Genomic DNA, 234,788 nt, shown 5'->3' with positions numbered 1-234,788 from the left:
TGGGTGATATGAGATAATTTATAAGGGTGAGTTAAAAGCCTTGAAGCAGCATTTTGGACAGACTGGAGGCGATTAATAGACACTTTAGACAGACAAGGAAATGGAGCATTACAGTAATCCAAGCGGAAGGAGATGAAGGCATGAACGAGTTCACTTTTTGAGACAACACTCCTGAGTTTTGCACTATATTTTTAATGGAAAAAGCAAGAGTGGGTCATAGACTCTATGTGAGCATCGACAGTCAAAAACTGATCAAACATGAACCCAAGACTGAGTAAACTTTAGTATGAAGAGAACAAACAGACATTAGAGAGAAAATGCTCTGTTTAATGTTTGATCTGTATCATCTATACTCTGATGTTATCTAGTTGATTCTCAAATGAAAGCACATTTTTACTGTAATACGTTTTGTGAAGGCACACCAGGATCATTCACAAACATCTGCTGAAATAATGATAGCAAAGAAGTGTTTGTGAAAAGGCATCATAACAGAATTTTGTAATTGGTTTACATCCTGTTTATTAATTGGGAATCAGCATGTGCTGTGACTCGAAGACTAAATGCATACTTCAGATTAACACACTATAATTAGTTACAGCAACGGAACTGAAAAAACTACCCGTAATGCAATAATCTAGTGTCAAGTAGGGAAAAATGCTTAAATACAGGCTCTTTTATATGCCATATTTAAACTGTGCAAATGTGATGCACTGAAACATGTTTCTTTGAGCAGAGCTCTAATTTCCTTACACTAAATATTCATCAGCAAACACTGTGAATAATCATATTAATCTGATGCAAGTAAACGCTATTACATAGACAAAGGCCGCTGTTAATAATTAAGCATCAAAGAGATGCTAACTCCTCTAATCTCTCCTGCTTTCACTTCTCCTCCCATCTTTCTGTTCTGTCTGTGTATCCTCCACCTGCTCCTTTTCACAGCTCCTGCAAACATGTGTCTGTCTATTGTCTTCTTGTCACGCTTGCCTTTACCCACACTTCTTGTCCTCTGGGATTTCTTAGAAGAGTTGACTCTGCTTCTGTTCCTCCATCTCAGACCTCGTTACTCCCGTCAGTATCTCTGTCTCTGTTCCTTTATACAACCTGCCCCTTAGCCAGGTTAGAAATGTGGGTTAGTGTTTAGCTTTGGGCCTTCACCAGGACTCCTTCAGTAAGGGTTAGTTTACGTGAAACTGCACTTTCCTGATCACTAATATAAAACTGACCTCACAGCCCATTGTTCGTCAGTGGTGCTAGTTTCGGTCATTATGCAGATGCACTGTTTAAAAGGTTGGGGAAACCTGCAGTCAGCTCAGACTGAAGGAGTCACTTGGATGAGTGACAACACATTTCTCCCACTGAAAACGTTACGCCCAGGTGAGCAGAATCAACTTTTTGAGATGATCCTTTCTTGGATTAAGCAGGAAACAAGCTACTGGAAATACTCCTTGTAATTCAAGTGAGCCGCTTGAACATCCCTCCCCAAAATACTACATAATAACTATTGTTTTACATCAGAAAGGGGAGCAATTTCCCCCAAAGTACTCATATCAGCACTTTGCACTTACCTAAAGCTCCTTCTTCACCTACTACCTCAGGACTTTTTTATTTTCCTAGACTGTTGCTGAACAAGTGACTTTCATCCTCAGGAGAGCTCAGGGGGAATCACCTCACACAATCATTGCTCTACACAAGGAGAATGCTGTCTTGTCTTTCACAAAAGGCAGATGCCATCAAAGCCCTTTACTTTCAACCTTAACCTGTTGTGTTTGTTTTATGCTTTCTTTCTTTGCTGTGTGATTCATTTTCTCCTCATTCTTGATGAAGTATTGTTTCCATTTTCTCAGGCAGTAAGGCGGAGTTAAACAGGATTTTAAAATGTGCATGAACTTGTGTTTAAATCTAGCTTTCTCTCTGTGTGTAGGTGCACATCCCAGTGCTTGTTATCATTCATAAATCAAATGAGAGAGGTGGTAGCCAGGATATGTCTCCAATCCCCTAGACTTCCTTTCTCAAATTCACTTTTTATTAAATAGATCTTGGCTGGAAGGATACTAAATGACTGTCAAATCAAAACATTTAATTACTGATCCAATAATAGCTTCTATCACCCGCTCCTCACTCCCAGCACAAATAAACAGAAGGTAGCTCAACAAGACACTGCATGTCTTTGAACTGTACGGAACATTTTTTCACGAGCAGTAAATCATGTCGAGTTTAACTGAGAAAAGCTGTAAGTCAATAGCTGAAGGGACTTACAGATCTCTGATATAAAATATTGCTCAAGTCAAAGCAGATGCTTTTAAAGTGAAACTCAGAGATTCATTGGACAGCACCATAAAACCAAGCAACTATCAATGGGGCTGAAAAATGAAGCTAATGCGGAGCAGCCAAAAACTGCAGTTCCTCAAGTGGCCACTTGACCTTGAAGTAAAAAAGCATGTTTCCAAACTGGTACAAAAATTAGCTTTGGACTCTGTGGATTGCACCCCTATTCATAAAAATTAGGAATGAGGCTGCTTTGATTGACAGGTGTGTTGACAGAGGCAGCTGTAGCTGCTAGTCATCTGCTAGGCTAGTCACTGGACCCTTTGTCCGTGTTTGTCCTGCTGGGACGATTTAGAACATTTTGGATTGAACAGTCTGATAATGTATCCTTTTGTGTGGAGCAGCTCATTCAATATACTTTGTATTCTACTTTACAAGACTCTAATTGTAGTGTTTTATTATTATGTCATTTAGCACTAGCTAGCAGGTATGTGTTGCAGCTAGTATAGCTTGCTAACATAAGCTTATAACGCAGCATTTTATCTTCTCATCCAAATATGATCCCTTCCAGATCTAATATGTTGGCAAAGGAAACTACTCCAAAGTAGTATTTCATCCATTTTCCATATACATAGTGTATCTACACACTATAAACCTTATAAAGGTATTTTTGCAGGAATATTAAACTTTTTTTAATACCCCTTGACACGAAATGTTATTTCTTTTTAACTGTTTTACAGAGATTCATATTCATCATTTAATGTTTTTTTCTGCTACTTTGATCAAGTTTTGTGGAAACTTGTTTTTAAGAATCTACACATTTAGCACTGCATTAAAACGGAGAAGACTGCAGCCAGGAAGTTCAGAGCTGTGAACTGAAATGTGAAATTATACCTTTTAAACAAATTAGAATGAGAATATTAGGCTCCATGTAGGGCAGCCAGTTGGAAACCAACAGGGGGTCATTACTTCCATTACATAAGCCACTGGCACAGAGGGGAAGTCCCCGTAAGCTACTTTGTTATGTGCATCGATAATCACCAAAATCTCCAACTCTAGTCTGTTTCATTTGAAAGGAAATTGACTGATTTGGTTGACTATGATTGTTCTCATTGGTGTCATATCCAACAGCAGGCGGTTTTTGCATTCAGATAAATCTACTGCTTACTCACAGCATAACAAAGAACAAAAACAAAGGACAGTGGAACATTTAGTTTCTAAAGCGTCACATGCAAGCTCTGGGAGTTGGTTTCTAAAGCTTGCAAAAGTGACTCCAAACAAATAATAACAATACTCCGTCTCCTGGTTGTCTATATAGAGAGCTCATATTACCAATATGTTTGCCAGCAAAATTTTAGGCAATAATTTCTCCTTGATTTAAACCTGACTGGATTTTTCTTTTCTTTTTTTCCTGGTAGCATCACTAATTTGTTATTAATAAAATAATAAAAATTTGTTATTTTATCAACATGCTTCTGAAGCAGCCCTTGAAACACATGAACATGCAATACACAGTTAACAGCTGCTTGAATATTGCCGTCTGGCAATCTTCTCTCAGTAAAAACACAAATTCTGCATATCATTGCATTCCCCATACAACTTTAAAAAAAAAAAAAAATCCCAAAGGCATCAGCGCATAAATTTGCAGTGTGATCACAATAAAGTGGAGTGAAAAACCTGTAGTCCAAAACAAGCTTTGACTCTGTTGTCAAAGCTAATTACCCCAATCAAGGCTCCAGCATGCAAGAACAACAGACTCTAAGTGTGGATACACTAATTACTGTTCTTTCCCTCTCACTTTGAAGAACTGCAAGTGAGAGAACAGGAACACCCTATAACTGCTACTCCATTTTTTTTCTTTTCCCAGCCCACTAAGCAGCAGAATAATATTGCTGACTATTATTAGATAAGAAAGAACTTTTCAACAGGAATTACGTGGGTAATGACATTTAAGCAGGGAAGCTGAGAGGTGAAAAATATCTTCCCCTGTTATTCCAAAACAGGTCTGAATGCTGGTCTTTAATGAAGTTCCTGTCCTCAGTGGAGTAAGAGTCAGGAAACGCACGCACGCACACAATCCACCACTATGTCTGCACTGTCTTGGAGAGGCAGATTCTTGAAAGGAATGCATGCGTGGAGTAAACTGTAGGGGTTTTTTATGATACAGAAGATGGGTGATAGGGCCTCCACAAATCTGCTCCTACCTGTCACAGTTTCAGAGCTTCATTCATCATCATTATGGCCATTACTGCGTTTTCCCTCAGGGCTCTTGCTGGCAAAAAAGCCAGCTCAGACACTGTCTGTGAGACACTGAGGCTGTGAGGTCAGCTGTGATACCTCCACCCTTGTTTTTTGTTTCTGGGAATCAAGATCGGAGAGACATGGATGAAGCATGAACACAATAGGTAAAGCCACAAGAGAGGCAGAGTGAGGAACCTCAGTTGCCTCTAGTGACATCAGTCCTTTCTTTGTCATTCATTATGACACTCCAACGGGTCTGAACCAGCTGAGTTATCACATCAGATCTGTGGCACACAGTGGAATGTAGCTGGAGGAGAAAGTGACAGAGACAAAAGAGAGAAAGAGAGTACGGGAGAGAGAATGGTGGGGGTGGTTGAAGGTCTTGCCAGAGCAACTTGAGTTAGACAACGTGATGCAAGAGAGAAGCAGAAGGGAAAGAATGAGAGAGTGGAATGGGGGCAGAGAGAAAGGAGCAATCTGCAAAACAAATCAGGGTATATAGACACGCACACACACACACACACACACACACACACACACACACACACACACACACACACACACACACACACACACACACACACACTTAAATCACCATGCAGGAAGTGGAACAGGCAACAAACAATAAACAGCAACAACCAAAAAAGTCAGTTCCAGCCTGTAGCCAAGGCAACAAGTCCCCAGCCAGATGTGCATCCACCACCATGTGCAAAGTCAGCAAGTATGCAATTCTCATATGACTATGAGCTGGCCTGTGGATGACTCTCCTGGCTCAATATTTTGAGCCTCTGATAAATTAAGCGTAGCCCACAGCTAACTCCACAGTGGGCTGATTTAGCCACAAAATAAACTTTCAGAAAGCAAGGAGGAGACACATGGAGAGAATTATACTAATCAATACAACTAAACTGGAATAAATGTCAGGATTCTGCATTTCCAGAATAGTTGATTGGCAAAGACTTCTTTTTGTGTGCTCAGAAAGTTTTTTTTTTCACAGGGCTCTATGCAGTCCTCTGAAAAAAAAAACACCCTTACAGTTTCCATTGCTATTAACAGGGCAAGTAACATCAAGGCGATGAGGCCACTTGTCTGACAGCTAACTCTTTGTCCACACTAGATCACACCGGACTGCCTGTAAATCTTAATGTACGGAAACAACGTTGTAAAAAACTCAAAAATTCCTCCACACCAATGTGAGAGACTGATAAAGTCATATAGAGAATGATATGTTCCTGACATTAAAAAAGGACAGAAGGCATTTAATATCATAGAGCACAGGCTGGACATTTGTCAAGTCAGATTTGGGATGTGCAGTGTGGCCTATTTGAATAAAACTGTTCTGACTAGATTTAACTTTCAACATCAAATGCAGGCTGAGCAAAAGGAAAGAGATTGCACAAAGTCCGCACTGAGCAGAGCTCACAGTGTTGGAGTGTGTTGTTTTCCCCACAGACAGAGGGGAAGTCCCTCTGCATGCCCCATAAATCAACATGTGTGAAAACGCACATATAATCCTGTAAGTTAGACACATTTTTAGAGTTTCTGAGTGAACAGAAGTCCTTGAAGTATGAGCACATTTGTAAATAAATAATATTCCTCACATTTAAAAATGGTAAAATGGTAAATGGCCTGTATTTGTATAGCGCTTTACTAGTCCCTAAGGACCCCAAAGCGCTTTACACATCCAGTCATCCACCCATTCTCACACACATTCACACACTGGTGATGGCAAGCTACATTGTAGCCACAGCCACATTTAAACAAACCACTCAATTAAAATGCTCAAGAAATCCAGTTCTGGTAGAAAACTTCATCTGAAAATTTGCTAAACTTAGCATATGAGTTTGTATTTCAAGTATCTAGCACAACAACAAGTCAACACATGGCAGCATACAGACAAACACTGTTTACCGGTAGTCATGGATGACAGCCTTATCAGATCTGTTTGGAGTGCTGACCACACTAACACTGTGCCAAAACCACATCCTCTGCATGACGTAAGATGCTTCATAGGACCATATGAAATTGGATGCATTAGTAATGGGGGATTCACTGACTCTGATGTCTGATTTTACTGATGCCTTCATTTATTTCAGACCATATGATATCAGGAGCCACATGTACTGTATATAAGTGATGTGAATGTAGGATGTGTGGATACAGATGTAGAGAGATTTCAAATAGCAGTCTGTGGTAGCAAGAAAACTAGAACAATGCCAGTTTTCCAAGCTTGCTCTCTTTGTGTTTCACTGGCCTGATATTACTTACACACCCATGCACAGAACCTTGCTTGTGTCTGAATCGGCTGTTATCATTACAAATGTTCCACTTTGGTCTGGCAAGACTTACCTGTGTTATTCAACAACTAAGTACATGGTTTCAGCAGAAACAAATAGCTTTTCCAGAGAGACTATGGAGTAATCTGTTCAAACTTTAACTACCTGACAAAGTCAGAGAAAACATGGGCACTGTCTGAGTGCATGTTGTACATCTCTTCAGTATAGCTTGTTTACTTACATATCAAGCTGTGATTTTACACAGCTCCCTGTGAGTTCATTACAGACCACAATTATGTTGCACCCTGCATTTTGTCCACTGTATCAAATAAGAGCGATGTGGCCGAAATACCTCTGCCCTTTAAATGCACTCGGATTCAGAGTTTGTGACACAGTTCAGGTCATTTTCCTTGGAGATCAGAGGAAACTACCACAAATTTCCTCATTGAAATAATCCATAAAATTTCATTTTGAACTCAGTCAGTGTGGTGATATCTGCTAACTATCAAACTAATCATTAATTGTGTGGCACACACAAAACAGCCGAGTCACAAATGAACCGATCTACACACAGCTCTTTTTCCCCGGGGAAGCACAGCATAGATACTAATGGGAAAGCACTGAACTGTATTCAGCAATGTAAATCTTAATCAGTGGACATAAGTGGATGAATATCACTAACTTGGTTTCCTCTTGGAAATATTTTTTTTCATGCTGTATTTATACATTTAAAAACAGCTAACAGCAGGCCAAACAGTAAGTTAATTTCATTTAACTTAAGAAAAAAAAAAAGGTAGGAGATGACATTGCAACACTGGGGCAGGGAGAACAAACTAGCCCCTAGTAGCCTTGACCTGATGATCTTCAGGTTTGGACAGTGCAGGCTTCTCCACTGCAGAATGCTGTTTTTAGGTTCCTGTGTTTAATTTCCCCTCAGGCAGTTGATGAGGCTACCCAGTCAGATGCCAGAACTTAGAAGTCATCTGGCTCCTATCATATCCAAACCCCCAAATGTTTTTAACAGCATGGTAAGAGCTGGAGGACCCAGCTGATTGTCCAAAACACACGAGGCAAACCAAAAATGTAATAATATACCTAAAAACACTCCAGTCCTTTTGGCTTTCCAGTACTTTCTTGGGTCTTAGCCAGGTATCTCTATTTGACCCTTAAAACACTTTTGGGTGTATTGGGTCTGGTTGATGTTCACCAGGCCATGTGACCATAGATCAGACGATCAAAAATCAAAGATGTTTGAGGATTAGCTACAACTACAAAGTCCTGCATATGACAACGTGGCACCTGTAATGGTGATCGAACACAAAATTCTGAGTTAAGGCATTTTTTTTATTTATTTATGATCAGGTAACAGAAAATAAACTGCTGTTCAAAAGCACAGACCCAAGCAGTGATACTAAGGAACCCAACCAGCTGTTCAGGACGTTGAAACAAACAAGAAGCTGTCTCTTCCTGTGCCTGTCATGTAGTTATTCGTTCTCATTGTCTGGAAAAAATTCCTCTCTCCGTAATATATTGGCACTAAACCAGTGACTGGAAGTGACTGGGGCACTCTGGAAAAACAGAGACTATCCTTAGTTTTAAAATGTTGAGTTTCCTTCCATAACCACTAGAGACAGGAGTCTATACTGACCAAGCGTTTCATTTCTGGAGCCACACTTCAGCACAGAGCAACTCCTTTGACTAACAGCCTGCTGAAAGTGAGATTCCTTAAAACCTTACCTTTGACCAGCAATCACTAAAACAATGCGGTACTGACAGGGGTGGGATGTCCCAACTACATAGTAAAAAGAACATATTAATGCTGAAAAACTGCACTTAAAACTAACTTGATTCCCACAAAAAGTACATTAAAACTAGCTAGCATTAATAGTATTTATATCTGCATATAACACTGACATACTGACATGCTAAAAACACATTGCCCGGGTTATATCATTAATAGGTTTGCCTTTAATCATTTCATCAACATACACTCATGTTTGGAACAAAAAATTGTGTCAGGAGAACTTGAATGATGTGATGAAATAAAGACGTGTAATCCTCTCTGTACCGCAGTTTGTTTTTCATCACTGCTCCAACAGTCTGACTGGCGGCCCATGTGTCTCCGTATCAGCATTTCTATGTGTCAGGTGCTCCGCCACTCTGTCTTTGGGTCTGTCAGCAGCACAGCTCATAAAGCACCTCCCGAGATTTCATGTCCAACTCAATTAGGGCTTGACAGGGGTGGATGTCAGGTGGCTATTTGTCAGGATGTGTGTGTAAGGTGTGGGTGTGTGTGGGTGTGTGCCCAACCCAGGAGAGACCTCTTTTAGGCAGATGAGGCCTCTCTCTTGCTGTTTTTCTCCCTTCCCTTTACAACACAGACATTCTTGTCTCCACAGACTCAGGCATAGACTGATACTACCAGCTAATGAGTACCAGAAAATGTGCTACAACTTCACCTAATTCAAATGAGGGACGCACCCTGCTTCCATAAACAATAAGAAATGTGGCTGCACTGAAGCATAAGACTCACCTGCAAAGTAACAGACCAAACAGAATGCTATCTGTCTCACTGTTGATGGCTCTTCAGCCCCTGTACAATGTCTCTATAGGTTCTCAGTCATCCGCGTCATGGTAGTCTTAAGAGCTTGAAAAGAAGGAGTCCGTTGTTGGGTGCAGCCAAAAAAATAGAGGGTACCAGGTACCTATCTACAGGTATGCTTTTTTGCAGATGATGTAATTCTGTTGTCTTCAATCTCCAGTTTGGAATAGGCTGGTTTGTATTTCAGTGTGGAGTAGCTGGGATGAGATTCAGTATTAATTATCATTAGTCTGAGGCCATAGTTCCCAGTCGGAAAAGTGTAGAATGTTCACTCCACATTGGGAAAGAGCTGCTGCCCCAAAGTGGGTAAGTGGGCATCTCTGGGTTGTCATCATAAGTGAAGAAAGCAAGAGATTGAGAGGTGTAGTATTGGCAGTAATGCAAACTGTTGTAATGACATCCGGGTGTGTCATGGTTAAGAAAGAGTGGAGCATGAAAGCAAAGCTGTGGATTCACCAGTGTCTTTACCATCATCTATGTCCATACGCTTTGGGCAAAGACCAAAAGACTTAGATCATGGATACAAGCAGCAGAAAATAACTTTCTCCACAGGGTGTCCGGGATCTTCCTTGGAGATAGGGTGAGGAACTCATGCAGGAGGGTAGAGTAGTTATCCACAACAAAAAGGAGCCAGCTCAGGTGGTTCAGGGACACGATTAGCCCAGGACACCTTGGAGGTGAAGGAATGTCTAACTGGGAAGATGCATCAGGGCAGACCCAGGACACGCTGAAGAGATTATGCCTCTCAGTTGCCTTGGGAATGCCTTGGTGTACCTCCAGAAGAGCTGGATGAGATAGTTGTCTGGCATAAGGATTCTGCTTAAGAGTGCCCCAGTAAGGCAAACTAAAGCTGCCATTGCACATATCGTTCACACAAAGATGTACATTTACAGCAATGTGTTTATTGAAACAAAAAACAGAGTCTGTGTTTTTGAGAAATGTTTCCATCTACTGAGCAGGTAACATTCCTGTGGGTACATTCCTAACATACAGGGCTGCAAGCAAGCTAGAAGACTGGCATCAATCACCCAGCAGCTACAATGAGCACACATGCCCCTGCTTTTAATGTTTATAGGGAAACACTAAAGCAGGGGTCCCCAATCCCAGTCCACGAGGGCCGGTGTCCCTGCAGGTTTTAGATGCGTCCTTGATCCAACACAGCTGATTTAAATGGATAAATTACCTTCTCAACATGTCTTGAAATTCTCCAGAGGCCTGGTAATGAACTAATCATGTGATTCAGGTGTTGACCCAGGGTGAGATCTAAAACCTGCAGGGACACCGGCCCTCGTGGACTGGGATTGGGGACCCCTGCACTAAAGCAATCACCCCGCCTCATGTCTCCTGCTAGGCTGCCACAAGATCAGCAATCAATCACAGTCACAGTCAATCTCTCCCTGTGGTGTCCCTCCTGTGATCAGTCCCACTGTAGTTTAACCCAAAGCCAGCCATGCGAGTTGCTCACACTTATTACAGTACGTAGTGAACATGTATTTGTGTGCCCAGGCATGAAATGTAACAACATCAGCAAGAAGTAGCTGAAAATAGATTGCACATTTTGCATTACAACCTCTATTTTTAAATTTTGCCAACTGCAAAAAAATACAATGTGACTCATAGGGTATGCCAGCGTGTAAGAAGGGGGAAACACAAGATAAACACACATCTAACTGTGACTAATGAATGTAACGCCCCACTATACCACGTCTTATTTTGCATTTGTAGAGGGGCTTAGGATGAGTGTAACAGGTTAAGTGTGTGTCGGCACACAAAGTTATCCTAAAACCATTTGTCATTGCAAATTCAGCGTGATAAACAATGAGTCAATAAAGCAGTATAGCACAGGAAGCAAGCAGCAGTATGTAATTACCAGCACACTGGGCAGACAGTCTCAAGCAGAGGTTAGTGTAGACATACTCACTGTATACCAGCAACATTCTTATGTAAATGAATCTTATTTTGCATGTGCGAGTTTTTTCATGTTGTAAACTTCACATAAACTTCATATATTTCTTGAAATAAGATCCTCTGTGTTATAGAAAGGGCGCTTATTTTTCCTCACAGGCCCACTAAGAGTAAACAGAGGAAGCAGCATAGTCAGAGAAAGTCATGACAGCCATTGACTGAGAATATAAATAATCTTCTAAAACGTCATTACCGGAGGAGGAAAGACTTCAAAGCAGCGAGAACAGTGTGGCAAATTATTTCTGGTGGTAAAGCACGGAAACCCAAAGAACACAATGAATGTAGCACCAGAGCTATCAGCATGCTGTGAGTATATGTGAACAACAGCACATAGTATGCAGACAGTTGTTTTGGCTACAGTCAAAACAGTGGGAGGGTGGGCCTGGTGATTGTGGTCCAATGAATGGATCATTGTGGCACACGGAAAAAGTGACCAGCAGGAAATGAGAGGAAGGCCGAGCGGTCTGGGATGCAAAGAACTGCCTCGGTTTCTAAGAATGGAGTTCTTGTGTTCTCTTGTAGAATTATACACAACACAGTAACGCATTATTGCCCACATATCATTCGTGGTTTTACTAAACATCCTAAATATGTTGCTGACACTGAATATGAAATTATAAATGTTGACTCTAACCAACACTTGCAAAATGTCCTTTAATCTGCTCACAATTACGGCTTGTGTCAAGCAAAAGCAAAAGGTTTTTTTTCTTAATGTATTATAAATGTTGGAAGATGATTGCATCGGGGGAAAAAAGAGCGTCTAGTGCAAAATCTGTGCCAAATCAAAACATGCGGCTCCATCAGCCGTGACAACCCACTGGAAGAAAGGGGCAGCCCGGAGCACTTTTAGGAATTCTGAACTAAAGAAGTCAGTTTTTGTGTTAATAGCAAGCAGTGGCCATTCTCCAACTGGAAGTTTTACTTCATTTCTTCTGTAAAATTACAATTTAGAGACTAATCTCCACTTATTACCACCAGCAAACGCTTGTGTGTATCGCTGCCATTATTTCAGTCTGTAAACATGATAGGTCAGAAAGTTTTTATTGAATTCTGATAAAAAAATTTTTTAAAAAAGGCGTGTAAAGTGGACTCATGTTAACAATCTATTAAAATCTGGCTTCTATCCACTGAAGTCTTCAAGGTCCTTTAATATCATGTCACATTTGACCTGTGACCTCTCCTTCAAGGTCAATCGATTGAACTGAATGTCAAAGTGATAATAAAACTATATAGACCTGTTGCCATTACTGCCATTGTTTATACTGACACCATAGGGGCATATAGGGGATGATATATGGGGATTCTAAATATCACTTACTTTGGACCTTTGACCTCTTCTTCAAGGTCAAATAATATCAAACTTTCATAAAATGTCTCATCTTTCAAGCTACACTTAAAAGCATTTATTGAACGATTCTGGTATATGGGGACTCTAAACATCACATTATAGTTTGCATCTAAATATCATATCACATTTGACCTCTGACCTCACTTTTACATTTCACATCTGCCTTTCTTTCAGGTTGACCCCACAATGTCTTCTATCTTTAAAGAAAGAGAATGAGTTGCCTAGTTAAAAATACACTGCAGTATAATATTACATTATAAAATAAAGTTATTTGTCCAGTTATTTACAAATCATACCTATTCTCCATCGCCTACTCCTTCAGAAGGTTTCTGTAATCAAAGTAAACATCTTCATGCTTCCCTTATCTGATTTTAACTGGACTACAAAGTTTTCAAAGTACATTTAAAAATGATTAATAATAATTATTAAAATTATTTAAAAATATTCCTGGATGGAGTAGAGCTTGAATTAGCTCCAGAATTTAAATATCTTGGGGTCATTCTAAACCCAACATTATCCTTCAAGAGTCACATGAATAAAGAGTCCCAGGTACTTAAATTTAATAATCGAAATTTTAATCATATACGTAATAATTTAAATATGAATATTGCAAAAACTTATTTTTACTCAATGATCATCTCTCATGTGGACTATTGTTTGACGTCCTGGTCACTTGCTTGTCCAACAACACTTAAAACTACTGAAAACATTTATAAAAGAAGTTTAAAACTACTTGACAAAAAAAACGACTTCCCACCACCACTGCCATGTGTTAAAAAAACATAAACTACTGAACTTCAATAACTTAGTGAAACTTAAAAGAGTGTGTTTAATATATAAAGTCTTACACTCCCTTGCTCCACCACCACTAAAGCAGTTCATTAGGCATAAAGAAAGCTCAGACAGGACCACTCGAGCTACAACCCGAGGAGACTTGTTTATACCCCACAGACGGACAGCATTTGGGCAGAACGTCCTTTCTGTCCAGGGTGGCCATCTGTGGAACAGTCGTCCTCAATCCATTAGAGAATGCTCGACATTCAACTTGTTTAAGGCAAAGGTTAAAAACTGGTTATGGACAAATCAAGTGTGTGATCATGTATAAGTTGTATAGTTTTAATGTTTTATTTGGGAATAGAATGGTGTGTATGTGTGAGTTTGGTGATGGAGTTTTTATTATGAATGGATTATGCATTTTTTATGAATTATTATGTCTATTTTTTTATGTTTTATGGACAACAGATGGAAATTAAATGGCTATAATCTGGTATGTTTACATTCATGTAATTTTTTTTACATTTATGCTCATTAACATGCACTGTCGTAAATAAATTACATAAAAAGAACAAAGAAAACCAAACAAAAATTTACAAAATATGAAATGATTTCCCTGAAAGTAAAACCTGCTCAGAGAGTGAGCTGCTTTGATGGAGGTTTGCGCTTTCTGACTGCTTCTTGTTAAGAAATACTTAATCTTCATCCATTATCTCCATTTGTTTTTTAAAAAAAAACATCTGCAGATAAACAGTTTTCTTTTGCAACACCAGGAAGGACAGGAACGCTCGTCAGAAATGTGATTTATCGGATAATCGAGCATCAGCAGAAATAGTCTTCAGAAGGGAAGTGATGGGGCAGAAATTGAATCAAATAGCAATGTTAACATTTATTAAAATGCTCTACATTACTTTTACAGTTTATTTCACCAGAAATTAACAATGTAAAAACTAGATACATGTATGAATTTTAACATACACTTTTTAATGCCTTCCCAACATGAGGTTCCACCCAGCAATTATCTTACATTTCCAACTAATCAGCAGCCTAGGAGCCAGAGGCAAATTAAAGTAGGTTAATAAAAAATGGCATATGCCTCACTCACAGAAATCAATCGAGGCTGACAGCTGGACAGGCTTCTATTGATTCAACATAGTCAGGCATGAACAATAACTATGACAACCAGGGAAGACACTGATATGATGTTTGATACACACTGACCCACTAGTCCTGTATTTTTCTCTTCATCTGTCTCGCAGTGAAAGTATTTTGTGTTTGGGAGCTCTTGCAATGAAAGGCAGCTCTGAGCGCACACGAGGCAACACATGTTCCACCAGACAGGAAGAAAAGGGTCTGCACATGTTGACATAGATGCTCTAGGAAAATACACACACACACATACACGCACACTCACACAGCATGGGGGTGTACAACAGCGGCAGGCTTTAAAGTCCGCGTGCAGCCAGGTGGGAAATTCCCTGGTGGCAGTCCCAACATACCAAAGGCGCCAAGTTATTGCTGCTCGGCGCATCCGAGTGTCGGTCAGGTGGGGCTTTACTGTCGGCTTTCTTGTGTGTGTCTGTGCATTTTTCTGCGTGACAGACAAGAAGTCAGGAGCTCTGATATAAATGGATGCTGTTACGACTCCATGGCCCTTCCCTTTGAGTTTCTCACAGCCCGATAGAGGACAAAGGTGTGTGTGTGTGTGCGTGTGTGTGTAGGGGCAAAAACACAATTAAAAAGAACAGCTGGTTAGGCTGTGTGTTTGATCCCTACATGGGATCTGAGACAGGCTCCAGGCATTCGCGTCACCGATTACACAGCAGATTACAGTCACACTGAAAGAGATCACACGCTTTGTGTACTCTAGCTGTTCCCAGAGGGACACAGCAAAATATCTGAACATTAGTTACTCTGTCATGCTAACAGGCTTCTTAACAATAACAAACTGTCCAACCCCCGGCTCGTGCTAATGCGACCCCTCCGGACCTGCTGCAGCCATGATAAAGTCATTTGATGTGACACAGAGTGTGAAGATTTTCAGCGCTTTCACAACAAACTTTTTGAAGTTTTGGGTGTGTGAGATAACAAGTGAGTGTACGGTATGTACTATGTGTTTGCATCAGGCACTGGATAACATTGTGGATGTGAAGATCTGCTGCAGGATTTGGGGGATCTGCTTGGTGTCCATGGCGACAAAGGACCTCCCTGCTGGAAGGGTCTTTTGGAGTCTGAAACAAAAGAACACGAAGAGAGAATGAAGATAGAGGTCAAAGAAAGGAACTGAACTTTAGCACTGGAATTGTTTCCCAAAATTAAAAGAGACTACTTGTATTTGCTGTGTGAGCTGGCACTACATATTCCCATTAAAAGAATACAGTGTATGAGTGTGTGTGAATGAAAGAGATGCCTTTCACTCGGTGGAGCTCAGCAACAAGACAACAGAGCCACCTCCAATGCCTTTGAATCATTTGTATAAACCCATTTACTCTAATGAGCCTCTGCCTTTGTTCTTTCATTCAACCGTGTCCCTATGCATTTCTCCTCTCAGGACATACACACACATGGGCAGTCAACAGGGATATAAAATTAGCATTCCCAAAGTGTTGCTCAAGAAGGAAAATTATATAACTCTAAGGGCATCCATAACCAATTCCAGAGCTTCCAGGGCATGACAAGATATTATTTTAATTTCTATCTTCAAATTCTGACAGCCTGCCCTTAAAGAGTAGTTGACTTCTTGTCTCTTTCTATCTTTGCTTTTTTTTCTGCTCTTCATGAGCAAAGTATAGAACAGGTTTATTATCTTCTGAAGCTCCTGGAGCTAAAGACTGCATTAAGCCAGGCAGTTCTTCAACGAGTTTAAAGCTTCAAGGCCTGCAAGCCTCAACAGAGAGGATGTATGTCTGGTAAGGAGCTACAGTAGAAGCCTGCAGTAGAATGGCAATGAGGATGAGGAGAAGCAGGTTAACGAGTACACTTGTTGCGCTTTCATCTGGCCTGGAAACTTGATCTGAGACAGGACAGTAAGGACAGGCAGCAGATGGGGATGCTGATGTTTTAATACAGCCCAAAAGGAGCTACTTTAACATTCTGGAACTGAAATTGAAGATTTAAAACCTTAACTAAATAAAAATTGGTCAATCTCTTCTTCAGGGTTATCTCCTCATTCATCTCTGGGACTGCTTTCAGTGATATTGCTAACCGCAGCACTGAAAGCACTGGAGGTCTCATTCTGTCTCCTGGCCCTTCTGTCTCTAATATGCCACTAGATTCCCTCTGGTGTGTCAAAACAGTAACCCTGCACTTTACTTTCAATCTGAGGGAGTGGACAAATTTTCAGCAACATGAATCTCTGGGAAACTAGGGATGGGAATTGAGAACCGTTTCTAGCAGTTCTATTCCTAGTATTTCTATTTGTTAGTCTGCTTGCTTATCAGTTCCACTCGCACCTGCACTACAATCAGCTGATTTCAGATTGTGTGGCCGAGGAGGAAAATAGAGCCACAGTCTACAGCGTGGATAAGGACATTACTTTTATTTTTATTGCACAAAAGCATGAGGGCGCAATGGTAAAGTGCAAACTGCATCCAGGACAGAAACAACCACATTATGCTGCTAACACAACTTAGGGTCTTTGCAAGGATCTGCACAGACAGCATGCTAACCCTTAGTTAGCCAAGAGCCTAGAGTGATGATATACATAAGTAAATACCGACCCCAGCCCTCAAAGTGGAGCCAATGAGATCATTATTAACAATATTTCCTGATTTGAAAGTCAGTCTGATTCAGAAGTTTGATGTTTTCACTCACTGTGCAAATTTGAGGTCCATTTTTAAATTGCAACAACACAGGTGCAAGCAGACATAAGCAATCAGAAAAATAAAAGCAGTGTTGGAAGCAATACAGAGGTGCATGAGAAGATGACCTTGAAGAGCAAACTAACTAAATGCAACTGTTTGGAGCCCCAGAACTTAAGAATTGTCTCATGATGAGTTCTTTGCATCTTCATGTTCCTTCATCTACTCCTCTTTTCTTTCCATCTCTTTTGCACTTTGCTCGCTTTTAGTTAACTCCACCCAAGTTATCATCATCTTCACCTCCTTACCTTTCAGCCTGATCGCCAAGGGAGCCAATGAAAATGGCAAAGGCATTGACCTGTGGGTCAGAGGTCAAGACTTGGGCAAAGCGCTCGGGCCGAATGCCGTAGCGCTCCAGATTAGCGTCGCTCAGCACCACCACAAAGTGCTCATCTGCTTCTTCTCTTGCCAGCTCCTTGATGCTGGCCTCCGTCCCCTCCAGAGTGTAGTCACCACTCATGCAGAACTGAGAGTGGGCATGCATGACCTGAAGTGCAAGGAAAAGGCTGATTAATAAAGAGCAAGCCACAGATTTTATTTATCTTCATACCTGCAGCCCCAAATGACATCGTTTGGAGATGTTCATCAGTTTGTGTGGCTACTTTGACTTAATGTACAATTTCATGTGAACACAGATGTTGAAGAGAAAGAAATGCATGCAAAACACTTTTTTCAGTCCAATTGGGTGAGCAAAACAAAGCATGAGTATACCTTCAGGACTTTAAGTCTCTGCTTGTTATTCTTGGGGATTTTGTCTGCCGTGACCAGTTCAATGTCGTAGCCATCGCCCGAGTGGCCCACTATGTCATACTGTGTAGAGAAAAGAGTTAAAAGACACAAAAGACACATTGTTACAACATTTAAGTAAAGACTGTAGTGATTTGACTTGTTACTTAACTTGTAATGTAACAGTCTCCCCGACAGAGGTGTGAAGGTGCAGAAAGGTCACATTGTAAATGCGAACATTGCAAGATGTTAACAGTGTCAGAGGTTTACATGTCTCCACTAGACCATCCATCATAACTGACTTACATAAGGCAGCTCACACTCAGCCTGACACTGTGAGCCCCCAGGCAGCTATTTGAAGACCCAGGTATTATGTATATGAACCACATCTAATAAGGGCAGTTATGACTGTGGTGGTCAAAGGTATGCGACTGTGTGTCTCATGTATCCATATCACTGTTGCTGGGTAAGAAGACCTTTTGGTGCTGTCAATTTTGTATTGTTTTCCGGGGGTTTTTTTGCTACATGACTCATAAAGTCTAACACATAGCTCTAAATCTAACCAGGTTCAATGTCACCAAAATTAAGGCCATGTCAATCCACAGTGGGCTTCATCCACTTCAGGATTGTGAATGGGTGCCTAAAGAGTGTACTAAAAAAAGGCATCAAACTATAAAGTGACACGTTTGACTATCGATGGTGGATGATTGTAAGATGCAAACACATATATAATGCGAAACTGCGGGCAACACGGGCACACGGTGACAGTGTATATATCTTATGCGTTACCAGATGCTCTTTTATGTAAGCAGTGTTATTCAAAGACAGCAGTGAGACTGAAATGCCATGTGGAACACTGAAAAATGTGTATGCGAGTTTGTGTGATATGTGATCAGTATTAGGTTGGCTTGAGTGTCACTAAGGGGCCAAGAAGTCTGTCTCTCTCCAAAACTTTTTTTGTATGCACTCCCGTCTCCCCCTGTCTCTTTTCATGCTCCATCTCTGGACCGATTCCACTTCTCGTGGCTACAACGGACTCCTGATTTTCCATGAAAAGCGTCAACTGTATTACCAACTCCTACCCAATAAAGCACTGACAAATTAGATCATAGTATGGCATGACAAAGGCTTTAAAAGACACACTGCATGTTTTGATTTACGAGGTTACCTGGGTGCAATTCAGGAATTATGGCAATAATGAATTTCACACCAGAAACAAAAGCTTGAATAGTTATTATTATTTCATGTACGACTACTTGATACTTAAGTTAAAATAAAGATTTACACTAATGCAGGAAAAACATAATATATTGGACGATACTGCAATAGCATACTGAGCCATTTAAATTCACTACAGCTAGGACTCATGGAATACTACACAAAAAAACTGATGCGGTCAATTAATGGTCAGTCTAAGTATTTTATTCTTTACCTGAAAAATGACTCTAGACCTGTTTTTTAGGCTGTCAGTCCGTTGTTTATCTTAGCTGTCAAGGTGCATGTAAATGCTTTGAAATTCTCTTCCCCTCCACGATAATATGAGACAACACTGATTCATGCACTACACAACTAAGTATATAGGGTATGAAGTGTACTATATAAAAGTGTACTAACACAAAGGAAGCACAGTAATTGTTCATGTGAAGTAAACTCCATATACTGGACATGCAGCTGTTATCTATCACCTGACTTAGGAAAAGTCACATAGAATCTTCTGTATTGTGATGCGCGATGTAGCGTTTTCACCTTGAATTTGTGCTCATAGTTCTCAAGAGCTTCCATGACCATACAAACAGCTTCCATGGAGCGCTCCAGCCTGCCATCCACACCGTTGAAGCGGTACATGCTGCCCGACACGTCGGCCAACACCCGTAACCGCTTGGGCTTCTGCTGAGGGCTGCCCAGCTGTAAGCACACATAAGTTACTAAATAAATAAATACATCAGCAACTACTGATTAAATCAAGCTAAAATCCCTACTTTAGATGGTGTAGTTACATAAAAATAATATTTTACACAAGGTCGGGATTTCAAAACTGGGTGCAATTATTTCAATGTAGCTCAGCTCAGACCAAAACTATGTAAGACTTGGAGCTAAATACGTTAGAAAAACACAGTATTTATATTATGGGCTAGTGTGTGTTGGCATGATTAGTGTGGGAACTACTTTTGTGCTGTGTGCATGCGCGCACAGATGACAGCACAAGACGTAACTAGAAACTGAGTGAGCTGGAGCAGAAACAGCAGGGTGTAATAATAATCTCGCACACACACACACACTGCTGGAATGTACCGCCTGACAGATAAAGGTCAAAATTATGTGTGACTGTGGGAGTGAGTGTAGCAGTCTTTGGAGGTGTGGCAGATTCAAAAATAAGAAAGTTTCAAGAAAAAACAAACACCTCTGGTTCCAGCTCTCCCCTGCGTTTATATATAGCCTTCTCTCCAGTCAGTCCATCGATGATCTTGGTGTCATCCAGCTCTCCCAGAGCCTGGTTCTTTAACCACTGCCGCTCCTTCCCTTTAGCCTGAAAGCACATCCACCAAATTAGAATAAGTAAGCCAAATATGCCTGGGAGAGATGATTTTGTTTTGATGGAGGTTTTTAAAGATGACAGAGGAGCTCAAAGTTCACAATACCAACAACTAGCACTCACACCCAGCAAAGAAAAAAAGGCTAAGGCTACATTGAAAAGGCTACATTGAATCTGTGGCCCCATTTCTTGTGATGTTACAAGGAGAAAACCTGAAAGGAAGAGCACCATCACTCCCTGTCCTGCCCTCATCTTTCCCTCAGCGGAAGGAGATCTTTAGGGAGAAGACGTCAAACAAAGAGGAAACCCGATGTGCCTCTCCCCATTCTCTTTAGGTCACTCCTGCAGTTACTGGTGAGTCAGGATATTTGGTTTCGTGTCTTGAGATTTTCTTTACACGGCAAATGACGTGTGAGCACACAAAGAAACAAAGAATAGCCAGCAATAACAAGGTTGTATGACTTCACATCATTGATAAGTAGTAACAGATGTAACAACTACTTTCACCTTTCTGTAGATAATCAGTTGTGCATTCGTGAATGCAGTGCACAGTAGAACAGCACAAACAAAGGTAACGGAACCAGATCCCTTTTTTCCTCACTATGACAAACGATTGAGATTGCACATTCTGACATAAATGGATGCACATTCTCTTCATTCATGACGCAACAACATTTCTCAAAGCAGGCACAAAAATTACCTATCCAGAAATACAACAGACTGAAGTTATTACTTCTGGTGCTTAAGTGCATCTCATTTAAAATACAAGGTGTCAGCTTCAATTTAACTATTCAGTTCAATTTTGTTCACATGGTGCCAATTCACAACAACAGTTGGCTCAAGGCGCTGTTTTTTTTAACTATGTTGAACTGTAACTGAAAGAGGTGTAGTGTTAGACGCAAAAGCCAGGATACTCTTCCTCATCAATAACCTAAAATATCCATCCATCCATTCGCTTCCGCTTATCCTTTTCAGGGTCGCGGGGGGCGCTGGAGCCTATCCCAGCTGTCATAGGGCGAGAGGCGGGGTACACCCTGGACAGGTCGCCAGTCTTTCGCAGGGCCAACACACAGGGACAGACAACCATTTGCACTCACATTCATTCACACATTCACACCTAGTGACAATTTGGATTATCCAATTAACCTATCCCCACAAGCTGCATGTCTTTGGACGGTGGGAGGAAGCCGGAGTACCCGGAGGGAACCCACGCAAACACGGGGAGAACATGCAAACTCCACACAGAAAGACCTGATGGTGGAATTGAACTCAGGACCTTCTTGCTGTGCGGCAACAGTGCTAACCACCGTGCCACCGTGCTGCCTAAACTAAAATAAAAACACTTAATTCACTTTGCGGTCAGCTCGGACTGATATCTTACTTTTAGAACTTCACAATGCGGGCTGAGGCGTTTGTATGTTCCAAGCCAGTCTATTGTTGAGAGGTAAATAGAGAGGGTTTTCCCTGAGGAAAACCCCAGCAGATGGAAACAATACACTATCGGTTTATTGAAAGCTTGCCATTTATAGTTATGTGTTTGTGTGCGTGTGTATGACTGCTTTCAATCCCTCTGTAGGAATGGCAAAAAAATTGACATGACTTCATAGCGTGTTGCCTGCTGGGTTTTAGTGGGATCTCCATCATCTTTCCAGTGAAGAAGCCGCCCAAGGCAATAAGGACAAACGCAAATTACAACCACACTCATGTTCAAAGCCCACCTGGATGGAAAACAAAATCACACACCCTCCACAGCACAACACATGCAAAAAAACACCTTCACACCTGGATAGAAGAATAATAGAGCGCAGTTCAGTGTCACTGCTCTGTAATCGTGGCTGCATGATTGCGCTCTTGTCAGATGCCCATGAACACACACAAACAAGCACACCAGAGACGCTCGCACTAAGACGCCCAAACAAAGGGCGGAAAGTGGAAACCAAAATAATGAAACGTAGACAATACCACCACTCCCTGTGATCTTAGTCCGCATTCTCTTTAACAAATCAGAGTGCTCCTGGGGGACAGCGCCCCCTCTTTCCGTGTCCAGCACCACGTGCGAGGATGTATAAGGTCAACCAATTGTCATCTGCTGACTTTATGACCCCATGACTTTTTTCAGTGTCAAGCTGTACAATAGAAGCTACTGCAGCCTGAGTTGGTGGTGTTTAAATAAACTGATCTGACAAAGACGAGCCTGTCATTACAAGCAACCACTTAAACCAGCAAATTGGAAATCTTGGCTTTCAATATTTTACTCATTTTATAATATTGGGACTGAGCAATAAATAAAAAAAGCTACTGCAGATGAACCTGGATGTTGCAAAAACACTGATACCTTCAAACAAGGAAACTTGTGTTTCCTTGTGTGTTTCCACACACAAACAGTGTGTGGTGTGACGCCAACCTGTAAACTGTCCAGGATGATGCGGAGTGACTGAACTTGTCTCCTCACGGCACTGGAGAAGCGCTCGTATGTAGCAGCATCGTATTCACTCATATCAATCTCCTTCAACCTGAGACAAAAAGTCAAACAAAAACAGAGGGGAGGGGGAGATGCATGGCATTAGCTATGACTAAACCTTTATTGTCCAAATTAACACCGTGTGCATCTTGAGGCAGTGAGATACAGAAAGAGTACAAATAGAGCCCTTTTTTCATTAGCCCAGGACACCTGAGAACAAACTGACAAAGGGTCAGTGTTTCTAAATATGAACCCATGTGCTCTCCAGAACACACCTGCGGGCATCAAGACACAGGTGCTCCTTTCTCCCCAAGTCATGCTTATCGGTGTAACGCCAGCGTGCAGGTACTTTAGTATTACTTATACACAAAGACACAGAATCTTCCTTAAGCGTGGTAAGGGTCCTGCATGCTGGTGTGTGTATGTGTGTGCAAAGTGGCTGAAATCCGTTTGAAACTTTTGGTGACAATTAGACCGTCAACACCGCAGACATTCAGAGCAGTGACTTAAAAAACAATGCAGGGATGATAGTAAGCCTTATCTATCACAGGCTGCAACAAATCTGTGTGGATCGGTTGTGTGTGAGCAGATTCAGACAAAATACTGACACAGACTGCACAGGCATCGGCTATGCAATCAAAACAGATCATGCATTCACACATGCAAGCACGCACACACACACACACACACACACACACACAAACTCATAATCACCAACACTTGGATGGCAGTTTTAAAAAATGTTAATTCAGGTAAGTCATGCAGTATAAAGACAAGAATTTGTAGTTTGAAAAGCTAATATTTTTAATTTGCATCCACTCAATTTGTTACTTCCTATTAGAAAAAAAGAAACTGCATCTCAGGCTTCATTAACGGAGGCTTCAAAAACAGTATATAAGTGTCAATAATGATATTTGTTTAATGAATGCAGTTTCATGATGCAAAGCATTTATAATTGATCTATGATCACTAATATGACGACTGGGGCCTTGTAGTGAAAGGGTTGCTTATTCGAATATATTTTAATAAACGGGTTTGCTAAAGCCTAAACCTTATGACTAACCTTAATATATAATTTAATTTCTTTGAATTAATTCCATGAGCCTTTTTTGGTTTGTATTTGATTATTTATTTCTTTAAAACTAAATTGGATTGAATTAAAGGCCTTTATCACTTGTGCACATCTGATCTGTGACCAGTTTAAATTTGTTTGCAGAGTATCCCCTGTGCACATCCTCACTGTTTGTGAATGACCTTCCTACAACTTATATAAATAAATGATACTTCAAAGTTTTTACTACTCAGCTGTTAGGTGTACCACTCATCATATCATATTAGTGTCCTCTTGGACTCTTGGAGTAGAATCTATGTCCAATGAATCTAAAAGGAAATTAAATAAAGGTAAATGTACAATAAACAAACTTGATCTGCATTAAGTAATATCGGACCTACACACACAGCCATTTTGTTTGTTTCTGTGTATTCTTACTGCGTCGCGTCAGCCCACAAAACAAGAGCAGCGCCTTCCTCCACACATTCCTATGTGTGTGTGTATACGTGCATCAGTGTGAGGATGCATGCAATGGATGTGGCGAGCAGACACTCTGGCCAGCGGCCGGAGCTATTTCCTGCAAATTCCTGAACCTTGACTTATACGGGAGAGAGCAACAGAGGGTTTTTACTAAATAAGGTGGAGCTAGCACACTGAAAACTCACACACAACAACCACAAAAACAAAGACTTAAGGTTGACACTCCCTGCTACTAAACAAGCTGTCCTCCACTCAAAAAACCTCCTTTTCCAAGGACAGAGACAATTTTATTTTCCTATTTTTCAGTGTTTTTTCACTACTTTATTGTCATGCATTTAATTAGAGGAACCGAGCGGTTAAATAGGCCTTTGTGGTCGCCTGACTATTAACTGTCACATTATGTGAGCATTTCTTTACAGTCATTGCAATGAAACTTTGAAATACAGTCCTCACAAAACAATAACAGCTTTGTTAACACCCATTAAATCTTGAAGCGGGACATCCATTTTTTAGATTTGGATGTGTTACTCTGGTATTTAGGAAACCTCATTCTTGTGTATTTGCTTTGGATTTCCTTAAACATAACTACAATCGTGTTTCCAAGCTGAACCAGTGGGTGAAGTGTAAATTTAACAACAATGTGATTATTTGTAAATGAATCTCATTGAAACCACACTGGAAGACTTCGGGAACTGAGAGGGACAACTGCAACTCAAATGTTTTCCAGTTTTTCCAGCTTCCTTTCCTGCAGTTTTTGTTCATAATCCATCAAATGTTTTCAGTGTTTCCTGCAGCACAGGAAAAACTGTCTGCAGGCCAGACATGACATGCTGAGGTCTGATATCAGCGCTGATGTAATACATGCAGAATGTGATGTGGCTCTGTTTTGCGGAAATAAAACAAGAGGTCTCCAAAAAGGCGTCTGGATCTGTTGTTCATTTGTGGTGCATTTTCAAATATAAGTGTTAGTTATACCAGGTGCACTCAAACCCACCAATACCATTATGGATGCTGGCTTTTAACAGCAAGCTGGATACTCCTGCACCTATTTAGACCAAAGGATGCTTTTTCCATGATAACAAAGGGAAATTCAAATTTTGATTGGTTGGACCATCTTAAATAAACCTGCATTGCAAACCAGCATTTCTTCTTGTTTATATATAACTTTTGCTTTTCTTGCATTTCAGGAGGCAGATCCTAAGTGCACGTCCATAAACCCACTATGGAATTCAAATAAAAAGCAAGGATGCAGCAAGAGTGAAACTGTAAAGAAGGGGATGACTGCAAAGAGGAAAAAATAAGGCCACAAAACACAGGATCGAAATGGGAGTTTTACTATTTCTGGTGTCTTTCACCACCACTGAAAACAAGCAGAAGATCTTTGTGTGTGTGTGTGTGTGTGTGTGTGTGTGTGTGTGTGTGTGTGTGTGTGTGTGTGTGTGTGTGTGTGTGTGTGTGTGTGTGTGTGTGTGTGTATTTGTGTGTCACTTACTCAAAGGTTTCTGCAAAGATCTTAGTTTTACTGATGCTTAACTTAAAGCTAAGTAAACATATGACTTTGGACACACATTGGGAAGGAATAGGAAAAAGGCTGACAGTGTTGGCTTGTGGCATGGAAAAGAAAAAATCAAGCAGCCCTTTATTTCTATGTCTGTGCTTACCTGTTAGAGTGACATGTGAGTGAATAGCAGAGCGTCAGCATGTAGCTATGAGATATTATCTGAGCTTAATGATAGACAGGCTGAAGACAAGGCAGAGGAAAAAATCTGAAAAACAAGGCTATTAAAATGGGTAAAGACAGAGGGAAGAGAAGAGGGGGAAAGAGAGAGAGGAGAATCTGAGAGGTTGTCCTCTTGGGGTGAAAGCAGGCAGTGTATGAGAAGGGCAATGCAGGAAAGAGGGAGGGGGAAGGGGGGACTGTTTGAAGCTAAAGTGAACAGAGACGCCCTTCATGGATGAGCTGGTGAAAGGGATGCCCTCGCAACCTAACCTCCTCTGAAGTGAATATAGGCTCAACACGCACACACAGACACACACAGACACACACACACACACAGAGGTCGCCCAGTGGGATCTACCACTGTGCTTTACCATCCAGCTGGGACAGAGCACCCTGGAGTTGTTTGGAGCACCATACCTGGGGTGGCAGATGGCCCACACATGCGTATTGTTCACACACATCTGGTTCACATCACATTACATTATACACCTCAGACACTTCAATTGTTGTTTTTTTGCAACAATCAGTGAACAAAAAAACCAACAAAAAAAGTCTGCACACCTCTCCATGGTGTTGCACCTGTGGCGTTAACTCTATTTGGATATGGTTAAAGATCAAGCGTGCTTTCCAACACCGCACAGCTATTTTTAGCATGCATTTCATGCATATTACCTTTCTTTGAAGGCCTTTTCAGCCATTTCTCGGGCTGCCTTACGGACCTCTTCAGGAACCGCATCCTTCTCCACCTGTGAAACCTGATAGACCTTATGCCCTGCATCCAGACGATAGGGGCCTCCCTTGCCACCCAGCCCTGCCGTGTCTCTGCCACCTGTAGAGAAAGCGATTCAACTGTTACAAAAGCTTTTGTCATTAATAAACGTTGACACAAAAGCATTGCCATACCTCACAAATGTAAAACAGATCATTATCATTATAACTGACTATATAAAAGTTGTTAATTTTCTGTTGACAGACGATACATTAACTGACTGTTTCACCACTACGACTGATGAAGATTTTGCCTGCTGCCTTCTAAATTTGACCACATCTTCTGACTATCAAAAGGACCTATAATGCTGCTAACAAGCTTGAAATTTTTATTTTGGAGTTGTCTGTGCCTCTTTATCTTATACTAGGCCTCTGACTGAAAGAAGCCATTTCAGCTTTGTTCGGATTGGTTGCCCTCATAAACAAGAGGGTTTGAACAGCAGGTGGGTGAGGCTTCTATCTTCACAGCCAGAGATTTGTGCCTGAGATGACGATACATAATCTATGTTGTGTCTATGATGCAGACTAACCAAGTTCAGCAATTTTGCTGCCAAAACACTAGTTGGTGGTGGAGTTTCTCACTTCAAGGGGATCCATTCTCTTCCAGTCAATTTAAAAAAAATGTTAGCAGAAGAAGGAGTCGAAAATGTGTACGTGTCATGCATGTAGTTACAATACTAGGGACATATTAATAGGTTACATTACAAGTTATGGCAATGGGTTTATAGAAGGGTAGATATATTTGGACACATGGATTTTTTTATTTCATGCATGTTACAATGTGGTCAGAAACAACTGTTACCTGTGCCTCCCGCCCACTGGTTACCCCCGACATGAGGAGCATTGTGGGGGTCGATCTTGCCATGTTTCGGGGCGCTGACATCCAGGCCACTGTCCCTCTGGATGGTGATCTGCAAGGATAGGATGAAGGGAAGCCATGTGGGTGATGTCATAAAAATGCCATAAACATCCAACAAAAACATGCTCATTTTTTGATACAAAATAACAAAAATGCACAAAAGAATAATTCGGTATTTCTATTACTGTAGAGTAAATTGAACTGACAAGCTAAAAATGTATCCATATTATGAAAAAGAATCTAAGTATGTGTGTTTAAATAGCACCTAATGTAATCCGGTTTGAGATCAGCCATCATTTCTTGATAAGCCCAGATCATTTCTCTAAAACCTTTCTCTGCAATGTCATGATGCACTGAACTAGTATGTGAGGGCCATACACACAACCAAACAGTCATTTACATAGCATTATCAGTCAAAGCATTATTAGGATTAAAGGAGTCTCTATCATTTAGTAGTGAGGTCTTAGCAGAATGGACAGAATAAGCTCTGTCTTTCTCTGCAGGGGGCATAATAGACGGAGGGAAGGAGACACAGAGGTTAAAACTTTGCTTTTTTAGGTCCATCTCAATGGCACCATCAGAGCCAAAATCAGCATGCTGCCTCTCACTCTGAGGCAGGGCGGCAGGCCAGAGTCTGGCATGCTTGAAGGACTGAGAGAGAAACGGGTAGTTCAGTGGGAGACTAAGTGTATCCCCTGTGGTTCAGCTGCATTTTTACATATTGCAGGAATTCAAATGGTATCTGTGGGGGGAAGAAGGTCTCTTGTAAACTGTGGAAAGCGCTGTGTGTATGTTCAAGTTATTATCTTTTCTGCTGTTGATTTTTTTATTGGTTTCTTGTGGTCTGAGCGGTTAACAGAGACTTATCTGAAGGGAGCGGCAGTTTGCTGAAAAGGACCCCTCCCCTCCCCGTCCTCACCCAGTGTCCACGCATCACACTGACACACAGAGGAGCTCAGAGCTCAGGCTGTGTTCCCACACCTGCACGAAGCTGCTGGATCAGCAGTGCTCTCTATATTTAGTTCAGATTAGGAGCATCAGTCTGATACACAGCAAGTCAGATTATACGGACAAGATAATGCCCATTGTGGTACTGAGCTTAAACAGAGGCTCTATTATTGATGACGGGATTTACCAGACAGACAACAGATGTTTGGATCCTTGAACAGATTCACATTAACGTTTTAAATCAAGCTGCACCTCTAAACACTACTTACACAGCAGCAGCTTGTTGATCACAATATAAGGTCCTTCTAAATCATATCCTGTGTTGTCAACCTTTGAGACACCAATGGGGAGCATAGTTTAAAATGAACATCAAGTTGCTTTCAATAAGAACTGAAAATAGCGATTAAGACCATGAACTCATCTTCAAAGTGTCTGCTAAATTCACAAAATGAGAGTCATTTTTTCACAGTCTACACAAATGCAACCAGATGAATCGCCCCTGCTGGCCATTAGAAAGAATGTATACAGAATGTATAATAAATTCCAATTTTAAATTTAAGACAACTAACTGTTAAAGTGTGTCTAAAAGTAGATTTGACATTTCTGATATTATTTTATTGCAGACAAAGTCACTCGTCAGCCTTAAAATAATAAGACAGAGGGAGACTGGAGGTAACGTAGAGCATGTGTCACCATTACAACGTGAGAGCACAGATGGAGGGAACCCTGCGAGCTAGTTCGGGCAGACAACTGGAGTTGCTCTGCGTCACACACACATAACCTGACCCTCTCTTCACATCACATCACAAACACACCCTCTAAGTTTGGCAGCCTATTTTAGCTCCCATCACCATCTGTGAAATGTCTCTCTGCCTGCTGCTTCAAACCATCCACCTCTACCACGTCTACTCATCAGTCCCAATTTTCATACGTAGCATACTGTGAAGTTATGAGTTCACATATGAGTAACATAGTGACAAATGAACAAACCCGGGAGAATATCTTTTAAAAAAACAAATAAAGATCAAAATATTTTATTCACTTTTTCCTTTTCCCAAGGGGAGATGTCCCCAAACCAATCACTGGAGCCAAAATGATGCTTTTTCATGTTGATGCTGATGTGTAGCCTTGCCAAGACCAGCCTCAAAGGTTGCAGAAAACAATTGAGGCCTGGCTATTTAAAGCCATGTTATGGTACTTAGCTTGATGCGCTTGATTACAGTTGGACAACAACATGCGTGACTGGACCAGTGTTTTTGATTTTTCATTGATAAATAGCTAATCAAGCCATACATGCAAAACACAACTTTAAACACTTTCCTTTCCTACAAATAGACACAGACTCAAAGAGTGAGGCACAATCACAGCAGAACTCCAGCTGTGTGGGCTGCCTTACACAACAGACTGACATGAGGATTGCCTATACTGGCCGACAGTAAAAATGTCTTTAAAAAAAATTAAGAAGAAACTAGTGTTAACCTGAGTAAGTAGTGAGACCTTGGTCAATAACCAAAGCTCACCTCCACCACTGTAACTGATCTCTGATTATGCACTAACGTGCCTCTCAGAAACCTCTGCATAACATGAGCTGTGCTGCACACAGCTGTGTCATGTTGAGGAGTGGGTGTGTGCACCTGATCCACAGGAATATGACTTTAAGGCTTACAGTTGCTATACGAGTGTTTCTGAATGAGATTACAATCACTCGATAAAAGTTGGTGCCACCGGCCTAGCACCATCTCTATCAGGTTAACATCACCTGGTGCCCGATGCTCATTTTGTGCCTGTCATTCACAGAGGAAGTTGAGCTATGGGATTTTCTCAGCTTCGGCTTATTTCAGTAATTCACCCTTGTCATCACACTGTATATAGATATAACACTCAGCATAATTATGAATGTATCACCACACTGCTAATGCACTCTAATCTGACTCTGTCAAACCAGGAAAAGGGTTGAGTTCTCAGAACTCATTCTGGAAACTCTAAATTCAGCACATTTGTGAGACTGTAGTAGAGAAGTACATTTTTCTTTTCTCTTCTTTTCTGTTCTGTCGTTCCAGTTTTAAAGGCTCTACACGGATAAGTTCTCATCCTTAATTAAGACATTCTAATCAGTTGATGCAAATTATATGTAACACACCATGTAGCAAACTTTTATAATCCATTATAAAAGCTATATTTTGATGTATTAACACAAATTGTTCTCCTTTAATTCCATAAAAGATATTTATGCGCACAAAAATATATGTATCATCTTTAGCTGTAATAAAAGGTCATGTCTAAAATCATTCCCTGTTTGCTACATGGTGTGTTACATATAATTTGCATCAACTGATTAGAATGTCTTAATTAAGGATGAGAACTTATCCGTGTAGTGCCCTTAAAACTGGAACGACAGAACAGAAAAGAAGAGAAAAGAAAAATGTACATACAGTCTCACAAATGTGCTGAATTTAGAGTTTCCAGAATGATTGTTAAAGTCTGAACAGCCTACGGTAATGACACAATGTGCAAGCGTGTGTTCATTATGTCAGTTACTGTTCAGCTTTGAGTGAACTATCGGCTGTCTATTATACCAGGATTAGTAAATGAGTGATTTCAGACACAGCTAATGTCGGCTAAACTATAACTGTTCCAGTAGATCTTGCTACAGCAACTGAATGCTCATTGTCTTTGAAAAACACAACCGATGACCTCCCCGGCTGAAAAATAGATGTCATGGAAAGGTGAAAAAAACATGGACTTTCATGTTAAAATTCACTGAAAAAATGGTTTTAACCTCTATGCATCATTTCACACTTCATATAAAACTGTACACTCACTTTTTTATAATTCCTCCATTTCAATGAATTAGAACCTTAAGGCTTAAAGGTTGTTGGGGCATTGCTTTACCTCCACATATCTGAGCCACTGAACTGGACCTCTTGAGCATGTTTTAAATAACAGATTTTATAAAGTTTATAACCAGATATGAAGTACAGAAGTACAGAAGCTTAAACACATATGGAATCTCTTACTTATGTTCATATGAAAAAAAATAACACAATATCCACAGTACATCTCAGTTTTTCAACATGATGAAGAAATTCTGCTGTAGTAAATGAAAGAAATCTGTCAGGATGACTTTTTGGGACTAAATTGTAATTAATAGATCTGTAAAATTACATAAAAAGTACCTCATTTCCCAAAATGTCTTGTAATAAGAAAACAGTTTTTGCTTCTTCTTTTTTTCTGTATAGACAAATAGATCAGTAGGAAAAACTGTAAAATAAAGTCCCAAACATATGCCCTTCTTCACATTTTCCAAAGCCGTCCAGTGGGATTTTAGGATATTGGGAGTCTCTGTCGGGCTAATTTGGCCCCCAGGCCTTCTGTTTGACACCACTGATTTAAACAATGACACACAATTGAATTAAAAGCCTCGTTTTTTTGTTTTTTTAATACTGGCGTCTTTAGCATAAAAGGATTTAAGGATGGATGATTCTTACCAGTCATGCGAAACTGATAAAACCACACACTGTAATGAATGAAATTAAGAGTTGAATGCTTCATGCATAGAGATGTTTGCTTAGATTAGAATGAATATTCCAAGATTGTATCACGCTTAAGGCAAAGCTTTGATGCAGTTTAAGCAGCTCCGTAAGAGCAGGAAAACACCTTTGAAGAACATGCTGAACTGTAAATACCTTATAATACCTGCATTGATGCCAATTTTCATTTATTTCTCCACAGAGTCTGGGTATGTTTGGACAGCGTGCTTGATTGGTGCTTGTCTCATGCTAAAGTAATTATGAATTTCCTGCTCCAAACAAAAGACAGATTACTACGCTCCGTAACCACAATTTGGGGTTTAAAGAAGCACCACAGAACTGAATGGTTGATGTCAAATTACTGCGTAAATCTTGGATAAATGTGTTTGTGTGCTGCTGTTGCTGCAGGTCCCACTCATAAACAGTAAGCTAATGATGGCACCTTAGCGCTGAGAGACAGGCAGAAACCAAAAGAAGGAATTAAGGGAAAAAGGACGGCAACGTCAGTGGAGAAAACTTCATTTTTAATGACAGTGGGAATCAACGTTTTTACCCCTCCCTTTTTCTTTCTTTTGCTTTCTACCAGTATATGTCTCTGTCTGTCTCTTATCTGCGGTCCACGCCTTGTCTTCTAGGATAAATAGCCTCATAAATTTCTTATTCTCCCTTCAGACCACTACAGACAGACAGTGATATAAGAGCGATGGTGTAAGTGTGAATACACACTTTTGAATGTGTGTATGCAGTCACACATAGTGCATGAGGTCACCCCTTTTCTTGAGTAAATACATGTCCCAGTGTGATGCTGGGTGCACGCCAGTGTGTGGGTGTCAGCATAAATGCGTGCCCGTACACGAACGTTCAAAAATATTCTGTGTGTTATATAAAGGTCTCAGTGATTCAGTGTATCTGCAGATTGATGAAGCTGTGTTATGTTGTGTGTGTGCGTGCAGGTTCTGAATGACCTGAAATTAAGCAATACCAGTGTGGAAACCACTCTGCACTTGTCTTTTTGGTACTCTCACATGGAGGCAATCACAAAGTTACTTATTTGAAAAAATGGAAACTCTAAGGACAGACTCAACTCATAGTGTAAGAGCACTCAGTAAGAGCAGAAAAGCATACATCCATGTCTGTGCACATCTGCATACATATTCTTTCCTCATCAAAAACACATTCTGCATCTACATGTAGGAAACACTGCACCATTAATCAATGGCTTTTCAGTAAGATGAACATACAGGGAGTGCAGAATTATTAGGCAAATGAGTATTTTGTCCACATCATCCTCTTCATGCATGTTGTCTTACTCCAAGCTGTATAGGCTCGAAAGCCTACTACCAATTAAGCATATTAGGTGATGTGCATCTCTGTAATGAGAAGGGGTGTGGTCTAATGACATCAACACCCTATATCAGGTGTGCATAATTATTAGGCAACTTCCTTTCCTTTGGCAAAATGGGTCAAAAGAAGGACTTGACAGGCTCAGAAAAGTCAAAAATAGTGAGATATCTTGCAGAGGGATGCAGCAGTCTCAAAATTGCAAAGCTTCTGAAGCGTGATCATCGAACAATCAAGCGTTTCATTCAAAATAGTCAACAGGGTCGCAAGAAGCGTGTGGAAAAACCAAGGCGCAAAATAACTGCCCATGAACTGAGAAAAGTCAAGCGTGCAGCTGCCAAGATGCCACTTGCCACCAGTTTGGCCATATTTCAGAGCTGCAACATCACTGGAGTGCCCAAAAGCACAAGGTGTGCAATACTCAGAGACATGGCCAAGGTAAGAAAGGCTGAAAGACGACCACCACTGAACAAGACACACAAGCTGAAACGTCAAGACTGGGCCAAGAAATATCTCAAGACTGATTTTTCTAAGGTTTTATGGACTGATGAAATGAGAGTGAGTCTTGATGGGCCAGATGGATGGGCCCGTGGCTGGATTGGTAAAGGGCAGAGAGCTCCAGTCCGACTCAGACGCCAGCAAGGTGGAGGTGGAGTACTGGTTTGGGCTGGTATCATCAAAGATGAGCTTGTGGGGCCTTTTCGGGTTGAGGATGGAGTCAAGCTCAACTCCCAGTCCTACTGCCAGTTTCTGGAAGACACCTTCTTCAAGCAGTGGTACAGGAAGAAGTCTGCATCCTTCAAGAAAAACATGATTTTCATGCAGGACAATGCTCCATCACACGCGTCCAAGTACTCCACAGCGTGGCTGGCAAGAAAGGGTATAAAAGAAGAAAAACTAATGACATGGCCTCCTTGTTCACCTGATCTGAACCCCATTGAGAACCTGTGGTCCATCATCAAATGTGAGATTTACAAGGAGGGAAAACAGTACACCTCTCTGAACAGTGTCTGGGAGGCTGTGGTTGCTGCTGCACGCAATGTTGATGGTGAACAGATCAAAACACTGACAGAATCCATGGATGGCAGGCTTTTGAGTGTCCTTGCAAAGAAAGGTGGCTATATTGGTCGCTGATTTGTTTTTGTTTTGTTTTTGAATTTCAGAAATGTATATTTGGGAATGTGGAGATGTTATATTGGTGTCACTGGTAAAAATAAATAATTGAAATGGGTATATATTTGTTTTTTGTTAAGTTGCCTAATAATTATGCACAGTAATAGTCACCTGCACACACAGATATCCCCCTAAAATAGCTAAAACTAAAAACAAACTAAAAACTACTTCCAAAAACATTCAGCTTTGATATTAATGAGTTTTTTGGGTTCATTGAGAACATGGTTGTTGTTCAATAATAAAATTATTCCTCAAAAATACAACTTGCCTAATAATTCTGCACTCCCTGTATAGATGGATGCATGAATGGATGGGCATAAAGAGATTTCAGAAACTATTATTAAGATCGACTAATTTAGGAAGTGAGCAATGTGGTTAGAAAGCTTTGTCTCACAGTTCAACATGCCATATTTATATGACTTGTATTAACATACTTGGCCCTATACTTTACAACTGGTACAGCATACAAATATGTACATTAAGGTAGGACAAAGCATTTGTAGACACTTCTACAGATGCTTTAAACTTTGAGGGAGCAAGCATGTGCATGCATGAATATGAGTGAAACTGAAGAGCTTGTGTCAGTGGGGAAAGGCCAGGTAGATGAAAAAGTGGCACCTGGCCAAACCTGCCAAAAACAGGAAAGTGTAAAAACAACAAATCACACAATTAAGTGTCAGGTTGAGTGACTATAACTGGTTGCAATATGCAGGATAGCTGCAGACACCAATCTGGCACCATTCGTGCAGATAGATGATGAGTGATGTCTCCTATGTATCTTTGTCTGCAGGAATGATGTCAGCTATACTGTAATGGAGCAATGTGAGAGCGACGTGTGGAGGTGCCACGCTTACTTGGGCACACACATATAGCTCATTGCGTGCTTTTCCAGAAGTATACAGTAGAGGTATTAATGAGTATTACGAAGGCAATAAGCCGTCATGACATGAGCTTTGTTTTTTAAACCTGTTAACCACCTCCAGCATGAACAGATTTCCTTTTTTTTTCCACTTCACACTTTAGTCAGAACCCATTCTGTTATGCTCTATAACCATGTCATAAAAACAAGGTACTTGGCACATACTGTGCAAACATCTACGCCCATATAGAGCTAACGTAGTATGTACACTGCTTGGCAAAGCAGATATCGAGAGCCTTTTAGGCGGCTGTGAACAAACTCAGTAGAGCCCATGCTGTTTGCTGAGACTGAGCACAGGGAGAGTCTGTCCAAGTCTAACCTACAGTGGACTCAAGGTGACCCACCAAAGAAGATATGACTATTGACAAATCTAAACCAGAAACAGGCAGAAACAGTGAGCTATGGGTGTTTTCGAGTCTATAATCTCACACAAAGACGCTTGGGATAGCCTTGTGATATGTTTTACAGCAACCAATGCAGATAGCTCAGACTCCAAAAATTAGTCACTGATATTATACAACTTCATGATTGGTCTCCTTGTTACCATTTTTTCAGGCCATGTTGCATCTTCTATCTTCATGCCTGGTGCAACAAACACAGATCTGCAGCTAATGCTCTCTGCATGTGGACGACTCCAATATGCCAAGAATGTTTGTGTCTATGTGCACATGTGGGCACCTAAACAATGCTGTCTCAGTGCTCTGGTCTGAATGTTCTGACCTACACTAAGGGTCAAAGCTATTGCATCATCAGCACGACAGCCAGCCATTCATAACCACCCACCCTGGGTACAGCTGGGTCATGAATTATGGAGCTGAAAATAGTCCCTTTAGCACAAAAACAGAAATGTTTCAGCTAATGTCTTCTGCCAGAGTGAGGTGAGCATGCAGAGCAACTTCCAATGGAGAGTTGCTTTAAAATAGAGGTGCTGCCCCTCTGTGGTGTGGAGATTAACTGCAGGCTGCAAGCGTTTCTAGTCATTGTATTTGCCACTTTGTGGAATTTCTATAGAGAAACTTATCACTGAGCCATGTAATGTGCTCAAAGACACTCTGTTGTATTACCTGTATGGGTCTGCCATCCTCTGAGCCAATCATATTCCTCCATTCCATCAGTGAGCGCTGCAAGGTGTCTAATCCTGTCTCCCAGAGACGGATGTACCCGCCCATATCCACCGTGACAACACCTCCAGAACCAAGAGCAGCTATCAGCACATCACACTCTGACACCTTGGACACCCAGTTGGTGTAGGGCGACACAGTCATTGACCTGCCAATTACAGATACAAGAAAAGGTCACAACACAGAACACAGAAAAAGAAGTTGATTTAGATAAGCAGGGACCATTGAGTTTTTATTCCGCTCTTTTCTATTCCAGATCCTATGCAATTATAGTAATGATATTTATTCATGGTCTGTATAGATCTTATACTGGGCCTTGGGGCAGGCCTTCAGATCATCCTCTGAAACAAATGTTTTATCTCTTTCCACCCTTTAAAGCTGCCCCTCTTAAATAGATGATGGGAGGGGCTTCTGCGCTTACCGGCAGAGTGGTGTACTTGAAATGACAATTTTCACATATGCTGAGTTAATTTTTTTTGGAACCTGGTCCATGAGTATCCATTTGTCTAAGAGACAAAAATTAGGGGGGAAAAAAGCGTAATATGTCCTCTAAAAAAATTACAAGTTTCCAAGGTTGAACACATGTAAGATGCAGAGAAGATATATTAGCACTTTTGTTTTTTTTTTTCTCTTTTATAGTGCAATGCTGTCACTGACCTCTAGCTGGAGCCAAAGGATGTAAAGTTACATTCTTGTTCTGAAAGTACTGCAGAATGAGGTAGTGAGGTAGTAAGACGCCAGCGGTTTACCTTGGAACAGGAATATATTTGAGCTTCTTGGAGTTGAGATCAGTCACCTCCAGGTATGCCGCTGTCATTGGAGGTGTGACGTCTGAGTGGCAAAGAAAACTAATCTTTAAACTTTTGAAAACTTTCAAAACTTATGTTTCCTGAAAACCTTTATGTAAGGTGAACTCTGACCTTTGGGGTACAGCTCTTTTAGGGGGACTTTGTTAGGTGGAAGAGCTCGAACCACCTGATTGACCGGGATCAGACTGACACAATTCTCCTGTTTGGCCGTGGCGCTCCGAAGCCCTCCTCTGAAGAATGCTTGAGCCCCGCTGTCACCACTCTTTATCGCTGATAGGTTGACGGGTCTTTTAAAGCTGTACACTTCATTAGGTGACTCATCAAGAGAAGAAATCCAAAGGAAAACGTCACTCTTAAGCCATCGGTCATACGCATTAGAGTAACTCACTCACTCACGCTCTTTGTTTTCAATTAACATCTTCTCTAACTCTTTCATTTTTTCATACATGAATCAGGCAGATAAAATACAGACTCAAAGCTAGGCCCTGTCTTAGCTTTGACTTTCAAATAGGTTCCAAAAAAATGTTAACACCACATGACCCCGCTTCCCTTCAAGCTCTATAGAGTTAAACTAGATATTTCTACTTCTAGTAGAAACATAAAAAGAAAGAAGACAGGAAACTGGAAAAAGAATTATTATTGTCACACAAATTTCTTCACCAAATTCCCTCATAATCTCACCATGAGATCTGGGAAGCCGACGATGAGCCGCGCGTAGGAATCTGTGTCAACCAGCACACGGTTAGGGGAAACAATCTTCTGGTTCAGAGCGGCACTCAGGTTCTCGTTGGGTAGCTGCTCACATGACAGCATCTGGGGTATAGACAACTCGGCTGCAGTGATGGACCAGCATGAGTTTGGTGGAACAAAAACATGAAAAAAAGCAGTGAGAAAAAGAAAGAAATAGCAACTTGTCCATTGGGGGAAACTGGGACTGAGTGTTGTCGAGGGTCACATCAATAAGCTGAACTCACTCGTGCTCAATATTAATTTTTATTTCTTTATAAGCTTATTAGTACAGCCCTCGCTCCTTGGGAAATCAATTGCCCTACCTCTGAACTCAACTCTACTCAATCTTTGTACTTCATGTGAAGAATGCAGAAATGACATCATTTAGAAACCTGTCAAGAAGCTCCCGCATTTCCTCTTAAGAATACAATCCACTCAAGTGTTACAACTATGAGCTATAGACTTTGTGGTCTAAATGTAAGTCATGACTAAACATTTGAAAATGTATTTAACTTATGGCCATTTAATGTATAAACTTAGAGGTCTGAAATACAGCTGTTATTAGTTTAATTCTCTCTATTTCAGTCTCCATGTTAATTGGGTCTTTAAGAACTGCTACACAGCAATACAGCAGAACATGAAAATCTGTTAAATAAACATAGGGAGATTGCTGTTTTCATTGTATACCGTGCCATTAGGTGCGATTTTCCGAAAACACAAAATTTCATTTCATCTATATGGTGACGATTGCCAGCTTTATCTATCTCCTCGGTTGGAGTCCTGCTTGATTGTCTTAGTGATGTTAAGTCAAAATTTCTAAAATTTCTAAAATTTTAACGAACGTAAAACTGAAGGAATTTTATTCGGCCTCAATCGTTCTTTTGGTACCCCAGATGTTGACTTTGCTGCTCTGACCCCTGAAAAGCTCGGTTACTAATCTTGGGGTAAAAATCGACAGTGCGCTTCGTTTTGATGGCCACGTAAATGGGGTGGTGAAATCTTCATTCTTTTACCTCAGACGTCTGTCAGAGGTAAGCCTCTTCTCTCCAGGCGTGACTTGGAAACTGTCATCCATTCTTTTATAACCTCACGCTTGGATTACTGGAACTCCCTTTTAATAGGGGTTGGCCAGGGTGCTCTGTCACACCTGCAACTGGTGCATAATGCTGCAGCACGGTTTTTAACTGGTAAAAGAAAATTTGAGCATATTACTCCAGTTCTGGCGTTCTTACACAGGCTTCCAATTTAAAATCATTTTACTGGTTTGTAAATCCTTAAACAGTTTGGCGCCTGTATATTTGTCCAATCTGCTGAAGCCCTATGTCCCCCCTTGTTTACTCCGGTCAGCTGAGCAGCTGTTGCTCTCAGCCCCTAAATCGCGGCTGAAACTTGGAGGAGACTGAGAATTCTTCTTCTTCCTCGTCACATTAGGCAATCTACTTCAGTATTGGTCTTTAAATCCAGGTTAAAAACTAATTTTTATCCGCTGGCTTTTGACTCAGTGAGTAACTGACATTGTTAATTTATTGTTATTTATTTATTGTACTTTATATATTTCTGCTGTACAGCACTTTGGCCGCCCATGTGCTGTTTTTAAAGTGCTATATCAATAAATTATGGTATGGTACAAAGATTATTTCAAAAGAGATTTCACTAATTACGATCAAAATGTGCAAACCTTTTAAGCGCAGTAGGACCCGCTTTGTTTGTTTGTTCTTTTTAGTTTCTTTGTGGCTTTTTTAGTCCATTTAAAAATGTGATGAATATAATGTTGGAGAAAAAAAACCAGTATATCCCACAAGTGGATATTTGACACATTTAAACAAGCAAACACTTTGAAACAGTCTCTAAAAGTTAAAGGTGATCTACATGAGCAACATCACAAGTTATTAGCTTTTCAATTATTTATTGATAAAAATATAAACGGATATTCTTGAATGGAAAAAGTAAGTGCATATTTGGCCTCCAGATGCTAGCATTGAACAACATCTTGAAGTTGTTTTGCATATTTGTCCACCAGTTACTGACATCAGCTTTCTAAGATTTATGACCACAAGAAGTCAAAACTTGTAGAAAACATATCTTTATTGCTGGACTGACGTGTTTAGGCTTGTGGCTTTCATCAGTCAGGGTCATCAGGATCATGATGACCACGAAAACCCCGAAGCCATCAGAGCTAAAGGCCACTAGTCAATACAGATTACATCTATCATTACAGCCCTCTTCCTCTGCTTGTCTACCACCACTATGTCCAGTTGATTAGCCGCCACCACTTTGCCTGTCTGTAACTGGAAGTTCTACAGGATCATAACTCGGTTGTTCTCAACAACTCAAAGGGGCATTTTCCATTTTGACCTTGGGACAGGCCATACTCAGCACAGATATTCCTGTATATTATACAGGCTACTTGGTTGTGCTATTCCATGTATGCCCTGCCTGCTAGCATCCTGGACACTGTTGTTATGTGCTGGATTGTCTCTGGGTATCTTTGCACAGCCAGCACCAAGGATCTTGCCTGGTGTGATAGACCACAACATCCCAGGAAAGACATCTGAGATCTGTGTCCAGAAGAGCACCAGTCTAGTTAAAGCTAAGATACTGCGCAGGACCATTAAGCTCTCAGACCTCTGGTAGAGGTCCCAAGCTTAAATGATAAAGACAAGAAAAGTAAGATTTTTCATTTTGACTCTGTGTGTGTGTGTGTGTGTGTGTGTGTGTGTGTGTGTGTGTGTGTGTGTGTGTGTGTGTGTGTGTGTGTGTGTGTAAATATATACCTGAGCTTGTTCCATGGCCTGAGTTGACTGAGTCCTCACTGATGCTGTGAAGCTGACAGACTCCAGAGTCTTCAGCTGCCATGTGCATGGGCTTGGTCAGCAGGAACTTCCTATACAGTCAGACATGCACGATTATTTTAAAGTTCTATCCAGAGACCCGGACAGATATTTGAGATCCATTACTTACTTGTTAGAGTTGCTCTCCAGCAGCAGCCAGCGGTCCTCTGCCACCAGGAAGACAGACTTTAGGTTGATCGGAAGGGAGATGGAGTGAACTCGTCCCTCAAGCACATCCATGACCTCCAGCTGGTTGCTGCACATGCAAAAGCAGCGACTGATACCACAGGACTTCAGGATGCTGGTGCTGTGTAACAATGTCATGGATGTAGTTTACCTGTCCTCCTTATAGAACAGAAGCCAGTTTTTGTGGGAGAAGTCACGACACATTTTATACCCTGCCTGCAGGCAACAATCACAGAAACAAAAACACATTAAGTTCAAATCTTTTCACGGAATGATCAGATGAATAATTGACAAGTCTTTTCATAATGCAGTCTAGTTGAAATGTCAGATTTACAAAATAAAGCCTTGAATGAAAAGCAAAGAGTTTACGAGCCACAAGTGAATTTAAATTTGTCTCTGGAGACACAGAGTCTTCTGACCTGTTGTTCCTTACTGTTCCACCAGTTCGACGCTCTGCTGGAAGACTGATTACTGTCGGGGGAAATCATGAGCCTCCGCAAGGCGCCTGTCACCAAGTCCAAATGGAGCATTGTGTTACCCTAAAGAGACAGAAAGAGGAATTAAAACTGGAGAATACAACTGAGAGGAGCCTGAATTCTGGCTGGTTTTCAGGGGATCAAACACTTTTCTCACTCGGTGCAAATTATAACTTTTGTATAATATGTTTTTTGGTATGTGTTTTATAAATGATATTCTGTCTCTCTCCATTAAAATTAAACCATAAAAATTAGAGTGTTAATTTGTCTATTTGGATGCCATTCACCACTACACCACAATGCACCACTGCAGGACTTTCCCATCTACACAGTTTTCAAACAAAGCTTGCTGACAAGAAAATACAAGCTCACTACACCAGCACTAGTAGTGTCATTCAGGACACTGATTTTAACATACAGCTGCTTGTCTACAAATTACTCGGCAGCTCTGTACCTAAACACATGTCCAAAAAGCTAAATGCATATTATATGAAATATTTTGTTATTTGAAAGACCTAGGAGTGTCTTCTCATGTTTTAAGGTTCAAAGCAAACCTGTAGTGAGGTGGGCAGCATTTTTACAGCCTAATCACTTGGAGATCCAACACTTTTGTATAACACAAAACTGTCAACACTGAATACAGTTGTCCCCTCTCCCTCTCCCTCTGCCATATGTCCTCTTGTCTCCTAAAATGCTCCTACAGACAACAAGGTTACAGAGAGTGTCAGCAAGCGTACTTGGAAGATTGATGGAAAAGGTTGGTTATTAGTCTGCTAAGATATTAAATTAAAAAATGTTAGAATAATTTATTTTTCAAATTAACTTTATTATTTTTGCTTTTTGAAGAGTACTTTGTGGACCTTCACTCTTATCCATGTGGTTTCTTCTATATTTTGTGGCAAATGTGGGTTTAACTGTCCCTGAGCTCATCAGTGACTAGGATTGTCTTTTGCTTTGGTTAAACTTGCAAACACTTCCAATAACCTCCATCTGTGCTCTTTTACACCACCCACACAGCTGATCGACTTCTTCTTAATTAGTTTCATTGAATTAACTAAATATTTCTTGATTTCAACTTGTAATTCCCTGTGTGGTCTCCTGTTTTTGTTAATTATGAGACCGTTTATGACCATTTCTGTTTAATACTATAAATCCTAGTGTTTATTTCCTCCAGTACAGTTCCTCCATCAACAGAGGGTGCTCTTCTTCCAGTGGAACCATCTGGTTTGGGTGCTGATGTTCCTCTACATTCAACAAATGTGCCTGCTGCACTTTCAACTAATTCAATTCAAAGATAAACCGATTGCCCGTATGGGCTTCTGTGTTTGTATGCAGGATATTTGTGTGTGTGTGTGTGTGTGTGTGTGTGTGTTTTGGATGAACTGTGCAAAAGGCTTTCGTTTGTGACGCACAAGGATTCATCTTCAATTGAGTTTTATGAGAAGGAGCCACAGGGGAGCTGGCCTCGGGCCCGGCTACCCTGCTTCACGCTAATGGTTTCCTTATGGCCTCCCATTCCTGACACTCACACAGTGATACTGAAGACAGAGAGGGCAAACCCCATTTCCTGATTCTAAACATACACTGCCATTGGAGGAAGTATGTACATCTGAGAACACACGTGTGCATCCTGCATGTGGATGTATCTGCACTAAGATTTTGTGTATCTGAGGGATAAAAATATAACTGCTATGTTTTCATACCCTTAAATGTACCATTGTGATGTCTTTAAATACTTTCACAAGACTGTGGATGCATTCATTCATGTGTGTATGCTTAGCACAATCAGCCAACCTCTGTATATTGGAGATTATGTATCGGAATTTCAGGAGCCGGACCACACCTCCAAACACGCTCCTTCCGGTCGTCATCTATATAGGTTCCCGCAGTTCTGCAAGCTGTTCATTCTCGTTTACGTGCCCCACCCTCCCTCCCTCCTTGTTCTCAATTCTTTAACTTCTTCACTCCTATTTAAGTACAAGGGGATCTGCCAGGCCCGGGAGCCGTTGCCAGTCCCCTTCGAGGCCTTCCCCAAACCGCAGCTCACTTCATGTCCAAGCATTCACCTTTACCTACTAAAATGCTGTCAAACCTAATATGAGGACGTGGGCCCAGCTAGTGAAATGTGTGTGTGTGTGTGTGTGTGTGTGTGTGTGTGTGTGTGTGTGTGTGTGTGTGTGTGTGTGTGTGATGGTTTCCCTGATCTCCCTGGAAGGCCAATGACCTGCAAATGAACTTCATGTTGTCTGGACCTCTTCATTTTTAGACAGATGTAACATGATCCATCGCCACAGTATTTTTAGAAGTCCTCCTCTTGCCTAATATGCACCAGCTGTGAAAGTGTTCTGGTCGGAGAAACAGCCTACACACATTGTTCTTGTCTGACACTCTGCTGTCATAGGAGAGGGTCTTACGGGGTAAGAGGGATTCAACGACCGACTCAACAACCACTAACCTCCAACCATTTTAAGAAGCGGACTTCTGCACAGCTATTTTAAATCTGTGAGGAATCTGTGGTTGTCCTCAAGAAATAAAAAAAAAAAGTTTAAATACCAGTGTTGTGTAAGTGTCCAGTTACTGGATTGTAAACAAGGACGTTAGACAAAAATGGTTAGACTAGGGTTCCTCAGTGAAGACCAACAGATGCAAGTGCACCCTTTTTATACCACTAAAACTACAAAACATACTTAATGGTGATTCTTTTCATTTATGTGTGTGTGTGTGTTTTTGGTTTTGTTGTTTTTGTTTTGACTCCCCTCCACTACCTTGAAGACACACTGTTGTGGGTTTTGACCACTGGGGGTGCTGTACAGCTTTGATGAATAAATCATCTTCTGGAACTCAGACGTTTATATCAATTGAAAAAGCCAGTCAAGTTTGGTGCTGTTAAAGTTAGCAACACCCAAACGTATATTTGACCAGTCACGGAGGCTCCACTACCACCTGTCTAAGACAGACCAATCACTTCAAGGACACTAGGTTTCCTGACCACATTTATAAAAGCGCCTGGCACCATACCGGGTATTGTTGATAAATAAAGAAGAACGGTCTGTGGCCACCACCTGGAGTTGCTACTCCAGTGCACCTGCTGTCACTTTCATTTGCACCAAAGCAGGTGAAATAGATTCATAATGGTTTATGGTTCCTAACTGGACAGAGAGATATCCCTGAAGGTTAACTGACTTTGTGCTATACTGTGATGATCCAGTGTTTCCTTTTTATGGAGTACCTTGTGCTAGCACATCTATTTGTGTGATGCACTCATACTGTATATGAATCAACCTGCTAACGAAGCCAGACACTTTGACATAATGACTTCAACCTCATGATGGTCGTCAAAATACTTTTGTATACTGTTGTATACAGTCTATGGTTGAAAACTGAAATCATGATAACATAGCAAAATGTACAAACTGATCAAAGTGGGCAAAAACTGAAAAATGTCACCTTGTCCAAAGGTATGTTAAGTGTTACAAGCTACAAGCCTTTTAGGGAGCGTGTGAGAAATGCCAGCACAGAGCAAGCCCCAAACCCCACTTCCCTTTGAACAGGCATTTAGAGCAGTTTGGATAAACGGCCATTGGGCTGTGGTGAACATGTGTAACATTAAATGTGAAAATCTCATTGGGTACATTAATTTCATTCACCCAATCTAATGTAATCTAATCATGCAAACATGTCTTTGTGTACATGTGTATATATTTGTCTGCCAACCTGTTCCTCGTGCAGCACCACCTGTCCATCCAGTGGACTCCCAAGTGGAGCAACTGTAACAAAGGGCTGCCAGACACCACTGATGGTCCTGGGGAAGACATCGTAGAGCTCTATGCACTCAATAGTTTCCCCACGCTCCTTCATGGAGTACAGGGACACTGGGTTACAGGTGGCCACATACAGCACATCTGTCAAAACAAAGATTGAATGCATTCTGTGAATTGAGCTACTGCAATAGGCAGTACATTTCCCAGAATGCAAGGTGCTAATTAAATAGACTAATGTTACTCTGCAGCTGTCGGTGTCGATGCAAAATGGTGACAATCTGAAATTAGGGGTGGTCATCATTGATCGAATATATAGGGATTAATAAATACACTGTAGGGGTGATTTCTGACACAACCGATGTTATAATGGACACATGGCACTCAAGTGATTCTGGATTGAACTGATGAAAGAATTCTGCAGGAGACCAAAAACGTATTTGGGGGTGAATTCAGCAAACCTTTGAAGTTTAAAATCTGGTTTTTAAGGAAATTCTGTAAATGTAAAGTTTGTAAATCCTGATGACTACTGAAATAAATCTAAATACACTTAAATAAAGTTTCAAAATAGCTACCCAACTGAGTGCATTCAGGTGTTTTAAGATGTTCTCGCATGGTGTGAGGCTTGCTTTAAAGGGTTTTTTTTTTTCTTTTTTACCTCCAATGTGAAGTCTGACAGGTGCTTTTCAGTATGCTTCTGATTAGGCCACCTGAAGCTGATATAAAGCTTCTATAAACTTCTATGTTTTCTTATATATTGGGTAGTTGATATCATCGGCCAGTATGGACTTACTGCAAAGATATGAGGATATATGTTGTCCAGTATGTATGGACTGATTCTTATACACCGCTTTTCTATTCTTCTAGAGCACTCAAAGCACCTAATATAAGATCCATCATTCACTCCAGCACTTTTTTTTTCTATGTTTAAGTTCTTTTGTATCTAATGGGATTAGTATCTTGCCCGAGGATATTTGGCATGCAGACTGGAGCAGCCAGGAATCCAACCACCACTTTTCCGATTAGTAGATGGCCTGCTCTACCTCCTGAGCAACAGCCACCCTTGTGCATCAATGTAACACTTGTGATTGTCTCTTTTATAGAGCATGGTGCAGAAAAAGACATCTGGGGTGATTTACAAATGGTGTCATCACATAGTTTGTTAAGCAGAGTTACGTCCTCTCAGCACTGCCTGCAGCACATGTAGCAGAGTAGCACCACAGCTGAACAAACATGGCGCAAAGTCTAACCGTGTGTCCGTGGTAAGTTTCCAACTACTTTAAACTGTAAATTACTGAAAAGTTGTAACAGTAACTCCATCCTTACTAACTCAAGAACCAATAACTCAGGGGAAAAAAAACAGTATTAAAAATCCAATCTCTTCTAATATCTTTTTGTTTTTAATTTTACTAAAAATTCTATAATTAGGAATTTTTAATTACCTTGTTAAATTTCCAGGTGTTTTTTTAAATGTTGTTCTGTCGTTAGTGATTTTCCTATTGGTCTAATTACTTTTTAAATACATGAATCCATCTTTGTTCATTATGTCATGTTAATGGTATCCTGTCTTCTTCCAGTTTGTGATCACTGTCACTGCATATCTTGTGCTTTTCCTCTCCCTTACACAGCTGCACACAGTTTCCAGTACATACTTCAAACAGTTTCCTTGCTTCATCCTGTACTGTCCACACACATACTGAGGCCTAGGGTAAACATTTTTTATTGTTGTTATTCCTTCCTGTATATAGTACCTTATTTACTTCATAATGCTTCACCCTCTGAAATCTCTAAAGCATCGCAAAGAAAAGAACATCTGATAACACAGACTTGAGGAGGGACTGCTTAATAACGTGCGCAAGTTTGTTTTTGCTTGTATAATACCATCTTTGGTGGTGACGTCACAGATGATGTTAACTTCATTCATGGGAATCTGCCAGTGGGCTTTCTCTTCAGTGAAACTCAAAGCCCTGCTTTCCTGCCTGTTGCAGGGGTACTTCTGGACACGCAGAAACACTGGGCCCTGGAAACACATGTCAGACACTTATAGCAGTGCGCACGTACTCACAATATATCAAAACAAGTCACACTATTGCAACAACATGGCACACTGTAGTGTTCTGCTTGCAGCTTAAGTGCGAAAGAGTTAAAAGAGTACATTTGATAAGCAATGTAACCAGAGGAACCATTTGGGTTGTGGATGAACATCTTGATACATTTCTTACGTTAAAAACTCACTGCTGTCAGTCTTTTGTAGCTGGGAGGAATGTAAGATAACCACAGACACTCACTTTAAGTACTGGTCCAATACACGAGAAGTGTGGGGCATCACACTGTAATAATCTGTCTTCATGTGTATACCTTGACATCTATGGGCCGTGTGTCCGTGGGACACAGTAGTTTGCGTCGAGTGTTGCCACCTTGGTTTATGGTCCAATATCCAGTCATCTTGACCTCCGGCAGGGGAAACCTAAAAATTGAAGGTCACATGATAACTCCACTGTAAGGCCTGCAAAATGTAATTTATAACAAGAAAGTACTGGCACAGATGCATGGAAGGTTTTTGTTTTTTTCTGGGCGTGGGTATTGATGTTGTGATTTCTCATTTTGGAAATGGGAAACGATTTTGCTTGCCCACATCAATTAAGATGAACTCAGCCTACTTAAGGGCTCAATGTGGCTGCCACAAACTGACTTCAGATGTGAGCCTTATCCTGTTACAAGCTAGATTTTTAAAACAAAGACTTTGAAATGTGATCCCATTGTCTCAAGAAAGGCTAAAGTCAACATATTCAGAACAAGTGTCTATGTGTTTGTGTCTGACCAGATGTCCACTGGTTTTCCCATGAATCACAGCTGGCCTCGGGTCATGATCTTATTGGCTGCAGGTGGAGTGAAAAATGCATCAGTACCACAAAAAAAAATTCTGGAGGACAGTTCTCTAATCATAAGCATTTCTATGAATGGAAAAGCAGAAAGAGAAATTACTCTTTGTTTTCCATTTCCAAATCTGAAATCTAAGGGACAAATGTTTGCTGTGATGTGGGTAGAGAAACTAGTCTGATAAGGTGTTTAAGATGGGTGATGACAGAAGAGTAATTGAACGACTTGGATTGATGTCGGTACAGACATAACAGGAAAATACTTGTTTCTGCCCTGTTTGTTTCAGGATTTACTTGTTAATGAGATATGAACGTGTATTTATAAATGTGATACTTAAATAAAACCACAGGAGACAGAAGAAACAAATATTTTCCTTTATTTAAAAGACAAAGCTGTACATTGTGAGGCAATGTGGTTGATTTCAGAATAGATTTTTCTTATAAATAGGTTTAAGAATAGATCTTTGTTTATTTAACACTTCAGGAAGCATTGTGGAGACTTCATGAAAGCCTAAAGGTCTAATAGAAACCACTCATACAGTTCAAGGCAGCATCAACCGAGTTCAAGCCTTTCAGGAATTCAATGCCAACAGTCAACAATATTTTAAAATGACAAAATGATGCCTGACAGTCACACACTAACGTGGAACAGTCCCTGAAACCGCTGACCTCTCAGAAGCCACTTTCAGCTGGCAAGTTTCTGGAAAGGTTCTTTGAAAGGCAACAACAAAACTACCAACACAACAAAAACCACTGGCATTAAGACAAACTCTGGGGAAACAACTATGCTGAAAATCTATGCATTAAAAGATTGCATGTCCAGGATTACTACTGCATGTCTTCTGCATCTTTGAGTTGCTCAGCTCACTACAGAGTGCCTTCCACTCGCATCGCACTAATTTAGTGAAGTATTTCACTATATCTCTTTGTAATATGTAATAAGAGAGACATTTCTCTATGATTCATTTGCAGCGTTCAGAGCCAGCTCCAAACCAGAAGACAGATTTGTGTGCCGGGGGCCTGTGTAGGAGGGGCAGCACCGTGAAGAATGCACTAATGGAGAAGAGCATCTTGCATGCACGGCAAATATTGTACACTGTGCACGTCTGCCATCACTTTACCAGACTGAGGAAGCTAGCAGGGTTGATTATTCACATTTGAATGGGCATCATATTAGATTATATTTCCACTGTGTGTTAAGCATCGATAGTTTCTGATATATTTAAAATAGCTGACATGCTAAGATAAACTCTGAACAAATCAAGTAATGACAAGTTTAGGTTCCATTATTTAAAACCGCTTCTGACAGATTTCTAATTTTATGAGGGATAGAGGTTTGGATTAACAAGAAAAACGGCTCCTCTGTGGAACTGATAAAGACCCGAGATAAGGCTCTACTCTGCGATCATTCTGAGCAGCGCCACACGTCAGCTAGCACCTTTTATGGTATGACAAACCCCAAATCTTGATCTGCTCCATCGTTGACTATGTGTTCTTCATGTATTTTGGTCCATCCAGCTATTATTACCCCCCTGTGAGGCTCTGTGACCACAGTTCTAACTGTGCAACAATCTGATTCTGTCTGTGTGTGTGTCACATAATTGATGTGCCTCTAATGTGTGTGTGTGTGTGTGTGTGTGTGTGCGCGAGTCTTGTCAAACATCTTGTACTCCCGATGCCTTACTCCTTAGCCAGCTTGACAGAGCTGGGCTTGGCTCCAATGGGAATCCCGTGCTTGTGCAGTGCTTCAATTAGAACCTCCCGCATGTCTTTGTTGTATGAGTCAAAGTCAAAGACGTTTCTCACCACGTTGGCCAGACCCTCATCGGGAAATTTCTAGCGGGAGGTAAAGGAGAGTGGGAAGGAAAGGCCAGAGAAGAGGAAGTAAAAGAGGAAGGGTCACCAGGGAAAGAAAAGGAAGAGGAAGGAAGGACACAGAGAGTAGGAGGGGGAGAAAAAATGATAATGACAGGTGGGAGGTGGGAGTTATGGAAAAGGGGACAGAGACAAGGAAAATTAATATGATCTTCAGCTCCTTAACAGGGGTCAATGCAGGGAAAGTTTGGGATAAGACATAAGAAACGAAGATTAGTCATCTCTAAACTCTGAACACTGACAGACAACAGCATCTTTGCTCCGTCTTTGATGATAATTACAGACTCCAGTTCTAATGCCTAAAAGCATTTTCTGTATTACAAAGCAAACATGGAGGCACATTTGAGAATGATACTACCTACGTACAAGTGATGTTTCCTGGCAGCTTAGAGCAGTCCTTGGATTACTTGTATACATCCTGACTTCAATATTTGATACTTACGCCAGTTTAATATGAGAATCCACCACTGGAAGAATATATTTACAGTATGACAGACAATAGAGGAAAGAAGAAATGGTCTTTTTTAAAACAACAGATTTCTGATGCTTTCTTTTATATAAGCAGACAACAACCTAAAAAATCCTTGGAGTGAAGATTTTGGTGACAGACTTTCTTTTTTTTTTTTTTTTACAATACCAAACCAGCACAGGGGTTTGGAACTGTTTGTGTGCACACTGAATATTTAACACCTTTACCAACATACTTATTTTTAAGATCTGTTTTTGGTAATGTAAAAAATATGAAAAATAAGTGTAATATACCATGTTTGTCTGATTAGAGTATTATGAATAAGCAATTAAGGGAGAAGTAAAGACAGACATTACAAATCTAATTTGATAGCTGCTTTCAGTACTTGACAGTTATTGAATATTTCAGAAATTTTTCAGACTATATTTCCAGGCATAGAAGTGATTGACAGCAAAGAATCTTAGCTAAACTGATAAGGTGGAAATTAACATAATAGCTGCAAATACGAATGCATCCCCTGCCCTTTCAACTCTTTAGTGCAATACATCTTCAGTTCTGATGTGAGTAATCTTCATGCCATTATTAGGACCATAATTGCACTTTTAAGCCTCCATATTACAGTGTACTTATACAGTCCAGTGAATCGCTGCACAGTCAATAGGAGTCTCTCCCAGTAGGTTACAGCTGACTATAGAGCACTGGGCTGCATCGATCACGATGGTATAAATTAAGGTTAAAATAGCAATGAAGGCATAAAACGAGCTATTTAGAGTACAGCTAAATTGAAATGATTCCCTGTCACACCCAGTCATTCAGACATCAATAATGGTGGTGATGGATGAAAGAACTGGGAGGTCACTCAAATATGAGCTGGTCTCTGTACACTAAACTGTTGATCTATAGTGCAAGCTTTAATGCTTAATCCCCTCTCCTTCTCTTCTTTTGGAGTCTGTCCTTTTTGTGCTCTATAGCGTGTACCTTTCTGAAGAATGTAACCACAAGGAGGCATGGGAATGTGACAGCTCTGCATGCAGCCATTCACTTGCTTTTCTTTTTCCAGATGACTGACCTGAGAGGATGATGGTAAACAGCAGCTTATAGCTATTGATGGTGGGAGACTGTTAATGTAAACAGCATGCGCTCTGTAATGTGGCTCCATACTGTTCATCTGAAGGTGGAAAACGGAGTAGCTGCTCGAAAAACTATGGTATCAAAGGGATAAAAAAGATGTGAAAATATGGTGACAATCACTTCTAAAACCTTGTAAAATATAATTCTAAATGTAAAACAAAACATCTACTCATTGAAGAAAGTCTAGCAATTTTATACTAATACAAATATGTCGCTTTGATGACATATTGATGATCATCTCGTCTATCTCCTAAGTCGGTTTGTGGTGCACATCTGTGGGCTCTGAATACTAGGAAATTAGAGGGTTAAAGAAAGACATGACAAATGAGGGTGGAGGGACTTTTAAGCTCCTATGGAATGGACTGGAAAATTCCTTTTAAGAGCACAGCCAATGTGACATATGATTAGAGATGGAACGATACCACTTTTTTATGTCCGATACCGATATCATAAATTTTGATATCTGCCGATACGGATATGAATCCGATATAGTGTGTTTTTTAATCAATAAAACTGTTTTTTTAATATCTTGCTGCATTTTGTATAAGTTCATACTCAAGTTTAAATAAACAACAACACTAAAGCTATTCTGTTATACCTGTATGTAAAAAGTACAACAAAATATTTCATAGTTCAGCAATACTGATCAATCTAATAAACTTAAACCTACTCCATCCTCCCTATTCTGGTATTTTAAATAGTACTTAGCAGAAATATTAAGCAACCTAACTAATAGGGTTGCAAACTCCCAGCAAAAAAAATAGGGAACCACCACCCATCCTCCACCTCATGATGCTTAATCGACGTAATCAACTTTAATTTGATGCAGTGTGGGGAAAAAATGCACAGAAATCAATTATTTTTCAAGAATAATTAAATAGATTCAACATCTTTCTTCTACAGAATTGCAGACTGCACAGATGGTATCTTCCCAAAGGAAAATGTAGTATAGCTTACTAGGGTATATTACACTTAATAGTTAATATATACAGTAATGGACTTCTATATATTTTACACAAGATTAAAACTTTGGGTGTAAGATTCAGATAATTATTTATTAAAAGCTAGACATTTTCAATGAGAATAACAAAGAAAAGTATGTCTTTGTGCCCCCTTTTCCCTGTTCATGCCCTATCGGCCCCCCTGGCTAAACTTTGCTAGATCCGCCCCTGCACAGTTACCAGCCGTCAGCTACGTAGAAAAGGATCCTGGTGTAGAAAGTAATATTAAATAAATTCTAACAACAGCTTATCAAGCTTAAACGTGCTGCTGTTGTTCAGCCGCTGGTTTCCTCTTTCTGGTGCAAAGTGGGCCAAAAACAAAGAAGAGAGACGGACTCGCGACAGAAAAGCCGATCAGCTGATCATTAATCAGTTTCACGATTGAAGTAGCAGCAGGAGAGGGAGAGAGAAGAGGCAGTCGCTCCATATATCGGTTGTTAAGCTTAACATGGGAATGCTTTACAAACATTCAGAGATGAACTTACACACTTGCTTTACTTCTCTCTGGGATCACTTCAGAGATGAAATGCTGGTTTGGTAGTGAGGCTACAAATACACACAGCCGCTCTATCACGTGAGCACACTGCTCCGACATGATGCGGTTATGAGCCGAGTTACGCTGTGTTGCAAGTTTTGTGAGGTGCTTTTCTGATATTTAATGGATCGGATTACATTTTTTATTCCTCTCCGATATCCGATCCAGTAATTTAGGTCAGTATCGGACCGATACCGATATGTAATATCGGATCGGTCCATCTCTACATATGATACTAATTATTTTAATGTTGGAAACCACAGTCCTGCATCGGGCAATTTAAGGCGTTAAGACATTATGCTTGTCTTTATGATACACACATCACAAATTACAAAAAGATTCGGTACACTGTGAAAAATGTAAATAAAAAAAAAATGCAGTGATTTGCATCTCTTACCAAAGCCACATTTTACTTACAAGAGAATACAGAAAATATATTGAATGTTTAAACTGAGAAAAAGTATCATTTTAAGAAAAAAAAATAAGAGCATTTTGAATTTGATGGCAGCTACAGGTCTCAAAAACAGTTGTGACTGGGCCATTTTTATCACAGTGTAGCATCGCCTCTTCTTTTAACACCAGTCTGTAAAAGTTTAGGAATTGAGAAGAGAGCTCTTGGACCTTTGGGAGAGGAACGCTATCCCATTCTTGTCTCATATAAGAGTCTAGCTGCTCAATGGTCCTGGTTCTTCTTGGTCCTATTTTTCGTGTCACGATGCTTCATTTGATGAAAGCCCTCTGACTCTTCTATTATGAAGCCATGCCATTATAATATATATGGAGTATGCTTTCTATCATTGTCTAGCTGAAATACGCAAGGCTTTTCCTGAAAAAGACACCTGGATCTTGTGGTAAAACCTGTATTTACCTTATAGTATGGATGGTACCTTTCCAAGCTGCCAATAAATGAGCCATGATAAGATTCTACTTTTTAGTCCAGAGGACACAGTGTCCATGTTTTCCAAAAAAAATTTCAAATTTTGATTTCTCTGACCACAGAACAGTTTTCACTTAAAAAAGCTTTGGCCCAGAGACGACAGTGGTGTTTCAGGATTTTGTTCACACGATAGAGCTTTAACCTGTATTTGTGGATGGCACAGTGAACCCCAAGAATCATATCTGTTTTCACTGCAGTGCTGCCTGAGGGCCTGAAGATCATGTTCATTTATTATTGATTTTCAGCCTTGTCCCTCGGGCAAAGAGATTTCCCCAGTTTCTCTGACTCTTCTGATGACATTATGTACTGAGGATGATGAGATATTAGCTTTTTGCACACTGGTACCCACTGGTACCCATCTTCACTTCTCTTCTATATACATATATATACATATACATATATACATATATATACATATATATACATATATATACATACACATACACACACATATATATATATATATATACATACATATATATATATATATATATATATATATATATATATATATATATATATATATATATATATATATATATATATATATACATACACATATATACACACACATATATATATATATATACACACATACATATATACACATATATACACATATATATATATATATACACACATACATATATATATACACATACATATACATACATACATACATACATATATATATATATACACATACATATATATATACATACATATATATATACACATACATATATATATACATACATATATGTACACATATACACATATATATATACATATACACACATATACACATATATATATATACATATACACACATATATATATATATATACATATACACACATATATACATATACATATACACACATATATACACATATATATATATATACATATATATATATATATATACATATTAGCTAGATGATGTTTATTTGTGTTCTTATAGGTTGTTTTATATTACGTTCCTTATTTAAAAAATTTATTTTCTTTGTTTCTGGGAAATTCTAAATTTAAAAAAAAAAAAAAGCTATGTACAAGTAATCCACATGAGTCAAAGGTTCACACGTCAGACTGCTCTAAATGCTTTGTTTCACACTTCTGTAGCTCTGTCTGATGTAACAGAGGGGATGCCACGAACATCAATACTGCTATTTCTAGATACCAAAGTTCTATAATAATACTTTTTTTTTGTTTTAGTACTACAGGTACAGTAGATAGCACATGTACCAGCTGGGGCAGCATAGTCTTGTCAATGTTCTAGTCATGCTGATGAACGAAAAGAAGGACACCCAAAAGTTCAAGAAAAACTGTGCAAGGAATAGCAATAACTACAATGGAAGATGGTGACTAGTCCAGCTGTTGTCACAGCTCTGCTCTGACATGGTTATAAGAAAGATAAGAGTTTGGTATGGAAGCACTTTCCATTTGAAGCAGATGACCAAGGGCAATATGCAAACAATCTTATCATGCTTCTCAGACCCAGGTAGGAAATACTTGCAGCATAGTGACAGACCTAAAACCATCTGTTCAAAGAATTCAAGTTGACAAAATTTCAGTTAGTAACATATAGTTACTATATGTTACTAACTGAGTTAGTAACATATGTTGTTACATATAGTAAGAACATCCAAAGTATTATCCTTCTTGTTTAGATGTTTTTTTCTTCAAAACAAAGTTCAGGTTTAAATACATGCAATATCTTAATTATATTGGTAAAGGTACACACTACTACATTTCCTGTATTGTGACATCCCTAGTAGAGGTGGGCGGAAGCCCCACCCACCTGTTACTCAAACCTCTTTGTTTTTTTTATCATTGATAGCCAATCAGAAGAAACCTGGCTTAAAGGAACAGAGCTAAAACATAGATTAGATTTTTTTGAACTCTCAGTCAAGTTACGCCACTTTACTAGAGGATAAAAACATGGAGATACCGTTGATCCCTTTAACTGACAGTTAGCTGTATGTTTAAGCTGTAAGCTTCTGAAAGTGGACCAAAGCACAGACACCCTCTCTCCTCTCGGAGACAGCTATATTTTGAGGAGACTCTCTTACATTATTAAAGCACTAGCAGTTCAGGATTCAGGTCGCATAAATGTTATGAATTATTAATAAAAGGTAGTCAGTATGTACCGTATTTCAGTGTGTCTTCCTACCTGGAGGTGTTTGACAATGTTGACCACCTCTCTAGTAGAATAGGGGTAGTTGATGGTACCCTGGTCGGCCATGGACCTGAGCTCTCCAAAGGCTGCCACGAGCTTTTGCAACGTAGCATCGGGAACATCGGGGCCATACTGTTTTAGCATAGCCAGCTCCGCTTTGGGCTTCGGGTTGTCCACAGCATGGCAGCTAAAAATATCGCCTGGTACAAAATACAAGACAGAATTTAATGTGTTTCTCTCCATATACAGATTTGATATCCAGGGCCAAAAAAAAGTTAAGTGTTTATCTATTTTTAATGTGTTGGGGTATTAATGTAGTAGGAAAAGCCTCGGTTTCAGTTGTGCGTGTGTTTTTGGGTACCTAGAGCTCCAAAGAAGTCATTGCCCAGAAAAGGAAAACCAGGTCTGTTAGCGAGGACGATCATCCTGAAGTCTGGGTGCATAATTATGGTGTCAGGCCTCCCCTCGGCTTCACGTGGACCTGTGGAACAGACAGTTGTTGTCTACACATGACCAAAACAAGCACAGTTTCATCTCAGTCTGTTTCTGTATGAATCTCCTTTTTTACTCTCAGTGTTTTAATTTGTGTCACAGATTTTCACACACACCTCTACTACGCTGACAGCCTGAAGGTCGTGTTTATGAAGTCTCAAGATTGCGTTTACATTCCACTAGGAGGATGAGCCTCTCAGGAATGGAGTAGCTGTCAGCAGCCCATGTGATTACATGGGAATATGTGGAAAAACTAAATGTTTACAGAGCAGCGTGATCCAAAATCTGCTGGTACCTGTCCATAAAGGCTTTTATCCTAAGCTTCCTTCAGTGGCCTGCATCTGATGTCCCACTCGTGTTTGTCTTGCAGTACATGCAGTCCTTAATTCGTCGTAAAAACAGTTCTCGTTCTGTATCTGGGACATGTCTGCTGTCAAGGTGTGTGCATGCATGAATGTGCGTATGAGTGCACCTGAGATGATTCTGCGTCCATCAGCCAGGATCATCTCTCCGCTCTCCACCAGGGTTTTGAGAATGCAGGTGACGTTTGTAGGAGCTTTGTCGGCCTCATCTATCACTAACACATGGCCAAACTTCACTGCCTTTACCTGAACACAGACAACACACACAAACATACACACACATGCCATTTGACTAACAAAAAAGCACAACTGCTGTTACAGTTGGGAAAAAGCTGATGATGAAGATGCTGTCCCAGATAGAAAGAGTTCATGTGGTGAATACATATATCAAACTGGCCTACACATTCACAATCCGCCCTCACAGGTTTTTTCACTTATTTTGACTAAGTAGTCCTAATTTTGGGATTGTGTAGGTGTGCATCACAATGTACTAAAAGCTCTGGACACTGTGTTCTGAGAAGTCATCAGATATGCTCCTATGAAAGCTGCTTATTCGACACATAAGCTGAGAAAGTTCTTAGGCATATGGGAGACACAAATACCACAGTTTCTTCTCTGCTGGCGATTAGAACAACAAAGCTACTATTATGTATTTTTATTTTCATGTATTTCATGGAGTAAACCATTAAGAGGGCTGCCATTGTCAAGCAAAATAATCCTTTTTTAAAATCTTGATCTAAAATGGCCAAGATGGATATCTTTCTCTGAGATTAAAAAAAAGCAAATAATGTTCACACACAACTCTGTGCCATTACACCACTGCACCCAGAAATGCAATACACTATTGATGATTTTGTATCTTTCACTAAAAAGTCCAGAAAATAAGACAAATCACCGGTAATCATAAGTGGAATCCAATGACAGTCCCTGAGCATTCACATACTGTTATACATAATATTATATATTTACATGTATATACACATATAAATAGATTTTGATGTGGAGTCCTCAAGGCTCCATCCTTGGACCTTTCATACTTACATATACACCCTTTCTCTATCTCAGATGTTACATTCATATTACATTTCATTCTTATTCACACCGCACACATCAGTGTCACCTCAGGACTACTGAGCCCTACACTTACTCAAAAACTCTAGTATTGAAATTAATGAGTGGATATGCCCAAACTTCCTGAAATTGAAAGAAAAGACTGAGGTAAAGAAAAAAGAATTAAAGTCTCTAACCTATCTAGACGAATGTTGCTTAAATTCTCAAACCAGGCAAGAAATCTTGAAATAATTATTGACTGACCTAAATATCGATAGTCATATAAAGACAATTAAAAAAAATCAACCTATTAACCTTAATCTTAAAACTATAGCAAAAATGTATGGACGTCTGTTGTTACAGTTGTGAAAAAGCTGATGATGAAGATGCTGTCCCAGATAGAAAGAGTTCATGTGGTGAATACATATATCAAACTGGCCTACACATTCACAATCCGCAGGATGTCTGTCTAAAACTGATACAAAAAAAGAAATCTGTGCACAGATTTCTTTTTAGTGGACTATTGTAACAGTGTCTTTATGGGTCTTAGTAAAACTCCATCAGACAGCTACAGCTCATTTAGATTCCTGTAATTACACAAAAACAGTTGAGCACATTAGTCCAATTCTCAAATCTCTGCACAGGCTTTCTTCATCACAAAAGATGGCTTTTAGAACACTTCTAATAGTTCATACTAGGGCTGCCACGATTAGTCGACTAGTCACGATTACGTCGACTATCAAAGTCGTCGACGACTGATTTAATAGTTGACGCATCGTTTGAAGCTTTGTAAGATCCTTAAAGACGCAGGAATAAGTAGTAGTATTTAAGAGTGTAATAACGGACTGAAACAGAAGATGGCAGCACTGCATGTACAAGGATGCCAGCTGCCGTTAAACCCCGAAGAAGAAGAAGAAGCTGTGTCCCAGAATTCATAGCGCAGCCCAGCTCAGTTTCCAACAATGGCGGCAGCTAGTTAGTTTTAATATTATTGTTATTATTCTTTCTGGGTCACAAAATAAACGTTTAACATATTTTCAAGCGAGAATGTAGCTGTGTAAACCTCAAATATCTGCTCAGTTTATCAAGACACCACATATTTTCAAAAGCGCTCCGACGTTTTCGGAGACGTCTGTTACCCACTAGCTCGATAGCTAGCCGGGGGCAAGGCTCACTAGAGCCCGTGAGAACACCGGACTCCCGGCAAATCGTTTTCAAACCCACCGCCGTCTTTCGCTACTCAGGTTAAACATATATAAGTCACTTAAATAACTTAAAAATGTTATTGTTTGTCTTTTTTCAGTATTTTATTTGTTCCTGAGTAAATCGGTTTGGCTGAGATTAAAGTTATAGTTTTTACACAGCTGAATAAACGTCAAGCAGACAGCTGATTATCAGAAGTGTGAGATGCTCGAGAATATACTCCGGTGTCCTGTTATATTTTAGATAGCAAGGAGTTTATTAAACTTCACCGAAACAATCTGCAGATTTCATTAAAATTTAAGAAACTATCGTCTTTATTTTTAGTTAGCACATACCTTAAACACTTAAAGCTGTAAGCTAATGATAGTTATATAAGAGCAGATGCATGCTGGTGCAATAAGCTGTACGCTGTACATCCAATGGATGCATGATGTGATTAGTCGACTAATCGCAAAAATAATCGGTGACTAGTCGACTATCAAAATAATCGTTTGTGGCAGCCCTAGTTCACACTAAGAATTAAACTGACTGAGTTACATTTCAAATGTACTTGTACCTTACAAAACATCCAGAACTCTCAGGTAAATAAGAACATGCTTTCTATGTGGCAAAAACAAATAAAACCATACAGAATAAAACGATTCCAACACAACTTGATTTGTGGTGATGATCATGTCTACCACAATATACATCTGTGAACATGGGGGGGAAAAAAAACTAACTGACCAGAGGGGAGTCCTCATATGTAATGATGCCATCTCGCACCGAGGGCTGTAAGGTCAGAGTCTGGACTGTTGTATCCCTGCAGAGGCAAAAAAGAAAAGAAAAAAGAAGATGGTTACAACAGAGCGATTACATAAGAGGAAACAGGCTCAAAGAATTCCGAGCAGAAATCCATGTGGACAGTAAAGACGGCTAGGTAATGGGAAACATATCTGCTGTGTTGTTGCTCTAACCCGTAAGCACAGCACTAATTATGGTAGTAAAAATGTGGGTAAAGGTACTTAAAAAAAAAAAATTTTTAAGCCTTGCTGTAATGTGAATTACTTCTACACCTGTTCAGTGCTTTGGTGCTACAAGCCACAATGCACACGAGTCGACAATCTGCCTTGACTTTGGACTCTCTAATGCGTGGTTTATACCCTTGTTAGCATCCAAATGAATGTTTACCCTCTCTCCTCATTCATTTAGCATTTCAAGATAACTGCCCAGGCATGTTTCAAAGATGACTGCTGAGTAGCAAGACTGGCATTAGAAGGACTTTAGCTACACGTACATGCACGGCAGGGGAGAAGCACAGCACATCTTTATTAGACAAACAAATTGTACTTTTTCTTTTAATTATATAGTGCTAGAAAAAAAGTGCACCCTTAGAAATGCTTTCTATTTCTTAAGGAGTTTTTTGGGAACTTTTCCTTCATTAGATGGTGGAATGGAGAGTGGAGAGGAAAGCAAACTTGTGTAATTCTTCTACAAAAGTTCAAAGTAACTCCTAACTGAAATGGCTAAACTTAGTCTTGTTGAACTGAAAGGGTAACTCTGGTGAACAGATCTTGCACATGTTTCTCGTAGTGCTTTTTTACTTGAACATTTGTTACTATCATTTGATAAGTGTAGATGCAGTGCAGCTAAAAAAAAGGTGTCAGTGACACTGTACTTGTTTTCCACAGGCCAGCCACACAATCATAACACTGAACATTTCCCCGACAACTATAACTCCCTGGGGTCGCTCAAAATTTTCTCTTCCTCTGAACATCTCCTCTCGCTTGCTCTTCAATATCTCACAATATCTGACCCAGGAGCTGTCCTAGTTTCCTTCCTGGCCGGCTGCATGTGTCTTGCTTTTTCTGAGCCACATCTCTGTAGGCCTTCAGTCACACAGGCTCCCAATAGCCACAGGCAGATATTTCTGCCTCTGCCCTGGTCTAATATTAGCTGCTGCTACAGTAGCAAACCAGGCCACATCCATGCTCAGCTCCACTTTGACTTTCACATGACTTTAAACAACTACACACGCACAGGCAGTAGAAAAATCTGGCCTTAAGAATGATATTGAATACGTTATTGATCTAGAATTGACCGGCGTCAAAATTAAACTTTTCTCCAGTAAATTGCTCGGCTTCCATCAGAGTCATTGATTTCTTATAAGTGCCGAGATCAAAATGAGGCCCATCTCTTGGCTCCATGATCTGAGCTACAGTCAACAGCAACCCATCAATCTATTAATGCAAGAACCTGACCTAAAATTCTTATGGTGTCACCATGTGAGTATTTATAGAACCAGGGGACCCGAATTAACAAAGACTGAAAAGGCTTTTCTTTAGTTTGTCCATGTAAAGTCTTCGTTCTGGGAAAGAAAGGCCTAATTTACTGAGGAAAAAACTAGATTTTAATGCTCTTATATGAGAAGGTCAAGGCTGCCAAGGTAGTAAGAAAAATACTGGCTTTTTCCTTACAGCTTTTGGTGGAACGGGAAAGTTTAGTGACATATCTTTAAAAAACATTAAAACATCAAATTAAAAGTGGCATCAGACACACTGAGCAGGGAAGTCTTCTTTGTCCATCTGATTTATTCTAACAACTGTGTTGTAATAAAGAAGCTCTTCATTCACACCTCTCATGTTTGTCTGTCTTCCTTCACCCACAACCAGCCAGGCAGATCACTGCCCCTCCCTGAGCCTGGTTCTGTTGGTGGTTTCTTCCTGTTAAAAAGGGAGCTTTTCCTTCCCCCTGTCCCCAAGTGCTTGCTCATTGGATGGGTCATCTGATTGTTGGAGTTTTCTCTCAATTATCGTAGAATCTTTACCATTACACTATAAAGCACTTTGAGGAAATTGGCGCAACTTGGAGCTATATAATGTACTAATTTTAAACTGCAGACTGCCACTGTGTTGGCTGGCCATTTCAACTCATTTCTTTGCCATTGCATATGTGTTTACAATTTTCATGTAACCTACAATAACAGAGAAAATCCAACGTCACCCTATGAACAAGCTTTTGGCAACAGTGGGAAGGAAAAACTCCCTTTTAACATGAAGAAACCAGGAAGAATCAGGCTCAGGGAGGGGGCAGCCATCTTTTTTGACCAGTTGGGGGTGAAGGGAGGGGGCCAGGTGAAAAGACACACTATGGAAGAGAGTCAGAGATTAATGACTAAATGTGAATGATAAGAGATAAGTGTCTCTTAACTGTTCTGCTGGTCAACTCGGTTCCTTGATTCAGTTATAAACTGAATTTCAGATTACATAACATAATCTTTCCACATACCTCCTTGTTACTGCAGAAGTACCCTCTGAAGCAGAAAGTTGTTGGTTGGGAACCACTACTCTAAACATGAACCTTATAAAACTTTAACTTAGCTTCTGGAACTAAAAGTCTCTCTGCTTCCAAAAATAAGGCTACTTCTGCTGAAATCCATGGGAAAACAAAATTTAGGCTCTCTGATCTAATCAAACTGATGAGTTTATGGTCTCAGTAACTGGTTTTAGATCTTATCACTGGCAACATAAATCATTAGTAAATCATGATTTCAATTAGAGTCAAAAAGAAAAACACCGTAGGGTATGCTTAGTGGAGGAGCAACGCTGTGACTGGGGGTGCAGAGTACCTTTATTTCTCAGTGAGACTTCTTAGTTGGCTCATGAAGTTTGGTTTCAAAAAGGCTAGGACAGCAACAGAAAAATGATGCTATGGTGATTCTCCTCACCTGTGGAGCTGTAGATATTCTCTGGGCCTGTTGAGAAGGTGCAGGAACCTGTCCACAATTTTATTTTTGCCAACACCCTGTGGAGGGACATCATCATCAGTCTTAATATGTGGACTGTGTTTGTAGTTAGACCACAAAGATAGAAAGAAGCATCCATTTCAACTTCCAAAGAGGCAGAACTGAGAGGAAGAGCCAAGTGCATCCCTCTAATTTTGATGGTGCTTTGCTGTGACAGGGGCTGTTCTTCGGGACTCCCACCGGCATCCCACAGAGCCTGTCGGATCTCTCGGCCAGTCTGTCAGACGTCCAGTAAGTCGCTCTGACAGCCCGTAATGCCTCAGCGTGGACCGTGCATGGTCACACACTCAGATTTGCAAATGCCTTCTGCCACTCAGTCCCTCTCATATGCAAACGCACAAATAAACACAAACACAAAACTGCACACACACAGAAACACTCCTCTGGGCTCACAGCACACCATGTCCAGTCATCCATCCTCATCTATCCTCCCTTTAACCCTGCCCAGTTGGACAACGCTGGGGGCACAGAGTGTCCCCCAAGGAGTTGCTGCATGTGTCCTTATGCTACTTATGCCTTATGTGAACTGTGACTGCGCAGGGTTGGAGGGTGACATGAGGACGCAGGGAGTCTATTTCGTAACTCTTCCCTCCATGCTCGAACAGAGCTGACATGGGTGGCCTACTTCACTAAAATCCACTACTGCAGAAATGAGACAAAACCATGGTCCGCAAACACAGATCTGACCTCTGTTTATTTTACATGACAAAAAGTGGGTTTGTAATCCTGACCATAAATGGACCAAAGGTTGCCCAGGGTTCTTTTCTGTGGGCAGAGGAAATTACAATATGGTGAAACTAATACGCTTTCAAACATCACTCACCTGGTTTCCCACTAAGAGGAGGTGCTCTCCTAACATAAAGTCTTTCAGCATGTCCTCCATCACCATCATGTGCTGCAGAGATATTTAAGCAAACACATATTCAGCTGAACAAGTAGCTCAGATTGTAATTTAACCCAGATGGATATTGCAAAGAGCAATACTGCTTGCAGTTGAGAATAAATCAGCTTAAAATGTATTAAAAAGCACAAAGTTTGCTCAGAAAACGGGTCATTCATAAAGTAGGGCATCCTCGTTGCTTCCATCCTATCTCAACCTCTTCCACCTTTTTTATTTTGGACCAAAACACGGGCAGGCAGAGGAAAATGCGCAAAATGGGGACATGAAGAAAGAGATAAATCATCAGTGTTGCCAGAGGATGTCACAGTATCATTACCATGGCTGGTTGTTCTTTGGATATACTGCAATTAATGTCACCAATAAGGCAAGGATTAGGCACAAGACACTAGCATTAAAGCAAACAAAAACCTATTGATTTATCCGCTGAGGAAAGCGATCTGTGAACAGGATACCAAAGGCAAAATTTATGGAACTTGCTGCATTTAAAGATTTGATTCAGATTCAGCTGCTTGAGTTGTGATATTTGTTACCACTCAGCATCAATCAGCACAGAGCAACAAAAGTAGGACTGTGAAGAATCTGAAAAGAAAGATAAGCACTTGGAGTTCTGCCCATTTTCACACCCACAGCATGTACCCTGAAGCCGATGTGACTTTTGTATTTTTGGCAACTGAACATTTTAAAAACTGAAAAACACAAAGTCCATCAGGAGGAAGCTTTTTTAATTTTTTTTAATCCTATTTAAACACCAAAATTCAATGTGCATCACACCAAACATTCAGCAGTAATCATGCCTGGCGTACACACCACGACACAGGCAGTGAAGAATTTTATTATACCATAAAACCCCCCAATACCAACCAATCGGAGGTCGCTAACAGTGTATTGGGGCTGATGTTACTGCCAGGCCAGATTAGCATCTCTAAAACTATCTGATAAGGGTCCAACACAGATGAAAAAGAGCATGGCCAGAGGAAATATCAGCTAATATCAGCTAATATCAGCTAAAAGCAAAATCCTTACACAATGAAAACTTTAATCTGACAAAGGCAAGTATGATAACGATGACAACAAGGGGCACAAGGGACAGAGCTGTGTTTTCATTGGTGTATGATTGCCTGAACTGGGTGGTGGTGAATCTGCAGAGCTAAGCTTTCTCAGTTTGAGGGAGAAAAAAAAAGAGCAATTGAAATTCAGATTACGCTTTACTGGTTGTAATCTGCCTTAGCACTTATGTGATCAAATCTGGGTCATGTGCTGAGACTGAAAAAAGTCTTTTCCAGCCCTCTCACAGCTACACATTTGCTTTAGAATGAGACATAAAATACTGATGGTTGTGAAGTGCATGCTTACCTGAGGATTATCATAGAAGAGCACGTCAGGAACCTTCATTTTCTGGTCAGCATTGTAGATGGGAGCGGAGACACTCCCAATGGTCAACACACCGTCCTTTACCATACCTGTAGAAATACAGCAATGTGGGCCATAAACATGGGCTTCTTCATTTAGACTGACTAATGCTGGGAATGGTTCCTTTTACTCCAACTCAGACTTTGAGATGCAGTGATTTGACCGTACAAACTGCAATAAAACTGCATTTTCTCACATGCAGCCCATGCCCAAACCTTTCTGGACATGACAGAAACGCATGTGAGACAGGGGCGCCTCCAGAATTTTTTAATTATTGGGGTGGCCATATGGGAGCCACTAAAAATATTGGGGTGGGACACCAAAAAGAGAATTTACAGTTTTATTATGCTGTTGTCAAAAAAGAGAGAGTGCACTGGGAGGGCGTGTTTGCAGTACTGGTGCCTTCTGGAGCTGTTTAATTGAATTGTCTAAATAATAATCGGGCGTGCTGTGTGGTACAGCCAAGTTTGTGCTTTATCTTTGGTGAGTAAAATGTTATTATTATTAGCGGATACCTTAGGACTTCACCATCTTGTACAAATATTCTCACTTCTGGCTCAAAAATAAAATAAAATCCAAGTCTAACACTCCAGAAACCTATGACGCCATGGTGGCTAGGTCTATCTTTTAAGTACAGTCTTTGATGAAAATATAACATTGGACACTTTAACCTGCTGCTGCTGAGTACAAAGTTGGTGTGATGTCAGACTATCAAAGCTAACAGGAAATATTCTTCCAGTGGAAAAGAAGAACTATCAACATTCATAACATAATGTGGATGAATAATGCATATCAGAAATCTGATACTGTCATTCATGTCTAGAAGATGTATCAGTGTAGTTGGCAAAAATTCAGAAACGTTACATTTCTATTGCTTTTTTGTTTTTGTTTAGGTACCTTGCCTGTACTGCAGGCAGCACGTGTATTGAAGCTGCAGTTCTCTCAGAACTGACAGGGACAGCATACTAGTGTCCTTAAATGCTGAAGAAGGAGCAATACACCCAAAAGCACAGGGGAAACTGTAGGCAGAAGATGGTAACTAATGCTGCTACTGCAATATCTCTGCCCATGTTTTAAGAAAGGCAAAAGGGCTATACACAAACAATGCTAATGTTGCTAATATCAAAGCAAAGGAGAAAATACCTCAAATTTCATGAAGCAGCTAAAAGCATGGAATTACAGTTTCATTAAGAATTCCAGGTGGATGAGTTTCAATTCAACATTCAACAACATTATGTAGAGGTCTGGGCATTCCTCGCTGCACTGTACAGCATACATCACATTGTTAAGTCTGTGTTTTGAGACCTCTACATTGGAGAGACCAAACAGCCACTTCACAAGCGCATGGCACAATACAGAAGAGCCACCTCCACAGGACAAGACGCAGCAGTCCATCTGCATCTTAAGGATAAAGGACACTCTTTCGAGGATGCCAATGTTCACATTTTGGACAGAGAGGACAGATGGTTTGAAAGAGGAGTGAAAGAAGCCATCTATGTCCACTGTGAGCGACCATCTTTGAACAGAGGCGGGGGTTTACGACACCAACTCTCTGCCATCTATAATCCAGTTTTGAGATCCCTTCCCAGACGCCTTAACGCCCACTCACATCCTGGGCCATCTGACCTCAGGAATTCGCATGATAAGGTGGGGCCAGGTTTCACAATGAACACACCCGAAACTCTGGCTGATTGGGACCCACACCCAGTTTCACACCTTGGCTCAGGCGATTAGAGGATCATCAGGGGGTCCTTTTGTCCCTCTGTGGGGGGATACTCCCACTAGGTTTATATCTGGGACTCTCCACCATTTGACCTTAGAACTGAAGAAGCTTCTCGGATGAGAGGTGAAACGTCTTCAAGTAACTTAAAGAAGTCCAGACGCTTTTCTTTGCAAGCTCCTTTGTCATACCTCATAGTGACATTAGCAAGCTACTAAGGAACCAACCCAACATTTCCTGCTAACAAAGCATTGTGCCAACATTTTAAGTAAACAACATGCCACCACCAAGTTAGTGGATTCAAACGACTTTTTTGACAAAGGAGGTTAAAAACATGGAAGAATCATTTTGTTTTGGCATCAAATGAGCATCAAGAATCATGTACCAATATTAGTAACCCAGTAGTAAATATCCTGGATTGTGACATGTAAGACAAAGAAAAATAATCCATGGAGTTCCACAGCATCCTTTTATTTTATGTTTTGATCTTACCTACCAATAGCATCATTAGCTGCTTTGTCACTGAGCATTTTGTCACCAGCTTTTTAGTCATAATAATCCCACTCACTGGTTTACATGAGTGGTGCTCCTAGCTCTCACATGCCAACTCTAAACTCACACTGAACACTAATCACACACTCAAGTGATCCACTGTTCAAATTATTAGTGCTTTGGAAAACATCCATTTTACCTGTAACCAGAATAATTGCATGCATGAGTCAAATGAGAGAGTCAGACCTGATTTTTGACAATGCTGAGAGGTGCTTGTGAGTCAGAAGACGAGATTATTTTGGGTTGAGCTGTTTGTTTTCTTTGAGGCCAGCTGAATCCTGCTTTCCATCTTTTAAATAATACATGTGCCTGTGCTACCAGTATGTCTACACAGTAGAAGTCGACATTTATTCTTTACAAGGAAACAGATCACAAGTTCAGAATGAATGCTAAGAGACAAAACTTTCCGGCTACCAGCTTTACAAGTTATTTGTCATTTATCGTGCATTGTTCCATTTCTGTAGAATAAGCGATTGAGGTTTCCTTTGGAGGGGGGTTACAGTTCTATCTTCAGTTATTAACCTATGTTCTGTAATATTGGTACAATAAAGACTTTATTGCTGTATGTAAATGAAGTGAACTGATTTGTGCTTCTGCTGGTATACAGTGCTGTGCAGAAGTCTTGAGTCACAATCTTAACGGTCCTCTATGAATCATTCAAGAACAAAAAAGGCACCTAACTAAAGGGATGAGCCTTTGTTATGTCAACAACACATAACACACAATTTCGCATAATATACCATTTTAAATCTAATTGATCTAAGTGACTGGAACTCACAGGGATAATCAAGAGAGCGATCAGCGGGGTCTGTTGCATCCTGTATGGAGCAGTTCATGAGGTTTTTTTGAAGAGAGGAACGGGCCAGGCTGGGCAGGAATCTAAAACACACACACACACACGCACACACACAAAATAAAAACCCACACAGTTGCCTTGTTTTTATGACACACAAATCAAATATTAACATTAATTTCTGTCTATCCATATTGCTGAAACCTAACCCAGCCATCACAGAGTGAGATGTGGGGTCTACCCTGGACAGCTTGTGTGTGTGTGGCTGTGTGAGAGAGAGAGAAAGAGAGAGAGAGTGTGTACCTGGAGAGACAAGCCTTATTAACTGCGTGAGTGATGCTCTCCTCAGGGTGCCGAGAGAGACGGCGACAGATCCTTAGCAGCTGTCTAGTGGAGAGAGACGAGGCCAGAGACTGTGCCTAGCAACAGACACAATACATGAGTAGCCTCCAAACATCTCTACCTTTATATCTGCACGAAAAAATATCTGCAATCTGACACATGACTGTTGGACTGTACACTTCTGACATCCATTTACACCACCTGGAACGAGAACAACACCTGTATTTTGGGAGGTTTCTCAAAACTCCACTACCATTTACCTGTATCTGTAGTTTGTCACATGCTAGGTCTGGTGAAGTAAACCCAAAATTCTGTTGTAATAATGCAGTAATAATGTTCATGTCCCGCCCACCATTTGGGAACTGCTGCCATATGTAAAGCACACACACTTACTGTGGGGTCATTTGTCTTGCGGAGACTGTGTGCGAGGTGCAGTAGCTGCTCTGCTCCTTCCATCGGTACATTAGGAGCCTAAAAACAAAACAAGAAAAAGAAGCCAAGAAGGACTTATGATGAGAGTGGAAACAGAGGCGTTGTCTTCCAGTTAGAAAAATACTGGCAAACACCAGTGCTACCCCTCAGCCTCCTAGAGACACATGTATGGGATCAATTTCAAAATCCTACGTCGCCTTGTTTTCCAGTTATCAAATTCAAAGGATTTTAACAAAACTTGACTACTGACCTTTGACCAAGGTCAAGGTCACTGAGATTGAAACCCATCCAAGATTTTTAGTAGCTCTCAGTATTGGTATGTCTCACCAGTCCCTGTATGAGGCCCATCTCCTCTTCTTTGGCCAGCGGCATGACATTGTGGTAAAGGAACATAGTGAGCACCTCGGGGCCCAACCACTGCTGAGCTCTGCTGTTGCTGCCTGCACTCCCCACTACAGGGGGTTCTGCTAGGGCCAGCACTCTGAACGATGGATGAATGGGGAAAACGGATCTAAAAAGACACAAAAATAAACACACACGTTGGATCACGCTGGCACACAAGTTGAACATCTGTTCAAGTCGATGTGGAACGTAGGTGCACACAGTGTTGCTCACGGATGTATCCGTTTGCATGTGTGTGTCCTAGCCAATCGAGCTCAGGGTTAAGAGCATGACTTTTGACAGCTGCCCATGAAATCATCTGATTCAAGAGGACAGCAATGTCCATTTCTATCAAACCACGGAGACACCCATGCTGCGGCAGGATATATTTACACTACTGAGGGCAAAGTGGGCGCTAACCATCATCCAAGTCACTGGATGAACGTGTGGGAAGATATTTTATGCATAAAAACACACTCCACTATCTGCTGTACTCCCTCTGTTTGGTTGTATAATGTAGTGAGTATGAAACATTTAATTGTGTGAGATCCTGTTTCTCTTTAAACTTTATTCTACCTTATTCTAGTTGCTCAGACCTTTGCTGGTTAACTACTCCCTCAGTTTTCAACCAATTTAAACTTTATACTGTTGTGCTCCTTCTGCTAATGCCAGCTATATCTTTTCGTGCTAATAACGGTTATACTTTTTGAGATATTAAGCTTTTTATTCAATTTTTGGGCCAATTTTGCTAAATGGGACCACATTATCAGTGTGATCACCAGTTTTGTTTGCCAGGCTGAGCCATGTTTTAGCTCGGTGAGATGAGCAGCCGTTCTCAGAGCAGCAGTTCGAATCCCTCTTATGACAAAAAAAAAAAAAAATCAGTTAACAGTTCAACTGTTTAAACTCTTTTCAACACAAATTTCAGCTTTTTCACCCCTTTTTAGCAGAATGTTCACTTTTTCACTACTTTTCAGCACAAACTTCAGCTTCTTTACGTCTTTTTTTTTTTAGCAGAAATTCTGCTAATTCACCTGTTTTCAGCACAAAGTTCTGCTTCTTAATCTCTTTTCAGCAAAAAAAATTTCTGCTGATTCACCTCTTTTCAGTACAATTTTCAGCTTTTTCACCTCTTTTTAGGCAAGGCAATTTTATTTGTATAGCACACTATCAGCACAAGGTAATTCAAGGTGCTTTACATGATTAAAATAAAACACAAAACATTATAAAAGTAAAATACAAGAAAACATTTACAAGAAAGCATTTACAATAAAACAATAATCAAGCCAATAATTTATATGAAAACATTTAAACAAAGAAGTAAAGAGCCATAATAGGATCAGTTACTCATAAGCAAGTCTAAATAAGTAAGTTTTAATTTTAGACTTATATGAGTTCAGTGTCTCTGCAGCTTTAAATTCTCCCGATAGTGTGTTCCAGATGTGAGGAGCATAGAAACTAAAAGCTGCTTCTCCATGTTTAGTTCTGGTTCTAGGGACGGTCAATAAATGAGAGCTGGAGGACCTGACTGATCTAGATGGTTTGTACCATGATAGCAGATCCCTAATGTACTCTGGTGCTAACCCATTCAAATATTTATAAACTAATAAAAGCACTTTAAAGTCTATTCTCTGAGCTACAGGGAGCCAGTGTAATGACTTTAGAACTGGAGTAATGTGCTCTATTTTCTTGGTTCTAGTGAGAACACGAGCAGCAGCGTTCTGAATCAGCTGCAGTTGTCTGATTGATTTTTTAGGTAAACCTGTGAAGATACTGTTACAGTAATCAAGGCGGCTAGAGATAAATGCATGGATGGGTTTTTCTAGATCTCCTTGTGTCATCAGTCCTTTAATCCTAGAAATGTTCCTCAGGTGATAGAAGGCTGACTTTGTTATAACTTTTATGTGGCCCTGGAGGTTCAGGTCTGAGTCCATTATTACACCTAAATTTCTGGCCTGATTGGTAGTTTCTAGTTGGACCAGTTTGAGCTGATTACTGATATTTAATCAATCTTTTTTGGGTCCAAAGATAAGTACTTCAGTTTTGTTATTGTTCAGTTGAAGGAAATTATGAGACATCCAATTATTAATTTGCTCAATGCATTTATTAAGAGTTTGGATAGGTTCAATATCACCTGGTGACATTGAGATATAAAGTTGAGTATCGTCTGCATAATTGTGGTAGTTAATATTATTGGTGGTTATAATCTGGCTTAACGGGAGCATGTAAATGCTAAATAAGAGGGGCCCTAGGATGGAACCCTGGGGGACCCCGCATGTGATTTCTATATTTTATGATGAAAATTGGCTAATTGACACATAGAAGTTCCTGTTCTTAAGGTAGGACTTGAACCAGTCGAGTGCTGTACCAGAAAGTCCGGCCCAGCTCTCTAGACGTTCCAGTAATATATCATGATCAATGGTGTCAAACGCAGCGCTAAGGTCCAGTAGTACCAATACTGTGGATTTGCCACGGTCAGTATATATACGGATGTCATTAAACACTTTGACAAGGGCTGTCTCCGTGCTGTGATCATAAATATCAATGCCGTTGTTCATTGTGAGAAAGCTGTTTAACTGCTGGAAAACAGCTTTTTCAATAATTTTACCAATAAATGGAAGATTAGAGATTGGTCTGTAGTTTTGCATTAATGTGCTGTCTAGGTTCTTTTTCTTTAATATTGGTTTGATAACTGCTATTTTTAAGGTTTTGGGAAAGACACCTGATAGGAGGGATGCGTTAACTATTTGGATCAGATCCTCCCTGATGGCTGGGAGGACCTTTTTAAGAAATAATACTATATAATAATATATCCAAGCAGCAGGTGGCAGAGCTTAGATTCTCAATAATTTTATCGAGGCTTGATTGATTTATTGTTTGAAAGTGAGTCATTTTCTCTGCGTAAGTGCTAATTGGGCTTAACATCGGTATTGGGGTTGAAACTAATGTGCCAATCGATCTTCTGATTTTCAAGATCTTTTCAATAAAGAAGCTGGCAAATTCATTACAGGCCCTGGTGGAGCTTAGTTCAGGGGCTATTGCCACTGGAGGAGTAGTTAATCTCTCCACTGTAGCAAATAATGTCCTAGCATTATTGTTGTTTCTATGAATAATCTCAGAGAAAAATGACTCCCTTGCACCCGTCAGGGATAGTTGATAATTATTCAGCCTCTCTTTATATATCTCGCAGTGAACCTGGAGTCGAGTTTTCCGCCATTTTCTCTCAGCACACCGGCACTCTCTTTTTTCATTACATACCAGTGGATCACTTCTCCACGGAGACTTCTTTTTACTAGAGACAGTTTTAACCTTGAATGGTGCAATCTTATCCATCATGTCTAAGATTTTGGATAGAAAATCATCTGTCAGTTTGTTTACTGAATGTGTGTTGGTGGATGTTGGTGATTTAAACAAGGTGGAAGTGTACATCAGTTTAAAATAAATCAGTTTTCTTTAAGGAAGCGTTTTTTTTTAACAGTGATCTTACTCTGATTAGGTATATTGGCTAAGATGTTGCTATCAAATGAAATGCAGAAATGATCAGATAATGCAATAACGGCAATGTTAGAGATATTTAGATCTTTGCTAATAAGTAGGTCCAGAGTGTGTCCTCGATTATGCGTTGGCTCACTAATGTGCTGGATTAGATCAAAGTTATGGAGGACATAATTTAATGCTTTTGTTCCGCTATCTTGAGGCTTGTCAGTATGAATGTTAAAATCTCCCACAATTGCTATCTGGTCATAGTCTAGACAGAGCAAAGGTCATTGAAATCATTAAAAAAGTTTGTATTAGATTTTGGTGGTCTATATATGTTTAGAAATAAAACTTTGTTTGGTTCATTTATTTCAGTAGCTAAATATTCAAATATATTTAGCACAATTTTCAGGTTCCTTATCTCTTTTTTGCTGAACATTCAGCATTTTCACCTCTTTTCAGCACACATTTCAGCCTCTTCAACTCTATTCTGCACAAATTTCAGTTTCTTCACCTCTGTTCAGCAAATTTAAGCTTCTGCTCCACAGTGCACATTTTTTCTCTCATCATATCTTTCTTTGGGACCAGAACTGGTTTGGCTCAGTGGGTTGAGCAGCTACTGTGAGACCCTGTGGCTAAGGTTCGAATCCTACCTGTGACGGTTGCCATACATCTTCCCCGCTTGCATGCACTCTACTTTCTTGACACTCTTCAGTGTACCCTTTCACATACAGCCATCTTCAGCAAGCGCTTCTGCTTCTACACCTCTTTTCAGCAGATAATTCTGCTTTTCAGCTGATTTCAGCAGATTCCACTACACGGCATTCACACTGCATTTTCGCAGGAAATGCAACTTTTTCTAGTTCTAGTTGCTCCGACCTTTGCTGGTTAACTAGTCCCTCAGTTTTTATCCGATTTTCACCATTCAAATTTTAGACTGTTCAGCTCCTTCTGCTAATTCCTGCTATGTCTTTTGGTGCTCATAACGTTTATACTTTTTGAAATATTAAGCTTTTTTGATCACCAGTTTAGCTTGCCGGGCTGAGCCATATTTTAGCTCTATGAGATGAGCAGCCGTTCTCAGAGCGGGAGGCCCGGGTTCAAATCTCGCTTATGGCAAATTTTTTTTCATTTAACAGTTCAACTTTTTAAACTCTTTTCAACACAAATTTCAGCTTCTTCACCCCTTTTCAGCTGAAATTTCAGCTTTCTCACCCCTTTTCAGCACAAATTGCAGATTCTTTTTTCAGCAGAAACCTCAGCTTCTCTTCCTCTTTTCAGCAGAAATTCTGCTGATTCACCTCTTTTCAGCGCAAAGTTCTGCTTCTTTACCCCTTTTCAGTAGAAACTTCTGCTTCTTCACCTCTTTTCAGCAGAATTTTCAGTATCTTCATCTCTTTTTAGCAGAAAGTTCAACTCTTTTCAGCACAAATCTCAGCCTCTTCTGCTCTTTTCAGCAGAATTTTCAGGTTCTTCACCTTTTTTCAGCACAATTTTCAGTTTCTTCATCCTGTTCAGTCACCTGAGAACCAAATTGGCTCAATAAGATGAGCAACCGCCTTGAGACCAGGTGGCGCAGGTTCAAATCCTACCTGTGGCTTTTGCCGCACATCTTCCCTCCTCGCACTCACCCTGCTTTCTTGACACTCTTCAGTGTAATCTTTCACATAAAGCAGTTTTCAGCAAAGAGTTCAGCTCCTACACAGTGTTTTCAGCACATAGTTCTCCTTCTTCTGCTGTTTTCAGATTCCACTACACGGCATTCACACTGCATTTTCGCAGGAAATGCAACTTTTTCTAGTTTAAAGAGGAGTTTTTACACATCTTCTATAATGTCATATTTTCACCTCTTCTACATATTTAGACAATGTAACAGCTTTGTTAAAGCACATCTTAGATTAATTTTATGTGACTGATATAAAAAGAAAGAATTCTCATATCATTCCCATGGCCAAAAAAAACAAAACGTAGGCCTCAGTCTGAAGTCAGTTTGATCAAGAATATCAAAAAAACGATTAAAAATAAATGCCTGAAATTTTCACTGCCCTCTCTTACCATCGGAGTGAATTTGGGACAGACACAAAAAAAAATGTCTAGTGACAATTTCTGAATAATATAAAGAATTTCACAACACAGTGAACTAGAAAACCCTTCATAAAAACAAGAGAGGACATTTTTTCAGCCACATGAAAATCTCTTTTACAACAAAGAGTGGAAGAACTGAAAGGCCTTGTTATTGTTACGCACTGTTTTTTGCATGGTGACGCGCTCATTGCCAAGATCTAGCTCCTCTGTCAGATGATGTTGTGTATGTGATGAACTTTGTCAGGACAAGACCTCTGAGAAGCTGCATACATCCATCTTTATGTGACGAAATGGAAGCAGACGCACAACAGCTTTATTATCCATACGGAGGTCTGAAAGTTGTCGAGGGGAAAAGTACGGGCCTGTCTATATGAGCTGCAGAAGGAACAAAAACTGTTTTTGACTGCTGAGAGGAACAGCGATGAGTGGTGTGTGCGGCTGCCATACAAGGAGACATCAACACTGCCGCACTGTGTGACATAACAGGTAAACATCTGGAAAGTCTTAGAGAGAAGTTGTCATTTTATTTCCTCTGAACTTTCGCTGAATGCCTTCACTGGGATATGAACCACAATAGATCAGCAGCAGTTTTTGGAAAGGAAGTGATTTGGTAAGAGCAGGAGGAACTAACTGAACTGAGACAAGCTAAGCTCTGCTGATCTACCTTTGGACAGTTTTTAGCCGACTGCACTCCACCCTTTTCCGGCTGAGAACCATGGCCTCAGATTTGGAGGTGCTGATCCTCATTCCCGCTGCTTCACACTCGGCTGCGAACCGTTCCAGTGCGAGCTGGAGGCCATCACCCGATGAAGCCAACAGAACCACATCATCCGCGAAAGGCAGAGATGAGATTCTGAGGTACCAAAGTGAAAGCCCTCCGCCACTTGGCTGCACCTAGAAATCCTGTCCATAAAAATTATGAACAGAATCGGTGACAAAGGGCAGCCCTGGCGGAGCCCATCTCCCACCGGGAACGAGTCCGACTTAATGCCGGCAATGCGAACCAAGCTCTTGCAACGGTTGTATAGGGATCGAATGGCCCGTAGCAATGGGCCAGACACCCCATACTTTCGCAGCACCTCCCACAGGACACCCCGAGGGACACGGTTGAATGCCTTCTCCAAGTCCACAAAACACATGTAGACTGGTTGGGCAAACTCCCATGCACCCTCAAGTATCCTTGAGAGGATAAAGAGCTGTTCCAGTGTTCTGCAACCAGGATGAAAACGGCATTGTTCCTCCTGTATCCGAGGTTCGACTAGCGGATGAACTCTCCCTTCCAGCACCCTGGCATAGACTTTCCCAGGGAGGCTGAGGAGTGTGATCCCCCTGTAGTTGGAACACACCCTCCGGACCCCCTTCTTAAAGATGGGGACCACCACCCCGGTCTGCCAGTCCAGGGGTACTGCCCCAGATCTCCACGCAACATTGTAGAGGCGTGTCAACCAGGACAGCCCTACGACGTCCAGAGCCTTCAGGAACTTGGGGCGGACCTCATCAACACCAGGGGCTCTGCCACCAAGGAGTTGTTTAACTGCCTCAGTGACCTTGCCTCCGGAAATTGGGGGGTCATTCCACTCATCCCCAGACTCTGCTTCCTCCTCGGAAGACGTGTCAGTGGGATTAAGGAGGTCCTCAAGGTATTCCTTCCACTGCCTGACAATTTTCTCAGTCGAAACCAAACCGATTTGCTCAGTTGTAAATAAAACAGCAAAGTAAACGTGACCCGACAAACAAAACCTGAGTGAATTAAGTCCAGTTAAACACAGGACCACTGAGTGCTAAAACTCAGGTGAGGTTTCAAAGCTGTGTGCCGGTGATTGGACATAAGCCGCCGATAAAGTGGGTTCGCCAATAAAGTGCTCTGTTGGGAAACAAGCTCCAGGAGCTCTGCACTCGGGAAAAAACTACATTTACTTATCTTGTGCAGAAAAATGCGCCGATATTGCGTTAAATCGAGCACCGGCTGCCCAGTTAAACTGTGACTATCACCAGGTAACGTGGGCGTGTTTCTTGAATTAGCAGCAGGTGTTAAACAGCTGACAAGTGAGGAGGAGGATGCATGCACGTAAACTGAGAGCCTGTTGAGCTGATTGCTGGTGTCGTGAGAAAAATGTCAGCTCCTTCTTTATGTTACAGAGTAACAGAGTAAGTACAGAGACACAAGACCAGGCAGAAAGAGACGATCGTTCGGTGCAAATGAGAATCTGCGAATGCAACATGTGGAACACGGAGAGTGGAATATATAAACAAACCGGTTAACGTAACCCCCCCCCTCCCTTTTCCCCAAAAAACAAACAAGCTAAAAAAAAAAAACCAAAAAAACTGTCAAGATGGAACACCGGGGCTGTGAGCTTGGTACACTCTGTCAGCTGACTGTTAGCAGAGCTAGTGACATCTCTGAAAACACCTGAGCACTTTTGTAAACATGTTCTATGTTGACAACCTGACCAGACATGTGAAGATTACGCCACTACATTCACGGCTGTAGTTGTGTAGTTTGTAACAGAAAAACGGGGTATTTTAAAACTTTACACCACCACCATTGCTGCCTGTGATTTGAAATGCATTCTGGGATACCTGGCCGCCCCAAGTCCACATAAGCAATCGATTATCTAGGATCGACCTGTCTTGACTTACTTTGCACGGCAACCAATCAAATGTTAGAGAAGCTGCAGTGGAAGCGTTAACCCCGACCACTTAGTTTGATGGGTGAGGCTGACAGATAAAATTATTTCAAGGTGAGACATGAAGGGGACAATAGTGCCATAATGAATTAAATAAATAAATCATTAAATAATTCATTAAAACGGTCAATAATTAATTAAATGTGTCGTAAATATTTATTAAATTCATTATTTCCAATTTTAATTCATTATTGCCACATTTAATTAATTATTTAATGGTGTATTTAATTAATTCATTATGTCAGTCCTGGCGTTCCATACTTGTGCAAACGTATAGTGCGAGAAAAGTACTGAAAAACGACTAATTTGCATGAGCATGTACATGTCCTCCATCTGGCTGCGTATGCTAGGCTATCACCAGCTTCTGCAGCTCCATCAGCAAGCATTTGGGCGCACTCTGAGGAGGGTGCATTTGCTCGCAGATGAAAGAGGGTGTTGTTAAAACAGCGCTATTATTTTTTTTTTTTCTGTTGACTAGTTGTATTAGCTCCATCATTATTAGCAAACTTACTCATGGGCAAATAAATAAATCGCCCTTGTAAAAACTATCAACGATAGGCTCGATATATTCGTCCAAACGCCCAACCCTAACACACACACACACACACACACACACACACACACACACACACAAACTAGAAGGTTCTTTCTTCTTTCTCTGACTTTGTCAAATCTATGTTTCCTACTGGATACACTTCATCTGAGCCACAGGAGTGGGAGAAGTGGAAGTGGGTTTATTTAAGCCCAGACACCCCACCACAAACATCCTTCCTGCCAGCTTCGGTGGGGGTTTTTAAAAAGTGCGTGCTCATACATACACACAGAGGCACTTCACGAGTTACATGCAGGGTCAAAACCATCAACAGTTGTTCACATGTAAAATGTGCAAGATTGTTGCCCCCACTCCCTCACCCCACCCCCAAAGAGGTTTTAACGGAGTTGGGAAAACTGGGAGAAAAATAAGTATACCTGAAAACTGGAAATTGAAGGATCAAAGGTTAAACTTAATCTCATGCCTTTGACTTCCAGCAGTCACTGTCAACACACATTGTCACACTCAACCCACTCCCAGTACCACTGCTCTAACGCAGTTTGTCTTTTTGTTGTTACCAGTTTTGTTAATTAGGAAGCACAATGGGCAGTCAGTAAATAAGAAGAAAATGGATGTGTAGTGTAGGGCTGCCACAAATGATTATTTTGATAGTTGACTAGTCACCGATTATTTTTGCGATTAGTCGACTAATCAGATCATGCATTCATTGGACGTACAGCGTACAGCTTATTGCACCAGCACGCATCTGCTCTTATATAACTATCATTAGCTTAAAGCTTTAAGTGTTTAAGGTATGTGCTAACTAAAAATAAAGACAAGATGATAGTTTCTTAAATTTTAATGAAATCTGCAGGTTGTTTCGGTGAAGTTTAATAAACTCCTTGCTATCTAAAATATAACAGGACACCGGAGTATATTCTCGAGCATCTCACACTTCTGATAATCAGTTGTCTGCTTGAGGTTTATTCAGCTGTGTAAAAACTATAACTTTAATCTCAGCCAAACCGATTTACTCAGGAACAAATAAAATACAAAAAAAAAGCCAAACAATACCATTTTTAAATTATCTAAGTGAGTTATATATGTTTAACCTGAGTAGTGAAAGACGGCGGTAGGTTTGAAAACGATTTGCCGGGAGTCCGGTGTTCTCACGGGCTCTAGTTACCCTTGCCCCCGGCTAGCTATCGAGCTAGTGGGTAACAGACGTCTCCGAAAACGTCAGAGCGCTTTTGAAAATATGTGGTGTCTTGATAAACTGAACAGATATTTGAGGTTTACACAGCTACATTCTCGCCTAAAAATATGTTAAACTTTTATTTTGTGACCCAGAAAGAATAATAAGAGTAATATTAAAACTAACTAGCTGCCGCCATTGTTGTAAACTGATCTGGGCTGCGCTATGAATTCTGGGACAGAGCTACTTCTTCTTCGGGATTTAACGGCAGCTGGCATCCTTGTACATGCAGTGCTGCCATCTTCTGTTTCAGTCCGTTATTACACTCTTAAATACTACTACTTATTCCTGCATCTTTTGTGATCTTACAAAGCTTCAAACGACGCGTCGACTATTAAATCAGTTGTTTTCTATTAAATCAATGTTCTCAAATGCTGCAGATCCAAGCATTCTTCTTTACTTTGGGCTATTTTAAGGACCAATGTAACCCAGCCATAAATTACATATTGTTATAATTACACAAAATGTGTTCCTTATACCTGACTGTTAGGATCTCCAAGCCTGTAGTTATATTCATTATTAGTTGGAGCCCCTCCTCATTGTTCTTCTTCTTCTTTGGTGCAACCCTATGAATACAGTGTACCCCTTTGGCCTCTCCCCTTTTCTACAATTCCCCTGTGGGAGAGGTGGGTGTCATTTCTTTCCAGACACTGTATAACACACATGTAATGTATATTTATCCACCCTGATGCTTCTGATTGTGATTTTAGTTCAACTATTGCCATCATTGTGCTTGTTTTTGTGAGATGCTATAAATGTGTAGTATGTGTGTGTCACAAATGTGTTTTAGGCGCCATTAACGCTAGCATGATATATAATTCTGGCTAGCTTGGAAGTTGTGATGGGTTGAGCTAACCCTCTCCCCCACTGTTTGTATTTGGTCGTAGGAGCTGGAGCGAGCAAGTTATTTACTTGGAGGTCTTTCTTTCTTTTACCTTTCTTTGTCAGGTATGTCGGATTTTGTGTTGGTGTTTTTTTTTTAATCTTATGTCAAATATGTCCCATGTAAGTTCGTACTTTATGTTTAATGTAAAAATAAATGCAGCCCCTTTTCTACAATTTCCCTGTGGGAGAGGAGCTTTCTTTCTTTTACCTTTCTTTGTCAGACACAACGCAGAAACACACCGGTTACACTAACACCTTGTAAGACAGTCTCTGTGATATTATCCTCAGAATATGTTAGATGAAAGAGATCCAAAAGAGAGATACAACTCAAACACACGCACCTATTACAAGTCCTACAGTGAGTTTCAGTATCAAACCAATGAAACCAACAAAAATCAGCTTCTCGCTCTCTTTTAATTTTTATGGAATCATGTTTTGTCTTCACTCTCTGCTCCCCACATGTTTAAAACAAAGAAAACTTCACATACACTACTGTGCAATAGTCTTGAGCTCCCCCTGATTTCTTTATATTTTGCCTACAATGAGCCTGACTATAGTCATCTGTAGTCAAGTGGTCTGAAAAGAAAGACATTGGCTGCCTTTTCTATCATATTCAGTTCAGTCTTTGTGCCTGACCATTTACAGAGAAATGTCTTTGTTTGTTATTGTTTTTCCCTAAACCACTTAACACTGACCTATGAATCATTCAAGCATTTTAAAAAAGCACTGAACTTATGAGATAAATCACTATTGGGTCTACACAAAACAGACAACCTAAGACAGAACCCATTTTAAATTATATCTTTAGTCACTTTGTTACTAGCAACCTGTTAAAAAAAACATACAATGTATGTAATACATGTGTGTAATGTATCCTATTTCTTTGGTTGAATCTACAAAAAAGGGGTTGGCAGGCATAAAATAGTATTCCTGCACCAACAAAGCATGTTTCAGCATGGTGTGCAGTGCATCCTCAAAAAATAAGAAGTGGTAGGCATGAAAAAAAATCCAACTGTAGTAGACGAGGAGTATATGACTCATGAGAGGGGGGAAAAATACAGCAAGACCTGACACAGTACCTGAGAGATGCATCTGGACCTTCAGTTTACAACCTGGGTTATAATAAAACTGTAAACTGCGCAAACTGTTTTTAGAATTAGAATAGAATTCAACTTTATTGTCATTGCACATGCACAGGTACAGGGCAACGAAATGCAGTTTGCATCCATCCAGAAGTGCTTTAGTGATATAGATATATTACAATATATATTAGCAATAATATAGATATGTAAGTATATTACAGAAATGGGTCTATTATGGTATGTTATAATGTACACGGTATGAAGTATGTTGTGAATATTCTATAACTATAAGTATGTACAGGCTGTAGTGAGTACAAGCTATGTACAGGCTATGAACAGGATATAAATATGAAATAAAAATAAATAAATAAATTTTAAAAAAAAATTAAAAAAAAAAAATTAAAAAAAAAACCTCACTTGGAGTTTAGTTGGGTTACACAAAGTTGGGATGCACAGTCAGCCAAGAGTAGATGTCATTAGATATGTTATCAAGCAGACACAGGAGCTAAGGACATTTAGTGATGGGGACGGGATTGGCAGTAAAACAGGTATCAGCCACCAAAAATAATAAATCTAATATTTTCTATTAATTCTATTTTTTATATGATATTCATTTGTTTCAGACAGTTGTTCCAACAAGGAACTTAAACTCCTGCACTCTCAGCAAACACGGCTAAATTTTTTGATTTATAAAAAACACTAGAGCTGTACTTCTTCTCCTTCCTCAGTAGGTTAGTAAGTTTGTGTTACTGTGTCACTAAGGTGCTAGTTTTTGTTATTTCAGTAAGTATCCTGTGCCAGTACCCTCACTTCTTGTACTCTTGTTGAAACTACAGCTACATTTTTTTAGCTTATTCTTTCTCATCCTTGTTGACTGGTGCCACACAAACAATGCTCCTCTGAAGGCTTTTGAATCTAAAATTTAAGAGAAGGTGAACTACAACTTTACTTTTACACTTGAATATATTATTTATTTTATCACTCCATTCCATCACTTTAAGCGTGAGCCTAGAAGCTGAAATAGACAAGGGACAGTGGAGATTTGGGATTTCACGAGTGTGCAGTTAGAGAAGAGGTGAAAGCACTGCCATGGCTTTATTGTCTTTAAAAATTCAAACATCGGTCAAACTTGTGATATTTATTACTGTCTTTAAAAACAAAAAAACACTGTCACATTTCCAAGTGTGATCACCTTTCGTACAATTAACCCAAATGTGTGTGATAACCTGTGTGCATGCATGTGTGTACCTCTCTTGCAGTTCCTGGTCACTTAAATGTAGTTGTTCCTTTAGAGTCTGGTATCTGTCCCACCTCAGCAGCCTGGTCCCATCATACAGATCTATCTCCCTGTCATGGAGTAACCTGGGGCAAGAAAATAAAATCTGAGAAATGAGCTGAGTGGTGTGTGTTTGTTTGTTATTTTACAGCACCGGCTTCCTTTATTAAGACACTGAAACAATAAGAAATACATTAAAGCAAAACCTTAGCTGCTGTGGAGCGTTCTGAAAGGAGAACACAGAGTACAGATGGCACAGATAACAAAAAACCCAATATCAACAGAGCATTTGGAAAATATCACAGCAGCTACATCCAGGAAATGAGGCAAAGCACCTGGATAGTACAGCCAAGGTTCCCAGGTTAACTCTGTGTATGCCGTCGAGAAGCAGCAGCTTGCCCTCCATGGCAGCAGTGACCAGTGGAGATGGCCTCCATGCTGTGTCCCCATTTGGGAGCGTGTACCTCTGTTGGAGAAGGTCCCTGACTGTCATGTCCTGGGAATCAAACACAATGGAGGGAGGTGTGTGATAAAGGCAAGAAAGTGGGAGATGGAAAATGAACAGCAGAGACAGATGTGTACAGCAGGTTGGCAGAGCAAAAAAGATCTAAAAATAGTCAGAAGTGATTCTGTCTGCGATTGCGTTCAGTAACTGTGAAGACAAGATGACAAATACACCAGCTTTCCATTTTTCCCTCCTTTAACTCTGTTCCCAGATGGTTTGGCCCAGCTGCTAAATGCAATATCTCTGCTTTACAGATAACGCTGTCTGTTAAGCAAGACTGTCATATTCACTGTCACGCTGCCATGTCATGGTAAAGACAGGGGGTAGACGAGGGAGGACAAGTGCAGTTGCAAAATTTGTTCTAGGCAGTGATTACTGCAATCCTAACTGCTTCACAGCAACATACTACTCATTGCTTTCTTGAATTAAAGAGAATTAGATACAGCTGTAACAGCAGCTGGTATGAGAGAGCTTCATTTTGTCACAATATCAAGTTCAAACATTAAAAGACTCAGAGGAAGTGTCATTTGTCCTAGATCCGGTGACATTTATCATTTCTACGCATCATAAACCCCTCAAGTCCTGTCTATTATTTTCACATTTTCATCTAACAGAACAGACAGTGATGCATTCAGTGAGAGCTCCAACAAGTAAGGCCACACTGATAAACATGGGACATAACAATACTATATCTCCCCATCACCAGGCTGGAGTGAAAGCCTGAAAGCCTTATAATAATAAATCAGAGAGACTGGTGCTATTGAACCAGGTTAATTTTTTTAAACGTCATCAAAAAGAACATCAACAGTGCCCATGCGAAGGATGGTATTCTATACATATGCTCTTTAAAAGATTTTCTGCAAAATGTTTTATGACGATCCTGATGAAGGTCATGAATCAAATCCCACCCCCAACCCCCCCCCACACACACACTCACACACTCAGCTTGTTGAAGGACACAATTTATATTCTGTTCTCTAGCCTGACATGTCACTTTGCTTTCCCAAAAATGGGGTTTTCAGAGTTGACCAGATGAATTGCGTGGTGAAGGATTCCACAATTCCCGCAGCACAGGTCACCCCTGACCTCAGCTAGCTAAGAATAGCAGCTACATGATGCATTCATACATACAGAGCTGCAGCACACCCGCTTCCTTCACAATTATCACCGAGCTGACTACATTCCACACACACACATATTGCACACATGCACTGTACACTCATTCAAAATTCTAAAAGCAATAAAAAAATCAAAATAAATTAACCAACTGAGCATGCACTTCAACTTATGCTTTTCCCTATTTTCTCTCGTATATACATACTGCTCAAAAAATTTACACGAGCACTTTTTCATGAGAGAACAGCATCAAGTCCATTAAAATTCTGGGATTTTGATCTGATTGGTTAGGTATCGGGATGATGCCCTGGTCCAGATCTGGGTGGGCACCATCCATCATCTCAGAAGGCCAGAACAGCTCCAATATAAGATACATAAGCATTATATTTACCTGTCAATCATGCAAAGTTAATCTAGTAAAGTCCAAAATTTTAAATATGAAGCTGGAAATTAGCATAACAGAGCCACTTAAATCTAAGAAGACTTTTAATAAAATACCCTCATAGCAACATTTGCTTGCCTCTCCACCCTACTGGTTGGGGTTCTCTATGGCAGTATCACACTGGGGCCTACACATTCCAGAGAAATAACTGACGCAACAGTTAAATGAATAAGCAATCTCATGCTGAGTGTGCACGGTCATGCCGGGCTGTGCCAAGGTGCAAAAGCATCTGGACATCAGTGCCAGAGTATAAATTGTTGTTAACAAAATGCTGTGTCCGCATGTAGTGCTGGGAGCCCAAGGTAGTCAGAACAGTGCTACACCCTCTTCATGACATATCTGAGTTATCTGAGCCACTGATAATAATATTTTTCCCTGACATTATAAATACATTATTAGATTAGCATATATTTACTGCTTTAATTTGCAAACTAAGACAGATATATACATGACGCACAGAAGTATCTGTAAAAAGAAATACTGCAAAATCTTTTACAATGTAGGTCAAAAGGATGACAGATGGTGAAAGACATGACTGTGGCATTAATTATTCTTCCCCTCATGCTCTGCAGACAACTCAAAACTTCAGAAAAAATCATATTTTTGAACATTTTAAAGACCAGACGTTTTTACCTGGTAGAGCATGACAGGCTCCATGCTGTAACCCAGCATCTCAGCAAACTCTCTGGCAATCACCGACTTGCCGCAACCCTAGAAATAAAAGAAGGTATTCGTTATTAAAATCAGATTCACTATGTGCATTGTATGTGTATATGTATATCAAGTGTTAGCCACCTTAGGTCCTATCAGACATATGTCCTTAACCATGTGCGACTGTATCATCTCGGCCAACAACTGGGAGTGGCTTGGTGTATGAATGTAGGTGGGACTGCTTTTGGGTGGACGTGGCTCCTTAACGCCTGCTGGAACCTGAAGTTTCATAAACAGGAGAAACAAGCATGAAGGAGGCAAACAACAGCAGCAGCATCTGGTGAAGCCTGACATTTTACCCTGTGTGGGAAGAAAAAAAAAGTAAAAAAGAAAGTAAAAAATATGTTTAGCTCCCTTTATGGTTACTTTCTTATGACTGGCTGCCCCTCACAAACAAGTTTGCACAGCTGGTGTGCAGAGCTTTGTGCTTGCAGCCAGCACTGTGTGCATATTAAGGATGTTTCCCCTTATTAACTTAGTACAAAAACTAGAAAAAACACACATACCACTCCCTCAGTGGGTGAGAGTGGTATGTGTGTGATAGTTTATATCGATATTTTGGTTTTGCTGCCCCCAGACTTGGGTCATTCCACCGCGGTCATCCAGACATCACCTGGAGTGGCTCTGTGCCCCACGGATCAAGAACCACTGCCCTAAACAAACCCGTGATTCACAGATTCACTGCCGAACAGCTGGAAACAAAATTCATCATTTTTTAAGAACTCTGCGTTAAACAAGCAAAAAAAAAACCACTACATATTAGGAGCCAACACAGTTCCTGCCACACATGAAGAAAGTGCAGCCTCAAAGAGTTAACCAGAGTGATATCATTTGTTTACCTGCAGGATCCACACCACTATTTTTAGTAGTCTGAAAGGATGTCTGTTTTTCCAAACACTATGCAGAGATACATTCACACACACTGCTGCTTTTTTATCTAACATGAAAAATTAATGACTGATAAAGATGTTGCCTTAACAAAATTTACATTCAGCTACAGAGTGTCAGTGAGAGATAAGACGGTCAAGCTACTGATACAGTGTGTCTGCCTGTCTGTCCGTGTGTGGTCTGCGACGTGATAATGGGCATCTCTATAAAAGGATGACTTAATCACTCTGCATGTTTTTTGATTCATAATGAAGCCTAATGCTTGCACTCATTAGGATCGATTACACTATAGATTTGCTTTATGCATTTTTTTATACATTAAATGCTTTTTATTGTTAATGTTTGAATGGACTAATGGAAATTTAATAGAGTGACTTTTATCTGAAAAATGCAGGATGGGTTTTCTGCAAAATCTAACCCGTCAATGCAACGCTTCAGTGACTCTCACATTGTCAAACGTGAGAAACGCTAGCTAACAGTTGCTTAGTAAATGAGCCTGCTAATCATAAATATCAATAATGACTAACTGTGACTATTGTAAACGACTCACGACTCCAGCTAGCACAGAAAAATTACACAGTATCTTAAGAAAAACAAAACAAAACAGTGAAATAAGTACGTAAGGCTGGCTAATTTAAGACTGACACATAGTTGTAATGAATTTGGCCAAATTATAAGTCATATCAATGTTGTACGATTTGTGTTAGTCAGAGCTAGCTGGCTAACCGCGTAATATGTATGCTAACCTTGCCAGACAGTTAAATCTGCACAGCGTGCAAACTAGACTTTAGCTTAAATGTTTACTGCAAACAGTGACCAAAAAATAAAACCAACAAGGACATATTTAAAACTGCTGTTCCTTTGATGACCACTTGAGGTCAGCTCCAAAGACACTAATCTCCACTGACTCACATATCAAAATGCTCAACTTTACAGCAGAAATACAGTATGTCTATGTCATGGTATTAAAAAAATGATATTTAAAAAAAGAAGAAAAAATTGCTATCTTGAAATTAGGGTGTTTTTTTCTTCACTCATTGTATTAAGGTCTAAAGGTTGGTCTTGATGCATACTCAATTTGGCCGTAGCGTTTTCAGTGGGAGAAACATTTCGTCACTCATCCAAATGACTTCTTCAGTCTCAGCTGACCACTGATCTTTGACCACTGATCTTTGACCACTGATCTTTGGCGGAGTCATTTACATGAAACGGGAAAGACCATCTCTGAATCAAGGAGGGGGCATAAGTGTACATCTTTTCCCATCTTACTTTGCCATGATTGCAGCCATTCCCCAACTCTCTGTGAATGGTACTCATTGCCATCAATCAATGATCACTGATCAATGGGCTTTGATGAGTGGTCATGACAATTTGCAGATCAAGGAACTGACCTCACATCCCACTGTTCATTCAGTGGGCTAGATTTGTGCAAATGTGCTGTTTATAAGGTTGGGGAAACCTGCAGTCAGCTGAGACCGAAGAAGTCACTTGGATGATGACGCAGCGTTTCTCCCACTGAAAACGCTACATCCAGAATCAGTCTTTTGGGGTCTAAAGGTTGGGTAATAATTGCGCTGTCCACAGAGGTTGCTTGACTTTATATGTTCTGCTCGTCCCTCTAAAGCATCTTTGAAATGCTTATTTGAAGAAATACAACTTGATTTGTTTATGTCTAATTAGTGAATTAAATTATATCCTTCATTGATTTGTAACATTGTGATACTAATTGGGTATCTGTGTCTTTGCAATGATCCCAACTTGCAAACCAAGCTGGTTAGCTGATAACCTACAGTCCAATAAACAAGAAGGCAACTACCACACCTCTAAATTCAAGGCTTCAAAATAAAAGTTCACAAAGCAGTGGGCGATGTCATGCTGGCTATGTCTGTCTTTTATATGTAGTCTATGGTGTACACCCAGACTGCTGGTACCTGAAAGGTGATGTCTTTGTCCACTACATGTAAAGTGATGTCTGCATGGCCTTCTACATCTTTTGCCGTGGACACACTCAAAATGGTGGTGGGTGCTGGCTGACGATGACCATCCAGAAGCTCAAATCGCTGTGAAAGAATGCATATAAAGCAAAACTGATGCCTTCAATCAACCATATGATGTTCAGGTTATATCAAGCATGCACCTGAGGTAAAACCATATACAGACACTTTAACATCACATCTTGACTTACACTGAGTACACCCTCAACAGCAGTGCGACCGTCCTTGCCCAACATACTGTTATATGGATAAAGCCTATGGAGCAGTTGCTGGGAGGATAGCATTGGGAAAGAGTTCTGGAAAAGGACAGAAAAGTCACACAGGCACTAGTAACTTTAAAAAAAATTTCTCCTTTAAATTTTTGGCTTTCATTTTTCTATCTCGCTCCTGTCTCACCAGGACATGAAGGACAGGAAGCAGGTTGTCCACAGGAAAGTCAGGAAGGCCTAGGCTGGATGATTCCTGGGAGCATAGCGTAGTAGCTAGTGAGAGCAGCTGGGAAACTCTGACACACAGGAGACAACACAATACTGCATGAAGACACAGACCATCAAAGAATACTCGCACTTCAGTATGCATCTACCTAAATGTACCTTTCTGCAGCGACATTTGGTCCTGCTGAGTACAGCAACTCCAACTGGTCCTGAAAATATACAGAAGAAAACAAGACTTAAATATCCTCAAAGTCTCACAAATTTACTGCAGACCACAGTTGGCTGAGAGGCCAGAGAGAAAGAAAACAAAAGCTCAATATTTAAATTCCAGAACAAATCCAAAACTAATATATCCTTCTAGTATTATCGCTAATTTTCTTCAGTATAATAACATTTCAGTATGTTGTACAAAGTGTGTTATGTTTATTATCAGAGTGCATAAAAGGAAAATTTGTATCGGTGCGTCTCTTTCTCCCCCACAGCCACACCTTTCTTATCTTATTGAAGCTTTCAGATCTTATTGAAGCTTTCAGCTTGCAGATTACTTTCTTTTAAGTAATCCGTAAATTTGTGGATTGACCTTGAATGGTAGGTAATAGACGTCTCTAGCCTGGAAGCGAGAGCGGAGAGGAGGATCCAGCGGATTGCCTTTGTACTTGGGTACAGGAAGACCAAGCGCGATGACCCGAAAGTCCTCGCTTACGCGGACAATCTTCCAGCTGTCCAGCTCCTCTTTGGCATGCTCCTGAAATGCATCAAGGTAAGAAAAATGGCCTATAACTTCCTTTCATCTCACACATTTGATATTAAATGCTATTTTTATCCAAAAGGCTGCAGCTCCAAAGCTCCATGTGACAAGTACAGACTCTGAATGTCGCACAGCAGCAGGATTTATAGCAACAGCATTTTTTTCCCTCAAAACACAACAAGAGCACTGTAGGAGTAGTGTGGAAATTCACTGCTTAAGTGGGAATTTACATATAGACATGACTCCATAAACAACAGCCAGCATTATAAAATATAATAACAGCGCCCCCTGAGGCTCCCAGTAGATGAACCTGTGCTAGAAATGTGAAAATCCTAGGTAATATCCTTCTTGAGTTATCGCATTTTCACCTTGACCTGGAAGTTAAGATGACCAATATTTGAACTTGTCTGACATTTTCAGTGAATGCACCTAAGTGTCAATTTGAAAATCTTATGTCGCCTTGATCTTGAATGATCATGTTCACAAACTTGGGTGCCCACACTGCCCAGGGATTCATCCAGCGTGGCAACAATAGCCCATCAAACTTTTACAGCTGAGGGGTTAAAAAAAGTTAATGCCTCAGCTGTTGTTACCTAAAAAGATTAGTCCCATGTGTAAGTTCTAGTTTAGAAATTAGCCGTGGGAAGTGTTTGACTTGTGCAGGCGAGTGTGCTGCTCTGACCTGCAGCAGCTTGTCATAACGCTCCGCTGACATGAGGAAGCGGCCATCCTCCAGCTGCATCTCTCGATTCTCCAGCAGGTTGTTAAGAACAGGCAGGACGTTCCTCTCGGCTTTCTCCAGCCCCTCCAGGACCAGGACTCGGCCTCTTATTGCGGCCCTTACAGCACACTAGGAAAAAGCATTAAAAGTCAAGACAAAGCGATGAAGTCAATCAATACTTCAGAAATAACAGGAGAGGAAGGGGAAGGATGTTGTAAACTCTTCCAACACGTGATGAGTTTTGCCTCAGGTCAAATCTGTTGCTCCACTGTACAGGATGACCTCTGATCTCTGGGCTAAAAGCTTTTGTACAGACAGGGAATCTGACCTTCCACCAGTCCTCATTGTGTATACTCTATATAAGACAGTATAAGCTTCCGATAAAGCTTTTCCTGAGGTTGTCCTCATCTGTGTTTGTCCTCCAAGCTACTCAGAAACTTTCAAACCAGTCTCTGCTGTTTTAAGAAGCTCTATTTTCTCCCACCAAATGTGGGATAAAACATCTCAAGTTTATACAGTGTGTGTGCAAATGCATGTGTCTGCGCACATTTCTGCAGAAATCAAAAAGCACGTCTGACGTCAAGAGGCAGGAAACTTTAGCTGTCTGGGTGGACCGCAGAGCGAGCGGCTATGTAATTAGGTTAACATGTAAATGCGTGGCAGGTTGTGTGGGAAGCAGAGCCATAAAACTATAGTGAGGACCAGATGCTCTATATTTAACTCTTGATCCATTTTCGGCACCAACGCTGTAATCAGATAATTGTTAGAAATGTAAATGACGCAGGATGTAGAGTAGGAGAGAGAAAAATAGAGAGACAGGGAAGCACAGAGGGGCCTTGTGCTATGTCTGACACCAGCGATGCAGAAAAAAAGAAAAACATCCCACCAAATGCTTTTAGCCACTTAGAAATGTCACAGAACAGTGAATGTGTAATATTAATGTAACTAGAACTATTTTTTAAAAAGAGTTAAAAGTCTACAGACACATCACTTCCTATAACATCTCTTTGTGTTATATGTGATGTTTCATTTTTTTTCATAATGCTATGTGTATGAATCAAAAAGCTTCTGTTCCTAATTTACCTACTTCATGCGCATACAGAAGCATGTTTTCCCCAAAGTGTTTGCAGGTCACAACATAGACTGTATACAAACGATAGATGCAGCATCAGGTACGTCCAAGTTCATTAAACCTGCATTCTTTGAAATGACCAGTAAAGGGCAACTACCTAGTGGCAATTTCTCTAGTGATTTATGACCTCAGTAAGTATTTTCCTAATAGATTTATTGTCAGTAGTTTCCAGTCTTAATGAATACAATATGATGTTCATTTTTTTACAGTACGCTGTATTTTGAATAAGAAAAGACTACAAAGAAGGGAATCCTTCAGAGCTTGGCTAGAGTGTGACTGAAAAGTCGCTACTACACAAGTGTGCAGTCTGCTCATTTTCTCAGACAGGTCTACCTATGCCCATCATGTCACATCAGTTTAAAAAACAATAAAACAAACCAGAATGGCGATGGCAAACACAAACTCTTAAGTTGAGACTTTCAAAACAAGAGTCCACAAACCAAAACGGGTCAAGACTCCAGTTAACAAGGGTCCAAAACCATTTTAAGCTTTAATGGTAGGTTGAGAACCTAAAAAAGAACAAATTTAACACAACTCAAGCTGAAAATAAATTTGAATGATTTACAGATTCTGTATGTTTTTAATAAATGGCCTAGCATGATATAAAAAAAAGTTTTAAAAAATCAACCCTAGATAATATTTTTAATGTCACATAATATCCAATAAAATAATTTTAAATGTCCCACAAACCAGATTTTTAGAGTCTTCTGTCCCAGAACCTTTCAAATTAAATCAAGTAGACTGCTTGAGTCCTGAACAAAAAGGTTTTCCATTATTTCCGGATTTTTGGCTTCTAATTTGACAACAAACCTCTATTTACTCTGTGGTAATTCAGCCACGGCAGTGAGTTTTGTTTCCCCCATGGGGCCAGCCCTTTAACTTTAACTAGTGGAAATAAGAGAATCCAGTTTTCTTGTGGATACCTTTGAATTATATTTATATTTAATTATAATTACATGTGATATTTAATTGCAAGTTTTTTTGTTTTTGTTAAATTTTTTGTGTTGGAAAAAATTTTGTACATTAAAAAGACTTTTCCAACATGTAACTCTACCTAGAAAGTGTAGAAAGTGCATCCTGTCAAATGATTTCAGCACAGCTGTACGTTTGGGTTCAGATTCTGCTCTAGTGGAGGTGGAAGGCTTTTTATTACTGTAATAAGAGACTTATTTGTAGACCGGGTTTGAGGTAAGCTGCCTTACATAAGAGCCAGCTAAATGAAGAAGGGTGACTGGGAAATGTCAAAAATATAACAAGCATGCGATTACATCCATGTGACTCCTTCATGCATACTTTGGGGGTAGGGTGATGCTTGGAATGAAGGAGGAAGGGTGAAAAAAAAAAGAAAAAAAAAGACCAAGAACCAGAGATGAAGTGGAAGGATGGGAGGGGAGGGACAGCTTAAGCTCAGGGACTGACACGTTAAGCCTGAATATAGGGCTCCAAATCAGCACAGACCCCTGAGGAATACTTGGATGTTCTAGTTAACACACAAACGCACACCTCCTACAAAACTATTCTCAAAGAGAAAAGCTCTCTAATTTGCACCCACACATCTCCAGTCCATAAAACAAATGTTGGAAAATATAATATGTACACAGTGTTATTGCACCAGACACATGGCACAGGACTCATAATCCACAACATCCCAACAACATAAAACTTTTCCACTGGACGTTTGAATGTAGGAAATCCCAGAAATAAGCAATCTTTCACCCCATTTATTAACATCAATAATGCTGTTTCTATGGAAACAATGGACAATGTTTTGATTTAGATAAAGAGGTGGGAGGAAGATGAGCCTCAGGCAGAGGGAGTTGGATGAGTTGGCTAGCTTTTCTTGTTCCAGGGAAAGATGTGCACTGATAGAAACAAAACTATTAAAGTCATTAAGGGATGAAGACTGTTTAATCAAACAACTTGATCATGTATATTTTTCACAAATGGTTATTCCCAGTTTCAGTTTGTGTCTATGGTTAAATGATTTTCCATGAAATCTCTCAAAATTGATTTTTTTTTCTCCTAATGTTCTAACAGAGAAGATGGTCCGACTATACAATGCTACCTTACTTAAGTTACGGGGAAGTGTTGCAGCCCTAATCCAGGGTTTGAGTCCATGTTTGGTTTATCACTGAACCAGTGATACAAGTGAATATGCAGATATTCATAAAACAGTTACAGCATTTTCAACAACTCTGTTGGAACTTTGATGGACTGGCGACCTGTCCAACAGCCTTTTGTGCTACGGATTGGTAGCCACTAAAATATAGCAGTTTCCTTTATGAACTTGAGCATTTATCTACATTACATGCACATCTATTATTCAGAATCACCAGTTAACCTAACATTCATGTCTTTGGACTGTGGGAGAGAGCTAGAGCACCCAGAGGAAACCCAAGTAGGCACAGGGAGAATGTGCAAACTCCACACAGAAAAGCTCAGCCAGCCGCTGGGTTTGAACCAGGAAACCTCTTGCTGTGAGTACTAGTTACTTCATAGCAAACCTAGGAAAATAGATGGATAGACATATGGATGACAGTTAAAAATTTCAGCATGACTTCAGCATCCCTTCCATATCCAGTCATATAAAAGGACCAATGCTGGAAGAAAATTCCCTCAACATGACAAAATGCTGTTAATTTCAACTAATGAAGAGTGTGTGTTGGGACTACTTCCTATTTCAGTACATTGTGTTGACAATTATAAAATGTGAAAAATAAACTTAAATTGAACATATTAATAAAGTACCTAGTATCTCAAATACAATCATTTGCCCCAGTTGTTATATGTAATTTAGGCATTTTGTCATGGTAAACAAACCCAGGTTGTATGATTTACAACGGCTGTTGAAACTGATTCTACTCTCATCAGAGAGTACAAAGCTCCGAATTCATGAGTTATTTTTCAAAGGCGTCTGGATTCTATTAATGCTAAAGCTTGGGGAAGGGGAACCATAGCTGCACTGGTAAAATATGGAGGAGTGCACTGATGCATGCTATTTCTATAACTGCCCAATAAACAGTTAAGCTGTATTAGCCCGAGGTCATGCCAATAACAACATAGTCAACCTGGTACCTTCTACATTAAGGTGCTCACAATGGCCCGGTGTCGAGTCCAGCCAAACATCTTTATTGTAGGTCACACCTGTTTTAATCTCTTAATTTCCTGTCATCTCTCTACTGACAGACTCAAATAAAAGCTTAGTTCATGCAGAAGACGCTACTGATAACAGTCAATATTGCTTCTAGTGTTTGTTTAGTGTGGCACACCAAAGCACCTTTTCCCCTCTTAAATTTGCTTACAGTTGTGTGTGACATCTAAAAATAGTCTACTCCTCTTATCTGGACTACATTGTACGCATGAATGTTGGATTGCTTTGGTTATGAAAAATAAAAAACAAGTCTGGTTTTATAGAAGTCATGTTATGGGATAACAGCTCTTTTTTCCCCCACAATCTACACCCTGAGTAAATCCTTTACTGATAAGTTTGGTCTCTGTCACCAGTTTCAAGTCACTGATTATAATATGACTTTCATTGTCTAAACCATGGTCCAGGGATATATATACACACACATATAACAATTGTTGTAATCCTATATAATTTTGATAATTTTTTCCACAGGTAGTTCACAGAGCTGAGGTCATAAATCACTAGAGTGTACAGAGCCATTAATACTTCATTCACATTGAGACCTTCTGGTAAAATATCTTTTTTAATTTCTGCTCTGTAAGTATGCCTTAACTGGATGCCCCATTCTCTAATTATTTTTTTCTTGTAAGTTGATCAAATGTCTTAAAACGTTTTCCTCTCTATGAGTGGAGTGGTCTGAAAGAGCCACAGGCAAACATTTTATAATGAAATTGCATTGTGTCACATGGATGGAACCCTGCCATTCAATTTAGTAAAAGGAGTCACAAGCATCAAAATGATAAACTTAACAAAATCTGCTGGAGGTGAACAAAACTACCACGTCAGCAGTGTGAAGGTACTAATGGCTGATTTGTGCTGGAACACAAACAAGCTGCCTCGCTTTATCAAACTATAAAACTGCTCAGTACACTGCTCATGTGTAGGAAATGCTGCTTCTTTGATGTGTTTACTCCTGATGCATTAACAAGGAACTCAATGCATATACATATTCATAAAACCACTTTCTCAGAGCATTAAGAGCAGTGAAGACAGTGGAGTGGCACTACAGTAAGTGGACTCCCTTCCAGCTGCAGTCTAGTTATAAGAAAGCCTAATTAGCTGCAAGTCTGTTCCAGGAGAGCAGCTTTCTGAGTAAAGTTTAAGGAATAAATGTGCTGAAAATAAAACGTGAAAAACTTCCCCGTTTCCATGGAGCTGATGTCTGAACTGTTACACAACTGATTTATTTTTTACGCAGATGAAGCCATGTGCTAATTAGTTGTGGATAATGACATGACTGACTAAATGTTAATTATCACAGCTTATTATCAGCTGTGACTCTTTGAAGCCCAATGCCACAGTTTAATGATCAGCCTTATCTGGACTTGGCTTTTCTTCCCATTTCATAATTCGTTTTTCTGTAGCTGTGAGACAATAAATGGAGATGGATGGGAAACACAAAGTTCTCCTTAGAGAAACTGGCCTGGATAATGAGGAACTGCTGGTTTCTATGGTTACTCAACTTACAGAGTCCACACAGAATGGAGGCATATGTTTGCCGAAAGCCTCGATCGATCAAAAAGGAGCATGGAAGGCAAGAGAATGAAATTTGGAAGAGTGCAAAACCGTGGTGAAGCAACATTATGTGTTACTATGTTTCATGCGAGGACAAGGCGCACTCAGTTAATGTTCTACTCACACTCCAAGCTGCGTTTGCCTTCAACTGTGGTTTTAATGGTTCTGTCGTATTACACAAACACATAGCCAGAAACTCATGATTGTACATTTTTATTATTGTAATTAATGCAAAAAAATCTTTCAGTTGTATTTAGCACACAGGCCATGCACCTAGCATACATCCAGGCACGTGCAGAGGGGGGGGCTAGAGGGGCTTGAGCACCCGCCCCTTTCCTGATGGGTGCCCAAAGTGCCCTTTTGTTGAGGCAACTTTTTAAAAAAAAATTATTTAATTTTTTTTTTTAATGTGTGTGGGCGTGCGGAGTCCTGTCTGTGCCCCTCAACAATAATATTTAACTATTAATCACAGTTTTGCTAAATAAAAGGATCTGGCTTGCATCAGTCACATGATCACATTTAACCAATGATCGCCCTTGACGGCAGAACGCGCTGGTTACAAGCCGGGAACGAGCTCACAAAGAGCACGCGCATTTTTTGCGGTCCGGAGCTGTAGGAGAAACACAAGTTAACTCAGAGACACAGACTGATGCAACAAAACCAGTAAGTAGGTGTACAGCGTACACTGTAGTGTATAGCACACAGGAGTATTAGCTTATTATGTACACGTTGGTAAGCTGTCTTGTTGCAACTGACGAACTGAAACAAACGAGCGTGCTGTGTGTGCAACAGCGTGACAAACATTACCTGTCCTTTTATTAACTGCACAAGTAGTGCTGGTCATAGCTGCTGGCTACCTGTGTAAGGCTGTCATGGGTCTGTAGCTCTGTCACCGTTTTAGGGAACATATTTAGTTTTAAAGTATTTAGAACATATTTAGTTTTAAAGTAAGTTTCCGGGCTTTTCCTGCCTTTCTGGGGGGATTATATTTCACTAAAAAACGATCTAATATGCATGTCCACATAATTATGCATTATTATAATTATAATATATTAAAAAACACACGCTGTATTTTAAAGAACATACATTAAGAAGCAGATTATATTAGATTTATATTTTAAATAAGACAAAATTTGGATTTTACAGCAGTAAAATTATTGTATCTCTACAGTTTAAAAATGTGGATAGTGAAACAAATGGAATTATCATAATGACATTATTTCATATTTATTACTTCCCCCTCCTCATTGCTTTATTATTGTAGCTCTAGTAATAAATAATAATGTAAGGATTCTGGATCAGCACTGTGATGCCCACAGTATATACAGTATTCTGAAGGTCTAAAATGTCACTGTGTGCGTGCATGTGTGTGTTTTATTTAGATGGATTTAAAAAAAAAATATTACTCATGATATAACATTGTCCAGACATGGCTGGTAAGGACATGAGGAGGAAACAGTAGGAGCTGTGTGAGGCTACTAAAGGCAGTGCTATAACATTTTTCTGTCATCATTTTATTATAGATTAAGTGCTGGAGTTGTTAGGTGTGGATAATTAGATTATAGTTTATTGCAATAGCAAGTTGTGCCTTGTTCTCAGATAGACAGCAAGTGGAGAGTGATATATGAAATGATGGGATGGAAGGAAGAAGAGAAGCAAAGAGTGATTCACAGGCAGAGCCTAAATTATTTCTCACAGTTTTTTGTTGCCTTATGGTTCCAAGCGCTGTCACCAATCTTTGCATTTTGTTATTATCTCATGACACTTGTTTAATCAGCTACCATCTCTCCTATGGACTTTTTAATGTCTACAGTCTCAGATCAACACAGCCCTGCCCTCCAGCACTATCCACAGCAACCCCTCAACAGCAACATTGTACCCATCAGGTAAAACATCGGCTACGTTTGCTTTGCCTTGTTGCCCATATTCGATTCTTGATGAATGTATGTTGTTGTTATTCAGCCTGGTTCAATGTGCCCCTTTTTAACTTTGAGCACCCGCCCCTTTAAACCTCTCTGCACGGCCCTGCATACATCCAGCTGTTGTGGCAATTGATTTGGCTTTGTGATGCATAATGCACAACTAAAATAAAACAATATTTCAGAAAACACAATATTATACTTTACAGCATTCATCAAAAATAATTCAAATGTCGATGTAAAGTGGATTTATGTCGAAGCCTGCATATTAGACTGTGTACAATCCATTAAATAAGCTTACCTGGTCTATGTAGAAGGCTGTCCCCGATCGAATCTCTCTCCTCTGTTTCAGGTCGGTCTCTGTGGTGTCCCTGGACAAAGCGACATACTCCACTTCCCGTTTAGTCAACTCCTAGTCAAGAGCAAGAGAACAAGTTTGGCTTGTTAAAAGTTAAAAGCATATTCTCTGGCTTATCTGATGCCAAATAATATGATAGAATTGTAAAAATAAATCAAATTACTATGCGTATCCTGCAAAGACACTCCTAGTCCACCGTTTATTAGAACAAACCTGGTAGAGCACAATTTACTCTTTACTTTGGTGCCGAATTTGTATAAAAGTTTCCATCGCACTATTAGAATGATACAACTTTATATTTATCTTATTAAAGCTATGCAATGTTTTAAAACTGCATTTACATTTCACTACTTTTGACTGTATGAACTTCTGTACTTTCTGAATTTTGCCACTTTGACAAATAATCATTCTAAGGATGCTGTACTAGAATAAGACCTGTGTGGGAGTTACTGTGAGCCATGTACACATTTCCACAAAGGTCAGTAAATTTACTTTAGGCAAGCCACACTGTCAAGCTCAGCCACGATCCCTGAAAATCAGCAAGTGCTTAGTTACTTACTTACTTTTAATTTTTGTTCATGGTTCAGTCCTAATCACATGATCAAAACTGTGGTTTAAAGAAAAAAAAGAAAATGATACTCCTCTTTTATATTGAGTGTTTCAGTGTGTAACATGAGGACTCACAAGGTACTGCATAGCTATGGATCTTCTCAGGGGTCCTGGGGGGCCAATGAGGAACACATCCTGACCCAAAAGGTCTTTCTGCATAATCCATCGGAGGTGTTGAGCCACCGTCTGCGGTAGGGAGTCTGAAACTGGCCAAAAAAAAAAAAGCAAAAAGGAAACGTTTTATGCTGACATACCTATAGGCTTTGTTGTGACATACACACACAGAAGATTACCTACGGTGTTTCACAGGAACAAGCTCTGGACTCTGGGGTGGCTTGAGTTTGTAAGTGATCTCACCAATCTTCACTGTGTCACCTGTAAAGGAACAGGATGACCAATGCATGCAAGATGGTTTTTGACAGACAAGTCAAGTCATAATCACAACAGTAGAGTTGATTTTATATTCACATTAGTGTTAGTCTTTGATGAAGGTACAATAAAAAATAAAGATATTTAAAAAAAAAAAAAAAAAACACTTCTCAAACAGTTTCGGTTTAACAATATGGTTTTATTAGATTTGCAAATCACTGCATTCTGCTTTTATTCAAATTTTACAGTGTCACAATCTTTTTGGAAACTGTTCACTTACTTAACTTTTGACTTGCATAAGTTTCAAGTATATAAAAGGCAGCTGACTCAGGGGTATGAATCAGTGTTGTGCAGTGTGTTGTCCCCCTCCCCCTGGCAAGACCTGGTGCGAATCCCTGGACAGATCTGTGGTGCATCTCAGGGTGAACATAGAGACAGGCAACAGTTCACACTCTTGCATGATCTAATAATTATTTGTCTTTCCTGAAGTTTGCTCTTAAACTTAAGATTTACTCTCCCAGAATGGAATTAAGCTGCTTCTGCTCAGCTCTGCTGAGAATCAATAAAGCAATGGTCAGGACTTCCAGTCAATCAATCAATAAATAAATTAAAACATGATTATAGAAATCAAAATCTTATTTGGTTTTCATATATCCTATTTTCAGTGATATCAACTTTAATAGCAGAAAATTAACTAGGCATATAATTATTTTTTTCTCTCTTTTTTGCCATATTTTTCAAGTATCCTTTGTGAAGCCTGGAGAACTATTCCTGAAGACTATTTAAAGAAATTACATGAAAGTTGCCCAAGAGAGTTATGGCTAAAGAATAAAGGTGATCATACACACTTCGGTTTTGCCTTAAATACTGTCTGTATAATTTCCTTTCCCATTTTCCTATCAAATTTCTAAAGAAATGAGCGGCAGCCCAGAACTTCTGCACAGCACTGTAAATATAAAATTGAGTTATTTGTATTAACTATTACAAAAGGTTGATATTAAGATGCAAGTTTCAGCTTCAGGTTTAATTAGCATACATCGTTAACTAAGATTTTGATGTAAATCAGGTTTTAAAAGGTGTCCGGAAAAAAACAATACATTTTAAATGGTGTTTGGAACTAAATGTGACAGAAATATTGCCGTTATTTCAGCATGCTCCAGTTTAAAGAGCAACACGTGTGTTATACGTGGCTAAGTACCATGTTCCAACCTTTCACCTAGTGCAAGGTAAATGCATCGACAGTCTCACTAGATCGAAGTCACTTGTCACTTTAGATGCTGAGCTTACACCGTTTTCCTCTACATGGAACAAACTATATATTCAACAGTATTTTTGCTACCAAGGAGCCACCGCAGTGTGATTCCTGCCCCATTAGACAACAGCTATTTATTTAGCCAGTTAGCTGTCACCAGACACACGTGTTCCTATTTCCAGCTGAAAACAAACTGAAAACACCTGTTCACTGGCTGTATACGTGGCATTACAACTTAAATGAAACAATGAAATGAAACAAATGAAATGGCATTACAACTTAAAGGCCGGTTACCTGAGGCTGTGTTCAGAAGTTTGACCTCATGAGTTCTGAACATCCAGCCGTCTCTTCCCAGGACACAACCCAAAATATACCGCACCCTTCTCGCAGCAACAGCCGCAGCTGTGCCGCCACATAAAATTTGGGAGTGCATGTTCAAAATGTCTACGTTATCATACAAAACCTAACAATGAAAAAAATTAGCAGGCTGTCTTTTAAAACGGTCTGACCCGCGGCCTTATTCCCATTTCACAACAAGCGTCAGCTCATTTTTTCGGAGTCGGAAATAAATAACAGAAGGACCAAATGGTCCGACAAACAAGTCTTCCGTGGGAATACCATTTTAGTTGAAAAGTGTTCCGTTCGCGCCGATAATTTTTGCAATATTACTAAGATTCTGTTGTTAAAAAAACATAGTTTTGTTTAGTAATATTTTAGGTTATTAATTTGGCACGTGGTTGTTGCAACTGGCTTTGGCTAATAAAGAAGGCTACAAATATTGTTTATTGAAAATAACATTTTTTTGTCTTTTGGAATATGTTATGCCCAAATAACTCTTTACAATATATTCTGATTTTAGTGGCTTTATTAATCTGAATCTATTCATTTATTTGCTGATTCTGCTGTCCCCTCTTCAAATAAAATCCATTCTTGGATTCAAGTTTTTAAAGTAGAAGTGGACATAACAAATAAACACATGCTGAACCAAGATAAATACCAATTTAACATTGGTGATGTTAAGTGGTAAATCCTGCATGATTAACCATGCAACTCCTCCAACTCTCTAAACGTAAATTTTAAGAAATCGCTGTTAAAAATTATAGAAAGTTCTGGAAGTTCATTGTCGAGATTATCCCGTAGTTGTAACCATTTTTGTTAACTCACAGAAATGTCCTTTTTTTAAATTTATTTATTTTACTGTGGATGCATTGTATTAAAAAAACAAAACAACAACATTAAAGTAGATAGTGAAAAAACAGGAACTTTTCTCTCATTTAATTTTTTTTTTCTCTTTCTTCATTACTGTGCTGTAGTATGAATGGCTTGGGGAAGATCTTTATCAGGAGGACAAACTTTAAAATGTACCAAAATACAGTTGAAAGTACTAAATTTATCCCCTCCTTCACATTTTCCATAGACTACAAATGGGACGGATTGGAGTCTTTGCTGTCCAAATTCTGCCCCCCCCGGGCCTTATGTTTGAAAGCCTAGAATTAGATTATCAATATAGCATATTTAGAAACAAAACTTTACAGAAAACACAACAATAACAATATTATAACAGAACAAAATTGATTTCTTCATATTTACAAAGTGTATTTGCAAAGTGTAGTGGCTAACACATTCGTCTTACATGCAAAAGATCTCTATTGACACCGGGAGGAGATAGAAACCCAGCCTCAGAGAGTCTCAAGCTAGTGCACTCCTTCTGTGCCAAATCAAACACATGGCAACCCCTTGGGAGATAAAGAAACAGCCAAAGCACCTCTTTATATTTACAAAGCAAAGCACTGGCCGAAGGTGTGGCGAAGGGCAAGGGTGGCACCAGCGCCATGTGAAATATTCAATTCAATTCAATATTTACGTCCATATTTAAAAAAGAACAATAACACAACATATAAACCATAATAAAAATTATAAAATCTTTTTTAAAATATAAAACCATAATATACATAAAAAACACAGTTACTTAAAAAGAAATCAATAAATACACAAACAACCAGTCCTTCCTCATGCTGGATAAGTAATGGGAACCACTCACTGTCTGATCTGTGAGTGCTAAAATTATACTCTTACTAGAACCATCCAGTCGTTCTCTAAAAGTAAACATTAACTTTCTTAAAAGTGCTTTAAAAGTGCAAACACCCACAGCTACAAATATCTGCATGTTATATGATGGCCCATCTTTCACATCTGCACGTAGCTGGACTGGCCATCGGGCATACAGGGCATTTGCCTGGTGGGCCGATGGGTTTTTTGTTGTTGTTGTTGTTGTTGTTGTTTTTGTAAAACAACAACATGTTGTTGTTTTACTCTGATGTTTGGTGGTGGCTATGGCGGAGCTTCCACAGAGGCCAGCAGGTGGATGAGGGAAAGGGGAGGAAGGGACCCGTGGTGGCCGCCGGATCGGCCGCGTTTCGTATTGGGCTGAAAAGGAAAGCGATCTGTCCCGTACTTCAGCTAGAATGAAAAAAAGACACAAAGCTGGAGTTATTCTGTGTCTTTAGGCTGTCAGCTGCCTCTACTTCTCTCATTCTCTCTCCCTTTCTCTGCTGTTGCTACTTCAGTCACGAAACTGGCTTTTCTCTCTTGTTTGTTTATCGCCCACTTCGCGCCAGAAAGAGGAAACCAGCAGTGGTTGCGCTAAACAACAGCAGCACGTTTAACCTTGATCAGCTGTTGTTAGAATTTATTAAATATTACTTTCTAGTATCAGCTGATGTTTGCTGGAGCCACAGCCGTAAAAGCTGCTGGTCATGATACGTGGTGAGAGGGAAACATGAAGATGAAACCAGGAGATGTCCTTACTGAATCATCAGAGCTGTAAAGGTGATGGAGAAACAAGTTTACCTTTTAGGTGACATGAATGAGTTGAAGGGAAGTTATAAACTGTTTCTGAGAGACAAATAACACCAGGATCCTTTTTTACGTAGCTGACAGCTGGTAACTGTGCAGGGGCGGGTCTAGCAAAGTTTTGCCAGGGGGCCAGGAAGGGCATTAACAGGGAAAAGTGGGCATAAAGAAATACTTTACTTTCTTATATTCATTTAAAATGTCTAGCTTTTAACAAATAATTATCTGAATCTTATGACCAAAGTTTTTATCTGACATAAAATGTATGGAAATCATACATATATACCAACAAGACACTGTACATTAGTGTCACAACAGCATTTTGTTTTTATTTTATTTTTTACCTGGTGGGCCGGTCTCAAGTCAAAATGCCCGGGCCGATTTTTTGTCCCAGTCCAGCCCTGCATCTGCACCATTACTTCAGTACAATTATGACCTTCCTCTAGGTAAAGTACATAATGTACCCTTTGTACTTGTAAGTAATGCTTTCAAAAAATTCCGAAATATTCGGAATTCCTCTTGGAGTTGTTGTAGGTACTCCCTCTGTAACACTGTAGTGTGTATGGTCTAGGTTACATATTTATTCTTCCTATGAAACTAAACAATGCTTTCCATAAAGCAACCTACAACATTATCATCAAACTAACGTCAAACGAAGTGTTCGGAGCTGCCAGAACTGGAGGGGCGTGGGTTTTACTGGACTGAAATGACACGAAGAGTGGGGGAAAATCTGAGAACACTGAGAAAAAATCTATGCTAACTAAATCCGGACCGGCAATGATTATAGATGACGTCATTGAAACTACCCTCACAATTGTGTTCACACGTGCACACAGTTGGATTACACACATTCGCGCCCCCCCTCGCGAGCCCCGGCAGTTTAAATCGCTTTGACATTTATCACGTGTAACGCCAATAAACCCGGTTCTTGAAAGAAGAGAGAGAACGTCGCGGAGGAGGAGGAGAAGGAAAGGAGCGGACAGTAGGAGGAGAGGAGAGCGGTGGGAGGACGAGGCGAGTGTGTAGTCCAATCTGTTCGGTGTGCACATGAGTGGCGTAGCGAGGCCAGTGAGCGCGAGGCAGGTTGTGAATTCCTCCACCTTCCTTCCCTAATTTCGTTTCTTTTCTCTCCGGAGCGGACGCTGAGGTCTGGGACTATGGAAGATGTCTACCCTTACAGCCGCAGCCCAGCCTGGGAGGAACTGGTTAGTAACGTTCAAAACTGGTGGAGACTTTGTTTTGAATCGCTCCGCATCCCATTCTACTTTGAGTTTTTCCAGAGAAAGGAAAACAGTGAGACGTCTTGCGTGGTCTGTTTGTGAGTTTGCACACTTTGGCGGTGTTTGGTCCGCTAAAGACTGCGCGCGCGAGGTGCCTTTACCCCCTCATTGGCGTTATTACGACGGGCTGTCATTCTGTTAAATAAATAAATAACTAACTAAATAAGTGGCCCGTTTAAATTGTGTCGTGGGACGTTCGTAAGTCTTAGTTAACAGTTCTCAGATAAACAACAGTTTTTGATTCTTTTTTCACCCACACAGTCTGTCCATTTCCTTTAGTTTTAAATCGAAGTAAAACTGTTGTCCGCTTCATGGAAATTCAATTTAACGCTGTCTTGTCAAATCAGTTTAACGGTTTAGTTACATACATAAAAGTGAATTATTTGGACTTGGATTATAACACGGAAAAATTGTATATTTATAGAAAAATATTGAAGAAAATACAGAAAATATGCCTTGGTGGCCTATATGTTCATAACTCCTATATAACTCTCATTAGGCCCACAACAGCAGCTATAAATAGAAACAAATATTATGAGACTATTTCTATGATTTACAGTGCCACTACCATATAACTCTTAGCTAGTTATCACTGTGATGTGTATATTAAAAACCTACTTATAATAGTCTTTGTGTGCATATTAGTTATTCAACATCACATCAGGCAAAAACAACAACTCAAAAGTAGTTTAATTTCTCTCGTGTTTGTGTCAGACAGCCGCTAGGGTCTGCCATTCCACGGCCAAGTTCCCCGGTTTACGGAGTGGATGAGGCGGTCTGTAGCCTCAGTCTGGACTGGCCGTGCAGGCTGGAACCATAACCAGCAACAAAACAGAGACTCGGCTCCTTTTTTAATATCTATATATAAACGCCGTGTAGCCCATCCCCGCTGTGCCGCGACATGCTACATCCCCTATGCGTTTCCCGGCCCACACACACTCCAGCAAACACAGCCGTCTTTATTGTCATAGAGGCAGTGAGAGATGACAGCGAGGAGAGACGCTTCCCAGCCGCTGAGCAGCTCTCGCCTCCAGGAGAGGAAGGGGACGGCGGAGGCGAAGGCTAACCCCGATTGGTTTTATCCCTCCCCTCGACAGGAGCCGGAGAAAGGGCCGCCGTCCGCGGCGGGGATCCATGCCCATGTGGTGGGCGCTGTCGCCGGCTCCGGCGCTACGGAGGAGTCCTCCGATAGCGAGGCAGAGCAGGAAGGCCCCCAGAAACTCATCCGGAAAGTGTCCACCTCAGGGCAGATCAGGAGCAAGGTAAGGCAACTGTCGCTTCTCTGCTTGTGTTGATATCTGATTTAGTGTGTGTGTTTGCTGGGACTAGCTGCTCCCTGGCTGCTGGGTTATCCCCAAGCAACGTTTGCTATGACAGCACCAAGGATCTACCTGCTGCTTTGGACATTCAACAGTTTCATTTGTGCGCAGAGCTTTATTGTCTTTCAGCCTTACTGATGCCTAAGATACCAGTAAAGCGAAGTAAGAAGCAAGGATAGACTTATATTTAAGCATTTACATGTAACATGAAAGCTCTGTCTTTCTATGGAAGGTGTGATATAAAAATCAGTAATAGGGGGTTATTTGGGCAAAATTGCAGATGTAATTATTCTCTTTACGTTAAGGTTTAAGATTATTTAATCATAACTTATCGAATCTGTTGCTGGCAACAAAGTCTACTCAAGCAAAAGAAAGCAAGTATTCCGTATGATAGCAACATCTTTTTGTGTGTTAAATTTTCATCTATGGTGTGCACAGTTCTTTAGCCTTGAATGTCATTCTGGCCTTAAAGTCAGTTTGACCTGAAAATGAAGTATACATTTCAGCCTTTATGATAAAACATTTTGTTTCACATCTGTTTGCAATCTGTTGCATCTCTCTGTTTGACACGCAGGACTAAGTGAGAGTATGTTGTGCAGATTCTTCGTCTCTGACACCCAAGCTTTCTTGGCTCACACGCTTAATGAGGGCCACCCTCCCACATCAAGGGATCCACTTAATTATTGACTGCTCCGCTCCACCCCATCTTCATTATTCAACATGGGGATATATTTAGAGACTTGGGGCTCAGGAATGTCTGGACATTCATTTTTTATGCAAAATCTCCTAAAATGCTACCTAGAGGAAACACTTTAAGAGATATTTGTGCTGATTTAATTAAGAAGTTACTAAAAAAAATCAAAGATTTGATGCTGATTGTTATGTTATGAATAATAATGTTATAAATAATGATAAAATGTTATCAGAAGTTACTAAATTCAAACAGTTTTGCTTAGAGTGACTAGTAAGAAACAAAAAGCTCATTATTCTGCGAGAAAAGATTTGAGAAGCTTAAAGCCATAAATGTTTGCAGTTGCAACATTATTATGTCAGGCAAGGGCTGACCTAAAGGGTGATATAATATATAGTCTTAAGTTTAAACAGAGGTGAATGACTGTCTCATCAGCTAATGTTTGTTGAATTTTCCTCAAGGACTGTTTGCTGTAGGCTGATTTTTCCATCAGTCATTCTTTATTCGCCTGTCATCCATGAAGTTTGGCTGGAGTTTGAAAAAGTGAATAAAAGGCAGGTTGATATGATGTACGCTCCTGACTGCAGCAATGTATATAATGAAGGTGATGCTAATTGCATCGGTTGGCAGACAGCCCAGATAGCCCTAATCTCTTCTGCCACACTATATTCAGCAGGCTCCATGTCACTGTAGAATTATCAGTGGTATAAAGCACTTCTGCTGTAATTGCATCAGTTTGCCTAGCATGTTGACTTAGCGCTAACAGAGGTCTCAGACTTGTTTTCGTGTGGGTCATTGAGTTTTCTCTCGGTGTGTGTGTCTGTGCTGAGAGTTCCTAATGGATCATGCAGGCACTGACTCACTGAGTGTTGTTCCACTGGGTTGTTTGCACAGCTTTGGATCTGTGTGTGCATGCATGTATGTGCATACGCTTGCCCGTCACATTGTCTGTGTCCATCCCTCTGTCTGTCCACTATCTCTCTGGTTCTTTGGTTGCTACAGACAACGGCATCTTCTGTCCCTTATTGGTCAACTCCATGGTAATGCCTGCCTGTTAGACCGGTTTAGTTACAGGGGGCACATATGGCACAGAGTAAATCTCATCCCATAATTATCTCCGATATGCCCTCTCTGCATACGTTTGAAATTTTCCAAAAATTCCAAGAAAGGCTTGTCAGTAAACCAAAACGCAGACAGAATGTAAAAACGGGAAAGACGGCTAACTTGAATCGGAAATGTCCAAGTTAACAACTCATATAATGTAACACGAAAGCTCTCAAAAGCTTTTAGAGTAGGAGGAATGAAAGAAAAGAGTCAACAGGGGGGTTGTTCAGGCAGAATTAGATAAGCTATTAAGCTCATATAACAACATCTCATACGATCTACTGTGGGCAACAAAGTCAATTTAAGGAAAAATGGACGCTCATATGGTAACATTGATATTGATTGCAATGAAAGTCTTGACTCGTGACAGAAGAACACTGAATAATGCAGCTGAAGTCACTGCAGCTGTTTTTCTGACTAATATCAATTATTATTGATATAAGCCCACTGTTGTTGTTCCGGGAGCTCTTCTTTTATACAAAAACTAATGGGATTGGACTGTACATGGGAGGGATTAGAAATAAAAATAGAAATTAGAAATGGATATTTCTCTCTATGGTGATAAACATACATTGCTGTGCAATGCATTTCAGCCATTAAGTGAGTTTATGACAATATTCGCACAAAAGATTCAGTATACTTGGGCTACATATTTATTATTATAGCCAAAATGTAAGGATGAATAATAATCTTTTCATAGCCTCTTTGCTGTCATCTCCACTCTCAGCCCCCTCTGTTTTTTTTTTTTTGTTTTTTTTTTGGAGGTGGTTCTGTTGCAGTTGAAGAGAGCTTATAAACGTGTGACTAATGCTGTAGCTGTGTGATTGAAAGCAGAGCTGATGGCATGCCAGAACCTGCTGCTGTTGTGCTGCTGTTACTGCTGTCCAGGGAATCGGGATAGCTCTGCAAGCTTGACATAAAATAATCCAGAGCAGATATGCTGAGTTAGTGGGAGTGGGGTGGAGATATAGCAGAGAGATGTGACACACTGTGGTTTCCTTTTATGGAAAGTGTAGGGCTGGCTTTTTGGATATGAGATATAGAAGTTGTTGGAGATTTTTTTTGTTTTTTGTTTTTTTCCCCTAAATTTAACTGGCATTTATTAGGAAGTCTCTGGATGTATTGTCTAACTTTGTAAGAAGGGGCTACTCAGTTTCTTTCTTTTTTTTTAAGTACTTCATCTTGATAACAGTGTAAACCTGAATAAGTTAACATGACCATAAAAGAATTAGGGCAATCAATTTATTTTTATGTTAATGCAAAGCCAAGTATTACAGTAACAGTGCTTGCATATTTGGATAACATGCATTTTCTGACTCCAGTAAATCAAAGTGCTTGTTGAGTTAACGTAGACATTTTCGGTTTCATTTTCAGCCACCGAACATAAATACACAAACACACTCTTTCAGGATAAGTTCAATATTTTCTTTTGATATAACTGATGTGATATAAATGGGATTGCTATTTGTTCCGCTATTTGTTTTTGAGATGTTCCACTCTTCAGCAAGACAACTTGAGTTTTGCGTGACATCAAGCCAGCAACCTACTGCACTCATGGTGTCACAGCTTTGTTAAATATAAATCACATAACTTCCTTAGTGATTAACCTCTTAAGCCCCAAGCCTAACTGATCTCCTGCCTTTTGCCCCCGTATCAGGGGGCGTTGGGGCTTAAGAGGTTAATAAAGCATGGGCCGATCGTGGCTCAAGAGTTGGCAGTTTGTCTTGTAATCGGAGGGTTGCCGGTTCGAGCCCCAGCTCGGACAGTCTCGGTCATTGTGTCCTTGGTCAAGACACTTCATCCGTTGCCTACTGGTGGTGGTCAGAGGGCCCGGTGGTGCCAGTGTCCGGCAGCCTCACCTCTGTCAGTGCGCCCCAGGGCAACTGTGGCTACAATGTAGCTTGCCATCACCAGTGTGTGTGAATGGGTGGATGACTGAACATGTAAAGCGCTTTGGGGTCCTTAGGGACTAAGTAAAGCCCTATACAAATACAGGCCATTTACCATTTACCATTCTGATGGTTACTTTAACATGAAGAGAAATAAAGGACAGCTTGAGTAACTCAACTGTAAACATAAAGGAGCAAATATAAAACAACAGAGTATTGCAGAACATATATAATATTGTAGCTAAAGTCCCTTTAGCTGAAGAATTACTGACGTAGAACCTGAACTTTTATCACCTGGGAAGTGCTGACGTAGCAGAAAAACTGACCTGGTGTCTTGTCTCAAGGCTTACTTAACAAAAACTAAATAACTCAAAAACAAAAATCAGTTTCTTCAACTCAAAGAGGAAGTAAATGTCACAGAAAAACAATATATTTCTTACATTGCTATTATTATATTGCTTACTTTGGGTGTATGCGATTATGTATATATGATTATGAATTTAAGTAATACTTAAATTGCTAAAGACAAAAGACACCATACTTTTACATTTGCCTGCCACTTTCAGATAACCTATATCTCACTTGCTCCCAAATAGTAAATGTACATAATTATGTTCTCTGAAGTAAGTTGCTAAGTTGAGGCTTCTTCTGTTCAAATCTTGTAGCTAAATCTACTGAGATAATTGTGTGGAAATTACTGGCCTCAATAACATCCCGTGTGCCCACTTGACACATGTATAACTCCCCATATATGTGGTCCAGTTGCACAAAGGAAATCACAAGGGAATTACCCTGTCCCAACTACACGTTGGATTGTAATTTTCCCTTCACTATGGTGAAATTTTAGCATGTGGTGGGAGTTTGAGGAGGAAGACTACAGAGTTGCAATTACACCCACAAGAGAGGACAATATGCCAAGACAGTTGCAGGAGAGTGGCGGATGTGTAGGAAGAAATGGAGAGATTCAGCACTGGTGCCCAAAAGACTTGCTTCCCCAAGAACTCCAGCCTTTCTCAGCAATGACAAATGATTTGGTAATGGATGTATAACAGAGCCTAACTGCATGGAGTGATGGTTGAAACAGTGGGCTTCTCTCAGCTGCCAGCCAGTTTCCAAGAAGACTAAAGGCAGATAACCAAAGAGTCTTTTAATTAGTTTTGAAACTCAACTTTATTTCTTTAATTTGGTTTTTTTTTTTTATGGTGGTTGTGTTTTTACTTGTAGTTGGTGCAAGAGCATACATGTTCCCACAGAATGCTAACAAAACCAAATAAAAAAAAATGGAGTGGCAACAGTGGGAAGAATAAAGAAAGATACAAGACTACTGTTGGCACATATTTCCTGCACAGTGGTTTACAAGCTATGGTACTTTTTTAGGTTTGCTTCACTGATGCTTCTTATGTTTGTTAAAAGCATAATTACACATAATGGTAAATACAGCAATTGGACAGAAGCATTAAAGCCGATACATTTATATATTGTTTGGACATAAAAATAGTGTAAAAGATTGCCGATTCACAGGACTTTGCAAGCGAGGCACAGTGGTTTCTTGGGAGTCACAACCTTGTTATGGTGACAGTACTCTAATAACACTATGGAATAAAGTGATCAGAAACATTTTTTTAAAAAATCTACCAATATCAAGCAAACTTCAGTGAGGTTGAGAAGAGACTTATAGTTGGTATAAAACACGCTGCTCCAGGCTTTAAGGTAAGAAACATAAAAGACCAGCTAGTCACAGCTTAAGTTCATAAGGTCTTACTCGAACTGCCTCTGTGTGAGTTAAGTGTCTGACTGTTTGTCTGGGTATTGTCAAAGACAGGACGTAGGTCTGCTCTGCTCTCTTCGTTTAGCCTCCTAGGGAACTCCTGCTCTGCTCTTATCCACCAACCACAGCTGCTGAATTCATTTGAACTGCTTGTGCCTTTGTCCATTGTATCAGTTTGTGTGTGTGTGTGGTTTTTTTTGTGTGTATGTCTGTGCATGTTGTTTGTAGCCTGTGCTGTGTGTCCCGCTGTCAGTGGCCAGGCAAAGTGTGGGTGTAAGGTACATGGTGCTCAGGTTACTCATTTCTCTCTGCCACAGGACCCACTCTCTCTCACAGTTTAGCCAAAGAGAGAAGCCGTGTACAGAGGCAAGCAGGGGGACTATTTATAGATCACTTCTGGCCTACTTGGCAACAGGAAGGAGATGAAGACAAGGAAAGGAACTATGGAGGCCAAGGAGGAACAAAATAGAAACTAGAACGTCCAACTAGAGCAAAGTCATTTCTTTTGCTGTGGATGAACTTCAAGTTCCACTTTGCCACTCTCTGCTAAAAGTCAAAAAGTCGAAAAGTTTTCTCTGGACTTGTGAAACACACTGGGATATACAATACACATACTGATGAGGACAAAATTATTAGCCCCCTGTGAAATTTAAAGTTTTTGTTAAAATTTTTTTTAACAGAGTGTGGGATTTTCAACATAGCATTTCTAAACATACAAGTTTTCTTTAGAAAATCATTCTTTCAGAAAAAACAAAAATGACCAGGGTCAGCATTATATACTGACCTTTTTATCCACTCATAGACCAAACCACTGCTGTGCAATGATGTGCTTTAACTTTGTAATGCTCAAACCTTCTAAAATCAAGTTCAAACTGAAAGTTATCTAACACACAGTATAAAAACTTCAGAAAGGCTTTAAGCTCTTATGTCAGAAAACATCATGTCAAAAACAAAAGACATCGGTTTAAACTCGAGAAGAAGAATTGTTGATGTTTACAAATCAGGAAATGGATATACAAAGTTCCCAGTCTAAAAAACTGGAGTGAGAAGTACCATTAACAAATTCAGAGAGAGACACACAGTAAAGGAGTGGTAGAGAAAGGCCTGGAAGACTGAAGTATGCTAAGGACAACCTTGAGAAAGATTATGTATACTCTTATGTATGTATACTAAGTTCTAAGTATGTATGTATACTAAGTTCATCTTTTGGTCAGATGAGATGGGTCTGGGTTGTTGCTTTGTCTTTCAACACAACGACGAAACAAACACAAAGAAATGTCGCTCCTGGTGAAGAACTACATCTGTGAATTGAACTGAACACTAAGGTCCATGCCAGAAGACCATCAAATCTGGAGAATCTTGAGAGATCTGTCAAAGAAGAATGGGCTTTGCCCAGGAGGCATGTGTGGGACTTGGTACACAACTGACTTTTCGCATTGGGTGTGTGTGTGTGTATTGAATCTTAATAAAATAGGTGTTCATTATGCTCCTCAGTCATCACCTGGCTCTCCCCTTTCCCTTTTACAGCTCACAATATGTGCACACGCTCGTGTCAACAGTGGTCCTCCAAAGGACAATGCTGTACTGTATGATGTACTAACAACAGTTATGTTCACATGAGATTTTGTGGAAGAGATCTCCAAACCTTGGTGTGTTGTCAGTACCTCAAAAAGGTCTAAATGTGGAGATGACCTCAACTGCTATGTCTGTGATACAGCCCCCCTTTGACTGTAATTATGCAGCAAGCTGCTAAGGCCTTATAGGGAAGTCAGCTTTGAGATATTGCATCTTAATCTGCTGCAAGAATTTAGTCTTCAGGCCATAACTTATGGAAAAGGAAGCACAGAATTAATGTAAGTGGACATATTTTTTTTTGAAAATGAACAGTGTTTCTCTTTCCTGTTGTTTTCCTGCTTCAGTCACCACCAATGGCAAAGGAGACTAGAGCCAGACAAATGAGAAGAGAATAATGTTGAGGTGTATTCATATCAGTTTTAATGAATCTAAAGTAGTAAAGAAAATTGCAGTGTTACTTAACTAATCTCAGTTTGTGTTCAGGAAGATAGTAATAGAAAGTTGTTCAAGTGCTGCAGAGCTACAGAAGGACTTGAGTAATGATTTCACAATGTTAAGGATTCATCATTTCTAATAATCTATATTTTTGTTTCCCAACATCACATGCCTACTTCTTGCAGTATGACATAACCAGTCTGTGTGATGTTCATCCACAGTGAGCTTTTATTCTACAGCCGTGTTTTCTGTGTTTAAGTTGACACAGCTGGTGGGCAGGATGTCAGCTTCAGGCCTCCGTGTCTGTTTGTAATTCTCCCCTAAGAGAGCAGCTTTCCTTTGCTATAAATAGCCCTGCATGTGTGTGTGTGTGTGTGCACATTTCATTTTGTATGTGTGTGCACACATGTGTGTGTGTGGGGCCCACCTCTCCTCTGTGAGCCCAGAGAGAATGATGTCCTTCCATGCAGCATTTCCATCTGTGTGCGTACAGAGCTGCGAAGAAGGATTTGCCTCCTCCCTGATTTTTTTTTTTGCATATTTGTCACACTTACATGCTTCAGATTATCAAAGACACTTTAATATTAGACAAAGACAATCTGAGTAAATACAAAATGCAGTTTGTATTGCAGTTATCCAAACCCACCTGGCCCTGTGTAAAAAAGTTATTCCCCAGTAAACCTAATAACTGGTTGTGCTACCTTTGGGAGCAAGAACTTCAGTCAAGCGTTTGCGATATGTATGCAATTGTTTCCTAGTCCATTTCTTATTGTTGAATCATGAACACTGACCTTAACTGAGACAAGCGAGATCAGTGCAGTTCCTTAGATTTCTCCTGCATGAGTCATTGATGCCTCTCATCACAGTTCACTGGAGTACCAAAGCTTTAGAAACATCTTTGCAACCCTTTTCGGACTGATACATGTCTATAACATTTCTATAATATTTTTGTCATCAGTTCTTGAGTTTCTTTAGATCATAGCATGATGTGTTGATGTTTGAGATCTTTTAGCCTACTTCACCGTTTTAGAGAGATTCTTTTTAAGTGATTTGATATGTGAAAAAAGTAATTACATGAATTACTTTTTCAGGGCCAGGCAGACTTGGATTGGTTTTTGGCTTTAATAAATGAAGTCATCATTTAAAAAGTGTGTTTTCTATTTACTCTGGTTATTTTAGTTACTATTAATATTTGTTTGATGACCTGAAATGTGTGGGAAATGCAAAAAACAAGAAATTAGGAAGTGACAGTTTTTTTTCATAGCTTGTACTATATTGAGCCTTTTAAAAGCTCAACACTATAAAACCTAAGTACTGAGGACAAAGTGAAATATTCTGCTTGCTCAGGAAATTTGTTAGTCATGTGGAAGAAATGACTCAGTGAAGTTTCTATTATAAAACTGCTATTTAAAAAACATCAGAATTAAAACTAGCTGAGATGAGCAAACTGCATAATCTGCCCAAAACCTGTTCTATAAACATTTTTCAATGTTAGTAATGTTAGCGCCACTTTACCTCACTGGGATGGGCAAGTGCCCATATGGCTGAGAGTGGCTGGCCCGGGTTCGACCTGCGGCCCTTTACCACAAGTCTTCACCCCTCTCCACTTTCCTGTCAGTCTTCACTGTCCCTATCTAATAAGGCAAAAAACAACAAAAAAGTAAGGTTAAAGCTACAGATGCCTTACAAAGATAATGTAGATAACACATAATCTTAAAAATATCTGCAGTTAAAATTTCATATTAGCAAAGAAAGATTTGTGCTTCAGATTAGAACTGCTTTCAGTCTTCTTTAAAACTCATTACATGGGAAGTTATAGTAAGTTACAAAGCACTGTGGAACAATTAAAATATTATTAATATCAACAGAGAACTATGTTAAAACAGAATAAATATAAAGTTATTTTTAGGCCCCCAAGTCAATGATGAGATCCTCATTGTAAATGTAACTTAAAAAAAACAGAGATCCTGGAAAACATAGTCAAATCTTATTAAAAAATAACTTTCCCCCCCATAAGGTGACCTTCTAAAAGGATAAATCAGTGTCAGTTACCTAACACCTCATGGAAACTCTGACAAAATCTCTATCAAATATACGGGATTTGTATGACACCAGGCAATGGTAGGTGCTTCTTTTAGGCATTTAACAAAAAACCCTCCTTGACTCTGATATGGTATTCATGACTTGAGACTTGACTTTAAATAGATTTGAATAAACTTTAAATAAGTTGACTTATTTTTTCTTGTAATTAAATATTTGGATGATTTTAGAGGCTGTAATCCCAACAAAACCAAAACCCTTAGCTTGTTTTGTAGCTAAGGGTTATTCTAAAGTTCGCCAAAGTGCAATTAATGTTGATAGGAGGTTTGTAAATGTTTCATATTAGTACGTGGTATTGTAATGGTATTCCCATTAGTAAGTAAGTAAGTAAAATTTATTTATATAGCGCTTTTCGCAGATAAAAATCACATCATCTGCAACTCAAGTGAAGAAAAGAAGTCCGAGTTCATCAGCCTGCATGTGAATCTGTCCTAGTGCACAACAGCGAGTCCTCCGCCACGTCCCGAAAGACGTGGAGTTCCGATGACGGAGCAGCCAGCTGGGCAGATTTCCTTCAAGTGAATATAATCCATGCTTTGCTGCCACTCTCAGTTAAACACATGAAGTTTAGGGATTCCTTGATGAAGAGATCGCTTAAAATAAACAATTTGTTTGTAATTGAGCGAGCATTACATTACATTAGCTGTAATTAGCTCATTAATTGTCTCCAAATTGAAATAACAAGAAATAAGAAGGAATAAAAAATACTGGATCTTTTATAATACTTAGATTATCCTGGCTCATGCTTTCAAAATTTCTACTTTTATTTATGATAGTAACTCTTTTAATCTCACAGACCATGAGACTGCAACAGTTTCTGGAAATATAAAAATTTCCCAGCTTTTCGTGAGCATTTTTTTCTCTAAATGTAGAATACTTGAAAAAGTCCTAAGAAGACCGATTCCCTCCACTGCTATCAAGCTGGCCACACTTAAGCAGTCAGTGGGTTACTGTTCTTTCTATCTTTCCTTCTTTCTTTTCCCTTTAATCCTTCTTTCCTTTTACTTCTTTGTTTCCTCTGGGCCCAAGGCTTAGTGACTGATGTGTGTTTATAGCTCTTTACAGAAATGAGGAGTGGTGTGTGTGTAATGGGTTTCCTTTCTTCTCTACTTTTGTCCTATTCCTTGTCTCCCATGCATAAAATTGCTGTTCACATTCACACACATGCACACACGATCATAGACAGTAGGCACATTTTATCTAATCAGTTTCCTGTAGATAAATCAAAGAGTGCCTTCTACATTTGTAAAAGAGAGAGAGAGAGAGAGAAGGTCTGTGCTACTTTTTGACTGAAGGTTCCTCTGATATATATGTTTTATTTCTGTGATGTCTTTCTGTCTCCCTGCAGACAAGTATAAAGGAGGGATTGCTGTTGAAACAGACTAGCTCATTCCAGAGGTGGAAAAAGCGCTACTTCAAACTGAGAGGACGAACTCTCTACTACGCCAAAGATGCCAAGGTAGGTTTACTGAGTGTTTCCTCACATGGCGCACATGCTCTACTGGCCACTGGGGATGAATTGCTAATTGCTTTTACTGTTACTGTTATTCTAACGCCACAAATGACTGAGAAACACAGTCCGGCATTAAGGATGCAATGCGCTTATTTATTTTCTTAAGGAACTGCAGATAAGACAATAAATACCCATCTCATGTCTGTATGGTGAATACATATCTTGAAATTGCACCTGATTAGCTTAGCTTAGCATAAACGCTAGATACAGGAAGCCTTTGCTCTGTCCTCAAACCTCATTTGTTTAACCTGTGAAAAAATCAAAAGGGAGAAAAGACATTTTGCTGTTTTACAGGGGATTATGCACCATATTGTGTTTTGGCTTGGACCAGTCAGTCAGTCCTTTTACCTATAAAGACTTGCAGGTTAGCACTGCAAAGCACTTCACAGATGACTAACAAGCTGACAACAAGGCAGAGCAAAACCCCACCAAATAATAAAAATAAGCACTACTTCTTATAAATGAAAAACATAAAACATCCATCCATTCATCCATCTTCCACTTGTCCGGGGGCGGGTCACGGGGGCAGCAGCCCAAGCAGAGATCCCTCTCCCCAGCCACCTCCTTCAGCTTGTCCGGGGCAACACCAAGGCGTTCCCAGGCCAGCCGAGAGATATAATCTCTCCAGTGGGTCCTGGGTCTGCCCCAGGGCCTCCTTCTGGTGGGACATGCCCAGAACACCTCACCCAGGAGGCATCCTGGAGACATCTTTGTCAGATGCCTGAACCACCTCAGCTGGCTCCTTTCGATGTGGAGGAGCAGCGGCTCTACTCTGAGCCCCTCCCGGATGGCCGAACTTCTCACCCTATCTCTAAGGGAGAGGCCAGCCACCCTTCGGAGGAAGCCCATTTCCGCCGCTTGTATCTGCGATCTCGTTCTTTCGGTCACTACCCACAGCTTGTGACCATAGGTGAGGATAGGGATGTAGGTCGACAGTTAAATTGAGAGCTTCGCTTTTGCACTAAGCTCTCTCTTCACCACAACAGACCAGTACAGCGTCCACATCACTGCAGCTGCAGCACCAGTCCGTCTGTCGATCTCCCGCTCCCTTCTCCTGTCACAAGACCCCGAGATACTTAAACTCTTCCACTTGGGGCAAGGACTCGTCCCTGACCCAGAGTGGGCACTCCACCCTTTTCCGGCTGAGGACCATAAAACTTGATAAGATATAATATAACTATATTGATATTAGCTTATAACTACCCAGATAGCAAAATTGGTATGGCCCAGATCTGCCCACACAATGTGCTTACACATGGCCCACATACCGCAAAGAATGATGGCCCTTTGGTAGCCCAGATCTGGTTTGCCAGAGGTGGCCCACACATGGGCCAGCACAAAGCCAGTTGCAGACGCACTGCTGGCCCTGTGCTGGCCCAGAACAGTTTCAACTCTGGCCCCAGATGTCAGCCTAATGTGTACCTTAATCAAGCCATGTAATAACAACATGTGCCGGAACATAATAGTGCAAAAGTAACATGACAAAACTCTGTTCAGACAGTGATTGGACTGATTCTTATATAGCACTTTTCTACTCTCCCGGATTACTCTATACAACATTCACCCAATCACACACTTTCTCTAAACTGAGTGCTTCCTAACTACATTCATACACATTCACACTTTTGACATGCAGACTGGAAGAGCCAGGGATCCACTAACCTTCTAATCAGTAGGTGACCTGCTCTACCTTCTGAGCTACAGCCACCCAGTGGTAAACATGAGTAAACCCTCACTAGGTTTTGGATAAAGTGTTCACTCACAAACCTGTCAAACCTGCATTTGAAATGTTGGCTACCATAGCAGTATACAGGGTGGGCCATTTATATGGATACACCGTAATAACATGGGAATGGTTGGTGATATTAAAGTCCTGTTTGTGGCACATTAGTATATGTGAGGGGGCAAACTCCTCAAGATGGCTGGTGACCATGGTGGCCATTTAGAAGTCGGCCATCTTGGATACAACTTTTGTTTTTTCAATAGGAAGAGGGCCATGTGACACATCAAACTTATTGGTAATGTCACAAGAAAAATAATGGTGTGCTTGGTTTCAACGTAACTTTATTCTTTCATGAGTTATTTACAAGTTTCTGTCCACTTATAAAATGTGTTCAATGTGCTGCCCATTGTGTTGGATTGTCAATGCAACCCTCTTCTCCCACTCTTCACACACTGATAGCAACACTGCAGGAGAAATGCCAGCACAGGCATCCAGTATCCGTAGTTTCAGGTGCTGCACATCTCGTATTTTCACACCATAGACAATTGCCTTCAGATGAAAGATAAAAGTCTAAGGGGGTCAGATCGGGAGACCTTGGGGGCCATTCAACTGGCCCACGACGACCAATCCACTTTCCAGGAAACTGTTCATCTAGGAATGCTCGGACCTGGCACCCATAATGTGGTGGTGCACCATCTTGCTGGAAAAACTCAGGGAACGTGCCATCTTCAGTGCATAAAGAGGGAAACACATCATCATGTAGTCAAAGGAGCTTGCAAAGAAAAGCGTCTGGACTTCTTTAAGTTACTTGAAGACGTTTCACCTCTCATCCAAGAAGCTTCTTCACGGATGAGAGGTGAAACGTCTTCAAGTAACTTAAAGAAGTCCAGGCGCTTTTCTTTGCAAGCTCCTTTGACTACGATGACCTGGATGACTGAGAACCTTCACAGACACATCATCATGTAGCAATTTCAAACATCCAGTGGCCTTGAGGAAGAATGGACTCACTATCGTTGTACCCCATATACCACACCAAACAATCACTTTTGTTGTTCTAACAGTCTTGGAGGGATCCATCCAATGTGGGATAGCGTCAGACCAATAGCGGTGGTTTTGTTTGTTAACTTCACCATTCACATAAACGTTTGCCTCATCACTGAACAAAATCTTCTGCGTGAACTGAGGGTCCTGTTCCAATTTTTGTTTTGCCCATTCTGCAAATTCTGTGCACTGATCTGGGTCATCCTCGTTGAGATGCTGTCACGGTCTGCGGCGGGCGGACCGTGTGTGGGAGTGTGAGGTTCCAGGTGCAGACATAGACGAGGAGACAGTACTGAACTTGAAACGAAAAGCGAGCCTTTATTTGGGCTGATTAACGTGGCAAACAACAGAAAGCACAGAGGCAAAACTAAACTAGAAGCTGAACTGGGAAAATTAAGAACTGACACTAAACTCAGACAGCAGGGAAAGCGAAGACAGGGTGACAACGATGCATATGGGAGACTACTACACTCTAAAAAATATTTTGTTGCCTCAACTTAAAAAAGTAAGGTAACAATTTCCACTCAGCTTTTTAAGTTACAAATTTTGCATATTATTAAGTAAATTCAGCAAGTAATTTTTAGGTTTGGCTAACTCAACTTGTTTAACAAACCAACATGATTTACCTTGACCTCCACAAGCATAATTAAGTTTATTCAACCTAATATTAATTTAAAATTTCTGGTAAAATTAAGTTGAGAAATTACATTAGTTGAGTTACACCAACAAACTTTTTTACATATATCCTACTCACAATTATCCATGCCAATTAGTTTAGGTTTCTATAGTAGCTTTTCTAAAATCACACAAAGCCATTTCACTTATTCCAATTGATTATTTTATTACAAAACATTTTCAAAGTAATACACTTCTGTGTCAATACAACATAAATGAAACATTACAGCAGCCCTTTAATTATAAATGACTAAGAAAAAAAAAAAAGTACTTCATGTACATTAACATTAACTTAAATTGGTATCAACTTGTTCAACTTGTCGCAGAATCAAGGAAATGACAAAAGATTTTAATGTTCAACAACGGAACAATCCAAAGCTAAGATTATATGTATTACAAACTTTTCTCAAAACTACACTCATCTAGGACTGCATACAAAAACGTAAGAGGCACATCGGAATACTACAGTCCAATTCACATTCGTTTCATGACAGAAGTTTGCACTTAACAGACATTACCCGTGGACTGGTTTAAGCCCATCAAGTTCCAGAAATACCTCTAGAGTGTTCTTTACTTGCTTTGGGTAGCTCAGATTGAGAGTGTATATAAGCCCCATCATTAAGGCACCCACTCTGGGCACATCAAGGTCTTCCAGGACTGCGGTTCCTTCAATCACAATTTTAGCGACAGCTTTGAGAGACACTGCTGCACGTCTGGTGACTACAATCTTTACCACTTCTTCTGGGAACTGTTGTTCACCATCCTGGCAAGTAGGTAGTTTAAATGGAAACATGTCAGCATTTTATGTGCCATTTAAAAATAAAACACAAAAGAATGCGAGATTCACCTACCAGCTGTTCTCTGAAGAGATCCTCTTCCTTCTCTTTCAGATACACCTTCAGGCAACGGATTGCGACCTCTCTCTTCATTTCCACTGAACTCTGGAGAATAAAAAAAGCAAAACAAAACTTAAACTTACAGTTTATTAGGTGAAAAGTCAAAACTATTACATTTATGTGACTTGCATTGTGCCAAATATTGATTTTAAATATGTTTTTAAAAGAAATAAAGATTTAATCTTTGTAACTTCAATTTAAACTGTTACACACTGGCCTGCTTTAAATGCCCACTTTGCTAGCAATAGGATAAAGTGAGTAAAAGTAAATGTAACCTAAATTTCATCAACAGCACAATTGTGCTTTTGATGAATAGGACCTGAATCAGAGGATGACATGAACTATAACTGTAACTGTAACAACTAATTCATCAATACACCTGCGAGGTACATTATATATACTTTCCAGTTTTAGTAGTAGGTGGGCTAAATGTTTCTCAATTAAATTAGGCAATTCACCAATTTCTTCATCCTCTTCATTTGCTACATCTTCACACAATGGATTTTCATTATGTTCCTCAAGAGGATCATCTCCTGCATTCAAACGACTGACACACCTCTGTATCAGCTCAGGCTTGAAGTCATCCAATGAGTGAGGAGTGTGTTTTCGGTTCCTATGAGAAGCATATGTTCAAATGAGCAGTTACAATCCCAGTACAGGCAAGGCATAAACAGTCCACCATGGCTATGTTTAAGCCTGTAATGCTTTAAGAGCTCATTCCTTCTTGATGTTTCAAACTTGCAAATTTTGCAAGTCCAATGCATTTTGAAATTTACTGCAACCTTTTGTAATGCAAAGAATTATTGAAGCTTTTGAGTTAACAAGCTATTTTAAGTATAAAACCTTCTCTAAAACACTACAATGCAACACTGAAAAAGATTAATCATAAAGACTGAACAAAATTGAATTTTAAAATTGACATCTACAGACTGCAGTTTAAACTTGTAATAAGGTGTCAAATCCAAATGTGTAAGAGAAATTTCTTTTAAACTATTTAAATACCACTGTGGACATGCCACAATCCCACACTTTATATTATGCTTACAATTACAGAAAGCAAATGCAAGTCGTATGCACACACACACACACACACAATATTGTTTTTTGGTTTTTTTTTGCTAGGTCAACCAACTTTAACCTCAGGCAGAATTCCCAGTCGAGCTTAGAACATCAACACAATTGATAGAAATACTTTTAGTCAGGGATAAATTCACCACATTTTACTCTGTCAGTAATTAGTTACCTCACCCGAGACCATCTTGTGGAAACACGAATTTACTCTGACACCATGATAAAAATGCAGGCAGCTACTGACCGGTTAATTTGAACATATACGGGTTCAAATTGAACATGCTCTGCTGTCGGCATGGTCTATCAGCTAACCAAATGTACCCTGACAAGTGACATGTTTTAATTGTATCTGTACTCTTTTATTTGTGAGGAACGTTTGCTAGCTAAAAGAAACGGCTAGCTAAACTTAAAAAAAAAAAACAACAACTCTACTCTGCTAAATTACGATTAAAACCATCAAATTTCAGTTTTTTTTAAATATGACATTTTAAAGTGTACAAATATAACTTGTAATTCATCTATTTAGAATTCAGTACTTACTTAACTCACCGAACACAGTCTAGGGCAAACACACCTCTTCTCCCACGAAGCCGCAAGAATCCAGAAACTGTTGCGCACGATACGAACATATGCTACGGGGTTGCCCTCATCTGTCTGAATGGTCTCAATTCAAACAGGAAGGATGTTGAAACTCATTTTTACATGTTACACAAACTTAATATTTTCTGTTGTTGATTGATGACAAAAGTATTTTATTCAATATACTCAAACATTTAAGTTAAGGAGCTGTTTTTTAATTTTTGTGTTGCACTGACTTCTAACATTGATTATTCAACTCACTGAAACGTGTACATGTAGACAACTTACTTTTTTTAGCAGAAAAATGCTTTTTTGTTAAGTTCTACCGACAAACACAACGAATATTTTTTAGAGTGTATGAACCGGACTCTGTGCTGGAACAACAAAGAACTATGAAACATATACACGTAAGAAACATGACCAGCACAGAGTCCTGAAACCTGGCGTAACATGGGGGGAAGTTGAACAGACGACGCGGCGACGAACAAAGGAAGACTGAGGACTTAAATACACACATGAGGTGATCAGGGGAAGTGGAGACACATGAGAACACAGCTGACTAGAAGGAAACATAATGACAATACAGGGGAGAGTAACACTAACTACAATGAACAAAGAACACCATACTCTTTCAAAATAAAACAGGAAACACAGAGACATAGACATGGAGATAGAACATGAACTTAACCTAACCAGAGACATGAAACATGACAGGTAGACACACGGACCAGGGAGAGATGACAAAAGGGACTAAGAAACCAAGGACTAAACTGCAAACTAGAAAACAACTAGATGCGTTAAACTACACATGTGGATACAACAATATGCATTAGAACTTAAACCCTGGGCCTCATGGCCCAGTACCGTGACAGATGCTGCAGTAGCTGGAGTTTGTAAGGGTGCCATTTGTGAGTAGCTAATATCTGCAGAAGGGATGTTTGACTAATGCCACTCTCCAGTGACATGCGGCGAGTGCTATGCTGTGGGCTCTTGCTGAATGAAGCTAGGACAGCCACTGATGTTTCTTCATTAGTGACAGTTTTCTTGCGTCCACATTTTGGCAAATCCAACACTGAACCAGCTTCACGAAACTTAGCAAGCAGTTTGCTAACTGTAGCATGGGAGATGGGTGGTCTCGTAGGGTGTCTTGCATTGAAATCTGCTGCATTGACCCGGTTACTGCGTTCACCAGATATCAACACAATTTCGATCCGCTCCTCACGTGTTAACCTCTTTGACATGTCAATGGCTGTGAACAAAGAGAAACTTGTAAATAACTCATGAAAGAATAAAGTTACGTTGAAACCAAGCACACCATTGTTTTCTTGTGACATTACCATTAAGTTTGATGTGTCACATGGCCCTCTTCCTATTGAAAAAACAAAAGTTGTATCCAAGATGGCCGACTTCTAAATGGCCACCATGGTCACCACCCATCTTGAGGAGTTTGCCCCCTCACATATACTAATGCGCCACAAACAGGACTTTAATATCACCAACCATTCCCATGTTATTACGGTGTATCCATATAAATGGCCCACCCTGTAGTATTGCAGCATGGCATTTGGGTCTTCTAACTAAAATAGGAAAATAGAAACATAAATAGTGCCATCATTGCCAGAGCTGGCCCACATCTGGTTCACATACACCCTACCATGACACCAGTCAGTCAGAAGTGCGAGCTTGATGCCGGATCAGGGCCAGACCTGTTTTCTATGAGCGTGGGCCACATAAACCAAACCACAGTTGGGCCACATGTGGCATGCCATCACATAAACAGGGCCATCTACGCCAGGCCTGGCCCATATCTTACCATGCCAGAAGTCAGCTAGCAGGCCCGGCTTGACACCAGATCCGGGCCAGACCTGTCTGCTATGTGGGTATGTATGTCAAAATGTATGTCATAATTAATAAGAGCTAAAAACAGTAATATAATAATTAGGGCTGCCACGATTAGTCGACTAGTCACGATTACGTCGACTATCAAAATCGTCGACGACTGATTTAATAGTCGACGCGTCGTTTGAAGCTTTGTAAGATCCCAAAAGACGCAGGAATAAGTAGTAGGATTTAAGAGTGTAATAACGGACTGAAACAGAAGATGGCAGCACTGCATGTACAAGGATGCCAGCTGCCGTTAAACCCCGAAGAAGAAGAAGAAGAAGCTGTGTCCCAGAATTCATAGCGCAGCCCAGCTCAGTTTCCAACAATGGCGGCAGCTAGTTAGTTTTAATATTACTCTTATTATTCTTTCTGGGTCACAAAATAAACGTTTAACATATTTTCAGGCGAGAATGTAGCTGTGTAAACCTCAAATATCTGCTCAGTTTATCAAGACACCACATGTTTTCAAAAGCGCTCCTACGTTTTCGGAGACGTCTGTTACCCACTAGCTCGATAGCGAGCCGGGGGCAAGGCTCACTAGAGCTGTGAGAACACTGGACTCCTGGCAAATCGTTTTCAAACCCACCGCCGTCTTTCGCTACTCAGGTTAAACATATTTAAGTCACTTAGATCAGCGGTCCCCAACCCCCGGGCCTCGGACCGGTACCGGTCCGTGAGTCGTTTGGTACCGGGCCGCGAGAGTTGAGGCTCAGGTGTGAAATGTATAGTTTTCAGGGTTTTTATCGGTTTTCAGCGTTATTTTTTTTATCGTTTTTATCGTTTACTCGGTTTTCCTGGGTCTTTTCACGTGTGTTATGAATAAATCTTCTTTTTTTCGTTACCGGTACTAGTTTTATTTTGTTGTATTTATCCGCGACACATTAAAGGCCGGTCCGTGAAAATATTGTCGGGCATAAACCGGTCCGTGGCGCAAAAAAGGTTGGGGACCGCTGACTTAGATAACTTCAAAATGTTATTGTTTGGCTTTTTTTTTTGTATTTTATTTGTTCCTGAGTAAATCGGTTTGGCTGAGATTAAAGTTATAGTTTTTACACAGCTGAATAAACCTCAAGCAGAAAACTGATTATCAGAAGTATGAGATGCTCGAGAATATACTCGGGTGTCCCGTTATATTTTAGATAGCAAGGAGTTTATTAAACTTCACCGAAACAATCTGCAGATTTCATTAAAATTTAATAAACTATCATTTTGTCTTTATTTTTAGTTAGCACATACCTTAAACACTTAAAGCTGTAAGCTAATGATAGTTATATAAGAGCAGATGCTGCTGGTGCAATAAGCTGTACGTTTTACGTCTAATGGATGATGATCTGATTAGTCGACTAATCGCAAAAATAATCGGTGACTAGTCGACTATCAAAATAATCGTTTGTGGCAGCCCTAATAATAATTAATAGTGGTAAAAGTACATTGAAAGGACAAAGTATCATAATTTAAAATGTACATAAATAGGTCTTATTTATTGAATTAAATGATGCAATATGGGCCGAAAAGTCAAATAATTATAAAAACCAAAAGCATAAAATAGCATAAAGTCATTTCTATAAAGCATGGTCTATGAAAAGCCTGGTTGAAACGGCTGGTTCTAAGTTTAATGATTTCAGTATTTATTGCTGCTGTCAGCTCCTCCTGCAGCCTGCACCAGCGGCTTGGAGCATTAAAGCCAAAAGGTATCGCCAAATTAATGTTATGGTCCTACACTTTGGAATAGTTAGAAAATTTGAGCTGGAATACCAGACAGGTGTGCAAGTGAGAAAATGTAAATGGCCTGTATTTGTATAGCACTTTACTTAGTCCCCAAGGTCCCCAAAGCGCTTTACACTACATTCAGTCATCCACCCATTCACACATTGGTGTGATGGCAAGCTACATTGTAGCCACAGCCACCCTGGGGCGCACTGACAGAGGCGAGGCTGCCGGTCACTGGCGCCACCAGGCCCTCTGACCACCACCAGCAGGCAACGGGTGAAGTGTCTTGCCCAAGGACACAACGACCGAGACTGTCGGAGCCGGGGCTCGAATCGGCAACCTTCCGATTACAAGACGAACTGCCAACTCTTGAGCCACGCTCACCCCATGTAATGTAGTGCTTTAAAAACAAGTAAACTTTAACATGATACAGAAGGCAGGGCGGTTTAAAATCAGGTGCAATGTATCATCTCCTTGATCAAGCTCTCTGGACACAGTTCTGAATGGGACTTGTCACATCCTGGAGCCTCTGGTGGTTGCTTAGCAAGGAGTCCCACCCTGGTGATACACTGTGTTAATTACTGAGCTTTATGAGGTGTGTTTTGTTACCTTTGGACAGAGCCAGGATAGCTGCTTTCTCTCTGTTTTCAGTCTTTATGCTAGGCTAAGCTAAGCCAGCGGCTGTTCATATTTATGTACCAGTATGAGAAGGATACTGTTATTCAGTGTTTAATTATTACTTTTATTTACATCCCTGCTCTCATTTTTGACCTATCAAATTCTGTTAGATCAGTTATTTCTCTACCTGTAAGCACTTCAATTAATTTTCCATTAATGTGTTTAATTTTCCTCTAAACATTTATTTTATTTTAAGGAGATCTTAACCTTTTAACCTTTGATATTCTGACTCTTGTTGACATTTGTTTCCCATTTACCTCTAATCTAACCTCCTCGGTCTGGAACTTGTGTGTGTATGTGCACCTCTGTGTGTATGCGTTTGTCTGCACTCGCACTAGTCTGGCAGTGCCTTGGCACACTGGCAGGAGCGGGCGCTACGCAGAGTGTCCAGGAGTCGCGTGTGCTGGCGAGTTCTGTCCGTGTGCTGGACGGGCGCACGACACTCCCCCCCACCCCTGGGTGCCAGCGGATCTGAGGAAGGCCTAGTGAGAATTCGGGTCAGCACAGCACAGCCAGGGGCCAGACCACCAGGACAGCTTAACCACTTACCAGTATAAAACAGTGCTGCATTCATGCCATATTGCTTTAAAGGCTCAAGATGGATTGAATATCCTCTATTATTTTTTCTTGAGTCACTTTAAATTTTTGCTGACACAAAATAATGATTTGGGTGGGATATTTTATGGATAAAATAAGATGAAAAAAATTCTTCCCATCAACAATGCAGCAAAGGAGGTTGCAAGAACTCACTACTATATGACATGAATGTGCTTTATATAATCTGAGGTTGGGCAGAGACTGTAAAGCCACGCCTAGTTTAGCCTGTTAATTAAAGTTAGTTATAGCCCTAACTAGGGCTATATATAAGTTATCGTCAGTGAGGAGTGTGGCTTTCATTGCTTTACAGTGTGTTATTTGTCATGCCTTGAGTGTCTTGATGGCTGTGCTGGAAGAAGGAAAAATAAGTTAAACTTAAAGGTGACCTGTTATGGATTTCCTTATTTCCTGAGTCAAGTAAACATTTATTCATACAGCACCTTTGAACACTTTTCACAAAAAGTTTCACAACCCAAATACTAAAAACATGACAGCAAAAAATTCATCTCAGATTTAACTGCTTTTTAAGAGAAGATCAAATCCAAAAAGCTCAACATCAGAAGATCCAGAGTCTAGAATCCACTTCTCCCAAAGCCCTGTCATCTTTAGTTCTCAGCCTCGTGTGATGCACAGCCAGCAGGTCCTGATCACAGGACTTTGGCTATGTGTCAAGCCAAATGCATGCCGAGTTTAAAAGGATCAATAATACTGGTAAAACTTCTAGCGAAGAGGTCAGAGTGATTCATCAAATTTTCATGTTAAAATCACCAACTATAACCAATCTGGACAACTTCATAGTAGAGGAAAAAATAAAATTCCAGAATTATTTACTGATGGGAGTGTGTCTAAGTCATACTGCCTGGTTTCAGTAGGTAAAGTAGTCAATTATTTAACATGAAGTTTTTTGTAGTCAAAGACTTAAATAGAGCCACGCTCCACGAGGTGGTAGTCTGAAACGGCCTGATTTGGAGAGAATAGGAACTGAAGGTTTGACACATTATGCTTGTAAAGTCCACTCACCAAGGGGAAACACGGCAAAGCATCTGGAATGTCTGGAAGAACACTCCTGAGGCAAGAAGGCCTCATAAATCCAGGCTTTGTGTATTCAAGCAAGGATGAGGAAGGAAAATCAACTCTAAAGAAAGTGTATGAGCACAGCTAATCAGAAAACAGCAACATTGTTTACCAGCCACTCCCACAATGAGCTGAGTGTCACCTGGACCCCTGCTCTTCTCCCTGTCCTGCTTGTGGTCTGCACGAACCCAAGAGAAGACAGCTAAGGATACCAGACAAGTACCCAGGAGGACAAGGCATCTGGATCCATCATAGATAATCCAAGAGATAGAAGCATAAGCATGAGCAACTGAAGCATCATTAAAAAAAAAGGACAAACAACATAATGGTAAAACAGCTCTTAAAAGAGTATAATTTCCATATTAGGTTTGTTGTTATTATGTTAACCATGATTTATAATGACATCATCATATGAGCCAAAAGCTCATGTTTTCAGGATGCTTTGATGCTCCATTTCACACTCTCTTTTTTGACTCTGTATTATGTCAGTTCCTCCGGCGGTGGCTCCAAAGTGAGTCAATCCCCATAGACTGCCATGTTAAAATTCTGAACTGGCAGAGTTGCTTTAAATCACAGGTGTGCTCACACAGGTAGCTGCAGCTGATATTTGTCTTTTCAACGTCACCTCCACCACTATGAGATGCTGACATGGACTCGTGCTTTTATTGAACTTGTTTGAACGTTGCACCCCTACCACTTGTAAATGCAACGTGCTAACCAACTGTACATTTGCTGATAAATCCATCCTCTGGACTAAATTTGGTCACTTTTGGCGCTAAAAATATGATGGTAGTATACTTAACATTGAAGTTTCAAACGCAGAATCCAAAGCCAACAGCTCATGACTCAGTAGCTACTTCTGTTTTTTATATGCTGTCTATGGGATTTCCTTAATATGGCTGTGCACATATGCCCCACCCATCTGTTGTTTAATAATGTGTTCCAGATTAAGTCAGAAGTCAGAATTTCTGAGTTCCCAGTTGGAATTTTTTTCTGGAATGCTCCCTCAACTTTAATATCCAACTTGGAAAGTCAGAGCAACCCCAGCCAAACCCAAGTAATAATCTAAGATGTTGCCAGTGAAGGTAAACAGTACTAAAGCTGTGAAACTTTTGATCTCTTCTGCCACTGTTGTGCATTTGTGACTTGCTAAATAAGCTATGCACAGACACACTGACTCTACCCATGAATGCACTGTGGCTGAGTTTTAAGTGCAAAACAACAAGTTCAGAATATTGGGTTGGAAATAAGCATAACAGGTTCCATTTAATAATCCAAAATGTTAAAGTAAGTATGTTCTTTGTGTCACAGCCAGACAAGATGTTCTTATCTATAAATAAGTGCTCATTGTCCCCTACATGTCCATCACTACACTCTGGTGTTTCCAAGGTTGCCTGGCTGGCTGTGCTGCCCTGTGCTTAAGAAGCCTGGCCTCCTCATTGATCCATCCGTAAGGCCACATCTCAGCATCACATTTTGTCAAACAAGCTATGCTCCTCTCCTTGGATGGCTTATTTAATGCACCCTAGAGGACACCAGAGCCTCTGTATGAAGTGAACTCATACACAGAATGATCAGCAAGACAGGTGGAAAAAAATACCAATTACAAACAAAATTATCCCAAAAAGTGACAAAAACACAATTACATTAAAGATCCAGAATGAGCACAAAGAGAGACAAAATGCGACAGTCGTTAGTTTTTGGTTTGTTTTTGGTTTGGACTCATAGTCCTGATTTGAAGACTGAAAACATCATCAGAGTTAAAAGTTAAGTGAGTCATAGGTAGATTTCTGGATTGCGTGCTAGATTAAACAATCAGTTATGAAACAATCTGTAAGTCATTACATGACCTGCTGTGAGAAGGACAGGGTACAGGGATTGGAGGCTTGTTGAGGCTGCTGAGATGCTGCCACTGAGCAAAGCTCTGGATCTATGGGTAACAGAGGATGCTCGCCTTTGTCCACCATTCACTGTCGGCTTTCATTACAGCTTACCTCAAGACAGTTAGGTACACAAAGTTGCGTTTGTGTGTGTTAGCATGTGTATTGGGATGGTGTTGTGAATGTGAGAGAGGGAGAAAGAGTATGTCAACAAAACACGCACACACAAACATTCGGTACACACACGTGATGTAAAGGGAGAGCAGCGCAGAGTGCTGTGACAGGGGGACAGTATTTGTGTTGGCATGCCATTCACACTTAGGTCGCATGCATTTGTAGGCATATGTGTAAATGCTGTCACACACACCCACACAGTAAGCCTTGGCTAGTAGCCCTCTCCAGCCAGGCCCGTGGAGTGTTGTTAGCTGGGCATTCCCTCTGACAGCTGCAGCAAGTCACTCCTCCCACACACACACACACACACACACACACGCAGTCAGAGGGCATTCCTTTGACGCCATTGGTTTTTGGCCTGTGGCTCTTTAAGAGCTCAGCTGCATGCCTTACACATCACAGCTCTGTTAGGATATCATGTTCCTGTTTGCAGACTCTGGCTCTCCTCTCCGTCTGGCTCCAGCTCCTCTACCACACAGAAATTCAATAAAGCACATTAACATCAACCATCATGTCATTCATACAATTTTCATTTAGGTGGAGAAAGGAAAACACAAGAGGGAAAGCCTGTTGATAGCCTCATACTGTATCTGTGTTGTGGTGATGTGTTTCCAGGGACATGAAAAGAAACTGAGTTAACTTTATGGGTCCCAGAAAAATTAGGCTTATTGTTTGACCATAAGCCTTTTCCCTGTTCAGAATCGCTCACATTGCATTTTATTGCATAAAATGCAATAAAATAAACTTATAAAAATCTACACAATAACTAAAAAGTCCACCTTAATAACATTTTAGTTTACTGGAAACATCTGTATCACATCTGTAGACTAATTACTGTCTAAACCAGTATATGGTGCACACTATACCAGTGACTTTCTTGTTCTAAATGTAAAAAAGAAAAATCCAGATTATGCTATATAGGTCATTTTAAATTATTTTAAACAAAAAATTATACCAGAAATAGACGAGCTAAATGCAATAAACATGAATGTTGGTCAAATATCCTAACCCTCAAAAGTTAGCTTAATGCTTTTACAGTAGATACCACGCCTTGCTGGTAGTTGAAGTGTGTGAACTGATCCAAACTTTTCTTCTAGTAACTAAATAAAGCCATTTTACATCTTTGTCATTCTTCCAGTTAGTATAGAGCAAACTGAGTAAATGTTTGGTAAATGTAAGCTGCAAATGTTATCTTAAGATTTGAAGAGTCCTCAGTTTTGAAAACAGAAGAGCGTTTTTTGGTCCACCAAAAGTAATGGATCACTCCCGAAAGGCTATTGATGTAGTGCACTTCACCGTGTTAGTAGTTTGGTAAATGAGAATTAGTTAGCTGAATGAGAAACTATCATCCAATTAATCAACCAGTCCATTCTAGATTAGGTTGACTAGTTTAGGGAAGAGAATTGTATCAGAGAAAGACAGATTTTGCTCTAATAGGCACAAACTGTAATATAATACATTTGTTTTCAAGTGCAATGGAACTGCACGGTTAGGATGAGCATATTTCCAGTCAGGTTCCTAAGCTTGAATCTCCAATGTTACACTCATCTCTGACAATTGTGATACTTATCAATGAAGTATACATCAATGAAGCATAAGGAAATCTCAGTTCAATCTGATTATCATGCTGGAAAACGGATAATTGCAGATAAACGAGGAGGAACAATTTAAAAATTGGTTTCAAAATTGCTTCCAAACTGCTCTGCTGTTTGGTGTTTGATGTGATCACACATTATCAACAGACCTGCATGCTGTGCAGATTTTCAAGGGAAATAAAAATCAGTAAGGTATTTTACATCCTCCCAATCATTGTTTCTATTATAGTGGAAATGAAAATACTTTTTAGGTGATAGCTGACGATGTAGGGTCTTTACCTCACAATACTAGGTGTCTTGAGGCAACTGTAGTTGTGATTTGGCACTATATAAATAAAACTGAATTGAATTGAATTGAATTAAATTTAGTGTCATTTCAATGTAAGAATATAAGAAACAGCTTTTCTTGAGTGGAAAGCATTTAGGTTGGCTGGCCAAAGTATTTAGGTGGGTGTTAAAGGCGGTATCTCCCAGGATGTCAATTCCTAAATGCCTGTTATAAAAACAGCTCACCAAATGGTCTATGATGTTAATTTAGTCATGTCATAATTACCCACACGTGTCATGTAGGACACCAGAGCTGATGGGTGGCACATCTGTTTTTTCCTCCTTCTTAAATTCCCTGAGTTTTTACATTTAAAACTGAATTCAAAAGTAAATCCATCCGCTTTTCTCAGCTTTGAAGTATTTTGGAAGTTTCAGTGTTAGAAAGCAAGTTTGTCCTTTTATGTTTTCCATGACTTTTACAGTTGCTTCCATTTTACACTAGAAGGTTTAACTAATTCATTTTAGGACTGCTTTGGTGTGGCCATGAAACAACATTTACCTCACAGCCAGTCACCGCTGTCTTCATGATGTAGTATACAAGTAACAATAGGCTACGTTCGGCCTTGTGCATTTCCAGAGACTCACTCTCGTGTTCTCTTCTGTGCCCTTTATCTCTCTATCCTGCTTTTTGGATCTTCCTCTCCTCCACCACCACCACACCGTCTCTTCTCTGCAGTCTCTTATCTTTGATGAGGTGGATCTGTCGGATGCCAGTGTTGCAGAGTCCAGCACTAAGAATGTCAACAACAGCTTCACAGTAAGTGTTGTTCGACAACACATGCACACACACACACACACTCAATACACACACCTACATTTTTGGTAATGACCAGTAGGAGGCGACTCCTCTGGTTGCAAAAAGAATTCCATCAGTAGCAAGATCTTTGAAAAAACTGTCCTCATGTCCCGTGGTCTATGATGAAAGCTACTGAGTTCACATCTTATTGAATAAGATATTCATTTTGTAAATGATGGTGCCTGTTATAGTGAAAGAGAATGGTGATTTATCATGGGACTCACATATCACCAACCTATGAGCATGCGGCACCCCTTGTTCAAATCCATCAGTCATTCATCACATCAGGTTTCAGAACACCTAGATGAAGGCAAAGAGTTCACAACAGGACTGTGCTAAGTAAACAATATTGGCACATTGCTTGCATCTTTTATGTACAGTCTATGTTTGGAGTGTGGTTATATGTGTTGATGGATGTATAGAATAAAGAGATCTGCTCATCTAAGTAACATGAGAAAAATGACTGAAGTCTTTTCTAACAAAAAACTAAAAACAAAACAAAATAATGAAAAAAAAACACTTCTCAATTTTTTGAGAAACATTTTGCAAAACATAGTGATGAAAAAAGGAGAAAATCTAAGCTTTTTTCACACCCCTTTAAAGACCTGTTTGTGGCCTAAGACTTGATTTTACAATTAATGTTAAATGAGGTAGTTTAGGGTTAGTAGGGTTTGGCACTTAGTTGAGAATCTTTATCTCATATTTAAGAAGTTTGGAAATGTTTTAATGTCAATAAATGTTTTCAAAGTTCAAAAAATGGAGCTGGCAGCAGTGACTGTTGGGAAATCTTTGGTAATAGAGAACAACTTTTAGCCAAAATATGAGAATTGCTCCTCCAAATGACGTCAAACTACGACTGTTTTTACACTGCATACCTGCCAACAAACGTTTCTCTCCTTTATTTTAAGACCATCTCTCAGGGACTTTCCATTTCCCACTGATGCAACACTGAAAAACACTGAAACATAGTGTAGTAGTATCGCCAGAATCAGTTTAAACATCACGGAAAACAGTGAAAGAAAGGATGTTGCAATCCAGTCTCCATACTTCTCCAAACTCCTTTACTTTGCAAATCTCATAGTTTTGAAACGTAAATGTTGGCAAGTTAAATTGTGCTCCATGACATCACACCAGCAAGATTTTATGAAGAATTTGTAAATGGTTGTCGAAACAGGAGAAGAGCACAGATGGATGCATATGTACGGATTGTCTGAATTATTAATAAGAAGATGATTGTTTCTTAACCTAGACTAACAGTCTTTGTGTATTTAGCTGGAAAGCTAGCTATCAGGGTTAAAATATTTGAACTTTTTTTAAGGGGAAGGGATCGGGCCAGGACAGGAACTACTCATGTCTGAGACATGGAGTACTAAAGGGGACTGGGAACAATTTGATAACTCATTTCTTTCCCTTAAAGGGCATGGGATATGCCCTTTAAGGGAAGTGATTCACCTGACAAGCTTTACACCTGAAAAGGTCAGTCTTAGTTATAAATAGAAAACATTAGCATAGATTGCTAATTAGCATTGCTCCTTGTGTTTTTGTCAAATGCCTCTCAACACGGCACATCCAAACAGGTGATGTGGTTGTGAATGGACGGCTGAAAAGAACAAGAAGCTGTGAGTGTGAGTGTGTGTGAATGAGAGTATTACAAGCAGCAAGGCTAAAAACAGAAAATAAAAGAGCTTGTGTCCTTTCTATAAATGTCTCTTCTCTCCTCGGTTGTTGCTATAATAAGAAACACAGAGGCGGAGGGGGTAGGCAGGAGAATGGTGCCCGGAGGAGAATACAGAGCTATTTTTAGCATCGGCTTGAAACGCTTCATTGGCTGGCTGGCAAAGCTTAAACCCCTGCCATATTCATAAATAAGATTATATGTGTGCAGTTGTGATAGGATGTAAAACGCTGCCTTATGAGCATCAGCATCCTATTAAGAAGGTGAGTGCAAGGAGGCAGAAAGAGAAGAGGAAGGAAGGAAGGAGAGAGGGGAGATAAAAATATAAAAAGGACTAAATACTGTGGAGATGTGAAGAAAGAGTGGAAAGAAGGTCCTGACAAAAAAATAAATAAAAAATGCTTTACACTTATTATTGATGGAGGATGACTGACTCAAGATGGAAAGGCAGAAGGAAATCCTGGAGTGATGTCACACCACTGCTGACTGCATCCGCACACATTCTCCCAGGGGAAAAGAGGGGGAAAAAACGGCAGCGAGAGAGAGATTGAGGCAAGAGCGAGCGCTGAGAGGAGGAGGAAGACGGAAGGGAGCGCAAGAACGGAGAAGAAATGAAAATAGGGTGGACCACAGTAGAGGGGCAGTGGAAGAAAAACCTAAAGGTAGTTCACCTGAAGCCGTAACACTCTTGACTTGTGGTTACGTGTGTCAACCCAGACACGGTCACACACACCAACAGGGGGAGACCAGGATTCATCAGACAGGTTGTGCAAGCACGACTTAGAGAGAGAAAGAGAGAGCGGTGCTGCAGAGGACGCACTGCAGGACTCTGACTGTGCAGTCTCTGTGTCCGTCTGTCTGTGTGGTCTCTTGTTGTTTTCTGTCTGTCAGTTGGTCCCCCGAGGATGAATGATGTTGCTGACGCCTTCTGTGCAGGTTGGTGCTAATTGGTTGAAAGGCTTGAAACATAATTGATTCGCTTCATCGTGCATGTTCGTGTAGGCGCTCTGCACATGACTCCTCGGTGTGCCTAATGTGCATGGTTGTATTTTAGCTGAGCGGACCTCTTAGAAACCTACCAGCAACATAAAGAAAAATGTTATGGTCACAAAAAACTGAGAAAAAGGAATATTTTTCACTTGCATTCTTATAAATTCTTCAGCTGTTTTTTTTTACAAATTGCCTTATTTGAATGAAAAGATTAATGCATGAAGGATATAGGAATAAAAAAGGATTAAAAAAAATCAAGAATGCATCCATCTGTGTATTTTTATGAGTGGTTATGCTCTAACACAGAGTTGTACAAGTGTATATGTTGGAATACACTTGTGTGTGTATATGTTTAGGTCTTTGTGGTGAATATGTGCTTGTGTGAATGTATAATGAGGCTGTCGTTGTCGCGCAGACAGGGAGCACCTTGAAGTCCACGTGAGGAAAGGCTCAACCCAACCCGAACCCACAAACTCATTCCATCCTCTGCAGGAACAGCCGCCTCTCACGCTGACTTACTCGTGCTTATTTGCTCGGCTCTCTTTTTAATGTTTCCTTTGAATCCATACGAGGAATCTTTAGGAAATTCACATTAGCTTAATTTTGGGTGTTTGCAGAATGTGAATTTAATCAGTTTATGCATTGGTCTGTGTTGTAGGGAGTGAGCAGCCTGATTTTCTACTGCGTTGTGTATGAAAGTGTCTAAAGCGTGACTTGTGTTCCAGATTATTGGGTCATTGTTGCTGATTACCTCTCTACCAAATGAAAATAGCTTACTAGAATCAGTTTCCTGGTGCAGAGTGGATGGTAGAAGCTGAACGATTTTGCCCTATAAGGCTGTAACTGCAGTAAAATGCAATTGTGTTGGAAGCTAAAGTTCATACCTAGAGAAATCATTTGCAGAACATTATAGACTTCTTATATTTTGTATTATTTACTCTCATGTATACGCTGTTACAATGATGGATGCTTATACTAAACTTGGCCAAAGTTTCAAATAATGAGGTCTGTGTATGTACAAGTCATATTTATGAGCCAGTAGCTCCAAGTTCTTTAAACACTTCATTTAGGAAATGTTTTCTACTCCTGGCCATAGAGAGAGGATATCACAAGTAGCAGCCTCTTGGGCTGAAAAAGAGACCAACACCAAGATTTTAAAAACTGCAGTTTATGGAGTGGTTGAGGCTGGCTACAAAAAGCAAGTCAGTCCCCACAGACTTCCATATGAAAATGTTAACATTAGAGTATTAACAAGCTTGTTACAGCCTGGTACAGGAAACGCCCCATTTCCTATCCCAAAATATAATTATCTGCTATGAGGTATAGGCTGGATGCTCATATTAAAGATGCAGACACAATTGAAAATGCACATATTGAAAATGCAGACACAATTTTAAACAATGAGGTTGGTGTATGTGTTTTGCAATATTTTGTTTAACAGGAATAGCCAGTCAAAGTAAGTAGAGATGAGAGTACCATGTTTTAGGCAGAAAATGAACAAGGCCCATTATAAGATAAATGAGGATTATTTTAAACAGTGAATCATCCAGGTTCCCTTTATAGAACCACTTCTTTTTGTCACATGATGACCAGTTAGTCAGTCAGAGGGATGCCAGGAACCATTTTTGGAAACAGCCATTCCCGTTTCCCCTGGCAACAAATCTTATCACTATCTGAAAGACACAGATACACACACAAATACACATACACACACATGGATATAGTACCAGCAGATAGAACAGATAGAAGATGATCTAAGACCAAAGAGATCAATTTTCCCATGTGCATCTGAGTGCACACTCCAGAGCACAAATGGACACCCATGCTCATGCTATTTTTTTCAGCTCCTGGGGGGTAATGAAGATGTATAGTGCTTAAAAGCATACAATATACTGTTGATTGAGCTTCCAAGACAAAAGTTATAGAGTCAGAGTTGCAGTGGGGAGAGAGAAGAGATTTTCTCTTGTTGAACATGCAGAATAATTTATAAATGGACGATTGATTCAGTCAAACATGCACTGCAAACAAACAAGCAAGCATGGGAATACACACCAAATGCTTTCAGTAATTTGGGTGTTTTCTCCACTTAAGAGGAGAGGAAGAATGCTAATGTCATTAACTTTATTACTGGGTGAGGGCAAGGAGAGGACAATATTCAACACGCGCAAAAACACATTAATGCAGATAAGCATGTTTGACAGAGCTGGTACGATTTTTCATCATGGCTTCATTTTTCAGAACATGTTGTTCAGTTCTCAGCAACCCCCCCCCCCCCCCCCCCTCCCTCCAAAAAAACAGATATTGACTCAAGGTCCTGAGACAGATTGATTACATGAGTGATTAAGCTGACTGATGAGGAAATGAGAGTCAGGGAGCTTTTACTCCACACTTTTATTAATTTGGACTGCAGCTTTCAGTTATTTTTTTTTTTTTTGCTTTACCAATTGTTGAATCTATAAAATGTCTATAAGTTGTATCTTTTAAAGTGTTTTAGATGGAACATGCTAACCTTAATAAAAATCCATCCATCCATTCTATTCCACTTATCCAGTTCAGGTGTTCCTCCCTTAATAAAAATAATAAAGAAAATAACCTGATTTTAACATCTTTGAATGAACTTTGTTTCACTAGCTTTTACATAATTTGTGAATTGCTAGAATTTATTCTGTTAAAATTAACATCTGCTAGTGTTCCAGTCAACTTGGCAACACATAACTTTGTTAACTTGACAATAACCACATTCAGTGTGAAAAATATTATGCTTCAGTTGAGCATTTAGCAGAACTGTTGGGCAGTGTTCTCGCCAGAAGGATTCCCACAGAAGAACATCTGTCAGAGCTAAAAACTATAAACAGAAAGAAGGCTTATTAGGAAACAGAAGGTAAAGGCTATGAACTATCCGAGTTGGGTTAAAATGCACATTTCTGAATTATTTTTTAAAATAAACGAAAAAAATAAAATAAACACAAAATAACATGCAGCAGCAAGTCATATTTTACTATTTACAAAAAAGGCGCTATTAAATGCAGTTCATGTCTAAGTTTGTCTGTTTTCAAATTTGTTTGTTGATGAAAGACCTAGAACGTGGGTTATTGTGAGTACTACTACCATTAAATTTAGAATTTCAGGATCATGTTTTTCATTCCAGACTGATTGATAGCAGGGGTATTAGAGTGCAGACTTTAGGAGCCTGGCATGGAAACATTCAGAGCTAATACAAATTCATCATAAATCTTCCATAGGCACCACTTAAAATTGATTGTAAGCCATCTCAAGCAATACAAAGTAATTCTTTTTTTTTTTTTTTACTTTTATTGCCAAAAGTAACAAGGCAATTCACAGCAACAACATAACCTGAGACCAAATCTGCAGTATATAATAGTGAGGATTATTCAAAAACTTAATTTCAAAGGAAAAACATACATACACATATACATATACATACATACCAATTCTTACATTCCTTAGCACAGATGTAACAGTGTTAAGGCCTGAGTGTCCTGTCAAGATATTTTATAATTGGAGCCCATTTTTCTCAAAGGTTGGCACTTTTAGTTGTAGTTGAGCTGTTATCCGTTCCATTGTATAGACATGTCTTGTTTTCAGAAGCCACTGGGCAACTGTGGGTGCTTCTGGTTTGAGCCAGTGAATTGTTATCATTTTTCTTGCAGTCATGAGGAGGAGATGTGGAGAAAGTGCTACTCATAGGAGAAACCATCAGGAAAGATATCCAACAAAAAGATCAGAGGATCCATTGGGAGGTTAACTGACAATATGTTCTGTATAATGTTCTTAACATCCATCCAGTACTGTTGTATGCAAACACAGTCCCAAAAGATATGCGTCTGGTCCCCCACAAACCCACAATTTCTCCAACATTTATCACTGACACTACTTTTGGATAAAAAGGTTTTCAGTGGAGTTCTAAAAAATCTTAATTTAACCTTCCAGTCGAATTCCTTCCACATTTGACTACCCACCCCTCTGTGGCAGCCACAGCAGACACTCTCCCACGTGGCATCATCCAAGTTCCATTTCCCATTGTTGTTTTATATGATAGGTATTATCAGACATGTCAATCAGCAGTTTCTGGTAAATCAAAGACACTTGGTTTTTCATTGTACCCGTCTTTTCAAGCAGTTTTATGAAATCGTTTTCTAACCCGATTGGTTCTCTTCTAATATTGTCCCAATTCTTATGCTTTGTAATGTAGTCCCTTAACTGGAAATATCTATAATGGTCCCCTGGAGATAAAGCATATTTGGCCCTTAGCTGGGCAAAACTTTTAAGAGCATTCTTTTCAAACAGCTGATTGACTGTAATCAATCCTTACTCTGCCTACCTCTCAAAACTCCGATCTGACAACGATGGAAGGAACTCAACATTTCCATTTATGGGAACAGCTCGAGACATGGTCAAATTCCCTTTTAGCATTTTTAACACTTGGTTCCAAATCTTTACAGTGTGCTTGACCCATTTTAATTTTTTTCTGTGATTGTGGGTTGAGAAATGGGAGACTCTGAAGGGAGATACCTGGTAATGAATACTCTTCCATAGATACCCACTGCGTTTCTGAATCATGAATAATCCAGGCAGCCATTGATTTTAATTGAGCTGCCCAGTAGTACATTCTGTAGTTAATACAAAGTAATTCTGTTTATCTTTTATTTAATTTATGTTATGATACAAGGTTCATGGAAACTCTGTTTTACACTTTGTTTCACTTGAGATTCATGCAATTTTAACATTTTTTTTCTGTGTCAGCATACTTGTGTTCAGGAGCGATTCTAGAATCAGAGCTTTGGGGGTCCTTGCACCCAGAGAGCTGCCCAGCCAGGCAAGATAAACTTTACTCGTCACGATGAGACTTCTTCCCTGTCTCTGTCAGTCCCTGCATCCTTAAATGTCTCCAGTTGTCCTGAGTTCCCTCTGACTGTCTCCTTGGTGCATTTAAACCCCTGTTCCTCCCTGTCCTCATCGTCTGTTGTCTTCATCTCCGTTATCAGTCATCATAATTTTACCATCTCTGTGCAAGTCTGCAAATTTCTTTATTAAATCATAAGATTCTTAAATTCATCAAGTCTCTCTGTGCCTGGGTCCTCGTCACAAAACATGACATCACTGTTTTGTACATTTTAACACAATTTAATCCCACATTTGTGAAAGAAAAGCAAAACACTTTTTTGAAAAGTCTGTAACAAAACCATCAAATCTGATAAAGGTTATTTAAATGCTGCTAAAGAGTACTACTGCCAAAGAAGAATGGATTGGAATTAAAAAAAAAAATACATATCCTAACCTTAATTACTGCAGGAGAATAATGAATGATGCTCATAGTGAGTAAAAAGTAAACTGAGTGCATTTTTTGGACAGAGATTCACTTTTAAAGTGTATGTATAATATAATACAGATACATAAAAAATACACTCCAAAAATAGAAGAGTCCTTGAAATGTACAAATGTACAAAATACTATTAAAAAATTAGAAAAATGGAGACACCTTGGCCTTTGGTACAATGTATACAATGTATACATTACATGGTTCAATATCGGCACATACACATATGACAAAATAACCAGTTTCTCTCATTACATTTCAAACAGGACAGTGGTAACAGCAGTAGGCTACGGACAATGTTAAGTTTTAGATTTTAAATAGGCTGTATAAATTTCAATGGGAGCAACAGGACGGTCAAATGTCGCTGATTTTACTACAGAGCAGGACAGATTGTAGGGTAGCAAACATTGTCGCAAAACACATTTTCAACACTGCAGGTTACCTGGGTGTAATGTTTTTCAGCTAAAAAGAAACATGGTCTGACTCCTACCTAATTATATAAAGAGTAACTGAAGGTTAAATGCAGCTAATATGTCCTGTTTTAAGCCAGGCTCTTACACCTCCGCTCCGCTGCGTCTCAGCCACCATCGCTCTGGCAGAAAGAGCACTAGAGCCAGAGCAGGGGAGAACCGAGCTGGAACAAACGATTTTGGGAGGGGGCGAGGGGGGGATATCTATACTTTTGTTGTTAAAATGTTCCATCTCAATTAAGTAATGTATGCTTTTTATATTTTTAGTAGTGTGTCCCACAAACAGCAAATATTGTCAAAAAAAGTAAGAAATCTTTGGGGGTGCTTTGATTCATTCCCAAAAATGGGCTAAAATCGCCCCTGCTTGTGTCCCATTAGAAAACAAAAACAACTGAAAGTGAAATTTATGAACCTCTTGAGACAAAGAGTAAGCTTTAACACAGTGAGTCACTGAAGACCGGTGTTATTGAACCTGTAATGCAACAGGTTCAGAAATGAAGTATAACAAATGCTACTTCCATTTTAGTAACAGTATTGCTAGGTGGCCTTTTCTGTGGGTATTCCAAGGTTGACAGCCTTTTGGAAATGGTGGTGGGGTTTCCATAGTTTGGACTTGTTTGTCCACCACATCCCACAGATGCTTGATTGGCGTGAGATCTGAGGAATTTGGAGGCCAAGTCAACACCTCCTCCTTCTGCTTTTCAAACTGTTCCTGAAACATTTTTGCTTTTCTTCATGATGCATTAGCCTACTGAAAAAGGCCACAGACGTCAGGCAATACCGCATCCATGAATGGGTGTACATGGTCTGCAACAATACTTAGGTAGGTGGTGTATGCCAAAGTGACATTCACAGGGATTACAGGACCCAAGGTTTCCCAGCAGAATATTTCCTAAAGCATCACATTGCCTCTGTCTGCTTGCATTCTTCCCATAGTGCATCCGGGTATGGTATGTAAAAAAAAAAACATGAGGCCACACTCATTCATTGCCCATTGTTGGGGCTTTCGGCAGTGGACAGCATGGGGTCAGCATGGACACCCTGACTGGTCTCCATCTCTAGTTACATACATTCCAACAAACTATGATGGACTGTGTACACCTTTCTATCAGAACCAGCATTAACTTTTTAGGCAGCTTTGAGCTAAAGTAGCTCATCTGTTGGATCTGACCACATGGGCCAGCCTTCACTCCCTCATCAATGAGCCTGACCACTGCAGAATTTTGACCCTTGTCAGACTCACATAAGGCATAAGGCTCAAATCCTTATGCGTCCCCATTTTCCTTGCTTCTAACACATAAACTTTGAGGACAAAATGTTCACCTGCTTTAATATATCCCAGCCAGTAACAGGTGCCATGATAAAGAGATAATCAGTGTTATTTATTTTACCTGTCAATGTTAGTAATGTTGCCCGATCGGTCGGTGTATAAACTTTCTTTAGCATGTTCAACTCAAAGTGACTTTCCTAGAGAACTGGAGAGTTAAAAGTGGGTATCATGTAAGCTTCGTCATGCCATCCATTTTTATATAACTCTGCTGCACTGCATGTGCATTCACACATGGTTGACCCTTAATATGTAATGAACATATTGTCACTGGGCAGTCAGCTGCTTTATAGGGTTTAGTAGCCTCCTATTAAAGTGTGTCTAATGAGAATAACTGACATCCTGATGTTTCATGTTTCTTTGTAGCTTAATGTGGAGATGCATGTGCGCATTAGTACTAAATAGCAATAGACTGCAAGCTGTGTTAAATTGTAAGAATTTGGTGTTTTTGTGAGGTAATTGATTAAACAGAAATTCATTTTGGTCTCACTGCTAAGCAAACTACAGTGGTGGTTAAGCTCAGTCGCATTCTTATGAGTCAGTCTGATAAGCATTTTAATAGTATTTGTGTTGAGTTGACTGCCCTATAAGTCCAACGAGATGTTTTTTTTCATTATGTAGTGTGTAGATTCAGCATGATGTTTAGGGTTATTGTCTTTTATTACTCAGTTCCTATTGAGCCACACTCACCCTGTAAATGCACTCCATGGTTCACTTGTTTTATATATCCAAAGCAATAAAATATAGAACCAAAAAAGTCTTAGTTTATCAGTTTAGGACATTTCATTTTGTAGCTTAAAGAAAGTATTGTTGTTATATAGGTAACGAAGTACATAAGTTTACCTCCACCAGAGCTTTGGCTATTTGAAACATGTTGATGCAAACCAGATGGTCAGCGAGCAACAGAAACCTTTCTACAGAAAGAAAGGCAGTGCAGCACCAGATGTATCATTAAAACCCTAAAATACACATACCCTAATAAACATTGCACACTATACACACACTTGCAGCCATAGTGACACAGGTTTGTTGTGCACCTGCTGTTTTCCACACCCTGTAATAGCCTACAGGTCCAAACAGGTCTGCAATCAGAAAGACAGAGGGGGAGTTAGGGGTAGTGTCTCACTCATTTTTTCTTTGATGGATGCATTTAGTCCAAAGGCTGTGTGGACTGCACTGTAACACATTTCTCATCTTATTGCTAAAAAGGATGCAATTTAAGAAAGGATTGGAGCTCCACAGCAGTGTATTGCTTACAAGTGGTGTGCATTTGAAATGGTGCATCAAAAATCAGGGAGAGAGAGAGAGGCTAATCAGCTGAAGTCTATGAATATTTGGAGACATTAATAAGTTAGAGGAAAAGCTGCAAAGCTATGTATTTTTCCTCGTGCAGTTTTTACACTGAACCTGGAAAGTATTCACAACACTTCACTTGTTCCATATTTTGTCATGGTACAGCCTTATTCCATCATTGTAAATAAATCAACCACCAGGAACCTTCATAGAGCTGGATGCCTGGCCAATCTGAGGGATCAGTGTAGAATAGCCCTAATCATGGAGGTGACAAAGCGCACAATAATAATGGAATGGATTTATATAGCGCTTTTCCAGGCACCAAAAGTGCTTTACAATGCTACTATTCATTCACTCTCAGGAAAGCTACAGTTGTAGCCACAGCTGCCCTGGGGCAGACTAACAGAAGCGAGGCTGCCATATCACATCATCGGCCCCTCTGTCCTTAGCCAAGGACATAACAACCAGGAGACAACAGAGAGCCCGGGGATCGAACCAGCGACCTTTCGGTTACAGATGCGCTTCCCAACCCCCTGAGCCACGGTCGCCCGCTTACGCTAGTGTTGCTTTGTGGAGAGACGAGAACCTTTCAGAAACACAACCATTTCTGTTGCACACCACCAATCAAACGTATATGAGTGGCAATATGGAAACTACTCCTAATGAAAAAGGTACATGAACAATGAAGCATGGTGGTGGCAGAATCATGCTGTAGGGATGTGTTTTGGCAGCAGGAATTGGGAGACTAGTCAAGGTTGAGGAAAAGATAAATACAGCTATATGTCTGTGTAGGTTCTTGGAAAGAAAGCAACCGGATTTCATTACATTTCATGAAGACAAGAGGTGAAACGTCTTTACGAAACTAAAAAAAATCCATAGCCAAGATAACAAAAGGTTTGGCTACGAAACCACGCTGTGATTGTCCTTGAGTGGCCCAGCCTGAACCCAGACGTGAACCTGATTGAACATCTCTGGAGAAATCTGAAAACAAGCTGATGCTCCCCATTCATTATTATTGAGCTTCTCAAAAAGACTTGAGGCTGTAATTGCTACCAAAGGTGCCTCAACAAAACGCTGAGCAAAGGCTTGGTATATACATGTAATATTTTTGTTTTTCATTTTTAATAAATTTGAAAGAATTTCACTTTGTCAATTTTCGGTATTGTGTGTAGAATTGTGAAGGCAAAAAAGGTGAAAAATGAATTTAATACATTTTGGAATAAGACTGTAAAATGATAAAATGTGGACCAAGTGATGTGTTGTGAATACATTCCAGATGCACTATATTATAGGCTGCTTCTTCTTAAATTATTGAAGAAGGGAACAGCGTAATAACTGACTGCTTGTGAACTATCCTTCCTAGGATTAGCTCCAGCAGAGCAAACTGCACCTAAAAATGTAACATGTGGATGAAAGCAGGTGTAAAATCTGAGGCTGTTTTATTAGACACAATGCGACACAGTGAGTCAGAGAGAGAGGGGAGGGAGTAATAAGACAGTGCTGTTTCTTCTGAGTAATGGATAATGAAAACACTTGATGATGGCAATGAAGAATGTAACAGTAAATTAAAATATGCATATGAGGTGACCTCAAAGAGAAGCACCAGAACAGAAGATAAAGACACCGTGGAGATGCAGACCTTTATTTATGTTCCTGACTTCCATTTCTGCATTTTTACAGTATGTGATTGCAAAATATAAGTGCATAGAATTGTATATGTATATCAAAAAGAGATTAATTATGTCTGCACTGTTTTGGTCAAAGTTAGTCTCCAGTAGATTTCTGTTCAGAATTCCTTAAGTGCCTTGTCTCCTCCCTATATAACATCTGTGTCAATGATCTTTTGTTTAAAGGCTAGTATTTCCTCACATATAGATTTCACTGACTAAGGTCCTTAACTGTATACAGAATACATCATTGGACTATTGTTCACACAAGTCTGAGCTGATAAAATAATGGACTGTATGTGTGACCGAAACGGTATGGAGCTCTTTCTAGACCGGAAGCAGCAACATGGAGCTTGGTCTGGGTAGCAGCTGGATGAAGGAAAAACATCACCTTCAATAAAATTTCAAAATATATGTTGCTTGATGACAGCAGATACTTTGCTGATACACATGAGCATAGCTAGAAGCAAAGAAAATCTTGTGGGTTTGGGTTTTTTTTTTTTTAAACAGCTTCTGAAATGCAAGAGTGTGATCATGACTGGATACCACTTCGGCATCTGATATACCTCGGACAGAGATCCTGCACCTGCTGCAAGAACACAAAGTGTTGCAATGAAACATTTTGCCATCATAAAAGACAGAAAATTATTTTCACATCTAAAAAAATTTTATTTTTCAGATTCACAGTACAGTTTAACTACAAGGTAGAGCATGTGAAGATATTATTGCATAGCAAAACATTATGCTACACAGTAAAGTATTAAATATGAAGTAAAACAAAGTATATACAAGGTGTAAAGACACCTTGTATATACTTTTCTGCATCTTTTCCCCTGCAATCTTTGTGTGTACCACAGAGCCATGGCTCAGTGGCTGAATGTCTGAGTCCCACATCAATGCAAGCTTCAAGCAATTTATAATTCTTAGCTTTTTTTTTTATGTATCGTAATTCACCACAAACTGTTTCTGAGAAAATGTTGGGGAACAAGAGCAAGAGCTCCTAAAACTAAAGTGACCATTCTTTGTGTTTATATGGATCTATCCTTCCTAATAACACTCCTTAGCCTAATTGTTTAGCATCTGTCTGTGTCCTATTGTGTTGTTAATCTCCCAGGTCATTTGGATGTTTTGTTTCACCATTTGTTAGTGTGTTAACCTCCTTGTTACCTGTTGGCGTTATGATTCCCAAGCTCTTTAAAAGCATGTGAAGCCAACATGAAAGTCATTTAAACCTAAATCCTTCCAATGGAATCGGAATCGGAAACCCAGTTGTCTCAGTCTGTGACCTCTTTCTTGGTGATTTGTAATTTTAGTTGCTAGTTTTCTGTCTCTTTCAACATAGCTTCATTTTCACTTTGTGAATTATGGGCCCATTTAGAGTGAAAAAGCTTTAGGATAGAGATACCTTGTGAGTAATAAGTTCCTACTAATGATGCACTAGTATTGCTTGTTTGTCACAGTTGGTTTTAAAAATCAAAGAAGAATGAATAAAACATTTAACTAGAGGCAGTATCAGACAAGTAATGCTGTGCCAATTTTGAAGTTATTGTGGCTATGATCATCTTATATATACAGTCTACAGATTTCACAAGCAGCTTCTCTGTAGACAGTATTTCAAATTTAGCTCTTTATTTTTACACTTTGTTTTCCACACTTGTCAAAAAAGCAGACTGGATAGCTCAATAAATGAATTACATGGTTTTAATTATTATCTCATTTGGTAATACAGTCCACTTAAAATATGGCATTTGTATTTAGTGACCTGCTTTAGACAAAGCATTTCTTGCAGCATTTCTTGCAGATAGAAAGCTAGTGGTTGTAGCAGTTTTAGTGCTGTGAGATTATCTTGTGTATGTGTGTGTGAGCAGTGCCTGTATTTAAACGCTCTCCTCTCACTAATGTAAATCAAGATAACACACTGTGGGAAAACAATGACTTGGAAAGAAATGGAGAGAAGGAAGAGATGAGTGAGCATAAATAAGTGATGGGCTGTTGAAAGGGTGCTGTTTGTCTGTAGGGTTATCTACAGGCACTGTCCTTTAAACACACGAACACACACACACACACATGCTCACAAGTAGAGGACGAGAGAGGAGGAGGCAACGGGAGAGAGAGAGGCTCTTTGCCTTTACTGAGGCTCTTTGCCTGTCAGCACAAATCTGCCTCAAAGCATCATGAAGAGCTGGGAAGAGACTTAACTGAAGAAGGTGTGAGTGAGCTAGAGTTAATGAGAGACAAAGAGAGTGTATGTATGTAAGAGAGAGAGAGAGAGCGAAGGAGAGAGAGAAAGAGGGAGGGGGGCTTCACATCCTTGCTCTCTCTTAAAGACCGAGCCGGTTGTTCTCCACTCAGAGGTACCGCAGGCTGAAGAGGAAAGAGCTGGAAACATTAAGCTCTGTTTCTCTTGCGCTTTCTCGCTGTTTAGCCACAGTATCTGTCTCACTCTCTCGTACCTCCTCCCCCCTTTGCCTCCAGGTGATCACTCCGTTCCGTAGACTCATCCTCTGTGCTGAGAACAGGAAAGAGATGGAGGACTGGATCAGCTCGCTCAAGTCCGTCCAGTCCAGAGAGCATTACGAGGTAAGGTCCAGTTCAACAGATTAAAGTGTGTGTGTCTGCGCGTGTGTGTTTGTGGAGGGGGGGGTTGTTTGGCAGTTTTGGGGATGGGATACATAGAAATACGGAGTTCAGATAGGGCTGCAGCACATGCATAAGCACGCCTCCACCCGCATGTTGTCACATGTTCGACACTGGGCAGAGTAACAGTAAGAAAAACTGTATTGGCACATCCTATTCTCCCAAGTGTTTTTTCTCCTTATGACTTTCTAACAGAGAACATACTCGGTAGATGCCTATTTGAAAGCTTTTTTTTTTTCACTTCAAGCCAGTATTTCTTGAAGAATCTAGAAAACATGTTACCAGCATCAAAACTGATCGTAACTGCTCAGCGTATTCCACTGTCAACAGAATATGTTAAGAAGACTAAATCCTGGCTGTGCACTGACAGCGAGGTGATGTGGCGAGCACAGGAAGAAAGCTGTGCTGCATTTTAATGCCTTTGATTTGAGAGGGAAATCTTATATAAGACCCCATCCCTCACCCCCTTACTGCACTGCAGTGCTGCAGCAACCCCAGAGCTCACACAACACAGGGAACACACATGTTCACACAAACACACGCACACACACAGACACACAAGCATGCGCACTCCTGCCAATATGTCCACACAGCAGCATTTAATTGCCGTATCCTTTTATGTGACACTGTTAAAGAATGCAAGTACCCCAGTTTGTAAGCACCTGTTACAGTTGTACTTGCAAAAAATTATATCCAGGACTGCGCCAACTACTGCAGATGCAACACCCACATGGGTACACTACACTGTGGCTCCACAGTAGGACCTCTCCATATACTAATGTGTAGAGGCATCCAGTTCATCTGACCTGGGTGTGTAGGTTTTTGTAAAACCTCTGAGCAGTCGTCACTCTAACAACTCTAAGGAAGTGGAGGCTCTCTCTCTCCTGCGGAGGCTCTTTTCTTATACCAGGCACTTTCCTAACTAATGTTGTCATGGCGTTAGGGGAAAATGAATAATAGTTATTCTAAAAGAAAGCTAGTATACCACAAAGGAGTCGAGTATCAATTGTGTGTCTGTAAATCAATATTCAATGTTTTTTTCTTTTTGATCATGCTTACATTTGTGACATGTGACTGCTTTTTTCACCTCTCCTTTGCCAGACAGCACAGTTTAATGTGGAACATTTCTCAGGGATGCACAACTGGTACGCCTGCTCCCATGCACGGCCCACCTTTTGCAATGTTTGTAAGGATAGTTTGTCTGGGGTCACATCTCACGGCCTCTCCTGTGAAGGTGAGTACAAATACACTCAGAGCTACACATGCTTACTATCACACGTGTGAAACTTAAAAAGGATAATTATTTCATGTATTTCACTTTAAATTTGGGGTAAGGCAACATGTTTTTGTCATCACTGGATGAAAAATCAAAATATTTTTGGCACTAGCTTCAAGAATACATAGACTACTCAATACTCCATTTGCAGTCCGCTAGTTTCTCTTGTCCCTGTTCTCACTGTAAGTGCATCTCCTCACACAAATGATAGGTCCTGTGCAGTAGAGCTATCTAACAACAAAAAGGTGAAGTGAAATAATGTTAAGTTAGTACTGAGTTGACAGTAACACAGTGTTAGCCTAAGTGCACTAAAAGCTTCAGAAGATGGCAAGAGTGCAAGCAAGAGAGAGGAGGACAGAGAGACAACGGAAAAAATTTGTCATCTACCGGTAAGCTTTTCACTCGTGCCACAAACTACTGCAGACAATGAAGAAAATTGTTGGTGTAGGAGGTATGACATCCATCCAAACTTCCAAAGAACCGCTGCACTGCTGCTAACTGCATGGCTCTCAACAGCTATGAGGTCACTAAAGACCTTGGTACTTGTTTTTGTTGTTGTTGGGTTTTTTTTGTTTTTTTAGGTTGCAAAAAAGGTCGCAAAAATTGTCACATATGTAACACTTAAAATGTCTTAAAATGCCTTTTACTTCTCCAACACAAACACCTACACTGATTGGAGAGCTAACCGCAGCCTCACAGAGTAAACAAATATGTGACGTATGATCAAAAAGATTCCAAAACTCTGCCCATCCCAACACACCAGATGTAAATTTGGCTGCTTTTCCTCTCAGATTGACGTGGACATTCCATGTCTCGTCCTACATTTCAGTCACCATGGACTTAGGTGTAATTACGGTGATTATTAGGTCAGCTGGCAAGTATCTCCAGGTAGAGTAAAAATCCTTTTTTAACAGAAGGGAGCTCATGGTAGTTGCCCTAATATGAGCTGTTTTGTGTAAGTCTGTGCTTCACTATATCTATATCAAATAATAATGTGAGCATATGTACTAAGTAATCCCTGTGAAACTAAAGCTCAGGCTTCAGATTGCTTTTTTAAAAATGTTTTTTAACTTGTGTCTGTGTCATGTCGGTGAGAGTGGTTACTCCTAATATGGTCGTCTCATGTGGAACAGGCAAGGAAGCTAAAACCACTTGCTTCACACAGAGGATCAACTCGCATCAAGACCCAGCATAGGACAAATAAAGATAGGTTTGAATTCTGAAGCACACAAAGCTAGTCTAGTAGAGTCAAAGCATGTCATGATAGAGATGGAAATGGGCACATTAAGTCTTCTTTAATGAGAATGAGGCAGGTTGAAATGATGCTGAATTATCTTGTGAAGAATTTGTTTTTAGACACATAGTGTTTTCTTACATAACTCTCTTTCCTGGCTCCTACTTCAAATAGCCACTCTTTTAAGATCAGACACCCTATAGTATTGCAACAGATGATTTTGCTTTGGAAGCAAAGCCTGTGAGTTGGCAGGTCTATAGGCACTTTGGGAAGGCTATATTGCTATTTTACGTAAGGACTGGTGAGTCACTGAAGTGAGAAAAGTCTTTTCTTGTGTCTGCCCAAGTGCAGCAGATTGGATATACCTGAGCCAGCAAGAGTCTTTGAAATGCACTGGGTTGTGGAGCAGGATGCCCACCAAGCTCACAGCCAGCATATCAATGCATGTCACCCTGTATTCATATGCTTTTATGCCATATTGCACGTTAGATAAGCGTTGGCTTAGACTGCATTTTTGAAAAATAGCATTTCACTTGCCTCCAATTGCCCTTAACAGGGAAAACTGTTAAAGGATCACGAATGACACCATATCTCCTCACCTCATGTGTGAAAGAACAGAGAAGTGGGGTGTTATGAGGAAGGTGTTTGACATGGGGGGCTGACACTATTTTTTTTTCTTTTTTGTACTTTCTTTTAGCTGGTGTAAAGTGTTATTGACAGGCAGCAGGCCATAATGAGCACCATCTGCATATCCTCTCACTCTAATTTTGCTAATGTTCCCCTGTGAGCATGTGCATGTGTAACTCAGTCCCGTGTGTGTGCCTACATGTGCGCTGGGTTTGCTGTATACGTGTGGAGGCAGTGAGAGCCTCTCCACTCAGTGCTCATTATCCTCTCATTTCCAGAGCAGAAGGCAAAAGAGAGAGATGTAGAGAGAAAGACCAAATCATTAGAGCAGTATCTAATGGTTGTTATTTGAATTGGCTTATTTTGCGCCACGCATAGACAAGCAACAATAGGAAGGTGCATTGAGATTATGGGGTTTTCATTATACATCACTGAGAGAAGCCTTCCATTGGGCACAAGGTACCTACAGGCAGACATTCATGGACATTGCTTTTTGGGCTAAATCACCATGAAGCAAAGTGAAAGTTACATATGGATATACAGTAATGGCATAAAAATGCTTATATGTTTATTTTAATTTTTAAAATTAGCTAGACAGCACACTACACTGGCTAGTGCCATTTTCTCACAGTGAGAAGGTCTTGGGTTTGACTAAACCAGGTAGTTGGGGCAGTTCATGGTGATGATTCATTCATGATGCATTGTGGAGTGTAAATGTTCTCCCTGTGCATGCATGAGTTTCCTCCGGTTATTCTGGCTTCCTCCCACAGTCCAAATGGATGCATATTAGGTTAACTGGTGATTCTGAATTGGCTGTAGGTGTAAATGTGATTGTTGTCTGTCTCTGTGTGTTAGCCCTACAGTAGACTGGTGACCTGTCTAGGATGTATCATGCCTCTTGTCCAGTGACAGCTAGAGTAGTCTCCAGCCCCTCTGTAACCCTGAATTGGATAAGTGGTAAATATGTCTTTGTAACCAAGTCAACAAAAAAATTTTCAGTTACCATAAAAAGTACAACTTATGATTAGTAGATCGGTATAAGATGTTCTGTTTATATCAAACTCTCATGCAGTCTTGAATCTCATCCGCTAAGTGTATCCCACTTTTTAACATATCAATAAAAGATTTCATATATTTTTTTATTGTCTGCTAACATGCAAAACGATTGGAAGTACTGAAGTAGATCCACAACCTTATTTCTTTATATTTTTTTAGGATAACACTGTGTTGTCATCAACTCAGTAATAACTTTCACTTCACCTTTCTGAGTTAGATAACTCAGAGTGAAACAACAGAGCTCTTCGCTAAATTGTATGTGTAGACAACACTGGCTCATACACTGTGTTAGATGCCTTTTCTATGCTTGAGTGATTCATGGGACAGTGTTAAGTGGTATAACAATCAAAACAACATTCCTCTGAAAATGGTCATGTAAAATGAGTGGACTGAAAATAAGAGAAAAAGCAGCCAATATTAAAAGAAACACTTTGAAAGACCTTCAGAAAGCCTGGAGAGCTATTATCCAAGATACATCCACCCATCCATCCAATTCCTTCCAATGATGCAATTAAGGTCGTAGCTGTTCCAGCTGTCTTGCTCAAGACCACAGTTAAGGTCTCCCTTCTTGAAAGCAAAATAGAAAGAAATGAGAGGTGGTTCAAGAGTTTTGGACAATACTGCTGGAATTTGTAAATGTTTTGGTGATACAAAGCAGTTGTAAAGCACCTGTGGCTCAGGAGGTAGATCTACAACCTGGAAAGTCAGTGGTTTGATCTCTGGTGTCCTTGGATAAGATGTTGAACCCCAAGTTGTCCACAGTCCAATTTTAGTGAACGTGTGGAAATGTGTGTGTGATAGGTACAAAGCTGTAAAAATGAATGTCTGTCAATGGACAAATGTGGCAAATGTAGTGTCAAAGTCTTTTGAGTCCTCAGTAAGAGTAGAAAATTTGCGGTAAATTATTCAATTTACTGCACAAATAAACTATGTCATAACCTTTGTGATAACACAGGGCTTTATCTAGCTTTGACATAGCCGTACCATTCAGGTGTGCATGTTACAACAGTTGTTACTGTGTTCACACATCTTTAGCACAGAGTTGGAGTGGTTAGCACCTGCTGATTGGCTAGGGAATTTTACTGTAAGGAACTTATCTGCAGGGACATGCTCCACCCTGACAACCATAGCTGGATAAGCACTGAAGATTAAAAAGATTTCAAAGACATTTAGCTATAAAAGGGCATTGTTTTAACCAAATCGTTGCATTTTTTAAAATGTGATGTTTGGCACACATTATTTAAATGTGTGCTAAGCATGCCTACATGTTCCTGTATGTTCTGCAGAATGGCTAATTCATTGGAGTTATTTCAAAATACTTTCATTGTCAGCAGCGACAGTGAGAATGGGAGGATCACCCATGAGAATATGAGAACCAGTATGTGAGAATGGGAGAGAGTGGGAGACAAGAAAATAGAGAGGCTATCATAGAAGGCAGTCTTTATTAAACTTTGAGGGCAGCCTGCCAAACAGTTTCACAGCAATCAGCGTGGCTTAAATTTCCCTTCGATTTCCTGCACAGGACAGTCAGTGGGGATTGATTTGTGCTACCTAACCATAAACACACACACACAAACCGTAAAAGCAGTTTGCCTTTCCGTCTGTATTTCACCCTCACACAGACACTCACAGTCTGAGACAATGTTTTCTTCTAGTCTGGTTTGTATGACAGCTCTGTGTATGGCCATTAACAGGCAGTGGTATTATGTCCTGAGAATTCTCTTAACGTCCTACTAATGCTCTCTAACAGCATTTAGTGGTAGACGAGATTGAAACATTGATTTTGCTCCCGGATATGACTTTGGCTCAGTTTGTAGTGTATCTGTGTGGCATGCCTAATGATGAGGTTTTGCGTGTTTAGAGAGAGAGAGGACAACAAGGTGGGGTAGCTGGAAGCAAAGCTCCCCATATCACAGACATTATTCATGAGTCTGCTAAGTGCCTCATCTTTACAGGAGAAAAAGTCGAGAGCAGTCTCCGTCTGTCTGTGCCACTGTACTGTTTCTTAAGAAACATTTATGTTGTATTTACACTTCACTCTTCATTCCTGTTCAAAGCAGCCAGCATTAAACACATTCAAGTCCATGCTTCTGCTTCTCATTTATATGGACTAAAGCTTGATGGACTGGATGTTAAAGTTGTACAATGACTTTGTCAGCACTGATCATCTTTAGTAAAAATGATGTAAGATCCCTCCATCACCACACCTACTTGTAGCTCTGTGTTTACACTGATCAAGTAACAAAAATCTTACCAGGCTTAAGCCCTGTGAAGCTCCAGATCTCTCTTTGTTGAGTGAATGTCCATTCAAGGTTCCTTCTTTTTTTTCTTTGTTTCGTTCTCTTTACCTCCTTTGACACCAGAGCAACATTTCGTTTGCCCGGTAGACCTTCCACAATCATTCCCATTGCTGAACCATGCAGCATTTGATTAACCTGGGAGAACTACCCAATCTCGCCAACAGTCTAGGAAAAAAATGCTGTCCTCTTCCAGTTTTGGTTGCCTTTTTCAGCCTTCATTTTCTTGATTTTCTGGTAGACAGTAAACGCATAGTGAAAGTAAGGTTAGCAATGTAACACTGCTAAAAATCATTGTTCTCTAACTACTACATTACTTCCTAAATCAAGAAGCGTCTGACGTTTCAGTTGAATAGTTAGGTATTTGATAGGAGCATTGATAGCACTCTAATACTCTCTTAGCTTAATTTAGCACAGGCAATGGAGACAGACAACACCTAGCATGACTCTGTTGCAAACTACCTCTCAAATGGAGGTAGTCAAGTTCATGAGTTGAATAGTCTGGTCTCACATAGGGTGCTGCAGGAGGTAGAACAGGTCATGCACCAGCCAGAAGGTTGCCAGGTCAATCCCTTGCCCCAATCTGCAGTTTGAAATGCAAATGTCAGGTTGTAAACTGGGCTAATATGGCTCACGATGAACAGTGTTTTCAGAACTTTTTTGAGAATTTACGCACACAGTAGGCCTCTCATTTGGACTAATTTATTAAAACACTGGGCGTGTCTGTTTCTGAGGTCTTCATTTGTGTTTTCAGTCAAGAAAAATAATTCATATTATGTTGCTGCCATTTTTTTTGTTCCTGTGCAATATTTCGGCAGATGTGCAATTTCCATCCCTATCCTTAACAACCATAGCCCTTCCACCCTATTATTATTTATTGTATTTTATTACGATGCCCTTGTACACACCCCCACCATGCTTCCTGCAACCCAAACAACGTGTATATAGTGTACATAGTATTCTTATATTGTTTCTCTTTCTTTTCTTGTATATTGTTTTCTTTACTTTCGCACCTTTGTGGTCTTGCTACCTAATTTGACTGTGCAAGCAAGTGTACAATGACAATAAAAGTTCTAAGTTCTAAAAATTTAATCAAATTAGAAAAAAATGACAATTCAATTCAAACTGACATCTTAAATTGGCTAGAAATACATGGTTTATTTTTTTAAAGTCTTTGGAGGAAGATTATCTGGATCACTGTTTGATTCATAAATAACTGTCATAATCATCAAAGTGACAGTTGAAAGGTGGAAACCATTGTCAGACTCAGGTGTGATATTTGTGTTTTACAGTGTGCAAATTCAAAGCGCACAAACGCTGTGCTGTCAGAGCCACCAACAATTGTAAATGGACCACCCTGGCCTCCATAGGGAAGGATATCATTGAGGATGAGGATGGGGTAAGTTTGTTCAAAAGCAGTCTTCTTTGAAAGGCAGAAAGGTTCATGTAATTTTTTAATAAGATTTTGAGCTGGTTGGGAATTTCCTCAGCCTGGTTTTCTGCAAAGAGTTTCTAAAATATAATGTGGGAGTCAATATAGAAAACTCTCCTAGTTCAAGTGAACGGAAGCCGACATTATTAACCATTTTTAATTTTGTGTGTGTGTGTGTGTGTGTTTGAAACCTACAGATTGCAATGCCTCACCAGTGGTTGGAAGGCAACCTGCCTGTCAGTGCCAAGTGTGCTGTGTGTGATAAGACGTGTGGCAGCGTGCTGAGACTGCAGGATTGGCGCTGCCTCTGGTGCAAAGCTATGGTAAGGCATCTATCACATGCACATCGCACATAACAATAAAACCATCTGGTTAATTTTATGTAGGTTCCCTGTTGTCCTGCCAAGGCTCTGATCCAAGCATGGACAGAGGAGGTTTGGAGGTTTCCTTTTTCACTGGGCTGATTGCAGCACTTGGGCTTGTCCTGGCACTCACCACAAACTCGTGAATGATTGGAATCTGAGAAATCTGGAGAGCCAGCTGGAACAATCTGGGAACTCAACTTGTAGTCATCCTCTGGGGGCAGCTGTCAGTTACTCCTGGCTTTCTTTATTGCAGACAATAAATATCTGGTTGATGAATACAGATGAATTACAAAAGGTAATAAAAACCTTAATAACAATGTCTGATGGTTTTAAGATTGTATTTTGGGAAATACAGTCCCTCTTTTTACACTTCAGAAGGACTTTACCCAAATGCTATCAGAGCCTGCAAACCAGTTTCCAGTACAAAACTCTTTTCCTTTGTTTACAAATTCTGCATATTTACCATGATCAGGTATAACATTATAACCATTATGACCATGATATAGTGTTGCTCCCCATTTTGCTGCCAAAATGACACAAGGTATACATGGTGTTACGTAAATGGACTGATTCTTAAATGGCGCTTTTCTACTCTCCTGGAGTACTCCAAGTGCTCTATACAATACCCTGCATTCACCCATACACACCCATTCACACAAGTACTGTTGTCTATGCTTTGTCAGTGCTTTCTAACTAACATACATTCATACGCATTCAAACTCCGATGGATGCATCGGAGAGCAAGTGGGTGTTAGTATCTTGCCCAAGGATATTTGGCATGAAGACTGGGGGAGCCAGGAATTGAACCACCAACCTTCTGATCAGCAGATGACCTGCTCTACCTCCTGAGTCTCCAAAGGTGGATTCTGTTCATATGGACGTAGTGTTTTCATGGGAGAAAAACGTTTTGTCACTCATCCAAGTGACTTCTTCAGTCTCAGCTGACTGCAGGTTTCCCCAATCTTATAAACAGTACATTTGCATAATGACTGAAACCAGCCCACTGTTTATAAGATTGGGGAAACCTGCAGTCAGCTGAGACTGAAGAAGTCACTTGGATGAGTGACGAAATGTTTCTCCCATGAAAACACTACGTCCAGATGAACAGAATCAACCTTTGGAGATTTACTTACCTGGATGATTGAGAATGCATCAAGATCTACCTCCTGAGCTACAGCCACCCCAGGTGCACGTGTCAAAGTAACATCCACATGGAAGGCAGGACCCAAGGTTTCTCAGAAGAACTTTGCCCAAAGCCTCACGCTGCCTGGCAGCATTAACTTTTTCGACAGTTTGAGCTACAGCAACTCGTCTGTTGGATCGGAACACATGAGCCAGCCTTTGCTTCCTACGTGCATCAATGATCCTTGGCCATTTTTCCTACTTCTACCACATCAGCTTTGAGAACAAAATGTTGCTCTCTAATACATCCCAGCCACTAAAAGGTGCCATGATGAAGAGATAATCAGTGTTATTCACTTCACCTGGAAGTGGTCATAATGTTTTGACTGATTGGTGTGTATACAGATATTTATATATAGACTTCTACTCTTAATAGCTTTTGTAGCTTAGGTCTTGGAATTGCAAACTCAGCCCATTTTTATTTAGTTGTTGTATATTATTTGATTTCTATATATATGTATATGTATATATTGTGTACAGTTTCTAAGATTGCTGTAAATATCAGAGCATTTACAGAAAGACTTATTTTTAGAGTGTTTTAAATCCATTAACAGATGTTAAATCTGACATGTAGAAGACAGGCAAGCTGTATCATTCAATGTGTTTCTTTTAAATTATGGAAAAATCAATAATCTTGTATCTAAAATCTGCTTAGAGTTTTAATTCCCTGTATTTGGTGTTGTTCTTTTAGGTGCACACAGCCTGCATGGACTTATATCCACGCAAGTGTCCCCTAGGTCAATGCAAAGTCTCCATCATCCCCCCTACTGCTCTCAACAGCATCGACTCAGATGGTAGGCAACACACACGTGATCAGCCGTGCAATCGTGCTGACTCACTCTGAGGGTCAGAGGTTGCACCTGTAAGTAGTCATTAGTTTTCAGAGGTGAATTCATGAGCTTTTGCTCTTATTTGTTCAGCTGATGACTTCTCATTGAACTTTGACCTTTTGCTCTATCGTATGAAAAGATAGTGGCAGGGAGGATGTTTCATTTTGGTTTAGTCAGCATCCACTCAGGGACACAGCCACTGACACTTTCCTTTTCTCAATACCTTCTTCTCTGAAGAAATAAAAAATTATAAAATTATGTTCCCCTCTGATCTTAGCACCAAACAGACCCAAAGCAAGTTTATTAAACTGCGGCATAAGTGGTTCAACCGTGTATATATGACTATATGACTAGATTTTTTGGCGGTGTTAAATGAATGACAGTGTAAAATTATTATGTTTTTTGTTAAACTGTTCTTTTCAAACCATCACTACTAAACTCTTCATTACTGTGTGTGTGCTTTATCGCTCCAACAAATGTACAAAGTTCATATATTCTGTAAAAACCCATGGATGCACTTTTAAAAAAAGAGCAGACCCAAAACATAAACTGTATGCAGCAGGAAATGTTTAGGTTTTATTCACAAGTTATTAACATTTATGTCTCACATTCTGATTTACTCAAGAGTGCCTCCCTTTTACATATTAAATTACTGAGACATAGAATAGACAAAAATGACAAACCTTTGCTATAAATTCCCTCTTCCATTTCTTTTTATATGGAGTTCAGTATAGAGTGTTAATACAGGATCATGACAAGGTATGTGTTCCAGGACACTGCCTGTTTCTCATATAGTGAGGTGGTTAAAAATAGACCCATGTGACAGTTTGAAACACACATTTCTTAAAATAGATCCTCTCACAAGACGTGTGCATGTGATAAAAACCCAATTTGATAATGATACAACTGCAAGAGGCTTCAAAATACCCTCAGACTCTATTCATGATCTCAACATAAAGGCACACTTTTATGGGCTCAAAATGTGGTCATAAATATTTTGTACTTGTAAAAAAGATTTGTATGTGTAAAAAAGATTTGTGTGTGTGTAAAAAAGATTTGTATGTGTAAAAAAGATTTGTGTGTGCGTAAAAAAGATTTGTGTGTGTGTAAAAAAGAGTTGTATGTGTAAAAAAGATTTGTGTGTGCGTAAAAAAGATTTGTGTGTGCGTAAAAAAGATTTGTGTGTGGACTTAGAAAAAAAACCCCTGCAAGTTACAAGTACGAATTTTGACCCTATTTTTCTTCCTTTCATCTGATTGGTCAATGTCATGTCAATCACAAATGTAACAATCCAATCAGAGAACAGATGGGTTTGGCTGTCGGAGGGGCGCTTTTTTGAACTGCAGGTCCTTGAAGGGTGATACAGTTTGAAGCTGGAGGATCTCTATATAAATATCCGATAGCAGCTAGGTCCCCTAACTTTCAGTAGCTGTTGAAAGGAAAAAGTTGTGGTATATCAGTGGTTAGAAATACCATTATTACTTTAGGATTAGTTTAACACAAAGTCAGGGCTGACCCAGGACCATTGCTGTGAGTCACAGTGCGCAGCATAAAAGTCCTTTCACATCAGACGCAGGATGTGCTGCTAATGCTAACTGCTAACTAAAAGCAAAGGATCCAGAATTTGTTGCGCTGGCTGCTGGGCTCTGTGGGTTTTTGCAGCAGCTCTACCTGTACTAGATGCACCTGCTCCTTGTCTTTTCTATCTCTGACTTTATGTCCTCTACAAGAGTTTCTGTTTTTTTTGCTGGTTCTTCAAATGTTCAATAAAAACATGTATGCTAATTCATAACGAAGAAAGCTTTGTAATGAAGACTGTCATTTCCAAAACACTGCCCGCCCCCACCCCGCGGTCCGCAGCGCTGTTGAAAAGGCTGTGGAAGTCCCTATATTAAACACGTAGACCTGTGACACAAAAATCACCAAACTCGGACGACCACAGACTGTTTTCCTTCGTGGTGATGAAGGAAAACGCTGGGTTGGCATGTAAAAGGGCATTTATTCCCTTCAAAGACCTGCAGTTCAAAAAAAGCGCCCCTCCGACAGCCAAACCCATCTGTTCTCTGATTGGATTGTTACATTTGTGATTGACATGACATTGACCAATCAGATGAAAGGAAGAAAAATAGGGTCAAAATTCGTACTTGTAACTTGCAGGGTTTTTTTTGGGCTAAGTCCACACACAAATCTTTTTTACGCACACACAAATTCTTTTTACACATACAAATCTTTTTTACGCACACACAAATCTTTTTTACACATACAAATCTTTTTTACACATACAAATCTTTTTTACAAGTACAAAATATTTATCACCACATTTTGAGCCCATACACTTTATACAGGTGTGTGTGTGTGTGTGTGTGTGTGTGTGTGTGTGTGTGTGTGACTATGTGTTTGCCAGTGTTTAAACCCGTTTTAGATGAAGATCAGCACCTGAGAGGCAGACTCAGATTAGCATGTGGGATTAGATTACTGTTGCTGAAGCCAGTGGCTGGATCTGTCTTTCTCTCTCTCACACACACACACACATACACACACACACACACAAACAGACACCTATATACAGTAAACACAGGCGAATCAGTCTGTGAAAAGCCAGCATCTGCTAATTGGTAGATGGATGGAGGAGAGACAGAGAACAGGAGGACAGAGTCCAGATGAAAGGAGGGCGAGAGTAAGATACAAGCAGAGAAAGGGAGAGGGCTAACAAAAGGGGAGATTTATGCTTCGTTAGGCTCTCTCTGTCTGTCTCTCTCCCTCTTTCTCTTTCTTGCTCTCTTTCTGTCCTTCTCTTGCCGTCATCTCGGCACGTGCCAGGATCCCCTCTGCTCGAACACTGGCTGAAAAGAGGGGGAGTTTGGTTGTAATTGGCTGGGGGGGCTGACTGTAGCACGTGCCAGAGTATCGTGACTCCCTGCTTGTCCTTTCTCTCTCCTCCACTTTCATGTGCTCTCCCTCTGTTCATCCTTTACAGAAACAGTCACAAAGAGAGTGACCCAGAAAGGACGATAAATCAAAAGATTGTAGAGGAAGAGATTAAAGAGAATGAGAAAGATATGAAGAAGGACGAATGTGTCCATGCTGCCAGAGATGGTATTCCCATATATTTAAGGTTGAAGCCTTAATATGCGCAAAGCTTTCACCACAGAGGCAGTGTTCAGATTACAGCTGGTAGTTGCATTACCTCCCCAAGACCAGAGTATGTATATGTGTTTTGTCCTCTACTGCACAGCAAAACACGTGTTTGTGGCATGTGTTAAGCCCGTCCTATGCATTATTATGCTTGGTGTCACACACACACACACACACACACAGACACACACACACAGGAGTTTGATGAGGCTGTTTAGCGATGACAGAGCTGGCTCACACCTCCTGCTGCATCTAGCACTGCTGCTCAAGTTTAAGTCATAACATGGTAAGATATTTAAAACACTAAAGCAGCAAGTTAAGACAGTTTTATTTAAACATTCTAGTAGCACAAATCAAAGGTTTACCTGATGTTTTTTTTTTCTTCAATCCAATTCAATTTGAATTAGATGAAAATGTTAAAAAAAACAAACAAAAAAGCTTGATGGATAAAGTTTTAGGATGTGTAACACACAGAGAATGCATACAGAACATTTATTGCAGATATAAGATGATTATTTAATTCAATTCAGTTTTATTTATATGGCATTGAAAACAATAGTTACCTCAAGGCACTAAATATTATAAGATAAACACCCTACAATAATACAGAGAAACCACAGCATGTTGCGCACCAAAATGGAAGCATAGGCTTCTTAGATGGGCTACGTCACACAGTAGGGCCTATTATCAGTAAGACAGTAACATTATATTGCTCAAAACGGTGTCAACTGCAAAAAAATCAAGCGCTCCACTACAATGACCTCAGTTAGTGGAACAGACACCAGTCAGCTTGTTTTGACACAAAGCAACACCCCTAATCTTAAAGTGCTTACAAAAATCGAACAGGTGATATATTACTTTTATAATAATATTAGATTAGATTAGATTAGATAAAACTTTATTAATCCCTCAGTATAGAGTTGATATCGAGGTTGAAGCTAACCATAGACACCAAAAATGTTTTTCTTACCAGGTTGTGAAGATGTGTTTTTTTAGTGCTGGAAAGTTGTGCATTTAAAAGTGGGCAATAAACTCAAGTGGCCATTATATGCCATTATAGACCTGGCATAGAACTGAGCAAAAAAGATTGATTAGCCAGATCTGCTATGTGACTCCTTCTCCACTTTGGACACTCTATACACAAAAAAATTTCAATTAAAACAGCAATAAAACAGTAATTTAGGTTCTTTTTCCATGTAAATTTCACTGCTTCCAGTCTGGTGAAACAGAGCCATGTTGACTTTTGTTGTTCTTACTGCTGCCATGACTCCTCAGGCTTCTGGAAGGCCACCTGTCCCCCGTCATGTGCCAGTCCCCTCCTGGTCTTTGTCAACTCCAAAAGTGGCGACAACCAGGGAGTGAAGTTCCTACGGCGCTTCAAGCAGCTTCTGAACCCAGCTCAAGTCTTTGACCTGGTCAACGGTGGGCCACACCTTGGGTGAGGAAAACACTTGCAAACAAATCTGCTGTAAATATCCATAAATATCAAAGTGCACCAGTTTTGTTATTAGGCTTTAGTTGAAAGCTGATCCTGCAGAATAAGTACATGAGTGGCTTTGTTGTGTTTTTTCCAGTTTGCGCCTGTTTCAGAAGTTTGACAACTTCCGAATCTTGGTGTGCGGAGGTGATGGCAGCGTGGGATGGGTCCTCTCAGAGATCGACAAACTCAATCTACACAAACAAGTAGTGCACAGTAACATAAGCGTTATTTTAACAATGACAATGAAAACACTATTAGGGTTTGTTTCTCTTCTACTGAAAATGAATGATAATCACAAACTATCATAAACATATTGGATAGAAAGTCTTTTTAAACAGGTTTTATACAGCTTTCCAGAACAAGTACACAGATGATAATTTGTCTTTGGCCAGTGTTCCAATTGCGCTTTTTGCCTTTGCTCTGAGCAAGTTCACATAAAGATACAAAGTCATTCCACACGCACAGGCAGGAATGTACAGACAAACAGCTCATTTTGAGTATAGCAGACACTGATGCCAAATAAACCCTGTGCCTGCCTTTCAGTGCCAGCTGGGGGTGTTGCCCTTGGGCACCGGCAATGATCTGGCGCGAGTGCTTGGCTGGGGCCCGTCATGTGACGATGACACCCAGCTGCCTCAGATTCTGGAGAAGCTAGAGAGGGCCAGCACCAAGATGTTGGACCGCTGGAGCATCATGACCTACGAGATTAAGATCCCACCCAAACACAGCTGCCCTACCACGCCTGAGGGAGCTGACGACTGCCAGGTACTCACAGGAGTTGACAGATATTCACACGCATCAGTAGACCCAATAAAAGCCAGCAGGGGATTCCAGACAGACAGACGTGGGGAGGAGGTAGTTGCAGGGAATAGCACCTGACATTTTGAATTCATGTTCACCTTACCTCCAGTTTAAACATGGGCAAATAAGCATTTTAGCACTTATACCTTATTAACTGTAGTGCCTATAAGATTGCGTTTAACAGTTGTTTTCTGAATAGAAATAAACAGTTTCATTGTTTTCTCAACAGTTTCACATTTCAACCTATGAAGACTCAGTAGCTACTCACCTGACAAAGATCCTCAACTCTGAGCAGCACTCTGTGGTCATCTCCTCTGCCAAGTAAGTGTTTATAACACCGCCGTTACCCAGAATAAGAAGTCTAAAATCAACCCAAACAGCAATGTAATCAACTACAGGCTAAAAACTACGATGTGCATGTCGTCGTGATATTGCATTGTAATTGCTGCAGCATTATTGCAGCTGCTCCAGTAATCACACTAATAATTCTGACATTTTTAAATATGTGAGCAGTCCACTTGGGGACACATTTGTCAAAAGTACATTTAAGCAACTGTTCTTGTATTGATTTTGTCCTAGTCACAAATAACCAATGTACCCCTCCCTTCACATAAGTAATGAACCTTTTGTTTTTGACTGGAATAAAAATGTATTTATAAAGCACAACTCTACAACAATAGTTTTCTCAAGGTGTTTTTTTTTATAGTAAGAAAGAACCGCTATGAGCAGCAGTTGGCAACAGTGGGAAGCAAGAACATCCTTTTAACAGGCTCAGGGAGGGGCAGCCATGTGCCACATTCTAGAATAAAGAACAAAGAGGAGAACAAAAATTTACTTTTGTGAAAAATAAATTATATTTCCATATAGTGAAAATAGTAAATGAAGTATGTAAAAAGATACAAAAGGAGGTAAATAATTAGCTTTTCTCAGATTACGTTATGTCAGGAAGAACTTATGTTTTCTCTCCGTTTCTTAGAATTCTGTGTGAGACAGTGAAGGATTTTGTTGCCAAAGTGGGGAAGGCGTATGAGAAAAGCACTGAGAATGCTGAGGAGTGCGACTCCATGTCTCTCAAAGTAAGCCTCAAAAACAATGCAGTAAACATCCATTATCTGCTTGTGCTGAAAGCCAACTCCATATATATTAAATTTCTGCTAATTCACTGTCCTGTGAATGCTGCTGCAGCACTCCATCTGGTCCTTAAGTGTCTCTTCCTCTGTGCCCTCCAGTGTGCCATCCTCAATGAGAAACTGGACTCCCTCCTCCAGACCCTCAACACAGAGTGCCAAGCTCTACCTCCGCTCCCCCTTTCCACTCCACCTATTGTAGAGGAGGAACAGGAGGAGGAGGAAGAGGAGGAGGAGGAGGCCAGTGAAGAAAGCCTGACAGAGCTGAAGGAGAAACTGGAGGAGGAGGAGACGGAGAAAGGAGTGGCAGGAGGTTCGCCGCACCAGCTGTTCAAAAGCAGGGAGCAGTTGATGCTCAGGGCCGACAGTCTGAAGAAAGCGGTTCGACAGGTCATAGAACAGGCAGAGAGAGGTGTGTGTAGTGAGCTACAGGATAAGGATTCTGCCTCGTGATGATGAATGGAATTATCAAAATGTTTTTGAAACAAAAACATGCGGTTATTACATGCAACTTATTGTGTTATGGCCAACCCATTTATGCCCTGTTTAGTGGTTGATGAGCAGAATGCCCATACGGAGGACCCAGAGCTTCCATCCCCTCTGGAGAAGGACAGCGAGGACGAGAACAGAGACAGTGAGAAAGATGAGGACACTAAGGAACTGGAAGCAGTGTCATGTAAGTGTTTCTGCTGCTTTTTGGCCTGTTCCCCTTCTACATTTGCGAGGTACTTCCAGCCATTCACTTACTTGGCCCGCTACATTTCATAAAAGGCTAGTTCCAAAGAACTTAACCTGGCCAGCTTTGCATGTCCACTGTGCAAGTCTTCCAGCTTGCATTGTTCTTGTAGCTGACACATATTGTTTTTGGGCTGAATTAAGAAAATAAGTCAGCAGTGGTCGGTGTAAAAACATATTTCCTCACTCTTTTCTCTACTGAGAGAAGGAAACACAGCTATCTCTATAATTTAGGCAAGTTTAAGAACAACAAAGATGCCTTAAAGGCATAGATTTTTGTACACATGATTTTAATGTTGCCACCTTGTGGGTATTGCAGTCATTGCACCACAGTGGACCAGAGACATAGCTAATGGGGAAAAAAAGCCTGCTGACGCAAATCAAGTTTCCTGTCATAAATAAACTCAGGGATTAGTGCTAAAAGTGCTTGGAGCAACTTTTCCTCCTGTGATATTCCACCTCTTACACCAGGCTGACCTGCTTAGGTCCTAATCTTCAGACTGTGGCAACTTCTTTAATAATAAATCAGTGTACCTGTTGAAAGTACACAGGCAGGCCGGCTGTTTGAACATGCAGGTTACTGTGAAATGTCCACTGCGCTTCTTTGTGAGTGTGTGTGGATGGGCTACAGGATATGTTATTGTCTTAGGGGCAGAAGTTCTTCCTGTTTATCATTGGGCTGCTTCCTTCCTTCCACACATTTTCCAAGTATTAGAAGACTAGGAGGAATCAGTCAAACCCTCTGCTTTGTGTCCTCTCCTTGTTTCCGTCTTTCGTCCTGTTTCTCCTTCCTGACCAGGAAGCACTCCGAGGAAGTAGAGCAGAAGAGATTGCTGCCCATGGTCTGGTTCAAATATAGCTATCAGTAATTGTCAGCCTTCTAACCAATTGCTCTTGAAGTCATACAATGAAAGCAAAAATAATGTCAAATCCAGGATGCAACACCAGAATAAACCCCGAGCAACGAGTCTTTCAAAGTAAATGTGTGTAATTTTACTGTATGTAAAAGTAATCATGTTGTTAGACAGTGGGACTCACTCACAAGAAATGCGTTTTGATTCATCAGTATATTCTTACCTGAAATTAAATTCGATGTAGAGAAGAAAAAATATTAACTGGAAATTTGTTGGCCAAAGCCTCAACTTGTTCAGACAGTCCTTGTACAGATCACAGGTAGCGTGTGCAAGGTAGGAAAAAAATGACCATTGCATACCTTTGATGAATTGATGTTGATTTTGTGTATGTTCTTAATTTATGAGCAAGGTATGAGGAAGGTAATAACATTGTTAGCCACATCTTGGTGAATGAGGCCCATTGTGAGTACTGTCTATTGGACACATAGACCCCAAATGTTATTATTTGTACCTGCACCCAGCCTTACTGTATAAATATTATATACCTAAAATTGCATTAATTGATGCATCGAAAAATTCCCATTTTTTGTTCATATGTGGATGCATGTCTATGGATGTGCATCTCTGTGTTAATAAGTACCCTCTGACACAGCTGAAGCGCATTTTGTTTTGCTTTATACTTTCCATCATATCTGTCCCTAAATTCAAAGTAAGTTTTTCTCTCCTTGGCCCAGCTGCTAAGAGTCCCTGTTCTCCAACGGAGAGGAGAGTGAGCCGTAGCACCCAGTCCTATAGCTCCTTCACCATCACACCCTTCACCACCAGCAAGGAGAATCTCCCTGTACTCAACACACGCATCATCTGCCCGGGTAAACACACATAAACAGGCACCAAACTCATCACATTGGATCAACAAGGGCACAATCAGTCAGGCATTGCAGTTCAGTATTGTGTGACACAGACGATGTGTGTTTGTGTGTATGTGCAGGTTTGCGAGCAGGTCTGGCTGCCTCTATTGCTGGCAGCTCTATCATTAGCAAGATGCTGCTGGCTAACATCGACCCTTTCGGGGCCACATCATTCATCGACCCTGACCTGGACTCTCTGTAAGAGCCATGTCTTTTTCTAATGCCTTCTTCCATCTATGTCACTGTGATGTTGTTTGTTGGTCACATTCTACACTGTTGCTTTGTCTTTCTCCCACTTGATGTATTTGTGTGCAATCTAACTACCTTTTTTGTGTGTGTGTTTGTGTTGACTGCTTGTTCATCCAGAGAGGGCTATATGGAGAAGTGTGTTATGAACAACTACTTTGGCATTGGCTTGGACGCAAAGATCTCGCTGGAGTTTAACAACAAGCGAGAGGAGCATCCAGAGAAATGCAGGTGAGTCTCATTTCCAATGAACACAGCATATTTGTGTGGGTTTTTTTTTTTATAATTTCATTTTATTTGCTTTGTTTATACATAAACAAGTACATGAACTTTTGAACAGTCCTAAGCTGGCAGCGTTGGAGCAAATCTGCCTCTTTTGATAACTGAAGTTACTTACCAGTCAAGTATTCTCATTTTTTCAGTCTGTATGTGAGTTTTTCTATTTTCAGGACCTCGTCAAACACAATCACCAACTGTCTAGAACTGAGTGTTGCAGTCCTTAGCCAGTTTTGAGTTATCATTTGTTTTTGCTGCTAACAGGATAACCTTAAACAGGTGTTGGTCCTTGAATAAAGACAAGTAAATATGTCACCAAGAGCTGCCAAGATGATATCCCAGAAGGGTTTTATTTTCCCACGTGTCTAAAAAGAAATTGTGAAAATGTGATCACTTAATCTCCAGCAAGGCTGTTGTACGTTTATCTGTTTGCTTGTAATTTGGGGCATTACAAAATACAGAGTCTGACTTTTCCAGGTACATTCCCTCCATTTCAGTGATTGTGTTGCAGGTGATGTGTTGTCCACGTATTTGTGTGTTTTAAAGTTGAAGTGACACAACAGTCTTTTTCCTGCACACCGCCTCTGCACCTTCCCCACACAGGAGTCGTACCAAGAATATGATGTGGTACGGTGTTCTGGGCACTAAGGAGCTGCTGCAAAGAACCTACAAGAACCTGGAGCAGAAGGTCCAGCTGGAGGTGAGACATGGAGAAAATCAGGCATTTAAGGCTTTGGATTAAAAAAGAAACGACAAAAATTTTAATTGAAAACACTGCATGTTACACACTCGCATTTCACCAGCGCTTAAATCTTTATAATCACTTAAATTACCCATGGCAGAATAAGGAACACGTGCTGACAAAAATTAGAGTTCACCTCTCCTTTTACTCACAAAGATTTTTTTTTTTTTTAAAAAGTTAATAAAAAAAGTTTTAATATTAAAAAAATTATATTGTTTGTTATTATGTAAAAACATTTAGAGAATAACGGTCCTTAATAATATGCCCTTAAAAAAATTCCATGATTATGTGTATATTTGAACGAACTCCAGGTTTCTTAGGCAGTGACGATGTTGGTAAGAGTAAAAACCACCCTGTTCTGTGAGATTGCTTATTTACACAGCCAGAAAACTGATAACGTGTAATAAAAAAACACCAGTTTTTTTTGTGTCAGTTTTTCAATGAAATAGTTCTGAAAGCTCAGTAAAGGCAGAAGAAAAAATGTGGTTAAATGTTTATAGAACCAGCAAACAGCCTTAATTTAGACATACAGAGTATATGTGGCTGTAGCTCAGGTGGTAGAGCGGGTCATCTATTGATTGGAAGGTTCGTGGTTCGATCCCTGGCTTCCCCAGTCTTCATGCCAAATATCCTCGGGCAAGATACTAACCCCAAATTGCTCTCCGATGCATCCATCGGAGTGTGAATGTTACTTAGTAAGCACTTAGAAAAATGTGCTTGGGTGAATGTACAAGTTGTGTACAGCGCTTTGAGTGCTCAGAAAGAGTAGAAAAGTGCTATATACGAACCAGTCCATTTTTTTTTTTTTTTTTTTTTACCATGTTCTCTTTTCTTTTGCTTTACTGGTCCAACTTAACTTTGTTATTTTGTGTCTTTCCCAGTGTGATGGACAGTACATCCCACTGCCCAGCCTTCAAGGCATAGCAGTGTTGAACATTCCTAGCTACGCAGGCGGAACCAACTTCTGGGGCGGCACCAAGGAGGATGATGTAAGTACATTTACTGTTCTCAAGCTGTTCACTCTAATAAAACTGCTCTCTGTGTGATGTTCCATCCTACTTGGCATGGCCCTGGTAGGAAACTCAGATCATCTTTGAGGGATGAAAACAGGTGTGTTTTCCGCTCTGCTTGGAGCTTTTTTCTTTTTGTCTTTTGTCTTCTTTTTGTTTTTGTCTACTTTTTGTCTTCTCTGATATTACCTAAAGAATGACAGTGTGGACGCCTGTTTGACATGACCCCGATAGCCTGGATGTGCAGGGGGAGGGATGGCTAGAGAGACGTCTCTGCTTGTATGTTTAAGGCTCAGAGCACACTGGCTGAGGGATTAGAGTGTCAGTTTGCACACACTGCAGAGGGCTCACTCAGGGGTGTGTGTGGGGGGGCACACACACACACACACACATATACAGCAATGTGCATTGGGTGTTATGTAACTGTTTTTGCTGGAGAGGAGGAAGCAGAAACAGAGACAGTATATACACGACTGCACAAACACAGGCACAGATTATCATCAGAGTTTTGCCTTTGTTTGGAATAAATCATTCATTTTGACACATGGGAGTAAATATAGTTTTTTTTATACATATACATATATATGGAGAGAGAGAGAGAGAGAGAGAGAGAGAAGATAATATACATCTTAGTAATTGTAAAAGCTAATGATAAAATGACCGATCCTGCTAACACACAGATCAGTGCCCTCCCACTGGCTGTGTCCATCTAGTGGCTGGTGCCCCACAAGACAACTGAGAGGGTCACCTGATCGCTTTTCAGCAGTTTCTGAGTTTATTTTGTTTGTTTGTTTGTTTGTTTTAGAAGTACAAATATGTGTAAAAGAAAATTCAGGAATAAATTTGACAATTTTTCATTTTTATTTTATTTTTTTATTTTTACAACATACACATATGATCTACTCCTCAAAATCTTGGGGTCCCTTGGAAATTAAGTCTATTATTTTATGTTATATATAAGTGATGGATCAAAAATGTTGTCAAAACAATTAGATTTCTACGTTAGATGTACAGAGGCCTGTTTCAGCACCCCTCACTGCTGTGTCGCATTATGTTACCTTATATCGTACTAATGATCATTAGGCTTGGGATCTCTTTGTCTAGTTATGTTAGCACTGCTGACAGCAGTCATGTTCACTTAATCAGTCGGTCTAGTTGAGTTTCTGAAACTCGTCAGAGGTTTCTATTTTAAGGAATAAAGTTATTTTGTTATTTTAAGAAGTTGTGCGTGTATTATTCTCTTCACAAGTCCGCACAATCTCTCACTGTAATAAAAAACCTGTTTCTCAAACTAAAGTCTGACGCTGAATTCATGTTCAAGTCTGCAAGCTAGGACATGAATTCATTGTCAGTGAGTTTCAGAAAAGAAGCCTCTTTCTTTGGCCCTTTTCAGGCTTCATTCAAACCTACATAGACGCTTAACCGACTAAATGAATTACTTCTTTCATCAGCATAACAGTTGTCAGCAGTGCTAACATGATTGAAAATACTTTTCTAATAATCTTTCAGCCTATAAATTGAATGTGCAGCTAACACGGTGTTCCACAGGAGCATGGGTGTGATAGTGTCTGAAAATGGGCCCCTATGGCAGTATGTTGCTTTTGCACATGGCTCTGTGGACCTCCTTTACAGGTTGGGTTGCTTCATTTTGTAAACACTGTGAATAGGTTTAGAGGTTTCATAGGGCAATTTTGGAAATCTACTTCATTTTCTCATTTTAAGGAAACGGTAAAATACAACTAAATCTATATTTCAACAATCCAGCTCAATGTTGGCAAAATCCTTAACCCTCTCCAGCAATATCTGTATTATATTTTATCAACATTTGAATTTTGAAACTCATGTCTCAAAGCTCATCCATTGCTTTCTTTGTTTCATCTCTCAGTCTTTATCCCATCTTCAGCTGCTACAGGGAATAACGAGTAGGCTGCTAAAACATGCTGGCTTCTGGTGAAATTCTGAATTAATTTTAGAATGTTTATTTTAACATGAGGCCCTTTGATTTGGGTGTCACAGCCGGGATGACTGGTGTGTTTGTGGAGCAGACCCTAAAGCAGACAACGGAGAGACGGAACTGAATCTTTAACAAAAAGCGAGCCATTTATTTTGTGCTTAAGTCAAAAATGGAAAACAAGGCAAAATACTGGAACAAACTGACCTGGGAGCAACTAAATTACTACGATAACTAAAACAAGAAACTGAACACGTACATGAAAAAAACCTGAGCAATCGAAAGAAAACTCTGACCAGATATGACCTGACATGAAAACAACAGACAACCCAACAAAGAACAGAAGAAGACAGAGGACTTAAATACACAGAAGGGTGATGAGAGAAGTGGAAACACCTGGGGAAACACAGCTGACACAAATGAACCTGACGCCACAGGGAACACAAGACACTTCAAAGTAGTGTGCCCCGGGGCATCCTCCCAGTGGGACATGCCCAGAAAACCTCGCCTAGGAGGCATCCTTGTCAGATGCACGAACCACCTCAACTGGCTCCTTTCGATGTGGAGGAGCAGCGGCTCTACTCTGAGCCCCTCCCGAATGTTGTCTGGGGACTTTTGCCCCCTGGTCGGGTCTCCCATGGCAAATTGGTCCTGGGTGAGGGACCAGACAAAGAGCGATTCAGAAAACCCCTATGAAAAGACCATCTAGGGAACAGTTCATCCTGCCCGGGATAGGGTTACTGGGGCCCCGCCCTGGAGCCAGGCCCGGCGAGGGTGCCCAAGGGCAAGCGTCTGGCGGCCGGGTCTTAGTCCATGGGGCCCGGCCAGGCACAGCCCGAAAAAGGGACATGGGCCCATCTTCCTGCAGGCCCACCACCCGCAGGTGGCACCGTAGGGGTCGGGTGCAATGTGAGCCGGGCGGAGGTCCTGGCGGATTGATCCCCGGCTACCAAGACTGGCAATTGGGACATGTAATGTTAACTAAACCCTAACTAATAATAATACCAGACCTGAACATTATCTCATTAGTAATCAAAAATACAAAATAACTCAACTACACCCTAAACTAAGAAAAACAGACAAATCTAACATAGGAAATCAACAGTACTAAATAAACTCGAGATGCTGGGTCAGAGACAAACTGACCAGGCCCCTGATACTGGGTCTTTAACTGTCCCTTATTTTAAAACCAGAGGCTGGATGTAGCTCATAAACCTCCTCAGGTCGGCTGAGTCTGTAGTTTGTTTTAAAGGGCTGCTGAAAACTAATTTTTGAATATGTTAGCTTTTCTTTTGTTTATGTTTATGTGGAATATTTACATAAATTTGAAATAGCGGCAACTGTATCCTTTTAGGATCCTTCCAGCTACATTACATTGACATAGATTTCATTATTGCCATAATGTTTTTATGCAGATATTCTGTGCTCCATCTTTCGATGACAAGATCCTGGAAGTGGTTGCTGTTTTTGGGAGCATGCAAATGGCTGTGTCCAGAGTCATCAAATTGCAACACCACCGCATAGCACAGGTGAGCAGATGCGTTAAAACCATATGAAGTGCAAATTCATCTCTGTGTCTGTACACTGTGTGATTCTAATCCAAGCGTCTTCCTCAATCAGTGTCGATCTGTGAAGATTACGATCCTGGGTGACGAGGGGGTTCCCATTCAGGTGGATGGTGAGGCCTGGATCCAACCGCCTGGAGTCATCAAGATCCAGCACAAGAACAGAGCACAGATGCTCACCAGAGACCGGGTGAGGAAGGGTGCTGCTGTTGCTGAGTGAAAAGCAATTTGTGTAGATATATATATATATATCAGGGGTCAGCAAGCCACAGTTGGCACGCGAAGGGTTAACTGATGGCACGACCATAGCTGGACTGGCCATCGGCCCACCGGTCATTTGCTCGGTGGGCCGATGATTTTTTTTTTGTAACGGTATAAACAATGAAAGGTGGTGGATTGGTCAGATGCTGGTCGGTGTGTAAAAATAACTCAGTTGTTTGGTGGTGGCTATGGCAGAGCTTCCACAGATTCAGTAAAATTAACAAGTGGTGGAGGCCAGCAGGTGGATGAGAGAAAGGGGAGGCAGGAGGAGGAGAGACCCGAGGCAGCCGCCGGTCCGAGTGTCAGGTGAACTGAACTTCAGGTAAGAAGTTATGACCTGCAGTCTATCTGGGTCAGATATAAACCAAGTTTAGGTGGAGTTTATTTTCGTTATGCTGACTTTTTACAGTCAGTTACAATAACTCGTACTGCGTACTAGCTGGCATGACGGAGTTTCTATACAGCTGGGTGGGTGCTATGATGTTACTGATAGTGAACTTTATTTTATTCATAAGGTTAGTTAGTAGAGTTGCCAACCGTCCTGTACAAACGGAATCGTCCCGCATTCAGAGAAATTATTACGCGTTTCGTGTTGAGCTGAGAAGGGACGCAGTTTGTCTAGGATGGAAAAAGACACAAAGGTGGATTTATTCTGTCGTTACGCTGCACAGCTGCTGCTTCTTCTCTCATTCTCTCCCCTCTCTCTCCTGTTGCTACTTTAATCATGAAACTGATCAATGATCAGCTGATCGGCTTTTCTCTCTTGTTTATTTATCGCCCACTTTGCGCCAGAAAGAGGAAACCAGTGGATGTCGCGCTAAACAGCAGCACGTTTAAGCTTGATCAGCTGTTGTTAGAATTTATTTAATATTAATTTCTAGTATCAGCTGAGGTTTGCTGGAGCCACAGCTGTAAAACCTGCTCGTCATGATATCAGTTTGGATATGTGGTGAGAGGGAAACATGAAGATGAAACCAGGAGATGTCCTTACTGAATCATCAGAGCTGAACAGGTGATGGAGAAACAGGTTTACCTTTTAGGTGACATGAATGAGTTGAAGGGAAGTTATGAACTGTTTCTGAGAGACAAATAACACCAGGATCCTTTTCTGTGTAGCTGACAGCTGGTAACTGTGCAGGGGCGGGTCTAGCAAAGTTTTGCCAGGGGGGCAGGTAGGGCATTAACAGGGAAAGGGGGGCACAAAGAAATACTTTCTTATTCTCATTTAAAATGTCTAGCTGTTATTAAATAATTATCTGAAGCTTACAACCAAAGTTTTTATCTGACATAAAATGTATAGAAATCATACATATACCAACAAGACTGTACATCACTGTCACAACAGCGTTTGTTTTCATTCAAAGGCTTTATAGCTTTAATACCTGGTGGGCCGGTCTTTAGTCAAAATGCCCGGGACGATTTTTTTGTCCCAGTCCAGCCCTGGGCACAACATGCAGTGAATTAATCTGAGAAGGTGCATCAAAAAATAAATGGCCGCGCCAGCGGTGCACATCGCAAATCAGCTCGCAGCCTGGTTCTGCCGGAGGATTCTTCCTGTTAAAAGAGAGTTTTTCCTTCCCACTGTCGCCAAAGTGCTGCTCATAGGGGGTCATATGATTGTTGGGTTTTTCTCTGTAGCTATGAAGCGCCTTGAGGCGACTTTTGTTGTGATTTGGCGCTATATAAATAAAATTGAATTGAATAGAATTGAATTGAATTAATTGGCTAAAAATAACTTAGCCTACTGGTAAGAGGGACGTTGTTAGCTTTCCATATTCCGACACTTCAGAAGCTTCAGGAGCTCTCCGCTCAGCACAGCATCAGCACCACGGAGATACACGGATACATCCGTAGACTCGAGACACAATGCATTTTTGGGACTTTCAGGTGTATGGACCAATGTTTTATTTTCTGATCAAACCAGAAATCTTTAATGAGCAGCTAGATTTGTCTCGCATTAACTGGCTGAGTTAATGCCAGTTAATGCAACATCGAAGCAGCTGGAATCCACAGCTGTGCATTTTCACCTGCTGGACATCACTACCTGACAAGTTTAACTGTCTTCAGAACATTGCAGAGGCCTTATTGACAGTATTTGGCTCTACATATCTGTGTGAGCAGATTTTCTCTCACATGAGTGTCCTCAGGTAGCCGTCTGAATGCTGGACACTCAGAGACCTGTGTCTCTGAGTGGGAGACCAGAGATCACATTAACATGTGTGTCTCTGTATTAACAGACATGCCATATTGGCTTAGTTTATTTTTCCTTATCATTGTTGTGAGGAGACCATAAATAGCAGTTGTATTTTCTGTTGTACAGTCCATTTGCTGTTATGGATAAAAAGTGTCTTTTTTTTGTTTCAAAATAGCTGATAACTATTCGCTGATAGCTGCCAACATCCGCAAACAAATATAATTCTATAAATTGGTTCTATATATTGTGTAACTGTTCATATAGAGCGTTATTAAATTTACTGCTAATGCAATCATATGGCACACTGACTTCTGAGGAAATTTTAAATGGCACTCGCCATCAGAAAGGTTGCCTACCCCTGATATATATATATGTATATACTTATCTGTGTTTTCTTCAAAATTTCCCCGCAGGCTTTTGAGAACACACTGAAGTCATGGGAGGACAAGCTCAAGTATGATAAGCCTCCTTTGCGACCTCACCTCTACCCTCAGCAGTCTGTGGATCTAGCCACAGAGGAGGAGGCAGGCCTGGTGCAGATGTGTGCCCGGGCTGCAGAAGAGCTCATTACAAGGTAAACTTGAATTGATGTGAATATCAGGTATCAGTCGCCGTGTGCACAGGCTTCGCAGACTTTGTTACCTTGAGCTAAGCTCACTGACTGCGCTCTGTCTAATCACAGGATATGTGAGGCTGCAAAGACGAACGGGCTCTTAGAGCAGGAACTGGCTCACGCTGTTAATGCTGCATCACATGCCATCAACAAAACACACCCGAAGTTCCCCGAGGTGAGCTGGGTTTAGCCTGATTTTTGAGACATTGACATTGTCTTGAGAAAGTCTTTTACAACTCACTGTTGCATCCTTAAAACTGCCGTTTAAAATAATTAATTCTTGTAAAATAAAAATGACTTTTTCTTGCCATTAGAGGTCACTGAAGTCAAAGCTTACATTTAAGATGTAGCACTTATTGTTTTAAGGAGACTAATGAGCACTGTTCCAGGTGCAATTTCTTGCTCTTGAGATATTTGAATCTTTAAAAGCTAGGCACTGTGTTTCAGGCAAATCTTTTAAAATGTGGTATTTTCTGCCATATTTCAAAATGACAAAGAAAGGGAAGTACTTGAGTCCAGTTTACAGCATCCACAGTTTTAGTTGAACTGCTGCTAAAAGTTAAGCTAAGTTTATTTCTTCATTGGCCATTAATATAATAATAAAAGTGCCCTGTAAGTAATTACTATATGTGGCAATGTGTGAATTTCCTCCATTGTTAATTGATGTTTTAAGGGTTGTTTAACTTGTTCTGATTAAGCACTTACTTTACCCCATATTAAACCCCTGAAGAGAGGCTAAGCTACTAAAATAGCATCTAGAACTGTGTGAAATATGTGCACTCTGCTTCTGTTTTTCATGGTGTGTAACATTGAATTCTTTAACATTTTTCTCCCTTTTGCAGAGCCTTACTCGGAACACAGCCATTGAGGTGGCCAGCACTATGAAGGCACTCCACAATGAGACCGAGTCTCTTCTGTTGGGCCGAGTCTCTCTGGTGAGTTATCATGGCTGAAATAGATTGTTTCAATCCTACTTTCTTTTTATATGTTTATGAAACAAAAACTAGATTCTTTCTAATGGTGAAAGAATCTTGGTGGAGGGGATCACAGACAGAAGTCTCGTTATGGAAAACAGCCCCTGGCTCACTTGCTCTGTGCCCTTCGTAAATACTTTCCTGATCAGTTTATAGTTTAAGTCACCAGTTTCTGGTCTTGCTGAATACAACATAATGTTGTTTTTGTAAGTCATGGTGTCCACTGGAGCCAAGAAAGTCAAGTGGGCTATGCTTTAAGGCAGACCTGTTTTGTGATGAATTAGTCACTGGTCCTCTTAGGGTGCTGTGTAAAATATATACCTAGATCCATCTCTCGCTCATCACATCTAGCATAGAGGGAACGCAAGAATGCTTAGTCTGAGACTTCATAACAGGATTTTGCCATTTGCTGCTACATCCATCTTCTATTTACAGTCTGTGGTTTTATTATAACTTGGGGTCCTGATGTTAAGGTTGTATTATGGTGTGTTAAATTCACCTTGTTCTCTGTCATCCTTACAGCAACTGGACCCACCAGAGGAGGAGCAGCTGTCGAGCGCTCTGCAGAGCGTGGAGCTGGAACTTGGGAAACTGGGAGAAATCCCCTGGCTTTACCACATCCTGCAGCCCAATGATGAGGAGGTAAGCAGCCTCAGTAAATATGCGTTTGCATGCACATGCTCCATTGTGTGTTTGTAAAATAGAAGACATTAGGTACATTGTGTACTCCTGCAACTCAAAGCTAAAAGTGAACACTATGGAGTTATCTGCAATAACAGTGCCTTCAAATATGGTCACATTGTCACTGAAAGTACAGATATGAGCTTCAAATCTAACATACAAATCATTGTGCTGTTCTTGTCCATCCCTAATATTCTGACAGGGAAAATTATTTGGAAAACAAAAACTCAACAACAACAACAAAAGCTAATTGGAGGCTGTCAGTAAGTGAAACAAATTTGGAGGTGTCCATTAGAGCTAGGGTTTATGGTGACTTTGGCTTCCTAATAGAAGTATCTGCTGATGTGTACCATATAAGAATGAAATCTCAGAAGAGTTGCAATCAAAAACTGTTGATTTAAATTATCAAAGGGGTTATGAGTTAAGACCAGGAGGCAAACTATCAATAAAAAATGTATTACTGTGATAGCTCTCCTTAGAAGTGGTTGTCCAATTAATATGATTTCAAAAACACAATGCAGAATATTTGGAAAGACAGAAATACCTCTTCACACCAGTGGAGTGCCACTGATTCTGCCTTAGTGCTGTCAGAGAACCACCCCATAATTTAATCAAAGTGAACATTACAGGGAGTGCAGAATTATTAGGCAAATGAGTATTTTGTCCACATCATCCTCTTCATGCATGTTGTCTTACTCCAAGCTGTATAGGCTCGAAAGCCTACTACCAATTAAGCATATTAGGTGATGTGCATCTCTGTAATGAGAAGGGGTGTGGTCTAATGACATCAACACCCTATATCAGGTGTGCATAATTATTAGGCAACGTCCTTTCCTTTGGCAAAATGGGTCAAAAGAAGGACTTGACAGGCTCAGAAAAGTCAAAAATAGTGAGATATCTTGCAGAGGGATGCAGCAGTCTCAAAATTGCAAAGCTTCTGAAGCGTGATCATCGAACAATCAAGCGTTTCATTCAAAATAGTCAACAGGGTCGCAAGAAGCGTGTGGAAAAACCAAGGCGCAAAATAACTGCCCATGAACTGAGAAAAGTCAAGCGTGCAGCTGCCAAGATGCCACTTGCCACCAGTTTGGCCATATTTCAGAGCTGCAACATCACTGGAGTGCCCAAAAGCACAAGGTGTGCAATACTCAGAGACATGGCCAAGGTAAGAAAGGCTGAAAGATGACCACCACTGAACAAGACACACAAGCTGAAACGTCAAGACTGGGCCAAGAAATATCTCAAGACTGGTTTTTCTAAGGTTTTATGGACTGATGAAATGAGAGTGAGTCTTGATGGGCCAGATGGATGGGCCCGTGGCTGGATTGGTAAAGGGCAGAGAGCTCCAGTCCGACTCAGACGCCAGCAAAGTGGAGGTGGAGTACTGGTTTGGGCTGGTATCATCAAAGATGAGCTTGTGGGGCCTTTTCGGGTTGAGGATGGAGTCAAGCTCAACTCCCAGTCCTACTGCCAATTTCTGGAAGACACCGTCTTCAAGCAGTGGTACAGGAAGAAGTCTGCATCCTTCAAGAAAAACATGATTTTCATGCAGGACAATGCTCCATCACACGCGTCCAAGTACTCCACAGCATGGCTGGCAAGAAAGGGTATAAAAGAAGAAAAACTAATGACATGGCCTCCTTGTTCACCTGATCTGGACCCCATTGAGAACCTGTGGTCCATCATCAAATGTGAGATTTACAAGGAGGGAAAACAGTACACCTCTCTGAACAGTGTCTGGGAGGCTGTGGTTGCTGCTGCACGCAATGTTGATGGTGAACAGATCAAAACACTGACAGAATCCATGGATGGCAGGCTTTTGAGTGTCCTTGCAAAGAAAGGTGGCTATATTGGTCGCTGATTTGTTTTTGTTTTGTCTTTGAATGTCAGAAATGTATATTTGTGAATGTGGAGATGTTATATTGGTTTCACTGGTAAAAATAAATAATTGAAATGGGTATATATTTGTTTTTTGTTAAGTTGCCTAATAATTATGCACAGTAATAGTCACCTGCACACACAGATATCCCCCTAAAATAGCTAAAACTAAAAACAAACTAAAAACTACTTCCAAAAACATTCAGCTTTGATATTAATGAGTTTTTTGGGTTCATTGAGAACATGGTTGTTGTTCAATAATAAAATTATTCCTCAAAAATACAACTTGCCTAATAATTCTGCACTCCCTGTAGTAACATTACTAATAGCAGTTTGACAAAGACGAAAGGGAAAAAAAAAGATCCTGGTTTACAGAGTATTTTTACTCAGTCACCGAACGTCTTACTGTGGTCGCTCATGTATTTACCGATATTACTAGTTCAACCTTTGGATCCAATGATTTTGTGGTGGAAATGTTTGTATATCAGTCTGCCACCGGCAAATACAGCCATAGAGGTCAGATCAGAGCACCCTCAATAAAGAAGGTGAAGTTTGACTTCTTTGGATCAGCTGAAGGGATGTAGCGGGAGGAATGCTCTGTTGTGATTGGTTGTTCAGGTTACAATTACTTCAGGTTTTGATTATTAGAGCTGGACCAGATGACAGATGTGATCAAGTCTAGCTCCATACTTTCACAACAGCTCCAGAAAGACTGAAGATAGAAAAGGGTTCTTTGCTTTAAAGTTTGACGACCAATTAAATCACAGGATTTACTTTCCCACCAGGACTGAAAGATAATAATAGTTTGTTATCGGCTTAAGCATAGTGTGCATACATATTAATACTTGTGGCTTAGATGACTGACTGACCAGTTACTGACCAGCTAAATCCAAAGTGTTCACACAGCTGTCTTGCAGCTGTCCTGTATGTCTTCAGTGTAGCATGGCTTCAGGTAACGGGAGAGTTGAGTAGCTAAATAAAAGGCTATAGGTTGACTGTGCTTATGTACCAGGATCACTCTCTGGGTTACGGCAAGAGGAACAGTCGCAGCAGCATGTTTCGCATAGTGCCCAAGTTCAAGAAGGAGAAGGCCACCAAGAAGACAAGCCCTCAATCAGGTAGGGCTGTGTCCACTTTTCCTCAGTACTGAGCAAACTGGAAAAACTCAGGATAAGGAATCAGTAAGTCCCTCCCATCCGCCATGGGAGGGACTTACTTACCAGCTGCCTTATTTGTATTTACACTGTATAATTGTTTCCACCTCTTATTAAAAAGGATGATAACAATAAAATCATAGTAATTTTTGATTTGTTAATCATAACTTGAAGTTAGTTGAATTGAAAGGGTACAGATGTTATTTCACTTGCTATTCACTTGCTAATGGCAAGCAAGATGTTTAGCGGGAAGTGGTACCATACTTTATTCTTCAGTAATGTAAAGCTGACCACTGCTCCATCACACACACAAGAACAGCTTGTTTCTGCCCAGAGTCATCACGGTTACCTTTCATGATGGTTATCTTGCCCCTCACTCCTGTTGTTTTTGAAGCCCATGCATAAATGTTGTACTCCATTGTTGTCCCCTAGTAGAAACACAAAGAATGTGTGTTTGAATGTGTTTGAGGTGTTAACATCCCACACCCTGACCATCAACTTGCACCCCATACTCCCCTCTTTTCATGCTCTTATCCAGCTGTCAGTATGTTTTCAGAAGGTACAAAGTCGGGAGAAGAACAAGTCTGTGCACCAAGGACACATGTGCAGAGATGGAAGAGTTCATATGAACACAAAAAAGAAAAACTGAGTAGAAAAGGCAATATAGGATTTGTAGATGAGGAGACAGTGAGATTACAATGTTGCTGTGTACAAATAAGTATACTGAGAAGCCCTTCCTTTTATCTGGGGCATGTTCCTGGGTAGTTGAGCTGTATTTCCTGCAGATTGCACAGGCTTCCGCCTCCCTTTACCTCCTACTTTTCTCTGTGTGCGCTGATATTGGTCAATGATGTGCATGCTCCCAGCCTGCCATGAACGCCATTGGTCACTGCCTTGTTCTGACCAACCTTTGGCCTCTGTCCCACTCCTTCCTCATCTACCAGCTGCCGTCATTGTTCTTTCTCCTCCCTTCTTCTCTCTCTTCCCTTCCTCCCCTCCATCTCTCTCTTCAATGATTTACCACAATCTGTGTCCATTGGTGAGGTTGTGTGTGTTTGAAGACACATTCACAGAGTATATGTGGTTAAAAGAAGTGAGAGTGTGACAGTTTGTGGAATGTGGCAGTGCGTTTGCATACCTGTGAGGCACTCTGAGCCTCTCTCTGCTCTGTGTGTGCATTTTTGTGCGTGTGTGTGCGCACATGTGTGTGTGCATGTGCAGTGGAAAGATGGGGCACAGAGGAGGTGGGCATCTGGCTGGAACAGCTGAGTCTGGGGGAGTACAGAGACACCTTCATCCGACACGACATCCGAGGCTCAGAGCTGCTGCACCTGGAGAGGAGGGACCTGAAGGTACTCTCTCACTCACACACACATATACACACGCACACACACACTGGTACCCACTTGTTGTCACATCTCAGTGAATCTGTGTGAACCCCCTCCTCTAATCCAAAATCAACTCTTTCTCTCTGTACCCTCTTGGTGTGCTGCGTTTCTTTCGCTCTGTTAGATGTCTCCCTGTTTTTGCCACCTCTCGTGCTGCGCTGCATCGCTCTGCTTGGCTTTTACCGTCTGATCGTGGCTTGTTGAAAAAGACTTGCTGTAACCCACTAACACTGTATACCTGCTGAAAAGGGGGGGAAGCCTTCAGGTCAAGGAGGGATAGACCAAACTGAGTTAGGCTTAGGGCAAAAGTGAGAAAAAAATGAATGCATATAGTGGCAGTCTTGAAAAAACTGTGTTGCAACATGAACGTGGAGCGAACAAAGGGAGCAGAAACATAGCCTTTCTAGGAACTGTTCGAAAGCAGTCTCTACTGTCTTCAGTCGTATGCATATAAACACTTGTCAAACAAAACAGCTTGCAGTTTCAGATTATACTGTCAACGTGTATATCAGAACATGAGGACTAGAACATTCTACTTTAAAACAATCTGTCAAAAAAAGTCAAAAGCACATTCTTTACTGTGTAACGTAAGTTAGAACATGACTGTGGTTTTTGATGCTATTTTCATAATACACTGTAATGAAGTGTATAAGACAACTCGTAATAATAATAATAATGTTGATCTGGGTTGTGTAATATCCACTGAACCTCCAGGTAACGATCTTAAAATAGAAGGACACTGGAAGCCAAGCACAGGTGCACAAGAAGACAAACTTGAAGTTATTATGAACCACATTTAAATCAAGTATGGACTTTTTTTCCTCAGTCTTCTCAGTTGAACACTTAATGCTTCGTGTTTTTTTTTGTGCTCAGATGAAAACTGATGATGAGGGTGTTTTTATCCTAGAGACCACTCCCATAAAAATACAAATGTTTCATCATAGGGTAAAGGTTATCACTCAGAATAACTTTGATTTGACCTTTCAGTGACTCTTTTCTCTACACAGAGAGGTGGACCTAAACCAATAGCATCAAAATACCCCCCACACCATATCAGGTCAAGGTTTAAGGTTATTTTCCTTTGATTTCTCGACCATCTCTTTACACATGTTAAGCTGAAACACTGGTAAGCAACAACTGTGTATCTTTAGATATCCTATAATAATTGGCTGATATTTGCACTGATAATATATCTGTGATAAGCTGGTATTGCCAAGTAAAATCAATCCACCTGTTCGATTTGTTAAAAATATCAGTACAAGAAAATTGAATACCATTGTTTATGCAAACACACACAAGATACCCAGGTACACATTTGTATGGCAATATACTTGTGTTCGTTCTATATCTGTGCCCCTCATTTCATTGTCTTACAATTTATCACTCAGTCATACTGTGGCTAGCTGTCTATGTTGCTTGGTAGTTTATATTTGAATGGATAAAAGTACAGATTCAGTGACCGATATATATTGTTTATTGATATACATTGATTGTTTTGAGTCATTTAAAGGCCAACTGACTCTGATTCCTTTGTCTTAAATACATATTTGCTAGTTGTTTGAGCCTCCAAGTCTGAGGCAATGGAAGAGGATGGAGTGCCGACTCTGGGTCAGGGAGGAGTCACCGCCCCACAGTTTAAGCATCTCAGGTTCTTGTTCACAAGTGAGGGGAGAGTGGAGCTGGAGACTGATAGATGTATTGGTGCCACGTCTGCAGTAATGCAACGCTGTACCAGTTTGTTGTGGTGAAGAGAGAGCTGAGCGTATAAGCAAAACTGTCAGTTTGCTTGTTGATTGTCTTCCCCAGCTTCCCCTATGGCCATGAGCTCTGGGTAGTGACAAGGCTTTTCTGGGAAGAGGCCCTAGGGACAGACCGTAGACAGCTGCCCCCCCCCTCCCATTCTGCCTCCCGTTTGAGCTGGAGGAGTTGCCTGGAGTTCCAAAAAATGCATCGATGGTTAGAAAACATAACAAATTGCCAATGCTTGTGTCCAATGCACAAAGTTGCATCTAATAAGATCAGAAAAGACAAGGTTACATTTTGGTTTACGGTCTACTAATTTGAAGCCTTGGGGTTTTTTCCAGGTCTTTTAAAATTACTCATAACATATTTGGAACTAATTTTGTAGCTAATAAGCTAACAATTGTACTAGTGCTAGTAAGCTAGCTTTGGGAGCATACTGAAACTAATGTGATTATGATATTTATTTGGATTTTAGGTTTTCACTAGTTGACTTCAGGCTTTAAATGAACATACTTACCGGGGAATTTGAACAGTCAAACATGAACTGAACATCTGAGGGTTGGATCTTTATGAAAATCTGAAGACACTGGAGGCAACTTCTTTATTAAAAGCTATCCACCTTTTTTTATTTGGTTACTCTATATCGTATCATTACAGACAATATTAATGTAATATGATGTATTGAAGCGGTTGTGCTTAGTGATAGATACTGGCAATTGAGAGCTCATTTTCTCAGAGACTTTTCTAAAATCAGTTTTCCTCTCCCTTCAACAAGAGGGATTTAAGTCTGTATTATACAGTCTATGGCTTTTAGCTGCCAAAGCAATAGATCATTTTCGCAGAAGGTGCTGACCAAAACCAGAGCAAAAAATATGGCAAGTTAACCATCGAACCATTTTCACAGTCTTAGTTTGGTACATTAGTATCTATTCATTAACACATTGCTCATGATGTCGGTGGAAATTTATATTCAGTTTACATTTTTCTGCAAATGATAACTATATATATCATAATTTATCTCAAATGTGACATGAATGGCAGCCCACCTTATAGCTTTTAGTAGCTTCTAAAGAAAATTTGATTAAAGATATATTTCTGTGGACATGATTTGCCTAAATATTCCTAAGATATATTTGTTAGATCACTATGAAATGTTTTAATTATTAATATTTTATAGTTTTGACACTATTAATACTGATTTCTCCCACTATAGATTATGAAGCAACCTGGTGTGTAGCCTTTAAAAGTTTGATTCCTAGTGCTGTTCATACCAGACTGTTTATATCACCCACTCAACATTTATTTATGATGGTGTGAAACAGACCTCTCTCAGTGTGTTTTTAATTGCTGTCTTTGTTGGCCCTCAGGATCTGGGGATATCGAAAGTGGGTCATATGAAGAGAATTCTCCAGGGAACTAAAGACCTGGCCAAGGCCTCCATGATTGACCTCTAACCCAGGAGCACACGCTACCAGAAAGGGGAAACGTGCATTCCTCCTGACATTAGTGGAAGTGTTTGGGAGCACCATAGGCAGTGGCGGAAGAGATATGTATTGAAGGAGAGATGGATATTTGATCCCTCTGCTGAGAAAGTCTGTGTGATGTCGTGATCAAGATACATGTGCGTGTGTTTGTTTGTTCTTTGGTGCCAAAATGACAATCGAGAACGCTGATGGAAGTCACACACACAAAAAAGCCATTTCTTATTTAATAACCATTCATAGCACATAATCAGGTATGCAACTAACCTTACTGTTGACAGCTTGTTGTCTGAGTTGTGATAACAAACTAGTAGCAAAACTAAGACTTCCATAGGTGTGGGGTTCTGCTTCAGTTGAGTCTGTGTAAAAAATGTATTTGCTGGCTCTCTGCCTCACATTACAGAGCTGCACATGCAGAACAGAATAATCTGGACCATGCAGGTGGTTGTCTGGAAGCTTTGTTTGAAAACAGTGGGATACTGTTGCATGCTATGCTTGCTCAACCTTAGATGTGTTTAATTGCATGATTAGTGTCTTGATTTTTTGTGTGTGTATGCGTGTGTGTGTGGGTGTGTGTGTCTGTGTGTGTGTGTGCAAAATGACACTTGAACAAGTTTTACATAACTTAAGTATTATAATGCCATTTGTTACTACTGAAAACATCATTTTTGGTCTAAATCCAACTTTTTATTCTAGCTTTAAATTATTTTGTTTGCATGATAATGACATGTTTAAAAGGTTTCTGTCAAGTGCCATATTTTGAGTCATTTCGTGTAAGACGTGCTTTAATGGTAGACATCGTAAGAAATTTTTAAACAAGCTATCGATGAGTTATGATTATATGAAATTAATAAGTTGACACGTTCTCTGTGGATGTGAAAAATCAGTACCAAAGTGAATGTCGAAGAAATCATCAGACAGTTTTGTCTTTATTTAATAAGCCAGTAGGTTTTAAGTCTTAATTTCATTTAAGGTGGGAAAAAGCTGTATTAGTCAGGAAGAGAGTAAAACTGTTGGTCAGACGCCAACCACCTATACTATAGGGTTGTAGAGATTTTTTAAAGGAATTCTTAAACAGGCACTTTCTACTTCTTGCTTCATGCAAGTGCAAATCCTCATATCATTGCATAGAGTTAACAGTTCACCTCAACTTTTTACCTTTTGGCAACTTAATACAGTATTTAACACTATTGAGGAGTTAGATATGAGTTTTGAATAGAGCAGTTGATCTGCAGTCTGCTTAACATTGTTCAAGTGCAGCTTTTTCAGTTTTTTTCTCCTTCAAATTTCAAGTGAGACTTTGCTAGAATGCTACTTCTAATTGTTAGTTTCATTTAAGACTGGTGGCATTACAGGGTATATTTCTATATGTGATGCTAAGTTTGTATATAATTATGCACTGTATATACAGTAAACCAGTGTATGCAAACAATGTTTGTAAGTGCAATCTGATGCATTTGTAGACATGGCATGCATTGTCGACAGCCCACACATTTGATTGTGTACATTACACCATACCAGTTGTTGTTGATTTTGTTCCAATCTCTTGTACATGATGATGCTGTTGTATTCTAATGATGGTGCAATATTTTAATCTCTTGTTTTGATACTGTCTCTGAAACTTTCCAAACATGATGTTCCTCGGTGGGTAAAAAAAAAACACCACAGAAAAACCTTGTAAACGTTCTTTTGTACTCTTCCTCGAGGTTTGAGGATTTTCAAAGTTAGACCCAGAGACAGACAGACAGCTTTTTACTCCAGATTTCTTCCAGGGGTTCAGTAGTTTATAGTTTTGCTCCTTTGTGCTTCCAAGATGATACACTAAAGTAGGACTGTGCCAGCGAATGGGAGGGATTAGGCAGGCATGACTGTTGTGTTCACTTCATGTATCCTGTTGTAACGTGTGCATTCAAGTGTGTGTACTACAACAGTGGCATATTGTACCTTAGTACAGTTGTATACTTTTCATTGCCAGCTAATTTTACAGTATAATTGAAAATTTTGCCACACCCATAGACTAATATGCCACCCTAGCAGAATGTGAACGAAACTTTGGAATTGTGTGTTCCCTCCACCGGGGGGCAATCTATCACATCTCACACCTCTACAGGCCTGGATTACACCATTAAACTGCATTATCTTCCAGCTCCTTATGCTGACAATCAGGTGCTCATTGGCATAAATAAAGTTACAGTCCAATTTGAGTTTTTATCATTCAGTGTTCATAAAACTACAAATTTGTCAGACCTTCCCATCTTTTTAGTCTCATATGCCTTTTATCCATTAAATAGATGAGACTATTTAATGACAGTTAGCCTTTTGTAAACCAGAACCCTTTGTTATAGAAGCCTTTCTGTTAGTATGTGCTTTATACAGTGCTAGGGTGCTCTACGCTGCTTCTTTGCTGCAGCGCTCTTGAAGTCTGGCCTCACATCCATGTACTCTCATCACGCCAGTCACCAAACGCAAGTTGTGAATGATGCTGTTGCAGTTCATGAGCTGTGTCTGTCTGCATTAATGGCGTCTGCATGTCCAGGGTGTCTGCCAGGTTCTGTTAATCTGAAGCATTTTGGCCCCAGGCTCCAGCTTGACCTTGCCATATACAGTGGAAGTTGCCACCTTTCTCCCTTGCTGTGTTTTCCAGTGGTCTGTAAATAATGCTGCAAACTGCCTGGTTTTCAAAAACCAATGAAACCCATGCAAGGATCTCTAAAAGACGGATTTAACACTTGGTGTGGTTATCGAAGCGTTGGGAGAAAAGTGAGTTTCATTTGTTTACATTATGTTTACAATGGCACAGTTTTACTTTTTAAGAAGATATATGTAGGTATAGACAATATTTGCATATTTATTACCTAAGGTTAAATGATATGATGTGTATTGTGTTTTCACATTTGGAATATAATGTTACAGTTGTCACCTGTATTACTATCTGGATGATTTTGGTAAAGTAGTTGATCATTTTTATGACTACTAAGTGACTGTTTTCTGTGCCTTTTTATGGTTAGAATGCATGGTTAACTATTTATTACAATTTGGAGTCACTGAGATGTGTATTTTTGTATTCTGAATAAATAAATGGTTCAGCTTTTGTTGTACATTTTTAAGGTGCCTTGAAACAGGCTACCTATTCATATCTCTCTTCTTCAATAAAATCGGATACATATGCAATCTGACAGGCTCTTCTTTTTTCATTGACACTTTAAACAAAATGATTGTGTCTTATAATTTCAAAATATGTCGAGAAAATGGAACACGTTAGTGCCATTCTATCTCCTTTAATGCAACACAGCCCTTTTTAAATGGGGTGGCACGAAGGTGGTGACCAGAAAATATATATCAGCCATTAATTTTTCTTAGACAAGAACAACAAAACATACTCAAATTTCCTAAATAAACTGGCTGGTTTGTTTACTCTTTTATGCTCTCTCTGCTTTGATCAGCTTGTTTGTTGTTTTTGTGGCATTCCAAACAGGTGTTTTGCCAATGGGAACGTTTCAAAGTGCCTTCTGGTGGGCAAACTATGCATTGTTAACACTCATAACTTTTTAATTTTTCAAATGTATTTTTCGACTGTTGTACATGGCACCAGATACACTGGTACATGTCTGCTGATAATACTATTCAGCTTAAATCAGTCAAGTTCTCAACAATAGAAGAAAAAACTGACTGAAGTTTTTAGTCCAGTCTGAAACCTGAACATTTATCTTAAATGGATTACTTGCACATACACTACACTCATTATTTGAAACGTTGGTTGCGTTTAACAGGAGCATCCAACACTGGAACAGTATACAGGTGTGCCACAGAAAATTTAAAAGGGGAATTTGAATATATCCAGGCACTTTACATACAAACAACAATGCCTACAAAGACAATTTTCTATTTTCATTTTGTTAATTGTGACCTGCAGTACAGAAAATAAAGCAAATAAAATCATATCAATCATATCAGAGTTTGAATAAATTACTGTTCAAATAGTATGACTACAATACATCTCTTATTGTAGGTCAGTACACACAACCACAGTCATGGGGAAGACCAGTTGTGGTTATCCAGATGATCATCAACAGGGCTGCAGAACATCATTGCTAAAAAAGTTGGCTGTTTGCAGAGAGCTGTATTAATCAATTTTCCTCGTTGGAGGTGAAAAGTGTGGTAGTAAAAGGCGCACAAGCAACAGGGATGACCAGGAGTAAAACCTTCGGTTGCTACATTCCTAATATCAAGCCCCTCCTGAACTGGAGACATTATAAGCATCTTTCCTGGGCTAAGAAAAAAAAAGAACCACACTGTTGCACTCTGGTCCTAGTCCACTTTTCAGATGAAAGTAAATGTTGCATTTCATTTAGAAATCAGCATCCAAGAGTCAGGAAGGAAAGAGGAACAGTGGAGAGTGTTTGAAGTCCAGTGTAAAGTTTCCACATGCTAATTTGGGGGGTCAGCAGCTGTTGTTGCTGCTTTTGGTCCAAAGTCAGTGCTGCTGTTTACCAGGAAGGGAACTTCATGATGCTATCTACTGACAAGCTTCATGGAGACGTCCATTTCTTTTTCCAGCAGAATTTAGCTCCTGCCCACAGTTCCTAAACTACTACTTAATGGTTTGCAAACCATGTTACTGTTGTGCTCTGACCCGACCTGTGTGTGGTAGATGACAAACACAGATGAGTCGATGTTTGCTATCAAAGCAACCTTAGCTTGAGATGATGATGACTGTAGCAACAGGTTAGCAGGTCTGTTTGCTGTAAGCCCACACTATCTCAACATAACACAGCCGGTGGGCCTAGAATTCCACCTGTTAACACCCCAAACCTTTCCAAGTGAAGCTCATTTTTGCTAATATGTTTTGGGAATTTACACTTTACAGTTTCTCTGTTGTGCTGTGAGATTAATCACTCGTGTCAAACAAAAGAATAGCTACATTGTGACTTCAGACTTTTGTGGCATTTAGAGAGCTATTTTATACAACCAGACCCCCGAGCATTTCCTTCCGCATCCACTCTTATGATTAGACTTTTCTTTACTGAGATATTCTCTCTTTGTAGTATTGCTGTAGCTCACTTCTACTTTTCTGCTTAAAATTCCTCCTGATATTTATTTTTATCCCAAGAAGCTAAAACCAACAGAAAGACTGTCCAGCTATATTATTGGTGTTGATGTTCACATGATAAGTAAAGGTATCCAGAACGAGGAAGGGTGAGTGGTCAAACAAGAAAGCAATATATATCTATGCCAGGTATATGTCAAAATCGGTTTGGTATGATGATGCATTTTATTGTTATTGTTTTTAAATAATACTCAGTGTATGTGTGTGTGCGCGCGCCTGTGTTTTCATTGTTCTGTCTTCAGCGGCAGTGCGACGCTTATCTTTTTTTTCGGTGTGCGATTGATTAAGCCTCATTCTTGTTTTCATGGGAAGAACGGCAGCACGCAGTAGATGGGGATTTCGAGTCAGGTTTAGGAGCTGTCTAAATTAATCTGTAATTTGCCTGAACTCCTCCCGGTGACTTTTGGGCTGTTTTGGCGATTGGGAAGAATTGACATAGTTATGGTATTTAATCACAGAGGTCCTAAACACTGCTGTGCTCAGTGTGACTTGAAAGTTCATGTTTTCATTTTGTGGTCGGAAGAGTTCCAAACGGGTGAATCGTTTACGAATCGCGCACCAAACACAGCGGCTACCGTCAGCGCTGCTGGAGTCCGACACTGAGCGAAGAGGTAAAAATGACTTACTAATAGCAATTGCGACGTATATGCTAAACGAAAAATGACCACAAACTGCTGCCGGTTTATCTGGATGTGTCGTAGCGCTGTCGTTAGCTTGGTGGCTAGGTGCTAGCTGGCGACGTTAAGGTGACAACAGACCGAGCGGACCGCGGCCTGGTTCTGCTGCTAGCATAGTGATTGACAGCCTGTCAACTAACAAAGAGGTTTATTTTGCTGTGGTCGACAGTCTTTTTAAGTGTGCCCAAGGTTTGTTGTGTACTCTGTATGTCTATGTATAATGTGCCTTTGCTAGCTAGCTAGTTAGGCGTTTGTGTGTTCTGGCCATGATTTCACAGAGCCTGAGTAGTCGTGAATCAGCCTCAGCATCCACGGTGTGTGGCTCTTCTGCGGCCTGCTGCTGCGGCGGGTACCAGCCCCGCGAACTGTAAATTAGCCAGCTTTCTTCCTCCAAAGCACCCCAATTCTTTTTTTTACGTCTATTAAAAATCTAGCAGTGTTTACAGGCATTTATTCATCCATAAAGACGGCAAGCATGCAGTGTTCAGGGGGAGTTGTCAATGCCAACAAGTCATGTTATGCGAAATGTTTACATGTAAATGGTTCGAATAGCAGTTAACATGCAGATCAAGTTATCATTTTGTTGCACAGAAATTTTACATAGAAAATGGCAAATGTGTTATTTTGTCTATAAAATAACACATTTGCACGTGTTATTTCGGAACATCACAGTGGTGGCTATTAAAGGAAAGGCCACTGGAACTGAACATTTGCATTGTGCTGTTCCAAAATGTTTTTAAAAAGTCGAGTCCTGACCTAAAACCAACATCGAAACTAAAATAATTAGTGAAAGTTGTGAGAATTATTGAGTTGATGCTTATATAAACTGCATTGTCATATGATTAGCTGTACAGTAGAGCTGTAATTAAATAGTTGTTTTCGTCCTACCTTTTTCTTCTTCTCTTTCCATCAATGTATTTGTGTTTTGCACCACATAAAAAGCACAAGTGCAACATTCCTCAGAACAACATTAAAAAAACAACTGCATTTCATTTAGATGAAATGAAGTACGTTGAACAACACTGTGAGCAAAAGATGAATAGGTTATTGAGGTAATGATGAGCCTAAAGCTGTGCAACATTAAGGCTTAAATACTTTGACCTGTTTTGTCTACCAATCAAAAAGTAGCTCATTGTGAATAAATTAAATTTGCTGCTCTCCCATTGCAGTATATAAACCTTAATTTCTCTTCCTGCTAGAAGTGGGATAAATAACCCCCCCACACCTGTTTTGTCCTTCTGTGGTCAGAGTTGCACATATTTGTTCTGCAGCTGCCATGTCTGAAACGTACTGGCCTCCACGTGATTGTCTTTTTGCAATAATGACAGATATTGGAGAACAAAAAGTCAGTTTATCTCTAACCATAGTGGTACCTGTGCCTCAGTAGAAGCTGGTGTCAGATCTCACAGTGAGCTGTGAGTTTTCTTCTCTCCCTGTCTCTGTTTATCCACCCTTCCGGCCACCCACACTCACCCTCAGAATTTGGCCCACATCAGATCCCAACCAAACAAGATGTTGGACTACATATAGACTACATAGCCCTCCACAGGTTGGCTTTGTTTTTTTTGTTTTTTTCCCTGCCACCCATTTTAGCTCATCAGCTCCCCCCACCAGACAATCCTCTCGCTGGCTTGACTTAGCTTCATAATTTTTTTGTTTTGTTTTGTCCAAACATTGATAATTGACTTTTATGAATCAGCCCTGGAGGATTTGTGTAAGCCTAAACTTAGTTACCCTTAATTGTAGTTTTTCCTGTAACATGACTAATGCTGAATCCATTTCGCATTATGTGACCACGCTGGTTGCATAAGGTGGTGATGTAGGCCTCCTGAGTCGATTCTCACAAACTGTACCACTGAATGACAAGTCTGTGAGCTAAACATAAACAGATTAACAATCTACTTATTCAAATTAGTCACCGCCATAATATACATCACTGTGGCTGCTTTTGTTGTGAGTGAAGTGGGGTGTGCTGCATAGTTGATTTTTAGGCAGCAGTAGCTGCGAAGCTAGCTGAGAAGCCAGGAGGTCCTGGATCACCAGAGGAAGCCTGTGGCATGCACTCTACCCCTCTGGTTCTCAGGATGCAGGATGGGCTGATCAGTAGGACCGCCTGGCTGCGTCTAGACTCAACTAGCCACTTTGGCCCGTACCTCAAAGGAGAGGCTTGGATTTCTTGGGAAACTTTTCCTTCTTGTACACTGTAAATATTTTGCTTCCATCACTCGCGCTCTCATGCTGCTTAACAAATGTGGTCGTCCTGCTCTAAGCGCATACACCCCTCTGTTCTTTTGCCTTGCTGTTTGATCTTTGATGCAGGCCTGGCTGTTTAAAGAATAGCAAAGAGAAAGAAAAGAAGTATTGCCAGTACAATACAATAGCTTAGCTTCACTAGCAGGGTAAGTCTAGGTAAGTCCTGCTTTGAGGCACTTGATTCATGTTAGTGGAACTATCATCTTCACAGCCCACTGACTTTGTTGCATCATGCTTCTTATTTTGGCATCTGTATTTATGTGCAACACTAGATAGGGACATAGCTTCTTGCTAATAACACTGAGACTGTCATTGCTTTGTCATGTGATTGTTGCTGTGGTCAGGGGGGTGGGAAAGTTGAGTGGAATGTAAGCGCACCAGAGAGATCACACTGAGCTGCTCTCTTTTACTTGCAGAGGATTGTAGATTAAAATAGAAAAAGACTTAGCTGTGGTATTCAAAGTGACAATAGAAGTCATTAAAGAAGTTGAACTTCACACTTTAACATATTTTTTATCCACTTTTCTTACTCCTTACAGGTGAAAGGCCAGCCGGCCAACCAGCCACGTACAGCTAGCTGTCACTATGGATGCCTGTGCCCGTATTCGAGGAGTCCCAATCAGGTCCAGGTCCTCAGTACGGAAAGAGGTCTGTCTGTCAGGATGTATTTGCATTTAATTTTGCACACATGTGTAGTACACTCAGGGCTCCACCCAATGAATTGCCCAGTGGCTAAGGACTAGCAGAAAGGTATGTTGAACAAGTTGGTGGGCCAGCCACTGGCCCACTGGGAGTTTCACAGTGCTGAGTTCACCTGTGAACCAAACCAGCTGACTTGCCGCTATCAAGTTGTTTTTCTTGCAGTCCAGAATTAGTTGCACATTAAAGAAGGAGTTTGATGAAGGCTATGACTTTTCAAACATTGCAACTTTCTCTCACAGTTCAAAGATATGCGGGGCGTTAGGTTAATTGATGATTCCTGCGTGTGATTGTAAGTGTGAACAGTTGTCAGCCTCGTAAGTTTTGGCCCCCCAACAGTCTGCCGACCTCTCCAGAGCATACCCTGCCTCTTGTTCTATGACAGCTGGGAGGAGTCAGCATGGCACAGTATTTATTCCACTAAAATATATTTAAAGTTTTGTTTTTTAAGTATGCTGAGGATTAAGATTATTAATATATACATCTACTAAGAAATTACATGATATACTTAAAGATTCAGCTGCTTAGTAGTCTATTAAGTAATGAATAAATGAACTGCTTTAATGTTACTAGTAAAAGTTTTGCCTCCTGGCCTTGGAGATCACTGCCAGTAAGATGCCTGCTTGGTAATGTTCACTTTTTCTTAGCTTCAAGTCGGTGTGATGGTTGAGGAATGAAGACACAAGTATAAATACAAACAACAATGCTATGTAGACTCCACTGGATTTCAGTACAAAACTCAGTAACTATATGTTGCGCTTTTTAAAAGAATTTTGTTGCAAAGATATTTAATTTCCTCTCTTATCCCCGCTTGATTTTCATTGTAGTTTCTAATGCAGTTAATTCATTTTCATTTGAAAATGCACAGTCCTCTAGAACCTTATCAGGCATTTTAAAATAATGGGATTGCTTAGGATCTGCGCGTGTACGAGAAGGCAGATGCACACACTAAAGTTCTTTTTTTGCATTCCTCGGTGCACGGTGCAGAGATGAATAAAAGTATACTCACTGAGGCTGTAGGCCAGTGTGTACTTCTATTTAAAAAAAAAACCAAAAAAACCCAAACCAAAAAAAAAAGCTGCATGTCTGTTTGCAGACTGTGCGAGACAGTGGGGCGCAGAATGTGAAGAGCCTCTTCAGGAATAAAAAGGAGCTCTGTGGCATTGGTTTAGAGCTGCCAGCAAGAGACGCCACCAGGCTGACAGAGGTATGTCACACAAACGCACCAGTGAAGCTCAGCCATGTTTAAACACATTACACATCAATATTGACCATCAGCTGTGCTTTTTCAGATTCACTTTGTGTGTCTGCCTGATGTAAGTGAAGGAGAAGATGTCACCCAGCAGGTACAACATGTTAGTTAGGTCATACTTTGATGGTAGAGGACACAAAACTCAAAAACTAAATCTCTGAGTTCTATCCTGGTCTTTTAGTTACCACTTTGGCCTTCAAACTGGGGTGATTCTGAGTGTTCTTGTCCACCAGGCTCTGTCTTCTCTGTCAGGGGGGCTGTGTGAGCTTCTCAGGTCCCTCCACGTCCACAGCATTAAGAACGATGAAGTCCTGCTGCTCAAAGACTCTCGCAGGCTGCCAGAGCACAAGGATGCCGGACCTCAGGTATGTGAACGACCGTTTTTGTGTTAAATGAATTTGTTTCGTCAGCATGTCAAACAAAGCAGAAGTGATCGGAGAGAATAGCAGGAAATAAGAGTGGGTAAGTGTACAGCACTTACTGCCTAGCCCAGTAAGTACAGTCGATTGGAAAAGGAGCTCTCTAAACTGACGACAGACGCTTTCTCTTGTTTAACATTCTGGTGTTGTATCTTTTTAAATGCATAAAATTTTTGTTTTAGCCTCTCATTCTGGTCTTTAAAAATGTATTCACTAAAAGAGTACTGCAATGCTTCACTATGCTTATTCAGACCCCAGCTTAGCTGCATTCCTTTTGCTGTCCTCGGGATGTGTTGGGATCTGAATTTATATGTGTAGGGTTAATGATACTTGAAACATGTCCAAACACGGTAAATGTTTCATTTTAAGAAGATGTATTTTTAACAACCGCTAATCCAGTTCTAGCAGTTGTTGATTAAAAGTTTTCCCACATGAGGGCTGTGTCAGCATGTAAGCAGATGTATGAGTCTCTCTCACGCTTCCAAAGAAACACAGGTGTGGGATAGGCTGACAGAGAAGTTGCTTTTGCAGCTGCCACTTTCCTGTTCCTGTGTGCCATGTTTGGGTTCACACAGACCCTGCAGCTCATTCTGTGGCTCTCTCGCCCCAGCTTTGTGAATTAAAGAGTGGGCTAGCACTAAAGGATTTTTGCGTTCTGCATATGCATCAATTTGCAATCAGGACACAGACATAACAATATACTTCCAGCCATCTCCCTCCTCCTGTGAGATAAAAACAAATGCCCATGTGAATTTAATTTACAAAAGTGATTGCTTTGACTGTCTGTGTGCTTGCTGGGTAAAAATGATTTTCTTCAAATGACCTGAAAAATCACCAGCCAAACCATGCTGTCAGCAATTCTCATTTCCCCCTTATTCCCCTTTCTCATGCCATTTTCCTCTTCCTCCAGTATTGGTTAAAGACAGTATGTGTGCTGAGGAATAGTTCCAGCACCAACGTTTACCCTCAAGCCAGTGTTCCAACTTTGGTGGGCCTGCTGGGGTGCTACATGGCAGGTCTCCGCTATACGCTGGAGCTTCAGGCTCTTCAGAGGGGCGCAGCTGAGCCCAACCAGCCAGACGAAGACGACACCAACCAGTCGGTCTCATCAATCGAGGATGACTTTGTCACAGCCCTAGAACATCTGGAGGAGGACGACACAGGAGACAATACCTGTAGGTTTAGCAGCCAATGCTTATTGGCATTTAGTGGCCTCTGGTTTTTGAGTCATGTGCAGAAAAGGATTTCTTTTTATTTTAATGCTCTCATAATGCTTGGTGGTATACCACTTGTAATTTCATGTATAATATAGACATTCCTATATTTTCCAAGTAGCACCAACTGGTAAAAAACTCCATAGTTGCGCTTAGGGGAAGAGGAGAGAAGAGAGCAGAGATGCCCCCCCAAAAAAGTGTGACCAAACAAGGACCTGTGTCTGCTTTTTGGAACCTTGTTTGGTTTTTGAGGGGGAATAAAAGCTCTTTTGCAAGTATTTCTGCTTCTGTGGTCGGCTCTCCTCTGAGGAGGACTTTCGCAGCAGGCAGAGATTAGCAGGCCTGTCACACACACACACACACACACACACACGTCCGCGCGCGCACACACAGACTGAGACTGGCAGGACAGTTGAATACTTGAAAATACTCAAATCTGAAAATACTTAAAGATTTTTGCCCTCAAACTTTGGAGGAAAAAAGTGACATTATACAGCAAAATGTAAAGCACAGTCTGTTTAAAAACTCTAGTCCCGTGGCAGATATTTCATTTTTGATAATACAGCCTAAGAGTAGATTATTTGTTATTTTGCATATTGTTTTGAAATGTAGGGTTCAAATCAGCCAGAGGTGTGAATGTAAGCGTGGAAGGTTGTCTTTCTCTCTGGATTAGTCCTGCGACAGAGTGGTGACCTGTCCAGGGTGTACCCTGCCTCTGCTTCAGCATTGGTCGGAAATTAATCAAACATATAGACAGTGATTACTTAAGAGGTCGTTAGCCAAATTGTGCTCAAGGTCATAGTTATCATTTTTTCTACATTCTCAACACATCTAGCCCTATGGAAAGACTTACATAGAATTATTAATATTGTGATTTAATGTGAAACAATTAGAATCTCACAAGAATAATGTAATATGTATTTTTTCCATCCGCAGCACTATGCTGTCATAATCTGTGCGAACTTTAATTAAAACGTCTCTAGAATGTAAATGGTTTCAGTTCACTGCTAGATGGCACTAATTGGCTATTTACTAGTTTTACTTGTCTGTTATTTTTCCACAGTGCTTATGGCACTGTGGAAAATCATCTTATAATCCCCTCTTTGCAATTGTTGCATCTAACCACTTTTCTCCTCTTTCTCCTTTACGTCCATCTCCATAGCTGCAGCTCCATTTAGTCATTTTAAAAAGCGTGATGTGGCTTCACAGACAGTCCCAGCCCACAAGAGAAAAAAGGAATTATCAGGCTCCCGCGTTATCATAAGCTCGTCTTCGAAGAAGTATTCAGCCAAACACAGATCTGGTCCTGACGTATCTGTCACAGTGCAGAGGTCATCGGGTGTGGAATCCCAGTGGACTTACTGCAGTCCTGGAGCTCGTCTCCCCTCACCTTTGATTCATGTCAGTGAATCAGAAGAGTCAGACTGTTCCAGCCCCAGCCCTATCATTTTCCTGGATGAAGTGGGCTACCAGAAGAGCCTGCTGGCCAAACTGGACATTCCTCAAGTGCCAGGGGGGCCCAGAGAGCGAGTTGAAGACTCAGATTCCGAAGTTAGTGAGTTTTTTGACAGCTTTGACCAGTTTGATGACCTGGATGAGCTCAACTCTGAGAGCTGTACTCTTACTCTGCCTCTGGATGCGATTAGTGTCCCAGCAGCACAGAAAGAGGCTGATGAATCTGGCATAAGTACATCATCTTTAAAATATGTTTCTAGGGGCTGCTCAACCAAGGGAATGAATCCTCACCGCTTTGATCAGCCCACTCTCCCAGCCAATGTGAAAAAACCCACGCCCCTGAAACCAGGCTCTCCTTACTCAATTCCCTCTGAGGTGCTGGATTCCCCTCGGCCTGTACAGACTCCCTCTGAGGAGAACGGTGGTCCCCTCTTCAGTCCTTTGAGCTCCTCTGCCTTCAGTCCCCTGGTGGACTCCAGCGGGCCACTGGAATACTTCTGGAATACAGAGGCGGATGGACAAGATGACTCTGAGCTACGTAAACCTCAGGATCTCTGTTCTTTGTATAAGACCTACTCAGACTTTGCTAGCAGTCTGTCCAAAGAAATTCTTGGATCCGTCTGTGGCTACCAGTCTGCTGTCGACATCAGCGACAACAAGAATCTCTCCTGTGTCTGCCACAAGGAATTTAAGAACCCTTCAGGATATCTGATGAAACTCTCAGAAATACAGGAGACTGTAACGGTGGCCAAGCTGCAGAAGAAATCCCAGTCTCTGAAAGATGGTATTCAGAGGTTTGCCAGTGACCTTGTGGAAATGAGCTTGGGCAGCGCTTTGCGAGACCTCCAAAAAGGGGTGTCCTCCTGCACCACCACCTTGTGCCACCTAGCTGCTCGACTTACCTCCTCAGTATTTCAAATGGCCTTCCATGAGATTGGCATGCGACGTGCATATGTACTGAAGGAGCGGGCAATCAACGGGCTGGCCACTTTCCTGGTTGGAGAGGCTGTGTCCGCAGCGCTCAAAGAGTTCCTGACTGTGAAGAAGCAGATTTTCCACAGCACTGTAACACGTTTTGCTGCTGATCTGGCTGAAGAGCTTGTTTTTGAAGGTATAATGGAAGTATGTCAGTTCTCCCACCCCTCAACGCCTCTCACCCCAAGTGATTGGTCTTTTGGCCATGGGCAAGAGGAAGAAGAGGAGGAGGTGGTGGTGTCCTCCTATGCTTCAGACCTTTCTGAGTCTGTCATCCAGGAGGCCTTCATAGAGCTCTCTCAGGCAGATGTTGCCTTCACAAGCCAAGCAGCTATAAGTGTGTCTGTGGACAACATCTGTTATGTCAGTGCAGATAACACCTGCACTCATACCTGCAGCACCTTTGCTAACCAGCAGGTTTTAAGTGCAGCGGTCCCAGCGGAGGATGCTTCTTGTACTGTGAAGAAAGCCCTGTTCACTGTATCAGGAATGGCCAGCTGTATTCCTGTGCCCCAAGCAGGGCACGCCCTCTCCAACCTCCAGGATTCCGAGGAGACCACTCAGCAGAGGTCTAGCTTGTCATCCTCTGACAATGCCACGTCTCCACTAACGGCCCTTTACAGTCATGGAACTCAGACCTCTCTACCAGCAGGAGAGCCCTCCCAAAAACAGTCTTCATTCCAAAACTTCTCTGGCAACATGGTGGATATGATAGTAACTGAGGCTTGTGAGCTAATAACTGCCTCTAAAATGAAGAAGGGTTTTGGCGACTGTGCTGACTTCCTCACAAAGACAATCAGAAGCCGCAGGGACTCTTACGATGGTCTGGATTCCCCTTCAAAGCAAGGAGTTGTCAGGGAAAGTTTTAGATATGACTATACAGATTCTGGGCATGTTAGGCTAGGTGGCCCTATCGGACAAGAAAATAATCCTCCCATTTCCTTTCAGACAGGCACTCTAAACCAGGGGAGTTACCGATGTGAGCGAGGCCCCAGGACCAGGGGTGTGTCTGAAACACATCCTGTGATGATGAATACTTTGGAAGTGCCGGGTAATGAGACGGGTGGACAAAGGAGGATATCCGCTACTGTGGATGATTCAGCTCCAAATTCTGGACAGAAGTCTGCTGCGACTCCTGGTACTCCTCCTTCCACCCCCCAGCAGCCCAGTGAGGTGTCCAAGGAGAGACAGATTAAGCAGTTCTCCAAAAAGCTGAAAAGCAAGCTGGCTAAAGAATTTTCCCCTGCAACACCACCTCCAACCCCTCACTATCAGCCTGAGCTGGGCCAGGGACCAAAAGACACCATCCCAGATGCAGACAAGGCAGAGTTTATGCTCAAACTGATGAGATCTCTCTCTGAGGAGGCTGATGGAAATGAGGAAGAAGAGGAGGAAGAACCGGCAGAAGAAGGCGGTGTTGGAGTCACTAACACATGTTCAGAGAGAGGAGGCGGCCGACACACACCCAGCCCGATGTGCGCTCGCGTAATGTCCAACAAGGAAGCTCTCCACTATGCTGAGCGGTTGGCGTGCCACATAGTCTCGATGGCAACAGAGATGGACACCCTAGGAGGGGCGGAAGAGGAGCAGGGAGAGATGAACCAGGGCAGTGAGAAGAGGAGAGACAGTGTGGCTCAGTTTTCAGAGCAGACCCTCAACTCATTGTGGGTGTATGCAGGAGAAGTGGCGGGAGAGGTAATTAGTGATGTGAAGAGGATGGTGAGCTCTGGACAGCAGTGCCCGTATCACAGAGCTCTCAGAAGAAGAAGCTGGGACAGATCTAGCTCCGAATGTTTGCATTACCACCACAGACATCACTCTCAACCCGGTACAGACCAGAGCAGAGACTGGAGGTTAGGAAGGCTGGCTGAGCAGTGGTCCAATGACCTGATTGCCTCAGTCTCCCAGTCTTCCACCTCTGCTTCGAGCACTGTGTCCAGCTCCAGCTCTGGTCTATCCTCTGAGTATCCCAGCTGTGAGAGCGTGACAGATGAGTATGCCGGCTACCTCATTAGGGTGCTGAAAAAGGAAGGGGGGAGTAGGGAGTTAGTCCTGGACCAGTATGCAAGCCGTTTGGCTTATCGTTCTATAAAACTTGGCTTGGCTCACGCCAGTCGTAAAATAAAGCAGAGATCCTCTAGTGCACGTCTTCGCTCCTCTAAGTCTCTGCCAGATGAATGGAAATCGTCTTGTAGTAGTAAAACGTCATCAGCCAAGGATCGAACAGAGATGGATAGAAACACCCAGTGTTGTTGCAGGGACTCTGAAGAGCAGAGTAAGAGGGAGTACATGGATCTAGTCCACTTTGCTGAATCTTTAGCATATAATATCACCTGTGATGTCACACGCAAGCTCCATCTCTCCTCTGTACGGCTGCCAAAGTCTTTCACTGACTCCTGTCTTTATAAAAAATCCAAACTGGAAGACATGGCAGAGAATCTCATCAGGAACTCCTTCTCCTGCCCTCTGCTATCCAAGGAGGGTAAGAGCAAGCACTACCACAGCACAGGGAGTCTCTACGATCAAGGTTACAGTAGCAAGGTGATGCAAGTCATTGAGCATTATGCCAGGAAAATAGTGGATGACACGCTGAAGATAAGCATGGCTTCAGTTGGCCATTCATCACGGGAGCACCAAGACCATGACAGACACACTCACACACAGAGGTTGTCTGAGGGCCCAGTTCTGGTCCGGGCAATGGGGGAGAGGGCATGTTGTTGCTGTCAAGTCCAGGAGTGTCCATACTGCAGCAAGCACAGCAGGCACCACTACCAACCTGTGCTGCAGAGGAGGAAAAGGGGAGGAGACTGTCAAGCAAGAGTGCTCTCTAGTCTGGAGATTCCAAAAATCCACATCGACCTGGACCACAGGGTGGCATTTGCAGAGGAGATGGTGTCCATGGCAATGGATACAGCAAAGCGCGAGCTGAGCAACACCAGCCTTAATGCTGACAGCGGGATTGGCCATGATGGCACCAGCTACGCCGAGAGCCTCACTGCTGAGATCATGACATCAGCCCTGTCCAACATATGCCAGGCTGCCCTTACCAGGTACACACTTCCCAGTTCACATCAGGAAGAGTGTTTGTTTGCCCCGAAATTCATTCCATGCATACATTTAATCAATGGCCAGGCCATAAACATGTATTGTAACCTATAATCAGCTTTGTTTCACTTCTTTTGACAAACATTTTAATGTTTTATTTTCCCAGTTTTACTGCACTGACATGTGACTATTTGCATTGTTATTGAGGCTTTTTCTTTCTTTCTCTCTCCTTTGGTTTCTTTGTATTTAGTGCTTCGGGTAGGGAAACCACCGAGTCCACTGTGTCCCAGCAGCTGAGTGTTGGAGATGACAGCCTGGGAAGCTGGTCTAACCTGAGCTTTGAAGATGAGCACCCAGATGATAACAGCAGCTTCCTCCACCTCAGTGACAGGTAAACACACCTAACTTTATATCTATCACCTCTAGAGCACAGTCCAACTTGGTGCTTTAAAATATACGTTAGAATGGGGTCTGAGAACATTTGTAGTGCATTCCTTATTATACACTTATTTATGCACAGCTTTTTAACCAGAATTTGAAAGAAAGAATCAGATTGTGATTTATGGAGTGGCTAGCTACTAGTTACGCTCCATAAATCTTTATATGTTATACTAACATATAAAGATTTTTTCCTTTGGTTGATTTTTAGCTTCAAGCTTTTGTTTGTGGCAATAAAAAGCTACCTAAGGCACTTTCACTAAAACATCTGAAGAATCCTTGAGAGTAAATAAACTACATACGGGGGCGCTCCCCTTGAGAATTAAAGGTTTGGTTGTTTTTTTTTCCTGTTTTGCATTCACACCTACAATAGGAACTCTAATGTCACATAAGAACCAGCTGGTGGTTGGGTTAGCAACTATAGCAACCACAACAAGTCTGAGAACAAAGTGATCATAGCTGTGTGTCGTGGGTTTCATGATTAGCTTAGTTGGAAAGCAGACATGCAGATTTTGACTTTACGGTTGAAATCACCCAGTTTGTGCTCTTTGAGGTGACATTACCAGTAACTGTCTTTGTGTGTTGTTACACCTTGAATGTGTAATGACACAGAAGTCTCTGCAGCTCCCAATAACACTCATGATCACCACCAGATGCCAGACTAATAGATCCTTTGTGCCTGTTTTAACATATGCCAGTGGCACAGTGGTTAGCACAGTTGCCTCACAGCAAAAAGGTCCTAAGCTCAATTCCATCATCAGGTTGGAGTCTTTCTGTGTGTGATGCATGTTGTAGGATAGGCTGGATAGGCTCCAGCCCCCCTGCGGCCCTGTAAAGGATAAGCGGAAGCAGAAGCAATCAAGAAAAGAGAAACAGAAAAGAACTTGATAGAGACCAAATTATGCTTTATAAACTGCTTACTGTATTATGGGAAATCTCCCAGTAGTCTGATACTATAGAAGCATAACTAAGGGGGTGGTTCAGGGTTCCTTGATCCAGCCCCAACTGTAAGCATTAAAAAGGAACATTTTAAGCCCATTTTTCAAAGCTGAGGGTCTGTCTCCAGACTTGTTTCTGTTTGTCAAAAATTCCCTTTTTTGATAGAAGGTAAAAGAGGCGCGACAAAATGCGTCACACAGCACATTCTAGGAACTTTGATTGTTGCTGGTTGCCGATACACTGAAAACAGAGGACGTACTACTACAAACAGAACAAAACAGAAATAGAGAAGATCGTTACTAATCATAAATTTGGTTGTATATCATCGTTTCTCAGATGGTGTAATGTTCAGTACCAATTATTTTGTATATGATTTAACCCACATTTAATTACCTAACGTTAAATGGAAGAGTTTTACTACTCAGAATAAATGCTAATATTAATATGGGGAAAAACCCCCAAAAATTAGTAGACAGTGGAGCTCTTTAATGGTTTATTATTGCATTTCACTGTTTAGCTAACAAAACTGAAATGGTGCAAGCATCATCCTGAGAAGTTTCCGACAGGCATATGAAATGTTAACAATAAAATTCCACGTCAAATAATTTTTATAGTCATTGCAGCTCTGCTTGGTACAGACTGATACTGCATGTCTTGTATGCAGTATCAGTCTACATGTGGGTATGCAGTAAAATGTTTTTTCATCATATTGTGACAGCTGCTACTATTTCTTTTGTCACAGCAAGTAGTATCCTTTTTTCCAGCAGGTTATCTATCATATGTTTCTGTATTTAGTTGTTTCAGAATGGACAGTCTGTTAATGTCCAAGCAGAAGACATTGAATGTAATCTATTGTTCTTAATAGGTTTGGGTTCAGAATTTAAAGCCTGAGGTTATACTTTGATCATACTGTGTCAGTTTATGTTTTTGGGGGTTTTTTTGGAGGGTTTTTTGCTCCTGTTGGAGCCATTTTAGGAGTCTTTTCTGCAGTTCATTGTAGATGTAAGGTTTCCCAAAGACAGTGCAGATTGTATGTTTTTCGAAAATCATTTAAACTTGACTGCCAGAGTGCAAGTTTTCTCTGATTTATGTTGCATTATATGTGAGGGCTAAAGGATAAGTATTTTAGATTACTGTCTATGTTACCAAGTTCTAAGTAGTTGTAGGCATGACCGAATTGGTCTTCTTGTCTTGGATGGACATGACCTATGTTTGTGTGTGGCAATTTAAAAAAAAAAAAAAGTGAGTGAGTCTGATAAAGTCTCTGGGCTGTTGACAGTTCTGGCAAGGGTTGATATCTCTATGGAAGCAAACCTGACAATGGGTGTGTTCCCAACATGCTAAAAGAGCATATTGTGTTAGCATTAAGTTATTTTGGCCATCAGGGCAAAGTTAATGTGTCATAATATTTTCTAAAGGTGTGTCTTTAAGTGCTCACCTCTCTTCAAGTGCTGTTTCTACTGGAACAAAGTCCACCATGTGTAATTCATAAGACATTTCAAAGGCCTGCTGCTACTATTTCCGCTCAGCAGATGAAATAACGGGGGGAAAAATGCCTTTATGAGTTTAGCGAGACAGAGATCAGGCTGACTGACTAGATGAATCACCTCTCAGTATGCCATTCAGACCACACCTGCCTCTGAGGTAATGCAGATTAATAGAGGTATTTTTAGATATCAGAAACATCTCTCCCTTTTAGTTAGGCTATAGCATGCCACTGTATGCAGGTTCCAGCCAGCAAGGCTAATCATTCACTAATTATAGCGAGAGTGTATGTTGTTATGCTTCTGTTGCCAGCTGGTTGTCCCGCTGGAAGCCACATGATTAACGAGATTATGTGAGAACAAAAATGTAATGATCTCACATCTCAGGACTTTAGCAACAAATGGGCCCAGTCAACATTAAAGCTGATTCAGGGAGGTGTACAGTGGAAAAAACCTGCATCATTTGAAGAATCCTCCTCTGTTTTTTTCAACCTCACCTGACATTTAAAGGATTATTCCAAATACCAGAAATGGTCATCCACCTCCGTGTTGTTTATTGACGATACATGACAGTAAGCTCTTATAGCAAATGTGATGAAACTGCTTATTACATCCTGATCTTTTGTTGCATTTTGGTAGCTCTCTCTGTTAGCCACTTACTGTGTCAGTGTTACAGCGGTGTGTTACCTGCCTTCTGTGTCCAGCAGTAATGGGAATAGCAGTAGCTGGAGCAGTCTGGGCCTGGAGGGGGAGGCGTGTGAAGAGCACTTGTCATTCTCCCCCTCTGACAGGTTGGTCAGCACCCGATTGGCATGGCTATCCTTGGAAAAGAGATGCACACAAGACATGGGGGTTTACCTAGAATGTGACAAAGAATGAACTGAATTTGCTATGAAAGCACCACAAAGTACTGAAGTATGTGATAGATCCACCAGTGGAAAATCTTTCTTCATCATATGAAAATGATTTAAACTGCCACTCTACAATATTCTGATTTATACTTTGTCTCATACTAGGAACCACCAGCCCCCTAACATGACCATACTTGAGCTTTAAACATTAATAGGCTTGACATGGCAAATGCTTGTTGATGCTAATCTTAGCATGCAATGTGTTGCTTAAGTTTTGTTGGTTCTGCATTGCTTGCATGCAATTTTTTGTCTTTGTGGGAAATATGTAGTGTTATTATTTTGTCCATGTTGTATTACCTCTGAACAGCCAACCAGTCCCTGAAGAACAACTTGGAGGGTTATTTTTCATTTAATTTCATAGTTTTAGAAACTATAATATATTAACTTTTAAATTAAGTCTCTTGCATGCATTATGACCAGGCATCCATCCATCCATTCCCCCCCCCCTTATCTAAAGTCTAGTCCCAAGATAGACCCAAGCTAGTGAATTCTAGATATACCCTGTGGTATCCGAAAATGTATCCGATACCCAACCTTTTTAGATTAGGGCGGGGTCTCTCCCCAAACCTTGAGGTAGCAATCTGTCTTGCTTTGTGTTTTGCCGTTTCATGAATGTAAGTGATTCATGAAACTGTAAGGATATGTAAAATAGTTGGAAATGTCATACAAAGGGAAACCTAAAGCTAATCTTAAACAGGTAGTAGACATGGTGGATGTTTAGAGGTGGCTGCATATATCAGTCTTGCAGCTGTTGCAACTAGAGATGGCACGATACCACTTTTTTATGTCCGATACCGATATCATAAATTTGGATATCGGCCAATACCAATATGAATCCGATATAGTGTTTTTTAATCAATAAAACTGTTTTTTTTTTTATATTTTGTATAAGTTCATACTCAAGTTAAAAAAACCAAAAAAAAACACTAAAGCTATTCTGTTAGACCTGTATGCAAAAAATGCACTGCACCCAAAATATTTCATAGTTCAGCAAAACTGATCAATCTAATAAACTTAAACCTACTCCATCCTCCCTATTCTGGTATTTTAAAGAGTAAGCACCCTAACTAATAGGGCTCTAAAACTCCCAGCAAAAAAAATAAAAGTAAATAGGGAACCACCCTCCACCACATGATGCTTAATTGACGTAATCAACTTCAATTTGATGCAGTGTGAAAAAAATGCCCAGAAATAAATTATTTTTCAAGAATAATTAAATAGATTCAACATCTTTCTTCAACAGAATTGCAGACTGCACAGATGGTATCTTCCCAAAGGAAAAAGTACTATAGCTTACTAGGGTATATTAGACTTAATAGTTACTATATACAGTAATGGACTTCTATACATTTTACATCAGATTAAAACTTTGGGTGTAAGATTCAGATAATTATTTATTAAAAGCTAGACATTTTAAATGAGAATAACAAAGAAAAGTATGTCTTTGTGCCCCCTTTTCCCTGTTCATGCCCTATCGGCCCCCCTGGCTAAACTTTGCTAGATCCGCCCCTGCACAATTACCAGCCGTCAGGTAAGTAGAAAAGGAAGTAATATTAAATAAATTCTAACAACAGCTTATCAAGCTTAAATGTGCTGCTGTTGTTCAGCTGCTGGTTTCCTCTTTCTGGTGCAAAGTGGGCGATAAACAAAGAAGAGAGACGGACTCCCGACAGAAAAGCCGATCAGCTGATCACTGATCAGTTTCACGATTGAAGTAGCAGCAGGAGAGGGAGAGAGAAGAGGCAGTCGCTCCATATATCGGTTGTTAAGCTTAACGCGGGAATGCTTTACAAACATTCAGAGATGAACTTACACATTTTCTTTACTTCTCTCTGGGATAACTTCCTCAGAGATGAAATGCCGGATTGGTAGCGAGGCTACAAATACACACAGCCGCTCTATCACGTGACGCATACTGCTGCGACGTGCTACGGTTATGAGCCGAGTTACGCCATGTCGCAAGTTTTGTGAGGTGCTTTTTTGATATTTAATGGATCGGATTACATTTTTTATTTCTCCCCGATATCCGATCCAGTAATTTACGTCAGTATTGGACCGATACCGATACGTAATATCGGATCGGTCCATCTCTAGTTGCAACGCAAAGATGTATTGCCATGTACTACCCAACTGACAGTACTACCAACCATTTATTGAGTCTTCCTTTCTCAGGCTGATGAATGGATTTTCTTTCAGCTTGTTTGGCAGCTTCAACTCAAAATGTGCTTTTAGAAAATTCCAGTATCATTTCAGCTCTAGGTGCTATTCACAGGTTTGTGCATTTTGATAGTCATAACATCAACTAAAGCTGATAGCTTCCAAGATTATATCAAAAGTGCAACAGATTTTCCAATATGAAACATGTCAAAACATTTAGTTAAACAAACGTGTTACAGGTCAGAAAAAAGAAGAAAGGATAACTTAAAGCTATTCTGAATCCACATTGATGTGTCTTGCTGATTAAAGCAGAGCACAAGGTTGACTTACAGATTTGCATTTTGTATTAGTTCTTATATTAGTAATTGTGCTTTCACTTTGATTTTAGTTTTCATCAGTTTACAGTGGTATAAAATGTATAATATATTGTAATTTCTTCTGTCTAGAAATAATATGTTTATAGTAACAGAATATAATGTCAGTATATAATGACTAGCATTCATAAAATATTTAATAAGTTTCCGTACTGTTTTAGTGGTAATAAATCCCAAGACGATTATTGGTTAATAATTTCTTTGTGATCTAATTAATATTCAGTTGCTTGTTAATAATATAACTACTAAAAGTATTTTTTAAATTCAGTTTATTAGCATTATAGAGTTTTGTTTTAATAATAAGCTATTTTTATATATGTTGCTCACACCCACAGTTACTTGATGTTGAGCGTAGTAAATAGCAGTTTTGTGGCTACCAACAGGTGGCAGATTTCTCAGAGTCACATTTGTGGTTTAGTTCTTTTTAAAGAATTCAAGAGATGTTAAAATGGAGGGAAAAAAGTTTGATTCATGCATTGTGTGAGTGAAACCTCAAGTAGACACACACACAAAGATTTTCTAACTAGGAAGTACTCCACACCTATAGGTTTATACTGTTCAGGCACCGCCATTGATGCCCATATATATTTTGAGTGCATAGCTTTATCGCCCTCCTTCTTAGTTCACCTCCTCTCCCTACTTTATCAGTGCCGTCGCTCCTTCGCAGTCTCAAACAGTGAAACACCTTCTTAAACGGTTTTCCTTTCTGAAAAGAAAATGATATCCTTATATCCTAACGTGCAGAGCCTGAGTGTCTGTAGCTGTGGGCTGTGTCAACAGGCCTGTGATTAACAACCTTATAAAGTGGTGAAATGACTGTTTACCTGCTGGCACGTCACACAGCAAATATTTGCACAATTGACAGAATGGATATCAAGTAGCTTTTCAGAAGGGAAAAATCAACTTTCACACTGATCAAGATCTCCTCTTCGTCACTGCGCATTAACTGACAAAAGACACCTGATCAGAAAAGTCAGTTTACAGGAATTCAGGAAAGATATACGGCATCACCGTGTCTAAGAGGTCTTTTGATCAGAATTGCTTTGATTGCAGTGTTTGTGTGCTTTGCTTTTGTCAAAGGCTATTAGCTTTAGTGTGCTTATTGCCATTTCTATATCTTTGCATGCATCCTTGTGTGTCCGACCTGTTCTGTCTTCTTACTAACCTGTGTGGCGTTTCTCATCCAACAGTGACAATACAGAGGACAAGGAGGCTGAGGTCAAAGAGGAATCAAGTGGTAAGCACGTTTCATTGCCTGCAGCATCTTTCTTTCTTTAATATTTTTAAGTAGACTGTGGCAGTGCTACAGGTTAATACTTGGGGAGTTTTTGGGACATCTAATGGAAAAAATTTTTTGTGCTCTTGCTCTTTGCTGTCCGAGACACAGTTGGATTCCAGCTGACCGTGTTAGTCTGTCTGTGTTGTTGCCGGGGATTTAACCACCCCCACATTCAGCCACACTAATACTCATGCATGCACTCCATCCACAGTCAGTCGCTCTGCCTTCTGTATGTCTCAGACTACAATTGCCTCCACTTAAAGGGGGCTCCTTATTGTGTTTGCTGTGCTATGGAAACCTGGGTTTGAGCAGATCAGGACATAGTGTTCTAAAGAAGGAGCGCTAGAAAACTGAAAAGGTGTGGCTGACGGCTGAGTGAATCTTTTTTTCTCTGTGCTGCAGGGACACTCTGTGTGGACAGGACTCAAGTGCAAACTCCCAGGACTGTGCTGGTCATAGCAAACTCAGATGTCAGAGATCCTGGGAGTGGCCCTAAGCACGTCACCCTCGACCCCCAGCTCAGGAGCATGCTACAGTGGCTGGCAGCCTCAATGGCCGACATCCCTCAGATCCAGCTGAGTCCTGACAGAGAACTGCAGCAGGTGATTGTGGCTATATTCCTCACAAACAGGTTCCCTCTGTGGTCTTCATTAGTCAGCACTAAAACTCCTTTTAAACCACGTCATGTCGCTTCAGTGAAAGAAGTCATTCTTTCCGTGATTGTCTGTTTTGAAGGTCAACAATCCTGTAAAGTTCTGTGCTGGTTCCCACCATACTGTACTTTGCTATGGAGACAAACAGCTGAGAAGCACCAGCTACTGTGACGATTGAGCTGTAGATTTTTTTTTTTGGAAAAATCACCAGTAATTTCACCAGTTTGTTCCTGTTTTCTGCATTTCAGTAAAGGTCATAGTCATCGCTGTTAACTGACAAAACTTAATGGTATATATTTTTATACAATTTCCAAAGCCTGCACAGCCAGTAAAATTGTGGGGTGATACAGATCCTGATGTTTAAATATGGCCAGTTGCAATGTTCATATACTAATTTTACTCTTTTTGCTTTTTTTGTTTTGTTAACAAAAGCGCAATCTCAAACATTTAACACTGTAATATTGTAATAATACAGCAAAACATCTGCTACTGGGATGAGATTCTCTTTGCTTTATTTGATGGATTTTGGTCAAATAACGCCAGTGTATGGATATGTGACCTACACATATTAAAATGAGCCCCTTTTCTATTAGTACCTACTCTGATTGACTCGCCACAGTTTTCAGGTTTTCCATTAGGTCATAGTACCTGGTACTAGGTAATAAAATAGTACCTTCTCGGCCGGGGTTCCAAGCAACACATACTAAAATGTGACATCGTCAGACTGCATGCCACCGATTGGCCTGGTCATTGGCATCACTCGATGGGTCATGAGAACATAAATCGCTACAAAGAAACAAGTCTGACAAAAAGCCACAGATCGAGCAGCAGATTGATCGTACTTGATTTTAATGGAAAACCAGTCGATCTGAGTCGAGTCGTGGTGAGCCGTGGAGAGTCAATCTGAGTAAATACTAATGGAAAAGGGGCATAAGTGTGTTTCAACTTGGGAACGGTACAAGCATTCAAGAGCTTCGTGTTTCAGGAGTGTGTTATAATGAGTTTTTAGGCATTACATTTACTTTAGTAAACGTGATTACATTACATCAGGTTTAATTTCAAGCCCTTACAATTCTAATTTAACTGTCTATTATTATTATTATTATTTTATTTTATTTTTTTGAAGCACGGCTCTCTGCTTATGTTATATTCAGAGAATTTTTGAGTTCCTTTTTTCCCCAGGCAGGAAGAAGTATTAACTAACACCCTTTCACTACTACTTCAGTAGTCAGCTTGTAAGGAAATCCTAAAGATTCTGAAAGTACAGGGTGGGCCATTTATATGGATACACCGTAATAACATGGGAATGGTTGGTGATATTAAAGTCCTGTTTGTGGCACATTAGTATATGTGAGGGGGCAAACTCCTCAAGATGGCTGGTGACCATGGTGGCCATTTAGAAGTCGGCCATCTTGGATACAACTTTTGTTTTTTCAATAGGAAGAGGGCCATGTGACACATCAAACTTATTGGTAATGTCACAAGAAAAACAATGGTGTGCTTGGTTTCAACGTAACTTTATTCTTTCATGAGTTATTTACAAGTTTCTGACCACTTATAAAATGTGTTCAATGTGCTGCCCATTGTGTTGGATTGTCAATGCAACCCTCTTCTCCCACTCTTCACACACTGATAGCAACACCGCAGGAGAAATGCCAGCACAGGCATCCAGTATCCGTAGTTTCAGGTGCTGCACGTCTCGTATCTTCACACCATAGATAATTGCCTTCAGATGACCCCAAAGATAAAAGTCTAAGGGGGTCAGATCGGGAGACTTTGGGGGCCATTCAACTGGCCCACGACGACCAATCCACTTTCCAGGAAACTGTTCATCTAGGAATGCTCGGACCTGGCACCCATAATGTGGTGGTGCACCATCTTGCTGGAAAAACTCAGGGAACGTGCCAGCTTCGGTGCATAAAGAGGGAAACACATCATCATGTAGCAATTTCAAACATCCAGTGGCCTTGAGGAAGAATGGACTCACTATCGTTGTACCCCATATACCACACCAAACCATCACTTTTGTTGTTCCAACAGTCTTGGAGGGATCCATCCAATGTGGGTTAGTGTCAGACCAATAGCGATGGTTTTGTTTGTTAACTTCACCATTCACATAAAAGTTTGCCTCATCACTGAACAAAATCTTCTGCGTGAACTGAGGGTCCTGTTCCAATTTTTGTTTTGCCCATTCTGCAAATTCTGTGCGCCGATCTGGGTCATCCTCGTTGAGATGCTGCAGTAGCTGGAGTTTGTAAGGGTGCCATTTGTGAGTAGCTAATATCTGCCGAAGGGATGTTCGACTAATGCCACTCTCCAGTGACATGCGGCGAGTGCTACGCTGTGGGCTCTTGCTGAATGAAGCTAGGACAGCCACTGATGTTTCTTCATTAGTGACAGTTTTCTTGCGTACACATTTTGGCAAATCCAACACTGAACCAGTTTCACGAAACTTAGCAAGCAGTTTGCTAACTGTAGCATGGGAGATGGGTGGTCTCGTAGGGTGTCTTGCATTGAAATCTGCTGCAATGACCCGGTTACTGCGTTCACCAGATATCAACACAATTTCAATCCGCTCCTCACCTGTTAATCTCTTCAACATGTCAATGGCTGTGAACAAAGAGAAACTTGTAAATAACTCATGAAAGAATAAAGTTACGTTGAAACCAAGCACACCATTGTTTTTCTTGTGACATTACCAATAAGTTTGATGTGTCACATGGCCCTCTTCCTATTGAAAAAACAAAAGTTGTATCCAAGATGGCCGACTTCTAAATGGCCACCATGGTCACCAGCCATCTTGAGGAGTTTGCCCCCTCACATATACTAATGTGCCACAAACAGGACTTTAATATCACCAACCATTCCCATGTTATTACGGTGTATCCATATAAATGGCCCACCCTGTAGAATGGAAGGCAGAGCCTTCAGTTGTCAGGCCTCCCATGAAACCAGGTCCCAGTTTAGATTTAGGACACAGAGTCCCTCTCTACAAACCCAGCTTACTGTGGTTCAGGTGACCCTGAACATCCCCCTTAGTTGTGCTGCAGTAGGCTTGGGCTGCTTGAGGACTTCCCATGCTGCGCTCAGCAATTCTCCTTCAATCCCCACATTTCACACTCTGTGTTTTTATGCCACTATTGCATCTCATTAACTTTTATTTACTCTCTCCTGTAAGTTATGTTTTGTTCAGTTTGTTGCTGCTATCTCTCCTTTTTCCTCTCACTCCACAACAAGAGGGAGTTCTTCCTCCCTGACATTGCCAAGCATTTGCTCTTTCTAATATTATGAAGTCTTTTCAATACAAGATAAATGCCTTGAGATTACTGTATAATCAATGTGTCCTTTCAGCTCCCAGCGGTGGTCCAGAGGCTTCGAGAGAGGAAGTGGAAGGTGGGTGAGCTGCTGCACATGCTGCTGCGCTACTGTGATGTGAGCCACAGTCAGCCCGAGGCCAGAGAAGAGGCACTTGAGGCCAGCAAAGAACCTCACTGCATCTCCCTCTTCCAGTGGCTTCTGGAGCGCACCTAAGGCCTCTTCTTTTTTTCCCTCCTTGCTCTCCTCTCATTATTTCCAAACAGGGCTTTGCAACCTCTATGAGCCCCTAAAGGCTGCCCCACAAATCTGAACTCCCTCTCACAAATGTGTGCAGCACGTGTGTTGCATTGCGTGTATGGCATGCCATCTTTTCCCGTTTTTTTTTTTGTTGTTTTTCCTCCCCAGTTTCTGTTTTGTTGCTGCAGTTTCATCAGTTATCAGGCCTGTATGTGTAACCTGTGTTGATTTAATGAGGTGTCTCTTTTGCTCGCCTACACTCTTGAATCGAAGGCCTCACACCTTGCTGTGCTTAAGCTACAAGGAGAAGTGGGGGAAGACCCACCCGGTGTGTTTCCAGAGGGAGATGCAGTGTGTTGGGAGAAAAGACAGACTGGGAATCCCCACAGCTGCTGGGTGGATGATGTCATCACACCCACACCTCACCTCCCTGGTGGTATTTCCACATGTTGAGAGACCAGCTGTACACGCGCACATATGCACACACAAACACATTTTGATTATTAGAACCAATTCAAAGTAGAAAAATTTGCATTTCCTGCAAAAATGCTGTGTGGATGCTGTAACGCTGAAGCTGTCTGCTGAAAATAGCTGAAAAAGATGAAAAGTTGCAAAAATTGTGTGGTGGTGAAGAAACTGAAAATTCTGCTGAAAACAGGTGAAGAAGTAGAAATTTTTGCTGAAAAGAGGTGAAATGTTGCCATGAGCAGGATTCGAACCTGGCCCTCCTGGCCTCAAGGCGGCTACTCATCTCACTGACCCAAACTCGTTCTCACAAAAAAAGAGATGGAGAAACTGACAATTCTGCTAAAATGAGCAGAAGATGCTGAGATTTGTGCTGATAAGAGGTGAAAAGGCTGAAAATTCTGCTGAAAAGAGGTGAATCAACAGAATTTCTGCAGAAAAGAGGTAAAGAAGCAGAACATTGCACTGAAAAGAGGTGAATGAGCAGAATTTCTGCTGAAAAGAATTTTTTTCTGAAAACAGCTGAAAAAGCTGGGATTTGTGCTGAAAAGGGGTGAAGAAGATAAAATTTGTGTTGAAAAGAGTTAAAAATGTTTAACTGTTAACTGAAAGAATTGTTGCCATTAGCGAGATTTGACCCGGGCCTCCCAGTCTGAGGACTGGGTGGATGCAATGCTTTACAGCATCCACACAAATACATGAACACAATTCCGTTACTGTCTTGATCCACTAGAGTTGTGCTGCAGTAAGTACATTTAGCTTTTCTCTAAATGATTCACTACGCTGCCATACAGAGAGGTTGATAAAACTCTGTTAAGCCCACCTCTGTAATTTAATGAACTGTGCCGTCATTTTTGCGATGATGATCATGAGCAAATTTATTTGGCCACAGAATAAATAAGAGTTTTACCTAATACTGTAACCCTGCTTCTTCTAGTAGCAATCTACTTGGTTGTCATACTTAGTAAAATATTAAAGAGGAGAATGAGTCATAGTGAGGATTTATTAAAAAAGAAAAGAAAAAATAATCTTTGTGTATGTATGTACAAGGATTATTTTTCTATTTCTTTTTATAGATGTAAATATAAATATGCCTTATTTTTTTGAAGGTAGAGTATCTAATCCAACATGAAATGCTGCTTTTACTTGTGGAGGAAATGGTCACTTTGGCTTACCGCTACTAAGCTGGGTGACTGATCACCCTCTGCAGTTCAGTAGTTAATTGCGTACGCCGGTCAGCTGTGTCAGTGGCCCTCGTCCAGTCTTGGGGAAGATCCAGTGACGCAGATAGCAGATCGTTGAGTAATTAAAGACACCGGCTCTGTCTGCACGTCGTAAAACCGCAGGCTAGCAACATCTGCGTAGCTCAGGCCTGGACTCACACATTCTGTCACCCACACTCCACAGTCACCTCGAGGAGTCGACAAGTATGAATACCACAACTTCCGTACAGTAACCTGCCCCCCTACCGCCACACACCCTCATTACTCACCAGCCCCCACATGCACAGCACTACCAGCTACTTGCTGAGAAGCACTTTTTTTTCTTACCCCCCCCCCTTTTTGGACTTAGCCTGAGGAGAGACTGGGCGTTTTCTATCCCTCCTCTGTGGACCTAAAACCAATCTACAAATTAATGGGATACATTTGGATGTTTGTATTTATTTATTGTTGTTGTTTGTTTCTTTTGTTATGTTCTGTTTTTCCCCTAATGAGGGACTGAAGGATGACATGATGCTGCAAGGTCGTCAAATTTAAGTTTGAAACACTGTAATATACCACAGTCTCACATGTATTATTATAAAACTACGTGTTGTCGGTGGTGTTCGCCTGCATGGCTCAATCTAACTTTTAAAGCTTAACATTGTTACTCTCCTCCTCCTCCTTGTGCTGGCCTACAGTAATGGTGCAGCAGTGATTCATGTGTGTCCACACTGCCTCACAGTATGCTAGAGGCCTCTGCAGATGCCGTGTTTGTTCCTGCTTAAATCTCTAGGCTGCCATATGGTCATATAATCTTAAAGGTGTTTGTTCTGTATGAATTGTTTACACATTACAATATTAATAGGAAAAAAATAACAATGGAATGAATATATATATATATATATATATATATATATATATATATATATATATATATATAAATAAAATAAAATTGGGAGCAGAAATCACACATTGAAGTATTAACCTGAGAGGTGAGGGACAGTATATATATTGGTTTACATTAAAGGAATGTATTAAAAGTCACAGACACTTGAGTGCTTCACTGTATAGATTCTCTCCTGGTGTGACTGCCTAGTTTGTAGGACTTTCCCAGGTTTTTCCCAGCACCCTGCCCCTCTTCTTCTATTTTCATGCTTGATCTACTTTACATTCCTGCTCACCCCACATGACCTACAGTAGCGCTAATGTTGTCGTGTTTGTGAAAGCTGAATCTGAACCCGCTGAGACTGCTGTTTAGAAGCAGATGCCGTAAAATCTGTTTTTGTTACCCTCGTTCCCATTGTTACTTTCTGCCTCCCTCTTTAACTCTTATTTTGGGGCGTTTATACAAGAAAAAAAACCCAACAAAAAAGATTCGAGAGTTGTACCTTACTTCTTCTCACTTGTGTATTTTCCTGCTTCCTTGTAAGATCCTGCCAAACAAAGATATTTAATAAATTATAATAAGTTATATAACAGTGAGTTCACTACTTGTTCTCCCAGTGGCATTGCTAAATAGTTTGCACATTCTAAGCTTGAAATCAGAAACTATACATTTATTTGTCAAAGCTTGGTGTGACAATAAAGCTTTTTCATGTGCTCTAGTTTTGTTTTTGTTTTGATTAGTGTCTTAATGGTGAGAACACATCCGTGTATCAGCACGCAGAGTATCGTTTCACATTGCTGAAGTGTTGTATTACAGGTATTACAGGTAAAGTCTGCCAGTTTTCCGAAAAGGAAATGAACATATTTTTTTGGCAGAAACATGCAGCCATTATGCTCTTTACTCGTGTTGTAAAGATTTTTTTTTGTCTTAAATAATGTCACGATGTATTGTTCTACATCTAGAATTAGCATGAGAACTTTAATTATCTGAAGGGGGGGTCCTTGCAATTTCCACCCTCTATTTGTTAACTTCAACAGCTTGTGGTACCAAAAAAACAGGAAAACCCACTTTAATAGAAGTAATTCCTCAATAACCACACTGCAAACAATCTTTGACCAGATATCCTTCCTGTATATCTGAGCTTGGGACCAGCACTAGCAGTTTGCTAGCAGGAGTCCGCTCGTGTCTCTTCCAGGTGTTGAACTGGGGATCGTTTAAACCTAAGTTGAATACATTAACCACTGCGCCACAGAACCTTTTTTGTTTTTCCAAGCTGCAACTAATCATTTAAAATCAAAAAACAATCTCACTGTCAGCAAAGCACCTTACCAATTTGTTTCAAGCACTTGGATGAAAAGCATTTCTTGGATGCTGATTAAGGTTGAGTTTCTCACTGATGACAACCTTTACTGCTGTTAAACTGCAGCTTCCTCCATAAAGGTGTCACTTTACTAGGCGAGGCAGCTCTCCTCCTCATCATTATCTGTGCTGCATGTCTCAAAGAAAACAGAAGGGCTGTGTATCTATTGAATGATGGCTTCAATAACAGTTCATGGTTATGCCTGGATACGGCAGCACAAAACAACCATTGTTGCTGTGTGATTAGATCGTACCACACACACATGGATAATTGGGTAATGTTTGGTACAATGGCCAGAGCCTGTCAGGATACAGCTCTCTTAGCAGCAGATGAATGGAGATGTCTGACACAGAGGAAGAAAAAAGACGAAAGAGAGAGGGAGGAGGGAAGGTGGGAATACCTAATTGCAGGCTTTATCGTGATAGATGGGGAGAGGAATGTGTCTGACGAGCACATCTTTGATCTCTTGAGTGTTGGCAAGCCTACTGACAGACAACAAGAGGCTCTTAGACCAACCATAGAAACATATGGGCTGCTCAGCTTGTGGGTGACCTGACTGAGTGATGTCATTTCCAGGAGGTTTCTTGAAATTAGGGAGTAACTGTATGGGGGTAAAGAAAAAAGAGAAGGCATACTGAGAAAGACAGCATCCTTCCTATATTAGAAGTGACATGCCTTTCTATCACTCCTAATATTTCAGATCATCAAACAAATTTCAATATTAGACAAAAATAAGGTGATTAAACACAAAATGCAGCTGTCAAATTATGATTGTATTTATTAGGGCAAAAAAAAGCAATCCAAACCTACCTAGTCCTATGTGAAAAACTCATTGCCCCATAAACCTAATGGGTGGTTGTGCCACCCTTTGCATCAATAACTGCAACCTGAAAAAGAACTCTTTCATATCCTTTTGGAGGAATTTTGGCTTATTGGAACATGAAATTTCAAAGGATCTCAATCTGACTTAAGTCTTAAGTTTTTGTTATGCAGGTCTCACTACCATCTTGTGAACCTTCCCTTTCGCTCTTGTTGCTATCCCTCTGTCACATATCAGCCCTAACACTTGTCTCCACCTACTCCACCCTGCCTGCGTTCTCTTCTTCACCTCTCGTGTGCACTGCCCGTTGTTCCCTGTAATTTAAACTCATCTACCTTAAGGCCCTCTGCTCTTTACAACTTCACTTTCCTACCTGCCTCCCTCTCATTCTTTCACATGTATTTTTTTTCATTCCTCTGCTCTCCTCCACCTCCTCCCTACTCTCACTACAGATCACAATACCATCTGCAAACATCATAGTCCACGAAGACTCCTGCCTGAACTCATCAGCCAGCCTGTCCATCACCATCACAAGCAAGAAGGAGCTCAGAGGCGATCCCCGATGTGATCCCACCCCATCTTGTACATAAACGGCTTCATCAACATACTTCATCAACACTTTTTAGCGATTTAAGTATCTGTTCATTCGTTACATTTAAATTTACCTTACAGGTGTTTGTCATGATTTGTTTTGCTAATCATTACGCATTAGCATTAGTTTCGGCAATCTATTTTTTAACAACTCTTTCAGCCATTTATCTATGCCTGCATGTTTTTAATGCAGTCTGTGTCTGGGATGCCTGATTTTACTTCATGAATAAGTCAAGATGAATTAATCCATAGATTTTTTTAAAATTAATTTAACAGTACAAAAACCCATGTAGACTAACACCACCATTTCACAGTATGCCTATTAATATTATCCTACTTATAACATTTTAAACCCTTTCTTTCTCTTCTTGACAGTGGAAGCTATAGAAATGTTATCGGTTTATGTACTGGATATGTAAGAAAGCAACACCATGGTTAGGTGACACACATTATTCTTACGTACAATGCGTCAGTTTAAGGTGACCACATGCAGCTGGGATGAAACTTGGTTACGGATAAGACTCATGCTAAAACATGACCACAAAAACCTCAATCATAGATTGCAACAGAGATGAGGCCACAGGAATGTCACTCTGACACAAAAGCAGAAAATCAGATGCTTTTATTAATCAGTTCTGAGAAGTGCACACACACACACACACACACACGCACAATGTTGTCAGCGTAGCAATATGTATAGCAGTTACTGTGTAGAATATAATCACTCAGCAATGTAGGGAGACAGACAGGAGCCCAGTACCATAATACCCTCTGTCTGTTCCACAGTAGTGTGGGCTGATGTCTGACACACACACAGTCTCTGACATCATATAGGCAGGGTTCTGGCTGGGTGCATCCTCTCGGGTTCCCCCCACTGTGTCGACTTGTAATTCACTGACATCACTTCCCTCTCAACAGCAACAAACGGCTGGGTTGTTGGGAGAGTCCACTGGATGAGGGGAGAGGAGGGGGTACGTTTGACTCAGACCCATGGAATCCATGATATACTGTACTAGGCTTTGTGCTGGAAAGGGGAAAACCAGCTAGATCATCTAGTCTTTTGTTTACTTCAGTCTTTTTTCTTATTGATGCATCTGCTCTTTCTTTCATCACCATGGACTAATAGGTGTGCTTGCCTAATGGGCCAAGAAGCTGAATCACTGAGGTGGGTCTAAGGTCACGCTGGAGAGCAATGAGGCATTTCAACAGATTCTGACATGATAATTCAGAAATTAATTTTCTCCTGGATCGTGAGATCAATTGTTTTTAGGCGGAGGTTGCAGTCTTGCCATCCAAAAAGCTCAGAATCCAAGTGTAATACTGAAAATGTTTATGTATTGGAAGATGTAATCATTTGGATCTTATTGCAGCTTTTCTACTGGATGTCTGAAAGAGGGCCATTCAAACTATTTACATTGCACACCACTTGCTTGCACCTGTCTACATACAGCCACCACCTGTATTGGAATTAATATAGTTTCTTATACTTTAACACCTTCTTTATGGTGGGCAATGAGCTTCTTCTCATTGTTTGTTACTGTTTGAACTGAGTTTGAAGAAGATGTAGTAAAGTATTAGTTTTTCACAATTATTTTGACTCACATAGCAAATACTTCACTTATTTCAGTGTTTTCCATCTACAACCTGTGATTCAGTAGCTTGTTGAACCACCTGTAGCAGCAGTAACTTGAAGTAATCACTTTCTGCATGACTCTCATATCACTGTGGAGGAATTTTGGCACACTCTACTTTTACTCTCTTTCTTGTCCTTTCTTCAGTTTATAGAGGTTTGTGTATGTGCAGCTCTCTAAAGGTCCTGCCACAGCATTTCAGTAAGGTAGGTATCTGGATTTTGACTGATCCATTATGTCACCTGGATTGTTTTCTTTCAGACATTCTGTTGTAGATTCACTGCTGTGCTTGGGATCATTGTCCTGTTGCATGACCTAATTTTGGTGAAGCTTTAGCTGCTTCAGCTCTGTTATACAGATGTGTTCATGGTCAACTCAGTGCCTGCTAGGTGCCCAGTCGCAAATCTGGACCTCTCCACCACCGTGCTTCACAGTTGTTCTGCTGATATGTTGTATTTAGTTTCCTCCAGACATGATAATGTGTATTATGGCCAAACATCTCCATTTTGACCTGCAAACTGGCAAACCATCTGATTTTGATAAGCTAATTGAGTGCATTTGATTACTGTGTAGTGATAACACGTTAGACTTACATGAAAAATCCAGAAACTGTCATTCTGAGACACAACCTAAACCTTGCCTCAGGGGGAACAAGCCACCCTACAGTCCCATAATGACTTTCCTATAATGGGAAAGTTGTGTCAGAGAGAGCATAATAACCACAGGGATCTATCTGCTCTGGTGACCCCTTCAGAAACCTCTTTAAGAGGGTAATATCATTTTCTAATTTTATGAAATACCTACATCTTCACAGGGTGACCTAAAAGGATCCTGTGCAAGAAAGCAACATGGCACAGCAGTGGTAACTCTATAAATTATTCATGACTTGATGCAGAGACGGTATCCTGCTGGTGTATCACAGTCTTTACTTTTCAGCACAGTCACAGTTTTATAGTTAAATCACACTAAGGTCGAATTTTGCTTTCACAGCTGTGGGAACATTTTGATTTTGTTGTTTTATCCATTTAATATATTAAAAAAGGTTCAGAGAATTTTTTTTTGCAGTTAAAGTACTGCAAAACTCCAACACCTCCCCATACACACACCACTCCCAGCCCCCACCGTCTGACTCCCATTGATAAATGAAACTTGGCAGCCTTGTAAACATATTGGATATCCTGTAAAACATATTGGATATCCTGCTGTGATGTTTTTGCTGATGTCATGGTAACACAAATTGCGGCAGACCTCTTTAATCCTTTTGACTTCATGACTAAGGTCACAACTAATGAAAGATCCCATGCAGTCACTGCCAGGGAGTTGGAAATGTTCATTTTTCAAAACGTGAGCACAACACTACCCATGACATTTCCCTGCTATTGTCTGCTTATTTCCAGGAGTGACCACACAGTGATGCTGTAACTATGAGTGTGTGTGTGCATAAGCTGGACAATAACTCAGGCACATCAACTCCCAGGGCACCTCAGACCCTGGCACAATGAAAACAATCAGCGTGGGAGCGAAGGGATGGAGACAATTATGAAAGCGAGAGGGGGGGAACAGCGAGAGATAAGAGTTTATGTCAGAAGGAACAGCTGAATCATGTTGGAATTGAGTGTTTATCTGAAAATGAGCAGACAGAGCAGACCTTGGGTGGAGGGGAAATATCATAGTCAAGAGGGGCCGCCGGTGTTTCCCAAACTGATAGCTCTGTTTTGACTCGTTGAAGATTGAAAACAGCCGCTGGAGCTCTGTGTGGACCTGGTAACATGGTAAATAAAATTAGATATTATCTGTGAAGACGAGTAGTAAGTCTGTCTGACTCATAAAAACAACAAACACCTCACAACTGCACATGCACACTACACATCGTTGTTCCCACTTTGGAGGAAAGGAAAACAGCAGGAGCAGGTTTTCATTGTTTAATCTAAGAGGTGTTGCTTCATCTGCTGTTGTGTCTCTCCTCATTTTCTGTCAGTTCACACCCACTGCTGTATTGACTCAGTAGTGAGCACAAGTTCAGCTTTGAAAGACAACACACGAATGAGGAAACATCTTGACAAATCATATCTTCCTTCCTGATGGCCTCGGGGAGTTCCGAATACACACCTTACCCTGGAGATAACAGTTTGGTGTGGCTTATTTGGGCAAAGCTGAGCCACTCTGATGACCACAGAGAGGAAGTGAAGGTCAAGTCTGGGAGAGCCTTGCAAAATGGCCAAATGAATAAAAGTTGTCTCATGCTGATGTCACGGCTGGTGCACATCGGTGCTTTTCCTCTTCCCCCATTGTCTTCCTCCACCCCTTCTGAGCTTAACTCGACTGCAGCCAGACTGGCAGTTGATCTTTTATTGTGTTGGATTGAATGCTTTGCAAGAGAGATGTGGTTTGGAGATCAAGAAAGTTCTAGCGAACATCCAAAATGTCAGTTTTGCTGTTTATGCTTCATTTTTGCATTACTTTTTACCATCTTCAACAATTTATTCATTGATTAAAGCTGTCAGCAGCTTAGCCACAAGCTATGGTAACTGATTTAACTTTCTTTCTTCTTCTTCTTCTTCTTCTTTTTTTTTTTTTTTTTTTTTTTTTTTTTACATTTAGTTCACTTTTTCAACCACTTTCACTTCTTGCTTCAAATGACAGCCTTTATTAAAAAGAAACAAAACCGGTCACTTATTACAATAACAGGTAACCTACACGTCTTGTTAGCAACTCTTTGTTACTCTTTAGTTAGTAAGTGGGCTGGAATGATTCACCATCTTTGGCATCTGTAATTAATACAAGTACTTTGTACTTGTATTAATTACAATATCTCAAATATCTCAAAATGTTTTATATCAATAAATTTGTGATTGCATTTAGTTATGGAGGGAGGTCTATGCTAAATATCAAATACAACAATTCAACTATTATCACTTACTAGCTGCCAAAATTATTGGCAGTTACATGAAAGTTTGCAAAAACAGGAAATCTCATTATGATAATTCAATGAACTGTGAGAAATCAATGGAAATCACAAAGAAATTTATGTTAAACAACTTCTATTCACACAACAGCATAGATCTGAAACACAAATTTATAAATTCCTCCATAGACAGTGAAGTAATTGCTGCAAGATTATTCAAATGTGCAAAATGACAGGCACTTATTTAGCAATATAGCACTGAGACTCAGACTGATTGCAGCATGTTGGCAATCTGGCTCTGTTTATAAATTAGACCGCAAACTCTTGTCAATCTGTCTGAGAGTGATTGCAGTCAGTGTGAGTCCTACCATGATTGTTTTAATACCTTCCCACTGAAACTAAAAGTGGTTGCTGCAACTACTGGCAATAGACTGGAGAAAGATGGAAGAAATATAGGGCAAAAGAAGAGCCTGCTCTTAATTTTCAAATTTCAGGGCGGGACAGCAAATTCCCTTTTATCATTACAGATCTAGACAAAGCTTACAATGAGTCATATCATTAATCAGACTGTAGATCTGTAATGATATCTTGTTGAAGTTACTAATTTATAAGATACTCACATACCAAATGGTGATGATGATTTAAAGGCTGTGTGAGAATACTGGACAGTATAAACATATGCTAGCTATGGAATTATAACATTTCCAGTATTATGGAAAAGTTTACATTAATGGACTCATTTGGCTTAGTACAGGATGGGCTCACTGTCAGTTTAGGTCAAAGATAATGATCATCAGTTTAGATTCTTTAGCATCGCTTGCCAAATTCCTAAATGACTGGGCTTGGTTGGAAAGCAGCCATGGCAGTAGGCTATAAGTCATGTAACATCAGCTAATATGTTTTAGAATTAAGCTGGCCAAATACTCAAAGAGAAAGCCTTGTAGTCCCTGTCCAATATGAAACAAATCTACCAAATCAACAAACCAATTTTGGGAGATATTTAGAACTGAGTCATTTTTCCATGCTACACAGCTCCACTAGATCCCATTGTTCCCGCACTCCCACTCTTTATCGGCTTATACTAACCACCTGACTACATTATAATAATAAGCATAATAGTTAATGCTTATCATGGCAGGTTAGACAGTTCTCTAGCTAGCATTACCGTTAAGTATACCAACATGACTAGACATTTAAATAAAGAAACCACCTTACCTTAAGGCTAACATTAATAAAATACTGGCTAATGTTATACAGGAATATTACATTGCATTAACTGTGAAGATCAAATTTAAGCTTATGAGCTTAGAGCTCATTACCTGATGTTAAATAGTGGAATCACATTTTATTTTTTTCAAAGTTTTATACTCACCAGCTATGTTGTTAGCTACCTCAGTTCACATGACAGCAACTCAATGCATTTAGGCATGAAGACATGGTCAAGATGACCTGTGGAAGATCAACTCGAGCATCATAATGTGGAAGAAAGGTGTTGTGTCCATACAAGACAAGCTGGTCTGAGCATTTCAGAAACTTGTAGTAAAAAGTGCTCAGTTAGAGTAAAAAAGTACTGCTTAAACTGACCCACAACTAAAGAAATATCAGAGTCTGAGGCTGGCAGTAGTGGTGCAATAGTGTGGTTAATATTTTTTTGGCAGACTTAGTACCAGTTGGGTAATGTTTAAATGCCACAACCACCTTAGCAGTTTCTGCCCATATCCACCTCTTTATGACCACAGTTTACCCACCTTCTAATGGCTGCTTCCAGCTGCATAACATCAGTAATGCCACTCAAATCATCTCAAACTGGTTTCTTGAACACAGCAATGAGTTCACCATGCTCAGATGGCCTCCACAGTCACCATAATCGCAATCCAACAGAGCTCCTTCGGGGTGTAGTGGAATAGCAGATACATATCATGGATGTGTAGGTGTTTTATTAATCTTAACTAACTACTGCACCCATTTATCTACCATATTTATTTAATTATTCTGATCAATTGTTGCATTTTGCTAACTAGAAAGTGGTTCTGTCTTTTATTGAAATTCAATGTGACCATACCTGATAAATACAGGCTAATCTTTATGTCAATCAAAAATCATGACCAGTGCCGTTTCTTTTCGTATTTTCACTGGAAAATACTCCACTGGTATCTCTGTTTAGAAAAGAAAACTGTTGACATTTAAGACTGAGAGCTGGGATGAAAGATGGAGGCAGGGCAGGAAAGTGGAAGCAGCTCAGGATGAAAGCATTTAGGAGTGCTAGTGTCTGTATCATAGATAATTACTGGTCTTTGAAAATCATATTGGCATTGGCTTTCCTCTCCTGACAAAGCATGAAGGCTCCATCTGGGTTTTTCTGTCCTTATGAATTTTTGTTGATTCTATGGGAGGTTTGTTTCAGAGACCGGTTTGTTTTCTCTTGTTACACATTTGCAGTGGCAAAAAAGTAGCGTATTACACTCTGCTCATCACTTTTCCTAAAAGTAATGTAGTATGTTATTTAATTACTTCCAGGAGAAATTAATTTTTGACATTGCTTGATACATTACTTTTTTAGTCCATAACATGATCTGAATTGCACTGTCACAACTGTCTGCTGTTGGTACCCTTTGGAACATATTTATAATAACTATAAATACGCCTACCTTTAAGTGGCAATGCTTCATTCATGAAATACTTTAAAATAAATAACACTTTGCTGTGCATTGATCTGTGCTGCAGATTCTGCTGGTGTCGCTTGTCATTTTAGTGTTTCCCTCCACACAGTGCAGAAGTGCCTGCTCTTATAGTCTGCTAAGTCTTTACCCCGACTCTCCCACACTCCCCAGCCCACTCACATCAACTGAAACAGGATCTGCCTAATGGTCTGGAATATCCCTGTTTGGGCTGATCATCACTCCAATTTTCTTTTCAAATATGTAGTTTTGATAAAACCACAGCCTGGTGTGATGTGAGAGAGGGGGGGGGGGCGTGTAAACACTGGGGTTGCTATGGAGGCGGCAGCCCAAGAAGTTCTTGAGCTACGAGCAAAGCAATCAGAAAGGCAATGTGTGTGTGTTTGACTGTGTCCATGTGTGTGTGTTTTATTGCAGACTTGGAGTGACCTTCTTACCACAGAGGATGTGGGAGTGAGGGGAAAGAGACAATTCTTTGCTCTTCGTGTGTCTTAAAGAGCAGTCTCTCGATCAGATAAAAGAGCCCAAAAAATAAACAGTGGAAAAATCCAGCCTTGTTATATCCTTGGTGTTCAGGGTCTCTCTAAAGTCTGAATGACCTTGAGAAGATAAGTTGTTGTCAATCAAATCCTACTACAACAGCTGTGCTCAGGATGCGTGCCATCAAATATTTATGCCAGGCAGCAGTGCAACCATTTCCTCATATCTGGCTTCTCTAGTTTATGCATTTCTACCCTTCTGGTTTGAAAAACAGGCTGAATCCAGTGGAATCTTTCTGGTTGCTTTGAAGTTGAAATAGCAATGGGCAGAACCATATTGACCAGACCCTGCTCACTGTGACTCCACAGTCCTGCACTTTATGAACCCTGCACTTTAACCCATGACCCTTCCTTCCAATGGGATAAGTTGCCGACGTCACAGTTTCACAAAAAAGTGTGAGGTTGCAGAGTTCAGTATCATAGTGAGTATACAGACACGTTTTACTAGTAATGCACTTAAAACCAGAGATAATGAGTTGCTCATAACAATGTAAGAGTTGGCCGGTGGCAAAGGTAAACACCCCATCTCAAGTTTTATCTTTGCATGCAGTTATATTGGCACTTTTGGGTTTCTCTTTCTTTTCCTCTCTTTGTCTCTCATTCATGTTTCATCTCATTTTTCTTCTTCTTTGTAGCAGCTACGGGGCTTTTGGCCGTCTTTCATCATCTGAAAGAGCATCCAAATCCACTCTGTGGCTGTAGGCTTACATAGCAAAACACAGGGGTATGGATATCACTCAAACACACATTCATGCATGTACACGCGCACTTGAGAACCAGACCGACATGAATAAAAGTGTGGGCTTACAGTCCAAACAAACACACGTTAACCTGAACACTGCTGTTTCTCTACTGCAGCGGCGAGCTCGTGACTCCTGGAGGAAATTGCTGAGGGCACAGGAAACCCACAGCTAAACACAGGTTCTCACGGTGTATTAATAAGCCCCTGACTGAGAGATGAGCACTTTATACCACAGAGCCGATACCAAGAGCAGTCGACGGCCAGCCAAGTGTGGGAGGTTGCTGGAGCCCTGACACGTGATTCGAAAGGTCTCGTAGGTGAAGTCTACGTCGTTGCTGGTTTTGCTCTGACGCAGCATCAGGAGAAACTCCAGTCCTTGTGCTACATTTCAGAAGCAAAACATCAACAGAGGCAGTTCTATACAAGCATCGTAAAAACAAGAGTAATAGTAAGAGAGGGGGGAATGTGGTTACACTACAACATAACCAAAATCATGTGTGTGGTTTTATGAAGTTAGACAGCCCAATAATGATGGAGTATTAAATGATTGTAGCGCCATGGTTTGATGGTTTGAGCGTGGGGGGGTGAAGGGAACATGGGTGTGTGTGGGCACATATGAAAAAGCCAGCCTTCTCCCATGAACTCTTCTGGCACCCAGAACTTGGATTTCGCAAACGCGTCCAACCTACTACAACCACCCCTTCCCTTCTATTGTCACTACTGGTGCCTAAAATAACTCATGTTCCTAAAGGAGGCTCGTTTTCTGCTGGGTTTTCAAATACTACAGTGTTGTTCTGCTGGCACTAGGAAAACAGGAGAGGTTAGGGAGGTCACCCTCTGGGCTAACAGGAGCCACTGCCATGTTTAGATGCTGCAACAACCACGATATATAACCACTGGACCGTCTGTGGACACACAGCCTTAATGAGGTGGTCCAACCGTAGCATATAACATTATCCCATTGTGCATGTTTTTAGAGAACACTGGTGCAAGTGTATTATAATAGAGCATGAAGAGGAATTAATAGTATTCTCATATTTTTTTTTAGATGCATAGCTAAAGTGACATTGCTTGGCATTTCCACAGCTAGACTATGCGCAAAATGTAGAATCACTTTTTCAGTCACTGAAAGCTGCAGTAATCAACACTGAGTGTTAGAAGTGTATCATAAACTATGTTTAATGGTAGAAGTGGATGCTCGGAAAGGAAAAAATAGGAGAGTAATTTGCCAGTTAATGTTTGGGTTTTAAGCCCATAGTGCTCGTGTTGTGATTCATTCCTCCAATGCTTATCGAGTTACCAGCTTGAATAAGCTTTTTTAGGAAAAAAAGCTTTGACAAAGTAACATGTCCAGAGCTAAGTTAGTAACAGGCAGGTAAATAGAGTGGTACATGTAATAGCTAGGTAGACAAATATTACCCTCTGAGTTTTTGAAACCAAAACAGAGCTAATATTGGCCTTTCATTCATTGGGTGGTCAGAAACAGGACCCAAAGTAAATGTTAGCATTCATCTGTCACTGCTAGATATGAAATATTTGTTGTAAATGTGGCCTGCAAAGCAAGTGTCACAGTCACTGTGTGGCTAAAAATCGATTAATATAGCTTTAAATAAATAGTTTGACATTTTAGAACTTGTGTTTACTCTCTTTCTTCAACACCACTATGTAGTGCTGTGAAAAAGCAATTGCCCGACTCCTGTTTTTTTCTTCTTCTTTGTCTGGCACACACAAATGTTTCAGATAATCAAACAAAGTTTAATATTAGACAAAAATAATCCGAGTAAATACAAAATGTAGATTATAAAAGCTGATGTCATTTATTAGGGGAAAGAAGCTATCTAAACTCACCTAGCCCTGTGTGAGAAAGTAATTGCCCCATAAACCTAATAAGTGGTTGTATCACCCTTGGCAGCAAGAACTATAATCAAATATTTATGGTAACTGTAAATTTGTCATTCTTCTTTGCAAAATTGTTTTAATTTAGCAGCAAAACAACCCCAGACCATCACACTACCACCACCGTGTTTGACTGTCCATCTTCCAGATCTTAAAGATGTTTTTTCACCTCAGGATTCTTCCATGGATGTCATTTTTGCCCAGTGTCTTTCTTATTGTTGAATCATGAATATGAACATGAGGCCTACAGTTCTTTAGATGTTCTTTTGTGACCTCTTGGATGAATCTGCTCTAGGTGGGCACTCGAAAAATAAAGTTTTTTGGACTCTTCTGGCAGATGTGAGAGTGCTAATAATCATCTAACCTGAAGAAAAATCATTACAAATTTGATGAGCTAGATATACAAAAGAGAAGAAAAATTATACATACAAATTATACATCAAACTTCAGAGCAATTACAGCAATCTAACTTCACCATCAGGAAGGAGAATATTTTCAAAAGTCATGACAGAAACACATATCAACAACTAGCTGAAAAAGAATTGCTTCATTTACGTCATTTGACAAACAGCTGTAAATTGCGACCTTTGTTGTATCAATGGTGATAGTGTAGAAAGCTTTTGTTTACTGTTCAAAACTCTGGATTGTTATAGGAGGTGCACATAATTAAAAGGCTGAACACTGATTCCCTTTATACAACTGTGGTAAGTGCCACAGTACCTGAATGGTGAGAGGAAATTTGAAATATGTTTGTTCATGCAGGAAGGCCTATTATGGATATTTGTGGTCAGACTTATGAATCACTATGACACTGTGTTTTTGTATTAGTTATTCCACTGCTGCAATAGTGGAAATCCAGACTTGCTGTCATCCGTCTTCTGTGTCCAATTAATTTTCATAAAAATTCTATATTTTTTAAACAAGCTTTTTAGATAAAACAAATCATTTTACTAAGCAAGTTCTTTTTGGAAAAGAAGGGGGAATGCCTGTTTTGGTCAAATCAGGAAGCATGTCTGTTCTGAATGTTTGAATGAGACAAAAATGTGTTCAATGTAAGTATTAAAAATAGAGAATAAACACTTAATGGTTTCTTGTTCACAAACATATGCATGAATTTAAAAGATGTTTAAGCTATTAAAGAACTCCAGATCTAAAAACACTGCTGTTGTCACTGCTGGGAATTACAAATCATTGGAAAGTGTAATCCATTTCTTGAATGTAATTCTTTTAGAAGGACAACAATGACGTCTAGGCAACATTGAAGATTTAAAGTGATGATGTGGTTCAATTTTCATTTTGGAACTACTTTTCAACTATGACTAGACTTCATTAAAACACCACCAGCCAGTGGTTGTTCAGTCGAAATGTTTGCTCGTTCCAATGCTCGTAAACTCAATTCTGTCATTTTCACTCTGGTCCAATAATTTCCTTACCCATCTTCTTCGAGCCATTCAAACTCTGCTCTCAGTGCTTTATACATCATTCTGTCATTCTGCCTTTTAGACTGTTTTAAAATAACAGCACATTTTATGTGCTGTTATTTGGCTTTTCAATTATGCTGAAACTCTCCCAGATCAGATCAGTGGATCACCTCTGACACTCGGTCCCTCAGTATTGGTGCCCCTCAAGGATGTGTCCTCTCACCACTATTGTTCTCTCTCTACACCAATGACTGCACTTCCAAGAACTCGGCTGTTAAACTCCTAAAGTCTGCAGATGACATAACCGTCATTGGCCTCATTCAGGATGGTGATGAGTCTGCATATCGGCAGGAAGTTGAGCGGCTGGTACTCTGGTGCAGTCAGCACAATCTGGAGCTGAACACGCTTAAGACTGTAGAGATGACAGTGGACTTCAGGAGACATCCCTCAACACCCCTCCCCTTCACCATATCAGACAGCCCTGTGTCGACTGTGGAGATCTTCAAGTTCCTGGGTACCACCATCTCCCAGGACCTGAAGTGGGAGACCAACATCTCCTCCATCCTCAAAAAGACCCAGCAGAGGATGTACTTCCTGAGACAACTTTGAAGTACAGTCTTCCACAGGAGCTGCTGATCCAGTTCTACACTGCAGTCATTGAGTCTGTCCTGTGCTCCTCCATCACAGTCTGGTATGGTGCAGCCACTAAACAGGACAGGAGCAGACTGCAGCGGACTGTACGGGGAGCAGAAAAGATCATTGGCATCCCCCTGCCCTCCATCCAGGACCTGTACCTCTCAAGAACCAGGAAACGGGCAGGGAAAATCATCACAGATCCCTCACACCCTGGATACAGACTTTTTGACCTGCTGCCCTCTGGCAGACGGTATAGAAGACCAGGACCTCCCGTCATAGGAACAGTTTCTTTCCCCTCGCCATCTCCCTCCTAAACAGTTGCTAGACTGCAACTGCACTTTATGTACATTCTGTGGTATTTATTCACTTCTGTCATCCTGTATTTTATGTATATAAGATTTAGACTGGTTATTTATGGTTGGTTTATACGCCTTTGTGTATGTATGTGTGCATATGTGCATACTTATACATATATCTATCTATCCATCTATCTATCCATCTATCTATCTATCTATATATATATATATATATATATATATGTGCATACGTGTGTGTATTGTGCCATTTACATAAGGTTACATATTGTTGTAATTGACATTGCTGTGCTTGACAGTCACCATCTATCGGAACCAAATTCCTTGTATGTG

The 234,788-nt window shown here is 40.4% G+C and overlaps 3 protein-coding genes across 17 annotated transcripts; 2 read left to right on the top strand and 1 right to left on the bottom strand.

Moving 5' to 3' along the window:
* Nucleotides 1–14,338: 14,338 nt before the first annotated feature.
* Nucleotides 14,339–101,944, bottom strand: vwa8 (von Willebrand factor A domain containing 8). Its single transcript, XM_084954530.1, has 45 exons — nucleotides 101,658–101,944; nucleotides 100,040–100,117; nucleotides 99,818–99,948; nucleotides 99,077–99,187; nucleotides 90,981–91,148; nucleotides 90,131–90,295; nucleotides 89,710–89,759; nucleotides 89,513–89,621; nucleotides 89,308–89,412; nucleotides 89,054–89,182; nucleotides 86,319–86,453; nucleotides 86,157–86,234; nucleotides 83,796–83,956; nucleotides 83,433–83,546; nucleotides 70,128–70,311; nucleotides 69,762–69,839; nucleotides 69,330–69,445; nucleotides 69,012–69,112; nucleotides 65,905–66,011; nucleotides 64,474–64,545; nucleotides 63,573–63,649; nucleotides 60,593–60,668; nucleotides 57,724–57,859; nucleotides 57,121–57,240; nucleotides 56,754–56,959; nucleotides 50,317–50,468; nucleotides 48,112–48,220; nucleotides 47,635–47,773; nucleotides 45,710–45,897; nucleotides 41,939–42,058; nucleotides 41,671–41,735; nucleotides 41,464–41,589; nucleotides 41,277–41,386; nucleotides 38,455–38,606; nucleotides 37,885–38,089; nucleotides 37,714–37,795; nucleotides 36,908–37,112; nucleotides 27,876–27,984; nucleotides 26,978–27,134; nucleotides 22,998–23,106; nucleotides 20,462–20,587; nucleotides 19,807–19,965; nucleotides 18,046–18,144; nucleotides 17,583–17,821; nucleotides 14,339–15,705 (listed from the first exon to the last, which is right to left on the bottom strand). Exons 1-45 carry the CDS (start codon nucleotides 101,794–101,796, stop codon nucleotides 15,597–15,599), a joined length of 5,706 nt encoding a protein of 1,901 aa, XP_084810656.1. The 5' UTR covers nucleotides 101,797–101,944; the 3' UTR covers nucleotides 14,339–15,596.
* Nucleotides 101,945–105,064: 3,120 nt separating this feature from the next.
* On the top strand, nucleotides 105,065–190,654 carry dgkh (diacylglycerol kinase, eta). Of its 12 annotated transcripts, none has more exons than XM_084907739.1 (31): nucleotides 105,067–105,421; nucleotides 106,468–106,758; nucleotides 117,726–117,836; nucleotides 128,486–128,644; nucleotides 134,471–134,551; nucleotides 149,826–149,930; nucleotides 151,089–151,221; nucleotides 157,770–157,876; nucleotides 158,107–158,232; nucleotides 160,148–160,250; nucleotides 164,697–164,859; nucleotides 164,996–165,104; nucleotides 165,445–165,666; nucleotides 165,932–166,023; nucleotides 166,679–166,778; nucleotides 166,932–167,241; nucleotides 167,380–167,505; nucleotides 169,153–169,287; nucleotides 169,407–169,524; nucleotides 169,693–169,803; nucleotides 170,452–170,548; nucleotides 171,472–171,579; nucleotides 174,967–175,080; nucleotides 175,172–175,306; nucleotides 177,985–178,145; nucleotides 178,254–178,359; nucleotides 179,027–179,119; nucleotides 179,681–179,800; nucleotides 182,708–182,835; nucleotides 184,093–184,223; nucleotides 187,370–190,654. In XM_084907739.1, the coding sequence occupies exons 2-31, from the start codon at nucleotides 106,480–106,482 to the stop codon at nucleotides 187,420–187,422; spliced, it is 3,936 nt and encodes a 1,311-aa protein (XP_084763865.1). In that variant the 5' UTR covers nucleotides 105,067–105,421; nucleotides 106,468–106,479; the 3' UTR covers nucleotides 187,423–190,654. The 12 variants fall into 12 exon arrangements, with proteins under 12 accessions (XP_084763869.1, XP_084763868.1, XP_084763865.1 ...); XM_084907740.1 differs by having other exon boundaries at nucleotides 105,069–105,421; nucleotides 106,594–106,758; nucleotides 182,730–182,835; XM_084907738.1 differs by having other exon boundaries at nucleotides 105,069–105,421; nucleotides 182,730–182,835.
* A 2,222-nt stretch (nucleotides 190,655–192,876) lies between these two features.
* akap11 (A kinase (PRKA) anchor protein 11) lies at nucleotides 192,877–219,640 on the top strand. Of its 4 annotated transcripts, none has more exons than XM_084907734.1 (12): nucleotides 192,878–193,201; nucleotides 196,060–196,168; nucleotides 197,316–197,426; nucleotides 197,512–197,565; nucleotides 197,705–197,836; nucleotides 198,801–199,065; nucleotides 200,267–204,584; nucleotides 204,830–204,970; nucleotides 208,148–208,231; nucleotides 212,073–212,119; nucleotides 212,564–212,763; nucleotides 216,166–219,640. In XM_084907734.1, the coding sequence occupies exons 2-12, from the start codon at nucleotides 196,106–196,108 to the stop codon at nucleotides 216,343–216,345; spliced, it is 5,595 nt and encodes a 1,864-aa protein (XP_084763860.1). In that variant the 5' UTR covers nucleotides 192,878–193,201; nucleotides 196,060–196,105; the 3' UTR covers nucleotides 216,346–219,640. The 4 variants fall into 4 exon arrangements, with proteins under 4 accessions (XP_084763861.1, XP_084763860.1, XP_084763858.1 ...); XM_084907732.1 differs by having other exon boundaries at nucleotides 208,145–208,231; XM_084907733.1 differs by lacking the exon at nucleotides 192,878–193,201 and adding an exon at nucleotides 193,217–193,456 and having other exon boundaries at nucleotides 208,145–208,231.
* Nucleotides 219,641–234,788: the final 15,148 nt, after the last annotated feature.

The sequence above is a fragment of the Perissodus microlepis genome, chromosome 16 (genome assembly GCF_051167445.1).
Source record: "Perissodus microlepis isolate ML-2025 ecotype Zambia chromosome 16, ASM5116744v1, whole genome shotgun sequence".
Taxonomy (NCBI): domain Eukaryota; kingdom Metazoa; phylum Chordata; class Actinopteri; order Cichliformes; family Cichlidae; genus Perissodus; species Perissodus microlepis.
This window is presented reverse-complemented; position numbering and strand designations above follow the sequence as displayed.

What these genes read in the sequence shown, in the direction of transcription:
- dgkh (XM_084907738.1), top strand. Translation starts at nt 106,480, where the DNA reads ATGACAGCGAGGAGAGACGCTTCCCAGCCGCTGAGCAGCTCTCGCCTC. An exon ending in AACGGTGGGCCACACCTTGG is followed by an intron (nt 164,860 to 164,995) that starts GTGAGGAAAACA and finishes TGTTTTTTCCAG; the next exon opens with TTTGCGCCTGTTTCAGAAGT. An exon ending in GCGACTCCATGTCTCTCAAA is followed by an intron (nt 166,779 to 166,931) that starts GTAAGCCTCAAA and finishes TGTGCCCTCCAG; the next exon opens with TGTGCCATCCTCAATGAGAA.
- vwa8 (XM_084954530.1), bottom strand. Translation starts at nt 101,796, where the DNA reads ATGCACTCCCAAATTTTATGTGGCGGCACAGCTGCGGCTGTTGCTGCG. An exon ending in TCGCTCTCTTGATTATCCCT is followed by an intron (nt 66,012 to 69,011) that starts GTGAGTTCCAGT and finishes GTATTTCTACAG; the next exon opens with GTATGGTAAAGGACGGTGTG. An exon ending in AGAGACTTAAAGTCCTGAAG is followed by an intron (nt 17,822 to 18,045) that starts GTATACTCATGC and finishes CTTGCACTTCAG; the next exon opens with GTCATGCATGCCCACTCTCA.
- akap11 (XM_084907732.1), top strand. Translation starts at nt 196,106, where the DNA reads ATGGATGCCTGTGCCCGTATTCGAGGAGTCCCAATCAGGTCCAGGTCC. An exon ending in ACAAGGATGCCGGACCTCAG is followed by an intron (nt 197,837 to 198,800) that starts GTATGTGAACGA and finishes CTCTTCCTCCAG; the next exon opens with TATTGGTTAAAGACAGTATG. An exon ending in GGTCAAAGAGGAATCAAGTG is followed by an intron (nt 212,120 to 212,563) that starts GTAAGCACGTTT and finishes TCTGTGCTGCAG; the next exon opens with GGACACTCTGTGTGGACAGG.